Here is a 274652-nt window from a genome sequence, read left to right as displayed (position 1 = left end):
CAGAAGTCCATTCGACTTCCAAAACCAAATTGTGGCTCCTGATTGCCTACAGGAAGCTCCTGCAGCCAATCAGAAGCTGCGGAAGCCCAATGGGACGCTCAGGTTCCAAAAGAACGTTTGCAAACCGGAACAATCACTTCTGGGTTTGCGGTGTTCAGGAGCCAAAACGTCCCGAGTTCCAGAGCGTTGGGGATCCAAGCTACGACTGTATTCTACTGTTTCCTTCTGCCGATAGATGGCCGACGAGATCAGCAAGCCCCTGACTTCGGTGAAGAAGATCACCATGGTATCGAGCGGACCCGGGGACATGGGGGCTGCCAAGATAACTGGGGAGGTGCTGGAAATCATGAGCAGGCTGCCTGACACCGTGGAGAAACTCACTGGCGTTAGCATCTCTCAGGTACCAAGCCAGAGCTGCTAGGTCCTTAACGGGGGGGGGGCTGGTTCCCCTCCCCCCCAGGAGGGTAGATGGCAGGGTGGCAGAGAGTGGGCGGAGCCAGAGTCAACAGTGGGCGGAGCCAACTCTTCCTGGTTTTGTTCCCCATCTTCCTCCCTCCCTGCTGAATTCTACCTAGGCAACGCTGAGGAGGAGGAAGCCGACAGCCAAAGCACCTCTTGGGCAGTTTTTAAGTGGGGAGGCAGGCAGGTGGCTGAGTGAGGCAGTGCCCCATTTGCCCTAACAGACCACTGATTCTTAGATGAGGGCAAGAGGGATGCTTTGGTCACTGGCAATTTTGCAGCGGGAAGGTGTTTTGAAGCACCAGCAAGGGGAGACAGCAAGGGGGACCCCAACACCAGCAAGGGGAACCTGAGAGCCATATTCTACGGGAGGAAAGATCATGGGGTTGGGAGTTTTTGAATCGCAGCTCCTCGGTTATCCAAGGAGGGAGTGGGATTTGAGGAACCTCGGGTGCTTTTGCTTACCTCCCCTTTTCCTACGGCGTGGGCTTAATCCGTCGCACTTTGTCTCTTCCGTCTTACCAGCAGATGAATCAGCAGAAGCCAAGGCGGATGAACTGAATGCGGAAGACTTGCGGAGGGGGAGGGAGAGGGGGAAATCCTTCCTGGGCGTGACCCTCGTCATCTTGTATGTGTCCACATATAGAGTTCTTCCCCATCCTGAGCCCTCCTGTAATCGCCAAACCTTTAATGGACTCAACCGTTGCATGTTGGCCAACGATCCTTGAAACTGCTGAGGTCTGTCACCCTTGCTGTCTCCCAGTGTCAACCCCAACGCGTACCTTGTCAGCACCCTGGCACCCATTACCGCATGTCACGCCACGCTTCTGTTGCGCTCGTTCCCCCACCAACTGCACCGTTGACGCCACTTCTGTGCTTTGTTGCCTGAGCTCGTTGGGTCACCACGTACCTCCTGCAAGTGACCTCTCTTGGAGAATTTAAGGAAGGATCTGCTGCTGGAATGACTGGGGAGGCAGCAAGGAGAAATCTGGGAGGAAGGGGAATCCAAGGCCTGCCCTTTAGAGGTTGGTTGGTTCCTGGGTGGTTTGCCAACAAGGACTTGTAAGAGTTTTGAGTTTATGTAAGGTGGGTCCAGTGGATGTTCTAAGGAACGGCCTTCTGCGAGTGGAGACGTTTTAGAGGGTCAGTCCTACACTACTGGCTGATGCGTAAAGAACGGGCGTGGACACAGTTCTTGCGAGCTCCATAGACCTAAAACCACTTATATTTTTCTGTGTATGTATGCCCACGCTAATTCAGCCCCTTCTCCCTTTGTGCCATAGTTCTTGGGCATGGCTGAGATGCCCCCCACTTGGCAAAATTCAAATAATCTTGCTCCCTTTTGTTCTTGCTTTTATACTTTTTTAAAAACACACACGTACTATCTTGCTTTTTCAAGGGGCATGTGTTTACGGCCGCTCTGCACTAAGCCACAAGTGCCAAGCCAAAGGCATGTTCCACACTGCATTTGGCACAGTGGGCAGGTGGCCAGACGCTGTTGTGGTAGGTGCGTATTAACAGAGACAAGATGTGTAATGAATGCATATTTATTCCCCCCCCCCCTTTAAAATCAACATCTGATTGTGCCTTATATCTGTGTTAGCTTCTGGAACAATCCTACGTTGCCACCAGTCCCGTGGCTGGGATAGGAGGCGGGTGCATGTATGGGCTTGTGGGATACACAATCAAGATGGCAGGTGGTGCTGTCCTTTTATTAGTTTGGATTCTGGGCCAAGAGTACTTGCAGAAACCTGGCTGTGGCTTTGGCCTAGCCTTTCCCCTTGACGTGCTAGTTTTCTGCATGCAGGGAGCTTTCCTGAAGGAGAGCATTCCAACGCAGTGGGACATGGAGATTGTGCCACATGGTTCGCCTGTTGCGTTCAGATCTGCCTTCACAATCCTTGCCGTGAGGATGGCAAGAGGATGGCTGCCAAAACAGAGACAATCGGCTCTTGCTTCATTCAGGATGGGTAACCCCAATAAAGGACCATTTAAAGAGCTTCCCCGCCCACCCACTTTTCTGCTGCCAGACTCTGGTCTTGTCCTTACATTTCAGCTGTTTTGAGCCATGTCTGAGCTTCCCAGAGTGTGTCGCCTTTGCCCTCTTCCCTCGTGCCGCAAATCATGTTCCCTTGCCTGCCGCTCACTCCCGAGATGAAGCACGCTTGATTGTAGGTGGAGCACACCTGACCCTGTACCTAACGGAGAAGCTGCTTGTTTGTGCCTATCCCACCTTTTGCCCTGCCTGCTGTGTAGTAAGGCCTCAGCACGGTGCCTTGTCTAACTCTTTGCCAAGGAGAAAGAGTTGCCCCCATCGTCCTTTCTGCTACCAAGATCCTCCGCTTACAATAAAAGCCAAGATTACTGCCTGTGGCGCTCTCTCTCTCTCTCTCTCTCTCTCTCTCTCTCTGTGTGTGTGTGTGTGTGTGTGTTTAGCCCACCCTGGCTGGGCTTTTTCTTCCTCCCTGCCTTCCAAAACTAAAAATGTTTTGAGCACCTCAAAATGTGTCCAGAGCCAGAGGCGGAGTCAGCTTCTGTGCACCTGGGGGTGGGGCTAGCTGCCTGCGGGGGCAGGGCTAGTGTCCTAGGGGGGTGCTGCCCGCAGCGAGCGTCCCGGGGGGTGGCGGCGATGTCACCCCCTCAGGGTTGACACCTGGTGCGGACAGTACCCACCGCACCCTCTTCCTCCACCAGTGTCGATAGCACCTCAAAACGTGTCCAGCAGTCTCTTTCCCAGCCAATCTTACTGAAAAACTTTTAGTCTGCCTCCCAAAATGCTTTTGATTGTTTTTCTTTCTTTTCTCCCTCCCTCTGGCTGGAGGGGGGGTGGGGGGGACAAAGGATGAGTCATCTCCAACTATCTCATAAGAACCTTGTGCCATTTATCACTAATTAACTGAAGAGAAGACGTCCCCCCTGGCAACTTTGCCACTGACTTCCAGGAAATAGTTGCAGTCCTTCTAGCTCAATTAGCTGCAGAGCGGCACTTCGGTGAGGCAAGTGGACAATTAATTGCCCCAGGCAGAGGCGGGGGGGGGGACATTAGCACCGCTCTGGGCCCTTGCTGCTATGCCAGGACTGCTAGCTCTGGGAAAGGTGGCCTGGGAGACTTGCCTGCATTGAAATTCTGGATTAAGATCAGCGCAATTAGTAACACTGAACTCGTAACTAAATTTTGAAAAGGCTTGGAAGTGCAGGTGTTCTCCCAGCAAGCCTGCAGGGACAACTGCTGTGTTGTGGTGGTTAGAGTGTCAAGACTAGGACCTGGGAGATCAAATCTTCACTTGGCCACGAAGCTCAGTGGTGACCTTGGGCCAGTCACTGCCTCTCAGTGTAGCCTACCCCACAAAGATAAAAGATGAGGGAAAGGACCTTGAGCTCCTGGGAAGAAAGGTGAGCTATACAGTGGTACCTCGGGTTACAAACGCTTCAGGTTACAGACTCCGCTAACCCAGAAATAGTACCTTGGGTTAAGAACTTTGCTTCAGGATAAGAACAGAAATCATGCTCCGGCAGTGTGGCGGCAGCAGGAGGCCCCATTAGCTAAAGTGGTGCTTCAGGTTAAGAACAGTTTCAGGTTAAGAACAGACCTCTGGAACTTAACCCGAGGTACCACTGTAAATGAAACGATAAATACACAAAGCTCGGTTTTGTCCCTTAACACAAAAAGTCGCACTCCTGGTTAGCTTTCTTCATTTGTGCAGCCTAACAAAAAGTCATTTTGCTGTTGTTGCTGCTGCTGCCGCCGCCATTATTATTAATTTAATTCAATTTGATTCATCTATTTGTATGCTACGCTTCAAAGAAAAAACTGCCCCAAAGGAGCTCTCAACATGCCAAATGTACAACTGCTATGCCAATTTTTTAAAAAACCATACTAAAACAAAACAAAAAAAATTCCTTCCAGTAGCACCTTAAAGACCAACTAAGTCAGTTCTTGGTATGAGCTTTCGTGTGCATGCACACTTCTTCATACCAAGAACTGACTTAGTTGGTCTTTAAGGTGCTACTGGAAGGAATTTTTTTTGTTTTGACTATGGCAGACCAACACGGCTACCTATCTGTAACATACTAAAACAGTTATGAATGGTGTCAATAAGTAAACCCATTAATTTTGCACACAAAAAGCCACCCATGCTGTTTAGATACAGATCACCCTACCAGCAGACCCTGATCTGCTCACCCCTGCCGTGTTGACTGGGGTGAGAAATACAGGCAGGCCTCAGTGCAAGACTCTTTTTGTCCAGCTGCCTTTTAATCCTCCTTTTCCTTCTGCCGCTGACCCTGAGTGTGTCTATTGTCAATTGTCTTCCCGGATCCAGCAGCAGCAGCTGCAAAGGTCAGCGCCAGCCACGTCTGGCCTCCAGCCATGCTGATCTTACTCGATGGAGCTGTGCTCTCAGCAGGATGATGCGATAGTCTGGCCAGAGCTGAGTGTGCGACTGTATGACTACAGTCCAGTGATTTAGACACCAGCTGGAAGGAGCTGCTGGTTTCACAGGAGCCCTCTTGGGAGGAACGTGACAAGCATGGCTTCGGTCAAGAATAGCAGGGGACAAAGTGGCTCCTTCGCTTTTGGACTCCGAGCCACAACCAGTGTGCATGGGCCCTGCCATTAGGCAGATGGAGCAATTGCCTCAGGCAGCAGAAGTAGCACCCAGCTGCTCCTGCTGACCCCACCAGGCACTTTGTTGCCACTTGGGATGAGAAAAGGAAGCGAATTCCATCCTGACTCTGTGTTCATCACAATGACCGCTGTTTCCCTTCCACTGCAGCTCAGTTTCTGCCATATCCCACATCATTTACCTCACTGTGATACTTCCCGCAAGATACGTTAACTTACATTACTGTTCCCATAACTTATATTTATCCCAATGTAAAGAAAACACTAAAACAATGCTTTTAAAACCCATCATTCGTGGACTTGCCATCAAAGACAACAATGTGAATGCATACCAGTTCAATTTAAAAAGTTAGTTAAAAGAAACCAAATCGAGAGGAATAAACCAGCAGTCATCTGGAAGTGACTGGAGTTAGGTAACCTATGACTAATAAGACTTTGTGTGGGTGTGTTTAAATAATGCTGTTTGCCTCGCACCATTTCAAAATGTGGTAGCCTCCTGTGTTTGGGACCCTGCTGCTCAGTCTTCTGAGGGGGGACCTGGGCTTCTCCCTCAAAGACATGCCCTGGTGACACCACTGGTGGGCTCTTTTTGGAGAATAAATATTTTTCCAAGTCAGCTTGACCCTTCGGTTCTTTCCTTTAACAGAAACAAATTACGGCCTACCCCCTTTTCCTATCTCAGCGAAACACCTATTTACGTCCGTTATGCAGTGGTACCTCGGTTTACAAACTTAATCCGTTCTGGCAGTCCGTTCTTACACCAAAACCGTTCTTAAACCGGGGCGCACTTTCCCTAATGAGGCCTCCCACCACCGGTGCCCTTCCACCGTTCAGATTCCGTTCTTAGACCAAGGTCAGGTACTTAAACCGGGATACTATTTCTGGTTTTGTGGAGTTTGTTCATTCTTAAACCGGACTGTTCTTAAACCGAGGTACTACTGTATATATAATGTGTCCCAGGAGGGGTAATAATAATGATAATAATTTATTATTTATACCCCGCCCATCTGGCTGGCTTTCCCCAGCCACTCTTCCAACAGAATATTAAAATGCAATGGTCTATTAAACATTAGAAGCTTCGCTAAACAGGGCTGCCTTCAGATGTCTTCTAAAAGTCTGATAGTTGTTTTTCTCTTTGACATCTGGTGGGAGGGCGTTCCACAGGGCAGGTGCCACTACCAAGAAGGCCCTCTGCCTGGTTCGCTGTAACTTTGCTTCTCGCAGTGAGGGAACTGCCAGAAGGCCCTTGGTGCTGGACCTTAGTGTCCGGGTAGAAAGATGGAGGTGGAGACGCTCCTTCAGGTATATTGGGCCGAGGCCGTTATCTGGAACCTTCTGTCTAGCGGATCCCCATGTAACGTGGCAGGCAGAGACTCAATAATAAAGCTTTCCTTGCCCCAGGGACGTACCAGGAAAGAAAGCTGCTCCTGTAGAACCAAGAGACAGGAGCCTGCCAGGAAAAAAAATGAGCTAAAGCTTGCATTTTCCAATGGAAAAACCACCTAAAACCCAAACATCAAACATTTGCAGCTTCCTTGGCACTTCGCTTTCTTCCAGCCCTGGCTGGCTCCCTTCTGTCTGTCGCAAAACACTCGCTGACCTTATCCATATGGCTACCCAAATCCTTGTGTTTAAAACGCAATTCAGGAATTCTGCAAGGAATAATTGTGGCTGCAGATGTTCGCTAATTCCTTTAGCTTCTGTGACTCTGCAGCAAACTCAGTTCCCGCCTGTTAGGAGGGAAATCAGGGGGAATGCGTGCCTTCTGTGCAAGGCACTAAATGCTCTGGGATTGGGTCCACCCATCCGCTGCCTTGTTTTCCCAGATGGAGAAAAGGCGCTTGGGAACCTAAAATCCCCAGTTTGGAAAAAGACACGGACATAGGATATACGAAGAGTCAGACATGACTAAATGACTAAGCAACAACAACAAATTATCATTTTGTATTTTTCTGTAGTGAACAAGCCTGTGATCTTTTGATAAAGGACATTTTACAAATTTAATGAATAATTTAAAAAAATCAGAAATCAGTAATTTGTGCCAGTGGCATGTGTGTTATTAAGATATTAACAAATATGTTAAGAATGGCTATCTTAATCGTTTGTATCTATATCTATTCTGTATTTATTCTGTATTTATATCTATAATGAGTTTAACTAAATCAGAAAAAAGTGACATTAAAACCGGATACTTCAAAGATCTTATGGAAATCTGAAAAACATAGACACTTTTTAAAAAAGCTTTTGGAACGAAAATATACCAAGCCAAAACAACCCGTCGTATGTATTTATTACATTTACACCTCATCTTTCCTCCAAGGAGCTGGGGTGGACAAAAGAGAATGAATTTCATCAGAAATGGATTTGGATTGTGTGCGCTGAATCTGCGGAGGAGACACGGGAAGTGAGGAGAGGCGGAAAACCTTGGAGAAAGACAGGACAGGACTTTCCGTGTCCCCTAGAATAACCTGATCCGATTAGGATTGCCACTAAACAACCTTGCCTCCCCACTCTCTCCCCAGAGAGAGGCGAGGTCTTAGGGAAGCCACACCTGTTGGATTTCTACCTGCCGCGCAGCAGCAGGAAAATGCATCAGCTCTCATTCTTTGTGGGCGGAGGGAGTTTGAACAAACGATATCAATTCTAGCGGGGTATCCTTATTGCTTAGGTCAGCGCACAATGCTTTGTGACGGGGGCGGGGGTTCAAAAAAACCCCAAACCAAGAGATCATTTGCGTTTCTCTTTCTTTCCCATTTGCAAACAATGAAAACGAAAAGAAAAGCGTCGCTAGTTTCTGTACTGCGGAGGTTTCAACAAACGTAAGAAATCAGGCGGCCAAGCCTTGCTATTATCATCATCATCACCATCATCACTATTATTATTACTACTACTACTACTACTATTGCCGCCCAGACTGGCTGGGGAAACCCAGCCAGATGGGTATAAATAAGAAATTATTATTTTTATTACACGTTCCCTTTGTAGCAGGCGGGACTAAAGCGGCAGGAGTCTGGGCTGTACCATTTCAGCGCGGGCTTATTAACATCATCACAGACAGTCTCCCAGCGTGTAATAAAAGCTGCCCTTTGGGGAAACATTTCTCCGTGACGTGCCGGGTTACTACATGGAGGAGCGGTCAGTGTTGCTTGCTTGCTTGCTTGTTTTAAAAAGATGATTCTCCCCCCTCCCTGAAGAACCGAAGTAGTACAGCCCAGAACGCCCCCGCGCGCTCCACCTGGCACGGCCCGCTCCTTTTCCCGCGCTGCCACGTTGACCGGCGCCGCCCCCTTCGCAGCGCCTCGGCCGGCCGACCCTTGCTTCCTCCTTGCCCGCTTTTGCTCTTCTTCGGCGGCTGCCCGTGCACCCGCCTCTCTCTTGCGTTTTGCAACGTTGCAGCCTCAGTTGAGGCAAGAGATAGGCGGGAGAACTGGGGGAAATGGTTTCCTCCGAGACTTGAGACCTTCCCCTGAGCATGTGCAGAGTGCATTTGCCTCATTGCACTCCACAGGGGCAGAGATTCCCGTGTAGATTCCAGGCATGCGCGAGCTTTATGGGTTATTAGCTAACTTTTTTTATATACACCTATTATCAGCATCAGCATCAACCACGGGGTGAGGTTATTCTAAAACGGGTTAAAGTTGAGACAACGTATGAAGGTAGGGAAGGCAAATGCTGCTGGGAGTAAATCAAAGTGCCAGTGCTTTTTGTTTAACTGCTCATTTAGTGATTTCATCTTTCCTGCAAGGAGCTCTCAAACCTTTCATGAATTTTATCCTTACCAGCAGAGGTAGTTGCTGGCCCAACCTCACCCAGTAAACTTACTGGCTGGGGGATTTGAACCTGGACCTCCCAAATCCTAGTCCCAACACTTTTTTAAAATCCAGACTCTCCACATGTTGTTGGGACTCCATCAATCGCAGGCAGTGTGGCTTAATAGTCAGGGAAGACCATGGGCTCTCGACCCCTGCTCTAACCACTACACCACACTGGCATTCATTTACTTTAAATGAAAGGGTCAGGGACAGGCCGCAGGTCCTTGCTAGTGGGTAAATGAGGCATTTGTGTGTATGATTGTGCACTTTACTCCTTCCACTCAAACCCTTTTGAATCTGGTAGTTGTGGGTCCCGATTTCAGCCACAGACAGTTTCTGTTCCATTAGTATGTTCTGGCCCAGCCACTCAGCCAAGTCACCCATTCACCCAGCAGCAACCATTACATGAGGAAGTTACGTGAAGCAGTCCATTGTGTGTTGAGAGAGTGAAGGCACTCTTCACATGCCCAGGAGCAACAGGAAGTTTGCTTATACAGTGGTGCCTCGCAAGACGAAAAGAATCCGTTCTGCGAGTCTCTTCGTCTAGCGGTTTTTTCGTCTTGCAAAGCAAGCCCATAGGAAATTCGTTTTGCGAAGCACCTCCAAAACGGAAAACTCTTTCGTCTAGCGAGTTTTCCGTCTTGCGAGGCACTACTGTACCAAGTTAGGTCATTGGTCCATCTAGCTCCCACATCAATCTTATTGTGGAGATTTTTAACTTTGTCAGTTTATTGCTTTATGAACTGAAGAAAAACGCTTAAATGTTTTTATCTCATCTGGTGCTAAACTGATATTAGTGACACTACTGCTTTTCAGAGTATTTTACATTCATTATTTAATGGCTTTGTTAACCAGAAGGCGTTTCGCTTCACTTTTCTGTGCCCAGCACAAATCCAAATGAGCAAGGCCTATTTTATAATCTCCCGTGAGGACATTCGGGCCGGGTGAATATTAACCAGCACGACCGCATTCATTCTACTTTGCTCTGAACAGACAAGTTCGAAGAATACTTTCAAGTACAGTGGTACCTCGGGATGCGAACAGGATCCATTTTGGAGCCCTGTTCGCATCCTGAATAGACTGTAAGACGCGACTGCGTGTCACATTTTGCTGCTTCTGCGCATCCGTCTGCGCATGCGGCGAAACCCGGAAGTAACGCACTCCATTAATTCCGGGTTGCCGCGGAGCACAACCCGAAAAGTGCTCAACCTGAAGCACATTCAACCCGAGGTATGGCTGTATCCAGATGAGCCCAGAAACAAGGGAAATTACTGTTAAACTCAACATGCACATTCACTGCTGTACATCTGGCTAATTTTAGCTGCCTTTGTAGCTCAAATCAACACACTTTCAGGACGGCCACTCATCACACCCACTGCTCTGCAGCTGTCAATCAACCACTCTTGCAACTCATATTCCTTCCTCCTCCAGCACAAGGAATAAAGGTTATAAGCTCTTATGCACACACACAATCTAGTTCTCAGACTAGTTTTTGAACTTGGTACTATTTTCAACCCTTTCACGTACACCACTTCTAAAATGCACTTTGCTAAATGCACTTGCGATGTGTTAAGCTTCCTTTATATCGAGAGGTGGCAAACCTGTGGGGGCAACCCAAGTGTTGCACTCTAAACTCCCATCACCCCTGCAAGTATGGCCCATGGTTGGGGGGAAATAAGAATTAACACACACAATCATTTACAGTTGCAGCTTCCACACTCCTGCTTTATGAATGGGTTTTCTCTCAGCCTCATTTCATGATAAACCAGCAAAAATAAAGGTAAAGATACCCCTGCCCGTACGGGCCAGTCGTGTCCGACTCTAGGGTTGTGCGCCCATCTCACTTAAGAGGCCGGGGGCCAGCGCTGTCCGGAGACACTTCCGGGTCACATGGCCAGCGTGACGAAGCTGGAAACGCCGTTTACCTTTCCGCTATAAAGTGGTACCTATTTATCTACTTGCACTTAAGGGTGCTTTCGAACTGCTAGGTTGGCAGGAGCTGGGACCGAAAGATGGGAGCTCACCCCGCCACGGGGATTCGAACCGCCGACCATGCGATCGGCAAGTCCTAGGCACTGAGGTTTTACCCTCAGCGCCACCCGCATCCCTGTGTTAATAGGAATTAACACACACGATCATTTACAGTTGCAGCTTCCACACTCCTGCTTTATGAATGGGTTTTCTCTCAGCCTCATTTCATGATAAACCAGCAAAAATAGTTGTTTTTAATGTTATGGAGATGCCTTTCCCCCCTGTCATTTTACTGTGCAAGGATGAGGGTCTGCAGAGGGACAGTGAGGACACTCAACACAAAAAGGAAAACATAAGAAACCCTTTTATTTGTTTACAAGACAACTTTTCAATATGAAAAAGCAGGGATTTTTTTTTTCCTTTAAAAAAGAGTAAGATGAGGCAGGGAAGAAATGAGTGAGGAACGAAAGAGAAAAGATGCTGAGGCAACAAGCAGGAGATTGAAAAAGCCAGGCTTTGTGGTGGCACTGTGACCTTTCAGATGTAAAACCCTGTTTAGGCAGAGTCAGAACTAGATGTCCCATTCCACTGGCTCAGCGATCCCTTGGAACAATATGGCTCCCTTAGCTACTTCCTACAGGTTGGATACTACAATAGGAGACTATCCACATCAACAAAAAAGAGGCTTTAAAAAAAAAAATCAGACATTTGAGTATTCTCATGGATAAAGAGCTCACTGAAAGAAAACCTAATTCAGTTCCTCTTTCCTAATGCAGTTCCTCTTTCCACAACCACCCAAAATATTCAAACATGGCATCTCCCAGTCCCTTTTCGGACAAACCTTTCTCCCATCTGCTCTGTGTGTGCAGGTCTTTGCTGCCCTTTTAAGTGCTAACCTCCATCACTCCTCACTGATCTTTAGCCTTACCTCCAACTTTTACAACTGTGAGCAAAAGCAAACTAAGCCATGGGTACTTCGGATTTGTAGCTACCTTTCAGACAAAGTATTTTTAATGGTAGTTATTTCTTCGAAGAGCAGCTCGCCTTTTTGAGTTGCAAGGCATGACTCCCTTGCAATCTACTGCTGCTTGTGTTTATTCTGACTAAGAGTGCACCCAGCACTTTGGGCCCAGACAAATCAGCAATGTCTCAATCTCTGCCTCAACCTTTGGTAAGGGTCAAAGCCTCAAAATGTTATTCAGGACAAAAAGAGTGCTTTGCTCTTTTCTACTATAGCTCCAGGGCTTTTGAGAAGCCAAGGCAAGGACAAAAGTTCTAATGAAATAGTTTGAAAGTCAGGCTTTTGGACATCATATTTGGCAAAATCAGGGAGAGGGAAAGAACCCTTTTTGGCTTTCACACCAGTTTTGGCTGACTTCACAAACAAGAATAGGACTCAAACATCCAGAGGCGCAGACTCTGGAGGCAATGAGCATTAATTTATATTGCAGGCATACCATATAGGTAAAGACATCTGAACCGGTGGATCCTGCAAAGAGAACTTGCATTTTGTTCTCCTGATCAACAAATGCCTTCTACATTAACGTTGGTTGTTTTAGGTGTTCCAGGGGCAAGATGATCCAGTGGCAGATTTTTCAGAAACATACATATAGGGAAGACCAAGCAATCTTTAGAGAGACCCCTACTGGGGTAGGAATCCACCAGACTTCAAACCATTTACACACCCATTCTGCAGGCTACCCCAAAACTAAAGCCCAACTTCCTATTAGCAAATGCACTTTGAAACCATTGGCCTGCGGCTCAGATTAGCAGAAGTCAGGTTATTATTTTCTGCTTGGACAGAAAGAAAACTTGCCTTTCAGGAACATGTTTCCATCTTAAAGTCAGCTACCTTTCTACTTTTATCTGGAATGGGTTCCCGTGTCAGAACTGATCCAACATCCTCACACCCTTTTGCAATTAAAAGGCTCTCAGCCTTGTGCTTCTTAACAGCTCACTTGATTAACTATGGTAGATCAGGGAAAGGAAATCAACCATCACTAGTGACCAAATATAATCATGGATAGACAGAACCTCTTCTGTCTTTTTCAGCCGCTCTCAAGGGACTCTCTGAGCAGCCGTTTCATTGTTAAATCAGCCACAGGCTGTTCCCACCACTGAGAAGAAATGGAGAGAGGGTTAAAATGGAGAGACTGGCCCATTAAGAGACGCAGGAAGGGGTTGACAGGCTGGAGAGGAAGGAAAAAGAAACAGAACGTGGAGATGCAGGGTTTTTGTTTTCAATTTTTATTTTTGTGCGGATTTATTGACTTTTCTGTTTTGTTTCCCAAACTGCCAGCAGACTCGCCTCAAGCTTCCTCCTCGGCCTCTTCGCCGAAATCCTCCTCTTCCTCCGCTGTGGCGTCTTGGTACTGCTGGTACTCGGACACCAGGTCGTTCATGTTGCTCTCGGCCTCTGTGAACTCCATCTCATCCATGCCCTCGCCCGTGTACCAGTGAAGGAAGGCCTTGCGCCGGAACATGGCCGTGAACTGCTCGGAGATGCGCTTGAAGAGCTCCTGAATGGCCGTGCTGTTGCCAATGAAGGTGACGGCCATCTTGAGGCCTCTGGGAGGGATGTCGCAGACGGCCGTCTTGACGTTGTTGGGGATCCACTCTACGAAGTAGCTGCTGTTCTTGTTCTGCACGTTCAGCATCTGCTCGTCCACCTCCTTCATGGACATGCGGCCGCGGAAGACGGCTGCGACAGTTAGGTAGCGCCCGTGGCGGGGGTCGCAGGCCGCCATCATGTTCTTGGCGTCGAAGACCTGCTGCGTCAGCTCGGGCACTGTCAGGGCGCGGTACTGCTGGCTGCCCCGGCTGGTCAGGGGGGCGAAGCCGGGCATGAAGAAGTGAAGGCGAGGGAATGGCACCATGTTGACCGCCAGCTTGCGGAGGTCGGCGTTCAGCTGCCCGGGGAAGCGGAGGCAGGTGGTGACGCCGCTCATGGTGGCCGAGACCAGGTGGTTGAGGTCGCCGTAGGTGGGCGTGGTGAGCTTGAGGGTGCGGAAGCAGATGTCGTACAGAGCCTCGTTGTCGATGCAGTAGGTCTCGTCTGTGTTCTCCACCAGCTGGTGCACGGAAAGGGTGGCGTTATACGGCTCCACCACGGTGTCAGACACCTTGGGAGATGGCACCACGCTGAAGGTGTTCATAATGCGGTCGGGGTACTCCTCGCGGATCTTGCTGATCAGGAGCGTGCCCATGCCGGAACCAGTGCCGCCGCCCAAGGAGTGGGTCAGTTGGAAACCCTGGAGGCAGTCGCAGCTTTCCGCTTCCTTCCGGACCACGTCCAGGACTGAATCCACCAGCTCGGCACCTTCTGTGTAGTGGCCTTTTGCCCAGTTGTTCCCAGCTCCGCTCTGGCCTGTAGGAGGCAGGAGAAGGGGGGAGAAACCATGACGCTTGGGCCAAGCTGGCTCATTCTCACAATCACACTTCCCGTGGCTACCCAAGACCACATCATTCACATTCGGTGTGTCTCCCTGAACTTAAAACTAGATACAGCCATACCTTGGTTTTCGTACAGCTTAGTTCTCGAACATTTTGGCTCCCGGACGCTGCAAACCCGGAAGTGACTGCTCCAGTTTGCAAACTATTTTCGGAAGCCGAATGTCCGGATGGCCTTTGGATTGGCTGCAGGAGCTTCCTGCAGCCAATCAGAAGCCGCTCTTTGGTTTCTGAATGTTTTAGAAGTCGAACGGACTCCATTTGACTTCCAAGGTACAATTGTAAATCCTTTAGCCCCCCAGTAGGCAAAGAACAACTCTCTTGGCGCAACCTGTTTTAAGAAAACCAACCCAGTGCAGCTCATATGCATCTTCTGCTTGGATAAGGCCAAGATGTTTGCTACATGAATATGGCCCGAAACGGGGAAAGACGCTAATTATGGACTGTTGGGACTTTGCAAAAGCTGGAAGGATAAACCAATCCACCCAATGCTAGGAAGTGATCAGAGATGCAGCTCAAAGGGGCTATACCCACAAGGAACAATGTAATAATAATTTATATGCTACCTTGGGGGGCCTTACTCCTCTACAGCAGTGGGTGGGGGGATTTTGGTGCCCTCCAGATTTTGCTGGAATGCAAATCCCACCATCTCCGACCGCTGCCCATGCTTATCGGGGCTGATGGAGAGTTGGGAGTGGGAGGATCGCAAGTTCCCCCAGCCCTGCCCTAGATGCACTGCTCAGGCCATTGGGAAGTCTTTTAGAGGCAGGGCTTAACGTCATTTAAAATGCTGGTTTGGGCACCGTGCTTTTGGGCAGCTCACAGATGGCCAAATGCCTACAAAATTTGTGTACGCAGCAATGCTTCCTTTGCCAGGCTGATTACAAGGGGAGAGAACATGTGGTGAGAAATGGCTCCTGGACATCATTCCCTGTTACTCTCAAAGCCTGGTGTCTCTTATGCACAACTGGGGGGGGGGGGGGAGTAACAGAAGCAGAAGAGGAATTGTGGCGTTCCACTCTCCCTGAAACTAACCGAAAGTGCACACCCACACCTTCTCCATGGGAGCAACCTATTCTCTTCTCCTTTCCACGATAAAAGAGGCCAACCCAACTAGTTTACAGGAGGCATGTTTGCGGTCCTGTTGGGTTGAAATAAACGACAGACGAATGGCAAGTGTCATATGGGAGGCATCTACCGAGCATGTCTCGGGGAGTCCCTTTTATTGAATATTACAGCATTGCCACATATGTGCTCGTTGCTGATTGGTTAACACAAATACAAAGCATCAATCATCAATAGACCAAAGGCTGGGAAAGGGAACACAGAATTGGACAGGCGTGAAAGCCTCCTTATTAAACTATAACTAGTGATTGATAATGCAAGACTTAAACAATTACTAATAATTAATATATATCATTCATCCGTGGATGTGGTCAACCCAAGTACTAAGAACAGGTCAAGATGTAATGTTTACATGAACTCAATGTGAACTGAACATTCTAGTGTGATGAAGGAATGTCTCAACTTAGAACAGTTTGCCAAGAGTCATGTGCAGAAGCAGAACTTCCCATCACGGTCCTACCCCCTTCCCTCCCAACTACAGATAGAAACAGCAAAGATTGAGATTGCATCTTACCAAACACGAAGTTGTCTGGCCTGAAGATCTGACCGAAAGGTCCAGACCTCACGGAGTCCATAGTTCCTGGTTCCAGGTCAACCAAGATGGCACGAGGGACATATTTGCCACCTGGGAGAAAGAAGGGCAAAGGATACCTGAGAAGGAGGACTGCTGTTCCCCATCCATGGCCCATTCCATAACAGAAACCATGTTGCTAGCTTCATATCCATTCAAATTAAATGCAAGCTTTTTAATGACCTTCTGGTTTATCAGTAGAATAGAATAGTAAGTCACCAAGGAGTTTTGAGAAGAAAAGTACATTAGAATGCAAGATGTTTGCAAGAGACACTTTGGACAGTGAACAAATGTGTGCTGGGACTGATGACATGGCTTGAAGGCTCATTTGAGCTGAAGGATGCTTCATCTATTATTTTACTGCCTGCACGTGGGGATAGCCTCCTATATAGATCCCTGGTAGGCAAAGTATCAAGGGATGAGAAACAATTTGAAGGAAGGGAGTAGATGAAGAGTGCAGCACCAAATACGAGAGAGAGGCAAGCAGCAAAATGGCACTGGAAAGTGTAGGGAGCTTTTGAGTCATTTCCCCTGCTCGTTCTGGTGGAAGCCTCCCTTGTGGTCCCTAAAATTCTGCTGCTTGGGTTATTATGGTCCAGCAACACCTTTCCAAGTTCCATTTTGAGGCTTGCCTTCCCCGCCCTCAGCAGTTAAGAGTAAGGAGCTTGCATTTAAAATTACAGTGGCACCTCTAGTTACGAACTTAATTCGTTCCGGAGGTCCGTTCTTAACCCGAAACTGTTCTTAACTAGAGGGATGCTTTCTCTAATGGGGCCTCTTGCTGCCGCTGCACCGCCGGCAAACAATCTCTGTTCTCATCCTGGAGCAAAGTTCTCAACTAGAGGTAACTCTTCCAGGTTAGCAGTTTGTAACCTGAAGCGTTTGTAACTCAAGGTACCACTGTATTATTTTTTAAAGCTAACACAATGAAAGATGAAATTCTCTAAAGACTGAAAAGGTTGCACCAAGCAAGCTCTGGCAGTATGAGCCTGAAATGCACAGATCCAGTAAACACACCTTCGCACTTGGGAAACTTTCCATATTCCCCTTTTCCTACTTATACTTAGGACAAAAGGCACAATAATGAGAAGAAATGGTAAAGGAGCCAGAAAAAAGGCAGGTTATTCAGATACAGTGGTACCTCGGGTTACATATGCTTCAGGTTACATACGCTTCAAGTTACACACTCCACTAACCCAGAAATAGTGCTTCAGGTTAAGAACTTTGCTTGAGGTTAAGTACAAAAATCGTATTCCGGCGGCGCAGTGGCAGCAGGAGGCCCCATTAGCTAAAGTGGTGCTTCAGGTTAAGAACACTTTCAGGTTAAGTACGGACCTCTGGAACGAATTAAGTACTTAACTCAAGGTCCCACTGTGCCGAGTTATGCATGCTATTTGCAAAAGTTATTTTGTGAATCAAAATGTTCCAGAACACCTTGGGGGTGGGGAAAGAGACGAATACTCACCTGTGGCTTCATTGTAGTAAACACTGATGCGGTCAAGCTGTAGGTCACTATCGCCATGGTAGGTTCCAGTGGGGTCGATCCCATGTTCATCACTAATCACCTCCCAAAACTGCAGGGAATAAGAAAAGGAAGATTCAAGTTAATATTCGTGGACACAGCCCAATCATGGAAGCAGCACGACATGACCACAACTTATCAGGAAATCAATTCTGGCTAAGGCAACACATGCTTGAAGCCACATCAAGACTGGGTTAATGCAATGTGCTCTACACTTCAAAAGCAGAAAGCATCCAGAATGCACCAGCTAGAATATTTAGCAGGACCATCCTGCCAAATGGCCGCTGGTCACCATTTCGCTCCCCGACACAATTCAAAGAGGTGATTTATCAAAATGGATTGGGCCCTGGATACCAGTGGGATCTCCTCCCATGCTACCCAGCCCACTATCCAAGATCAGAAGGAGACGGCCTTCCCTTAAGATTGGAGACACAGTTGAGGACAATGACAATCGCAAGAGGCAGGGCCTTTTTAGTTCCTGCACCAATATCATGGAAGACTGCCGTGCGCAGCGTGACTGGCCTTCTCTGGTTGCTTTTCACCTGTTTGTAAACAGGGAACACTGTGCAACTGATTGCTGTATGTGTGCGGCACCCCACAAGTGTTTCTCCACGTTACAAATGTGCCCACACGCCCAAAATGGTTAGCAGCCCCATCCCTCTAAAAACAAAAGGTTGTAGTCCTAATTGACAGCAGTCTTCATCTAGCAGCAGTGCTCTACTGCACAGTGGCGAGAGAAGTGGACTCTGCACATGCTCAAGAGCTACTCCTGACCACCTCTGGCTGTTCCAGGTCGAACCTGAGCACTGAAATCTAGTTCTGTGGCCCTATGTCAGCTGAAATCAAGACCTGGAATACAGATTTGGGGAAAGCAGGAATACGAGTGGGAGAGCGAGAGAGAGAAAATATGCTAGACTCCTTCCACACTACCTTAAAAGGAACATCTCCGCTCCTCTCCCCCATCCAGTCATCTTAAAGGAGAGACTGTTCGTATCTCCCTCGGAGGCAGATGGGCTGACTCAGCAGCTGCAGCAGCCAACACAAGCCCTGCCTTGTTCTCCTGGAAGGCGAGCCATGGATGAGGAATGGCTTTGAGCTGCAGCTCAGTAGTGTCCATTGGCTTCCCCCTGATCTAGAAAAAGTAAACACCCTACTCAAGAGAAACTAAGGGGGCACAAACTTCATAATCAGAGCCTCTGTCTCACACACATACCCAGAAAGCAGCACTCCCAATATATCCTTCTCCCTATTTTACTCAGTTACGGTTCACTCCTAAGTGAAGTTGTGTTCTCACTCCCAGAAGGCCTTGCTCCATATTGCTAGGAATCAGAGGGACGCCATTTTGTTTTAAAGCAAACTTCCTTCAACAGTGGGGCCCCAGATGTCATTGGACTACAACTCCCACCAGCCCCACTCAAGCTTAAGTCGGTGGTTAAGGGGTGATGGGACTTGTAGTCCAACACCACATAAGGACCCAGGGAATAACGTTGCTCCAAACCACAATTACAAACTCTTGCCTTGTGAAATCCATCAGGCCGATAGTTTCACATTGAAGAGGGCAGTGTTTCTTCAAACTACCGGTCCAGCCTATTCAAGTGCATTGTTGTCTCAAGAACAAGCGGTTTCCAACAGCTGAGGCTACCTCCATCTTGCCCTGCACTTGAGCCATCGCCCACCCTCAGTAACAGAGGCAATTCCGATCAGAGGTCATATTTAACAAGGGATGGGGGCCTTTTCTGCAGTGGCCCTACATCTCCCCAACACTACCAGCTGTGATCTGACAGTCCCCAATACTTCAGAAGAGCCTTTATGTCTGCTTTTTCTTGAGCTGTGGTCCAACTGATGGGTTTTCTTGTATTTTTGGTTGAATGTTTGTTGCTTATTTTCACTTTATCAATTTTGTTGTCGTACTGTATTGTAACTGCACATCAACTTCAGAGCATCCAGCCCACCCCAACCCACCAACAATATTGAAGTATTTTAAATGGATAAACATGATGCTGGACTAATCTACTTCATTCCCCCCCCCCCCAAAAAAAATGTCTCTTCTCAGCAGCCAGCCCTAGAACCACATTCATGGCCTGCCATGCAGTGCAAGTTATGCTAGCGCTGGGCAGGGTGATTGTTAAAAATTATTATTAAATTACCTCACATGACATCTTGCCTAGCAATTTCCAAGTGGTCTACAGGCATTTCGAAAGCCACTGACATACCCAACACACCCCTGCGGTTTCAAATGGCAGAGAAACCTTGGTGTGGGTGGACAACTCATCTTTTTAGGGAAGCTTGATCCAACCATTACTCTGTACTTTGGGAAAAACCGCACACAAAACTTTTCCTCAAAGCACAGCTTGAAAACCCCTGCCATTAGTCTCGCTCCCCTCCACCCGACTTCCTGGTCTTGAAAGAGTTTTGATTGATTGCATTTGAAGAAAATAAACTTGAAACACCTTGGGTAGTCTCTCTCCTGCTCCTCAGAATTTGTAGCAAGCAATTGCAGTAATAAAATTAAGAGAATTATATATCTAACAGATAATGCATTTGGGTCCTCTAACAGGAGGGTAAGAGAGACGCAATAAAGAGCAGCAGGAGGGAAATGGATCAGTATTGTATTAATATCAGAAAAGAGGAGTGAGGTTGCAGGGAACCAGGCAGAGGGCCTTCTCGGTAGTGGGACCCGCCCTGTGGAACGCCCTCCCACCAGATGTCAAGGAAATAAACAAGTATCTGACTTTTAGAAGACATCTGAAGTCAGCCCTGTTTAGGGAAGTTTTAATGTTTGACGTTTTATTGTGCTTTTAAATTCCCCAGAGTGACTGGGGAAGCCCAGCCAGATGGGCGGGGTATGTATGTGTAAGTATTATATTTTATTTATTTATTTTTATTATTTTTATTATTATTACAGTGGTACCTCGGGTTAAGTACTTAATTCATTCTGGAGGTCTGTACTTAACCTGAAACTGTTCTTAACCTGAAGCACCGCTTTAGCTAATGGGGCCTTTCGCTGCCGCCACAGCACAATTTCTGTTCTCATCCTGAAGCAAAGTTCTTAATCTGAAGCACTATTTCAGGGTTAGCGGAGTCTGTAACCTGAAGCATATGTAACCCGAGGTACCACTGTATTGGGAATTTCCAAAATGGCAGAAAGCCTTTATTGTGATAGGGAAGGGTTTTACAGAAGTAGAACAAGAGAAAAGTTTTCCTTAGTTTGTGTTGACACAGACCATGGCAAGTTTTTGCAACACGCTGCTCCAAAACACCATTGCTGCGTACCTGCCCCCTCACCCATCCCCACAGCCAAGCTGGCAATCAGGAAATACTTTGCGGGCCTGTTGAGCCACCAGCCTAGCTCCCGATTTAAATCTTAAGATCCTTGGCATGCAGGCATTAAATATAACCCCGTCAAGAGTGCAAGCCACCTGCTGCTGCTGAGGTTCTAACAAGGTGCATGTGTCTGAGACACACACTTATGGGTGTTGCACCTGCCAACATGACTACACACCAGACACCTCCATCCCCATTAACCTAGCTGGGACAGACAACACCCCCCCCCTTTTCAGATGCCTCTTCCGCCCCCTTCCCCCAGCCCCAGGGTCTTCAGGCCAGCTGCTTCGAACATGAGCAAGGTCTCCCACACATGCCAGTAAGCTTTCAACTGCATGGACTGGACAGATGGCTGAGGTTAAGCTGCTTGTATCCGGCCTTTGTGGATCAATTCCCCAGTTGGGGGGGGGGATTAGAGCTCCTTCTGGAAGCTGGAAGTCCCAAGAATTAGTTGAGAGAGCCCAATTAGACGCAGGGAAGGAAAACAGGCATATCCAAAGGCCAGCGTGAATGAAATAAAAGACTGTTTCCACTGGTGGGGGCGGGACGCAGGTTAAGACCAGGGGAGAGAAAAACAAAGATATCTTGTGAATTAAGATAGGGAGCAAAGGCCAAACATTAGGACAAGCCAAGGGCTGTGGACATCTCCTTCCCAGTGCAAGCAGCAACACAGGTTTCCGCCAGCTACTCAAACATTCAAGACTAGGCAGCCGAGATACAAAAGCGGAGCCCCCACTGCTGCTCATGAAAACTACACAGTGCTATTTGCATCTCAGCTCGCTGCTGTTTTTTTTAATGGGTCTGTAAAACGCCCACAAAACTAGGTTGTCTGGGTAGTACATAAATGCAACAGATATATATGCACTTGGGGTTACTTTATCCTGAGATAAGGTTTGGAATCGGACAGGGGCAGGAGGAAATTTGGCGGTGATAAATTAATATCCCGCACCTCCTGGTGCCTTCCCCCTGGCCCAGATAAGAGGAGAAGCTATAGGGCGACGCAGGAAGGCATTGGATAGACTAAGCTGTCTATCCTGAACAAGGTTTCCTCTAATCTTGGAACAGAAGCCTGATTCTGGAGTTGGAGCCCTACAGAACCACTGAGATGTTAGTCTGTGGTCATGACAGGTGAGGGCGTCATGACCCATCTTGCCTGCACCCCTAAGATTGATAATAATAATAATAATAATAATAATGTATTTATATCCTCACTTTATCCATCAAACAGGAGGAGTTGCCCCCTTGCCTAAGCTTGCCATGTTGGAGAAGAGAGCAGTTCATTGAGGAGCCAGGAGATAAAAACTATGAAAATTATGTGCAAATTCCTGTGTGTGTCACTCTTAGGGAGGCCCTTCACTTCTATAGAAATCAAATCCAGCGGGGAAAGGGTTACTATACAGCCCCATCTGTCCATCCCCTGTGATGAATGGGGAGGGAGGCCCCTTAAGCTGCCACAGGAATCTATCTCATGGTCTGGGGAAAACAAAACTCCATTTTCCATTTCTGAGGACACCCCTCCCTCCCCATCACCTCCCTTTAGGCCACAGCTGTGGGTGGTTGGACAAAACATTCCACACATTTTTCAGCGCCAGGGTAATGGTTGACTGGAGGGACATGGACTGGCCAAACCACCCTTACACACACACACACATGCCCCCCAAGGGACTCTCTTACCAAGACAGCTGCTCGGAAGGAAAGGATAACTAAGAAGGCGGACACAGCAGACATTAGCTCTGCCCGGGAAAAAATAACAACAGCGCTACAGAAGTTCAAGGGATTTTCACCCTGTGTGAAATCTAGTTACCCAACGTTGATGAAGGGAGACATATTCTGGGTCCTTCCCACAGAGCATGAAGGACTTTTAAATTCTGGAGGGACATTTACAAGATTGCTGCCTGTTTCTACTCAAGAGAAGGCAGCCGGAACTCAGCACAAGCCTTCTTTGGCCAACTAAGAGCCTGTTGGATCAGAGTGTACAGCTACAGGAGAGCAGCCACCGTGGTCAATAGCCACTGATAGCCTTTAACCTCCACAAATTTGCCTTATCCTCTTTTGAAACCATCCACTTGGTTGGTTTCATAGTTTAATGATCCGCTGTGTGAAGCACCTGCTCTGTCCTGAATCCTTCACCATTCAGCTTCATTGCATGTCCGCGGGTTCTACTACTTTCTCCCGTGTCAAAAGTTGTCTCTCCTTATGCACCTCAGCTGCAATCTGGTTTGCCTGTGAAGCAGATTATAAGAGAGAGGGAAGAAGCTTCTGAAGGAGCCTCTCTTGCTGCTCACACTGGGAAGGAGGAGGTTAAGAGAGAATTGCCCAATTTGACTGCATGGGAGAGAGCCCATGGGCCAAGTTAAATCCTCCAATGCTTTTTCAGTTAAAGACATCCTTCCCAGACACCCTCAATTATCCGAAAGGCTCCCATGAAGAAAACAGGGCACACTTCGTTTTCTGTTGCAACAGATGGCAAGAACAATGGGTGGATGCTGCAATGAAAGATTTCAGGTAAACTCTAGGAGAAACTTCCTTAAGGTAAGAGGTGCTGAGACAGTGAAGCAGATGGTCTTAGGAGATATGGTGGGCTCTCCTTTGCTGGAGGAATAGGAACCAATGATGCTGTTGGTGAAAGATCCTGCACTAGGTATGAGGTTGGGATAATCCCATCTGACTCCTTGTTGTTGTGTGATTCTAGAGCAGGCTTCCTCAAACCTCCAGTTGTTTTGGGACTACAATTCCCATCATCTCTGACCACTGCTCCTGCTAGCTAGGCATCATGGGAGTTGTAGGCCAAAAACATCTGGAGGGCTGGGTTTGAGGAAGCCTGGTCTAGAGCAAGGAATTGGCATGGCCATTTCCCAACGCCATAGCAGGATCTCACAATTACTTTAAGGCAACTTACTTACCACTTAAGTCATCCTGTCATTCACAATCAAAGTGGCTGAAGTAACTTTTGCTACGTTTCCCAGGCTTATAAAAGGATTCCCCCCCCCCAACCTGTGTGGAACAAGGGATTGTAGCTATTCCAGATTAATGCAAAGTAGAATCATGGCAACTGCAGATGTGTAAAGGCAATTTTTTCTGCCTCGCTAGCTCCCGCCTCAAAAAGGGGGGAGGATTAGAGTACCAATCTACCTAGCTTTGAGGACAATTAAGGGACGCTGAGATAATTTATGTAAAGTGCTATGTGATCATGCAGCACTATCTCATAAACGTGGTTGTTCTAATCTTTTAAAGCAGCATTATATGCCCATGTTTTGATATCACTCCCATATAGGTTAATATTTAACATTAACTGCATTTTTGTTCTAGTAGGTAGATTAAGACCTACGGTTATGTAAGCACCTGCTATGTGTATCAGCTACTGCTATTGGGCGATTAAAGTTATCATAGAGTCCTCATGTGATCCAGTGACAAGGCCACTGTGTAATGCTCGCAGGCATCTCACAGGGATCTACGTCAAAAAGGATATTTTAAATATTTCAAGCTCCACTGTTACGAACAAGAGCAAACTGTGGCAGGGGTTCGTTTAGGAGCAAGGCAGGCTATATTCTCATACTGCAATGAAGTAATTATCAGGAACCAATTTCCCAGAGCACCTCAGATGATGCACTGTGAAAATATCCACGGCTCTGTGTCATTCCTTCCCCAAAAAAGGCATTAACCCTACTCTGGGCATGCTCAGAGCATTAGCAGATTTATATATCCTAAAAGGGACCTGCATTCCTCATTCCTTTAATAGCTGAAACGGAACAAAAATTGTAGAAGGGAGTTTATGGTGTGTTAGGGAATGCTTGCACTACCAAAGCCATTATTGGATTTTATATGGCTTACACCGCCATGGCTTGCTTCAAAGAATCATGGAGCACAGCTGTAGTTGGTTCAATCCCATGGAATATCCAAGAAGGGCTAGGAAAAGATCCCCTCTCTTAAATCCTGGACAGCTTCTCCTCATCCATGCAAAGGATCCTGAACTAGATGAGGCAATGCTCCCATTCAGTAGAAGGCAGCTTCCTTTGTTCCCACGGGAATTGTGTTTTATGGTCCTCAGAATCCAGTTAGCATCTTCCCCAACCAGCCTCTCATCTTCTCAAGTGTTTCGAATCCCTAGTATGGACGCAGCCTTAAGTCCCAGATGGCTGGGGCTGATGTGACCTGCAGTCCAACAGCACAACTGGAGGACACAAAAGCAAGTAAAAGCTGCCCTGAGGTCAAGGTGGAACAGTGCAGACATGACAAGCTGCGGCCTAGTCGCGTCCCCCCCAAACACCATTCAGGGACAGGTATATCCTGTAGGGAAAGAGGAGTGAAGAACAGAGAAGTTAACCACCAATCAGCAGACCATCTATACTTGCCCAACTCCAAACTTAATATTGTCTTATCATTGAGTGGAGTGGGTGTGTCAGGGAAGAGAGGGACAGTACATAGAAAATGAATTTTGTTGTGACCAAAAATGTTCTCAAAGCAAGAGAGGGGAACCCCAGGCCTGGCAGTGGGAAGGCTAAAATGCATGCTAATTTTATTAACTCTTTCCTTCATGAAGACCAGAGTCAGAAAAGTAATGCCGCTTCTACCACTGCTGCAGAAAGTTGTACTTCAATTTGAAAACACCCGCTATTTTCTTTAGAGAATTCCCTCGCCAAGATAGTGGAGACTCACAATCGCTTCACACATTTTGATTTTTAGACTTGCATCTAAAACATAGCATGGAAGAGAAATCTAACTGGTATACAATAATCTCTTAGCTGAATTCAGAGCCAGAGTTGAGTGGCCAACATTGGTTAAGTTAGAAAACGAGGCAGCAAAAACTCTGTGACCCTACAGCTTCCTTCTTCAAATGCCCTATTGAAGTTACCAAGGCTGCATTTACACTTTACCTTTAAAGCGAATTCTTCCCCTCAAAGAATTCTGGGCACTGTAGTTTTTTTCAGGGTTGATTGGAATTGTCACTCTGTGTGGAGTTAACTACAGAGCCCAGAATTCTTTGAGGGCCAGTGTGCTTTAAAGGTAGTGCAAAAGTCACACCAAATTGAAACTAACACCCTTGCAAAACATTTTTTTAAAACCCACAAAGCGCCAACTTGAAACTAAGCTACTTTTTGTTTTACAATAATCTCTTGAATTTATCCGTATGGCCAAGTTTGCTTGTTTAAATGAAGAACGTTAAAAAAAAGATCTGTTCAAAAGAACTGACAGCTTATGTCGCCTTACAATTTATCCCACTTGAGGGCTCTAGAATCGTTTTTTGTCTTGATGGCTGTGCCAAAGCAACTCTGGATGCCTGCGTGTGCCATTTGCTGGCCAAAAACACCCAAGGCACTGCAGAGCCATGAATTTTTAAATACACCAGAGGCGGGGGGGGGGGGGGCAGACTCACTTGGTCTGGCCTCACCCCGCTGCAGATCCAAGCTGGCAAGAAACTGCATTATTATTTTTTTTAAAGCCAAGCTAAGCACCTACTAGAATTGGCAGCTCTAAGAGGTTCCAGAATATGTAGCTCTGGTAGGAAGTTTTCGCTCAAAGGAAGGGGGGGAGGCACGTCCCAAAATTGATGCTCGTTTTGTAGAAAGATATGGCAACAATGCACCAGAGGAGAGTTCTTCGGCTCGGAATGGAATACGCTCTCTCCTTTTTTTTAATTCATCAGGTGCCAGCAGAGATGCGGAAACACGCCCTCCTGCCTACGAAAGAATGTGCCGCAATGTAGGTCATCCAGAGGTGAGCTGGGTGGGGCACCTGGGAAATTGCAGGCACTGGGGTTGCCTGGCTTAGGTGCATCTTCAAGCAACATCATAAAAGAGGTAGCATTTTACTCATCAGCTGAGTATTCAGGTAATGGGACCACAATCCCCTAGTATGAAAGATTTCCATAGTATTTTCTAAGCCCAGTGCAACAGGAAGAAGGCTGGTTAATCAGATTCTCTTTCTCTCTCTCCCCCAAGAAAAGATCTACAGATGACTCTTGCCTGCAATTGCAACCTTATGCCCTCAACCTCAATCCGTGTGTGTTTGAAATATATCATTCTTTTTAACCAGACACATGTCAGTTTGTAGCCTTCCCAAGTTACAACTTTACTGACATTCCACCACATTCTAATAAGAGCAAGCGTGGTTTGCAGGTCAGGTTTAAACCTTAATGCCATCCTTTAATACATCTGGGTTTGGTGGCTCTTCTTCACACACACCCATATTAATGAGTAACTGTCACTCATTTTGCAGTGGTGGCAAAACCTGCCTTCTGCCCATCACAATGTGAATAGACGTCTCTGTGATCTCCCCTAACGGTCCCTGTTTAAAGCCATGCACACACATCCAGTCTTGCACAAAATGAAGCATCTGACCAGTGTAAAATCCACCCACACTGATCTGACCCCTTCCAATTCTATGGTTTTATGGAAGATAATTAAGCAGGCAAAGCTCTAAAAATATTGCCTTTAGGATTACAACTGCACCCCTCATTTAAGGTGATAAAATGTGGGAGGAAATCATTCCTTGGTGCAATGTAGATTGACATAGTAATATGCAAGCTTTGGACCGCAGATTTTTTTTCCCCCAAGTGGAGAAGCGTCATGTGAAAAACCAAAGCTTGCACAGTTCTTTTACAACTACCAAACTCTTGACAAGATGTCCTTTCTTTCTTTTACCCCTATTGTACTAGGGAAGCGTATCAGCTACCTGTTTTTTTTTTAAAAAAAGCTTATTCCTTCATTTAAAGATGTACCTCACAATAGCCCTGCAGCATTTTGATTGTGATTTACACCAGACAGAAAGAGAGCATTGGAAAATATTTACTATTTCCCTTTAAAAAGCACGAGGAGTGTAGGGTCCTGCTTTGAACAGAAGTGGAAATTGAAAATCCAAAATTCCCCTTCATTTTATTTCATTTGCATTGTGGGGAAGGGCAAGCAGGCAACCATAGGATGCCCTTCCATTGTTCCCAGCTCTGCTGTAAGGGACACACCTTAAGAGCTGTCACTCCTTGCAGGTCTTGCCTAGCATACAAATAAGACCGCTATCCTCCAATCTGCGTACGCAGTACTACAGTCTTCTCTTTTTTTGTTGGTATGGCTTGAAGCCCAGCTCAAGTTGACCGGGCTCCTTTATTTTTTTGCTTGGAAGATGCTCTTACTATTCAAGCCAGCAAATGGAGAAAGAGATTTATCTTGATGCTCCCGACAGATGGGAGAAACCACAAGATTGCTACGTTTTTTAGGTCACACACACAGGCTCAATCTTGGTTTCTGCAGCAAGTAGTGCTAAAGAGTGCTACAACCCCTCCTCCCTCCCTTTGCCAGAGAGAGAGAGACCCACCCAAACCAGACAGCAGCCATTACAGGCACAAAGGACGGAGGAGAGTGGTGATGTGGCTACGAGACAGAATCATCATTCCAAGGCAATTTGCAATAATGGGAGAGGAAAGAAGCAGCCCGGGAGCCTCGACACGGGAGGGAAAGAAGCTGGAGAAGGACGGATCAAAGAGCACCCAGAAATTTAAAGTGGGGGGGGGGGGAGCAGAGCAAATGCACCAGCCCTCCAGCCATGTGCTCCTGCCTCGCAGACAAAGAAGGTGGAAGATGGTGGGCGTGCCATTCGGCGCCAGAAATGGCATTTGCTCAGCAGAAAACGGGAAAGGGCGCGCGGGGGAGGGGAAAGGCGAAAAAAAACACACAACTAGTTTCTTTTTTAAAAAAAAAAGTCACGAGGCGTTTTATTTCAATGAAATAAGATACCAAGAATCCAAATCGTTCTCGACGGGCCACTGTTGCAACAAAATCACAACAGAGACCGCGCGGTTCCTTTCTCTCTTTTTTTTTTTTTTTTGCAAACAAAAGGATACTCTGACTGCGCCGGGTGGGGGAGGGGAAGGATCAGCTCCCACGTTTCCACGAGGGTGGGAGAGGCAGAAACGTAGTGGGGCATTACAGCACAAACTCTGCAGCCCCCCACCCTTTTGAATCTGGGGGTGGGAAAAGCACCCTCCCAAATCTAAGATTACAACGAAGCTCTTGCAATTGACCGGGGGGTCCCGGCTTTGCGGCAACAACCTACTTTGCTACTAAATAACAGCTTTTTCAAAATACACCCATGATCGAGTTTCGGACCCCTCTGCTTTTATATCAATAACAGTGTCGGTTTTTTGTTGGGAGAGCATCGGAGGGGCTTTTTGTTAAGCAAACAAAAAACCAAACCCTAATATATATATATTTTTTTTTAAAGCAGAATCCGCCCAAAACCAGAAGGAAGCCGGGGTGTGGCGAACAACCGCGTGGTTCGCGCTAATCTGGTCCATTCCGTTGCAAGGAAGAGAAACCGTATTCTGCGCCTTGCACTTTAAGGAGCGGGCAGAGCTGAGCCTCGATCAATTCCGCAGGAGAGGTCTTTTGGGGGGGGGGTCAAGCCCTTTTGTTGGAGATACCCCCCCTTTCTCCAGCTGTGTCGTGCGCGTTTTTGTCTCCCCACGCCTACCGATCATTCGAGACCGTTGCCCCCTTACTCTGCCGCTTTTTTTACCTCCGAAAAAAAAATCTCCCCATCCCACCCGCTATCCCTTTAGGTTAAATGATCAATGCATGCATTTCTGTGCATTTTATTCGGGCCAATTGCCACCGCAGGTTGACAACAGGAAAACACGGTCGCGATGGAGCAGCCCGGGCTTTTGCTCCCCGCCTCCTCTTTCCCCTCCCAAAAAATTCAAATCGCACCTTCGTAGCGCAGCCGATTTGGCGCTTAAATCTACACGCAACGTTAGACCGATAGATCAACTGGCGCGCTCGCTCAACCCCACCACGCCGAGCGAGCGGGAACGGAGGAGATAATACATCTTTTCTGGTTGACTCATCCACCGAAGAGTCTAATCCCGTTAATTTTAAATCGCGGCATTTATTACGGGAAGACGGCACTCCCCCTCTTCCTTATTTTAGAGGAAGGTCTTTATTTTTATTTTTTTTAACCCACACACCAGTAAACACTGCTAGCTTTATAAAGCAAGCCCCAAGGCAGACACAGATACCCTCCCACCCAAATCCTTTTCACCCGGACAATGGCAGGCAGCCAATGCACTTTCTAGAGAACCGAAAGTACGCCGCGCGGCGTTAGAAAAATCGGATTATATTTAGCAACGACCACACGCTGAAAGCAAAACAAAAAAAAAGGTCAGAGACTCCTGCTACTGTCCTTATTTTAAAATTAAGCGCGCCGACGTGCAAAGCGAAATATTATGCCACCGTGGCAAGTACCTTAACCCGTTTTACCGAATTGCACCGCTGCAATTGCACCCCTCCCCCAAAATAGGATCTGTTGCATTCACGCGAGAAATATATTTATGGCATCCTCACCTTAGCACCGATCTGGTTACCACATTGCCCAGCTTGAATGTGGACGATTTCCCTCATTTTGCTTGGATTTTATTTTTTAAAAAAATCACTTCCCCACACTTTTAGCCTGTACGCTTAAAACGCCGCGGTTTGATTTTTTTTTTTAAAAAGCACAGAACGTTGGGGAGCTCAAGGTTCTCTTCTCCGAACGCGGCGGCGGAAGCTGAACGTTCCAAAGAGGTTGGCGAGGGAGGCTGGCGAAAGCCAGACAAAGCTTTTATAAAGTAGCGGGCGGCCCGCGCTCTGATTGGCCGAAACGGCTCAGGGGCGCCGAACTGATTGGATGGCGGCGACAAGAGACACGTGGTGGAAGGAGGGGGGAGGCCGAGCTGGGTGTGGCGGCTGATAGAGGCGCAGGGGGATGTTGGGAGTTGCGATTTTCCTTTTGTTGTGACAAAATGGGGAGTAAGGGGGCCGCTGTCGAGGGGGCTTGGCATGATGGCGGGTGTTGCACATATAGTATTGATGCAGAATGCCGGAGCATGTCTGTGATGTAATACCGCAGGCACTGATTATATAGATGGTGTGCAAAATTGGCCACCCAATTTCATGCAGTCTCCCCCAGGAATGAAGGGCAAGCATTCATATGCAGTATACTTAAAAGCATGCAGGGAACCTGTGGCCCTGCAGATGTTGTTGCGCTGCGTCAGCCGCAGCCGGCAGGACCAGTGGTTAGAGCTGTCCGGAGGACCACTCAGCTCCCCATTCATCAGTTGCACCACTGTGAGTGATAAATTACTCACTGTCAGAGCCTTGAGAATCAAGTTTTCTCTATTCCTGGGTAGCTTTGTCCTGGTCTATTTATTTGAAATTTAAAAAATAATAATGTGGTACCAGAATGTGTGTGTGTGTGTGTTCACCATGACAGTGAAGAGGATAAATCCACAATATATGTGTAAAATAAGATTACATTCATGCAACGAGTTTGAAAAATATCACAAGTCTGTAGATCAGCTTAATATAATTGGATCACCCTGCAGAGAAAGCCTGGGAGAACAAAGGAGTTTTAAGCAGGCAACTAAATGTCAGTACTGGTGATTCATGGAGTGCACTCTGAAGGGCATGTAGAGGTGTAACAAACTATGACCGAAATGTTGAGAATTGGCATTTTTATAAAGCAGTAACGTTTATTGGCAGGTTATGGTGTTTATTATTAGTAGATTGTTCAGTCTTTGTGCCATATGTTAAATATTTAGATGGACAGATTGCAGATTTGGTGCTATGTTTCATTAAAATGTTGCCAGTGTGCTTTGATTGAATTAATAAGATAATGTTGCTATATCTTTTGCATTTTTCCCCTTTGTGAGGCGTGGCTTGCTGTGCGAAAGTAGCATACCAATAATGTTTCAATTTTATGTTTGAATCGCTGAATTGTTTTAACAGGGTTCTTTTATTCTACATTTTAATTATGGGTGTTTCTATTTCAGTGTTGTGTCATTGGTTATGATATCTGTCAACCACTAAGAAGCCTATTTTGACAAAATTAAGAGGAATAATACAATAATAATTATGAGGACCCCTTAATAAAATATTCAAACCCCACCCCCTGACTCCTCCCTGCCACCCCCCAGGGACCCTGTAAAACCTTTAGGGGGCTAGCCTCCCTCTACTAGGGTTGCCATATTTCAGAAAGTAAAAACCAGGACACCCCAAAAGTTGTTGAGCTTTTTTAAGGAAGAACTCATAATCTGAGCACTGGCTGATGTCTATATGGGACTGGTTTTGGTCGGACTTACTTTCCATGTAAGAGTACTGAGGACTGCTGCATCACTTGTCCAACCTTCCTGGCTTTTGAAGCACATTAGTAGGCTTCGGCGGGACACGGGTGGCGCTGTGGGTTAAAGCACAGAGCCTAGGGCTTGCCGATCAGAAGGTCAGCGGTTCGAAGGGCTTGCCGATCAGAAGGTTGGCGGATCAGAAGGTCGGCAGTTCGAATCCCTGTGACGGGGTGAGCTCCCATTGCTCGGTCCCTGCTCCTGCCAACCTAGCAGTTCAAAAGCACGTCAAAGTGCAAGTAGATAAATACGTACCGCTCCAGCGAGAATGTAAATGGCATTTCTGTGTGCTGCTCTGCTTCGCCAGAAGCGGCTTAGTCATGCTGACCACAAGACCCGGAAACTGTACACCAGCTCCCTCGGCTAATAAAGCAAGATGAGCACTGCAACCCCAGAGTCAGCCACGACTGGACCTAATGGTCAGGGGCCCCTTTGCCAGTGGCGTAGCGTGGGTTGTCAAGTAATTTGCACCCCCTAACCCGTGGATTTTCGCCCCCTAACCCATGGATTTGCGCCCCCTAACTCTAACCCCCAGATGTTGCGCCCGGTGCGGCCGGCCCCCCCTGCACCCCCCACGCTACGCCACTGCCCTTTGCCTTTTAGTAGTCTTCAGCACTTCCATGAACTCTGCTCTCTGGCAAGCCATGATGAGCAGCCGTTCATCCTCCCAACTTAGATGCTGCAAATGTGGGTGCTGGAGACTTGTCTGGGGTGCCTTGGCCACACAGGCCCCAACTAGGAAACCAACCTGTCTCACTAGCCTTGGGCACCACTCAGGTCGACAGATCACAGTCTTGGCCCCCACCGTGATGGGATGCAATTCCATTCAAATGATAGTTATGATTCCTGAATTTTTACACATGTAAAAAAGCATCTGCAAATATTATGTGACTGGGTGCACGGAACAGCATTTATGAACACAAGTGAAAAGTGTCCCTGCTAAGCTCATCTCTATCTTCTGCTGCTACAGCCACATCAGCTTCCTTGTTCGGCCATTACTCTAGCTCTCTTTTATGGTTTGCATCAACGTCAAGGTTCTCGAGCTCATTTTCGAAAGCACTTCCCTCAGTGCTAGCCTGAAATGGGCTTGAAAGACCAGCGCCATCTGCCCTGTGCTAGAGGCAGGGTTGGCCCATTCATGAGACAAGGTGAGGTGACTGCCTCAGGCGGCAAAATTCACAGGGGCAGCTGATCCCAATGCCAATCTTTATTCAGGGCCGGCCCACCCACGAGACAAGGTGAGGCGACTGCCTCAGGCGGCAGGATCCACTGGGGCAGCAGTGGTTCCTGATGCCAATCTCTCCCTGTCTTTCTTCTGTTGTAGATCATCCTTCACCCTTTCCTCCCTGGCAGGGAGGGGAGGGCCATTTCGGGGTCTGCCTCAGGTGCCAAAATGTTTTGGGACCACCCTGGCTAGAGTCTCACTGCACCATTCAGACAACAAGTCTTACTTTCATCTTGCTCTGGCTGGCAAAGAAGGGGCACGGGAACTGTGCTTCCATAGCCTGGCTTCTGTACTGGCTGCGGGGAAAGTTAGTGGAGCAGGACTAAACAGGAGAGTCATGGCCTGTGGGAAGGGGAGAGTCTGGTGGGCCAGCTTGAGACGGCTTGTTGCTGTTTAGTCGTTTAGTCATGTCCGACTCTTCGTGTCCCCATGGACCAGAGCATGCCAGACACTCCTGTCATCCACTGCAGTTTGGTCAAACTCCCGCAGTTTGGTCAAACTCATGTTGGTAGCTTCGAGAACACTGTCCAACCATCTCATCCTCTGTCGTCCCCTTCTCCTTGTGCCCTCCATCTTTCCCAACATCAGGGTCTTTTCCAGGGAGTCTTCTCTCCTCATGAGGTGGCCAAAATATTGGAGCCTCAGCTTCAGGATCTGTCCTTCCAGTGAGCACTCAGGGCTGATTTCCTTCAGAATGGAGAGGTTTGATCTTCTTGCAGTCCATGGGACTTTCAAGAGTCTCCTCCAGCACCAGAATTCAAAAGCATAAATTCTTTGGCGATCAGCCTTCTTTATGGTCCAGCTCTCACTTCCATACATCACTACTGGGAAAACCATAGCTTTAACTATACGGACCTTTGTTGGCAAGGTGATGTCTCTGCTTTGAGAGGGCTAGTGGGCCAGATATGGCTTGCAGGCTGCAACTTCTCATATCCCCTTCTTGTGGTACTGCATGGAGAAAGTCACTTCTCCCTGCTGTGTGGCAGGCTAACTCCAGACTCAAGTTTCTTCCCAAATTATTTTCTCCCTTGTTTCTCCTTATGACCTTATCCATCCCTTCCTCTCTGCTCTAGTTTCCCTTTGTTTCCTTCTCCATGGGACTTTTCATCAGGCTGTGCCTTAATCCACCCATGCTGTTCTCCTCCTTCCCATGTATGTCCTTTGCAGAAGCTTTCCTTGAGACACACAACTAGCTCCATCTTTCCTGCCCCTCCATTGCTGTTCTCATTATTCACATGGGAATAGCTGGCTTCCTCTAATTCCCAAATTTTGAATTGGCTCACTGAAGGTGGAACAGATGAAGCCATGGGTGTAGCCAAGGGGGGGCGGGAAGGGGCAGCTGTCCCCCAATAAATGAAAATCAATAAAAAATACCGTATTTTTCGCCCTATAGGGTGCACTGGCCCATAGGGCGCACTTATTTTGGGGGGCAGTGGCGTAGCATGGGGGTGCAGGGGGGCCGGCTGTACCGGCCGCAACATCTGGGGGTTAGGGGGCGCAAATCCATGGGTTAGGGGGCACAAATTACTTGCCTTGCCACGGGTGCTGACAACTGATGCTACGCTACTGGGGGGGGGGGGAATAATAATAATAAAAATTCCCCCCTGAGCCCCAAAGAGCAAAGAAGCCATGACAACAAGCGGGATGGATCCCGCTAGCTGTCTTGGCTTTGTTTTTAGCGTTGGGGCTGGAGGTCCGGGAGCGAAGGCGAAGTTGCGCTGAACCTCGCCATCGTTCCCGGAGCTTGCTGCTATCCGAAGCTCGAGGAGAGCGGCGCTGTAGCCCACTACGCACCCCGGGCTTCGGGCAGCTATCCGCAAGCCTGCAGTGTCCGGCGGGAACTCAGTGCCACGCTCCCCGGGCTTTGGGCTGCAGGTAGCTATCCACAAGCCTTCGGAGCCCGCAGGAGTTCCCGCCAGGCTCCGCAGGCTTGCGGATAGCTTCCTGCAGCCTGGAGAGCCAGAGGGGTCGGTGTGCACCGACCCCTCTCGCTCTTGAGGCTTCAGCAAAAGCCTACATTCACCCCATAGGACGCACACACATTTCCCCTTCATTTTTGGAGGGGAAAAAGTGTGCCCTATAGGGCGAAAAATACGGTACATACCAAACTGAGGTTCTGTCCCGCCCCTAACAAAAACCTGGCTATGCTCATGGATGAAGCTGGTTTATGGTAAGTCAGGTGTCTGGATCATCTAGCCCAGTAACGGGGAACCTCAGGGCCAGAGGCCAAATGCGGTCCTCCAAGAATCTCTCCCTAGCTTTGTGCTCTAGCACTTCCCTGCCACACCCAGCTCCACATCATCTGCTTCCTCAGATGGCCACCTCACTTTGCCTAATAGCAAATTGCATTAACATCCCTGGCACTTGCGTCTGAATAATTTAGGCACAAGGCTATGTCCATCCTATATGGGCTTTTAACAGCCATTAGGATTCATCAGCTGGGACTGCATTCTCTATCGCTGCTTCCGGTATTTACTCAGCTTGCTTTTAATACCGTCTGAATCGTAACTGGATTTATTTTGCATGCCATCTTTTACACTGCTATTAAGAAAGCAACGCTCAATAAATTAAGGTTCCCATATTTCAAACAGTGAAGATCCGTTTTTGAGGTATTTCTATGGGAAATTGACAAAAATGGCACTGCCAACATGGGCTGCCATACGTCCGGATATTTCTGGACATTTGACACACATACAGTTTCCGTCCGGACACTGCTGCCAACCGCAGTATAGTGGTACCTCGGGTTAAGAACTTAATTCGTTCTGGAGGTCCGTTCTTAACCTGAAACTGTTCTTAACCTGAGGTACTACTTTAGCTAATGGGTCCTCCCGCTGCCGCCATGTAATTTCTGTTCTCATCCTGAAGCAAAATTCTTAACCCGAGGTACAATTTCTGGGTTAGCGGAGTCTGTAACCTGAAGCGTCTGTAACCTGAAGCGTCTGTAACCCGAGGTACCACTGTATTCCAGATATGTCTGGGGAGTTCTGGACGTATGGCAAGCCTAAAAAAATAAGCACCCTCAAGGAGGAGGGAAGACATTCTTTAAACGTCCTCAGGTCACTGGGAAGGGGAGACGTTTGAGGTATTCATTTTCCTCTGCTGACTTTTAGGGTCAGCCCTTGGCATAGTAGAATCATAGAATTCATAGAATCATAGAGTTGGAAGAGACCACAAGGGCCATCAAGTCCAACCCCCTGCCAAGCAGGAAACACCATCAGAGCACTCCTGACATATGGTTGTCAAGCCTCTGCTTAAAGACCTCCAAAGAAGGAGACTCCACCACACTCCTTGGCAGCAAATTCCACTGTCGAACAGCTCTTACTGTCAGGAAGTTCTTCCTACTGCTTAGGTGTAATCTTCTTTCTTGTAGTTTGGATCCATTGCTCCGTGTCCGCTTCTCTGGAGCAGCAGAAAACAACCTTTCTTCCTCCTCTATGTGACATCCTTTTATATATTTGAACATGGCTATCATATCACCCCTTAACCTCCTCTTCTCCAGGCTAAACATGCCCAGCTCCCTTAGCCGTTCCTCATAAGGCATCGTTTCCAGGCCTTTGACCATTTTGGTTGCCCTCCTCTGGACACGTTCCAGTTTGTCAGTGTCCTTCTTGAACTGTGGTGCCCAGAACTGGACACAGTCCTCCAGGTGAGGTCTGAATTGTAGAGTTGGACAGGACTGTGAGAATCATCTAGCCCAACCCTCTGCAATGCAGGAACCCACAACCTTAAGATGAAGAGCCTCATGCTCTACTGACTAAGCTATCCCAGCACCTGGAAAGAGAGGACTTATGGAGCTCTGTTTGCCATGTCAAGCCTTGGCATCTCGAACCACACTCTGAAAAAAGATCAGGAAGCAGACAATAGGAGAGAAACTTGTCTGGCTAAAGGGACAAATGGTCCAATTCCAAGGAAGATGGCTTTGCATCGGGGGTGGGGGAACTGTGGTCCTCTGGATGCTGTCGAACTACAATTTGCATATTCCCTGACCATTGGCCATGGGTCCAGCCCTGGGGAAAGCGTGGGGAACATTTGCGCAACACACATACACACCGCAGCCGACACATTTAACGTGTCCACAGCACAGTTTGGAAAGCTCTGCTGCAGGATCACTGATTCTCCATCTCTGCTTTGTATGCAGCCAGGTTTAGTAGCTGTTCTTATCTGTTTTATATCAGTTTAATATTCTAAACTGCCCTGTGATCCTCAGTTGAAGGGTGGTATAGAAATTTAACACCACCACACTGCGACCCCCTTTTTCAAGATATTTCCAGTGCTTTTTTCCTGGGGGGACGCAGGGGAACGCATACCCCTAAACATTTTGTGAATATAACAGAAGAAAATTTTAACGGTGAAGGTCCTGTGTGAGTGTCTGGAGGTGGTTGGAGGATGGATGGCGGCTAACAGATTGGGGTTGAATCCTGACAAGACAGAAGTACTGTTTTTGGGGGGAGAGGAGGCGGGCAGGTGTGGGGGGCTCCCTGGTCCTGAATGGGGTAACTGTGCACCTGAAGGACCAGGTGTGCAGCCTGGGAGTCATTCTGGACTCACAACTGTCCATGGAGGCGCAGGTCAATTCTGTGTCCAGGGCAGTTGTTTATCAGCTGAGACCCTACCTGTCTGCAGACTGTCTCGCCAGAGTGGTGCATGCTCTGGTTATCTCTCTCTTGGACTAAGGCAATGCGCTCTATGTGGGGCTACCTTTGAAGGTGACCCGGAAACTACAACTAATCCAGAATGCGGCAGCTAGATTGGTGACTGGGAGCGGCGGCCGAGACCATATAACACCGGTCTTGAAAGACCTACATTGGCTCCCAGTACGTTTCGAGCACAATTCAAAGTGTTGGTGCTGACCTTTAAAGCCCTAAACGGCTTCGGTTCAGTATACCTGAAGGAGCGTCTCCACCTCCATCGTTCTGCCCGGACACTGAGGTCCAGCACCGAGGGCCTTCTGGCGGTTCCCTCACTGCGAGAAGCAAAGTTGCTATGTCCATGGAATGAAGTACAGAGAGGAAAGCAAATATTTCAAAACAAAAACCTCATCTTTTAATTTTTATTATATTATATATTTATACCCTGTTCAGCTTGACATGCTCTATTTTATATTTTAAGAATTGGATGCAGAGGACGCGTTTTTGCTGCTTCCTGGTGTGGCGTGTGGCGTGTCTTGCTACTCAAATGCAGCTTGTATAAAATCTAACATTCCTTCTTTTTCATTTCCTATCTTTTTGCATGGGCAACGTTAACTTCCGCCAACAAGGGAGACAAAAAAAAAAGGCTTTGAAAGTGAACCCGGAAGCTGAAAGCTCTGTATAAACCTATCCAGTAATTGCCGTATTATAAACTCTATAGTTCTCGTACAACCCGACCTTTCCCTTCTCTGTGACCATTCTCCGAATTCCTAGAGGCCTCTGGGGAGGCGGGACAGTTCCACTCCCTCCATTCACCCATGAAAAAGGAGGAGTGTTTAAAGTGGCGGCGGGATTGACCAATGGAAAGCACCGTTCGCAAGAGAGGTGGGACGCATGCAGAGAGCGAAGTTCGAAAGGTTGCAACTTGCAGGCACTTGGCCTCCCGCTCAGTTTTAGAAGTGGGTCCCTGTCAGCAGCTTGCAGGACGGTTTTTTCCCCATTTTTGTTGTGGTGGTGAAAGGCAAGTGAGGGGGAGGTGGCGGCTCTAGGAGTGGAAGTTGCACACCCCTAAAAAGAAAGTTAGCCCGGAAAATGGGGCTGGTGGGGTGGAAAACGGAGGGGGCATCAGAAAATGGGTTGGGGGTGTGTGTTTCTGGAACCTGGAGCAATGCAGGGTGAGGATCAGTGCCGCTGAGATCTGCAGAAGGGATCTGAGATCTCTCTCTGTGTGTGTGCCTCTGTCCTTTGTGGATTTTGACATAGCGCTAAATGTACTGCATACCTACCCCCCCACCCCGTGTTCTGGTTGTTCTCCTGATGCCCCAGAGCACATTTGTTTACATTTCCCACTAGGATCTGATTCTTCTATCAAAGATGGTGCTGGAAAATCCTTTACTTCGACTTCCTCTGTGTTCTCGACGTTTCTGCTTTTAAAGTTCTGTTAAAACGTTCCACAACAGAGGCTTTTACTTCATTATTGGTGACAACGTATTGAACTCCATACTGTTTTAGCAAGCTGCATGCTAATAAATAAATAAATATCCCCGCTCAGAAACAAAACTCTTTACCTGCAAACCTTCTTTCTCTACCTCTCCACGACACTCCTTTTTTTCAGACTCCCATTTTCTCCTGTAGTTTCAAAACTGTGCCGCCGTCCAAAGTCCACTGCTGGCACAAAAATTACCTTGGCCTCATCTTTTGGGGTTTGAGAATCGTTGGAAACTACTAGTACCATAGTTTCATGGTCTGGCTCTTGTTCTGCTGTGAACACACCTACTGGTGAACTCTGTTGATACAGGCTCAGTGTACTCAACTTACTGGTACAGTGGTACCTCAGGTTATGAACTTAATTTGTTCCAGAGGTACCACTTAACCTGAGGTACCACTTTAGCTAATGGGGCTTCCTGCTGCTGCCACCACCACACGATTTCTGTTCTCATCCTGAAGTAAAGTTCTTAACCCGAGGTACTATTTCTGGGTTAGCGGAGTCTGTAACCTGAAGCGTAATCTGGTAATCTGAGGTACCACTGTATTGCGTATGTATATCACACCTGGTGACAGACTACCAGGAAAGGCAATCAGATAAGGCATTATCAGATAACCCGGCAGACAGGAAAAACAACAACATTCAAATTTCTGCTGTAGACCACCTTTTCTGTGATATAGGTATGATGTTTGTGGGGGGTGGTCTTGGGTTACACCCCTTCTGTGATGTATGTATGATGTTTCTGGGGGTGGTCTTGAGCTACATGGTGGCAATTTCAAAAGTCTATATAATGCCTTGTGCGCCATTGTTCTGGGTTCCTCCTCCTTTCCTGCGTGTGAGGGGAGCACCCTGTTGCAACAGATCAATAAAGATCAAGCTTAATATTCTCTGGATGGCCTCTGTTATTCTCTCCTACCAATAGGGAACCCACGTAAGGACTCTATATGGGCTCTTGGATACCCTATAAGGGGAAAAGGGCAGATTTTTATTGTTTACAACACTTCAGAGCAGCTGGGGATCGCAAGAGAGCTCGCTTCCCGGGCAGCAGGTCCCCGAAGATCCCAAAGTGATCCCCTTTGGGGTTTCCTGAGGGGTACACAACAGCCTTTGCGCTTCCCCTAATTCCTCGCGAAGACCGAGCCTACCGACGGCTCCCGCAGTGGAGTTGCACTGCAGTTCAGGAAGCTGAAATCTTTGTAACTCTATGGTTGTCGTGCCTGTGTGGCCCTCTAGCCCGACGTTTCTCTTCTCTGTGGTCATTCTCTTCTTGCCTCCCGGGCAGGCGGGGGAACCGTTTAACCCTCTCCGTTCTCCCTCCCACCAGGTGAACAGACCAATGGAGAGGAGGAGAGCTTTAAAGTGGCGGCGCGGCTGACCAATGGAGAGAGAGGCGGGACCTGCATGCAGAGAAGTGAGCGCTGGAGCCCAACTCCTGGGGCTGCCGCTTGCAGAGACTTTTGTCCCGCGTTCTGTTTTAGGGGTTGGTTCCCTTGAAGCTGCTTGCAGTGCGGTTTATTGGGGGGGGGGGGCGGTGAGGCTTTAGGATAGAAATGTGCAAAAAAAAAAAAAAGTTGGGAAAATGGGTTTGCGGGCAGATGGAAAATCGAGGGCAGGGGGCGTCAGAAAATGGGTCGGGAGGATTTTTTTTGCAGGGTCAGGATCAGTGCAACTGAGATCTGGGGAAGGGGGCGTGCGTGTGTTTGTGTCTCTGCCACGATGCGAGGTTATGGCTCCTTTTGTCTCTTGCAGAATGGATCTAACGCAGCGTTTGGTCTGGGATGAAGAAGGGGATCCTGACGATTCCTCCGATGGGGCTGGCGACTCTGGGAAGCCCCCCAAGCCCGTGGGACGCTTGCGCCTCCTGAGCGGCAAGTATGGCCCCGAGAAAGGTAAGGACCCTGACCTCCGGGTGCAATTTTCCTAAGAAGCGATCAAGCCCTTATTTTCCTCTGCTGCGTTTGATTGCATAGATTGCTGCATTCCAAAGGCTGGGTATGAAGGGTTCTGCATCTCTGATCTGTACGAGGAGCCATTTCTATCTTACGATCTGTGTGAGGAGAGAAAGAGAGGGAAGGCAAATTAAAACCAGCCCTTGTATTGTTGGGTCTTGGGGCACTCAGTTCCTGCCAAGAGAAAAAGGGGTTTTGCTGATTACTGTTAGTGTGGGTTGATTTTAAAGTTGGTTCGTGAATAATATAAAGTTACTCCTTGGCAGTGGGGCTTAGGGAGGAGGGCCAGTTTGAACAACAGAGAGGCTGCTTCCATAGGTTGGCATCTTTGCCATCTGCCCATCCCAACCTACCTGTGAATAATTCTGCTCCTCCTCCCATTGGCAGTAGCCTAGGGCCAAAACACACTGCTCCACATTCATCCCTAATTTGATGTTGCCTTCCTTTGAATTTGTCATTGTAAACTTACATTCAGAGCTCATCTTGACCAGAAAGCGAGCAATAGCAGTTCGCAATACATAAGGGTCAAATGCTCAGGTTGTAAACCTGAGTTTGATTAACCTGGGAGTAACCTGAATGCAGGTGGCGCTGTGGGTTAAACCACAGAGCCTAGGGCTTGCTGATCAGAAGGTCAGCGGTTCGAATCCCCGTGACGGGGTGAGCTCCCGTTGCTTGGTCCCTGCTCCCGCCAACCTAGCAGTTCGAAAGCATGTCAAAGTGCAAGTAGATAAATAGGTACCGCTCCGGCGGGAAGGTAAACGGCGTTTCCGTGCTCTGCTCTGGTTCACCAGAAGCGGCTTAGTCATGCTGGCCACATGATCTGGACGCTGTATGCCGGCTCCCTCGGCCAATAAAGGGAGATGAGCGCTGCAACCCCAGAGTCAGCCACGACTGGACCTAATGGTCAGGGGTCCCTTTACCTTTAACCTGAACTTAGCATCCAGCTGCATCAGTTTCTGCATGGGTTAACCCTTTGTTGATGGCTTTGCTAAATTGTCTCTTTTTGCGTTTCTTTATGGAAATTTCTACACCTTCCTTCATCCACCAGAGAGGCTGTGATTTTTAGGGTGTGCCAGAGTTGCTAAATCCCATTGATCATGGTCTGATTTACCCTTGGTTATGTAAACAATTCAGGTGTGGTTATACCTGATTAATGGTTCATATAAATAGGCTTGCCTCTGAACAGATGGATGAACACAGGTGGAGGTTTGAAAGTCAGGGACTTGTGGGTTTGTTGGTGGAGTTTTATCCTGCCTTTTTGTTCAGAAAAGTGGTCAGGGTGCCTTAACCTGCTTAAGCACCTTTTTATTTTTTTTAAAATATTTTTTATTTGCTTTTCCAAATTTTAAAAATTACAATAATATCACAGCACATCCACAATTAGAAGATTCCTCCGAATCTCTGGACTTCCCACCTTCCCCTCCATGGGTTTCTGTTGTTAAACCTTTTCTACTGCATCTTTTTTCAATAATCCATGTTTTTTATAACTCCTTTATGTCCATAGTTCTCATTACATTACAAGTGTTGTAATAATAATAATAAATTTTATTTATTTATACCCCGCCCTCCCCAGGGCTCAGGGCGGCTAACACCAGGTATAAAAACAGTTGATTAAAATACAACTTAAAAATACGATTAAAAGACAACATTAAAATGCAGCCTCATTTCAGTAGAAACTCAAATAAAAAACTTTTTTTGGTATGAAAATGTCAAATCCTGCTAATGTTTTCAACTGCTTAAAGTGGTCTCCAAGATAAATTATATCCTTTCCCCCCCCCCCCCATTCCTTATTAAAGTTTTGATCTTCCTGGTTCCGGAGCTTTCCAGTCAGTTTTGCCATTTTGGCATAGTCCAACACAACCTGCTTAAGCATATAATCAAAATATTGAGGTAAATACACAGAACAGCAGCTATAACCAATTGAAAGAAACCAAGAGGGAGCTAAAAACTAAATTAAGAACTAACACCAATCAAATGAAAAGAACTGCCTAAATAACAGAGTTTGGTGGAAAAACAGGAATGGAGGGGGCAGAATGAATCTCCTGGATTGTGGGAGATCTGTGGCTCCTTCCATGCAGTGTCTAGCGCTGATCATATTGAAGGACAGACTTGGAAGTTGGTTGAGGGCTGACTTCAAGCATAATTATATAATCACTTTCCCGATTCACTAGGACGAGTGTGCAACTTATTGGAAGTACTTAGGGAGAATATATGCCACTCATAAAATGCAAGGCTTTCCTTGTACAGAAGAGAACAAGGGAGGGTGTGTTAATATTTCAGAGAACTTGTTTGCTTCTTGGGATTCCTACTACCTAAGGGCTGCTTCCTGGTTTTCATACGGAGCTTCAGTGTGGAGGTTGTGTGAATAGGTCATCTGAAACAACACACCCCTTCAAATCTGGTTGGCATCGGTGCGGATACCATTTTGGTGTCGGGGGATGAAAACATAGCTTCTGGAAATTATGCCTAGCTGAGCTATCTTTGATACGCCAAAGTTTATATGTATTTTTATTTTATTGGCCTAGGGTAGTTATTTTATTGAAGTTATTACTCCCTGCCAGGGACGGGGGTGGCGCTGTGGGTTAAACCACAGAGCCTAGGACTTGCCGATCAGAAGGTCGGCGGTTTGAATCCCCGCGACGGAGTGAGCTCCCGTTGTTTGGTCCCTGCTCCTGCCAACCTAGCAGTTCGAAAGCACGTCAAAGTGCAAGTAGATAAATAGGTACCGCTCCGGCGGGAAGGTAAATGGTGTTTCCGTGCGCTGCTCTGGTTCACCAGAAGCAACTTAGTCATGCTGGCCACATGACCCGGAAGCTGTACGCTGGCTTCTTCGGCCAATAAAGCGAGATGAGCGCCGCAACCCTAGAGTCAGTCACGTCTGGACCTAATGGTCAGGGGTCCCTTTACCTTTACTCCCTGCCCTGAGTTCTTCGGATGGAGGGCAGGATGTAAATATTTTCCATTGATTAATCAATTAATTCTTCTAGATTTCTGGATCTACCCTGGGGAGAACGTCATTGGCCGTCTGGAAAGCTGTCAGGTCTGCTTGCCCGCCGCTTCAGTTTCCAAAACTCACGCTGTGATCGAGGTTCCTTCTCACAGGGGACCCCACCTGTTGTATGACCTGGGAAGCCTGAATCGCACACGCCGGCAGCGCATGGTGTTGATCCCACATGTCCGATACAGCCTTCAGGATGGAGATGCTCTGATCTTTGGGGACGTGGGGTGCCAGTACTTCGTGCTGGTCCCAGATGGCACCGATGAATCGCTCAATGAGTCTGTGGAGGTGCCACCCACGCAGAAGATTGTGGATGTCGGTGCTTTGGCCATTGAGGAGACACCTGCACCCGGGAAGCGGATGGGCTTTGGAGGAGTCCTGGTGCAGGATTCTGACAAGGAGGAAGATGGGGAGGAATTAGTAAATGGGGCAGGCAGGAGCCGACATCTCCCAGCAAGTGATGGTAAGTGGGTGTTGGGAAAGTGGTGGGGATCTGCCATACTGCCCACCTGGCAGGGTGGATAAAAATAAATGATTTTTTTTAAAAAAATTTAAAAATCACATTTTTAAAAAATAAAAAAATCAGATTTTAAAAATAAAATTCTTTTGGAGGAAAAATCTTTCTAAATATAGTTTTCTGTTTAAGTTACATTATAGTCCGAAGGCTATTCATCGGGAAATAAGTACAGTGGTACCTCGGGTTACGTACGCATCAGGTTACATACGCTTCATGTTACAGACTCCGTTAACCCAGAAATTGCACCTCGGTTAAGAACTTTGCTTCAGGATGAGAACAGAAATCGTGCAGCAGCGGCAGCAGGAGGCCCCGTTAGCTAAAGTGGTACCTCAGGTTAAGAACAGTTTCAGGTTAAGAACGGACCTTCAGAACGAATTAAGTTCTTAACCAGAGGTACCACTGTATTTGTTTAAAGTTTTTCATGTGTGCTAAAACTCAAGTCTTTTTTTGTTTTTGTTTAACCACATCAGTTAACAAACATGGATACATATGCTATAATGTTACTGCTTTAGTTAAATAATTTATTTAAATTGTTATTAAGGAAAATATTTTTTTTTCTCCTTCTGATAAAATACAGCAGGAAAGTTGTCCAAATATAAACAGTTAACTTGCAGTTTCATAGGAGTATATATATCTAAAGAAGAATAAATGAGCGGATTGAGTTAATTTGGATACGCAGAAGATATTAAAAATAAAATTAAGGAACCACAGAAAGGGGGGGAAGGAAGTCAAGCTTTGAAGTGACTGGAAATTAGTGAAATGTATAACTTGTATACACACACACACACACACACACACATATACATATGCATACAGTCATACCTCTTCTTGCGAATGCTTCGTGTTGTGTTTTTTCGGGTTAAGAACGCGGCAAACCCAGAAATGTTTACTTCTGGGTTTCACCATGCGCACACGCGCCGAAGCGTTCTCTGCGGTTCTCGCATGCGCAGAAGTGCTCTTTCACACATGCGCAGAAGCGCCGCTCTGGTTACGGACTTTTTGGGTTGTGAACGGTACCCCGGAATGGATCATGTCTGCAACCAGAGGTACCACTGTATATACAGTTGTACCTCGGGTTACATACGCTTCAGGTTACAGACTCCGCTAACCCAGAAATTGCACCTTGGGTTAAGAACTTTGCTTCAGGATGAGAACAGAAATCGTGCTCTGGCGGCTCAGCAGCAGCGGGAGGCCCCATTAGCTAAAGTGGTGCTTCAGGTTAAGAACAGTTTCAGGTTAAGAACGGACCTCCAGAACGAATTAAGTACTTAACCCGAGGTACCACTGTATATATGTCGTATTGATTGCAAACGATTTGTTTAGGTTTATTTAATCTGGAGTTCCCCATCCCTGCTGTTCCTGATTCTTTACATTTCCTGTCTTCCCCACTAGGGTCAGATTCCTCTATCAAAGATGGTGCTGGAAGATGCTCCGCTTTGGGTTCCTCTGTGTTCTTCTCTCCCTCTGCCACTGTCGTGCCTGAAAGGTAATGCCTTTTTCTAGCTGCCTTTTCTCAAGGGAAGCAGGCCTGGTATATGGCAGTCCCTGTGGAAGAAATAGGGTGCGTAAGCACTGTGGGAAGGATTAAACGTACCCGTGGACTGTACCGTGGCTCATAGTAACAATCGGTAGAAATGGAGCCTCCATGTCCAGTGATGGTATATCTTCAATTAGCAGATCTTTGGAGGCGTCAGCAGAGGGTGGTATTAATTTTGTAATTAGTGCTAAAGCACATTCCAGTTATATACAGTCATACCTCGGGTTGCGAACGCTGCAGGTTGTGCATTTTCGGGTTATTCACTGCACCAAACCCGGAAGTACTGAAATGGGTCAGCACCAACACTTTGAATTGTGCTCGGAAATGTACTGGGAGCCAATGCAGGTCTTTCAGGATCAGTGTTATATGGTCTCGGCGGCCGCTCCCACCAAAAGCTTTATCCACCACATAAATCTGTTAGATTCATTGACTAAGACATGGGTAGGCAACCTAAGGCCCGGGGGCCGGATCCAGCCCAATCGCCTTCTCAATCCGGCCCATGGACGGTCCGGGAATCAACGTGTTTTTACATGAGTAGAATGAGCATGTTTTTACATGAGTAGAATGAGCATGTTTTTACATGAGTAGAATGTGTCCTTTTATTTAAAATGCACCTCTGGGTTATTTGTGGGGCAAAGGAATTCATTCATCCCCCCCCCCCAAAAAAAATAGTCTGGCCCCCCACAAGGTCTGAGGGACAGTGGACCGGCCCCCTGCTGAAAAAGTTTGCTGACCCCTTGACTAAGAGATCTCTAAATGGGTCAGAGCCCCAGGTTGTACAGTAGAGGGAATCTGACGACTTGCTGTGAGCTTTAAACCACTCCCCCGCTTGTTATTTGTACCCTGCAGTGATGAAGAGAACGAGGAACCCTCTGGCAGCGAACCGCCTTGTCCATCCCTGCGCCTGTTTCTTGAGAGCCAGGATGGTACCCCAAGCCAAGAGGGGCATCCTGTCCAGCCAAGAATTACAGGAACAGGAGTGAAGTCAGGAGACTCAGCACCCCCATCAAAGCCGTACCTCATCAAATCCCACCAGGACAGCAATACAGGCGTGGAGGATGAGCTGAGAGCAGGCAGCACCCCTGAAACGCCAACGTCTGGGGGCCTGAGGGAAGGGGGCTGGGACTTAGAGTTGGGCAGCGACACCGATGAGGAGGAGCCGACGGTGGGGACTCCAGACGCCGGCTGTCGGAAGAGCCACCAAACGGTGGACAGCACCAGAGATGTGGAACGAGCAGAGAGCCCTGGGGTTGCAGGCTTGCAGGCGCACCAACCGGTTGAAAATGGAGACAGCGATACCGATGCAGAGGAAGGACTGGAGAATCCAATTGCTGCATCTCCCGGAGGCCTTGATCCCTGTCCCGTAAAGGAGGGGGTTGTCTGCAAAGGGGCCAAAGGTGTCGCGCACCCTGGGGGCTGCTGCCAGCCCAATGAGAAAGGGAGCGGTGACAGAGATGGGGAAGAGGCAGGCGCTAACCCAGATGTGCATGGAAGGAGGACCCAAAAGCCTGCTTTCGAGGAGGACAGCGACACAGATGTGGAAGACCCGTCTCTCGACGTGGGGGATCCAGCTGGGATTCCGAAGACCCACGAGGCTGCGGGGGACAGCGGTGGCGATACAGATGTGGAAATGGCCGACTTGGCGCTGGACAATTCAAATGTTGCTCACAGCCTCCGTCCGTCAAGCTGCAAGCCTGTCGGGACAAACGGGGGAGAGATCTCCATTGAGGAGGCTGCGCTGCCGGGCAACAGTCACCTGGGCAACGGTATAAGGGATGGTCCTGATGCTGTAGGGGAGAGAAAGGAGCCTGATGCTGAACCCCAGAGGGGTTGTGAAGCTGCCAGTGGACAGTCCAGCGTTTTAGGTGGGAAGGAGCTCTTGGGGAGACCTGAGAGTCAACACTTGGCTGGTCTCTCTGTTGACAGTGATACAGATGTGGAAGAGGAGGAGGAGGATGGAAATCCAGATGTGGGCTCAAACAAGGACCACACAGCCACCGGGCTCAGTGGAGGATGTATCCCTCTTGAGAAACCAGATGTTTCTGGTCCTCAGCAGATCTCCAGAACTGTTGAAGGGGAGGACGCCGACACAGATGCGGAAGCGACGTCTCCATCCCACAAGGAATCTGTGGCTGAAGACAGCGACACGGACGTGGAGGGAGAGGCTGAACCGTTGCCCAGGAAGCCCTCGGAAGAGCAAGACATGCAGCTGGTCGCCGTGAAATCCTGTCTGAATAGGAAGAAGTCGACTGGCTCCACGGTGGAAGCAAGGGTCGGCCGTGAAGCTTGCAAAGAGGATGAAGATACAGATACAGAAGGAGAGGAGCCCCAGCCAGGAGACGACAGCAACACTGATGGTGGGTATGAAGTAAAGCGAGACGAAAAACTGGGTCTCTCGTTCGACTTGGAATACACCTGAGATGTGGTACTAGGTTTGCGCTTGTGCAGTTGTCCTGAGCAGGGCCTTCCACAAGTCAGGTGCCCTTTAGATTCATTTTACAGTGGTACCTTGGTTCTCAAACTTAATCCGTTCCAAAACCAAAGCGTTCCAAAACCAAGGCACACTTTTCAATCCATTCCCGACTTTTAAAAACAACCCTTAAAACAGCAATTTAACATGAATTTACTATATAACAAGACCATTCATCCATAAAATGAAAGGAATAATCAATGTACTGCAGTCACACAATCAATCAATCAATCAATCAATCAATCAGTATCTGAACTGGGTTCCACACAGTCACAGAAACAAAACAAAAAGAGCTGCAAAAAACGCAAAATAAATAAGCAAAAACAGACAGACCTCAGCGTAACACTCAAATCAGAAGCATAACACTCAAAACGGAGCACATTCGACTTCCAAAAATAGTTCACAAACCAGAACACTTCTGGGTTTGCAGTATTTGGGTTCCAAGTTGTTTGAGTACCAAGGTACCAGTGTATTTTATTTAGACTACTTCTGTCCTGCATTACAGGCACCAGAGAGGTGTCCATAGGTACCAAGATTATTCAGACAGTATATTTTCCCTCAAATCCTTGCTTTTCCCTCAGCAGCTCTGAGCCAGGTGTGGGGAACCTTTGCCCCTCCAGGTGTTCCCAAACTACAACTTCCTGCATCCCTGGCCATTGGCCATTGTACTCTTGGCTGCTGAGGGTTGTTGTTGAACAAGCTGTGGTGGGCCAAAAGTTCCCCATGCCTGCTTGGAGCCAAGGGAGAAGGGCTTGGCAGCCGCAACTCTTTAATAATGATAATAATAATAATAATTATTTATTTATTTATACCCTGCCCATCTGGCAGGGTTTCCCCAGCCACTCTGGGCGGCTTCCAACAGAATATTAAAAACACAATAAAACACCAAACATTAAATACTTCCCTAAACAGGGCTGCCTTCAGAGGTCTTCTAAAAGTCAGATAGCGGTTTATTTCCTTGACATCCGATGGAAGGGCCTTCCACAGGGTGGGCGCCACCACCGAGAAGGCCCTCTGCCTGGTTCCCTGTAACCTCATTTCTTGCAGTGAGGGAACCACTAGAAGGCCCTCGGAGCTGGACCTCAGTGCCCGGGCTGATGGATGGGGATGCTCTGAGCTCTGTGCAGGAGCAGTGCCTGCTTGGGTGTCGCGTTCACAGGTAGGACCCATCAGGAAAGGCGGCAATGCTGAGTGCCGGTGTTCAAATCAGCAAGCCCTGCCTTCTGTCTTGGATACTCCATTGCATTCCCCCTGGCAATCAGTCAGCGTTACTTAACCCACTGAGTGTGTTCTGCCCTCACTGGATTGTTGTTTTTTCATTTCCTAAGGGCTGTTTGCACTTGAGCCAACCTGATTACCTCCCACTTCTGTGAGAGTGTTGCCATTTTGGCCTACTTATGCATGGCACCCCGCCTTCAGAAATATAAGGTTCATTCTTCTCCCCTTCCCCTCTCATCCCCCAGAGGAGCCCGACCTGGCTCTCCAGGCCACTCAGTGTTTCTTGCCTGTCGAGACCTCCTCTCCCGTGGCTGCAAAGGCGAAAGGTAAGGAGTTTTGCAGGATTCTGAGTGAAGCCCGTGGCAGCTGTCACAGGGGTAAAGGGACCCCTGACCATTAGGTCCAGTCGTGGCCGACTCTGGGGTTGCGGCGCTCATCTCGCTTTATTGGCCGAGGGAGCCGGTGTACAGCTTCCGGGTCATGTGGCCAGCATGACTAAGCCGCTTCTGGCGAACCAGAGCAGCACACGGAAACGCCGTTCACCTTCCCGCCGGAGCGGTACCTATTTCTCTACTTGCACTTTGACGTGCTTTCGAACTGCTAGGTTGGCAGGGTTAGTGGTTGAGAAATCTGGCTTCTCTGGGGAAAACATGTGAGACAGTGTGTGGCTGCTATTTGGGCCTTGGCTTATAAGCACCAACACTGTCGTTTCTAAGCACTGGTCCTGTGCAGCATCAGTGGGGGGGGGGGGATATGTAGAAAAGAGAGGACATTGACTGTTGAATGCCCCCTGCCCCCCACCCGCCAGAGGAAGGTACACCCGGCACTCAGTAGCCCCAAGTTAAAGCCTTGTTATTTGGCCAAGCATTTTCTCTTGTGATATTTTTTGTCTTCGTTTCATTACATTGGTTTATGTTACATAGGGAAGGCCTGAAACTCCGTGGCAGGACACCTGCTTGGTATGCAGAATGTCCCAGTTTCAATCCCCGAGGGGGGGGGGCTGGGAGAGATGGAGATGCCTGAGAGCCACTGGCAGCACTGAGCTAGGGAAACCAATTATCCGATTCTCCACAAAGCAGCTTCCCTATGACCCGTTAGATTTATTTGTGTCAGTTTTTGGATGAAGATTGGGGCAGGGGGAAGAGGTATAGCTGTTGTGTTGGGAGAGGAGGAGTGCAGAGCCTAAAAGGGGGGGGGTGTAAACTTGTGGTGGGGGAGGTTTGAAGATTTAAAGAGAGAGGGTCCTCTCTCTCTCTCTCTCTCTCTCTCTCTCTCTCTCCCTCTCCCTCTCCCTCTCCCTCTCTCTAATTCTTATTAATTTTTCTGTTTTACAGTTTAGAATATTCATTTAAACAACCTTAAAATATCAGTGACACCCCTTCTTCACTTTCCATGGTTCATTTTGCATTACATAAATGCCTGCATATTTTATATAACTAAACTGTTACTACTTCCATCAAAACTTATTTACGCTGTTGAATTTATCTTAATGCTGCCAACTTTTTAAAGTGTACACAATTTCCCCTCATATATTCAGTAAACATTTTCCAATCTTCTCTAAACGTATGTTCTTCTTGTTCTCTTATTCTATATGTTAAGTCCACAAGCTGCGCATATTCCATCAGTTTAAGTTGCCATTCTTCTTTAGTTGGGACCTCGCTCGTTTTCCATTTTGGGACTAACAAAACACAGGCCACCGTAGTGGCATACATAAATAACCTTTTTTGACACCTGAGAATTTCTGTCTGAATTATCCCCAACAAAAAGGACTCTGGTTGTTGTTTTTTTTGTAAAAGTGCTTTTAAACAATTTTTTTCCAGTTCATTATAAATTATTTCCCAATACTCTTTTACCCTTTTTTATATATAAAAAAAATGGATCCTCTCAAAATGTTGAACACCTTTCCTGTCTTTTCCACCCTCCACCCAGGTGCCAGTTGTGCTCTCGAAGAGGCGGCTGCAGAGCCGTTTGTCTTTCAGTCTCCCTCTCTGCCATGCAGACTCCGGGCTGCGAAAGGTGAGTCCATCTTGACCCGTGTCCACATGGCAGCCTCTTCCCCGCAGTTGTCCAGATGGACTCTTCCAGACTGCGCCACTTCCCTCAATCCTTACAGTCTACACAATCCACCATTTGGTCCAATGGGGTTCAGTACTGAATGTCTGGGCCTGCCCTGATTGGCCCTGCTGGCTGGGGCTGATGGGTATAAGGAATCCAAACTTTGGAGGGGTGGTTTCAGGCCTGAGGGGGCATCATTGTGTAAGGGAGCAGTAGTTCTTGCTGAAAACCTCATGGCATAAACTCTTGTCAGCTTGTCCTCTTCGTCAGCTCTATTTGAATTGTCCCCATCTTCATATCTATATATATATATTCATTTCATTCCCTCCTGGCTTCACTTATAACTCCCAGTTTTCTTACCACCAGGAAAATATATTTGTATAAATGCATGTAAAGAGATTTGCACAGATGAACTGGGAATTAGCCCGTGAAAGATCGTTATAAAATTTTGGGGGTCTTTCTTTCTTTCTTTCTTTCTTTCTTTCTTTCTTTCTTTCTTTCCTTCTTTCTTTCTTTCTTTCTTTCTTTCTTTCTTTCTTTCTTTCTTTCTTTCTCACACACAATTGTTTGCATTTAACCCGTTGTCCATATGAATACATTTATGGGTTCCCTGAACCCCCGGGCTCCCCCCTACCCCCCCATGGCTTCCAAAATTTATCTTCCCTTTCTTCTGCATCTAATTATATTTATCTAAATGATAACCCTTCAATTTTATCCTTTGTCGTTTTAAATTACAAGCGCTATGTCAATCCTGCTAACGTTTTAAATTGTTTACAGTGTTCTTTAATATATTCTATAAAGTTATGCTGTTCTTTGTTGAATTTATCTACATATTCTTGGTGCCTGGTCTTACCAGTCAGCCTTGGCATTTCCGCATAGTTCATCATCTTCTTTATCCATTTGTTGGGTCTTTTCAGTTGCTGCAAGACTCTTGGTCGATTTCCCCACCCCACCCCGTCAGCACGCTAGTCAAAGGGCCGCTTTAAAAAGCACCTCCGATTTATTTCTATAAGGCCGTGATGAGAGGATTTAAGGGCTGAGAATTAGATGTGGCCGAACTACATCTCCCATCAACCCCAACAAGCATGGCCAGCGGTTGAAGCTGTTGGAAGTTGTAGTCCAGTAACATTTTGCAGGCCAAAGATGCCCCATCCCCTATCTAATAATTTATTTATTTATTTATTTATTTATTTATTTATTTATTTATACCCCGCCCATCTGGCTGGGTTTCCCCAGCCACTCTGGGCGACTATCAACAGAATATTAAAATACAATAGTCTATTAAACATTAAAAGATTCCCTAAACAGGGCTGCCTTCAGGTGTCTTCTAAAAGTCTGGTAGTTGTTTTTCTCTTTGACATCTGCTGGGAGGGCGTTCCACAGGGCGGGTGCCACTACCAAGAAGGCCCTCTGCCTGCTTCCCTGTAACCTTGCTTCTCGCAGTGAGGGAACTGCCAGAAGGCCCTCGGCGCTGGACCTCAGTGTCTGGGCAGAACGATGGGGGTGGAGACGCTCCCTCGGGTATACTGGGCCGAGGCCGTTTAGGGCTTTAAAGGTCAGCACCAACACTTTCAATTGTGCTCAGAAATGTACTGGGAACCAGTGTAGGTCTTTCAGGACTGGTGTTATGTGGTCTTGGCGGCCGCTCCCAGTCACTAGTCTAACTGCTGCATTCCGGATTAGTTGTAGTTTCCGGGTCACCTTCAAAGGTAGCCCCACATAGAGCGCATTGCAGTAGTCCAAGCGGGAGATAACTAGATTAGAGTCAGGGGACAATGAACACTGTATTGGGATCGCCTCTCTTCTTTCTCTCCGTGCAGAGAGCAGCTCCTTTCTGAATGACGACGACTCGGATGCTTACACGATGGAAGCAACTCAGCCATTCTGCCAGGATCCCGGGCGGCTCTCGGAAGACCCCACTCAGGACTTTCTTGGCAAAGAGGAGGAAGATACAGAACTAATCTTGCCGCGTTCGTCCGAGCAGGCGACGCAGATGGTAGTTTCAGGGTCGGCCTCTAGGCGGCAACAGGCGGCCAGCCTCCCAGGGACCAGCACTCCACAACTGCCCTGTTCTCAGCCTACATCGCAGCCAGTGGGAGGCGCTGCTGCCCAGGAGCTCAAGCAGGAAGAGGAAGCCCAGCTGATCCATGCAGGGCAGATTCCTTCTGTTCACAGCAGTCAACCCTCGACTTTGGCCAACGAGGTCTCCAGGAGCCCAAAACAAGAGGGTGTGACAGCCCCCAAAGGTGGAAGCAGTGATGTGAAGTTCGAGGCACAGAGCGAGGCAGGTGAGCGGTAGGGATGGCTGGGGAGTGTTTGGTCATCCAAAAAAGGTCTAATAATAGAATCATAGAATTGTGTTGGAAGGGACCACGAGGGTCCTCTAGTCCAGCTCCCTGCAATGCGGGAATCTTTTGCCCAACGTGGGGCTCGAACCCAGAACCCCGAGAGTAAGACCCCCAACTGCAGATATGGCTATTGCAAGTGTGTTGAGACGCTGCTTATTGTTGTCTGGCTTTCCATGAGAGCAGACCGCCCCCTGCTCTCTAGATACTATATTTTTCACTCTATAAGACACACTTTTCCCCTCCTAAAAAGTAAGGAGAAATGTATGTGCGTCTTATGGAGCGAATGCAGGCTGCGCAGCTATCCCAGAAGCCAGAACAGCAAGAGGGATCGCTGCGCAGCGCTCCCTCTTGCTGTTCTAGCTTCTGGCTTAGCCCCTCAGTCCCTTCACCCACCTCCTGGAAAAGCCCCCAAGAGCAGCGCTCCCTTTAAAGAGCCATGTGGAGCGTGTGTGCGGCTCTTGGGGGCTTTCCTCCGAGGAGGGATAAGGGCAGCCCGTCAATGATAGGCTGCCCTTCTCCCTCCTTGGGGAAAAGCCTGCAAGTGCTGCACAAACGCTCCTCGCAATTCGTGAAAGGGAGAGCTGAGCAAAGCCTGGGATGCATACAGGCTCTGCTCAGCGCTCCCTTTAAAGAATATTTTTTTCCTTGCATTCCACCTCTAGAAAATAGGTGCGTCTTACGGAGCAAGAAATACAGTGTTTCCTCTTGGAACTGCTTCCTTGCATGTGAATTGTGTGTCTTTCCCACTCTGTGTATATTAAATAACCACCAGCAGCAAAAGCCCTTAGGTCCCAGGGGAGGCTTTGACAATCAAAAACAACAACGCCCAAACCAGGGTAAATACATACAATCTCCAGAATTGGGTTGGTCCTTAAAAATATACATCAAAAGTCCCAGTAAAGAGGGGTTTGTTGTATATATGAGAGTTGGCTGGGTGTCAGGGAAGGGGTGAAGTAGCACGTGGCTATTGCAGGGAAAGAGCGCTGTGCAAGGCTGCCCGGCCTTCTCCCTGACTCCATCCATTTCTTTTTGGGCAACAACCCTTCATAGGGGGTGGGGGTGGGAAACCCCCCTATTTGTTCATTGGAGGATTTCTTAAGGGTCTGTCATGCAGGAGCTGGCCCAATCTCCAAACAGCAGGCCCAGTGGAGCTTAGTAGAGAAACTGGCGGTGGCAGAGGCCGAACCATGGAGGGTTTCCATTTGCGTTCCTGTAACTTAGGAATGGGACACGGGTGGCGCTGTGGGTTAAACCACAGAGCCTAGGACTTGCTGATCAGAAGGTTGGCAGTTCGAATCCCCACGACGGGGTGAGCTTCCGTTGCTCGGTCCCTGCTCCTGCCAACCTAGCAGTTCGAAAGCACGTCAAAGTGCAAGTAGATAAATAGGTACCGCTGCGGCAGGAAGATAAACGGCGTTTCCGTGCGCTGCTCTGGTTCACCAGAAGTGGTTTAGTCATGCTGGCCCCATGACCCGGAAGCTGTACGCCGGCTCCCTTGGCCAATAAAGTGAGATGAGCGCCGCAACCCCAGAGCCGGCCACGACTGGACCTAATGGTCAGGGATCCCTTTACCTTTAACTTAGGAATAGCTGACGAGCCTGGGAGGCTCAACTCTATGTGAATCCTCTGGGAGGGTTGAGCCGGGGTTTAGTGGGGTTCATGTTTTGGAACCAGAGATCTCCTTCCAGGAAAGGAGTGGTGGTTCTTCCGGTTGGTGCTGCCTCCTGGTGGCTGGAGTGGAAGTGTTAGGATCGTCCTACTCTCGTGTAGGACCCTGGTAGAGACATGTGCCCGACTGGCATGTTCTCTCCCTCCTGGTCAGTCGTTCGGGAGCTTCAAAAGCTTTCTCCAGCCCGATCTTCACAGCGACTGATACCAAGAGGCGTCAGCACACTTAGGGATCTTGCAGAGTATTTGCAGTTTGCGTAACAGAACTCCGTAGCTCAGCATTTTGGCTAATCTACTTTATTTACATATAATACACTTGGAGCATTCTGCTTTAGCTCCTTCCTCTTTCTCATCAGACAGCAGAGAGAGAAAGAACAAAGTACAATTGTTCCACTTTCCGGAACACAGTAATACCCAAACATCCTGTCTCCGTCACTTCCCACTCTGTGGAATGAAAACATACACCATCATGTGGTAGATAACAATCTCATGACTGAAAACACGGAGCAAGAATCCTAACAGGAAGTGGCGCCATTCGGCTTAAGGCTTTTCGCTCTGCTTCTTCCCTAGCTCCTGTTGACGTGGAGTCGGAAGACAGGAGCTCAGCTCCGGCAGGAGAAGCAAGGAATTCTGAGCAGGTGGGCTTGGACTTCGCTGCTACAGCCCTTCATTCCCCCCTCCCTGAATTTCTCCGCATAGCTCCTGTAGGCCTTAATCGCCCTTCATATTACAGGTGCAACAGGAGCCGACGGCCTCTGTTGTTGTCTCACGAAGGCGCGGTCTGCGGTCTGCCAGCAGTACTGTTTCCTCAGCTCCCGTTCCAGGGCGACCAACCCGTGGCCGTGCAGGATCTGCTGATGCGGGCGAGTCCAGGGAACCAGCGGCCACTGTCATCAGGCGCCAGGGGCTGCGGCGGCGGAGGAAGCCGACCCAACTTATGGGAGAGCCGGAAGAGGAGCCAGAGCAGTCGGAAGAAGAAGGACCGAGCCCTGACAAGACCAAGAACAGGGAACCGGCAGCCACCCCGCGTCAAGGCCGAGCCAGGGGCTCACAGAGGAAAACGGAGGCCACCAGCAGGCTTCAGGAAGTGCTGCCAACAGCCATAGACAGCCCTGGCCCCCGGGAGAGGACAAGGCGAGGGAAACAGGGGACAGCGGTCGAGACTGCGGAAGAACAAGGGGCTTCGCGCCCAAGGACCCGAGCAGCCAGCAGGCGGTCAAGCTGCTCTTCAGTGAGCGTGCCCAGCCCAAAGGATTCTGGGAAAGAAGCCAAACCTGGGCAGGTGGGTAAGGGACCAGCAGGAGGAAGAAGGTCATTTGTGACGCTATTGGATGAGGCGGTCTCATGCCTGGTCTTAAAGATGACTGGTTAAATTGGATTTGGCCTTTTCAGGATCCTGTTGGGCAGCCTCTTCTGAAAACGAAGCCGGATGCACGAGTGCTGGGTGGGTTTCAGAACCCTTCCTTCACTTTTCCTGTAGGGAAAATGCTCCTTTGCTGAGCTCTCATGCCGGGCTGCAGTAAACCCGGCTTAGCCTTGCCTCCTGTGTGAATCCTCCTGGCTCCGCTGCGATAGTCCTTGGTAACCTGTAGGCAGGGAGAGTTGGGCCTTGACAACCAGGAGGCGGGATGTCCAGTGGTGGGGAGGGGCTTGCGAGCCAAAGGAACTTTTCCGCCTCGGTGTGACCCTCTCCTCATTTTTTTGCTTACCCCCCTTCTCCCCAGGAGCCAGCGCAGTCCACTCCGCCCTCGGGAAGGAGGTCCCGGAAGCAGAGCACAGAGAGCAAGCCAGCGGGAACAAGAAGCCAGCCCCGGAGGCGAACCCAGGACTCGGGGGTCTCAGGCAGTCCTGTCCCAAAGGTACTGCACACACGTTTTGGGGTGGAGGAAGGGATTGGAGGGAGAACACCTTGAGAGGGCGAGCTCCGGGATCTTAGCGTCTGGCACCCTCAGCATGGAAGCAGTAGCTTGTGCATATTTTTTATTTATTTTTTTCACATATGACTTTTTAATCCAAGCATCCACCTTCTGAACTCAACTGGAATGTAAACAGGGGAAAGCTATCAATATTTAGTAAAACCAGTAAGTTCTTAACTACTTTCATAGAAATATTTTAAAAATGATAAGGAACAGGAATGGTTTTTGTTACAGTCAAACAGTAATGAAGGCCCATTGCACAGTTTATAGACAAGCCAACAGTACTGAGCTCAAAGGCATTACCTCTGATAATGACTAGTTGGTTTTAATCCAAGATGACATTTGCAGAGATAACACAGACAGTACATCAAGACTTTGAAATGTCCAGACCATTTTGTATTTGTACAGAAACATGCAAAATGCGATATGAAGTTTTGCATTGTTACTGTGAGAGCAGTTTTCTTGCATGCAGCACAGTAAACGTGTGGGCACAATCTAGCCCAGAGTTCAGCGCTTTTAATTTCACAATGTTCACGTATTTGTGTTGAGCAAAGACACACAAACGGTATTCATAGGTCGTGGCCCAAGTTTTGCAGTAGCCTTTCCCCAAGATGTTGTGGGACTACAACTCCCATCGTCCCTGACCACTGGTCCTGCTAGCTAGGGATGATGGAAGTCGTAGTCCGACAGTCTTTGGGGGACTCAAGGTTGAAAAAGGGCTGTTCTATAGGGTTTGAGAAGCGTGGATTTGAATGGTTTGCCAGTGGCTGCATTCTGAGGGTTGGGGGTTATATTCCCGCCCCCGGCCCCAGTGACTTCCCTTTCCTTCCCTTGCTGCCTCTCGCAGGTGCTGTTCATGGCAGGGACCGGCGAAGAAGGGGAGCACATTGTGACGGAGCTGGGCGGCTCCTTGGCAGAGTCCGTCTTCGACTGCACCCACCTGGTGACGGACCGCATCCGGCGTACGGTCAAGTTCCTGTGTGCGATGGCGCGGGGCATCCCCATCGTGACCCTCAGCTGGCTGGAGAAGGTGAGCTGCTTCACTTGCCTCCCTCCCAGAATTCTCTGGGGCAGGGTTAGCCTTTCCAGTGCCAGTGGACTCCAACTCCCATCAGCCCCAGTGGTCAGAGATGATGGAAGCTGTAGGCCAACCATATCCATAGCCATTGGTTACTTCTGTTCTGAGGGACACGGGTGGCGCTGTGGGTTAAACCAGAGCTTAGGACTTGCCGATCAGAAAGTTGGCAGTTCGAATCCCCGTGACGGGGTGAGCTCCCATTGCTCAGTCCCTGCTCCTGCCAACCTAGCAGTTCGAAAGCACATCAAAGTGCAAGTAGATAAATAGGTACCGCTCCGGCGGGAAGGTAAACGGCGTTTCCGTGTGCTGCTCTGGTTTGCCAGGAGCGGCTTAGTCATGCTGGCCACATGACCCGGAAGCTGTATGCCGGCTCCCTCGGCCAATAAAGCGAAATGAGCGCCGCAACCCCAGAGTCAGTCACGACTGGACCTAATGGTCAGGGGTCCCTTTACCTTTACCTTACTTCTGTTCTACAGCAGGGATGTACCACTCCTGCAGTCCGGAGGGGGCGGGCAGTGACATTTCATTCTCCAGGGAGTAGTTTGGGAGAGAATACTGTGTATTGCTGCCTTTGATGACTGTGACTGATCAGGCTCCATAGCAGTGATCTGAAGGAGCGTCTCCATCCCCGTCGTTCAGCCCAGACACGGAGGTCCAGCGCTGAGGGCCTTCTGGCAGTTCCCTCACTGCCAGAAGTGAGGTTACAGGAAACCTGGCAGAGGGCCTTCTCGGTGGTGGTGCCCTCCCTGTGGAACACCCTCCCTTCAGATGTCAAGGAGATAAACAGCTATCTGACTTTTAGAAGACCTCTGAAGGCAGCCCTGTATAGGGACGTGTTTAACGTTTTATTTCGTTTTTATATATCCGGCGATGGGGGTGGAGGTGCTCCTTCAGGTATCCAGGGCCGAGACCGTTTAGAAGGGCCATTGGCTTGATCCAGCAGAGCTCTCCTTGTTTTGGTGAAGCAACCAGAAGGTGGTATCATGATAGAGCCTTATACCTTTCAAGCAGTTGGCAGTGTGCGGCGGCCTCCTTTAAGCGGAAGGTGCTGGTTTCCCCTGCCTATTCTCCAACCTCCTTCCTACGTTTCCTCTCCTCGCAGAGCCGGCAGAACTCCTTCTTCCTGGCCCCAAACAGCTTCCTCGTTTCCGACCCCGAGAAGGAGGAATACTTCCGGTTCAAGCTCTCCGCGTCGCTGCAGAAGGCCCGGCAAGTGGGAGGCGTGCTCCAGGTGAGGTCACGGATAGCAGCCTTTGCTTTGGGCTATGCCCACAGAACTGCCTAGCCCAGGTATGCACAGCAAAGCGGGCAGAGGATTTTCCCCAACCCCCGGAGCTGTTGGAATGGGGTTTGCACCGGTTTGAATTTTTCTCTCCCATGTGCAGCAGGAACCCTGTCTGGGAAGAAACTGATAACCTGTAAGTTTAATGTCCCAACCAAAGAAGAGTGGCAACTTAAGCTGGCAGAATATGTGCAGCTTGCAGACTTAACATATAGAATAAGAGAAGAAGAAGAACATACGTTTACAGAATATTGGAAAACTGTTTCGAATATACAGTGGTACCTTGGGTTACGTACACTTCAGGTTACAGACGCTTCAGGTTACAGACTCTGCTAACCCAGAAATAGTACCTCGGGTTAAGAACTTTACCTCAGGATGAGAACAGAAATCGTGTGGCGGCAGCGGGAGGCCCCATTAGCTAACATGGTGCTTCAGGTTAAGAACAGTTTCAGGTTAAGAATGGACCTCCGGAACGAATTAAGTACTTAACCCGAGGTACCACTGTATGGGAAATAACTGTGTACAGCTGAAAATGCTGGCAGCATTAAGATAAATTCAACAGTCTAAATAAGTTATGATGGATGTTATAACGGAATATTGAATGGTATAGTTTCTGCAAAATATGTAGGGATTTATGATATGTAAAATGAACCATGGAAGGGGAAGATATCTTAAGGATGTAAAAATGAGTACTTTAAAGGTTAAAACAGAAAATTTTACTAAAAATTACAGTGGTACCTCGGGTTACAGACAGGATGAGAACAGAAATTGCGTGGCGGCGGCAGCAGGAGGCCCCATTAACTAAAGTGGTACCTCAGGTTAAGAACGGACCTCCAGAACAAATTAAGTTCTTAACCCAAGGTACTACTGTATATACAAAAGAAAAGAGGAAACTGATAACCTGCCCACTTCTTGCAGGCTATAAGGCCACAGCGAATTGGCACCCTGACACCGCTTCCCTACAGTTCCTTGGGAGGTTGGGGGGCAAGATCGGCAGAAGGGTCCCCTTTAGTAGTTCCACTGCCCTTGAAAAGTTTTGGGAAAAGGCATTCTCTGCGGCAGGCCCGGAGTGGTGGAATTTCCTCTCCACAGAGGAGTGTTCTAGTATTAGGATGAGGAGATGTAATGCTAAACCGCCCCTGAGGTAACAGTGGGAGGCAAGATACAGAACGAAGGCTCAGAAAATGCCTTCCAATTTTCTGAGGAGCAGCCGTATCCGTCTGCTGCAGGGAGCAACCTAGAGCTTTGCTAATCCTTTTAAAGACTAACACATTTCATTATGGTGTCAGCTTTCTTTCTTTTTTCTTTATATTTTCAAATTTACACATTTCATTAGTTTTACAATCAATTTAACATTTCAAAATTTGACTTCCTTCCCCCTCGTTCTGCGGTTCCTTAAATTCGTTTTTTCCTATCTTCTGCATATCCAAATTCATTTAACTTACTCATTCCTTTATCTGCTGTAGATATATACTCTTATAAAACTGCAGGTTATAACATTAATCCTGCCAATGTTTTTATCTGTTTGCAATTCAGTCAATATTCAATAAACCATGTCCATTCTTTTATAAAAAGCTTGTTATCTTGAAATTCTTATTCTCCCAGTCAGTTTCACCATTTCTGCATATTCCATGAGTTTTTGTATCCATTTTTCCTTTTCTGGGGCTTCTGCTTCTTTCCAGTTTGGGGCAAGTAACATTCTTGCTGCTTTAGTAGCATACATAAATAAATTTCTATACAATTTAGGTAGTTCTGTCCCTATAATTCCCAAAAGAAAAGCTTCTGGGTTTTGTTTTCTTTTTAAAACGTTATTTAAAACATTTTTCGATTCATTATATGTTATTTCTATGGTGTAAGCTTTCATCTTGAGTCGCAGGCGTAATCCAATTCTGGCTCAACCCTTCCTCGCTAATGTTCGAATTCCCGTGCTCCTTTGACACACCACAGACCTGTCTCTTTTCCCTTCCAGGGCTACGAGATCCATGTTACGCCTAACGTCAACCTGGAGCTGGAGGACATGAGGAACATCGTGCAGTGCGGTGGCGGGAAGTTCTTACCCAGAATGCCTCGAGCCTACAAGGTGAACCGTGCGTGTTTACATGGCATCCCGTGGGGTGCTGGCAGAAACGCTGAGGCAAAAGGAATACCTGAGAGCTAGACCTGACTCTTTTTTATATAAATTTTTATTAGGTTTTTTTAACATACCATTTTCAACAGTAATTAAACATATTTTTACAACTTACTCAATATTTTGACTTCCATCAGTCGAGTCTGAATTTTTTTCAATCTAATCTCTTAGTAAAGGTAACTGGACCATTAGGTCCAGTTGTGGCCGACTCTGGGGTTGCGGTGCTCATTTCGCTTTATTGGCCAAGGGAGCCGGCGTACAGCTTCCGGGTCATGTGACTGGCATGACTAAGCCACTTCTGGCAAACCAGAGCAGTGCATGGAAATGCCATTTACCTTCCCATCGCAGCGGTACCTATTTATCTACTTGCACTTTGACGTGCTTTCAAACTGCTAGGTGGGCAGGAGCAGGGACCGAGCAACGGGAGCTCACTCCGTCGCAGGGATTCGAACCGTCGACCTTCTGATCAGCAAGCCCTAGGCTCTGTGGTTTAACCCACAGTGCCACCCACGTCCCATAATCTCTTATTATACATTTCTTATTTTCCCTGTTACATTTAAAACTCATAACCAATATCTCTATTCTTTATCTACTTTGTAGCACTTCATATATTTCTCCCTACAAAACTTATTGTAGTCCTACTAGCGTAATTTGTTGATCACAATTGCTCTTCAAATAGTTAATATACTTCTTCCAATCTTCTGTAAATCTGTTCCTGCAGGTTTCGAATCCTTCCTGTCATTTTGTCCAATTCTGCATAGTCCATTATTTTCGTCTGCCATTCTTCTTTAATCGGAATTTCTTCTTGCTTCCATATTTCCATTTCTGGGCCAACAATACTCTTACCGCTGTTGCATATTTAACATCTTGCCTATTCATATCCTGACTTATAATACCAAGTAGAAATGGTTCTGTTTTGTTTTTTTAATTTATATTTCAACATCTTTTTCATCTCATTATATATCATTTCCCGGAAGTTCTTTATTTTCTTACATTCCCACCACATATGATAAAAGGTTCCTTCTTTTTCTGAGAGCGAGACCTGACTCTCAACCTTTTTAATTTATTTGCTTAAGGACAAGTGCGTTGTGATTTCCTGTCCCGAAGACCTGCCCCGCTGCAAAGCGGCTCAGGACGCCAGGCTCCCCATTGCCAACGCAGAGTTCATCCTGACCGGTATATTGCAGCAGAAGCTGGATGTGGACGCCCACCGGCTGAACGGGATGAGCCCCTCCTCCGTTGCCACTCCCCCGACCAGGACGAGGAGGAAGAGGGCGGCTGCGGCGCCAGCAACCCCAGCCTTGCCCAGCACAGCCAAGAGGCGGCGTTGAGACCGAAGCGCAGCCTGTTACATGGCAACGTTGCCTTAAACTTGTAAATAACTCTCTTGTGTTTTTTGTTTTTTTACCACTGTCAATAAAATGGGTATAAAAAGCAACCTGGTTCTTTTGGAATTGTGTATCTGTGGGAAAGGGAGGGTGTGCATATTTCCTGTGGCTGTGCCAAGGGGGAGGGGGAATGTATGGAATAATATTTATTTATACATACATACATACATACATACATACATACCAAACTGTCTATGGAACCCAAACTGTTTTCATGCAGGGCTTTCTGTAGTTCTGCCTCAGCAGGTTCAATTTTTTGGTTATACAGTGGTACCTCAGGTTACATCCGCTTTAGGTTACAGACTCCGCTAACCCAGAAATAGTACCTTGGGTTAAGAACTTTGCTTCAGGATGAGAACAGAAATCGTGCTTCGGCGTTGCGGCGGCAGCAGGAGGCCCCAGTAGCTAAAGTGGTGCTTCAGGTTAAGAACAGTTTCAGGTTAAGAACGGACCTCCGGAACGAATTAAGTACTTAACCCGAGGTACCACTGTAAATAATTTTTATTAATTTTCAATTAAAAACATCCCAATTGATAACAAATCCAATCACAATACAAACACAAGTTAATCTGCTTTCAAACCATCTTTTTTTTAAAAAATAATTTTTTATTAATTTTCACAACACAAACAAAAACACACACAAACAACACATGACTTCCCCATACCTCCCCTTCACTGCACCCTTGTTTACAATTTTTTTTTTAGCAATCCTTCATTCCATTTTTATATTTAACTTCCCTTAGGTTTTCTTAACTTAAACATTTACAGCTGTAATTCTCTGTTTCTTACCCCTTGACATATTATCAGTCCGAAATTTTACAACAGTTCTTAAGGTATATTTTAAATTTTTTCCAGTCCTCCTCCACTGTCTCTCTCCTCTGGTCACGGATTCTGCCGGTCATCTCTGCCAGTCCCATAAATTCAGTCACCTTCGTCTGCCATTCCTCCAGAGTAGGTAGTTCTTGCATCTTCCAATACTTTGCCAAAAGGATTCTTGCTGCTGTGGTTGCATACATAAAAAATGTCCTATCCTTCTTTGGTACCAATTGGCCGACCATGCCCAAGAGAAAAGCCTCCGGTTTCTTTACAAATGTCCACTTAAGGATTTTTAAAATTTCATTATAGATCATTTCCCAGTAGGCCTTAATCTTTGGGCAGGTCCACCAAAGGTGATAGAAAGTTCCTTCACATTCATTACATTTCCAACATTTGTTATTGGGCAAATGATATATCTTTGCAAGCTTGACTGGGGTCATGTACCACCTATAGATCATTTTCATTATGTTCTCTTTTAAGGCACTACATGCCGTAAATTTAAGACCCACACGTGGTTATAAGGAAAGGCCATCTTTGACATGCTTCGCTAGTACGAAAACAATGTAAGCAAATGTGTCTAAAGGTTAGACCATACAAGAACTAGTTTTGCCCCAGCTAGCTAGCGTGGTCAGGGATGATGGGAGTTGTAGTCTGGCAAATATGCTGTGTCGGCTTTGCCTGCTTCAAACAGTTACGAATGGTATGAAGGGCTTTTTTTATAAGTAAATAGCAGGCCCTAACCCAGATCATAGATCCCTGGTGGTTGTGGGAATTAGAAGGGCTTTTTGCTCCTTTGCTTCATTCTGGATCGGGGCCTACATGCCTGCTTTTTGTTGCTCTGGAAGAAAAGCTAGAGCTCCCCATTGCACCCAGTGGGAACCTTTTCTTTCAGTGCAAATGACATTTGGTCTTATTTACCTTCCTCCCAGGATCCCAGCCTGCATTTGCACACATATATATCTCCTTATCGCTACTTGATTTTTTTTTAAAAAAAATCTAAAGGTAAAGTGACCCCTGACCATTAGGTCCAGTCATGACTGACTCTGGGGTTGCAGCGCTCATCTTGCTTTATTGGCCGAGGGTCAATTTATCTAATGGCCAGTATTTATTTTATAGTACTGTACATTGATTACCTTTTGTGCATCAATGGTCTCATTAGATAGTAAAATTCATGTTAAATTGCTGTTTTAGGGGTTGTTTTTAAAAGACTAAAACGGAGTAATCCCTTCTGCCTTACTTTCTATGGGAAAGTGTGCCTTGGTTTGAGAATGGGCTTCTGGAATGGATAAAGTTTGGAAACCAAGGTAGCACTGTACATATCACAAAAGACCTGAATTCACCAACAATCTCTTTCCCAGGGGCACACACTTCTCAATGCTTGGAGAATTGTGGCACACTTAAGAACATTCCAAAATCCACATTAGGGCAATGCCTTTTATAGGTCAGCTAAAACGTCACAAAATAGTGAGCAAGCCTTCAAGTTACTCAGAGCTCTTCTTCAACTTTGATAGCAAATAAGGCGAGGTGGGAGGGAAGTTGGCTGATGATGAAGTCATCTTGGCTGGCCTGATAAAAGCACTGCCTTAGTATGGACTTTGGACTTTTATCTAATGGGCAAACACACCTACCTTTTCTTTTTATAATAATACCCCTCTTAAGAGTTGCTTCAATGTCCTAACTGTGACAAGTTTTCAAGCTTATGGTGCGTTTTTGCCTGAAAGCAGCTGGTGTAGGTTGGAAGAAAGGGTAGACTTTTTCGCTGAAACGGGCTGTGTGTGTGCAGAGGTGAGACCCGGCTGCTACATCATAGAAGGAAACTTGGCCTCCTTCAAAGTCCAGATACACGCCGACCTTCCACCACGACGATCCATTTTGAGGCTCGCTATCCTCCTCTGTTGGCTCCAGACACCAGATCTTGTCCGTCAGAGAAGTGGGATCCTTGCCTTTTTGCCTTGGGATGGACTCCAAGGCTACGCCAATCAACCAGTCTCCTTTGTTTTGCACCTCAACCTCCCAGTAGTGTCTTCCTGAATGGAACCCCTCTTTCGCCAGCACAACGGGAGAGTCCTGAAATATCGCTGGATAGTTCAAGGGATTCTTAAGCAGTCCAAACGGCGTACGATAGTTTTGCAGTAAGAAAGTGTATTCGGGTTGAGCAGTGCCGCAGTCCAGGGTGATTGGTTCTACTTCTGATAAGCAAAGGAAAAGAACGAGTTAAATAAAATTGGGGCATCCCACCTTAGCTCCATCCTAGGTTACCAAAAGGGAAAGAAACAAGTGGACATGGGGGACTTTCTCTGGCTCTCATCTTACATTAAAAACGTCAGATGAGAGCCATTGTATTGGATCAGATTGTTATAAGGTGTGCAGTCTTTGTTGTTTTCTTCAGCTCGTAAGCCGCCTTGCGTATTGTACTATAGAAATACAAATTAAAAGTGAAATGAAATGAAATCTGGTGTTTAACATGTTAAAATGCAAGCTCCTAGTCCTCATGTTGGTGAATAGTCTGCAAATACAGTGAAGCAAAGTGTGTGATCCCTGCTTAGACGGAAGCTTTTCAAGAAATGGCAAAGTATCTTCTCTTCCTATATAGAAGCCAGTTCCAAACACAAATAAACATAATCAAGAAACAAAAGCCAGAGTGGAGATGTGCTGATAGGAACAGCCTTGGCCCTCTAGGGATGGCGCTTCTCAGTGTCAAAGCGCCTTTCCCCACATTATTCATGAATGGTTGCCGCTTGTAAACACAGCTGTACATTACAATGTCATCCCTCTGCTGAATCCTTGCAGAATGCAAGCTCTGCCTCCAGGCACGTAAGCAAAACAACAACAAACCTCTGGTTATGTGAAACATATTCAATAAACACTCAAGGCGTAACCGGCTGTACTTTTGAAAAAATAATATATACTATTCATTGCATTGAATTGTAGATTTCAACAGAAGTAGCTCATAAAGTTCAACGAAAAAAGTAGAAGACCCAGTGGATCAGTTCAATATCTAATTAGTTAATGCATAAGGTCCATATATGTGCAAGTGTCTATTCCACTTGTCTGTTCAGAGAGTCCAGCAATCCACACAAAAGGTTGTCGCAGTTCCACAGAATCCTTTCACAGAGTCTAAGACAAGGATTTCCGGAATATTAGCCTTGTTTCGCCATCCTGGGCTTAATCAGTAGTATAAACTCATATGTGATATCACAGGGCAGTGAATTTTAAAGCATAGCCTAAGGCTAATATTCCGGACATCTGATGGGAGGGTGTTCCATAGGGTGGGCACCACTACCAAGAAGGCCCTCTGCCTGGAAGTGAGTGTCTGGGACTCTGAACAGCAGCACACCACAATACAACATTTTGTTCCTCTTGCCATGGCAAGTCAACAGACGTGCCACTAATCTGTCTAATTCTCTTTGCAAGCAACCATTGCCACATCTTCTGCCATAGAATTCCATGTGTTAATCACGTGTGGTACAAAGAATGGTTTTCTTTCGTCTGATCTGACATTACTCTCAGTCATTCCTGAACCTCCTTTCAGTTACCTGTTCTGACAATGGACCTCATCTCGTTCCATGCTAGGTATTGCAGTGGACCCTTGAACTTGCCCAGGCAGAGTTTCGCCATCCTGGGCTTAATCAGTAGTATAAACTCATATGTGATATCACAGGGCAGTGAATTTTAAAGCATAGCCTAAGGCTAATATTCCGGACATCTGATGGGAGGGTGTTCCATAGGGTGGGCACCACTACCAAGAAGGCCCTCTGCCTGGAAGTGAGTGTCTGGGACTCTGAACAGCAGCACACCACAATACAACATTTTGTTCCTCTTGCCATGGCAAGTCAACAGACGTGCCACTAATCTGTCTAATTCTCTTTGCAAGCAACCATTGCCACATCTTCTGCCATAGAATTCCATGTGTTAATCACGTGTGGTACAAAGAATGGTTTTCTTTCGTCTGATCTGACATTACTCTCAGTCATTCCTGAACCTCCTTTCAGTTACCTGTTCTGACAATGGACCTCATCTCGTTCCATGCTAGGTATTGCAGTGGACCCTTGAACTTGCCCAGGCAGAGTTCATTGCAAACAACAGAGTGGTCAACCTGGTTTCCTACTCCCTCAGCCTCCTTTTCAGCAGGGAGCCTAGTGGGAAGAGAAGCAGAATACCAGTTACAGCAAGTGGCCACCCGCTCTCACATATGAAACTAGCGGAAAGACACCATACTCACTTCTTCAGGAGCTCCTGGACACCCTGGGGAGGGAGAAAGAAGGTGAGATGGTTAGGAAGCTTGAATCTCTCCTTTCGTATCCTGGAAAATAACAGAATCCTGATACACCCCGTCATCCACCCTAATCTTGCCTTCATCAAAGCCCTCTGTCCCTCTGTCCTCCCATTGAATCATGGAGTGCTGGCTATCATGTCTGTTAATTCTTCTTTCCTAGGGGGCCTGGGAGTGTGGGGCTCCTTTCAGCCCACAACCCTAACCAACCATACCCCTTGCCTTCCCAAAGACTGAAGGCACTCAAGCCTTTCCAATATTCCTACCTGATTTGATAAGACACAGAGAGACGACTTCCCCCTCACAGAGGAGATTAGATTGACATGGAAACTGTTTTTCTCCAAGTCAGCTTCACACACAATCATAGGATATTGTGGAATCCCATGGACAAGAATGATGAGGGTAGAGCCAATGGTAAGATTTCCTCATCTAGCGATTAATATTTCACCTGGGTAGACCAACACCTAGGTGGAGGGTTCCCGGCATACTGGTGCAACTCAAATATAAACACCAACAACTGGGGAGCACTGGCCTGCGAGCGCTCCAATTGGAGAACAGCCCTTTACCCAAGGTGTTGTGGATTTTGAAGACGCTCGAACTCAGGGCAAAAGGGAGAAATGGGCTAAGAGGAAGGAACACATGGCAAACCCTCACCATGATCAATGCCCATCCAGAAACCAATGTCTCCACTGTGGAAGGACGTGTGGATCCAGAATTGGCCTCCACAGTCACTTGCGGACTCATTGTTAAAACCGTGTTCATGGAAGACAATCTTACTTGGCTACGAGTGATCGCCAAAGAAGAAGAAGAAGCAGCAGCTGCAGCACTAGCAATATGTATGAAGGGGACAGGGCTGGAAATTGGGTTTTGGCCGGGTACCAAGTCACACAAGTTGCTCAGACTGAGGAGCTAGCTTGGCTGCAAGTTTTATAGGGTTAATTGTTTCCACAATGGCTTTTGGGGTTCTAGAATCATGGAACTGGAAGGGGCCACAAGGGGCATCACGCCTCCTGCGTTGACTCCACCTACCTAAATGCCAGTCCTTGCTCCGAAGAGTCTTGGCCCTCTCCCCATTCTGAATACTTAACCTATTCTGTGTGATTGGTTATAGATAGTGATGTGGGGCAGCCCACCTTCTAGCATGTTATTTTTCTGTGGAAAATTTGCCATTTTGTAAAAGCAGAGACATCACCTTGCCAACAAAGGTCCGTATAGTTAAAGCTATGGTTTTCCCAATAGTGACGTATGGAAGTGAGAGCTGGACCATAAAGAAGGCTGATCGCCGAAGAATGATGCTTTTGAATTATGGTGCTGGAGGAGACTCTTGAGAGTCCCATGGACTGCAAGAAGATCAAACCTCTCCCTTCTGAAGGAAATCAGCCCTGAGTGCTCACTGGAAGGACAGATCCTGAAGCTGAGGCTCCAGTACTCTGGCCACCTCATGAGAAGAGAAGACTCCCTAGAAAAGACCCTGATGTTGGGAAAGATGGAGGGCACAAGGAGAAGGGGACGACAGAGGAGGAGATGGTTGGACAGTGTTCTTGAAGCTACCAACATGAGTTTATTTCCTTGACATCTGATGGGAGGGCATTCCACAGGGTGGGTACCACTACCGAGAAGGCCCTCTGCTTGGTTCCCTGTAACGTCATTTCTCGCAGTGAGGGATCCACCAGAAGGCCCTCAGAGCTGGACCTCAGTGTCTGGGCTGAACAATGGGGGTGGAGACGCTCCTTCAGGTAGTCTCATTCCATGATGACTCTCTGCCCTACAGTGGAGGGCATGGATAAGGGAAATCTGGAAGACGGGTGGGTGGGTGGGTGGGTGAGAGCATTGTTAGTGTGGGTGCCTTGACAGTTGACTCTGAGAACGCAGGAAGGCCTAACAATCCTTATACTGAAAGGTGTAGCAAAGGCTGTTATTTAGATGTTTCTATGTTGTATACTAACATGAGTTTGACCAAACTGTGGGAGGCAGTGGAAGACAGGAGTGCCTGGTTTGCTCTGGCCCATGGGGTCACAAAGAGGTGGACACGACTAAACAACAACAAAAGTTTGTTACTAACAACGAAGGCAGCATCCAAAGCTTTCAGCAAAGAAAACGCAGCAATTTAGATCACTTTGCTGAAACATCAAAATAAATTTCAAGTGGAAACCAACAATTGTCCAGTCCAAAATTTTCTGGGAAACCCTCTGCAATGGTTACACTAAAGAGGTGCCAAGGTTTTGGCCTCACCAGGAGGAAGGCAGCTGAATCTGTCTGCTCCATTTTGGCCTTTCCCTGGCTCATCATCTCTCTGGCTGCAGACAGGCCCTCCCGGATGTCCCAGAGATACACCACCATGTTCACGTGCGCAGCGTTTTCATCCTCATCTAGCTGGGCCAGTACTGCATCTTTCCTCTGGCTCAGGAATCGCTGCAGCTCAGCAAAGTCGTCCTCAATCGTCTTGCGAAGGGAATCAGCTGAGTTCTGCAATGGAAAGAAGTTCCACTGGGAGGTTTTTGTGGTGGATGAAGTGAGAACCCAGTTAGCCGTTCAGTGAGAAGAAACAAATGAATCGAAATATACCTTGTAAAAATGAGGGGTTGTTGCTAATCCAGGCCCCCTCACAAGCCCAACTTGGCCACATCCCCATTTAATGGTCTCCTTGCTTTTCAGTGGCAGGCGATGGTGCCTGCCATTTTGAAGTAAACCCGATATAAAATGAACTTTTCAGTTTTAGACAGTCCAGGCGAGAAGATTTAGTAGGTCTATAGCAGGCATCCCAAACCTGCGGCCCTCCAGATGTTTTGGCCTACAACTCCCATGATCCCTAGCTAACAGGACCAGTGGTCAGGGATGATGAGAATTCCCATCATCCCTGACCACTGGTCCTGCTAGCTGGGGATCATGGGAGTTGGAGGCCAAAATATCTGGAGGGCTGAGGTTGAGGAAGCCTGGTTTGGACCCTTTTCAAAAGTGCCACTTTTGAAAAGAAACTAAACTAAGCTCCCATCCATGGTGGCTGCTCACCATCTTAAGTCCCCAAAATGCAATGTCCCTGCCTATAGACACAAGAACAGGCCTTTTCTGTGGTGTCTCTCCCTTTGTGGAATGCTCTCCCCAGGGAGGCTTGCTTGACTCCTTCATTGCATACCTTTAGGCACCAGGCAAAATAATAATAATAATAATGTCTATAACCAGGCCCTTTGGCCTTTAACTATCTGTGGCCTTTTAGAAGTGGGTGGGGAGTTTTTAATGAATTCTTTCCTTGGTTTTAATGTATCTATGTGGGCTTTTCTGTTTGGTTGTTAAGTCATTTTAGGTTGCCTTGGGCAAGATAAAGTGAATAAAAGAATATAAATAATAATAATAAGAAGAAGTAGAAGAGGAAGAAGAAGCAGCTAGGAATTATCTTGGGTAAGATAAAGTGAATAAAGGATTATAAATAAGAATAAGAATAAGAATAAGAATAAGAAGAAGAAGAAGAAGAAGAAGAAGCAGAAGCAGCAGCAGCAGCAGCAGCTAGGAATTATTTCCTCTTACTCTCAAGGAACGCATGTTTTCTTCTTGACATCCTTCCTGTTGCTCTTGTTGTTTAATTCTGGTTTCCAGGCAACCCAGAACCTTGTCCAGCTTCCGCTATGGGAGGAAGAAGAGTTTGTGAAGTTAGGCAGGTCAGGGAACCTGCCATGTCCCCCAGCGTTGTTTTTCTCTGTTTCCTTTTATTATTTTTGTTCTACATTCCAGGATTGCAGATATTCAATGAAGAGCAGGTTATAAATACTGCAAATAAATAAAATGCCACCTCCTTAACTTTTCTTTTCTGAACTAAACAGCCCTAAGTGTTGTAACCATTTCTCACGGAGAAGTTCCTCCATCCCCTTAAACATGTTGATTGCCCTTCTCTGGAACAATGCAGGGCTGCCTTCAGATGTCTTCGAAAGGCTGTCCAGCTACTTATCTCCTTGGCTCGGCGGGGGGTCACATAACTCCATACCCTCCAACATTTCTCCCATGAAAATAGGGACGTTCTAAGGAAAAGTGGGACATTCCGGGATCAAATTGGAAACCGGGATGGCTTCCGCAAATACGAGACTGTCCCTGGGAAATAGGGACACATGGAGGGTTTGTTATTATTTAATAACAAATAATGAGATGCCCATTTACACCACAAAGAACTCATAACCCACCTACTTTCAGCAGCCAGAAACATCATAACCAGACACTGGAGAGACCTGTCACAGGTAAGGATGGACCAATGGTACTGAATAGTATGGGAAACAGCCTTACTAGAAAAATTAACCAATAAACTGAAACTGACAAATAGAAGAAGACGCCTTCACCCTGGTATGGCTCCCTTTTATCACATACACAGCCCAACAAGACAACGACAAAAAGCCACTAACAGCCTACAAATCAATATGGCTAACCTGATCCAAAACACCCACCCACCCCACTCACACATGAAAACAAAGATCACCACAGCCAACCCACAAATGAATAACCACAACCTAGGCCAACCCCAACCTCTCTCACCACCAAAAGAACACAAGTGAACAGCAGAGAACCTGCACAAGCGACGCTGACACAAAACCCCACATATATTAAGTACAATAGAAACATCCCCACCCGATCCCACCCCCACTCACCTTTCACCCCTCCACCTCTTTCCCCCTTTTCTTCCTAATGTTTCAACAAATGAAGGTAAAGGTAAAGGGACCCCTGACCATTATGTCCAGTCGTGGCCAATTTGGGGGTTGCGGCGCTCATCTCGCTTTATTGGCCAAGGGAGCCGGCGTACAGCTTCCAGGTCATGTGGCCAGCATGACTAAGCCGCTTCTGGTGAACCAGAGCAGCGCCCGAAAACGCCATTTACCTTCCCGCCGGAGTGGTACCTATTTATCTACTTGCACTTTGACGTGCTTTTGAATTGCTAGGTGGGCAGGAGCTGGGACCGAGCAACGGGAGCTCACCCCGTCACGGGGGTTTGAACCACCGACCTTCTGATCGGCAAGCCCTAGGCTCTGTGGTTTAGAGACCACAGCGCCACCCGCGTCCCTCCTCAACAAATGAAACTGATCTGTAAAAAATGTTACTGGGAAAAACGAGAGAGACATTGCACATACTTTTGTAAACCAAGAAAATCTTTAACAACAACAGCAACAAATAAGGAGGAGTTACCTTCCCTTTCACAACACCGCCTGAATCAGCTGTTGGAGGGCAATTGCCTCACTTTACTTAAAGCATCCCCAGTCTCTTGTTGCATGCTCACCTTGTACTGCTCAGCAGCGTCTTTCAAGGCGCTGAACTTGTGTCCGGCGTGGGCAGGCGAATCCACACAGCACAAACAAACGGGGTCCTCATCGGTGAGGCAGAAGAGCTGCAAAGTGCGACCGTGTTTTGCGCAGAGCAACCCCTGATCAGCGCCTGGGCTGCTTCTGCCTGGCGGCGTCTCTTCGTGATTTTCTGGGTCTTCTCGCGCTTTCTTCTCGGGGACCTGCTCCTGGGCGTCTCTTGCCTTTTGGGCCAAGTTTCTCAGCAAGTGACTGGGTGTGAAATGTCTGTCAGGACAGGGGGCCCGGCAGTCAGGGCAGCTAGGAGCTCCCCATTGCCTGTCCCAGGAGGAGGCGATGCATTTCTGGCAGAAGCAGTGCCCACATCGAAGCAGCACCGGCTCAGTAAACACGTCGAGGCAGACGGGACAAGTCAGATCTTGCTGAAAACCCTCCGCCATCTCTGCTGACAGGAAAGGGGCTGCTACAGACTGCAGAGTCCAGTTTCGCTTTCTTTTCTCTAGTTCCTCCCTTCGCTTTTCTCTTGTTGCTTAAAGGAGCCACACCTTAGAGGTGGAGCCAAGCGACCTTTGCTGTAGCAATTTGAGAACTTTGGAGTCTTTTGCAATAGCAAAGAGGCACTTCTCCCGCCCCCCAGGGTTTAAAATGGTTAACTCTGAAATCAGCTGAAATTTAGGTCTTCTGTGTACTTTTAATGATCTTGTGCAGCTTTTTTTGAGGGTGGGCGCTGAATTTTTATGCTGGGATTTGTTTACTGTTGTATGGTGCCATGCTTTTATAATTAAAATGTAACCCTTCTGTTGTCTGCAAGGCGATCAGAGAACAGTGTCATGGTGTGACATTGTTGGCATTCACCTGTCTCTGTTAATTAATAAAATTAACTAAGGGGACATGGGGTTTTTACATTGCAGATACAGCCCTGCCGTGCACCAGTTTTGAGGCAGAATTAATTACTAAATAATACTGCGTTTTAAAGAGTTATTTTGTGTTATGTATTCAGTGGTCTGTGTTTGCCTGAACTTAAGTCTGGACTAAGGATTCTGAGCCCCCCCCCCCCATGTTCTGATTAGATACATGATATCCAATCACAGAACATTTCAGGATTTGGGCCTCTGCCATTGGCCTTTAAACTCTGGGTCATGATTCGCAGCTTGGAAGTTTAGACAGCCAATCACGTTGGGAGTGGGAGTGGCCCAGGACTTCAGAAATGTGTATAAACAGTTGCTTTGCCCGTTGTCAGTTCTGTTACAGTGGTACCTCAGGTTACATACGCTTCAGGTTACAGACTCCGCTAACCCAGAAATAGTGCTTCAAGTTAAGAACTTTGCTTCAGGATGAGAACAGAAATCATGCTCCGGCAGCACGGCGGCAGCAGGAGGCCCCATTTAGCTAAGTGGTGCTTCAGGTTAAGAACAATTTCAGATTAAGAACGGACCTCCGGAACAAATTAAGTACTTATCCCAAGGTACCACTGTATTTTGTACACAAGGAAGGAGTGATATGTACTTTAGGCGTTGAAATGTGCTTGATGACAGTAAGGACTCAAAACTATATTGCTCTTTACTTGACTTTTTAATCTCGGCACCCTGAAACTCCAGCCAAATTTCACTCGCAACCTGGGTTAGCTACAGGCATAGCTGTCAACTTACAGATTTGAAAATAAGGGACCAGCAGCCTCGAAAATAAGGGATCAGCAGCCAAAATAAGGAATTTTCCGGGCACAGGTATGTTCAACGTCTGAGCCCCTCCGAGTCAAAGGCAGAAAGCCCAGCCAGCAGCCAAACGAAGCCTCAAGCGGTGGTTCCCACGGCGCAGCAACCCGGCAAAGGGGATGCAGCAAGGAAAACCGTCCCCTCTCTGCTGGGAAGCACTGAGCAAAGGTGAGTCCCCAGGCAACGTTGCCGATTTGATCGGCACAAGGCATGCAAGCTTCACCCCCCAGTCGTTCTCAGACTCCTTATTGGGTGAGCAGCGCAGCCAAGCAACACAGTTGGAGCCTCCCTCCTCCCTGGCTGGCAGGGAAGGAGGGAGAGGAGCTGCTTCCTTTGAAACCCAGGAAATTTAAGGGACACCATCAATAAGGGACAGCAGCGGGACACGGCGCTGGGATAAGGGAGTTTCCCGCCAAATAGGGGACGGTTGACAGCTATGGCTACAGGTGCAATTTGATCCCAGAGTTCCCCCAGTTGCACTTCTGGATGCTTGGACAGTTTAGGGAATTAAAGAAACACTGTGACACTGCTTCCCTACAGTTCCTTGGGAGGTTGGGGGGCAAGATCGGCAGAAGGGTCCCCTTTAGTAGTTCCACTGCCCTTGAAAAGTTTTGGGAGAAGGCATTCTCTGTGGCAGGCCCTGAGTGGTGGAATTTCCTCCCCACAGAGGAGTGTGATAGTATTAGGATGAGGAGCTGTAATGCTAAACCGCCCGAGGTAACAGTGGGAGGCAAGATACAGAATGAAGGCTCAGAAAATGCCTTCCAATTTTCTGAGGAGCAGCCGTATTGGTCTGTTGCAGGAGAAACAACCTAGAGCCTTGCTAATCCTTTTAAAGACTAACACATTTCATTATGGTGTCAGCTTTCTTTCTTTTTTCTTTATATTTTCAAATTTATACATTTCATTAGCTTTACAATGAATTTAACATTTCAAAGAATTGTTGCTTTTGAATTATGGTGCTGGAGGAGACTCTTGAGAGTCCCATGGACTGCAAGAAGATCAAACCTATCCATTATGAAGGAAATCAGCCCTGAGTGCTCCCTGGAAGGACAGATCCTGAAGCTGAGGCTCCAAAACTTTGGCCACCTCATGAGAATAGAAGACTCCCTGGAAAAGACCCTGATATTGGGAAAGATGGAGGGCACAAGGAGAAGGGGACGACAGAGGACGAGATGGTTGGACAGTGTTCTCGAAGCTACCAACATGAGTTTGACCAAACTGCGTGAGACAGTGGAAGACAGGAGTGCCTGGCGTCCTCTGGTCCACGGGGTCACGAAGTCGGACGTGACTAAATGACTAAACAACAACAACATTCTTGCTGCTGTTGTAGCATACATAAATAAATTTCTATACAATTTAGGTACTTTTTTTTTTAAGAGATATTTATTAAAGTTTTACAAAAGCATGAATACAAAATACATGAAAGAAAAAATAAAAATAAAAAATATAACATACAAAAGACAAAACAAAAAGTAAGAAAAAATTTAAAAACAAAACTGTTTTTTGTAACTTTAAACTCCTTTGCTTGTTTCTTTGACCTCCTCACACCTCCCCTTTTTGTATTCCCATTTATATAATCAAATCAGCAAATCCTTACCCTCTTTCATTTATCTTAACTCTATGTCTTAACATTTTTTAACTCTATATTTTCATCCATTATCAATTCATTTTTGCATATTCTTATTAACTTTGTTGCTAATGCCACTTATTTTCAATCCAACATCATTTACAATTTAGGTACTTCTGTCCCTATAATTCCCAAAAGAAAAGCTTCTGGGTTTTTTTTGGTTTTTTTACAAACGTTACTTAAAAGATCTTTTTCAATTCATTATATATCATTTCTATGGTGTAAGCTTCCATCTTGAGTCGCAGGCGTAATCCAATTCTGGCTCAACCCTTCCTCACTAAGCTTCAGATTCCCATGCTCCTTTGACACACCACAGACCTGTCTCTTTTCCTTCCAGGGCTACGAAATCCACGTTACGCCTAACGTCAACCTGGAGCTGGAGGACATGAGGAACATCGTGCAGTGCGGCGGTGGGAAGTTCTTACCTAGAATGCCTCGAGCCTACAAGGTGAACCGTGCGTGTTTACATGGCATCCCGTGGGGTGCTGGCAGAAACACTGAGGCAAAAGGAATACCTGAGAGCGAGACCTGACTTTTTTAATATACATTTTTATTAGTTTTTTAAACATACCATTTTCAACAGTAATTAAACATATTTTTACATCTTATTCAATATTTTGACTTCCATCAGTCGAGTCTGAAAATTTCCAATCTAATCTCTCAGTATACATTTCTTATTTTCCGTTACATTTAAAACTCATAACCAATATCTATTCTTTATCTACTTTCTAGCACTTCATATATTTCTCCCTACAAAACTTCTTATAGTCCTACTAGCGTAATTTGTTGATTACAGTTGCTCTTCAAATAGTTCGTATAATTCTTCCAAACTTCTGTAAATCTCTGTTCCCGCAAGTTTCAAATCCTTCCTGTCCTTTTGTCCAATTCTGCATAGTCGACTATTTTCGTCTGCCATTCTTCTTTCGTCGGAGATTCTTCTTGGTTCCATTTCTGGGCTAACAATACTCTTGCCACTGTTGTTGCATATAAAAACAATTTAACATCTTGCCTATTAATATCCTGACCTATAATACCAAGTAGAAATGCTTCTGGGTTTTTTTAGAAAATGTATATTGCAACATCTTTTTCATCTCATCATATATCATTTCCCAAAAGTTCTTTATTTTCTTACAATCCCACCATATATGATAAAATGTTCCTTCTTTATCTGAGAGCAAGACTTGACTCTCAACCTTTTTTATTTATTTGCTTAAGGACAAGTGCGTTGTGATTTCCTGTCCCGAAGACCTGCCCCGCTGCAAAGCGGCTCAGGACGCCAGGCTCCCCATTGCCAACACAGAGTTCATCCTGACCGGTATATTGCAGCAGAAGCTGGATGTGGATGCCCATCGGCTGAACGGGATGAGCGCCCCCTCCGTTGCCGCTCCCCCGACCAGGACGAGGAGGAAGAGGGCGGCTGCGGCGCCAGCAACCCCATCCTTGCCCAGCAGAGCCAAGAGACGGCGTTGAGACCGAAGCGCAGCCCGTTACATGGCGACGTTGCCTTAAACTTGTAAATAACTCTTTTGTGTTTTGTTTTTTTACCACTGTCAATAAAATGGATATAAAAAGCAACCTGGTTCTTTTGGAATTGTGTACCTGCGAGAAAGGGAGGGTGTGTATATTTCCTGTGGCTGTGCCAAGGGGGGGGGGGAATATATGGAGTAATAATAATATTTTTATTAATTTATTATTTATACCAAACTGCATATGGAAGCCAAACTGTTTTCATGCAGGGCTTTCTGCAGTTCTGCCTCGGCAGGTTCAGGTTTTTTATTATACAGTGGTACCTCAGGTTACATCCGCTTCAGGTTACAGACTCCACTAACCCAGAAATAGTACCTCGGGTTAAGAACTTTGCTTAGGAACTTTTTATTGATAATAATCAGCTAAATAGTTTGAGGATCTACACAACTTTGTAACTGCAGAAAACAGCAGTCTCAGAGAAACCAAAGACTGGATCTGACGGAAGTCGGGGTGTGGGTGTGGGTGGGTTTAGCCGGAGGGGGGGGCAGGAAAAATGGGGGGAAAACAAGGATGATATGTTTTTGGATAATATTTCTTGTTTTAATCTTGAATAAAAAAACTTTTTTAAAAAAGAACTTTGCTTCAGGGTGAGAACAGAAATCGTGCGGCGGCATGGCGGCAGCAGGAGGCCCCATTAGCTAAAGTGGTGCTTCAGGTTAAGAACAATTTCAGGTTAAGACTTAACCTGAGGTACCACTGTAAATAATTTTTATTAATTTTCAGTTAAAAACATCCCAATTGATAACAAATCCAATCAGAATACAAACACAAGTTAATGTGCTTTCAAACCGTCTTGAACTGTCTTTCTTTGATACTTTTTGGATGTAGTAAGTAAGAGCCACCCCTCGTGGTTATAAGGCCATCTTTGACACACTTCGCTAGTACGAAAAGAATGTAAGCAAATGTGCCTAAAGGGCAGACCATACAAGAGCTAGTTTTGCCCTTGTTGTGCCCTCCAGAGACAACTGGACTCCCAGCTCCCATCAACCCCAGCTAGCTAGCGTGGTCGGGGATGATGGGAGTTGTAGTCTGGCAAATATGCTGTGTTGGCTTTGCCTGCTTCAGACAGTTACCAATTGTATGAAGGGCTTTTTTAAAAAAGTAAATAGCAGGCCCTAACCCAGATCATAGATCCCTGGTGGTTGTGGGAATTAGAAGGGCTTTTCGCTCCTTTGCCTCATTCTGGATCGGGTCCTCCATGCCTGCTGTTTGTTGGTCTGGAAGAAAAGCTAGAGCTCCCATCGCACCCAGTGGAAACCTTTTCTTTCAGTGCAAATGACATTTGGCCTTATTTACCTTCCTCCCAGGATCCCTGCCTGTGTTGCGCACATACATATCTCCTGCCCGCTACTTGGCTTTTTTTTTTAAGTGATCTATCAGATTGCTAATCTAGTAGAACTCTTACGTTATGCCCAGTTAAGAAATTGAGCTGAGAACCTGAAAGTCCCTGTGTCATGAATTTACTGAGTGAATGGAGCAAGTTACAGCTCCTCACCTGCGATAAGGAAGGGGATGGTAATCGTTTGCCTTCATGGCAGGGGCGTTTTGGGGAAAAGTCTAATGTTGAGAGCCACATTCCCTTCCCGTTTCCCAGGGGCACACACTTCTCAAACGCTTGGAGAATTGTGGCACACTTAAGAACATTCCAAAATCCACATTAGGGCAATGTCTTTTATAGGTCAGCCAAAACGTCACGAAATAGTGAGCGAGCCTTCAAGTTACTCAGAGCTCTTCTTCAGGTTTGATAGCAAATAAGGCGAGGTGGGAGGGAAGTTGGCTGATGATGAAGTCATGGAGTTTGCATCTTGGCTGGCCTGACAAAAGCACTGCCTTAGTATGGACTTTGGACTTTTATCTAATGGGCAAACACACCTACCTTTTCTTTTTATAATAATACCCTCTTAAGAATTGCTTTAATGTCCTAACTGTGACAAGTTTTCAAGCTTATGGTGCGTTTTTGCCTGAAAGCAGCTGGTGTAGGTTGGAAGAAAGGGTAGACTTTTTCGCTGAAACGGGCTGTGTGTGTGCAGAGGTGAGACCCGGCTGCTACATCATAGAAAGAAACTTGGCCTCCTTCAAAGTCCAGATACACACCGACCTTCCACCACGACGATCCATTTTGAGGCTCGCTATCCTCCTCTGTTGGCTCCAGACACCAGATCTTGTCCGTCAGAGAAGTGGGATCCTTGCCTTTTTGCCTTGGGATGGACTCCAAGGCTACGCCAATCAACCAGTCTCCTTTGTTTTGCACCTCAACCTCCCAGTAGTGTCTTCCTGAATGGAACCCCTCTTTCGCCAGCACAACGGGAGAGTCCTGAAATATCGCTGGATAGTTCAAGGGATTCTTAAGCAGTCCAAACGGCGTACGATAGTTTTGCAGTAAGAAAGTGTATTCGGGTTGAGCAGTGCCGCAGTCCAGGGTGATTGGTTCTACTTCTGATAAGCAAAGGAAAAGAACGAGTTAAATAAAATTGGGGCATCCCACCTTAGCTCCATCCTAGGTTACCAAAAGGGAAAGAAACAAGTGGACATGGGGGACTTTCTCTGGCTCTCATCTTACATTAAAAACGTCAGATGAGAGCCATTGTATTGGATCAGATTGTTATAAGGTGTGCGGTCTTTGTTGTTTTCTTCAGCTCGTAAGCCGCCTTGCGTATTGTACTATAGAAATACAAATTAAAAGTGAAATGAAATGAAATCTGGTGTTTAACATGTTAAAATGCAAGCTCCTAGTCCTCATGTTGGTGAATAGTCTGCAAATACAGTGAAGCAAAGTGTGTGATCCCTGCTTAGACGGAAGCTTTTCAAGAAATGGCAAAGTATCTTCTCTTCCTATATAGAAGCCAGTTCCAAACACAAATAAACATAATCAAGAAACAAAAGCCAGAGTGGAGATGTGCTGATAGGAACAGCCTTGGCCCTCTAGGGATGGCGCTTCTCAGTGTCAAAGCGCCTTTCCCCACATTATTCATGAATGGTTGCCGCTTGTAAACACAGCTGTACATTACAATGTCATCCCTCTGCTGAATCCTTGCAGAATGCAAGCTCTGCCTCCAGGCACGTAAGCAAAACAACAACAAACCTCTGGTTATGTGAAACATATTCAATAAACACTCAAGGCGTAACCGGCTGTACTTTTGAAAAAATAATATATACTATTCATTGCATTGAATTGTAGATTTCAACAGAAGTAGCTCATAAAGTTCAACGAAAAAAGTAGAAGACCCAGTGGATCAGTTCAATATCTAATTAGTTAATGCATAAGGTCCATATATGTGCAAGTGTCTATTCCACTTGTCTGTTCAGAGAGTCCAGCAATCCACACAAAAGGTTGTCGCAGTTCCACAGAATCCTTTCACAGAGTCTAAGACGAGGATTTCCGGAATATTAGCCTTGTTTCGCCATCCTGGGCTTAATCAGTAGTATAAACTCATATGTGATATCACAGGGCAGTGAATTTTAAAGCATAGCCTAAGGCTAATATTCCGGACATCTGATGGGAGGGTGTTCCATAGGGTGGGCACCACTACCAAGAAGGCCCTCTGCCTGGAAGTGAGTGTCTGGGACTCTGAACAGCAGCACACCACAATACAACATTTTGTTCCTCTTGCCATGGCAAGTCAACAGACGTGCCACTAATCTGTCTAATTCTCTTTGCAAGCAACCATTGCCACATCTTCTGCCATAGAATTCCATGTGTTAATCACGTGTGGTACAAAGAATGGTTTTCTTTCGTCTGATCTGACATTACTCTCAGTCATTCCTGAACCTCCTTTCAGTTACCTGTTCTGACAATGGACCTCATCTCGTTCCATGCTAGGTATTGCAGTGGACCCTTGAACTTGCCCAGGCAGAGTTCATTGCAAACAACAGAGTGGTCAACCTGGTTTCCTACTCCCTCAGCCTCCTTTTCAGCAGGGAGCCTAGTGGGAAGAGAAGCAGAATACCAGTTACAGCAAGTGGCCACCCGCTCTCACATATGAAACTAGCGGAAAGACACCATACTCACTTCTTCAGGAGCTCCTGGACACCCTGGGGAGGGAGAAAGAAGGTGAGATGGTTAGGAAGCTTGAATCTCTCCTTTCGTATCCTGGAAAATAACAGAATCCTGATACACCCCGTCATCCACCCTAATCTTGCCTTCATCAAAGCCCTCTGTCCCTCTGTCCTCCCATTGAATCATGGAGTGCTGGCTATCATGTCTGTTAATTCTTCTTTCCTAGGGGGCCTGGGAGTGTGGGGCTCCTTTCAGCCCACAACCCTAACCAACCATACCCCTTGCCTTCCCAAAGACTGAAGGCACTCAAGCCTTTCCAATATTCCTACCTGATTTGATAAGACACAGAGAGACGACTTCCCCCTCACAGAGGAGATTAGATTGACATGGAAACTGTTTTTCTCCAAGTCAGCTTCACACACAATCATAGGATATTGTGGAATCCCATGGACAAGAATGATGAGGGTAGAGCCAATGGTAAGATTTCCTCATCTAGCGATTAATATTTCACCTGGGTAGACCAACACCTAGGTGGAGGGTTCCCGGCATACTGGTGCAACTCAAATATAAACACCAACAACTGGGGAACACTGGCCTGCGAGCGCTCCAATTGGAGAACAGCCCTTTACCCAAGGTGTTGTGGATTTTGAAGACGCTCGAACTCAGGGCAAAAGGGAGAAATGGGCTAAGAGGAAGGAACACATGGCAAACCCTCACCATGATCAATGCCCATCCAGAAACCAATGTCTCCACTGTGGAAGGACGTGTGGATCCAGAATTGGCCTCCACAGTCACTTGCGGACTCATTGTTAAAACCGTGTTCATGGAAGACAATCTTACTTGGCTACGAGTGATCGCCAAAGAAGAAGAAGAAGCAACTCAGGTTCATGCTGATCCAGAGAAGCAGCAGCTGCAGCACTAGCAATATGTATGAAGGGGACAGGGCTGGAAATTGGGTTTTGGCCGGGTACCAAGTCACACAAGTTGCTCAGACTGAGGAGCTAGCTTGGCTGCAAGTTTTATAGGGTTAATTGTTTCCACAATGGCTTTTGGGGTTCTAGAATCATGGAACTGGAAGGGGCCACAAGGGGCATCACGCCTCCTGCGTTGACTCCACCTACCTAAATGCCAGTCCTTGCTCCGAAGAGTCTTGGCCCTCTCCCCATTCTGAATACTTAACCTATTCTGTGTGATTGGTTATAGATAGTGATGTGGGGCAGCCCACCTTCTAGCATGTTATTTTTCTGTGGAAAATTTGCCATTTTGTAAAAGCAGAGACATCACCTTGCCAACAAAGGTCCGTATAGTTAAAGCTATGGTTTTCCCAATAGTGACGTATGGAAGTGAGAGCTGGACCATAAAGAAGGCTGATCGCCGAAGAATGATGCTTTTGAATTATGGTGCTGGAGGAGACTCTTGAGAGTCCCATGGACTGCAAGAAGATCAAACCTCTCCCTTCTGAAGGAAATCAGCCCTGAGTGCTCACTGGAAGGACAGATCCTGAAGCTGAGGCTCCAGTACTCTGGCCACCTCATGAGAAGAGAAGACTCCCTAGAAAAGACCCTGATGTTGGGAAAGATGGAGGGCACAAGGAGAAGGGGACGACAGAGGAGGAGATGGTTGGACAGTGTTCTTGAAGCTACCAACATGAGTTTATTTCCTTGACATCTGATGGGAGGGCATTCCACAGGGTGGGTACCACTACCGAGAAGGCCCTCTGCTTGGTTCCCTGTAACGTCATTTCTCGCAGTGAGGGATCCACCAGAAGGCCCTCAGAGCTGGACCTCAGTGTCTGGGCTGAACAATGGGGGTGGAGACGCTCCTTCAGGTAGTCTCATTCCATGATGACTCTCTGCCCTACAGTGGAGGGCATGGATAAGGGAAATCTGGAAGACGGGTGGGTGGGTGGGTGAGAGCATTGTTAGTGTGGGTGCCTTGACAGTTGACTCTGAGAACGCAGGAAGGCCTAACAATCCTTATACTGAAAGGTGTAGCAAAGGCTGTTATTTAGATGTTTCTATGTTGTATACTAACATGAGTTTGACCAAACTGTGGGAGGCAGTGGAAGACAGGAGTGCCTGGTTTGCTCTGGCCCATGGGGTCACAAAGAGGTGGACACGACTAAACAACAACAAAAGTTTGTTACTAACAACGAAGGCAGCATCCAAAGCTTTCAGCAAAGAAAACGCAGCAATTTAGATCACTTTGCTGAAACATCAAAATAAATTTCAAGTGGAAACCAACAATTGTCCAGTCCAAAATTTTCTGGGAAACCCTCTGCAATGGTTACACTAAAGAGGTGCCAAGGTTTTGGCCTCACCAGGAGGAAGGCAGCTGAATCTGTCTGCTCCATTTTGGCCTTTCCCTGGCTCATCATCTCTCTGGCTGCAGACAGGCCCTCCCGAATCTCCCAGAGATACACCACCATGTTCATGTGCGCAGCGTTTTCATCCTCATCTAGCTGGGCCAGTACTGCATCTTTCCTCTGGCTCAGGAATCGCTGCAGCTCAGCAAAGTCGTCCTCAATGGTCTTGCGAAGGGAATCAGCTGAGTTCTGCAATGGAAAGAAGTTCCACTGGGAGGTTTTTGTGGTGGAGGAAGTGAGAACCCAGTTAGCCGTTCAGTGAGAAGAAACAAATGAATCGAAATATACCTTGTAAAAATGAGGGGTTGTTGCTAATCCAGGCCCCCTCACAAGCCCAACTTGGCCACATCCCCATTTAATGGTCTCCTTGCTTTTCAGTGGCAGGCGATGGTGCCTGCCATTTTGAAGTAAACCCGATATAAAATGAACTTTTCAGTTTTAGACAGTCCAGGCGAGAAGATTTAGTAGGTCTATAGCAGGCATCCCAAACCTGCGGCCCTCCAGATGTTTTGGCCTACAACTCCCATGATCCCTAGCTAACAGGACCAGTGGTCAGGGATGATGAGAATTCCCATCATCCCTGACCACTGGTCCTGCTAGCTGGGGATCATGGGAGTTGGAGGCCAAAATATCTGGAGGGCTGAGGTTGAGGAAGCCTGGTTTGGACCCTTTTCAAAAGTGCCACTTTTGAAAAGAAGCTAAACTAAGCTCCCATCCATGGTGGCTGCTCACCATCTTAAGTCCCCAAAATGCAATGTCCCTGCCTATAGACACAAGAACAGGCCTTTTCTGTGGTGTCTCTCCCTTTGTGGAATGCTCTCCCCAGGGAGGCTTGCTTGACTCCTTCATTGCATACCTTTAGGCACCAGGCAAAATAATAATAATAATAATAATGTCTATAACCAGGCCCTTTGGCCTTTAACTATCTGTGGCCTTTTAGAAGTGGGTGGGGAGTTTTTAATGAATTCTTTCCTTGGTTTTAATGTATCTATGTGGGCTTTTCTGTTTGGTTGTTAAGTCATTTTAGGTTGCCTTGGGCAAGATAAAGTGAATAAAAGAATATAAATAATAATAATAATAAGAAGTAGAAGAGGAAGAAGAAGCAGCTAGGAATTATCTTGGGTAAGATAAAGTGAATAAAGGATTATAAATAAGAATAAGAATAAGAATAAGAATAAGAATAAGAAGAAGAAGAAGAAGAAGAAGAAGAAGAAGAAGAAGAAGCAGCAGCAGCAGCAGCAGCTAGGAATTATTTCCTCTTACTCTCAAGGAACGCATGTTTTCTTCTTGACATCCTTCCTGTTGCTCTTGTTGTTTAATTCTGGTTTCCAGGCAACCCAGAACCTTGTCCAGCTTTCGCTAGGGGAGGAAGAAGAGTTTGTGAAGTTAGGCAGGTCAGGGAACCTGCCATGTCCCCCAGCGTTGTTTTTCTCTGTTTCCTTTTATTATTTTTGTTCTACATTCCAGGATTGCAGATATTCAATGAAGAGCAGGTTATAAATACTGCAAATAAATAAAATGCCACCTCCTTAACTTTTCTTTTCTGAACTAAACAGCCCTAAGTGTTGTAACCATTTCTCACGGAGAAGTTCCTCCATCCCCTTAAACATGTTGATTGCCCTTCTCTGGAACAATGCAGGGCTGCCTTCAGATGTCTTCGAAAGGCTGTCCAGCTACTTATCTCCTGGGCTCGGCGGGGGGTCACATAACTCCATACCCTCCAACATTTCTCCCATGAAAATAGGGACGTTCTAAGGAAAAGTGGGACATTCCGGGATCAAATTGGAAACCGGGATGGCTTCCGCAAATACGAGACTGTCCCTGGGAAATAGGGACACATGGAGGGTTTGTTATTATTTAATAACAAATAATGAGATGCCCATTTACACCACAAAGAACTCATAACCCACCTACTTTCAGCAGCCAGAAACATCATAACCAGACACTGGAGAGACCTGTCACAGGTAAGGATGGACCAATGGTACTGAATAGTATGGGAAACAGCCTTACTAGAAAAATTAACCAATAAACTGAAACTGACAAATAGAAGAAGACGCCTTCACCCTGGTATGGCTCCCTTTTATCACATACACAGCCCAACAAGACAACGACAAAAAGCCACTAACAGCCTACAAATCAATATGGCTAACCTGATCCAAAACACCCACCCACCCTACTCACACATGAAAACAAAGATCACCACAGCCAACCCACAAATGAATAACCACAACCTAGGCCAACCCCAACCTCTCTCACCACCAAAAGAACACAAGTGAACAGCAGAGAACCTGCACAAGCGACGCTGACACAAAACCCCACATATATTAAGTAAAATAGAAACATCCCCACCCGATCCCACCCCCACTCACCTTTCACCCCTCCACCTCTTTCCCCCTTTTCTTCCTAATGTTTCAACAAATGAAGGTAAAGGTAAAGGGACCCCTGACCATTATGTCCAGTCGTGGCCAATTTGGGGGTTGCGGCGCTCATCTCGCTTTATTGGCCAAGGGAGCCGGCGTACAGCTTCCAGGTCATGTGGCCAGCATGACTAAGCCGCTTCTGGTGAACCAGAGCAGCGCCCGAAAACGCCATTTACCTTCCCGCCGGAGTGGTACCTATTTATCTACTTGCACTTTGACGTGCTTTTGAATTGCTAGGTGGGCAGGAGCTGGGACCGAGCAACGGGAGCTCACCCCGTCGCGGGGGTTTGAACCACCGACCTTCTGATCGGCAAGCCCTAGGCTCTGTGGTTTAGAGACCACAGCGCCACCCGCGTCCCTCCTCAACAAATGAAACTGATCTGTAAAAAATGTTACTGGGAAAAACGAGAGAGACATTGCACATACTTTTGTAAACCAAGAAAATCTTTAACAACAACAGCAACAAATAAGGAGGAGTTACCTTCCCTTTCACAACACCGCCTGAATCAGCTGTTGGAGGGCAATTGCCTCACTTTACTTAAAGATCCCCAGTCTCTTGTTGCATGCTCACCTTGTACTGCTCAGCAGCGTCTTTCAAGGAGCTGAACTTGTGTCCGGCGTGGGCAGGCGAATCCACACAGCACAAACAAACGGGGTCCTCATCGGTGAGGCAGAAGAGCTGCAAAGTGCGACCGTGTTTTGCGCAGAGCAACCCCTGATCAGCACCTGGGCTGCTTCTGCCTGGCGGCGTCTCTTCGTGATTTTCTGGGTCTTCTCGCGCTTTCTTCTCGGGGACCTGCTCCTGGGCGTCTCTTGCCTTTTGGGCCAAGTTTCTCAGCAAGTGACTGGGTGTGAAATGTCTGTCAGGACAGGGGGCCCGGCAGTCAGGGCAGCTAGGAGCTCCCCATTGCCTGTCCCAGGAGGAGGCGATGCATTTCTGGCAGAAGCAGTGCCCACATCGAAGCAGCACCGGCTCAGTAAACACGTCGAGGCAGACGGGACAAGTCAGATCTTGCTGAAAACCCTCCGCCATCTCTGCTGACAGGAAAGGGGCTGCTACAGACTGCAGAGTCCAGTTTCGCTTTCTTTTCTCTAGTTCCTCCCTTCGCTTTTCTCTTGTTGCTTAAAGGAGCCACACCTTAGAGGTGGAGCCAAGCGACCTTTGCTGTAGCAATTTGAGAACTTTGGAGTCTTTTGCAATAGCAAAGAGGCACTTCTCCCGCCCCCCAGGGTTTAAAATGGTTAACTCTGAAATCAGCTGAAATTTAGGTCTTCTGTGTACTTTTAATGATCTTGTGCAGCTTTTTTTGAGGGTGGGCGCTGAATTTTTATGCTGGGATTTGTTTACTGTTGTATGGTGCCATGCTTTTATAATTAAAATGTAACCCTTCTGTTGTCTGCAAGGCGATCAGAGAACAGTGTCATGGTGTGACATGGTTGGCATTCACCTGTCTCTGTTAATTAATAAAATTAACTAAGGGGACATGGGGTTTTTACATTGCAGATACAGCCCTGCCGTGCACCAGTTTTGAGGCAGAATTAATTACTAAATAATACTGCGTTTTAAAGAGTTATTTTGTGTTATGTATTCAGTGGTCTGTGTTTGCCTGAACTTAAGTCTGGACTAAGGATTCTGAGCCCCCCCCCCATGTTCTGATTAGATACATGATATCCAATCACAGAACATTTCAGGATTTGGGCCTCTGCCATTGGCCTTTAAACTCTGGGTCATGATTCGCAGCTTGGAAGTTTAGACAGCCAATCACGTTGGGAGTGGGAGTGGCCCAGGACTTCAGAAATGTGTATAAACAGTTGCTTTGCCCGTTGTCAGTTCTGTTACAGTGGTACCTCAGGTTACATACGCTTCAGGTTACAGACTCCGCTAACCCAGAAATAGTGCTTCAAGTTAAGAACTTTGCTTCAGGATGAGAACAGAAATCATGCTCCAGCAGCACGGCGGCAGCAGGAGGCCCCATTTAGCTAAGTGGTGCTTCAGGTTAAGAACAATTTCAGATTAAGAACGGACCTCCGGAACAAATTAAGTACTTATCCCAAGGTACCACTGTATTTTGTACACAAGGAAGGAGTGATATGTACTTCAGGCGTTGAAATGTGCTTGATGACAGTAAGGACTCAAAACTATATCGCTCTTTACTTGACTTTTTAATCTCGGCACCCTGAAACTCCAGCCAAATTTCACTCGCAACCTGGGTTAGCTACAGGCATAGCTGTCAACTTACAGATTTGAAAATAAGGGACCAGCAGCCTCGAAAATAAGGGATCAGCAGCCAAAATAAGGAATTTTCCGGGCACAGGTATGTTCAACGTCTGAGCCCCTCCGAGTCAAAGGCAGAAAGCCCAGCCAGCAGCCAAACGAAGCCTCAAGCGGTGGTTCCCACGGCGCAGCAACCCGGCAAAGGGGATGCAGCAAGGAAAACCGTCCCCTCTCTGCTGGGAAGCGCTGAGCAAAGGTGAGTCCCCAGGCAACGTTGCCGATTTGATCGGCACAAGGCATGCAAGCTTCACCCCCCAGTCGTTCTCAGACTCCTTATTGGGTGAGCAGCGCAGCCAAGCAACACAGTTGGAGCCTCCCTCCTCCCTGGCTGGCAGGGAAGGAGGGAGAGGAGCTGCTTCCTTTGAAACCCAGGAAATTTAAGGGACACCATCAATAAGGGACAGCAGCGGGACACGGCGCTGGGATAAGGGAGTTTCCCGCCAAATAGGGGACGGTTGACAGCTATGGCTACAGGTGCAATTTGATCCCAGAGTTCCCCCAGTTGCACTTCTGGATGCTTGGACAGTTTAGGGAATTAAAGAAACACTGTGACACTGCTTCCCTACAGTTCCTTGGGAGGTTGGGGGGCAAGATCGGCATAAGGGTCCCCTTTAGTAGTTCCACTGCCCTTGAAAAGTTTTGGGAGAAGGCATTCTCTGCGGCAGGCCCTGAGTGGTGGAATTTCCTCCCCACAGAGGAGTGTGATAGTATTAGGATGAGGAGCTGTAATGCTAAACCGCCCGAGGTAACAGTGGGAGGCAAGATACAGAATGAAGGCTCAGAAAATGCCTTCCAATTTTCTGAGGAGCAGCCGTATTGGTCTGTTGCAGGAGAAACAACCTAGAGCCTTGCTAATCCTTTTAAAGACTAACACATTTCATTATGGTGTCAGCTTTCTTTCTTTTTTCTTTATATTTTCAAATTTATACATTTCATTAGCTTTACAATGAATTTAACATTTCAAAGAATTGTTGCTTTTGAATTATGGTGCTGGAGGAGACTCTTGAGAGTCCCATGGACTGCAAGAAGATCAAACCTATCCATTCTGAAGGAAATCAGCCCTGAGTGCTCCCTGGAAGGACAGATCCTGAAGCTGAGGCTCCAAAACTTTGACCACCTCATGAGAATAGAAGACTCCCTGGAAAAGACCCTGATATTGGGAAAGATGGAGGGCACAAGGAGAAGGGGACGACAGAGGACGAGATGGTTGGACAGTGTTCTCGAAGCTACCAACATGAGTTTGACCAAACTGCGTGAGACAGTGGAAGACAGGAGTGCCTGGCGTCCTCTGGTCCATGGGGTCACGAAGTCGGACGTGACTAAATGACTAAACAACAACAACATTCTTGCTGCTGTTGTAGCATACATAAATAAATTTCTATACAATTTAGGTACTTTTTTTAAAAGAGATATTTATTAAAGTTTTACAAAAGCATGAATACAAAATACATGAAAGAAAAAATAAAAATAAAAAATATAACATACAAAAGACAAAACAAAAAGTAAGAAAAAATTTAAAAACAAAACTGTTTTTTGTAACTTTAAACTCCTTTGCTTGTTTCTTTGACCTCCTCACACCTCCCCTTTTTGTATTCCCATTTATATAATCAAATCAGCAAATCCTTACCCTCTTTCATTTATCTTAACTCTATGTCTTAACATTTTTTAACTCTATATTTTCATCCATTATCAATTCATTTTTGCATATTCTTATTAACTTTGTTGCTAATGCCACTTATTTTCAATCCAACATCATTTACAATTTAGGTACTTCTGTCCCTATAATTCCCAAAAGAAAAGCTTCTGGGGTTTTTTTGTTTTTTTTACAAACGTTACTTAAAAGATCTTTTTCAATTCATTATATATCATTTCTATGGTGTAAGCTTCCATCTTGAGTCGCAGGCGTAATCCAATTCTGGCTCAACCCTTCATCACTAAGCTTCAGATTCCCATGCTCCTTTGACACACCACAGACCTGTCTCTTTTCCTTCCAGGGCTACGAAATCCACGTTACGCCTAACGTCAACCTGGAGCTGGAGGACATGAGGAACATCGTGCAGTGCGGCGGTGGGAAGTTCTTACCTAGAATGCCTCGAGCCTACAAGGTGAACCGTGCGTGTTTACATGGCATCCCGTGCGGTGCTGGCAGAAACACTGAGGCAAAAGGAATACCTGAGAGCGAGACCTGACTTTTTTAATATACATTTTTATTAGTTTTTTAAACATACCATTTTCAACAGTAATTAAACATATTTTTACATCTTATTCAATATTTTGACTTCCATCAGTCGAGTCTGAAAATTTCCAATCTAATCTCTCAGTATACATTTCTTATTTTCCGTTACATTTAAAACTCATAACCAATATCTATTCTTTATCTACTTTCTAGCACTTCATATATTTCTCCCTACAAAACTTCTTATAGTCCTACTAGCGTATTTTGTTGATTACAATTGCTCTTCAAATAGTTAATATACTTCTTCCAATCTTCTGTAAATCTCTGTTCCCGCAAGTTTTGAATCCTTCCTGTCCTTTTGTCCAATTCTGCATAGTCCATTATTTTCGTCTGCCATTTTTCTTTCGTCGGAGATTCTTCTTGGTTCCATTTCTGGGCTAACAATACTCTTGCCACTGTTGTTGCATATAAAAACAATTTAACATCTTGCCTATTAATATCCTGACCTATAATACCAAGTAGAAATGCTTCTGGGTTTTTTTAGAAAATGTATATTGCAACATCTTTTTCATCTCATCATATATCATTTCCCAAAAGTTCTTTATTTTCTTACAATCCCACCATATATGATAAAATGTTCCTTCTTTATCTGAGAGCAAGACTTGACTCTCAACCTTTTTTATTTATTTGCTTAAGGACAAGTGCGTTGTGATTTCCTGTCCCGAAGACCTGCCCCGCTGCAAAGCGGCTCTGGACGCCAGGCTCCCCATTGCCAACACAGAGTTCATCCTGACCGGTATATTGCAGCAGAAGCTGGATGTGGACACCCATCGGCTGAACGGGATGAGCGCCCCCTCCATTGCCGCTCCCCCGACCAGGACGAGGAGGAAGAGGGCGGCTGCGGCGCCAGCAACCCCATCCTTGCCCAGCAGAGCCAAGAGACGGCGTTGAGACCGAAGCGCAGCCCGTTACAAAGCGACGTTGCCTTAAACTTGTAAATAACTCTTTTGTGTTTTGTTTTTTTACCACTGTCAATAAAATGGATATAAAAAGTAACCTGGTTCTTTTGGAATTGTGTACCTGCGAGAAAGGGAGGGTGTGTATATTTCCTGTGGCTGTGCCAAGGGGGGGGGAATATATGGAGTAATAATAATATTTTTATTAATTTATTATTTATACCAAACTGCATATGGAAGCCAAACTGTTTTCATGCAGGGCTTTCTGCAGTTCTGCCTCGGCAGGTTCAGGTTTTTTTATTATACAGTGGTACCTCAGGTTACATTCGCTTCAGGTTACAGACTCCACTAACCCAGAAATAGTACCTCGGGTTAAGAACTTTGCTTAAGAACTTTTTATTGATAATAATCAGCTAAATAGTTTGAGGATCTACACAACTTTGTAACTGCAGAAAACAGCAGTCTCAGAGAAACCAAAGACTGGATCTGAGGGAAGTCGGGGTGTGGGTGTGGGTGGGTTTAGCCGGAGGGGGGGGCAGGAAAAATGGGGGGAAAACAAGGATGATATGTTTTTGGATAATATTTCTTGTTTTAATTTTGAATAAAAAAACTTTTTAAAAAAAGAACTTTGCTTCAGGGTGAGAACAGAAATCGTGCGGCGGCATGGCGGCAGCAGGAGGCCCCATTAGCTAAAGTGGTGCTTCAGGTTAAGAACAATTTCAGGTTAAGACTTAACCTGAGGTACCACTGTAAATAATTTTTATTAATTTTCAGTTAAAAACATCCCAATTGATAACAAATCCAATCAGAATACAAACACAAGTTAATGTGCTTTCAAACCGTCTTGAACTGTCTTTCTTTGATACTTTTTGGATGTAGTAAGTAAGAGCCGGGACGCAGGTGGCGCTGTGGGTTAAAGCCTCAGCGCCTAGGACTTGCCGATCGAAAGGTCGGCGGTTCGAATCCCTGCGGCGGGGTGCGCTCCCGCTGCTCGGTCCCAGCGCCTGCCAACCTAGCAGTTCGAAAGCACCTCCGGGTGCAAGTAGATAAATAGGGACCGCTTACCAGCGGGAAGGTAAACGGCGTTTCCGTGTGCGGCTCTGGCTCGCCAGAGCAGCGATGTCACGCTGGCCACGTGACCCGGAAGTGTCTCCGGACAGCGCTGGCCCCTGGCCTCTTGAGTGAGATGGGCGCACAACCCCAGAGTGTGGCAAGACTGGCCCGTACAGGCAGGGGTACCTTTACCTTTAAGTAAGAGCCACCCCTCGTGGTTATAAGGCCATCTTTGACACACTTCGCTAGTACGAAAAGAATGTAAGCAAATGTGCCTAAAGGGCAGACCATACAAGAGCTAGTTTTGCCCTTGTTGTGCCCTCCAGAGACAACTGGACTCCCAGCTCCCATCAACCCCAGCTAGCTAGCGTGGTCGGGGATGATGGGAGTTGTAGTCTGGCAAATATGCTGTGTTGGCTTTGCCTGCTTCAGACAGTTACCAATTGTATGAAGGGCTTTTTTAAAAAAGTAAATAGCAGGCCCTAACCCAGATCATAGATCCCTGGTGGTTGTGGGAATTAGAAGGGCTTTTCGCTCCTTTGCCTCATTCTGGATCGGGTCCTCCATGCCTGCTGTTTGTTGGTCTGGAAGAAAAGCTAGAGCTCCCATCGCACCCAGTGGAAACCTTTTCTTTCAGTGCAAATGACATTTGGCCTTATTTACCTTCCTCCCAGGATCCCTGCCTGTGTTGCGCACATACATATCTCCTGCCCGCTACTTGGCTTTTTTTTTAAAGTGATCTATCAGATTGCTAATCTAGTAGAACTCTTACGTTATGCCCAGTTAAGAAATTGAGCTGAGAACCTGAAAGTCCCTGTGTCATGAATTTACTGAGTGAATGGAGCAAGTTACAGCTCCTCACCTGCGATAAGGAAGGGGATGGTAATCGTTTGCCTTCATGGCAGGGGCGTTTTGGGGAAAAGTCTAATGTTGAGAGCCACATTCCCTTCCCGTTTCCCAGGGGCACACACTTCTCAAACGCTTGGAGAATTGTGGCACACTTAAGAACATTCCAAAATCCACATTAGGGCAATGTCTTTTATAGGTCAGCCAAAACGTCACGAAATAGTGAGCGAGCCTTCAAGTTACTCAGAGCTCTTCTTCAGCTTTGATAGCAAATAAGGCGAGGTGGGAGAGAAGTTGGCTGATGATGAAGTCATGGAGTTTGCATCTTGGCTGGCCTGACAAAAGCACTGCCTTAGTATGGACTTTGGACTTTTATCTAATGGGCAAACACACCTACCTTTTCTTTTTATAATAATACCCTCTTAAGAATTGCTTTAATGTCCTAACTGTGACAAGATTTCAAGCTTATGGTGCGTTTTTGCCTGAAAGCAGCTGGTGTAGGTTGGAAGAAAGGGTAGACTTTTTCGCTGAAACGGGCTGTGTGTGTGCAGAGGTGAGACCCGGCTGCTACATCATAGAAAGAAACTTGGCCTCCTTCATAGTCCAGGTACACGCCGACCTTCCACCACGACGATCCATTTTGAGGCTCGCTATCCTCCTCTGTTGGCTCCAGACACCAGATCTTGTCCGTCAGAGAAGTGGGATCCTTGCCTTTTTGCCTTGGGATGGACTCCAAGGCCACGCCAATCAACCAGTCTCCCTTGTTTTGCACCTCAACCTCCCAGTAGTGTCTTCCTGAATGGAACCCCTCTTTCCCCAGCACAACGGGAGAGTCCTGAAATATTGCTGGATAGTTCAAGGGATTCTTAAACAGTCCAAACGGCGTACGATAGTTTTGCAGTAAGAAAGTGTATTCGGGTTGAGCAGTGCCGCAGTCCAGGGTGATTGGTTCTACTTCTGATAAGCAAAGGAAAAGAACAAGTTAAATAAAATTGGGGCATCCTACCTTAGCTCCATCCTAGGTTACCAAAAGGGAAAGAAACAAGTGGTGGCGGAAATGACTCGCAGAATCCGAGACCAGGGAGAAGAGTCGGTGGAGGAAGATTGGAAGAAATTTGAAGACTATCTACAGAAACATTGTAAAATTAATGAATGTTAGAAGGATGTTGGAATGAAGTTATGTGGCTTTAGCAGAAATGTTATAAAGGTTTAGAAAAAAAACAGACTGTTAATTGGTGAAAAGAGGGAAAGTAAAGTTATATTAATATTAAGATAAATTACAGGACAAAAATTGGAAAAGATGGAAAGGATTTGCTGAAATAGCTAACCAAACTAGAATACAAAAAAGGGAGGTGTGAGGAGGTCAAGGAAACAAGCAAATGAAAGATAAGTTATGGGAAGATTTGCTGTGTTTTTTAATTGTTTGTATTTTTCTGTTTTTCTTTTCTTTTTTCTTTTACTTATTGTGATGTGTTGTTTTGCTTTTGTTTAATATGGTGTTTTTACTTTTGTTTTTTTGTAACCCTTAATAAATATTACTTAAAAAAAGAAAGAAAGAAACAAGTGGATGTGGGGGACTTTCTCTGGCTCTCATCTTACATTAAAAACATAAGATGAGAGCCATTGTATTGGATCAGATTGTTATAAGGTGTGCGGTCTTTGTTGTTTTCTTCAGCTCGTAAGCCGCCTTGCATATTGTACTATAGAAATACAAATTAAAAGTGAAATGAAATGAAATCTGGTGTTTAACATGTTAAAATGCAAGCTCCTAGTCCTCATGTTGGTGAATAGTCTGCAAATACAGTGAAGCAAAGTGTGTGATCCCTGCTTAGACGGAAGCTTTTCAAGAAATGGCAAAGTATCTTCTCTTCCTATATAGAAGCCAGTTCCAAACACAAATAAACATAATCAAGAAACAAAAGCCAGAGTGGAGATGTGCTGATAGGAACAGCCTTGGCCCTCTAGGGATGGTGCTTCTCAGTGTCAAAGCGCCTTTCCCCACATTATACATGAATGGTTGCCGCTTGTAAACACAGCTGTACCTTACAATGTCATCCCTCTGCTGAATCCTTGCAGAATGCAAGCTCTGCCTCCAGGCACGTAAGCAAAACAGCAACAAACCTCTGGTTATGTGAAACATATTCAATAAACACACAAGACGTAACTGGCTTTACTTTTGAAAAAATAATATATACTATTCATTGTATTGAATTGTACATTTCAACAGAAGTAGCTCATAAAGTTCAACGAAAAAAGTAGAAGACCCAGTGGATCAGTTCAATATCTAATCAGTTAATGCATAAGGTCCATATATGTGCAAGTGTCTATTCCACTTGTCTGTTCAGAGAGTCCAACAATCCACACAAAAGGTTGTCGCAGTTCCACAGAATCCTTTCACAGAGTCTAAGACAAGGATTTCCGGAATATTAGCCTTGTTTCGCCATCCTGGGCTTAATCAGTAGTATAAACTCATATGTGATATCACAGGGCAGTGAATTTTAAAGCATAGCCTAAGGCTAATATTCCGGACATCTGATGGGAGGGTGTTCCATAGGGTGGGCACCACTACCAAGAAGGCCCTCTGCCTGGAACTGAGTGTCTGGGACTCTGAACAGCAGCACACCACAATACAACATTTTGTTCCTCTTGCCATGGCAAGTAAACAGATGTACCACAAATCTGTCTAATTCTCTTTGCAAGCAACCATTGCCACATCTTCAGCCATAGAATTCCATGTGTTAATCACATGTGGTACAAAGAATGGTTTTCTTTCGTCTGATCTGACATTACTCTCAGTCATTCCTGAACCTCCTTTCAGTTACCTGTTCTGACGATGGACCTCATCTCGTTCCATGCTAGGTATTGCAGTGGACCCTTGAACTTGCCCAGGCAGAGTTCATTGCAAACAACAGAGCGGTCAACCTGGTTTCCTACTCCCTCAGCCTCCTTTTCAGCAGGGAGCCTAGTGGGAAGAGAAGCAGAATACCAGTTACAGCAAGTGGCCACCCGCTCTCACATATGAAACTAGCGGAAAGACACCATACTCACTTCTTCAGGAGCTCCTGGACACCCTGGGAAGGGAGAAAGAAGGTGAGATGGTTAGGAAGCTTGAATCTCTCCTTTCGTATCCTGGAAAATAACAGAATCCTGATACACCCCGTCATCCACCCTAATCTTGCCTTCCTCAAAGCCCTCTGTCCCTCTGTCCTCCCATTGAATCATGGAGTGCTGGCTATCCTGTCTGTTAATTCTTCTTTCCTAGGGGGCCTGGGAGTGTGGGGCTCCTTTCAGCCCACAACCCTAACCAACCATACCCCTTGCCTTCCCAAAGACTGAAGGCACTCAAGCCTTTCCAATATTCCTACCTGATTTGATAAGACTCAGAGAGACAACTTCCCCCTCACAGAGGAGATTAGATTGACATGGAAACTGTTTTTCTCCAAGTCAGCTTCACACACAATCATAGGATATTGTGGAATCCCATGGACAAGAATGATGAGGGTAGAGCCAATGGTAAGATTTCCTCATCTAGCGATTAATATTTCACCTGGGTAGACCAACACCTAGGTGGAGGGCTCCTGGCATACTAGTGCAACTCAAATATAAACACCAACAACTGGGGAGCACTGGCCTGCGAGCGCTCCAATTGGAGATCAGCCCTTTACCCAAGGTGTTGTGGATTTCGAAGACGCTCGAACTCAGGGCAAAAGGGAGAAATGGGCTAAGAGGAAGGCACGCTTGGCAAACCCTCACCATTATCAATGCCCATCCAGAAACCAATGTCCCCACTGTGGAAGGACATGCGGATCCAGAATTGGCCTCCACAGTCACTTGCGGACTCATTGTTAAAACCGTGTTCATGGAAGACAATCTTACTTGGCTAGGAGTGATCATCAAAGAAGAAGCAGCAGCAACTCAAGCTCATGCTGCTCCAGAGAAGCAGCTCCTGCAGCACTAGCAATATGTATGAAGGGGACAGGGCTGGAAATTGGGTTTTGGCCTGGTACCAAGTCACACAAGTTGCTCACACTGAGGAGCTAGCTTGGCTGCAAGTTTTATAGGGTTAATTGTTCCCACACTGGCTTTTGGGGTCCTAGAATCATAGACCTGTATAGTTGGAAGGGGCCACAAGGGGCATCACCCCTCCTGCGTTGACTCCACCTACCTAAATGCCAGTCCTTGCTCCGAAGAGTCTTGGCCCTCTTCCCATTCTGAATACTTAACCTATTCTGTGTGATTGGTTATAGATAGTGATGTGGGGCAGCCCACCTTCTAGCATGTTATTTTTCTGTGGAAAATTTGCCATTTTGTAAAAGCAGAGACATCACCTTGCCAACAAAGGTCCGTATAGTTACAGCTATGGTTTTCCCAATAGTGACGTATGGAAGTGAGAGCTGGACCATAAAGAAGGTTGATCGCCGAAGAATGATGCTTTTGAATTATGGTGCTGGAGGAGACTCTTGAGAGTCCCATGGACTGCAAGAAGATCAAACCTCTCCCTTCTGAAGGAAATCAGCCCTGAGTGCTCACTGGAAGGACAGATCCTGAACCTGAGGCTCCAGTACTCTGGCCACCTCATGAGAAGAGAAGACTCCCTAGAAAAGACCCTGATGTTGGGAAAGTTGGAGGGCACAAGGAGAAGGGGACGACAGAGGAGGAGATGGTTGGACAGTGTTCTTGAAGCTACCAACATGAGTTTATTTCCTTGACATCTGATGGGAGGGCATTCCACAGGGTGGGTACCACTACCGAGAAGGCCCTCTGCTTGGTTCCCTGTAACGTCATTTCTCGCAGTGAGGGATCCACCAGAAGGCCCTCAGAGCTGGACCTCAGTGTCTGGGCTGAACAATGGGGGTGGAGACGCTCCTTCAGGTAGTCTCATTCCATGATGACTCTCTGCCCTACAGTGGAGGGCATGGATAAGGGAAATCTGGAAGACGGGTGGGTGGGTGGGTGGGTGGGTGGGTGGAGGAGAGCATTGTTAGTGTGGGTGCCTTGACAGTTGACTCTGAGAACGCAGGAAGGCCTAACAATCCTTATACTGAAAGGTGTAGCAAAGGCTGTTATTTAGATGTTTGTATGTTGTATACTCCCCTTCATGGATCACTGCCTTGCCGTGGCGAAGGGGCTTGAAGAACTCAGAGAAGCTATGAACTATGCCGAGCAGGGCACCCAAGATGAACAGGTCATAGTGGAGAGTTTTGACCAAACGTGATCCACCTGGAGGAGGAACCGGCAAGCCACTCCAGTATCCCTGCCAAGAAAACTCCATGGACAAAGACAACAGGCATATAAAAGATATGACGCTGGAAGATGAGCCCCTCAGGTCGGAAGGCGTCCAACATGCTACTGGGGAAGAGCGGAGGGCAAGTACAAGTAGATCCAGAGCTGATGAAGCGGCTGGGCCAAAGCCGAAAGGACGCTCAGTTGCGGATATGCCTGGAAGCGAAAGGAAAGTCCAATGCTGTAAAGAAAAATATTGCATAGGAACCTGGAATGTAAGAACCATGAACCTGGGTAAGTTGGAGGTGGTCAAAAATGAGATGGCAAGAATAAATATTGACATCCTGGGCATCAGTGAACTAAAATGGACGGGAATGGGTGAATTCAGTTCGGATGACCATCATATCTACTACTGTGGGCAAGAAACCCATAAAAGAAATGGAGTGGCCCTCATAGTCAACAAAAGAGTGGTGAAAGCTGTACTGGGATGCAATCTCAAAAATAATAGAATGATCTCGATACGAATCCAAGGCAGACCTTTTAACATCACAGTAATCCAAGTTTATGCACCAACTACTTGTGCTGAAGAAACTGAAATTGACCAATTCTATGAAGACTTACAAGACCTTATAGAAGTGACACCAAAGAAGGATGTTCTTCTCATTATAGGGGATTGGAATGCTAAAGTAGGGAGTCAAGAGATAAAAGGAACAACTGGCAAGTTTGGCCTTGGAGATCAAAACGAAGCAGGGCAAAGGCTAATAGAGTTCTGTCAAGAGAACAAGCTGGTCATCACAAACACGCTTTTCCAGCAACACAAGAGACGACTCTACACATGGACATCACCAGATGGGCAGCATCGAAATCAGATTGATTATATTCTCTGCAGCCAAAGATGGAGAAGCTCTATACAGTCAGCAAAAACAAGACCTGGAGCTGACTGTGGCTCAGATCATCAGCTTCTTATAGCAAAATTCAAGCTTAAACTGAAGAAAGTAGGAAAAACCACTGGGCCGGTAAGATACAATCTAAGTCAAATCCCTTATGAATACACAGTGGAAGTGAGGAACAGGTTTAAGGATTTAGATTTGGTGGACAGAATGCCTGAAGAACTATGGATGGAGGCTCGTAACATTATACAGGAGGCAGCAACGAAAACCATCCCAATGAAAAGGAAATGCAAGAAAGCAAAGTGGCTGTCCAATGAGGCCTTACAAATAGCGGGGGAGAGAAGGCAAGCAAAATGCGAGGGAGATGGTGAAAGATACAGGAAATTGAATGCAGATTTCCAAATAATAGCAAGGAGAGACAAGAAGACCTTCTTAAACGAGCAATGCAAAGAAATAGAGGAAAGCAATAGAATGGGAAGAACCAGAGATCTGTTCAAGAAAATTGGAGATATGAAAGGAACATTTCGTACAAAGATTTCCACAATAAAGGACAAAAGTGGAAAGGACCTAACAGAAGCAGAAGACATCAAGAAGAGGTGGCAAGAATACACAGAGGAATTATACCAGAAAGAAATGGATGTCTCGTATACCCCAGGTAGTGTGGTTGCTGACCTTGAGCCAGACATCCTGGAAAGTGAAGTCAAATGGGCCTTAGAAAGCACTGCAAATAACAAGGCCAGTGGAAGTGATGGCATTCCAGCTGAACTATTTAAAATTTTAAAAGATGATGCTGTTAAGGTGCTACACTCAATATGCCAGCAAGTTTGGAAAACTCAGCAGTGGCCAGAGGATTGGAGAAGATCAGTCTACATCCCAATCCCAAAGAAGGGCAGTGCCAAAGAATGCTCCAACTACCGCACAATTGCACTCATTTCACACGCTAGCAAGGTTATGCTTAAAATTCTACAAGGAAGGCTCAAGCAGTATGTGGACCGAGAACTCCCAGAAGTGCAAGCTGGATTTAGAAGAGGCAGAGGAACCAGAGACCAAATTGCAAACATGCGCTGGATTATGGAGAAAGCTAGAGAGTTCCAGAAAGACATCTACTTCTGCTTCATTGACTATGCAAAAGCTTTTGACTGTGTCGACCACGGCAAACTATGGCAAGTTCTTAAAGAAATGGGAGTGCCAGATCACCTCATCTGTCTCCTGAGAAATCTCTATGTGGGACAAGAAGCTACAGTTAGAACTGGATATGGAACAACTGATTGGTTCAAAATTGGGAAAGGAGTACGACAAGGCTGTATTGGAGTACTGACAAAGGAGTGGGCTGGCCACTGGTCCCATCACCTCCTGGCAAATAGAAGGGGAAGAAATGGAGGTAGTGAGAGATTTTACTTTCTTGGGCTCAATGATCACTGCAGATGGTGACAGCAGCCACGAAATTAAAAGACGCCTGCTTCTTGGGAGAAGGGCAATGACAGGCCTAGACAGCATCTTGAGAAGTAGAGACATCACCTTGCCAACAAAGGTTCGTATAGTTAAAGCTATGGTTTTCCCAGTAGTGATGTATGGAAGTGAGAGCTGGACCATAAAGAAGGCTGATCGCCGAAGAATTGATGCTTTTGAATTACGGTGCTGGAGGAGACTCTTGAGAGTCCCATGGACTGCAAGAAGATCAAACCTCTCCATACTGAAGGAAATCAACCCTGAGTGCTCACTGGAAGGACAGATTGTGAAGCTGAGGCTCCAGTACTTTGGCCACCTCATGAGAAGAGAAGACTCCCTGGAGAAGACCCTGATGTTGGGAAAGATGGAGGGCACAAGGAGAAGGGGACGGCAGAGATGGTTGGATAGTGTTTTTGAGGTTACCAGCATGAGTTTGAGCAAACTGCGGGAGGCAGTGGAGGACAGAGGTGCCTGGCGTTCTCTGGTCCATGGGGTCACGAAGAGTCGGACACGACTAAACGACTAAACAACAACAATGTTGTATACTAACATGAGTTTGACCAAACTGTGGGAGGCAGTGGAAGACAGGAGTGCCTGGCCTGCTCTGGCCCATGGGGTCACAAAGAGTTGGACACGACTAAACAACAACAAAAGTTTGTTACTAACAACGAAGGCAGCATCAAAAGCTTTTAGCAAAGAAAACGCAGCAATTTAGATCACTTTGCTGAAACATCAAAATAAATTTCAAGTGGAAACCAACAATTGTCCAGTCCAAAATTTTCTGGGAAACCCTCTGCAATGGTTACACTAAAGAGGTGCCAAGGTTTTGGCCTCACCAGGAGGAAGGCAGCTGAATCTGTCTGCTCCATTTTGGCCTTTCCCTGGCTCATCATCTCTCTGGCTGCAGACAGGCCCTCCCGGATGTCCCAGAGATACACCACCATGTTCACGTGCGCAGCGTTTTCATCCTCATCTAGCTGGGCCAGTACTGCATCTTTCCTCTGGCTCAGGAATCGCTGCAGCTCAGCAAAGTCGTCCTCAATGGTCTTGCGAAGGGAATCAGCTGAGTTCTGCAATGGAAAGAAGTTCCACTGGGAGGTTTTTGTGGTGGAGGAAGTGAGAACCCAGTTAGCCGTTCAGTGAGAAGAAACAAATGAATCGAAATATACCTTGTAAAAATGAGGGGTTGTTGCTAATCCAGGCCCCCTCACAAGCCCAACTTGGCCACATCCCCATTTAATGGTCTCCTTGCTTTTCAGTGGCAGGCGATGGTGCCTGCCATTTTGAAGTAAACCCGATATAAAATGAACTTTTCAGTTTTAGACAGTCCAGGCGAGAAGATTTAGTAGGTCTATAGCAGGCATCCCAAACCTGCGGCCCTCCAGATGTTTTGGCCTACAACTCCCATGATCCCTAGCTAACAGGACCAGTGGTCAGGGATGATGAGAATTCCCATCATCCCTGACCACTGGTCCTGCTAGCTGGGGATCATGGGAGTTGGAGGCCAAAATATCTGGAGGGCTGAGGTTGAGGAAGCCTGGTTTGGACCCTTTTCAAAAGTGCCACTTTTGAAAAGAAGCTAAACTAAGCTCCCATCCATGGTGGCTGCTCACCATCTTAAGTCCCCAAAATGCAATGTCCCTGCCTATAGACACAAGAACAGGCCTTTTCTGTGGTGTCTCTCCCTTTGTGGAATGCTCTCCCCAGGGAGGCTTGCTTGACTCCTTCATTGCATACCTTTAGGCACCAGGCAAAATAATAATAATAATAATAATGTCTATAACCAGGCCCTTTGGCCTTTAACTATCTGTGGCCTTTTAGAAGTGGGTGGGGAGTTTTTAATGAATTCTTTCCTTGGTTTTAATGTATCTATGTGGGCTTTTCTGTTTGGTTGTTAAGTCATTTTAGGTTGCCTTGGGCAAGATAAAGTGAATAAAAGAATATAAATAATAATAATAATAAGAAGTAGAAGAGGAAGAAGAAGCAGCTAGGAATTATCTTGGGTAAGATAAAGTGAATAAAGGATTATAAATAAGAATAAGAATAAGAATAAGAATAAGAAGAAGAAGAAGAAGAAGAAGAAGAAGAAGCAGCAGCAGCAGCAGCAGCAGCTAGGAATTATTTCCTCTTACTCTCAAGGAACGCATGTTTTCTTCTTGACATCCTTCCTGTTGCTCTTGTTGTTTAATTCTGGTTTCCAGGCAACCCAGAACCTTGTCCAGCTTTCGCTAGGGGAGGAAGAAGAGTTTGTGAAGTTAGGCAGGTCAGGGAACCTGCCATGTCCCCCAGCGTTGTTTTTCTCTGTTTCCTTTTATTATTTTTGTTCTACATTCCAGGATTGCAGATATTCAATGAAGAGCAGGTTATAAATACTGCAAATAAATAAAATGCCACCTCCTTAACTTTTCTTTTCTGAACTAAACAGCCCTAAGTGTTGTAACCATTTCTCACGGAGAAGTTCCTCCATCCCCTTAAACATGTTGATTGCCCTTCTCTGGAACAATGCAGGGCTGCCTTCAGATGTCTTCGAAAGGCTGTCCAGCTACTTATCTCCTGGGCTCGGCGGGGGGTCACATAACTCCATACCCTCCAACATTTCTCCCATGAAAATAGGGACGTTCTAAGGAAAAGTGGGACATTCCGGGATCAAATTGGAAACCGGGATGGCTTCCGCAAATACGAGACTGTCCCTGGGAAATAGGGACACATGGAGGGTTTGTTATTATTTAATAACAAATAATGAGATGCCCATTTACACCACAAAGAACTCATAACCCACCTACTTTCAGCAGCCAGAAACATCATAACCAGACACTGGAGAGACCTGTCACAGGTAAGGATGGACCAATGGTACTGAATAGTATGGGAAACAGCCTTACTAGAAAAATTAACCAATAAACTGAAACTGACAAATAGAAGAAGACGCCTTCACCCTGGTATGGCTCCCTTTTATCACATACACAGCCCAACAAGACAACGACAAAAAGCCACTAACAGCCTACAAATCAATATGGCTAACCTGATCCAAAACACCCACCCACCCTACTCACACATGAAAACAAAGATCACCACAGCCAACCCACAAATGAATAACCACAACCTAGGCCAACCCCAACCTCTCTCACCACCAAAAGAACACAAGTGAACAGCAGAGAACCTGCACAAGCGACGCTGACACAAAACCCCACATATATTAAGTAAAATAGAAACATCCCCACCCGATCCCACCCCCACTCACCTTTCACCCCTCCACCTCTTTCCCCCTTTTCTTCCTAATGTTTCAACAAATGAAGGTAAAGGTAAAGGGACCCCTGACCATTATGTCCAGTCGTGGCCAATTTGGGGGTTGCGGCGCTCATCTCGCTTTATTGGCCAAGGGAGCCGGCGTACAGCTTCCAGGTCATGTGGCCAGCATGACTAAGCCGCTTCTGGTGAACCAGAGCAGCGCCCGAAAACGCCATTTACCTTCCCGCCGGAGTGGTACCTATTTATCTACTTGCACTTTGACGTGCTTTTGAATTGCTAGGTGGGCAGGAGCTGGGACCGAGCAACGGGAGCTCACCCCGTCGCGGGGGTTTGAACCACCGACCTTCTGATCGGCAAGCCCTAGGCTCTGTGGTTTAGAGACCACAGCGCCACCCGCGTCCCTCCTCAACAAATGAAACTGATCTGTAAAAAATGTTACTGGGAAAAACGAGAGAGACATTGCACATACTTTTGTAAACCAAGAAAATCTTTAACAACAACAGCAACAAATAAGGAGGAGTTACCTTCCCTTTCACAACACCGCCTGAATCAGCTGTTGGAGGGCAATTGCCTCACTTTACTTAAAGATCCCCAGTCTCTTGTTGCATGCTCACCTTGTACTGCTCAGCAGCGTCTTTCAAGGAGCTGAACTTGTGTCCGGCGTGGGCAGGCGAATCCACACAGCACAAACAAACGGGGTCCTCATCGGTGAGGCAGAAGAGCTGCAAAGTGCGACCGTGTTTTGCGCAGAGCAACCCCTGATCAGCACCTGGGCTGCTTCTGCCTGGCGGCGTCTCTTCGTGATTTTCTGGGTCTTCTCGCGCTTTCTTCTCGGGGACCTGCTCCTGGGCGTCTCTTGCCTTTTGGGCCAAGTTTCTCAGCAAGTGACTGGGTGTGAAATGTCTGTCAGGACAGGGGGCCCGGCAGTCAGGGCAGCTAGGAGCTCCCCATTGCCTGTCCCAGGAGGAGGCGATGCATTTCTGGCAGAAGCAGTGCCCACATCGAAGCAGCACCGGCTCAGTAAACACGTCGAGGCAGACGGGACAAGTCAGATCTTGCTGAAAACCCTCCGCCATCTCTGCTGACAGGAAAGGGGCTGCTACAGACTGCAGAGTCCAGTTTCGCTTTCTTTTCTCTAGTTCCTCCCTTCGCTTTTCTCTTGTTGCTTAAAGGAGCCACACCTTAGAGGTGGAGCCAAGCGACCTTTGCTGTAGCAATTTGAGAACTTTGGAGTCTTTTGCAATAGCAAAGAGGCACTTCTCCCGCCCCCCAGGGTTTAAAATGGTTAACTCTGAAATCAGCTGAAATTTAGGTCTTCTGTGTACTTTTAATGATCTTGTGCAGCTTTTTTTGAGGGTGGGCGCTGAATTTTTATGCTGGGATTTGTTTACTGTTGTATGGTGCCATGCTTTTATAATTAAAATGTAACCCTTCTGTTGTCTGCAAGGCGATCAGAGAACAGTGTCATGGTGTGACATGGTTGGCATTCACCTGTCTCTGTTAATTAATAAAATTAACTAAGGGGACATGGGGTTTTTACATTGCAGATACAGCCCTGCCGTGCACCAGTTTTGAGGCAGAATTAATTACTAAATAATACTGCGTTTTAAAGAGTTATTTTGTGTTATGTATTCAGTGGTCTGTGTTTGCCTGAACTTAAGTCTGGACTAAGGATTCTGAGCCCCCCCCCCATGTTCTGATTAGATACATGATATCCAATCACAGAACATTTCAGGATTTGGGCCTCTGCCATTGGCCTTTAAACTCTGGGTCATGATTCGCAGCTTGGAAGTTTAGACAGCCAATCACGTTGGGAGTGGGAGTGGCCCAGGACTTCAGAAATGTGTATAAACAGTTGCTTTGCCCGTTGTCAGTTCTGTTACAGTGGTACCTCAGGTTACATACGCTTCAGGTTACAGACTCCGCTAACCCAGAAATAGTGCTTCAAGTTAAGAACTTTGCTTCAGGATGAGAACAGAAATCATGCTCCGGCAGCACGGCGGCAGCAGGAGGCCCCATTTAGCTAAGTGGTGCTTCAGGTTAAGAACAATTTCAGATTAAGAACGGACCTCCGGAACAAATTAAGTACTTATCCCAAGGTACCACTGTATTTTGTACACAAGGAAGGAGTGATATGTACTTCAGGCGTTGAAATGTGCTTGATGACAGTAAGGACTCAAAACTATATTGCTCCTTACTTGACTTTTTAATCTCGGCACCCTGAAACTCCAGCCAAATTTCACTCGCAACCTGGGTTAGCTACAGGCATAGCTGTCAACTTACAGATTTGAAAATAAGGGACCAGCAGCCTCGAAAATAAGGGATCAGCAGCCAAAATAAGGAATTTTCCGGGCACAGGTATGTTCAACGTCTGAGCCCCTCCGATTCAAAGGCAGAAAGCCCAGCCAGCAGCCAAACGAAGCCTCAAGCGGTGGTTCCCACAGCGCAGCAACCCGGCAAAGGGGATGCAGCAAGGAAAACCGTCCCCTCTCTGCTGGGAAGCGCTGAGCAAAGGTGAGTCCCCAGGCAACGTTGCCGATTTGATCGGCACAAGGCATGCAAGCTTCACCCCCCAGTCGTTCTCAGACTCCTTATTGGGTGAGCAGCGCAGCCAAGCAACACAGTTGGAGCCTCCCTCCTCCCTGGCTGGCAGGGAAGGAGGGAGAGGAGCTGCTTCCTTTGAAACCCAGGAAATTTAAGGGACACCATCAATAAGGGACAGCAGCGGGACACGGCGCTGGGATAAGGGAGTTTCCCGCCAAATAGGGGACGGTTGACAGCTATGGCTACAGGTGCAATTTGATCCCAGAGTTCCCCCAGTTGCACTTCTGGATGCTTGGACAGTTTAGGGAATTAAAGAAACACTGTGACACTGCTTCCCTACAGTTCCTTGGGAGGTTGGGGGGCAAGATCGGCAGAAGGGTCCCCTTTAGTAGTTCCACTGCCCTTGAAAAGTTTTGGGAGAAGGCATTCTCTGCGGCAGGCCCTGAGTGGTGGAATTTCCTCCCCACAGAGGAGTGTGATAGTATTAGGATGAGGAGCTGTAATGCTAAACCGCCCGAGGTAACAGTGGGAGGCAAGATACAGAATGAAGGCTCAGAAAATGCCTTCCAATTTTCTGAGGAGCAGCCGTATTGGTCTGTTGCAGGAGAAACAACCTAGAGCCTTGCTAATCCTTTTAAAGACTAACACATTTCATTATGGTGTCAGCTTTCTTTCTTTTTTCTTTATATTTTCAAATTTATACATTTCATTAGCTTTACAATGAATTTAACATTTCAAAGAATTGTTGCTTTTGAATTATGGTGCTGGAGGAGACTCTTGAGAGTCCCATGGACTGCAAGAAGATCAAACCTATCCATTCTGAAGGAAATCAGCCCTGAGTGCTCCCTGGAAGGACAGATCCTGAAGCTGAGGCTCCAAAACTTTGACCACCTCATGAGAATAGAAGACTCCCTGGAAAAGACCCTGATATTGGGAAAGATGGAGGGCACAAGGAGAAGGGGACGACAGAGGACGAGATGGTTGGACAGTGTTCTCGAAGCTACCAACATGAGTTTGACCAAACTGCGTGAGACAGTGGAAGACAGGAGTGCCTGGCGTCCTCTGGTCCATGGGGTCACGAAGTCGGACGTGACTAAATGACTAAACAACAACAACATTCTTGCTGCTGTTGTAGCATACATAAATAAATTTCTATACAATTTAGGTACTTTTTTTTAAAGAGATATTTATTAAAGTTTTACAAAAGCATGAATACAAAATACATGAAAGAAAAAATAAAAATAAAAAATATAACATACAAAAGACAAAACAAAAAGTAAGAAAAAATTTAAAAACAAAACTGTTTTTTGTAACTTTAAACTCCTTTGCTTGTTTCTTTGACCTCCTCACACCTCCCCTTTTTGTATTCCCATTTATATAATCAAATCAGCAAATCCTTACCCTCTTTCATTTATCTTAACTCTATGTCTTAACATTTTTTAACTCTATATTTTCATCCATTATCAATTCATTTTTGCATATTCTTATTAACTTTGTTGCTAATGCCACTTATTTTCAATCCAACATCATTTACAATTTAGGTACTTCTGTCCCTATAATTCCCAAAAGAAAAGCTTCTGGGTTTTTTTTGGTTTTTTTACAAACGTTACTTAAAAGATCTTTTTCAATTCATTATATATCATTTCTATGGTGTAAGCTTCCATCTTGAGTCGCAGGCGTAATCCAATTCTGGCTCAACCCTTCATCACTAAGCTTCAGATTCCCATGCTCCTTTGACACACCACAGACCTGTCTCTTTTCCTTCCAGGGCTACGAAATCCACATTACGCCTAACGTCAACCTGGAGCTGGAGGACATGAGGAACATCGTGCAGTGCGGCGGCGGGAGGTTCTTACCTAGAATGCCTCGAGCCTACAAGGTGAACCGTGCGTGTTTACATGGCATCCCGTGCGGTGCTGGCAGAAACACTGAGGCAAAAGGAATACCTGAGAGCGAGACCTGACTCTTTTTATATAATTTTTTATTAGTTTTTTAAACATACCATTTTCAACAGTAATTAAACATATTTTTACATCTTATTCAATATTTTGACTTCCATCAGTCCAGTCTGAAAATTTCCAATCTAATATCTCAGTATACATTTCTTATTTTCTGTTACTTTTAAAACTCATAACCAATATCTATTCTTTATCTACTTTGTAGCACTTCATATATTTCTCCCTACAAAACTTCTTATAGTCCTACTAGCGTAATTTGTTGATTACAGTTGCTCTTCAAATAGTTCGTATAATTCTTCCAAACTTCTGTAAATCTCTGTTCCCGCAAGTTTCAAATCCTTCCTGTCCTTTTGTCCAATTCTGCATAGTCCACTATTTTCGTCTGCCATTCTTCTTTCGTCGGAGATTCTTCTTGCTTCCATTTCTGGGCTAAAAATACTCTTGCCACTGTTGTTGCATATAAAAACAATTTAACATCTTGCCTATTAATATCCTGACCTATAATACCAAGTAGAAGTGCTTCTGGGTTTTTTTAAGAAAATGTATATTGCAACATCTTTTTCATCTCATCATATATCATTTCCCAAAAGTTCTTTATTTTCTTACATTCCCACCACATATGATAAAATGTTCCTTCTTTTTCTGAGAGCGAGACCTGACTCTCAACCTTTTATTTATTTGCTTAAGGACAAGTGTGTTGTGATTTCGTGTCCCGAAGACCTGCCCCGCTGCAAAGCGGCTCAGGACGCCAGGCTCCCCATTGCCAACGCAGCGTTCATCCTGACCGGTATATTGCAGCAGAAGCTGGATGTGGACGCCCATCGGCTGAACGGGATGAGCGCCCCCTCCATTGCCGCTCCCCCGACCAGGACGAGGAGGAAGAGGGCGGCTGCGGCGCCAGCAACCCCAGCCTTGCCCAGCACAGCCAAGAGGCAGCGTTGAGACCAAAGCGCAGCCCGTTACATGGCAACGTTGCCTTAAACTTGTAAATAACTCTTTTGTGTTTTTTTTTTACCATTGTCAATAAAATGGGTATAAAAAGCAACCTGGTTCTTTTGGAATTGTGTACCTGCGAGAAAGGGAGGGTGTGTATATTTCCTGTGGCTGTGCCAAGGGGGGGGGGGAATATATGGAGTAATAATAATATTAATTTATTATTTATACCAAACTGCATATGGAAGCCAAACTGTTTTCATGCAGGGCTTTCTGCAGTTCTGCCTCAGCAGGTTCAGGTTTTTTATTATACAGTGGTACCTCAGGTTACATCCACTTCAGGTTACAGACTCCACTAACCCAGAAATAGTACCTCGGGTTAAGAACTTTGCTTAAGAACTTTTTATTGATAATAATCAGCTAAATAGTTTGAGGATCTACACAACTTTGTAACATGCAGAAAACAGCAGTCTCAGAGAAACCAAAGACTGGATCTGACGGAAGTCGGGGTGTGGGTGTGGGTGGGTTTAGCCGGAGGGGGGGGCAGGAAAAATGGGGGGAAAACAAGGATGATATGTTTTTGGATAATATTTCTTGTTTTAATCTTGAATAAAAAAACTTTTTTAAAAAAGAACTTTGCTTCAGGGTGAGAACAGAAATCGTGCGGCGGCATGGCGGCAGCAGGAGGCCCCATTAGCTAAAGTGGTGCTTCAGGTTAAGAACAATTTCAGGTTAAGACTTAACCTGAGGTACCACTGTAAATAATTTTTATTAATTTTCAGTTAAAAACATCCCAATTGATAACAAATCCAATCAGAATACAAACACAAGTTAATGTGCTTTCAAACCGTCTTGAACTGTCTTTCTTTGATACTTTTTGGATGTAGTAAGTAAGAGCCACCCCTCGTGGTTATAAGGCCATCTTTGACACACTTCGCTAGTACGAAAAGAATGTAAGCAAATGTGCCTAAAGGGCAGACCATACAAGAGCTAGTTTTGCCCTTGTTGTGCCCTCCAGAGACAACTGGACTCCCAGCTCCCATCAACCCCAGCTAGCTAGCGTGGTCGGGGATGATGGGAGTTGTAGTCTGGCAAATATGCTCTGTTGGCTTTGCCTGCTTCAGGCAGTTACCAATTGTATGAAGGGCTTTTTTAAAAAAGTAAATAGCAGGCCCTAACCCAGATCATAGATCCCTGGTGGTTGTGGGAATTAGAAGGGCTTTTCGCTCCTTTGCCTCATTCTGGATCGGGTCCTCCATGCCTGCTGTTTGTTGGTCTGGAAGAATAGCTAGAGCTCCCATCGCACCCAGTGGAAACCTTTTCTTTCAGTGCAAATGACATTTGGCCTTATTTACCTTCCTCCCAGGATCCCTGCCTGTGTTGCGCACATACATATCTCCTGCCCGCTACTTGGCTTTTTTTTTTAAGTGATCTATCAGATTGCTAATCTAGTAGAACTCTTACGTTATGCCCAGTTAAGAAATTGAGCTGAGAACCTGAAAGTCCCTGTGTCATGAATTTACTGAGTGAATGGAGCAAGTTACAGCTCCTCACCTGCGATAAGGAAGGGGATGGTAATCGTTTGCCTTCATGGCAGGGGCGTTTTGGGGAAAAGTCTAATGTTGAGAGCCACATTCCCTTCCCGTTTCCCAGGGGCACACACTTCTCAAACGCTTGGAGAATTGTGGCACACTTAAGAACATTCCAAAATCCACATTAGGGCAATGTCTTTTATAGGTCAGCCAAAACGTCACGAAATAGTGAGCGAGCCTTCAAGTTACTCAGAGCTCTTCTTCAGCTTTGATAGCAAATAAGGCGAGGTGGGAGGGAAGTTGGCTGATGATGAAGTCATGGAGTTTGCATCTTGGCTGGCCTGACAAAAGCACTGCCTTAGTATGGACTTTGGACTTTTATCTAATGGGCAAACATACCTACCTTTTCTTTTTATAATAATACCCTCTTAAGAATTGCTTTAATGTCCTAACTGTGACAAGATTTCAAGCTTATGGTGCGTTTTTGCCTGAAAGCAGCTGGTGTAGGTTGGAAGAAAGGGTAGACTTTTTCGCTGAAACGGGCTGTGTGTGTGCAGAGGTGAGACCCGGCTGCTACATCATAGAAAGAAACTTGGCCTCCTTCATAGTCCAGGTACACGCCGACCTTCCACCACGACGATCCATTTTGAGGCTCGCTATCCTCCTCTGTTGGCTCCAGACACCAGATCTTGTCCGTCAGAGAAGTGGGATCCTTGCCTTTTTGCCTTGGGATGGACTCCAAGGCTACGCCAATCAACCAGTCTCCTTTGTTTTGCACCTCAACCTCCCAGTAGTGTCTTCCTGAATGGAACCCCTCTTTCCCCAGCACAACGGGAGAGTCCTGAAATATTGCTGGATAGTTCAAGGGATTCTTAAGCAGTACAAACGGCGTACGATAGTTTTGCAGTAAGAAAGTGTATTCGGGATGAGCAGTGCCGCAGTCCAGGGTGATCAGTTCTACTTCTGATAAGCAAAGGAAAAGAACAAGTTAAATAAAATTGGGGCATCCTACCCTAGCTCCATCCTAGGTTAAAAGTAAAGGTAAAGGGACCCCTGACTGTTAGGTCCAATCGTGACCGACTCTGGGGTTGCGGCGCTCATCTTGCTTTATTGGCCACGGGAGCCGGCGTACAGCTTCCGGGTCATGTGGCCAGCATGACTAAGCCACTTCTGGCGAACCAGAGCAGCGCACGGAAACGCCATTTACCTTCCCGCCGGAATGGTACCTATTTATTTATTTGCACTTTGACGTGTTTTCGAACTGCTAGGTTGGCAGGAGCAGGGACCGAGCAACGGGAGCTCACCCCATCGCGGGGATTCGAACCGCTGACCTTCTGATCAGCAAGTCCTAGGCTCTGTGGTTTAACCCACAGCGCCACCCGCGTCCCTGATCCCTGCTTAGACGGAAGCTTTTCAATAAATGGCAAAGTAACTTCTCTTCCTATATAGAAGCCATGTCCAAACACAAATAAACATAATCAAGAAACAGAAACCAGAACGGAGATGTGCTGATAGGAACAGCCTTGGCAGTCTATGGATGGTGTTTCTAGAGTCATCAGGCAGGTTTAAACCATAGCCTGACAATGTCACAGTGCCTTTCCCCACATTATACATGAATGGTTGCTGCTTGTAAACACAGCTGTACATAATAATGTCATCCCTCTGCTGAATCCTTGCAGAATGCAAGCTCTGCCTCCATGCACCTAAGGACACAGATGCAAGGAGGAGTTCTGCTGGATCAGACCAAAGGTCCGCCTTCTTCAGCATCCTGTCTTCAACAGTAGCCCAAACCACAAGCAGGCTCCGGGCATGAAACTTCCTCTCCCGTCATTGGTTCCTAGAGACTGGTCCCCAGCAGCACCCTGCCTCCACATGTAGAAGTTCCACTTCACTATCATGTCCTTTATTCTGATTATCAGGTGTCCAGGATGTAAGTGGCATGTAACCAAAATACACAACCCCCACACCAGAAGGAAATATCAGTGGCCTCGGGAGAACGCCAGAAGTACAGAAAAATCTCCAGGGAAGAAACCTAAGGGAGTCCCAATGAGGACTGAATGTTCATAGTGGCCGCAGAATGTACATTAACTGTTTGGGGTGGGGGGAATGGAAAACTGCAAGTGGGGTGACAGGATAATAATAATAATAATAATAATAATCTGTTGTTGTTTTTGTTGTTGTCTTGTCACTCCACCTGTAGTTTTCCATTTCCTCCACCCATTATTATTATTATTATTATTATTATTATTATTATTATTAATACCCTGCCCATCTGGCTGGTTTCCCCAGTCACTCTGGGCAGCTCCCAACAGAATATTATTAATAATAATAAAGCAATAAAACACCAACCATTAAAAACTTCCCATAACAGGGCTGCCTTCAGATGTCTTCTAAAAGTCAGATAGTTGTTTAGTTCCTTGACATCTGATGGGAGGGTGTTCCACAGGGCAGGTGCCACTTCCGAGAAGGCCCTCTGCCTGGAAGTGAGTGTCTGGGACTCTGAACAGCAGCACACCACAATGCAACATTTTGTTCCACTTGCCATGACAAGTCAACAGACGTGCCATGAATCTGTCTAATTCTCTTTGCAAGCAACCATTGCCACACCTTCTGCCATAGAATTCCATGTGTTAATCACATGTGGTACGAAGAATGGTTTTCTTTCATCTGATCTGACATTACTCTCAATCATTCCTGAACTTCCTTTCAGTTACCTGTTCTGACGATGGATCTCATCTCGTTCCATGCTAGGTATTGCAGTGGACCCTTGAACTTGCCCAGGCAGAGTTCCCTGCAAACAGCAGAGCGGTCGGCCTGGTTTCCTACGCCCTCAGCCTCCTTTTCAGCAGGGAGCCTAGTGGGAAGAGAAGCAGAATACCAGTTACAGCAAGTGGCCACCCGCTCTCACGTATGAAACTAGCAGAAAGACACCATACTCACTTCTTCAGGAGCTCCTGGACACCCTGGGGAGGGAGAAAGAAGGTGAGATGGTTAGGAAGCTTGAATCTCTCCTTTCGTATCCTGGAAAATAACAGAATCCTGATACACCCCGTCATCCACCCTAATCTTGCCTTCCTCAAAGCCATTAGGTCCCTCTGTCCTCCCATTGAATCATGGAGTGCTGGCTATCCTGTTTGCTAATTCTTCTTGCCTAGGGGGTCTGGGAGTGTGCGGCTCCTTTCAGCCCATAACCCTAACCAACCATACCCCCTTGCCTTCCCAAAGACGGAAGACACTCTCCAATATTCCCACCTGATTTGATAAGACACAGAGAGATGACCTCATACTAGATTGACACGGAAACAGATTTTCTCCAAGTCAGCTTCACACACAATCATAGGATATTGTGGAATCCCATGGACAAGAATGATGAGGGTAGAGCCAATGGTAAGATTTCCTCATCTAGTGATTAATATTTCACCTGGGTAGACCAACACCTAGGTGGAGGGTTCCCGGCATACTGGTGCAACTCAGATATAAACACCAACAACTGGGGAACACTGGCCTGCGAGCGCTCCAATTGGAGAACAGCCCTTTACCCAAGGTGTTGTGGATTTCGAAGACGCTCGAACTCAGGGCAAAAGGGAGAAATGGGCTAAGAGGAAGGCATGCTTGGCAAACCCTCACCATGATCAATGCCCATCCAGAAACCAATGTCCCCACTGTGGAAGGACATGCGGATCCAGAATTGGCCTCCACAGTCACTTGCGGACTCATTGTTAAAACCGTGTTCATGGAAGACAATCTTACTTGGCTAGGAGTGATCATCAAAGAAGAAGCAGCAGCAACTCAAGCTCATGCTGCTCCAGAGAAGCAGCTCCTGCAGCACTAGCAATATGTATGAAGGGGACAGGGCTGGAAATTGGGTTTTGGCCTGGTACCAAGTCACACAAGTTGCTCACACTGAGGAGCTAGCTTGGCTGCAAGTTTTATAGGGTTAATTGTTCCCACACTGGCTTTTGGGGTCCTAGAATCATGGACTTGTATAGTTGGAAGGGGCCACAAGGGGCATCACTCCTCCTGCATTGACTCCACCTACCTAAATGCCAGTCCTTGCTCCGAAGAGTCTTGGCCCTCTCCCCATTCTGAATACTTAACCTATTCTGTGTGATTGGTTATAGATAGTGATGTGGGGCAGCCCACCTTCTAGCATGTTATCTTTCTGTGGAAAATTTGCCATTTCATAAAAGCAGAGACATCATCTTGCCAACAAAGGTCCGTATAGTTAAAGCTATGGTTTTCCCAATAGTGACGTATGGAAGTGAGAGCTGGACCATAAAGAAGGCTGATTGCCGAAGAATGATGCTTTTGAATTATGGTGCTGGAGGAGACTCTCGAGAGTCCCATGGACTGCAAGAAGATCAAACCTATCAATTCTGAAGGAAATCAGCCCTGAGTGCTCACTGGAAGGAGTGATCCTGAAGCTGAGGCGCCAATACTTTGGCCATCTCATGAGAAGAGAAGACCCCTTGGAAAAGACCCTGATGTTGGGAAAGATTGAGGGCACAAGGAGAAGGGGACAACAGACAGGAATGCCTGGCATGCTCTGGTCCATGGGATAACGAAGAGTCAGACACGACTAAACGACTAAACAATAACAACAAAAGTTTGTTACTAACAACGAAAGCAGCGTCAAAAGCTTTTAGCAAAGTAAACGCACCGATTTAGATCACTTTGCTGACGCATCAAAATAAATTTCAATTGGAAACCAACAACTGTCCAGTCCAAAATTTTCTGGGAAACCCTCAGCAATGGTTACACTAAAGAGGTGCAAAGGTTTTGGCCTCACCAGGAGGAAGGCAGCTAAATCCGTCTGTTCCATTTTGGCCTTTCCCTGGCTCATCATCTCTCTAGCTTCAGACAGGCCCTCCCTAATCTCCCAGAGATGTGCCATCATGTTCATGCGAGCAGCGTTTTCATCCTCATCTAGCTGGGCCAGTACTGCATCTTTCCTCTGGCTCAGGAATCGCTGCAACTCAGTGCACTCGTCTTCAATCGTCTTGCGAAGGGACTCAGCTGAGTTCTGCAATGGAAAGAAGTTCCACTGGGAGGTTTTTGTGGTGGTGGAAGTGAGAACCTAGTTACCCATTCAGTGAGAAGAAGCAAATGAATCGAAACATACTGTATTTTTTGCTCTATAAGACGCACCAGACCACAAGACGCACCTAGTTTTTGGAGGAGGAAAACAAGAAAAAAAATATTCTGAATCCCAGAAGCCAGAACAGCAAGAGGGATCTGGCTTCTGGGATAGCCACTTGCTGTCCTGGCTTATGGGATAGCTGCGCGCAGCCTCTCCTGGGCAGCGGGATGAAGGCTCCCCCTGCCCGGAAGAGGCTGCGTGGGGCTAAGCCAGAAGCCAGGACAGCAAGTGGCATTGCTGCGCACTGATCCCTCTTGCTCTCCTGGCTTCAGCAATAGCTGTGCAGACTGCATTCGCTCCGTAAGACACACACACACATTTCCCCTTACTTTTTAGGAGGGGAAAAGTGTGTCTTATACAGCAAAAAATACGGTACCTTGTAAAAATGAGGGGTTGTTGCTGGAGGGCCGCAGATTAGGGATGCCTGCTATAGACCTACTAAATCTCCTTGCCTGGATGGGGGCTTAGTTTAGTCCAGGCTTCCTCAACCCTCCAGATGTTTTGGACTACAATTCCCATCATCCCTGACCACTGGTCCTGCTAGCTAGGGATCATGGGAGTTGTAGGCCAAAAACATCTGGAGGGCTGAGGTGAGGAAGCCTGGTTTAGTCCCTTTTCAAAAGTGCCACTTTTGAAAAGAAGCTAAACTACCATATTTTTCGCACCATAGGGCGCACCGGACCATAGGGCGCGCCCAGTTTTTAGGGGGGGAAATCAAGTAAAAAAATATTTTCCCCCCCAGCCCCAAAAAGCAACGTACAGGCTGCACACAACCTCTCCCTGCCGGAGGCGTTGCACACAGCTATGGAAGAAGGCAAGGCAGTGAGTGGGATGGATCCCGCTCGCTGTTTTGGCTTCCCTTTTAGCCCCGTGCAGCCTCTCCTTGCCAGGAGACGCTGCGCAGGGCTAAAGAAGCCATAGCCCCGTGCAGCCTCTCCCTGCTGGAGGGGCTGTGCGCGGCTATGGCACAAGCCTGCATTCGCTCCATAGGACGCACACACATTTCCCCTCTATTTTTGGAGGGGAAAAACTGCATCCAATAGAGCGAAAGATACGGTAAGCTCCCATCCATGGTGGCTGCTCATCATCTTAAGTCCCCAAAATGCAATGTCCCTGCCTATAGACACAAGAACAGGCCTTTTCTGTAGTGTCTCTCCCTTTGTGGAATGCTCTCCCCAGGGAGGCTTGTCTGACTCCTTCATTGCATACCTTTAGACACCAGGCAAAATAATAATAATAATGTCTATACCCAGGCCTTTGGCCTTTAACTATCTGTGGTCTTTTAGAAGTGGGTGGGGAGTTTTTAATGAATTATTTCCTTGGTTTTAATGTATCTATGTGGGCTTTTCAGGTTGGTTGTTAAGTCATTTTGGGTTGCCTTGGGCAAGATAAAGTGAATAAAAGAATATAAATAAATAAGAAGAAGAAGAAGAAGAAGAAGAAGAAGAAGAAGAAGAAGAAGAAGAAGAAGAAGAAGAAGCAGCAGCAGCAGCAGCAGCAGCAGCAGCAGCAGCTAGGAATTATTTCCTCTTACTCTCAAGAAACGTATGTTTTCTTCTTGACATCCTTCCTGTTGTTCTTGTTGTTTAATTCTGGTTTCCAGGCAACCCAGAAACTTCTCCAGCTTCCGCTATGGGAGGAAGAAGAGTTTGTGAAATTAGTCAGGTCAGGTCCGCCAGCGCTGTTTTTCTGTTTCGTTTTATTATCTTTGTTCTACGTTCCAGGATTGCAGATATTCAATGAAGAGCAGGTTATAAATACTGCAAATAAATAAAATGCCACCTCCTTAACTTTTCTTCTCTGAACTAAATAGCCCTAAGTGTTGTAACCATTTCTCACAGAGAAGTTCCTCCATCCCCTTAAACATTTTGATTGCCCTTTTCTGAAACTTCCCTATGCAAGACTGCCTTCAGATGTCTTCTAAAGGTTGTCTAGCTACTTATCTCCTTGGCTTGGCGGGGGGGGGGGGGGTCACATAACTCCATACCCTCCAACATTTATTCCATGAAAATAGGAACGTTCTAAGGAAAAGTGAGGGACGCGGGTGGCACTGTGGGTTAAACCAATCCCCACGACGGAGTGAGCTCCCGTTGCTCGGTCCCAGCTCCTGCCAACCTAGCAGTTCGAAAGCACGTCAAAGTGCAAGTAGATCAATAGGTACCACTCTGGCGGGAAGGTAAATGGCGTTTCCATGCGCTGCTGTGGTTCGCCAGAAGCAGCTTAGTCATGCTGGCCACATGACCCAGAAGCTGTACGCCAGCTTCCTCGGCCAATAAAGCGAGATGAGCGCTGCAACCCCAGAGTCGGCCATGACTGGACCTAATGGTCAGAGTTCCCTCTATCTTTACTTTAAGGAAAAGTGGGACATTCTGGGATCAAATTGGAAACCGGGATGGCTTCCGCAAATCCGGGACTGTCCCTGGGAAATAGGGACACATGGAGGGTTTATTATTATTTAATAACAAATAACGAGATGTCCATTTACACCACAAAGAACTTATAACCCACCTACTTTCAGCAACCAGAAACATCATAACCATACACTGGAGAGACCTGTCAGGAGTAAGCATGGACCAATGGTACCAAATAGTATGGGAAACAGCCTTACTAGAAAAATCAACCAATAAACTGACACTGACACGGGAACAAACAGATGAAGATGCCTTCACCCCAGTATGGCTCCCTTTTATCACACACACAGCCCAACAAGACAATGACAAAAATCCACCAACAACCTGCAAATTAATATGGCTGATCCAAAACACCCACCCACCCCACTCACACATGAAAACAAAGATCACCACAGCCAATCACAAACAAACAACCACACCCTAGGCCAACCCCAACCTCTCTCACCACCAAAAGAACACAAGTGAACAGCACAGAACCTGCACAAGCGACGCTGACACAAAACCCCACATACAGTGGTACCTCGGCTTAAGTACTTAATTTGTTCCGGAGGTCCGTTCTTAACCTGAAACTGTTCTTAACCTGAGATACCACTTTAGCTAATGGGGCCTCCCGCTGCCGTGTGATTTCTGTTCTCATCCTGAAGCAAAGTTCTTAACCTGAAGCACTATTTCTGGGTTAGCGGAGTCTGTAACCTGAAGCGAATGTAACCTGAGGTACCACTGTACTTTTGCTTTTATTTTTTTTAAATATTTTTATTAATTTTAAGAAATACAGAAAAAAGAATAAAGGATAGTTATAAGAAAATAGAATAGAAGAATAACAAATTTCCATGTTCTTTTTCCATCCAATCTAAAGAACTTCCCCACATCCTCCAAACCCTGCGTTCTCTGTCATATAAAACATCAGCAATTTGTTAACTTATTTCAAAACTTATTGTATCTTCCATTTTATCATGTTCCCTGATTTCAATTTTACTATAACCCAATTCTTGTATGCTTTGTATTAAACACAATAAAGTTATTTCATTATTTTACCTCTAAATTCTTGTGTCTTAATTTTCATTTCATTAACTTACATTTGCTGAAGCTAGAGTTTCCTGAAAGGTGCATTTTTTTTTAACATTCATACAGCTTATAGTGTTTTTTCAAATAGTCCTTAAACTTTTTCCAGTCCTCCTCAATTGTTTCTTCTCCCAAGTCTCGGATTCTGCCATTCATTTCAGCCAATTCCATATAGTCCATCAACTGTGATTGCCATTCCTCCAGCGTGGGTAAATCTTGTGTCTTCCAATATTTTGCAATCAGGATCCTTGCTGCTGTGGTAGCGTACATGAAAAAGGTTCTGTCCTTCTTAAGCACTCTCTGGTCTACCATGCCCAGAAGGAAGGCCTCTGGTTTCTTAGGTAAGGTAAATCTCAGTACCTTTTTTAGTTCATTATGGATCATTTCCCAGAAGGCCTTCACTTTCGGGCAGGTCCACCAGAGATGAAAGAATGTCCCTTCCGTCTCTCCACATTTCCAACGTTTATTGTCAGACAGATGGTATATCTTAGCTAGCTTGACTGGGGTCATGTACCACCGGTATACCATTTTCATAATATTTTCCTTCAAGGCAGTGCATGCCGTAAATTTCAAACCGGTGTTCCATAACCTTTCCCACTCTACAAACATAATGTTGTGCCCCACGTCCTGCGCCCATTTTATCATGGCGGATTTGACTGTCTCATCCTGTGTATTCCACTTAAGCAGCAAGTTATACATTCTCGAAAGTAGTTTACTTTTTGGCTCTAACAATTCAGTCTCTAGTTTCGATTTTTCCACCTGGAATCCAACCTTTTTATCTATTTTAAAGACCTCCTGAATTTGCGCATAGTGCAGCCAGTCTCGCACCTTAGTTTTCAGTTTTTCCAAGCTCAGCAACCTCCAATTGTCTCCAATTTTTTCAATTATTTCCCAGTATTTAGGCCAATGGGCCTCCATGTTAAGTCTCTTACGTGCCTTGGCCTCCACCGGTGAGAGCCACCTCGGAGTCTTACTCTCCAATAAGTCTTTATATTTTGTCCAGACCATCAAAATTGCTCTTCTGACAATATGATTTTTAAACAATTTGTGCACTTTAACCTTGTCATACCACAAATATGCATGCCACCCAAACGCATTGTCAAACCCTTCCAGATCTAGGACGTCAGTGTTCTCCAATAAAATCCAATCTTTCAACCAGCAGAAGGCTGCAGATTCATAATATAACCTCAAATCTGGCAGGGCAAATCCCCCTCTTTCTTTCGCATCAGTTAATATTTTAAACTTTATTCGGGGCTTTTTGCCCTGCCAAACAAACTTAGAAATATCCTTCTGCCACTTTCCAAAACATTCCACCTTGTCCACGATCTGTAGGGCCTGAAACAAAAATAACATTTTCGGCAATACATTCATCTTTACAGCAGCTATTCGGCCTAACAAGGAAAGTTTCAATCTTGACCATGTTTCCAAATCTCTTTTGATTTCTGACCAACATTTCTCATAGTTATCTTTAAACAAATTCAAATTTTTGGAGGTCAGGTACACCCCTAGGTATTTTACTTTTTTAACCACATTCAACTCCGTTTCTTTAGAGAACTCATCTGTTTCTGTAACTGTCAATTTTTTTGCTAAAACCTTGGTTTTTTGCTTATTTAACTTAAACCCCGCCACGCGACCAAAGTCAGAAATTAATTCTAACACTCTTTTAGTACTGGAGACTGGTTCCTGTAATGTTAATACCAAGTCATCTGCAAATGTTTTCAATTTATATTGTTTCACTCCGACCTCAATTCCTTGAACCAACCGGTCCTTTCTAATCATGTTTAGCAACACCTCCAGAACTGAGATGAACAATAGGGGGGATAGGGGGCACCCCTGACGTGTCCCTTTTTCAATTTTAAACTCCTCTGTCACCACATTGTTTACTATCAATTTAGCTTTTTGTTCTGTATAGATTGCTTCTATACCATTTTCAAACCCTGTACTTTTGTAAACCAAGAAAATCTTTAACAACAACAACAAATAAGGAGGAGTTACCTTCCCTTTCACAACACCGCCTGAATCAGCTGTTGGAGGGCAATTGCCTCACTTTACTAAGCACCCCCACCTTCACAGTCTCACCTTGTAGGGCTCAGCAGCCTCTTTCAAGGAACCGAACTTGTGTCCGGCGTGGGCAGGCGAATCCACACAGCAAAAACAAACGGGGTCATCATCGGTGAGGCAGAAGAGCTGCAAAGTGCGACCGTGTTGTGCGCAGAGCAACCACTGATCAGCATCTGGGCTGCTTCTGTCTGTCGGCGTCTCTTCGTGATTTTCTTGGTCTTCCTGCGCTTTCTCCCTAACCTCTTGATCCTCTCTTGCCTTTTGGGCCAAGTTTCTCAGCAAGTGGCTGGGTGTGAAATGTCTGTCAGGACAGGGGGCCCGGCAGTCAGGGCAGCTAGGAGCTCCCCCTTGGCTGTCCCAGGAGGAGGTGATGCATTTCTGGCAGAAGCAGTGCCCACATCGAAGCAGCACCGGCTCAGTAAACACGTCGAGGCAGACGGAACAAGTCAGATCTTGCTGAAAACCCTCCGCCATCTCTGCTGACAGGAAAGTGGCTGCTACAGACTGCAGAGTCCAGTTTCGCTTTCTTTTCTCTAGTTCCTCCTTTTGCTTCTCTTGTTGCCTAAAGTAGCCACACCTTAGAGGTGGAGCAAAGTGACCTTTGCTGTAGCAATTTGAGAACTTTGGAGTCTTTTGCAATAGCAAAGAGGCACTTCTCCCGCCCCCCGGGGTTTAAAATGGTTAACTTCTGAAATCAGCTGAAATTTAGGTCATCTGTGTACTCTTAATGACCTTGTGCAGCTCTCAGCCTGTTTTGAGTCTGCTGCTGCTTTTTTTGAGGGTGGGCGCTGAATTTTTATGCTGGGATTGGTTTACTGTTGTATGGTGCCATGCTTTTATAATTAAAATGTAACCCTTCTGTTGTCTGCAAGCCGATCAGAGAACAGTGTCATGGTGTGACATGGTTGGCATTCACCTGTCTCTGTTAATTAATAAAATTAACTAAGGGGACATGGGGTTTTTACATTGTAGATACAGCCCTGCCATGCACCAGCTTTGAGGCAGAATTAATTACTAAATAATACTGCGTTTTAAAGAGTTATTTTGTGTTATGTATTCAGTGGTCTCTGTTTGCCTGAACTTAAGTCTGGACTAAGGATTCTGAGCCCTCCCCCCATGTTCTGATTAGATACATGATATCCAATCACAGAACATTTCAGGATTTGGGCCTCTGCCATTGTCCTTTAAACTCTGGGTCATGATTCGCAGCTTGGAAGTTGGGACAGCCAATCACGTTGGGAGTGGGAGTGGCCCAGGACTTCAGAAATGTATATAAACAGTCGCTTTGCCCCTGTTGTCAGTTGTTATTTTGTACACAAGGAAGGAGTGATATGTACTTCAGGTGTCGAAATGTGCTGGATGACAGTAAGGACTCAAAACCATATTGCCCTTTACTAGACTTTTTAATTTTAGCACCCTGAAACTCCAGCCAAATTTCACTCACAACCTGGGTTAGCTACAGGCATAGCTGTCAACTTACAGATTTGAAAATAAGGGACCAGCAGCCTCGAAAATAAGGGATCAGCAGCCAAAATAAGGAATTTTCCGGGCACAGGTATGTTCAACATCTGAGCCCCTCCGAGTCAAAGGCAGAAAGCCCAGCCAGCAGCCAAACGAAGCCTCAAGCGGTGGTTCCCACAGCGCAGCAACCCGGCAAAGGGGATGCAGCAAGGAAAACCGTCACCTCTCCGCTGGGAAGCGCTGAGCAAAGGCGAGTCCCCAGGCAACGTGGCCGATTTGATCGGCACAAGGCATGCAAGCTCCACCCCCCAGTCGTTCTCAGACTCCTTATTGGGTGAGCAACGCAGCCAAGCAACACAGTTGGAGCCTCCCTCCTTCCTGGCCGGCAGGGAAGGAGGGAGAGGAGCTGCTTCCTTTGAAACCCAGGAAATTTAAGGGACATCATCAATAAGGGACAGGAGCGGGACACGGCGCTGGGATAAGGGAGTTTCCCGCCAAATAAGGGACGGTTGACAGCTATGGCTACAGGTGCAATCTGATCCCAGAGTTCCCCCAGTTGCACTTCTGGATGCTTGGACATTTTAGGCGATTGAAGAAACACATATTTGTCTAACTTTCTTCTAGTGAGACATTTACACAGGGGAGCCTCTTCTCAGTGGCTCCTTCCAGACTTGGAAGCTCCTGCCCTAGAGAAACGAGACTGTTTTCCTCCCTGCTGCCCTTCTGCCAACAGGTGAAGCCCTTGTTCCAACAGGTGTTTGGAAACAGACTGTTTTTAATGAAAAGGCTGCTGCCATGCTGTTTTCATTGCAATTATTTCTACGGTTTTAATAGTGTTTTTAGCACTATGATTACTGCCCTGAAATTCTTAGATGAACTAACACAGTAGCAATAATAATTCTTTCTAGTCTAAAAAATATATAGGCAAAGTTGACACCTGCAAACTGACCCAGTAATACAGTGGTGCCTCGCAAGACAAAATTAATTCGTTCTGAGAGTTGTTTCGTCTTGCGAATTTTTCATCTTGCGGAGCGCGGATTCCCTGGGTATTAACGGTTGTAAGAAAAAGGAAACAAACTCGCAAGACGTTTTCGTCTTGCGAAGCAACTCAAAAAATGAAAAACCCTTTCGTCTTGCGCGTTTTTCGTCTTACGAGGCATTCGTCTTGCGAGGTACCACTGACACCTGCAAACTGACCCAGTAATATCCAGAATTTCAGTGTTGTCTGCAGTCTTTCAGCTCCAGCCCTCCTCATTTGCTGATTGCAGACAATACTGAAATTCTGGATATTACTGGGTCAGTTTGCAGGTGTCAACTTTGCCTATATATTTTTTCATTTAGACTAGGAGTAGGATCGCAGTATCTATTGCAGTGCACACCCTTCCTCCATTCACACTGCGATCCTTCTGAGATACTGGAGACTTGGGTGTCGGAAGATCGTTTGTTTCCTCCTCCCTACCTATCTACTTTTCCTTGTGTGTTGTGTCTTTTGGTCTGTGTGCCTGTAGAAAGGGACCGTCTCGATTGATTGATTGACTGTATGTACGCAAGACACTCTGGTAGCCTTTCTGGTTGTAAAGCAGAATAAAAATGCTCTAGACTGACCCAGAAACTCCAGCGGGTGCAGAATGCTGCAGCGAGACTCCTTACGGGGTCCTCGCTGCGATATCACATTCACCCGGTGCTATACCAGCTGCACTGGCTCCCGGTGGAGTACAGGATCAGGTTTAAGGTGCTGGTTTTAACCTTTAAAGCCCTATACGGCCTAGGACCCTCGTACCTATGGGACCGCCTCTCCTGGTATGCCCCACAGAGAAACCTACGGTCCTCAAATAAAAACATCTTGAAGGTCCCAGGCCACAGAGAGGTTAGGCTAGCCTCAACTAGAGCCAGGGCTTTTTCGGCTGTGGCTCCGATCTGGTGGAACACTCTGTCGCAAGAGACTAGGGCCCTGCGGGACTTGACATCTTTCCGCAGCGCCTGCAAGACAGAGCTGTTCCACCAGGCCTTTGGCCAGGGCACAGCCTGACTCCCTCCTTCGGCAATCTTCACGGAGCTCTGGCCCAATGGTTGCCAGTGGTTTATTTTGAATTAATTTTATAATGAATGATTTTAGAGTGTTGTGTTGTACTGTTTTATTGTTGTTAGCCGCCCTGAGCCCGGCTTCGGCTGGGGAGGGCGGGATATAAATAAATTTTATTATTATAATATATATATATATATAATGGGCTTATATCCAGTAACAGCCAATAGGCCGGTAGCCTTCAAAATTTAGTAACACTCTCATAGGTTTCAAAAATTATTGGTTTCCTACAAACAGCTTCATCTATTCATTGGTGTTATCCAAGGAAAGGGCTAAAGGAGAAGAGATTGGTAGAAACCCTCAATAGAAACACAATTATGTACAGTATTGCTAGATGAACAAAGCAACTTTATTGAGGATTGTTTGCAAAGGTACATAGATGAATGCAGCAAATACAGCTTTCCAGAAGTCTTCCCCCCAAATGATGCAGCAGAGGAGGGATTCTGATATGCACTGACCTGTTCCACACCTCCTTGACTCATGACCGGATTGGACTTTAGCTATCCACTGGATTTTGATTTCGTTCTCAACTGAAAGAAATGTTATCAGATTGCATATCTGGAGAAAATACGTTGAGAAATGTGCTTATGTTGAGAGAAAAACATGTTCAAAAATACACTTTTAATTGGGAAGGCAGGGTGGATAAAAATTAATGATTTAAAAAATTTTAATTATATATTTAAAATAATACGCCTTTGGAGGAAAAAGCTTTCTAAAGATATTTTTCTATATAAGTTACATTATAGTCCGAAGGCTATTCATCAGGAAATAAGGATTTGTTTTAAGTTTTTCATGTGTGCTAAAACTCTATGTTGTTTTGTTTTTTTAATTGTTTAATCGCATCAGTTAACAAACATGGATACATATGCTATAATGTTATTGTTTTAGTTAAGTAAATTGTTATTAAGTAAATGATTATTTTTCTCCTTCCAATAAAGTACAGCAGAAAAGTTGTCCTAATATAAACAGTTAATTATGAAATTATTGTGGGGTTTAATAAGTTATCTGTCTATGCATTTCTAATAGTATAACCAAATAAGTAATTTTTTATATAACTGTAAAAAACTACTCTGAAAATTTTTTATTCCAAAAATGAAACCTTCATCTGGTTGTAAATATTAAGATTATACCAGCAAGAATGGGACTTTCTGTTAAAAAGAAAAGATCTTACTGTCTAGTGATTTAAACCATGATTAATCATTTAAATTGATTTGATTTAAATCAAATCCACCCTGTAGAAGGTAATGCTAATGTGTGAGTGCAAACCCCATAGTGCGGGATGGTGGTTGTTGAAAGCGGATCTTGGAAGACAGCAGCGCAGGTGGAACATGTCTGATTCTGCACATTTTCTGGGATCTGCATTCCTCCAACTTGAAATTTCTTGCAACACGTCATTTTTGCCAGTTCCCGGTTTGCTGACACCACCAGACCTATGGACAAAGCAGGGGACAAGTGTCATTCATTTGTTATATAGGAAATAAAAGAGGTACATGCACACCAAACTCTTGCAAAAGGAGAGCTACCCCTTATCTCCAGGTGTGATGAACATTTCTTAGTCTGAATGCCACATTCCCTTCCACTTCACCTGAGTGGTGGGGGATGGAGGCAGAGGCAAAAGTGTGTGCAGCAACCAGTGTAAATATTACCTTTGTACCTTAAGCTCATAACCTCTATCCTCCATGCAGAAATGCAAGAGGCAGTTGCAGAGCTCAAGGACATATTCCAGCTAGGCAAACACTCTGGTTATAGGGCAAGGCAAGTGAGAAGAGTGGCCTGGCAGAAGCTCCAAGAGCCAGGTACAGAGCACATTTCATTTTTACTATAACCCTCACCGTCCTGTTTTGCTACAACTTCCATAGCAGTACAAACAAGAACCTTTAATATCCTGCCCTTTTAAAAATAATAATAATAAAATCAACCAATTCAATATACGTAGAAAACAACAGAGAGCAACCTTCTCCAACAAATGTCCAAAACATATGGAAGTCACCATGTGCAGGGTGTAGAAGATAAAAATCTCGGGAAAATAAAATTCTGTAAATGGAGAGAGACCGCATATCATGGCAGCCAGTCCCAACATAGAAGCCTCTTTTCTTTTTTTAAAAAAGTCAAAAGGCAGGCTAGGAACACCTTAAACCAGGCATCCCCAAACTTGGCCCTCCAGATGTTTTGGGACTACAACTCCCATCATCCATAGCTAACAGGAACTGTGTTCAGGGATAATGGGAATTGTAGTCCCAAAACACCTGGAGGGCTGAGTTTGGCGGTGCCTGCCTTAAACCAACCTTGGGTCTCCAGCTGTTTTCAGACTACAATTCCCATCATCCATGACCACTGGTCTTGCTAGCTAGGGATGATGGGAGTTGTAGTCCAAAAACAACTGGAGACCCACAGTTGGGAAACATTGCTTTAAATGACCGAAACAAAATGCACGACAGAATTCAAATACTTGGCATGCAGCACAGAAAACTGTAGGAACAGAGGATCCAGGAACAGCCCAGAGTGGTAGCCAGCCCTGTACAAAATAGCCTCAATCCCAATTAATCTGCCTCCAGTTCTTACATGCCAACACACGGGAGAGTACAGGCACGCCTTTGTGGGAGGGTTCGCACACACACACACAAATTCTCAAGTCATCAAGAAGCTGAAAATGTAATTGTCCCCTGTCAGGAGGTGCCCACCCTCTCCCCAGCGCTGGCTGAACTGCTGTGACTTCGCACCATGTTCTTAAACACCCTAAATAACTGGGTAGAGAGGTCAGTCCCAGAAAATCAGCACATCCTCCAGGCGCAATGTGAGGGGGTGTCCAACCAAGCTTTAAGTCACCAGTAGAGAACCTCTGGCCCATGAGATTTCTGCCCAAAAGCCACATCCACTTGCCCCACACCTGATGTCATCCATATAAGATATCAGGTGTGGGGCAGGTCAGGAGGCACCTGTAAAGGAACTACTGATTTCAAGCCCTGCTGGTGTTCCAGCTACATGCCAGCTCCCAACGCAGCGACCCACAGCCACAGCTGATCCAAGTGGGGCCTGAAGTCATTGCAGATCAGCTGAGCGCAGCTGTGACTTCAAGTCCCACTTGGGACAGTTAAGATCTTCCTTTGCAGTGTGGCTTGATCTCAACCCACGCTAGAAAGGAAAACATGGGTCACCTGGCCTCATGGTTGTGTCAGTTTGCATTTCTTAGTGCAGGAAGGATTGATCTCATGTGTAAAGATCTTTCCTATTCTTATTAATTCTAGAAGCATCTCTGTGTGAGAGAAGCAAAGGCAGCTCTTACTGTCAAGTCATTTGAATCCACTCGTTTGGGTCCCACCTTCGGGAGCAGAAGAAAACAATCTTTCTCCATTTTCCATGTGGCAGCCCTTTAGATATTTGAAGATTGGCTATCATCTCTCCTCCCAGTCCGACACCATGTTGGGGGACGCTGATACTACACTTAACTGTCTGAAACTCTCCAAGGTTGCAGAACAGGAACCTTTCCTAGCCCTTACCTGGAAAGCTGCCCTTACCTGGGACCTTTCGCGTGCTTCAAAAAAAAAAAGCACGTGCTCTCCCTACCGAGCTAGGCAGGGCGGAAGAGGCAAGCGCACATCCGCAAGGCTCAGGTTACCTAGGCAGGTTTGCGCCGTGGCGCTCGGCAGCCAAAACCAGCCCTGGAGGCGCGCGTTTAAAAAAGAGCCAGGCAGCGAGTCCTCATGAAACTTTCCGATCCCTCCATCTACTGACACGGCATTTTTTCTCTCTCTCTCTCCGTATAACTGCTAAAGGAGCAGGAGCGCTGGTAAACAGTAAGAGGTGGCGAGATGCCAAGGTAACAGATCCCAACCGGGAAAACCAGCTGCGCCTTGCGCATTTGGGGCTTACCCAGCAACCTCGCAGATCCATCCCGGTGGTGGGAACCTTACCTGCCCGATCCGCTAAATTAAGAGGGCTTAAAGTTAGCCCAACTTGCATGAAATGTAAGAAGGAAAAGGATAAAAAAAATAAAAATGAAACTGTCACGCCATTGTGCAAAGCTCTGTGGCTACCACGTTTGGAAAAAGCGTATATGGCTCTGATCACAGCATCCCCAGCTGTGCGCCCGCCCGCCCGGCGCATCACCCGATCCGTGGCAAGTCTCCCGCGCAAGGATGGTGATGGATTCCCCCCTTTGCCAACATACACACCTGGCCAAGCCCGCCGGAGATCGAAGCGCCGAAAGCAGAGCCTCCTGCTCCTCCTCCATGGCTGGGGCTGCAAAGCATGCTGGGGATCCTCTTAGCATGCCCAAATTGAATCGCCTCCGCTCTCATTGGCTGCCAGATCCCGGAATCGAGGTGGGCCGGGGGAGTGGGGCGGAGCTGCTGCGTCCGCATGGCTTCTTTCCCCAGCAATGGAGTAGGGGCGCGTGCCCGAAGCACGTTCACTGCGAAGGAGTGCGAATCGCAGAAGCGCAGAACTGTGCAGGGGTCCGAGAGTCATCTAGACCGACCCCGTGCAATGCAGGAATCTCAACGAGATCACGCACGACACGTGGCCACCCAAGCTCTGATTGAAAACCTCCGAGGAAGGAGAGGCTGTCGCCCTTCCAGGAAATCGGTTTCACTGTGTTTTTCCTGATGTTTAGTCGGAATCGCTTTTGTCACTTGGATCCATATTTGAACTGGACCAGCCGTGGCAGGTCTGTTGCAGCAAAAGCCTCTGAGCCTTGCGGAATGGGCGCTATTAATTGCCTTTAATGCTATTAATGGCCACTTCCTGAATTTCTTTTACCTCTGACCCCATCGTTTATAATTCACCCAGCCACGCGTGTATCCTGTATATCTGAATCATCTGATTCAGTACACTCGCTAGCCTGCAATAATAATAATAATATTTTTCCCCAACCCCAATTTTATTCCCACAACAACCCTGTGACTACCTCACTGGCCCAAGTTCCTGGAGTGAGCTACCTGGCTACAGGGCCTAGACCAGCACTCTAACCACTATGCCACACTGATGTAGTAATCCATTTGTTTATTTTATCAATAAATATATCTATTTAATAATAAATATCTGCACTGTATCAGAGCGGCTGGGGAAACCCAGCCAGATGGGCAGGGTATAAATAAATAAAGGTAAAGGGACCCCAAAACATTAGGTCCAGTTGCAGAAGACTCTGGGGTTGCAGCGTTCATCTCGCTTTATTGGCCGAGGGAGCCGGTGTACAGCTTCCGGGTCATGTGGCCAGCATGACAAACTGCTTCTGACAAATCAGAGCAGCTCACGGAAACGCCATTTACCTTCCGGCTGGAGCGGTACCTATTTATCTTCTTGCACTTTGACATGCTTTCGAACTGCTAGGTTGGCAGGAGCAGTGACCGAGCAACGGGAGCTCACCCCATCGCAGGGATTCGAACCACCAACCTTCTGATCGGCAAGTCCTAGGCTCTGTGGTTTAACCCACAGCGCCACCTGCGTCCCAATAATAATAATTAGATGGATTTAGGACTGGCCCATTGATGGCTAATGTTGTTGCCTCCAGTTTGACTTGCAAAGTTCAGTCCTCAAGGCGTCTGAAGCCTCGTCAGCTCCTTGGCTAAAATGGGAAGGGGTTCTCTTAAATTCCACCACATAAATACACAAAGCCAGGGGGCTTTGAAATGAGACTGCCTGATTGGCTGCTTCGCTTAGCAACCAACTGTTCCATCCCCTCTGCATTTTTTGCTGCTTTTTGTTTGTAAGGCTCTCCCCCCCCCCCCTGTTATTCTTTCATTACTTGAATAACTCAGTTTCTCTTGAGCCTTCATTTCCTTTGTCCCAGATCTGGGCAAGGCCAGCTGCACCCACTCTGAATTTTGATATTGCTTTAACATTGCTTCAGGGAGATTCTTAACAAAAAAAAAGAAATGAGGCTCATCTGGGCATGGGCTTTTATTGTACATACTCAAATTGCTAAAAGTCCTGGTCTGAACCTCTTCCCCACGTTTCTCCCCTCTGAAGAACAGTTGTGTCCTCCTCACAGCCTTGGCATTGAAACCTCTCCTTGTTGTTGAAATCCACAGTCTTTGCTGAAAGTGTTGCAGTGCAATTGTGCTTGTCTGGGGGCTAATAGGTTTGCATGGGAAAGAGAGAGAGAGAGAGAGAGAGAGAGAGAGAGAGAGAGAGAGAGAGAGGAACTCCCAAATTTCCTAGGCTGTCCTTTAACCTGTACTCGTTAAACTGATTGTGGACCTAATTTCCTCCCTTTTTCCTGCGTCTCTCCTGCTAAGAAGAGCAGACATGGCTCTTTGTATCTCTGCCTTTAAGTTGGTTAGCACTAGCAACTAATGACATTAGCTTTCTTATCTTCCTAAACTCACAGTGTGATTGCGTTCAGTGATGTGCTCCTGCTTCAAGGACTCAATTGTTAACTTCTGGTGCTGCATTTAAGTCCAAATGCCATCAGTCTTCTCTCTCTTTCTAATCAGGGGTCAGCAACCTTTTTCAGCCGTCCCTCAGACCATGTGGTGGGCCGGACTATATTTTGAAAAAAAAAATATGAACAAATTCCTATGCCCCATAAATAACCCAGAGATGCATTTTAAATAAAAGCACACATTCTACTCATATAAAAACACGCTGATTCCCAGACTGTCCGCGAGCCGGATTGAGAAGGTGATTGGGCCGCATTCGGCCCATGGCCTTAGGTTGCCTACCCCTGTTCTAGATGTTTGTTTTATTTGCAGATACTTGTATTCCATTCTTCAACCCTAAGGGACTCAGAAAATGATCTCAGAGTCTGGGCAGTTTCCATGGAAGTCAACACTCCTTGAGGTATTTTGGTCCTAAGCCACATAGGATGTTGAAGGTCAGAGCCACCATTTTGGATATAGACAACTAATAGATACAGCTAATTGATATAGGTATGTAAATCAGGAACATGGGTGTAGCCAGGATTTGGGGGGGGGGGAGGCGCAGACTTTATAACAAAGCTGATAGGAATTGTATCCCAAGACATCTGGAGGCCCCCGCATTGCCTAGCCCAGATTTAAATGCAGAATTCTAGAATTGGGAAACAGCTTTTCAGGCCAGAAACAAAGAAGCAATAATAAGACAGCTGCGCGAGTGTGTGTTCACAATGCATTTTGCGAAATTTTCCTTGTCAAGGGACTTTCCTTCCATTTCAAACTGTTTGGGATGACCTCTTTCAACTCCCCTGGGAAGTTTAATAAAGGGACATTCTCGAAATGTGTTGAGATCCTAGGCACTTGTGCAGCTGTCTCCTTGTCCCTGAATAAGCCACCCTGTGCACTCCCATTTCTTTAAGAACTTGCCATAGTTTGCTGTGGTCGACACAGTCAAAGGCTTTTGCATAGTCAATGAAGCAGAAGTAGATGTCTTTCTGGAACTCTCTAGCTTTCGCCATAATCCAGCGAATGTTTGCAATTTGGTCTTTGGTTCCTCTGTCTCTTCTAAATCCAGCTTGCACTTCTGGGAGTTCTCGGTCCACATACTGCTTAAGCCTGCCTTGTAGAATTTTAAGCATAACCTTGCTAGTGTGTGAAATGCGTGCAATTGTGCGGTAGTTGGAGCATTCTTTGGCACTGCCTTTCTTTGGGATTGGGATGTAGACTGATCTTCTCCAATCCTCTGGCCACCGCTGAGTTTTCCAAATTTGCTGGCATATTGAGTGTAGCACCTTGACAGCATCATCGTTTAAAATTTTGAATAGTTCAGCTGGAATATCATCACTTCCACTGGCCTTGTTATTAGCAGTGCTTTCTCAGGCCCATTTGACTTCACTTTCCAGGATGTCTGGCTCAAGGTCAGCAACCACACTACCTGGGGTGTACGAGGCATCCATATCTTTCTGGTATAATTCCTCTGTGTATTCTTGCCACCTCTTCTTGATGTCTTCTGCTTCTGTTAGGTGCTTGAGTGGGATCCTGTACCCAGCAGATTCAGCTTGTGGAATTATAGTTGATTGGGAGGTCTTGCACAACAAATCCACTTTCCCGGGTGGTTGGAATTCTTAATTTTATTCTTTTGCGGTAAGGAAAGCACCAGAGATGCCGCAGTGGAAAATGTGCGAGAAGAACTTTCCTTATCTAACCTTCCCACAAACTTATCACAATGAATGCTCATGTAAATAGCCAACAAATAAACCAGGATGAATGTTCAATAAGCAGGTCATTTAGAAGTGGACGAAGACTTTTTTGGGGGGAAGAAGGAAAGAGAATGGCTAACAGGGAGAACGTAAATTACTTTTGCACGCATGGAGGAAACACATTAATTTGATGTTGTAACATATATTAGCCACTTGGTGTCAACCTAAGGCCTTTTTATTTCGGGTGTCTCTTCCGAAAATTCCATAAGGGGGAAGCCCCTTCTAGTGTATTTACTCAAATGTAATGCACACCTTTTATGGCCAAATTACATCATGAAAATTAGGGTGTGCATTAGATTTGACGGCACATCTACATTCGCCAGCAAATACTTTTTTGGCTTCAAAGTTTTGAAAATTGAAGTGCGCATTAGATTCCATGGTGCATTAGATTCGCGTAAATACGGTAAATTTCCCTTGATAGTCCCTTGAAATTCAACACAGAAGTTGAGGCGGTCTTGCGAGCCATCATGTCCCTGGTATTGCCCTCACAAACTATTTCTTTGTCCTGCTTGCAGATCGGAGCCACCAGCCTCATCGAACTGTTTTTTTTTATCCGACCTGCTTCCACAACATGCCGAAAGGCCCCTCTAAAACAATAAGGAATCTGGAATGGAACAGTTCCTTGTCTCCACCCCCATAGTTCAGCCCGGACACTGAGGTCCAGCTCCGAGGGCCTTCTGGTGGTTCCCTCACTGTGAGAAGTGAGGTTACAGGGAACCAGGCAGAGGGCCTTCTCGGTGGTGGCGCCCGCCCTGTGGAACCCCCTCCCACCAGATGTCAAAGAAATAAACAATTATTTGACATTTAGAAGACATCTGAAGGCAGCCTTGTATAGGGTTTTTTTTAATGTCTGATGTTTTATCATGTTCTGAATATTCTGTTGGGAACTACCCAGAGTGCCTGGGGAAACCCAGTCAGATGGACGGGGTATAAATTTTTATTGTTTTATTATTACAATGGTACCTCTGGTTAAGAACTTAATTCATTCCGGAGGTCCGTTCTTAACCTGAAACTGTTCTTAACCTGAAGCACCACTTTAGCTAATGGGGCCTCCAGCTGCCGCCACACCACCGGAGCACAATTTCTGTTCTTATCCTGAAGCAAAGTTCTTAACCCGAGGCACTATTTCTGGGTTAGCTGAGTCTGTAACCTGAAGCGTTTGTAACCCGAAGCATTTGTAACCCGAGGTACCACTGTATTAAGGTTTGGGTAGAAACCGTAATCCGAGTTCGAGTTCTTCCTGTGAGAGCCGCTGGGGACTGATGGGGGTTGTAGTTCAAGACACCTGCAGGTCATAACGTTAGGCAGCACTGCTCAAGACGGTTTTAGTCCCTGAATAATGAGTTGTTATTGTTATTATTATAACAGCCAGAACCTCTCTGTCCTACTAGTCCCCAGGATGAACCGGGAAGGCCGGATTAGCCTGCAGTTGCAGCCTTACTGAAACCAATTCTGATTTCTCTCCCCAGCTGATGCCACAAGCTCATTGGCAAAGCATCTGTTCATGGGTGACCCGGTCAAGTCAACCCTGACGCCAAGAGCGCATTGTCCCGGCCAGGATGGTTCTTTGGTCATGGGGCCTGGACTGGTGGGAACTGGCAGAATGGGAAAAGAGTGGGAGGCATTCTCTGCAGTGCTGTGGAACAGGTGGGCACCCTCAGTGCATGCTCTCAAGGCCGTCCGCTAAGCCCCCATTTCCTCTTCTCGGAGAAAGGGGATGTTTTGCAACAGCCCCTCCTGTCTTATTCTGTTAGCATTTTTGGACTTGAACTAATTGACTTGTTTTGGTCGAAATGGGCTTAGCACCACTAGTGCAATGCCTGTATGTTTATAGAATTATGGACAGTGAGGGAAGAAGGCAATGTTTCTCCCTCTTTTAAAAAAATAATAATAATGAAAGAATTATGGGAGCTATACAGTGGTACCTCTGGTTGCGAACGGAATCCGTTCCGGAGGCCTGTTCGCAACATGAGCAGAACGCAACCCATGTCTGCGCGTGCAAGGGTTGTGATTCGCTGCTTCTGCGCATGCGCGTGATGTCATTTTGCCCGTCTGCATATGCACGAGCGGCGAAACCCAGAAGTAACCCTTTCCGGTACTTCCGGGTCACAGTGGGATGCAATCTGAAACGTGTCGCCTGAAGCAAACGTAACATGAGGTATGTCTGTGGTTTTTATGGGTGCTGAGAGTTGTTAGGAGACGCCTAACTGAGCTACAAAATTCCCAGAGCGCCCGGCAAAAAATGGTGGGTTGTTAAATCACCTCAGGAATTGTAGTCGGCGCGGCAAATAGCGAGGTCTCCAAATTCCTCTCAGCACCCTTGACACTACAGTTCCCAGAATTCTTTGGGGGCGGCCATGACTCTTTAAAGTGTTACCACAGTGCTCGAAATGTCTTGGAGAGGCTGAGTTGGGCTGTGATCAGATGCAGGGAGACCGACTGGAGCAGAACCCTCGCAGCCGAGAGCGTGCTGTCACATGTTTTCGAGCGGAAAGTTCAGCTGTGGTTTCTGGCTTCCCGAAAGAAAGGATTCGCTTTGCCAGGGCTCCCTGGTGTATAATATCTTTCCTTTTAACAACCTGTCCCGAACATGTTTATGTTTCTCCATGGTAAGTCTGTGGGGCGGAAGGGGGAAACACACAGTTACAACAAAACTTTCCTAGCTTCTTATCCACGAGAGACAGGCTGCATCGTTCAGGCTCACCTTCCTTGCCCGCCTGAGTCGAGAACAAAGCCAAAGATGGATGAGCCTAACCTGCATCAGGCGGCAGGAGAAGGAGAGAGGGCCCCTTCATCTGCTCTGCTGTAAAACTTGCTCCTACCTCGCCTCTTAGGAGTAGCCCTGCCATCCGGCTATAGGAGAGGGAGGGGGAAGCATAGTGTGGGGGTCTGCTGAAAGAACAGCAACTTGGGGGGCTCCTCTCCTGGACATTTTTCAATTCCAACAGGTCGCTGCAAGAATATTGTACAGTGGACACTTGGGTTGCGAACGTGATCCGTGCGGGAAGCACGTTCGCAACCCGCAGCATTCGCAATCCACAGTGCCGCGTCTGCTTGTGCACAGGTCGCAATTTGGTACTTCTGCACATGTGCAAAGCGTGATTTAGGGTTAGTGCCGAAACCCAGAAGTAACCTGTTCCGGTACTTCCGGGTTCAGCGCAGTGCACAACCCAAAATCGTACAACCCGAAGCATCTGTAACCCAAGGTATGGACTGTACTGAAAACAACAACAGTGCCCAGCTTTCTTTTTTCCACTTGTCCTCTCTCCAAACCCTTTCCATTTTTTGTTGTGCCCTTTAGGTTTTAAGCCTGGGAGCAGCAACTGTCTCATCAACGGCATTTGTAAGTGGCGCTGGGAGCTGCTGCTGCTGCTTTTTTTTTAAATACCCGAAGCATGGACTACAAATGCTTTAAATAATTATAGATAGCATAAATGCGAATGCTTATGTTAAGTCACGATCTAGCAAAGGGGAAAGGCATACAAATTAGCTAGTCAAGGTTTGGGAGCCCTGTTCTCTTTTCATAGAAACACTGATGTTTTATCGTGTTTTTAATATTCTGTTGGGAGCCACCCAGAGTGACTGGGGAAACCCAGCCAGATGGGTGGGGTATAAATAAATTATTATTATTATTATTATTATTATTATTATTATTATTATTATTAGAGTTGGAAGGGACCCCCAAGGGCCAACTAGTCCATGGGTAGGCAAACTAAGGCCCAGGGGCCAGATCCGGCCCAATCGCCTTCTAAATCCGGCCCCCGGACGGTCCAGGAATCTGTGCTTTTACATGAGTAGAATGTGTCCTTTTATTAAAAATGCATCTCTTGGGATTTTTTTGTTTTTGTTTGGCTGCCTGGTGTTTTTACATGAGTAGAATGTTCCCTTTTATTGAAAATGCATCTCTGGGTTATTTGTGGGGCATAGGAATTTGTTCATGTATTTTTTTCAAAGTATAGTCTGGCCCCCCACAAGGTCTGAGGGACAGTGGACCGGCCCCCTGCTGAAAAGGTTTGCTGACCCCTGATCTGGTCCAACCCCTTGCAATGCAGTCGTCTTTTGCATCTGGGCACCCTGGTATCATCCTCGTGTTCAGCAGCCTTTTAATCCAAAGGGCGCATGTTGGCAGGCATGTTCCTCCCTCCCTCCATTTTATCTTTGTGTCAGCTCTGTGATGAAGGTGAGATTTGGAGAGAGTTAACTACCCAAGGTCACCCAGCCAGCTTCACTGCTGAACTGTTCTTTTTTCAGTCTTGGCCCGACTCCAAATCCAGTATCATACCCGTTCCACCGGAGATGGGAAGCTTGTACAGCCCTGTACGTGGAACTTTTTAATGTTTAATCAATGCTTTATTATGTTTTTGTATATGCTGGAAGCTATCTAGAGGGCTGAAGTACTACTACTAATAATAATGACCCTCCATACACTGTTTAACCCCCATCAGCCCAGCCATAATAACCAGTCTTGGGTTAATAGAATTGTAGAACTGGAAGGGACCTTGACGGTTCTCTAGTCCAATCCCTTGCAATGCAGGAATCTTAACTAAAGCATCCATGACAGATGGCTGTCCAACCTCTGCTTGAAAACCTCCAACCTCAATTGAATGGTTAGGGAGTTGCAACGCAGAAACATATGGAAGGCCACAGGTTCTCCATCCCTGAACTACCTGAGAACTGGCAAGTACGAAAAAGCTTGTTCACTTGCCTCTGCTTGACACAATCGCCACTTTTCACCAGCAATATGATGCGTACCAAAATGCAACGGGCAGGGGGCGTTGCACACTTGCAGAACCTATGCCTTATATGCAGAAGGCCCAAGGTGCCATCATGGCCATCACTAGAGTCGGGGGGTGGGGAACAAGTGTTTTTTGTTTAGTCATTTAGTCGTGTCCGACTCTTTGTGACCCCATGGACCAGAGCACGCCAGGCACTCCTGTCTTCCACTGCCTCCCGCAGTTTGGTCAAACTCATGCTGGTAGCTTCGAGAACACTGTCCAACCATCTCGTCCTCTGTTGTCCCCTTCTCCTGATCTTTCCCAACATCAAGGTCTTTTCCAGGGAGTCTTCTCTTCTCATGAGGTGGCCAAAGTATTGGAGCCTCAGCTTCAGGATCTGTCCTTCCAGTGAGCACTCAGGGCTGATTTCCTTCAGAATGCATAGGTTTGATCTTCTTGCAGTCCATGGGACTCTCAAGAGTCTCCTCCAGCACCATAATTCAAAAGCATCAATTCTTCGGCGATCAGCCTTCTTTATGGTCCAGCTCTCACTTTCATATGTCACTACTGGGAAAAACATAGCTTTACCTATACAGACCTTTGTTGGCAATCACTGGATTGCCATGGTGAAGGGGCTTGAATAACTCAGAGAAGCTATGAGCTATGCCATGCAGGGCCACCCAAGATGGACAGGTCACAGTGGAGAGTTTTGACCAAATGTGATCCACCTGGAGCAGGAACAGGCAAGCCACTCCAGTATCCCTGCCAAGAAAACTCCATGGACAAAGACAACGGGGAACAGGTAGCCTCTGCCTAAGACCCTGCTGCCAATCAGAATACACAATACTAGCCTAGACATACAGAAGCTCCACCCCTTTAAAAACTGTCCAATGAGGACTGAGCAGGGAGAGCGGGCACAGAATGCAGGGAGGGGAAAGTGGAAATGGCGGGGGAGAGGGAGGGGAAAATGGAATGGAGTATTCTGGGAAAGGGCACGGAAACTTGGTTTCCACATGGCAACATTTCCCCTGCAGCTTTCACGCTACATGATGATCCTTCCTTCTGTCGGGGTTGCTGCTTTAAAAGAAAAACAGACCTGGTTCTGCTCCACTGCTGTTTACACCAGCCTGCCGTGTGGATATGTGGCTGGTGAACTGTTCCTTAGCGTGACGGAGGCAGAAAAGCAGGAGCTGGTTTAAAAAATACAATAAAATTTTAAAAATGGCGGTCTTATGGTCCCAGCCAGCACCCACCTGCCCCAATTTGCCCGATATATCAGTTAACATTTTGCCTGATGGATTTAATCCAATAACGCCAACCAGCCTTGTACGAAATGCCTGTGATCCCAATGACCTCCAGACAGGCCTCCATAGCAACCGTCCATTCAGCAGCATATTTCCCCCCATCAAAGCTTGCGCCTTCGTTAAACTATTAACTTGTTCTCTCTCCTTGGATCCCTGCCACGGCTTTGGGCGCAGGGTGGTGGTGGTGCCGGCCGGGTTTCCCCCCTCCCATTTCTTCCTCCTACCCATGAGCCCTTTCTTAAGTCTTCTTAACAGCTCCCCTCCCTTGCCCAGATAGCAAATGCTAATTCATGCTTCTCAGGAATTTCTGTCCCATGACTTGACACCCGCCCCTTCTGACCTTCTGTGTTCTTGAAGCAGCAGCAGGGCCGGGATGACTTTTCTTGGGACGATGGCAAATGGGATTAAAATTGGGAACCCAGGCAAAACTCAAAAATAATCTTAAAAGAGGCCCTCATGCCCCGTGCAGGGTAACGTTCTGTAAGGTAGACTTTGATGTGTACTTAAAACAGCTTTATTCATAATTGCAGGCTGCTTTGAGAGCATTTCTTTTTTTCTTTTTAAAATTAAGATCTATTAAAAGTTCTTAAAAGCCTTTTCATTTGATGCGGGTTAAGTTTACACGGCACTGGTTTATTCAGGAGCCTCTGAGTTCAGGTTCTGGGACGGCGCTTTGCCTTTTTAAGCACCTGGGGGGTTATCCACGCTGCTTCATTTCCAGTCATTGCTTATCCTGTAACTTCCTTCTGAAATCCCGAAACTTTTCATAACCCCTAATGTTCCAGAGGGTTCCCCCCTCCCTTCTGTGGCCTGCTTTGGTTGCTCTGTAGACCATCTGGACAGCGATAACGCGGTAGCATCAGGAAAGCATCGCAATAATAATAATAACATTAATTTATTATTTATACCCCGCCCATCTAGCTGGGTTTCCCCAGCCACTCTGGGTGGCTTCCAACCGAATATTAAAAACAATAAAGCATCAGACATTAAAAACTTCCCTAAACAGGGCCGCCTTCAGTTGTCTTTTAAAAGTAAAATAGTTGCTTATTGCCTTGACATCTGCTGGGAGGGCGTTCCACAGGGCAGGTGCCACTACCAAGAAGCCCCTCTGCCTGGTTCCCTGTAACCTCACTTCTCACAGCGAGGGAACCGCCAGAAGGCCCTTGGCGCTGGACCTCAGTGTCCGGGCTGGACAATAGGGGTGGAAACGCTCCTTCCGGTATACTGGACCGAGGCCATTTAGGGCTTTAAAGGTCAGCACCAACACTTTGAATTGTGCTCGGAAACGTACTGGGAGCCAATGAAGATCTTTCAGGGCCGGTGTTATATGGTCTCGACGGCCACTTCCCGTCACCAGTCTAGCTGCCGCATTCTGGATTAGTTGCAGTTTCCGAGTCACCTTCAAAGGTAGCCCCACGTAGAGCGCATTGCGGTAGTCCAGGCAAAATGAATCATGTATAATAACACACCCTTATTGCCTTATTACTGCCTGAGGAACATGTTGCAGAAGACATCCACAAAAAGCCTATCCACCCTTGGCTTTTAGCCATCATCAAGCCTAGCCTGCTCATGAGGCAAACAGGCAGCTGCCTCAGCTGGCAAAGTCCAAGGGGGTGTGCTGCGAGTGCACCCATTGCCGGAAAAATGAGGAGCAGCGGCTGTGGCAGCTTCCGAGTTCTGGAGAGGAAAAGCGACTCTGACAGAGTTCAAGGATGCTTTGCAGCCAAGCAAATGCACTCAAGGAGGGTGTGAAGCAAGGCCAGTGAGGGTGTAGCCTGGGGAGGGTGTGTGTGTGGCCTTCAAACAGTGCCAAGGGCCAGATAGAGAGGCCTGGGGGCCACGCTTAGACCCCCAGAGCTGAGGTTGCTCATCTCTGCATGATACTGACAGCATTTTTTACTGTTCTCTGAAGCTGCTTCTTGCTGCCCCCTCCAAAAACTTGGCACTTGCTGCTTTTTTGCTGGTTGCAGCCACATCAGCTTACAATGGTGCCTCAGGTTACAAACGCTTCGGGTTACAAACTCCGCTAACCTGGAAGTAGTTGCTCTGTGTTGCAAACTTTGCCCCAGGATGAGAACAGAATTGAATTTTATTATTACGGTCACAGACCAGTTCCGGCTCACTTACAATATCAGGAAAATCATAAAACACAACAGGAATACATTGAATTGCAATTGGGTATAACAGAGACAATTCAGATATAGCGGCAGTTAAAAATATATATTAAATCTTGATCACTAAAATATAACCTAAAATTGTCATTTAAAACCTTAATCATTTTGGTAGTACAGCTTGTTCCCTAAGTTTTATGGCAGTCGCACAGAATTTGGCCACCCTTAGCGTGATCTCTAGATCCTTGTCCTCTACCAGGAGTTTTAGACATTGAAGTTCCGGACTCATTTGGAGATTTTTGTATAGCAGGAGTGATAAATACCGAGTGTATATCCCCGTAGAAACGGCAGCATAACAAGACATGAGAGACAGTTTCTACCTCCATCGAGCCGCAGGGGCCGACTCGTTCCACATATGGTTACCCTCGAATCTGCCCTGCAATAAGACAGATGGCAGCACATTGAATCTAGCAAGGATAAATGACCAGAGAAGAGAAATCGTGACGTGGTGGCAGTGGGAGGCCCCATTAGCGAAAGCGCGCCTCAGTTTAAATACGGACCTCCGGAACTAATTAAGTTTGTAACCTGAGGTACCACTGTATTTCCCCCTTCTGCCACCACCCGCCCACCCTTCCTTGCAAAACTGGTCTCCTTCGCCCCCACCCTGATGGCCAAGAACGCATGACCTGCAGTCCTAGATGAGACCTTGATGTCCCATCAATCAGCATTTGTTGGTAGGGGTCAAGCCACACAGCAGGACAGCATGTGGCTTACAGCAGCTGAGATCTGGATGCTGCTCTCCACCTCATATTACCCTCCCAGAGAATACAAGGATAATGGATTGTAGATCTTCCTCCTGCTAATGACACTCCTGGCTCCCCTTCCAGGACACCAAGATGCCTTAGCACTTGTCCTTATTGTGCATTCATGATGATTTGTGCTCAGGGCTGTCATACATGATCAGTACTGTTCAATACTGTTTGCACCTGCAATAGTTTCAAGGGCAGACGTCCTGCTTCATTTCCAGTCCCAATCCCAAAACTTCCTGCTGAAATCCTATAATTTTAATAACTCACATTTTCCAGTTTGGGGTTTTGTTTTGTTTTTGCCCTGTTTTAGTTGTGCTGTAGTACAAGAGCGCCCCTCCAAATACAGTGGTACCTCGGGTTACAGACGCTTCAGGTTACATACGCTTCAGGTTACAGACTCTGCTAACCCAAAAATATTACCTCAGGTTAAGAACTTTGCTTCAGGATGAGAACAAACCGTCTTGAGCCCTTTCTTTGATACTTTGGATGTAGTAAGAAAGAGCCACCCCTCGTGGTTATAAGGAAAGGCCATCTTTGACACGCTTCACTAGTATGAAAACAATGTAAGCAAATGAACGAATTAAGTACTTAACCCGAGGTACCACTGTAATTCAAAATAGAAAACATGCAGATATTCTTCATCTGGCTAATTTGATACAGCTTTTCTTCTTCACACAGAATTTGAAACACAGTGGTACCTCGGGTTATAGACGCTTCAGGTTACAGACTCCACTAACCCAGAAATAGTATCTCGGGTTAAGAATTTTGCTTCAGGATGAGAACAGAAACCGCACGGCGGCAGTGGGAGGCCCCATTAGCTAAAGTGGTACCTCAGGTTAAGAACAGTTTCAGGTTAAGAACAGACCTCCGGAATGAATTAAGTTCATAACCCGAGGTACCACTGTGGTAATAATGTGATAAAAAATTGGGGAAGCATCACAGAACAAGGAATAAAGTGGAATGATATGTGGATGTCCCAGTAGAAATCCACTACTAATGTGGTATTATTGTATCAGTGTCAGTCGTCTGGATAGCTAGGTTGGCTAGAACGTGGTGGTGATAAAGCCAAGGTTTCAGGTTCGATCCCCGTATAGGACAGTTGCATATTCCTGCATTGCAGAGGGTTGGGCTAGATGATCCTCAGGGTCCCTTCCAACTCTACAGTTCTTTGAATCTATTATTCTGTTTTTGCATGATACACACACACTCCAGGCAGGAGCCTGATATGCACTGAAAAGTGGTTTTAAAAAGCTTTTGCTTCCAATAGGGTACTCATACACATTGTTATCTCCCCTCACTTCTGTTCAAATGGGGTTCTACACGTTTTTGGAACAACACAAAAACCTACAATGTCTGTCTTGAAACAGCAGGTGAAAGTGGCCAGATCCCTTTCAATTGTCTGGAAAACAGAATTTAAATTAGGAGGAAATGGTGCAGGTTTTGGAACAAGGGGGGCGGAGGCACAGGACTCCTGGGTTTGCCGACTACATCCACCTTACGAAAGATTCTGCATGGTAGCAAGCAGTTTTGAGCAGACCCAGAGACACGGGTGATGGATGGGACATTGCTAGATGCAGGACGGGCAGACATGGTGTTATCTGTCCCCTGGGAGCCCGGCGAATGCTGCTGCTGGTGTGACTTTTACATTCACCCAGCAGACCTTGCAAGCAAACGGCGTTGTTTAAGATCTCATTAACGTCAACGCAGAATCCACGGACGCCCGACTGCCTCCCTCTTGGTCCCGGCTGGTTTGTGTGAATAAATCTGGGGGCACCATCCCTGATGATACATGGAAATGTGCGATTGCAGAATGTCTGGTTGTTGCTTTAAAAATAGCAGCTGTTCCGTCAGGGCTGAAACCCTTCTCCCTTCCCCCTGTGCCATTTTCCCAACAAAAATACTGTTGTCCAATGCTGCTTAGGAGCATGGGGGGGGGGGGGACATAGGTTCATCTAGCTCAGTACTGTGGTACCTCAGGTTACATACGCTTCAGGTTACAGATGCTTCAGGTTACAGACTCCGCTAAGCCAGAAATAGTACCTTGGGTTAAGACCTTTGCTTCAGGATGAGAACAGAAATCGCGCGGTGGCGGTGTGGCAGCAGTGGGAGGCCCCATTAGTACCTCAGGTTAATAACAGTTTCAGGTTAAGAACGGACCTCCGGAACGAATTAAGTACTTAACCTGAGGTACCACTGTATTGTCAACACTGACCGACAGCAGCTCTGCAGGAAGCATTTCTTAATCCTTTCTGTTTCCATCCTGCCCCATAACTCACCTTCTTTCTCAGTCCTCAGCTGCCAGCTGTCCGCCTGTTCCCATTTCCTCCCTGCTAAGATCTTCTTCTCCTTTCTCTTTACCTTTTCACACATTTCTATCCTTTCTTTCTCTCCCCTCCTTCTGCTTTTGTTTCACCTGCTGCTGCTGCCTAACCTACTGTTTAAGACACAGAAAACAGCTAACATTGCCTCCTCAATGTGCAAACATCTTCTGCTACAGCAACCTAGTCACATGCAGCCCAGCACAACGTCCTTCCTTTGCACATCACCAGACCACCATCAAAAAGAAAAGGGGAATGGTTAAGTAAACTATGTGAGTACCTGGAGTTAGCAAAACTGATGGATTTAATAAGGCATAAATCAAAAATTACAGTTCAGAATCAATGGGAATGCTTAAACAAATATTTATACAAGCAGGGCTCAAATACGAAAGTTTGGTTGTGCCTAGACTAACCTTGTGAAGAATATAGAGAACATAAAGATTTGACTGATTATGGAAGAATCTAAGGAAGGGAACTGATTGAAGAACAGATGTAAAGGTGAGCAAGATAACTAAGAGATGTGCGATGAATGCGGTGGAAGTCTTTTATAATATTTTAACTAAGATTTATATATTGTAATGTTTGAAGCATGAATTTGGTAATATTATTGGTTATGAAAAGTATTTTCTTTTTTAGTTTGCATTTTGGAAAACATGTATATAAATGTATTTACAGTGTTATGTATTTTTCCCCCCCTTTTTTCTTTTTTTGTAAAATTCAATAAATAAATATTTATTTTTTTAAAAAGCAAAGTGCTGCCCTACGGCTGGCTGAAGGGGGGAGGGCAAGCTGCCTGGGCAGATGTTCTGAAACGGGAAGAAGGAGCTTCTGGAGAAGAGAGGAGAGAAATGGAAGCAAGGCCACTTGAGGCATTATCAACTTGGCAGCTGTACAGAGAGAGCCATAAATGGATTCCCCCTCTCTGCCCAGCGAGGAACTCCCCTACCGCTGCAACCCAACCCTATTTCAGGCCGTAGGGAGTGCCATGAGGATGTTGTGGCATCCCTGCTCCTCTTAACTCTCACCACCTGCAGTCAGACATCTGTTGTCGTTTCCTGGGCCACCAGTTTGCTGCTATGCTGGACAACTGAGCTACTCACAGCAGTAGACACTTCTGTGTTCTAGTCTACTTCCTGCTTTCTATTCTGGGAGAAGTCTGGAAACCCATAGAAATGGACTAGAAAGTGAATGGAGCATTCCTGCTCCACAAACTCTCCAAGTGTCCCTGTTTTCCAGGAACAGTCTAGATTCACAGAAGCTGTCCCTGTTTCTGATTTGATCCCACTTTCCCCTAGGGTTTAGTAGCGGGGTTCTCTCCCTCCAAACAAACTATAACAATTGGTTTAGGGTGGGATTGCTAAGGTCAAATGTACCGCTACTTCCGCTCCAAAAAGGCTCTCATGCCGATTGTGCAAACAGTTCTGCCCCTGAGCCATGTAGTATGAAATGGTGGCCTTGTTGTTGTTGTTTAGTCGTTTAGTCGTGTCCGACTCTTCGTGACCCCCTGGACCAGAGCACGCCAGGCACTCCTGTCTTCCACTGCCTCCCGCAGTTTGGTCAAACTCATGCTGGTAGCTTCGAGAACACTGTCCAACCATCTCGTCCTCCATCTTTCCCAGCATCAGGGTCTTTTCCAGGGAATCTTCTCTTCTCATGAGGTGGCCAAAGTATTGGAGCTTCAGCTTCAGCATTTGTCCTTCCAGTGAGCACTCAGGGCTGATTTCCTTCAGAATGGAGAGGTTTGATCTTCTTGCAGTCTATGGGACTCTCACGAAGTGTAAATCAGAAGCGACAGTGAACTACCGTGGGGCATGAAAGGGGACTCGCTAACAGAAAAGGGACAGGGGGAAAAGGAATTCTAGCACGAAAAGGTGGAAGTTTGGATTTTCTGTGCAGGTCGGCTTGTGGAGGAGAGATTTGCCCTCTCTCTCCCTCTCCACAGTGTCCCCCACCTGTTTCCCCTTTGGCAGCAGTTGCCACATGCAGGCAAAGCCCACACCTCACAACTGTCCGGGACACACAGTTGTCTCTTTCTAGGAGCTGTGGAAACAGTTGTCACCCACAGTATCTGTGAATCAGGGCTGGCCGAGTCGAGGGAGCCTTTGTGGTAGGTCTGGATTAAAACTCCTCTTTGGTACATGCAGAAGGCGGGCGAGCAGCACCGGGAAATAATTTAAGAAATCAATTTCAACTGCAGAAAGTCATGAAAAGCACAAAAAATGGCACGACAAGAGCAGAAAAGCAGCTAGCAATCCCAGGAGCCTTTGCACCAACCTCTGAGGCCTGTGGAGAGTTGGGAGTTTGAGAAAAGAGGTTTGGTGGGAGCAATTGTGGTGGAGTTGGGTGGATTTTTGTGGATTTTTGGCAGAGGAAAACCGAGAGCCACCATTGCCATAGTTCATGCCAGTCTGGTAAGTGCTTTTGGTTCGTTTGTTTTTTAAAGGGTTTTTCTAGGGCTTCCAGAAGTTTAGAGAGTGTTTACAGGCTTTTGAGATGATATATGTGATTTCACACTTACGGGAGTTGCCTGTAAATATATTTGGGCTACACTTTAATGTACAAGTCTGCCCCTTAAAACAAAAAAATGGGGGCCTCTTATCCAAATATGGAAACAGGGACCTCAGAAAAAGAAGAAAAGGAGGAGGCAACTACTGTAGTCAAGGGTAACTAGTAAAGAATAGGGAAAAGTGCCGCATTATTTGCTAACAGGCCTGGCAGCAGAGTTTTGCTGGGAAACAGGGATTTCAGAGAGCTAATGTGGAGCTGGGAGGGCAAACTACATCCTAGATTCACACAGCCCTTAACAGAAGCTCTCTGGGCATCTCCTGAACCAAGAAATAAAATAAGGCAGCATTAGGATAAAGTATAATGCAATAAGAAAATTATAAGCAACTTAATTAAAAAATCTGAAACAAAACTGCAACTCCCAGCCCGTGAAACATAAGTTTTCTCTCAGCCTCCACCTGATGTTATGGCACCAAAATGTTCACTTGTATCCGCCTCCCCCAATCAACACAAATTTACCCTTCCTGCAGAAAATCTGATCTTAGAATAAGCCTGTTTCTAGCAGTCACTTGCAATATTAAGTCCCTGCCTGGGAGCAACAAGGGTGTGTGTGTGTTCAACAGCCGCTGACATGTTGACTGACTGCAGAGTCTGGAATCTGGAACGGCTTTCAAAGGGCAACGTTTTGTGTCAGGGCCCACTTGTAAGATTTCTGTCTGAGATAACTGCCTCCCCCTCTACTGTGTGTTAGTGCATGTTTTACATTTTTGGAGCCTTTTAGTCATTCTTCCGGAACAATGGAAACAAAACACTTGTCGTGAGATGCTTGTTGTGAGATGCACAAGGTCAAGACCTTTCTCATATACCGTAGATCTTTGGCTGAAAGGCTGCTCCACGTTATCTCACAACTGTAGTGTCCTGAAAATGTTAAAACACTTAAGATTTCTCCAGATGCTGAGACCTGGGCAGCACGGTACACTTTTGAATTATGTTGCATCGTTTATTGTCTTGTGGCTATTTAAAAATCTGTAAACTACATCTCTGTGCTCTTAAATATGTGATTTGTACCTTAGGTTTTTTGTCTCCTTATATCCAGTAGTTTGTTTTGTCTGTTTCTTAGATAATTTGAGAGTCTCCCTCCGTTGTGTGCGCCAAGGTTTCCCCTTGGTCAGAGATTTCTGTTTCGTTTCAGTCCTTTTTACAGCACTTTTGTCTCTCCCTGTAATTTCCAGAAGTGGAATAAATCATGTTGTCTTTGCCTGCTGAATTTGCATGACATAAGCAAGCTGCAGAATTCAGCTTTGATCTTGCAGAATCAGTCTGATGTAGAGCTAAGAGTTTTAAAAAGAAGGGCAACACGCAAAACACAGTTAAATTAGGCAGCGTACACACCGTGTATTTAATGCACATGACTCTCCCTCCCAAAGAATCCTGGGAACTGTAGTTTGCTAAGAGCCCTGGGGATTATAGCTTTGCGAGAGGCAAAGTTCCCAGGATTCCTGGAGGAAAGTCTTGTTCTTTAAATGCATGGCATGTATGCAACCTTGGACGTGGCGGTAATATATTTTGCACATATTCTGAAGTTCACCACTTCCTCTTGGAAGGCACCGCAGCAGCTGGATTGTGAGCGTCCATCCATTTCTGGGACATTAACCATCGAGTGGCAGTCAGGAGACTTCGGACAGCAGAGACACCCCAGCTACAGACTTGGTTATCAGGGACTAATAACAGGGTAGCTTGAGGTGTAGCGACAGAAAAACCAATTGAAATATACTCAGAGTCGAGCGATCTGCATTAAAATGCCGGTGAATTTTCGTGAGGACCTAGAAACGGGAAGTTGCAAACTGATTTGGAAATGTGGCGATCTGAACACCAGTCGCTGCTGCTGAACAGGGAGTCTTCATTTAGCATTTGCCATTGGCCGAGGCGGCTTCTAGGGCTTTGTCCAGCCCCCTTATAAAGCCTTTGTTTAAGGGACAGAGCCTCCAAAGCCGGCATAGGCAACCTTGGCCCTCCAGATGTTTTGGGACTACAACTCCCATCATCCCTGATCACTGGTTTTGTTAGCTAGGGATGATGGGAGTTGTAGTCCCAAAAAACATTTGGAGGGCCGAGTTTGCCTATGCCTGCTCCAAAGGGACAGTCTCATTTGGGGGCAAACTTCGTCCCCAGCGCCTCTCTCTTGCTGCAAATTGTCCGCCGCTGCTCAGTGCGTTGGGATGGAGGAACATGGGCGACTCGCTTAGGACAGCAGCAGCCCAGTAACATTATCCCCGTCCTCGGCGCATTCTTGGCTGTGCACGCTGGCTCCAGGCGGGTGTCACCCGAGCTCCTTGCTTCCCCAGCCAGGGCAGTGGACTGTTTACTCCAGGCAAGCCTAGCTGCGTATTATTAGCTCTCTCTGGTTTCTTGTTTGCATTTGAAGATGCGAAGGTCATGGCTGGAAAAGACACATTAGGTCATGTCTCAGCCATCTCTTTCTCCCCCGCAAATCCCCGCAGTCCATTCCTGATAGGTGGCTGTGGAGACTTAGTAGTCAGGGCTGTTGGCTTCCTTAGGGAAGGGAGAGCGGTGCCTGGGTGGTTAGGCAGGGCCAGCCCACCCAGGAGGCAAGGTGAGGCGACTGCCTCAGGCGGCAGGATTCACAGGGGCGGCAGATCCAGTCTCCAAGGAATGCGTTGTCCACCACTGCTGCTGCTGTAGCAATGACTGTGGTACGCTCCTTGGAGGCCAGATCTGCTTTCTCCATGCCTCATTTTGCTGAATGGGAGGCGCTGCTGGTCTCCTGCCACTCTTAGAGAGGAATTAGCGTGTCGGGCTGAGCTCTGGGGTCTCTTGGGGTCTGCACTCAGCATGATTCAGAGCAGGTCCCTTTCCCTCTTTGATTCCCACTTCAACATCTGGCAAGATTGATCCTGAAATATACTTGGAGTTGAGTGTGGATTTCATGCTTTTTATTCAGCTCATAGTAGCAATGAATGAAACTTTCCCCAAAACATAATATTAATAATAATAATTTTTATTTATACCCCGCCCTCTCCAGCCAAGGCTGGGCTCAGGGTGGCTAACAAGCAATAATAAAAACAAATTGAATGAATACAACTTGAAAAAAAAGATTAAAATACAACATTAAAATATTGAAACAATAAAATATTAAAATGCAGCCTCATAACAGGAGGAGAAGAAAAAGAAACAGGGGGAGGGAATCAAATTGGCTCCAAGCCAAAGGCCAGGCGGAACAACTCTGTCTTACAGGCCCTGCGGAAAGAAATCAGATCCTGCAGGGCCCTGGTCTCAAGAGACAGAGCGTTCCACCAGGCCAGAGCCAGTGTTGAAAAGGCCCTGGCTCTAGTTGAGGCTAATCTAACTTCCTTAGGGCCCGGGACCTCTAGGGTGTTGCTATTTATGGACCTTAAGGTCCTCTGTGGGGCATTCCGAGAGAGGCAGTCCCATAAGTACGAGGGTCCTAGGCTGTGGAGGGCTTTAAAGGTCAAAACCAGCACCTTAAATCTGACCCTGTACTCCACTGGGAGCCAGTGCAGATGGAAAAGATCTCATGGCAGAGACCCCGTGAGGAGCCTCGCTGCAGCATTCTGCACCTGCTGGAGTTTCTGGGACAGCTTCAAGGGCAGCCCCACGTAGAGCAAATTACAGTAGTCAAGCCTGGAAGTGACCGTCACATGGATCACTGTGGCCAGGTCAGGGTGGGAAACTGCTCTGGGGACATCTAGCTATATATACATTATTTACACAATGGGCCCCACATGATTGGCTATTTCCGGGCTGCTCTTGCAGGCCAATCAGGTCACTGATTCACTTCCACCTGGAGCTGGATTGGGTGGCTCCTGCGGACCAATCAGACTGCTGCATTCTGGATCCTATAGTTCTAGGATTCAGCTCAGTACATAACACCTCCGATTCCTCCCTGTGTCCACTTCTGGGCACCACAATTTAAGATGTTTATTGACACGCTAGAATGTGTGCAGAGGAGGGTGACCAAGATGGTTTGCAAACCAAGCCTTATGAGGAACCGTCGAGGGAATTGGGTTTGTCTAGCCTGGGAAAGAGGAAGCTGAGAGGAGATACGATAGCCATCTTCAGATATCTAAAGGGCTGTCACATGGTGTAGGGTGGAGCAAGCTTGTTTTCTCCCGTTCCGGAGGTTAGGAGTTGAACCAATGGCTTCAAATTACAATAAAGGAGATTCTGATCAAACACCAAACTTTGTGACACTAAAAGATGTTTCACAGTGGAAGGGACTCACTCCGGAGGTTGTGGCCTCTCCTTCCTCGGAGGTTTTTAAGCAGAGGTTGGATGGCCACCTGTCATGGCTGCTTTAGTTGAGACTCCTGTATTGCAGGGGGTTGGACTAGATGACCCTTGGGGTCCCTTTGAACTCTACAATGATTCTATTCCCAGTGTAGCTCTTTACTGTCTCCTTGTTGCAAGTGTAGATCTTCTGAAAGAGGACCTGGGTTGTTGCTGGTGGAGGGGTAAGCGGAGGAAAAAGCTCCAAGGGAATGAAGGTGAAATGCTCAGTAAACATGTCATCTGCAAGAGTGACCTCTCTCTCTCTCCCAGCAAGAGATAAGACCCTGTAGCCTTGCATCGCAGAGGCAAGCTTCCTTTAATCTTTGTGTGCTTATCAGGCCAAAGGCAAATGGAGCGTGAACAGAAAATGTTGAGACTGTAGAAAATCCCATGGAAAGGAAGGGAGAAGGAAACCAAAGAAGAGAATGAGCAACGATCTGGACCGGCCATCGTATTTTCCACCCTTTTTCTCTCATGCATGGAAATGCAGTACAGTGGTACCTCGGGTTAAGAACTTAATTAGTTCCAGAGGTCCGTTCTTAACCTGAAACTGTTCTTAACCTGAGGTACCACTTTAGCTAATGGGGCCTCCCGCTGCTGCTGCGCTGCCACCGCCGCACGATTTCTGTTCTCATCCTGAAGCAAAGTTCTTAACCTGAGGTACTATTTCTGGGTTAGCGGAGTCTGTAACCTGAAGCGTATGTAACCCGAGGTACCACTGTACTGTCAACTAATTTAAGCCATTCTGAGAGGTGGTTTTGGTCCTCCTTCCAGCAGATGTTGAGGTGAGATTCTGATGTGGATGTAACAGCATCAAGAAACTATTGCTAGCTTAACTGTCATGGCTTCTCCCAAAGAATTCTGGGAAATCTAGTCTGGCGAGGCTGCAGATAACCCATGACAGGGCTGGAGGTTCTTCAGAGACAGGGAATGGTTTGTTGACTGCTTCCAGTCTGTAGTTTACAGATGACCAGTGCTTTTTCCCTGAGGGGATGTAGGGGTACACATACCCCTAAACAATTTGTGAATATGATACAATAATCTTTATTGTCTTTTTTTATATATAAATTTTTATTAAGTTTTTCTTTTACATATTACAGTTACAGATAGGTAGCCGTGTTGGTCTGCCATAGTCAAAACAAAAAAGGAATTTTTTTAGTTTTTACATATTATTCATACAACCATGCTTACAAATTTGCTGATTTTTGAACTTCCACCAGCACCTCCCTCAATCATCCATTTTTCTTATCTTCACACATTTTCTATGTAATATTGCCTATTTAATATTAACCTTCCATCTCTATTTCTTTTTTACAATACGCCTTGTGTTATCACAAAGCCTCTAGCGTTGTCTGTTCGTCACATATGGTTTTCAGATAATCCGTAAACTTTCCCCAGTCCTCGATGAATTTGTGATCTTTCTGGTATCTGATTTTCCCAGTCATTTTATCCAGTTCTGCATAGTCCATAAGTTTCATTCTCTACTCATTCAAAGTCGGTAATTCCTCTTGTTTCCATTTTCGGGCCATTAATGTTCTTGCCGCTGTTACTGCGACAATAATCTTTATTGTCATTGTCCCATACAGAACAACGAAATTGAAAAAATCTACACCAGACATTCAAAAACCAACAAGCCTGCTATCCCAGCTATCCCAGCCTGGGTAGCCCCCTAAAAACTCTGATACCCCATAATTAAATACAATATACTCCCATAGAGACTACCTTACACTGTGTTTAAAACCCAAATCACATTTGGATAGAAACTATTTCTTAGGTGGCTAGTCCTAGTCTTTATAACCCTATACCTTCTTCCAGAAGGCAGAAACCGAAAGAGATAATTTCCGGGGTGCACACTATCCTGCACTATCTTTGCAGCTTTCTTGTAATTCCTGGCAGCATAGATTTGATCTTTTGTCCATTTACTGTGTTTATTTTCCACGATTTGAACTATAAAATGTTGATTTTCTTGAGTCAAAAGGAGAGTACGCCTAAACATTTTTTTTAAAAAAGAAAAATAGCACTGCATATGACTGCCCTGGTTACCCCAGCTGGTACAAAACATAGCCAGGAGATTTGCGAGGAAGGTTTCAGCTCTTTTTTAAAAAAACAGATGAACCAAAGCTCGTAGCCCCAGCACCTTTTTATCAGCTGGGCACCACACTTCTTCCCGAGGGAGCGGAAAACAATATCCCTTTGTGCCTGCCCATCACTACCCAGCATGCAAAGGGTTTCAGGCCAGGCTTTCTCGCATCACCTTCCTTAGTCCCTCATGGCCACAGGCCCATCTGCAAAACGGTGCGATTCGATTAGCGGCTATATGTTTTGGGCAAGAGAGAGATACTGCAACATTTCACACCTTGGGGTGAAATATTTCAGAGTCGGTTCTTTGTAGATATCTCCCCAACCCTTCCTCCCAAGTTGCATGGCCGTTTTCATCCTGTTTCTGAGGGCCTTGCCGGACACCAGGGCTCTCCAGGAGCCGAGAGAGCCATGGCTGATTAGGACCCACTTCAATGGCTCTAAGGAAGGTTGTTGTTTTCTAGTATCTGCCCTTGAAAATTGCTGTCCCTACTGTTTCCTTTTGGAAAAGCGATGAGGGATAGCTTTGAACACTATTACTGTTTCATAATTGTGAAACTGCCCTGGAAAAAACGGGACAGCCTGTGGTTTTTTTTTTGCTTGAGGTTGTGGTAGCCATTTTGGGTACCGTTCTCTTGCACTCTTTCGTGCTGTGCTGTTGTCCCCCCCAAAGCGCTTTTTCTGGGGTCACGATCTCACGCATCACCCCCAAAGGTGTGTTTTGGGGTGCCACGTGAGACCGCGCCTCAAAAAAAGCACAGGGGGGGGGGGAGGTTGAGAGCATGGCGTGGGTCACGTGATTCGCCTGGGAGCATGCCCCAGAAGACCCGGTTTCCGATCATAAAAAGTTGGACAGTATGCTGTTAGTTAGATTCTGTAGTCTTCACGGTGTCCAAGCTACTTACATTTAACAACCTAAATATATCATACCATTAAAGTTCATATAAAACATTGAAGTTATCATACAGTAACCTATGATTCAAACATGCATACATACAGAGAGAAAAGCACACACACACCATAATGGTCACAGGCAGCATGATTGCGCAGCACAAAACCAGCTATCAAAAAAGGTAATTCCGGTGCTGAAAAGATATCAGCAAAATTGCCAAGAAGGCTTCACCACAAACAGCCTTCCACAGATGGGGAGCCACTACTGAAAAGGCCCTCCAGCCCTTTCTATTGTACTTGTTCACCCTACTGCCCTTGTCTTCATATCTGGTCCCCGTCCCTCATGGTGAAACAGAGGGGGGTTGGTGGAATGAATTGTCAATATCAGCAGGCACCAAGTGTGATGGTGTTTAGCCCTTCTGCCTTTCTACAGTACTTGCCCAAACAGCTGCTATTGTCTCTATGGTTCCTCCCCTTGCACATTGTATTGTCCACCCCTGCAACATCTTGATGGAGAAAGGGTGGGGGCTGGCGTCTGATAATACAGTATTGACAAAAGGGACGCGGGTGGCGCTGTGGTCTAAACCACTGAGCCTCTTGGGCTTGCCGATTGGAAGGTTGGCGGTTCGATTCCCCACGATGGGGTGATCTCCCATTGCTCTGTCCCAGCTCCTGCCAACCTAGCAGCTCAAAAGCATACCAGCGCAAGTAGATAAATAGGTACCACTGCAATGGGAAGGTAAATGGCATTTCCATGCGCTCTGGCTTCTGTCACAGTGTTCCGTTATGCCAGAAGCAGTTTAGTCCTGCTGGCCACATGACTTGGAAAAGCTGTCTGTGGACAAAGCACATTATTTTGCTCAAAGGCTTCTGGGTCCTGTATAGTTTAACTCTCACAGCGCTACAGTTCCCTGCAGCTTAACAAACTACAGTGCCCAGAATTCTTTGACGGAGGAAATGTTTCTCAAATGTGCTTTAAAAGTTTAGTGTGTGTAAGAAATGAGCAAGAGATGATTTCCTAGGGTTGCCATATTTTCAAGAGGTAAAAATCCGGAAACAAAAAGTTGTCGAGCTTTTTTAGGGCAATTAGGCCCTCTGCCCGAGCCTGAACCAGAGCTGTCCATGCATACACACACAAAATTTAAACCCCAAATCCAGAACATCTGCTTCAAAATGTAAAATTCCGCCCAGATGGGCATGTAGGACTCCTGAAAGAGGACATGTTCAGGAATTCCAGGACGTATGGCAACCCTAATTTCTGTGTTCCTCGATTTCTGGGAATGGAGTTGAGAGATGACCTAACCTGGGGAGAAAACAGTAAAGACCTGATGAAGAGAGCACAGCAGAGGTTATATTTTCTGAGAATCCTCCGGAAAAATAATCTCTCAGAGGACTGATATTTATCGATCGATAAAGATTATTGATTGATCAAAGGAGCCAAGACTCTGAGAGTCTGTGTTTGAAGCCTGATAAGGCCCAGAGTGACACAGCCTGATAAGACTAGTGTGTGTGTGTGCACAGATTGTATAGGATTAGAAAGTGGGATCATGACAGTGATACGTTGGTGTCTCCTGGCTGCCCCCTTCTGTGTATTGATATGGCAGGGGGCATCTGAGCAATCTCTGAATAATTCAATAGCAGGTTCTCTCCCTGGACGCCGAGCTGTGCTGCAATCGTGCCAGATGGGCCGTTTTGCAACCCCGATGGTGAATAATGAATGAATAAGCCCCTGATAATGAGGACGCCATCGGCCCCGTGGGAGGAGAGAAGGAGAGAGCGGGAGACAAAGGCAGATGAGGCAGCTGGTGCCTATGAATCAGGGGGAATAAGGAGGAAAAGCAAGGCCGCTCCTTCTTTCTCCCTTGCGCAAATCCTGCACCCAACACCCTGCCTAAGCCTGGGAACGAAATCAAGACTTGCTTCACCCAGAATCAGCTATAGCTGAGAAATGCTCATTCCCAAGCAAAGAGAGTCACAGTACGATCCTCTCAGAGGTTTGTGTCTGACTAAGCCAGGGGCAAGCAAACTTTTTCAGCAGGGGGCCGGTCCACTGTCCCTCAGACCTTGTGGGGGGCCAGACTATATTTTGAAGGAAAAAAATGAACGAATTCCTATGCCCCACAAATAACCCAGAGATGCATTTTAAATAAAAGCACACATGCCACTCATGTAAAAACATGCTGATTCTTGGACCGTCCGCAGGCTGGATTTAGAAGGTGATTAGGCCGGATCCGGCCCCCAGACCACCAGCAGCCACCTATCGCCCACCCAACTGCCGCTGCAACAGCAAATCAAGAAAAGCCATTTCCGCAGCCACCAATCACATGCACTAACCACCGCTGACAATCTCTGGCTCGCGGCAGCAACCAATCACCCGTCCCCCCTCAGCACTACCCGTGTATAAGACGACCCCAATTTTTAAACATTACTTCACGTAAAAAAATCCTCGTCTTATACATGGAAAAGTACGGTAATTCTTTATTGTGGTTGATAAATGCAAACTGTTTAATTATTATTTTCCGATTTGTAGTTTTACTGTTCACTGATTCTGATGGATTGTTGAATGTTGCTTTGTTTGATATGAAGTTGTTTATTTTAAAGTTATTGCGACTTTTTATATTGGATCAGATTGTTATTGTTTAATGTTTTATTATGTTTTCATATGTGCTGGAAGCCGCCCAGAGTGGGCGGGGTATAAATAAATATTATTATTATCATTAGTATTATTAGTATTAGTATTATTAAATCAGCACTTTGAATTTCTCTTAGGATCCTGGTGGTAAGCTTACAATCCAATCTACATTCTCTCTCTTTCTTTCTCTTCTATTATAGTTAGAGTGGTACCTTGGTTGTCGAACTTAATCTGTTCTGGGAATCTGGTTGACTCCCGAAACTGTTCAAAAACCAAGGCACGGCTTCCGATTGGCTGCAGAAGCTTCCTGCACTCAATCGGAAGCCACGTCGGATGTTCAGCTTCCAAAAAACGTTCGCAAACCTGAACACTCACTTCTGGGTTTGTGGTGTTTCGGAGCCAATTTGTTCAGGACCCAAGCCGTTCGATAACCAAGGTACCACTGTATTATTAGTTTTTGAATTTATATACAGTGGTACCTTGGGTTAAGTACTTAATTGGTTCCGGAGGTCCGTTCTTAACCTGTTCTTAACCTGAAGCACCATTTTAGCTAATGGGGCCTCACGCTGCTGCCGTGCCGCTGGAGCACGATTTCTGTTCTCATCCTGAAGCAAAGTTCTTAACCTGAGGTACTATTTCTGGGTTAGCGGAGTCTGTAACCTGAAGCGTATGTAACCTGAAGCATATGTAACCTGAGGTACCACTGTACCACCCTATACCTGGAGGTCTCAGGGTTCTTCACAGAACAGAATCAGAATATAAAACCACAAAATATATAATCAAAATCAAAACAACACACACACACACTGCTGGAGTGCTTTGAGCAGCACAGACCATGCAATTTTGTTTCCGTCTGTTGGAAAACCATTATATGTACCTGACTTGTCTGTGTTTCTCAAGAAGCTGAATGTGTATGATTCATGGGGGTTTGTTGGGGCCTGCAATAGCTCTAGCATTCAGCTATACCCAAGCAGAAAAACTGGACAAACAAGAAACATGAGACTCAGATGAAATGGAATAAAACCAGAGACAGATGAGAAACAACAAAGTGTTTTGAAATGCTTTGAGAACTCAGGCTGTGTACACATCACAAATCCAAGTCCCTTTTAAAGTACATCACCCTCCTTCACAGAGCTACAATTCTCAGCACCCTCAGCAAACTACAGTTCCCGGGTTTCTTTGGCGGGGTGTGCTTTCAATGTATCTGCTCAGAAGACCCACTAAATTAGGACTAAACCCCACTGATTTCAGTGGGGGTTTACTCCCAGGTAAATGGAGCAACTGCAGCCTAATCTGACACCTTCAATGCAATTGCAAGGATGGGAGCCAGTTTCATGGACACCAGTGAAATTTCCTTCCGAGGAAAAGCACTCCATCTCCAGGTTGAAAGGTTTCGATTCTTTTTGCAAATGAAAACGTGAATTTCACTTCCACTGATTTCAATCAGGCTGGATAACAGCCAAATCAAATATCTTTAATACGGTCAATGACCAGAAAGCAGTTTAAAAAATATGACATTATAAGTAGTATTGTGCTACAAATACCAGTGGAAATATGGCCAATTCACAGAATTGGTGCTTATATTTATGCCAGGTTTCATCTTTTAAGGTTTTAAAAATTGAATTCAAATGTCACTACTGTTTCCGGAGGAGAAATTAATTTGCTCCTCAAAATTCTAATTTGCAAATGTTGCTGATTCTCATACTCTGAACGATCAACTCTTGTGCTAGGTTTGCATGTCTTTGATGCCCAGTTCTGCCTGAATTGCATACCTGACACCTCACAATAAGAGTTTGAAACTCAAGAGGAGACATGCAATAGCAGTTAGTATTTGACAGGAGTGATAGCTTGGGGGGGGGGGGAGTAGTGCGTGCTGACATATCATAAGCCAAGTGACCGGCTAAGCATGATTTCTAGTGTAACAAGAGGACACACATTTCTAGTGGTTGACAGAAGGGACACAAAAGTTGTTGAGCTTTTTTAAAGTTTTTCCCAAAGTTGTTGAGCTGTTTTTAAGGAAATTTGGTGGCTGAATCCCAGCAATGTCTGGAAAATTCTTTTGGTTAGCCAGTGCTTTTTCCTGGGGGTACACATAGCCCCTAAAGATTTTGTGAATCTTTGTACTTTTGTCCTTTTACTGTATTTATTTTTCCTGATTCGAACTATAAAACAGTGATTTTCTTGAGTCAAAATGAGAGTACCCCTAAACACATATTATTAATTTATTTTTAAAGCAGGTGGTTTAGCAAAACCAGATTAAATTTTGCAAAGATATATTTTAAAGAAATGGAAGGGGAAAAAATAATTCAAAATAGAAAACATGCGGATATTTTTCATCTGGCTAATTTGATCCAGCTTTTCTTCTTCACACAGAATTTGAAACACAGTGGTACCTCGGGTTGCAGACGCTTCAGGTTACAGATGCTTCAGGTTACAGACTCCGCTAACCCAGAACTAGTACCTCGGGTTAAGAATTTTGCTTCAAGATGAGAACAGAAATCGTGCTCCGGCGGCGTGGCAGCAGCAGGAGGCCCCATTAGCTAGTTTCAGGTTAAGAATGGATCTCCAGAACAAATTAAGTTCTTAACCCGAGGTACCACTGTACCTTGGTGCCGAATTCTGATTTCTTTAGCATGCAGTGTGAATACAAGAGCCATCAGATTGTTGTCCCATCTGCCTTCCTCTATTTTGCCGTTTTTTCCTTTGCTTGTCTGACTCCCCTTCTTCCTCCCCTCTCTGCCCCCTCTCTTTGCAACTAAATTTAACCACACGAAGCCGCCTGGAATCACAGTAGACAAAGCCCGTCCTTCTCCCAGAGGCGCCTGGGCTTTGATCCCTGCCAAACCTTGAACAAGAGGTTCAGTTAGTGACAGCTAAGTGGCTGGGACAGAACAGAGCAGGGGGAGTGGGTGGGTGGGCTGGGCCTTGGGGAGGGGGCCAAGGCTTCCAGCAGAACTGTAGGAGGATGGTAGCAGTGCCTCTTCTGCCTGGGGTACTTTCTCCCTCTCTTCTCTTAGGAGATAATCTCCCTGGGAAATCAGAATCTCCTTCTCCAGCCAAGAAAAAACCTCTCCTGGCTGGCAACCCAGAGCCCAGACGGTTTGGGAGGGGCCGGGTCACGCGTTGTCACATTTATGCACTTAGAGAGACGGGCAGAGACGCCAGTGGGGAAACTAATGGGCTCCGAGGCATGGCTGTCGCTGCGGCTCGGAGGTGTGCGTGTTCTGCCCTCCTTTTCCCCAAGGCCTCCGGCTGTTTCCAGCGCCCCACAGTATCAAGTATCTGTGCCACGACGATGCTTGCAACTAACTACTGGCACCCCAAATATCGGACAGATTTAGACAACTCCTGGACTGGGTAGATTTAGACAACTGGTAGCGGCACAAGTTGCAGGTGCTAAGTTTGGCCAGTTACTGTCTCTTTTTTTGTATATAATTTTATTAAGTTTTCTATTTTACAATTTAAAATACTCATTTTACATCCTTAAGATATCAATGACTTCCTTTCTCTTTCCATGCTTCATTTTACATATCATAAATCCCTGCATATTTTATAATAAGAATAATTTATTATTTATACCCCGCCCATCTGGCATAATATTCCAACAGAATATTAAAAGACAATAGTCTATTAAACATTAAAAGCTTCCCTAAACAGGGCTGCCTTCAGATGTCTTCTAAAAGTCTGGTAGTTGTTTATTTCCTTGACATCTGGTGGGAGGGCGTTCCACAGGGCGGGTGCCACTACCGAGAAGGCCCTCTGCCTGGTTCCCTGTAACTTGGCTTCTTGCAGTGAGGGAACCACCAGAAGGCCCTCGGCGCTGGACTTCCGTGTCTGGGCAGAACGATGGGGGTGGAGACTTTGCTTATCTTTGCTCCTTCCACTTCACGCTTCTGGGAGACCAGTGGGGGGGGAGCTTGTCACAGAAGGAGGGGAGTCACCCGGGACTCTTCACCAGCCTGACTCATCCCTGCCTCTTGCCCTCCCTCATCCTATTCTCCTGATGCGGCTTCTAGCTCTGATTCTGAACTGCTCTCTGCCATAGACTCCCCCCGCTCACTAAGCCCTGTTTCCTCTTCAGCTTCAGCTTCCAACACCTCCTCCCAGCCTTCTCCCTCTCACCACTCATTGCTGCCCCACCACCACTCATAGAGTCAGAAGAGACCCTTAGGGTCCTCTAGTCCAACCCCGTGATGCAAGAATCTCAGCTGAAGCATCCAAGACCCTCCAGCCTCTGCTTAAAAACCTCCAAGGAAGGAGAGAAGGAAAGATGCTCTGAGCCTTCTTCCCTTGGGGGTTCCCAAGCTGGTCCTCCCGCCAGATGGGCGGGATACCTGGACAGTCAGTGTAGACTATGGGTGGGCAAACTAAGGCCTGAGGGCTGGATCCGGCCCAATCACCTTCTAAATCCAGCCCGCAGACGGTCTGGGAATCAGCTTGTTTTTACATGAGTAGAATGTGTGCTTTTATTTAAAATGCATCTCTGGTTTATTTGTGGGGCATAGGAATTCATTCATACCCCCCCCCACATAGTCTGGCCCCCCGCAAGGTCTGAGGGACAGTGGAAAAAGTTTGCTGACCCCTGGTGTAGACAATACTGAGCAAGAGGGACCAATGGTCCGACTCAGCATAAGCACTTTCCTAAAACGCAGCTGCCATTCTGGCCAGCTTCTGTATACAAAATTGTTGTGGGTTTTTGTCTCTCTCTCTCTCTCTCTCTCTCTCTCTCTCTCTCTCTCTCTGTGTGTGTGTGTGAGTGAGAGAGAGAGAGAGAGAGCGCAATCTTGTCCATTGCTTTAGGCAGCAAGACGTCTTGGGCTAGCCCTGACTTTGATCCATTGCTCTGGGAACAGCGTCCCTTGTGTGCCATTGTCGTGCTGCCTCTCTCCCTCTGCCTTCCCAAACCGAGAATTAGTCACACGCACCCAAGCCAAACCCAAGCCAACAATGCCCCCCATTGTCCCTTCCACCCTCCTCCCCTTCCCTCTTGCAGGCTTCTCGCACAGCCATCCCTTGGCAGTACCCTCTGCAGGATCCTCCCCCACCCACCATGGTTCTCTGCGGGGCGTGCCAGGCTCAGGAGCTTGGCACTTCGCCCTCTCCTTCTGTGGCTTCTGCCGGGCAAAGGAATGCCAGTCAGGGAGTGGCTGGCACGGGCCTAAGGCAAACGGGACAATTGCCATTCAAGTTAACACTCTGCGTGCTGGAGAACATGGGGATCACTGGATCTGTCCCTTTTGGACCTCTCCATTTCTCATTTCCTCCCAATCTTAAATCCAGGTTCTCCACATTTCAGCTGGAATCTCTGTGTTGTTGTGACTCGTGAAAATGTCCCACAAATGCAGTTTTCTCCCAATAAACCTACGTTGGCGTGCATTTTTGACTAATGCATATATGCTTGCAAGCAATTCCTCCTAATGTAATCCTTTTTTTGGGGGGGTACGTTATTTTCACAAATATATGCCTTTTTCTGCACACTTCTTCCTAGTGCATGCACTTCTGCTGATGCTGGTTGGTTGGAGAATTGCATTGCAAGATTTGGCTAAGCATGGGTTTTTGAAGCTGCCGTTCCTTTGTTTTGGAAAGTGCAGTTCGTGTAGGTTTGCCTTTAAATGGAAACTGAATCAGATCCCACCCCCATCACTAGTAGGGCACCAACTCTGACCCAGGGCATGTTGTTAAAGGAGGGGGAGGGGCCATGATTGTGGAAAAGCATATGCTCTGCTTGCAAAAAACAACAACCAAAAAAACAGTAACAACCCTGGGTTTGCTCTGTGGCATCCCCATTTAAAAAGATCCAGGTAAGCAGAGATAGATTCTTAATCTCAGGGTTTGAGCACTGCAATGGGCTGGACTAGATGACCCCCACGGTCCCCTTCTTAAACTCGACAATTCTGTGATCTAAGATCTCTGCCCGAGACTCTGGGAAATGGTCAAAGGCGACGTCAGAGATAGCGAGGGCCACATCTTGGATGGCTTTAAAAGAGGACCAGACCATTTCAATGAAGAAAATGTGATGTTCAGTGGTCAAGACAGTGCGGTGTAGTGGTCAGAACTGCTGGGCTAGGAGCTGGGAAACAAGGGTTCAAATCATCACATAGCCTGCAATGAAGCTCACTGGGTGGCCTTGGGCTAGTCCCTGTCCCATAGCATGTGACATAACATCCACAAACCTTTCTTTGTACAGTGGCACCTTGGTTTAAGAACAGCTTAGTTTATGAACAACTTGGTTTAAGAACGCTGCAAACCCGGAAGTAGGTGTTTTGGTTTGTGAACTTTGCCTTGGTATAAGAACATGTTCCGCTTCCTGTCAAGTGAGTTCTATTTGTAAACTGAGTCCCCTGCTGCTATGGGAAAGCAGTCTTGGTTTAAGAATGCTTTGGTTTAAGAACGGACTTCCGGAACGGATTAAGTTCCTAAACCAAGGTACCACTGTAATGGCAGGCTTGTGCATCAACTGATAAATCTTAGGGATGTTCAGGAAGGAAAAGCACTCTGCACATGGTCTAAAACACTTTCCGCTGTTTTTAACACTTGATTGGGAGCCACCCAGAGTGGCTGGGGAAACCCAGCCAGACGGGTGGGGTATAAATAATAAATTAAGGTCTTTAAGCAGAGGCTTGACAACCATATGTCAGGAGTGCTCTGATGGTGTTTCCTGCTTGGCAGGGGGTTGGACTCGATGGCCCTTGTGGTCTCTTCCAACTCTATGATTCTATGATTCTATTCTATGATTATTATTGAGCTTCACATCTTCTACAGGTGGTTGAAATGAAGGCCATTGTTGCCACCAGTTCTTAGATGAGAGTGGGAGGCTTGGGGCAACAGGACACGAGAGAAAAGTTATGCCAATCGCCGGGAGTCTTGCCTTTTTTCTGAGGAGGTTTCAAGCTGACACACAGTTCCCTTTCAGGAGAGAACGGGTTTTTTTGTTATTTAAAAAATAATAATATTTATTAAAGGTTTTCCTCGTTTACAAAATCACACGCATTGCCTCTTTCTTCAGGCTGTGTTTTCTACAGAGCAGTTGCATTTGTTGTGAGACATTGGTGTTGCTTTCTGATTAATGACATCGCAGGTTGCAGCAAGCCAACTGGAACCCGCAGCTCTTATCTTTGGTGTCTGGGATTTGAAGAAGAGGAGGAGCCTGTCTGAAGATAAGAGCGGTGGGGGTGAAGGTGCTGCACTGCTATGCAGCTAAGTTCCAGTCAATAACAGCCACTCAATTCGCCTTTACCCTTTTATACTTGTCTATCCAACCCCATGGGAGAAAATGCACAACAGGCAAGCACCACTAATTGCAAAATGAAAAGGGGGGGGGGGGGAGAGAGAGAGAGAGAGAGAGAGAGAGAGAGAGGGAGAGGGAGAGGGAGAGAGTAACCTGTCTAGCTACAGTTTCAAAGTTTAAATCATTTCACATTGAAATGCCCAGTTGGCTCTTTGCCCCAGACGGGTGGCTGAAGAATCCTGTGAACCGCAGCTTTAAAAAGTTTATAGTCCTCATTGTTTAGGAGAAAATCATTACCAACAGCTGTGTGCCTTGGAGCCTATTTAAGGTTTTGCAAAATGCGAATGCATCTAACCACATGGTTCTCAAGGACTGGTGTGGCAGGAGAGGACAGTAAGATTCAAGGACAATCAATAATGTATTTTGGGAATAATTCATGTTCTTATGTAGCTGCTGTCCCATGATCATATTATAAAGGAGCTATGTTCTGTGTTATAAATCAAGCCATGCTGGGAGTTCTTTCTTTTTGTTTTCCAATGTATTTCTTATCAATAAGAAATCTGGTGTGCCGTGAGCAAATTTTTAACTTGAAAGTGTGGTCCGGAGGAAAAAAGTTTGAGAACCACTGATGTAACCATTCACCCTGATTTCCTGTGGGGCATTTGCAAGTTTCCCTGTTAGTCATGCGTCCATCCGACACAATGCATTTCTCAGTTGCTTTCCAAATCAAAAGAAGTCTGTTTTTAAAAATGTGTAATTGTTGTGCAAGGGCGAAGGAGAACCCACTTTAAATGTGCAAACCTGAAGTTCTGGCATGTGCTTGAATCCCTCCCACAAAAATGCTGACTGTAACACCCCCTGATTCAATCCCCAGCGTCCAAAAGCTGCCTGGTTCAGTGTCCTGCATCTCCATTTAAAAAGAAAAAAATAGGATTCTATACCAGTGAATGTGGAAGACTGCTGTGTTAGGCCCTGGATCATTAGGACCATAAAGACATAAGAAGAGACTGCTGGATCAGGCCAATGACCCATCTAGTCCAGCATCCTGTTCCCACAGCAGCCAGCCAGATGCCACTGAGAGCAGTCTTCTTCTTTGGCGATCGCTCGTAGCCGAGTAAGATTGTCTTCCATAAACATGGTTTTAACAATGAGTCTGTAAGTGACTGTGGAGGCCAATTCTGGATCCACACGTCCTTCCACAGTGGGGACATATGTTTCCGGGTGGGAATTGATCATGGTGTGGATTTGCCAAGCATGCCTTCCTCTTAGAATGTTTCTCACTTGCGTCCGGAGTTTGGGCATCTTCAAAGCCCATTACGCCTTTGGTAAAGGCTGTTCTCCAATTGGAGCGCTCTCAGGCCAGAGTTTCCCAGTTGTTGATGTTTATACATTTTTTAAGATTTGCCTTGAATGAGTCTTTAAACCTCTTTTATTGACCACTGGCATTACGCTTTCCATTTTAAAGTTCGGAATAGAGTAGTTGCTTTGGCAGACGATCATCAGGCATCTACACAACATGACCAGTCCAACGAAGTTGATGTTGAAGAATCATTGCTTTGACACTGGTGATCTTTGCTTCTTCTAGTACATTGATTTGCCTGTCTTCCCAAGTGATGTGTAAAAATTTTCAGAGATGCTGTTGATGGAAACTTCTGAGGTGTTAGAGATGGCATTTATAAGCAGTCCACGTTTCACAAGCATACAGTAAGGTTGGTAGTACAATAGCTTTTTAAACAAGTCCCTGCGGGACTTGACATCTTTATGCAGGGCCTGCAAGACAGAGCTGTTCCACCAGGCCTTTGGTCAGGGCACAGCCTGACTCCCTCCTTTGGCAATCTTCACAGAACTTTAGCCTAATGGTTGCCATCAATTTGAGTAGAATTAATTTTAATGAAATGATTTTAGAATGTTGTATTATTTTATTATTGTTAGCTGCCCTGAGCCCGGCTTTGGCTGGGGAGGGCGGGATATAAATAAAATTTATTATTATTATTATTATTATTATTATTAAGCATTTGGGTTTCCCTTTCGAATGTCCTTGTCCTCAAACACTCTGCACTCCAATAGTATATATCTGCTTCCTGCATTCTAACGATGGCTGTTAAACCAGTTCGCATTTGTGGTGTAGATAATGCCCATATAGTCCATCCAATGGCTGTCTTCCTGCTCCTTCCACAAATTAATGCCTCTCACAGCCATTATTACTCTAGAGAAAGGCGAGGACCCTGCTGGGAGCCGGCTGCCTGTCAGAGGCACTGGACCGTGGTTGCTTGATTTGACCCATTGAAGTCTCAACACAAAGGGGGCACATCCTGACTCTCAAGCTGCCCCTCTCCCATTCCCCCCTCCCAGCTTTTCATAGTGTTCTTGCTAGCAGACTAATTCTTCCTGGCAGGCTAGTCCCACCCACCCCCAGATTATTCTAAAGCACCATCCATGGGAATCTATTGATTCCTAAGGCTAGTTCAGCTGTGCTGTGTGCATGGAGTTGAAGTCCATTCCTTTTTCGTTTAGGAGAAGTGGAAGATAATGAGAGAATAATAATAATAATAATAATAATAATAATAATAATAATAATAATAATTTATTACTTATACCCGCACATCTGGCTGGGCCTCCCCAAACACTCTGGGCAGCTCCCAACAGGATATTAAAAACACAATAAAAGATCAAACATTAAAAACTTCCCTAAACAGGGATGCCATCAGATGCCAGATAGTTGTTTATTTCCTTGAAATCTGACAGGAGGGCGTTCCACGGGGCGGGCGCCACTACCGAGAAGGCCCTCTGCCTGGTTCCCTGTAACCTCACAGTAGGCAGTGAGGGAACTGCCAGAAGGCGCTTGGAGCTGGACCTGAGTGTCTGGGCTGAATGATGGGGGTGGAGACACTCCTTCAGGTATACTGGACCCAGGCAGTTAAGGGCTTTAAAGGTCAGCACCAACACTTTGAATTGTGCTTGGAAATGTACTGGGAGCCAATGTAGGTCTTTCAGGACCGGTGTTATATGGTCTCGGCGGCCGCTCCCAATCACCAGTCTAACTGCCGCATTCTGGATTAGTTGTAGTTTCCAGGTCACTTTCAAAGCAGAGAACTAAGCCTCTGCCCACACAAACACACCCACCCACCTTGTTTTAGAGCACCCCAAAGAATTCTGGGTACTGTAGTTTGTTAAAGGTATACACAACAGCTAGAGTGCAGTTGGGTGTGGAAAGTTCCATAGCTATAATCCCAAACCACAAGGAACCTTTCCAGTTCACCCCAGGACAAATGGAAAAGGAGGAAAGGGAGAAAGGCAACACACACAACCCAAGAGCCAGGGAAGGAGGAGATGTAACAACCTGTCTTGCCCCACCATTTGAGCAAGGCAGGTTGATACAGTTCCTCCCCCCCCCCCCTGCTCTTAGCCCTTTGTCTTTTGTTTTCTTCCTAGCCAACGTTTCTTAGGTGTTTCCCCCTTAGCTTCAGTGGTATTCTCGCAAACGTAAGAATTGGCACCAGACTGATTCAGTTAACCAGACTTTCCTAAACAGAAGGAACGCATTCCCAGAGCTTCCTAGTTTTGAACTTTATATCCCTCAGAGGAAGTCCTGCCATAGATGGAGACGTGCTAGGAACGTAGTGACCGATCAGCCTCAACAAAAGGGAAGGGGGAAGACTTTGATTTTGTTTGCATTTTAACAAGAAGCTCCCCAACTCACACTTTTTGAACCAGTGTGCAAACGCAGCTAGCCTTCATAAGTCAGACTTCTCTGGATTAACTCTAGCGGGTGCAGAATGCCGTAGTGAGACTCCTTACGGGGTCCTCGCTATGGGATCACATTCACCCAGTGCTATACCAGCTGCAATGGCTCCTGGTGGAGTACAGGATCAGGTTTAAGGTGCTGGTATTAACCTTCAAAGCCCTATAAGGTCTAGGAGCCCTGTACCTACGGGACCGCCTCCCCATGGAGGACCTTACGGTCTTCAAACAAAAACATCTTGGAGGTCCTGGGCCACAGGGAGGTTAGGCTGGCCTCAACCAGAGCCAGGGCTTTTTTGGTCGTGGCCCCAATCTGGTGGAACGCTCTGTCACAAGAGACTAGGGCTCTGCGGGACTTGACATCTTTCCGCAGGGCCTGCAAGACAGAGCTGTTCCACCAGGCCTGTGGCCAAGGCACAGTCTGACCCCCTCCTTTGGTAATCCTCACAGAACTCTAGCCCAATGGTTGCCATTAATTTGATTTGAATTGATTTTAGAATGAATTGATTTTTAGAATGCTGTATTATTTTACGGTGGTTAGCCACTCTGAGCCCGGCTTTGGCTGGGGAGGGTGGGATATAAATAAATTATTATTATTATTATTACAGTGGTACCTCTGGTTACAAACTTAATTCGTTCCGGAGGTCCGTTCTTAAGATGAAACCGTTCTTATCCTGAGGTGCGCTTTTGTTAATGGGGCCTCCCACTGCACGCACACCTCTGGTGCGCGATTTCCATTTGCATCCTGGGGCAAAGTTCACAACCAGCTGCAGCTACTTCTGGGTTAGTGGAGCTTGTAACCTGAAGTGTTCGTAACCAGAAGTGTTTGTAACCAGAGGTACCACTGTATTATTTTTTCAATGCAGTTTTCCAACCAAAGTTTACAAAAAATGAATATATTGAGGAAAGTGAGTGCAAAAAACGAAAATAGCATACCTACGGAAATGCGTTGTATTATGAAAAACGGCGTACCTTAATCAAAATTGCATACTGACACGTGCTCATTAGGAGAAATTTGCATGAAAATACTGGAGAACTTCCAATATATATATATTTTTAATAGCAAATTGTTGCAGAGACATTTAGAACCAAATTAAATATGGGAAAAAGGAGGAACCCGAGAGAGCCAAGCCTGGCTGTTCTGTCCATTCTTATCTGTACATAACCTCCTGAAGTTTGTTGCTGTTCTTTCGCTGTAAGACAGCTGATCTTTTGACTCCACTTGCAGGCAGCATCCCTCTTAAAACCACAGACAAAGATATTTTCAGAAAGAGCACATCTGCCCAAGATCCTTTAACTTGAGAGATCGGAAGTCCAATCGGGGATTTTATAAGGCAAATCACTGCTCTCGCCTTTCTTCTGCAATCTCTCTTGAACCAGGCAGGCTCAGAATGTTTTGTTCATTTGGAAGGATGAGTCAGAAATACCAGGGCGCTGGGACAGCTACCATTCCTCACAACCACCGCCACCTAATTTTAACCCAGACCGTAGTCCAGGGATAGGGAATCTGTGGTCCTCCAAGCGCTGCTGGACTCCCAACTCTCACCAGCAGGGCCGTCTTTAGCAGATGCGCCTCTGGGGTGCAAAGATCCGACCAGCGCCCCCAAATTTAGTTTAGCCCCCAAATTAACTTTTATTCTTATGTCAGACACCACGCTTACGCCATAGGGCAGGGGGCAGAGGAGTTCGCCAAAGTGAAAAAAAAAACCCTTTTTTTGCCATGCCGGTGAGCAGAAGTGACCCTCAGCCCACCAGCCCCGAAGCCGGTCAAGAGACAGCCTGTCCCGCTCTGTCTCCGAGTCCAGGAAGGGCAGGCAGCAGTGCATGTTTCCTCTTCCCCGGTGCGGCTCTCCGTTGGTGCTTAAGCCTGCTCGTTGGAGCGTGGTGTAGGGGGAGTGAGAGAAGGAGGGTCCTGGGCTGGGAGGGGGGCGCGGGTCTGGGCACCCTGGAGCAGGACCAGGAGGGGGACGAGGAGAGGGGCGCCGGCCCCACGGAAGCTACCCGTGATGTGTCTTTGGTAACACAAAGTCAAAAGTCTTTTAGTGGAACAGTAGTTATACATTTTGGTAATACCTAGGTATATATGTATTTTGTTTCTCTAGCTTGATCAAAATTATTTATTATGTCATAACAGGTAGATAGTTAAGCGTATAGTTAAAGCCATGGTTTTCCCAGTAGTGATGTATGGAAGTGAGAGCTGGACCACAAAGAAGGCTGATCGCCAAAGAATTGATGCTTTTGAATTATGGTGCTGGAGGAGACTCTTGAGAGTCCCATGGACTGCAAGAAGATCAAACCTCTCCATTCTGAAGGAAATCAGCCCTGAGTGCTCACTGGAAGGACAGATCCTGAAGCTGAGGCTCCAATACTTTGGCCACCTCATGAGAAGAGAAGACTCCCTGGAAAAGACCCTGATGTTGGGAAAGATGGAGGGCACAAGAAGAAGGGGACAACAGAGGACGAGATGGTTGGATAGTGTTCTCGAAGCTACCAGCATGAGTTTGACCAAACTGCGGGAGGCAGTGGAAGACAGGAGTGCCTGGCGTGCTCTGGTCCATGGGGTCACGAAGAGGCGGACACGACTAAACAACTAAACAACAACAACAAGATAGTTAAGAGCTTAGGCGGCTTCAGCAGCGGGCGCCTGGCACCCCCCAGAATTTGGCACCCAGGTGCCCCACACCCCTTGCACCCCCAGGTAAAGACGGCCCTGCTCATCAGACCCGGCCAGCATGCTCAGAGGTCAGGGATGATGGCAGCTGGGCAGTGCAACAACATCTAAAAGGCCACAGTTTCTCCGTTCAGGGCTTAATCCATATGATTCCTGACTTTGGGAACCTTTCATTATCAGACTGCTTGTTTGTCTAATGGTGTGTTGTCTCTCCAGCATCTCAGGCAGAGATATTTCCCATCAACTGCTACCTGAAACCTTTTAACAAGAGATGCCAAGATAAGAACCTCGGACATGTACAAAACCACTGAGCTCCCCAGCGATGGTCTCTCCCCATAGGGGATTAGACTTACAGTTGTTGAATAATCAGATAGGGCTGCTTCTCAGTTCACCCGAACTGGCCCACTTGGAAGAGGCTGGGTCCTGCAAATCTGCTTTGAACCAGCAACAATCTGCACTTGGATCCACCTTTCTGGTTACACGGGCTTGCCACAAACGTTGAGTTGTCCGCTCTCAGAAACCAGAGGCTGGACTTGGTGGCAGCTTTGATCTGACCCTCAGGGCATGCCTTAATGTTTCTCAACCTGAGAAACATATCTGAACTTCTGCACGGGTATTTTAATCAGGGCCTGGGGCAGGAAACCCAAATTGCACTCCTCCTACTCACAAAGTGCCACCCACACCATGTGCTCTCGTGCAGCTCCTGCCCTTTCCAGTGTGTCTTGCTGTGCAAGAGGACGACCTGTGCTCTGTGTGGCCTGGAGCTATATTTGATACATGCTCTGCTGTCCTTAATGGCATCCGACCCTCTTGCCATGGACTGGTTGGGGCAGAGGAGCAGTGGAAGGCATCAGTTGGGGAAACTCCAAGGGAAGAAGACTCAGAGCCAGGAGATTGGGGCTGGGGATGACGAGCGATCAGAGGGAGAAGAAGAAGAATACTGGGAGGAGGAGATGTCAGAAGCTGACAGAGGCTTAGTGAGCAGGAAAAGGTGGCAGCTGGAGAGGAGAGGGGCAAAGAGACAGAGCTGAGTCAGGCTGCTGAAGAAGCCAGGCGGTCTCCCCCTCCTGCTGTGACCAGCTCCCCTCCCCACTGGCCTCCCAGAACTAGTAGAGGTGTGAAGCAGGCTGGAGCAAAGACAGACGCACTGGCGTAGTCTCAGATTGCTTGGGAAGGCCCCAGGACAGGAGGAGACTTAGGCAGTTTTGGACCTTCAATCCCTGCAACTGCCTCATAGGGGCAGGTTCTACCAGGACGAGTTGCTGTGCCCACTAGGCCTGCCCTCCTGAGTTGGCCTTCTTCCCTAGAAGAAACAGGTTCGCTGGTGCTGTGTGCTTTATTACTGCTCCAGATTCCCACTTTGCCACTCAGCTACAGCCCTTCCCTTAAACTAGCATGTCACAGAGAAATGCCTCAGAACATTATGCCGATTCAGTGCTGGTCCATGTAGCTCAGAGGCTCTTCAGGATTCCAGGGGGGGGGGGGTGTCTCTCCCAGCCCAACCTGGAGGTGCTGAGAACTGAACTTTGAACCCCCTGTCTGCAAAGTGAGCACTCTGCCACTGAGCTACGGCCCTTCCTAAGAAACGTGGCTTGAGGCAGCCTCCTCCACTTGCCTCGTGACAGGGCCGGCACATTCCGTTCGCCGCCGCCTTCCAGAGAACGGGAGAATCCTGCTTCCAGAATCCCATGCTGCCTTCCTGAACTATGTGGGTAGACAGGCAGACAGCTCTATTTCCTCTCCCCAGCCCCAAGGGGCTGTGTTGCCCCAGCTGGGCTCCAACTCCCCTCTCAGAAAACCCCTCGGCTACCTTCCATGGCTGACCCCACGCTCTTCCTTGAATATTCAGGCCCAGAAAGAGAGTCACCCTGGCCTTCTCCCACTTGCTGGATTTCACCCTTGGGAACCCAGGGGGTTCTGTCTCCCTGCCTCTCCCCCCCCCCAACCCGCTGCGTAACCCACATGAAATTCCAGCTTCCTTGTGTCTCCCTCTCCCCTCCCAGCTGCTCTCTGAGTCATTTCAGCTAATCCAGCAGGAGACGTCTAGACCTGCCCTGCTCAAGCCTTTGCCGCTATTAAGCAAGCTGTTTGGGGTTGATGTTTTACCTGCCCGGGCCTGCAACAGCCAATGCCTGGGTGGCAGGCAGGCAGGCAATCTGAAAAGGACCTGGAGGAGCTCAAAATCTCTCCTTGAGAGCCTATTATTCGAAGGCCATACCTAGATGTGTCACATGGCAGATCCAGGATTGCATCACCGCGGGACAGGTTTTGCCTTTGTTTAAAAGCATCCCAGTGGGGAGGGGAGGCTGGATCAGGGCTGTAATGTGGAAGAAGAATTCAGTTAACCCTTTGAACCAGCTCTTTTCTCCAATTTAAATTATGACAAACGCAAACACACAACTGGTCTTAGCTGCAGATGGTAGTGTCTATGAGACTCTGGCTCCATCTGCACTATACGTTTAAAGCGGTATGATACCACTTTAAACAGTCGTGGCTTCCTGGGAACTATAGTTTGTTAAGGGCACAGAGAATTGTCAGGAGATCTACAGTTCCCAGAGTTCCCTGGGAAGAGGAATGGATAGCTCAGTCAGTAGAGTGTGAGACTTTTGATCTCGGGGTTGTGGGTTCGATCCCCACATTGGGCAAAAGATTCCTGCATTGCAGGGGGTTGGATGAGATGAACTCTTGTGGTCCGTTCCAACTCTACAATTCTGTGATTCAATAAAACACTCTGGTAATTGTGTCTCTGTGAGGGGAATAAATGTCTCCAAGCAACTCTCAGTACAATGGCGGAGAATGAAGCCGCTTGGGCGCCTGGCGTGGTGTGCTCAGGGACGGCGTGAGGGCAGGGCACACAATGGGGCCTTCAGAGTCTGCCTGCCTCCTCCCACTCAGCCACCCTAGAGCGGGGGGGGGGGGGCAGCAGGTGGACCATTTCAGCAGTGCGGAGAGATGCGTTGCTCAGGCGTGCTGCGGGCCCTACGGTGAGTGCTGCCCGGCATTTTGTCATCCCCCCTCAGTGGGGACACCTGGGGCGGCACCCCCCCGCACCCCCTTTCCTCCGCTTAACAAAGTACAGTTCCCATGATGCTTTGGGGGAAGCCATGGGTGTTCATCTAGTCCAGTGTAATCCAACCAATTGCACTGTAGGAATCTCAATACACAGTCTCCCATCCAGTTTGGAACTTAGCTTTGCAAACATTCTAGGTGTTTTCTTGCTGCTACCACTAGGAGCTGAGAGGCCTGTATTAGTGGTCCGTGGACCTGATTCAGCCCATGGAGCTGATTCAGCCCTGGTGAGCTGCCAGCACCTAAATGCTGTTTGGTGGTGGAGGAAGACTGCAGAACACTAGCAGGAGGGCTCAGCACCAGCTGGAATAATAATAATAATAATAATAATAATAATAATAATAATAATATAAAAAATAAAAATAATATCCCACCCATCTGACTGGGTTTCCCCAGCCACTCTGGGTGGCTTACAGCAATGCACTGAGTTAAATGGGAAAGCTGAGATCACGCTGCCTAATACGGGACTGAAATGAAGAGCGACTCTCCCTTCCTTTGGTTTCCAGCAGCATACAATATGCAAAAATATCCCCCTCCCCTTCGAGCAATAATGTGGTAACACTAGAGAAGAACTGCAGAACAAAACAGAACAAAGCATATATGCTTCAGCCTAACTCCTAATGCACTGTTATTGCATATCACTGAGATCCAGCTCCTTCATTGCGATAAGTGAGGTTCCAGGGAACCAGGCAGAGGGCCTTATTGGTGGTGGCGCTCGCCCTGTGGAACGCCCTCCCACCAGATGTCAAGGAAACAAACAACCATCTTTTAGAAGACATCTGAAGGCAGCCCTGTTTAGGGAAGTTTTTAATGTTTGATGTTTTAGCGTGTTTTTAATATCCTGTTGGGAGCAGCCCAGAGTGGCTAGGGAAACCCAGCCAGATGGGCAGGGTATAAATAAATTAATGATGATGATGATGATGATGAAATGTGGCAAAATGCAGCCGCGAAGAGAACCCTTAGTTTGGAAGGGCCCTTTTTCTGTGTCCTTGTCATTCTTGATGTTGCCCAACCTGAACCTGCCCGTCTGCACAGAAAACCCTTGCCTTGCTTCTTGACCCATCCCTCAAGGTTGTGGTCTTCTTCTTGTTTACAACAGTCTTTCTGATTCTTGGAAAATCACTGCCCATGTTCTCCTTAATCCTCCTTCACGCGGGGCTACACCTGCCCCGTTCCTTCAGCTTTTCCTCCGGCGTTAATCATGCATTCCAAACCAGCAATCATCTATGTTGCTCTCCTCCGAATCTTTTCCGGTTTTTTAAGGGCCAAATTAGGCATGACACAGGAGATCTGTGCAGACAGGACCTCTCTCTCGCCTGCTCTTTAATTTAAGAGTAGCTGAGCGGCAGAGAAAAGCACAGACCTTGCTTAAACGCTAACTGCTCCCTTCGTCTTTCCCAAATCTTGGGGAATTCACCCAAGCATACCAGCAAAAGCACGTAAAGAGAGCCGGCTGGATCAGGCCCCATCTAGTCCAGCATCCTGTTTGCACAGTAGCCAACCAGATGCAACTTTGGGCAGTGCAATTAAAGTGGATTTTGGGTGCTCTGCCTTGCACGACAAACCCGCTCTGCCCCCCCCCCCCGACTGAACTTTTTGCAATAGAGAAAGTAATGGCAAAATGCATCAGAGGTTTTTAATATTTGATGTTCTGGTGTGTTTTTGTCAATTCTGTTGGAAGCTGTGCAGAATGGCTGGGGCAACCCAATCAGACGGGCTGGATAGCTCAGTTAGTTAGAATTGGTGCTGCTAACGCCAAGATTGCAGGTTCGATCCCCATATGGGGCAGCTGCATGTTCCTGGATTGCAGGCAGTTGGACTAGACGACCCCCAGGGTCCTTTGCAGCTCTACAGTCCTATGATTCTATGATTATTATTACTAGAAAGCACGGGACGGCAATTGCTCAACACAACATCCTATAACCTCCCTGCAAAACTGTCAAGGCAAATGTGCAGTAAATAACCAGTGCCGTCTAACCTCCAGCAAACTTTGTGCAAAGAGATCAGGGTGAATCCTCAGATAAACTGGTTCTATGGAAGTGTCCTGAGTGCTCTGAACTCTGCGCACATTGGGGCAGGCTTTGAAGTGGACAGCAAACAGAAAACAGTTACTGGGTATTTGGAGACACAAACTGCTCCCTTCCTTTATGCAGTACAGTGGTACCTCGGGTTACAGACTCCACTAACCCAGAAATAGTACCTCAGGTTAAGAACTTTGCCTCAGGATGAGAACAGAAATTGTGTGGCGGTGGCGCAGCGGGAGGCCCCATTAGCTAAAGTGGTACCTCAGGTTAAGAACAGTTTCAGGTTAAGAACGGCCCTCTGGAACAAATTAAGTTCTTAACCTGAGGTACCACTGTACTAGCATTCCCTACTAGAAATTACTGGAGCACCCTGGCAGAAATCTCCTTTCTGACCCTTAAGAGCTCTCAAAGCAACTCGGAGCATAAAACCATGCAAACAGGATCGTAAAAATAATCAATAGATCATACATCTCAAGTCGTCATGAAATGCAATAAATAGTCAGCGGCAAAAAAAAAAAAGCAGTAAAAGCATCCAGCGAGCAAAATAAGGCTACCTCAATTCCCATGAGGGAGGCCTTGTGCCATAGTAAGTCATTCTGTTGGGCCCTCTTACTGAGATCATCTGTATGTCAGGCTCTTCATAAGTCCTTAAAAGAAGATTAGATAACATCATGGAGGCAAAGGCTATCGATGACTAACAGCCATGATGGTTACGCTAGAGGCAGTGAGCTTCTGTAGGATTCCCAAATACAGTGGTACCTCGGCTTACAGACGCTTCAGGTTACAGACTCCACTAACCCAGAAATAGTACCTCAGGTTAAGAACTTTGCTTCAGGATGAGAACAGAAATCGTGCTCCGGCGGTGCAGCAGCAGCGGGAGGCCGCATTAGCTAAAGTGGTACCTCAGGTTAAGAACAGTTTCAGGTTAAGAACGGACCTCCAGAACGAATTAAGTTCTTAACCCGAGGTACCACTGTATCAAAAAGTAGAAACGAGGACACCCTGAAAGTTGTTTTTACAAAAATGCCCCCCCCCCAAATCTGTGTTTTATCGATTGACTTGCCTCTAAGATCCAAGACAAAGCACCGCCTTTCAGAAATTACCCCCAGACGTCAATTGCACCTTTGAAATCCCGGTAATGTCCAGGGAAATCTGGACATATGGCAGTCCTAGTTTCTGAATGCCAGAGAGGAAGACGGCTCTTGTGCTCGGGCCCAGCTTGCTGGCTTCTCACTAGATGGGTCTCTGGCCTGATTCAGGAGTCTCTTCTCATGTTTTTATGTCAAGGTCAGATAGCAGTGGTGCAGTCAAGGGCATTTGGGTGTCTCTCCTCTCCCAATGCATTATGAAGATCTCTCTCTCCTATTATGGCTATCCAAATTGTGAGCCAAAGGGTTCTAGTCCCCCAATGTATACTGGTCTTCAGGGCCAGCCCACCCATGAGGCAAGGTCAGGCAACTGCCTCGGGCAGCAGGATCTGCTGGGGCAGCAGTTCCTGTCTCCAAGAAATGCCAAGGAATCCATTGTCTGCTGCAGCCAACTTCTCTGCCAACTATTCAGGATGCATGCTCACTCCCATGGAAGCACCCATAGAGTGATACAGATTTTTAAAACCCTCTTCCCTAATTTGAACCAGGGCTTCTTGGGCCACATCTGTAGAACCTCTCTCGGTGCTAGGGCACAGCTCTAAAAAATGTGACTTAATTGCAACTGTGCACACGGGAGAAAGTTCTGTGGCACCTTATACTTACACAGATTTATTAGGGCATAAACGTTTGTAGACTAGATCCCACTTCATCTGACGTGTGAAAGCATATGTCACAATAAATCTGTTCGTTTTTAAGACGCTACAGCCCTTTCTCCCCCTCTCTCTTTTTTAAAAAAAAATAATATTTATTAACAGTTTAGACACTACAAAAGAAAAAAAAATTAAAACAAGACAATACAGTACAGTACAAAAACAAAGACACTACATAACACTAACACTAAAACATTAAACTAACAAAACAGAACAAAAACGATTTAAAACACATCCAATAGTTTCAATATCTTATCTTTCATTCACTTGTTTCAAGGACCTCCTCACACCTCCCTTTTTGTATTCCACTTCAGTTAACTGTTTCAGCAATTCCTTTCCTTCTTCCTCCCTTTCTCCCTCTCTCCCCTCTGGTGTGTGTGTGTGTGTGTGTGTGTTTTGTTGTAACAGACGAACGCGGCTACCCTTCTGGTCATAATAAGAGCGGCTGTGAGAATATGGAGGTGAAGAGGGGGAGGAGATCAGCACCCACCAATTAAGAGCAGGAACCTTCCATGCCTTGGCATTTGGGTCTCCTCTGCAGGTTTTCCTTGGAATACCTGGCTGGCTCCTAAGTTCTGCAAAATGTCCTCCCCCTCCCCCGCTACATAAAATGAAATAAGTCAAGTCCACGTGTATTAATCAGTTTCTCATTCTGGCTCATCCATAATCAAAGGGGAAACCTTTGCTGCTGGAGAATGCTTTTCCATTGTCACGCTTTGCCCTTGTGCCAGCTTAGCTTTCACTCTCAGCAATTCTGTAATTTTAATTTCCAGTCCAGAGAGAGGAGATGCGTTGTGGAAAGCCCACAGGCAGCACAGAAGCAGGATCTAAGTCATTCCTGAAGTCAGGAAATCCTGGGTTTGATAATGGCATGATTCACCCCCCCCCCGCTGCAATGTCCAGGAAAGTTGCGGACACCATCAAATACCTTGGATGGCCTCTATAGTGTCACATATCTTTCTCAAAACAAACCCCGGTGGTGTGATATTTAGAACTCTTCTCACTCTTCCCTGATTAGTAATCTTCACCTTTTCAGATCCAACCTACCGTGATCCATTTGGGGACCTTCTTCTTCTTCTTCCTCGTCCTCCTCCATATATTTGCACGGTGATAATGTTGCTATTGGGGACGCGGATGGCGCTGTGGGTAAAACCTCAGCACCTAGGACTTGCCGATCGCATGGTCGGCGGTTCGAATCCCTGCGGTGGGGTGCGCTCCCGTCGTTCGGTCCCAGCGCCTGCCAACCTAGCAGTTCGAAAGCACCCCTGGGTGCAAGTAGATGAATAGGTACTGCTTACCAGCGGGAAGGTAAACGGCGCTCCGTGTGCTGCGCTGGCTCGCCAGATGCAGCTTGTCACGCTGGCCACGTGACCCGGAAGTGTCTCCGGACAGCGCTGGCTCCTGGCCTATAGAGTGAGATGAGCGCACAACCCTAGAGTCTGTCAAGACTGGCCCATACGGGCAGGGGTACCTTTACCTTTAATGTTGCTATTGCAACCTAGCTTAGATCAGGTTGCAAGCCAGTTGTGTAAGGATGGGGCACCTGTGGGAACTTGTGGGTTCTCCTCGAGACCCACCAGCAAGGTTTGCTGCTGATGCCCGCTGTGCCCCCTCCCTCTTTAAACTTACCCCACACTGTCAGGGGTGCCAACTTGAATAAACAATTTTTTTGGGGGGGAGGCTGGTAAATGCCACCTCTGTACACTGTTGTGCCATGTTAGAAAGTGAGAGCCGCCGTGGTGTCACAGTTCTTCAGGATCTTGATGAGTGACCTTGAGCTGCCACTCTCCCTCAGCCTAAAAAGGTAAAGGGACCCCTGACCATTAGGTCCAGTCACGGACGACTCTGGGGTTGTGCGCTCATCTCGCTCTATAGGCTGAGGGAGCTGGTGTTTGTCCGCAGACAGTTTTTTCCGGGTCATGTGGGCAGCATGACTAAGCCACTTCTGGCAAAACCAGAGCAGCGCAAGGAAACACCGTCTACCTTCCTGCCGCAGCGGTACCTATTTATCTACTTGCACTTTGACGTGCTTTTGAACTGCTAGGTTGGCAGGAGCAGGGACCGAGCAACGGGAGCTCACCCCGTTGCAGGGATTCGAACTGATCGGCAAGCCCTAGTCTCCGTGGTTTGGACCACAGCGCCACCCGCGTCCCCTCCCTCAGCCTAGCCTGCCTGAAAAGATTGTTGTGAGGTTAAAATTGGGATAGCCTGAGCTCCCTGGAGGAAGGACAGTGTTGTTTACTCAAAGGAAATAACTATCATTCTATTATACAAAGTTCATTACACATTACTAAATAATGATCCCACAACGAATCACCTGTAGTTTAAACAACCACACACATACATGTATTCTCCCACTGTTTATCTCTGGCAGTGTTTTCATTTTCTTCCTCCTTTTCCCACCGTCTCAACTTCTAGATTTATTCCTGCATAATAGAGGGTTGGGCTACAGGACCCGGGGGATCCCTTCCGACCTTACAATTCTATGATTCTATAAAAGCACCTCCAGCCTATTGTATTTTTTTTACAGCGCCACGCATGCCATGGCATAGCAAACAGTTACAATAAAAGAAAAAGATCTGGAACACTGATTGCTGCAGAGAAACTTTCCTCTCCCTCCTGAGCAGGCTGGAGAAGTGGCGCTTTAAGAACACTTGGCTTTATCTTATCTCTCACAAAGTAACCACAGAGAGATCCTTCCCAGGTTGCCCTTTTCTGTCCAGACAAAAAGCCGGAGGGAGGAGAGACCTTTGCCCGGCGACTTTCGGAGCTCAGCTTCGCCTTGGGGTACAGCAGCCCAGGAGGAGCCGCCGTTGCCTCCACCCTCCTTTCTCTCTCCCTCTCCTCTCTTGCAAGCGCAATCCAAGCGCCACCAAACTAGGCGAGGGGGGCCTCTCTTGGGAGACAGAGAGAGAGAGAAAGAAACAGCTGAGCAAAAAAAGGCGTGAGTTAATTTCAGAGAGGCTGGCGCGGTGGCGATGCGAAGCGAGAGGGGGCCGGGCTGGAGAGGTGGGTGTAAAAGAAAGGAAAGGAAAGAGGAGGGAGAGAAGGAGGGAGGGAAGCGCGCGCGTTGCAACGCCTCCTGCGCCAGCTGGCCGCGGGCAGCAGCCGAGTCCCCGCCCCGCCAAGGACGGCCAAGGCGGGGAGGGGAAGAGAGAGAGCTATGCAAATCGGGCTGGATGAGATCAGCCGGGAGCAACTGGCTGTGCAACTTCGGAGCAGGACTCTTTTCCCTCGCCAGTTGCAAGGAGGCTCGGCTCCGGCTCGCGCTTTTGCGCACGGCAGACGCACCTTCTCTCTGCGCCCTGGTTCCCGGCTGGATTATTCCTCTTACCAAGTGAGCTCCGGAGCTGGAATTTCTCTCTTTCTGTCTTGGCGGAGTTAATTCTCTCTTTCCTTTCCGCCGCATTTTACCCGGTTCTGTAACTGGCTGGATTTAAGCGCTGTTTGAGTTTGAAGAGGAGAATCCAGAAAAGGTAACCCCCCCCCCCCCCCGTGCGCCTTTTCCTTTTCCTTCCTTTTGTAACTTTGAGCCGCCGTTGAAAGTGAGACGAACCCGGGCGAGGCAGGAGGAGTCGATATAGCAATGAAAACAAACTGGGACTTCTTCCCAGTTCCTGGTCTGGGCTTGGCTTCAAGCCATTCTCACCTGCCGCCTGCTTGCTTTGTATACATACGTGTCAAGAGAAGTGGATTCGGGGCGTAGCGGGGTCTTGAGTTTAGGCAGCGTTGGGGCTCCCCATCGCTTAGCAACAGAAGCTCCTCCGCGTCAGGTTTAACTCTTGGAACGTGCGAAGAAGAGAGTGTCCCTGATCATGGGCAGAGTGCCTTTCCCTCACCGTTAATGGCTGCGGCAGACATCTCGAATGGGCTGCGCTTTGTGTGGCAATTAGCATGCAGCCCAACTCGTCCTACCCACAATTGTGTGCACCGCTGAATGCGCAGTGACTCGCACATGTATAATATGCGTTCGTTTTCCAGTCCCCCCCTTTTTTTGCTTAAATTTCCCCTGCTCTCAATTGTACACTGCTCTTGATCTCTTTCGGAAGAGAGTCGGCAGTGTGGTGTAGTGGTTAGAGTGTGGGACTAGGCTCTGGGCTGCACCTGTTCATGTCGTTAGGGGATTTGCACAAAGAGAGCCGGTGTGTTGGAGTGGTCAGAGTGTTGGTCTTGGACTTGGGGAACCAGGGTTTGAGTCCACCTACCTCACAGGGTTGTTGTAAGAGTGACATGGAGAGACGAGAACCAATGTTCTTAGCCTTGAAGAAAAGGTGGGAGAGAAATGTAGTAATACATACTGAAATCGCTGCTGGCATTAGTGTACAGATATATATTTACATCTAACCACAGATGATTCAGAGATTGCACGCTAGTTTGTGGATGTGAGTGCTTTCTGTAGGGAAGGGTTTATTATTATTATTATTATTATTATTATTATTATTATTATTATTATTATTTTATTACCTGTGAAACATCCCAAGGCAACCCCAGCTAGGTTCTCTTCCCCCTGCCCCCCTGGTTTTCTGGGATTAGGAGAAAACAGGTTTCCAAACACCCCCTGCCCAGTACCTTTTATCTGAGACGTGGTGTCATTTCTGATTTGTGTTTCCCACAATGTGCATCTTGTAAAAAACGAGATCAGATTCCACCCTTTGATTGATTTCCCTCTTCTCCACCCCTTTCACCTGGCTTTTCTGACCAAGAGGCTTTACGGCCAGGGGCCTGAAACTCCAGCGTGTGCAAAGTTGCCCTTCATTTCCCATTTTTCAGCCGTGACGCCAGCTGCTTTTCAAAAGGCAGGTGGGTTTTTAGCTTTTCTGCTGCTTGCCGATGGATGAACAGCTCTTAACCTTTCTCTCTGGTTCCAAGCAGGGCAAAAAAGTGGCTCCCTTTAGGTTTGGGCATCTGAGAAATGCCAGGATTCTAACAGCGGCAAATAATTCCTTGGCGTTTTAATACAGCAACCGTGGACTTGAGTTTAGAAATCAAGGCTATTACTATAATGCACCAGGGTTGCAATGCTAGAGATTTATTATGGTGATTATTCAGGGAGAGCACTCTTGAGCGCTTTGGAAGAGCACTGTGCATACAGACAAGCATTATTATTTTTATTAACAGGGTTGGTGTTCATCACAACAAGGCAGATTTCTGATGTTTTTAAACCACCTTGTCCTGTAATCACCCTGTTTAATGAGGCAGCAGCAGTAGCCAGAAGCCCCACATGGTCCAAAAGGGGCTTCAAACCGCCAGTGGGGATATTGGCTTGTATCCAACGTTTGTCATACTCAGTGTTCGAAATTCGTCAGGCACGTTTTGCAAGTGGCACGGGTCCAATTGCAACTGCATGGAGATCTGTGGATGCCAGGCTGGCAACGGGCATCTCCATCTGGCTGGCCCCTCCAGTTTTCTTAAGCAGGCAAGCAGAGTAGCTTAGTTTATATCCCGCCTTTTTCTCCAAGGAGTACATGATTCAACCCCCACTCCCAATCTTGGTTAATCCCTAAAATGACCCCTTGAGGTAGGTTAAGAGGCTGTGACCGGACCAAGGTCACCCACTGAGGTCACCCTCCCACGTCCTAGTTTGACACTCTTCTTCTTTCTTTGGTGATCACTCGTAGTCGAGTAAGATTGTCTTCCATAAGCACAGTTTTAACAGTGTGTCCATAAGTGACTGTGGAGGCCAATTCTGGATCCACACGTTCTTCCACAGTGGGGACATTGGTTTCCGGGCGGGAGCTGATCACGGTGTGGATTTGCCAAGCGTGCCTTCCTTTTAGCACTTTTCTCCCTTGCGTTGTGAGTTTGAGCGTCTTCAAAGCCCATGACACCTTTGGTAAAGGCTGTTCTCCAATTGGAGTGCTCTCAGGCAAATGTTTCCCAGTTGTTGTATACTACATTTTAAAAAATGTGCCTTGAGACAGTCTTTAAACCTCTTTTGTTGACCACCAGCATTACACTTTCCATTTTTAAGTTCGGAATAGAGTACCTTGGTACCTCTGGTTACATACTTAATTCGTTCTGGAGGTCCGTTCTTAACCTGAAACTGTTAACCTGAAGCACCACTTTAGCTAATGGGGCCTCCTGCTGCTGCTGCTGCTGCGCCGCTGCTGCGTGATTTCTGTTTTCATCCTGCAGCAAAGTTCTTAACCCGAGGTACTATTTCTGGGTTAGCAGAGTGAAGCGTCTGTAACCTGAAGCGTATGTAATCCGAGGTACCACTGTAATTGCTTTGGAAATGATAATCAGGCATCCACACAATACGACCAGTCCAACAAAGTTGATGTTGAAGAATCCTTGCTTTGACAATGGTGATCTTTGCTTCTTCCAGTACACTGGCATTAGTTCACCTGTCTGAGGTCACCCTTCCAGGTCCTAGTTTGACACTCTAATTACTACACGACACTGGCTTCCTAGAGTACTTCCACTATGGGCAACTATATAAATTAAGCAGGTAAATAAATATGGGGAAAGCAAAATGTCACTTAGAGAAGGATGTGAAATATTTCCTTGGAAGCTTGAATTTGTTTTATTCTGGGTGGCTTCATTTGATGTTTTTAATGTGTTGTAAACTGCTTTGAGATTTTGTCTTTAAAACATAAAGCGCTATAGAAATAAAATGAATGCTAATACTGGCAATTTCATTCGGAAAGAAGATGGTGCGTAGACATTCTGTGGTGGTGACCCTAAGCTAGGTTTAAGGTGCCATTTGGCGATTAGCATAAATCTGAAGCACTAACACTGGCAGGGAAGTACAGTAACATGAATAACATGAATAGTGAGGAGCAACTTTGGGTGCATTCATTTCAGGGTAAAACTTAGTGGTGTGCAGAAGCAGAGGGCGGTCATTCTTTGAGATGGATTGATTTGGGGTAAAAGGGGACATGTGCATGTTGCAAACAATATTTAATTAGCCAAAGGACAGGGATCTCAGAGAAGGGTTGGGGATCCACCGCAGAGCACTTTCTTGGCTCAAGGTTGTGGGTTCAATTCCCAACACTTCTGGTAGGACTGGGGAGATCCTGGGGAGCTTCTGCTGCCAGGCAGAGTAGACGACACTAAGCTGGCTAGACTCAATAAAAGCTTTGTGCGTTCCTTGCTGTACCTGGCTCTGTCCCCCAATTGTTCTTGCAGTGGACGGTTGGATGCCTTTGGGAAAGGACGCAACATAGGGCAAGGAGGCAGCAGCACTGCCACAAGTGTTGCTTCCCAGTTGAAATTTGTTGCAATGCCTTTTCTGCGTGCGCAAGTTCCCTCTGGCCATCTGCATCCAGTGTTCAGGCTGGTGGAGGCTTTTCCAGGAGGGTAAACGGGTCACTGTCCCATCAACCTCAAGTCCTCTTTAAGTTCGCGTCCACCTGGCTGCCTTTTGATAGACATCCAAGGGGGTGAATGAAACTGCCTGCCAGCTTCTTCCTCCCTCTGGACCTCAGCAGTGGGGATGATGTTGGAATTGGGGCAAAGCCAGGATTCCTTGGCTCGGCCTGCCATTGGCTGCAGCTGCACATCCTGTGTGGGCTCCCAGCATCCCACCTTACCTGTCTGAATGACACCAGCCAGTGAGGGCCGTGGCTTACACAGCCAAAACAACACCACCCAAGCACAAAGGGGGTGTCAGTTGGAGACCTGGGGGAACCCTGAGGTTTGTAGAAGTACAATAAATCTTTATTTTGACGGGGGGAAGGGGGTGGAAACAACCCAATGCATACTAAGTGAGATGCTGCTGATTGTTTTGTGGTGGTTTTCCATATATCTACATCTATATCTATATATCTATATCTATATCTATATCTATATCATCTATATCTATATCTATATCTATATCTATATCTATATCTATATCTATATATCTGGACTGCCCTTCCCCAGAGGTGGTCACCAGGCAGTCCATCATCATCATCATCATCAATAAAAAATAAAAATAAAACTTTATAATGGGACGCAGGTGGCGCTGTGGGTTAAAGCCTCAGCGCCTAGGACTTGCCGATCAAAAGGTCGGCGGTTCGAATCCCTGCGGCGGGGTGCGCTCCCACTGCTCGGTCCCAGCGCCTGCCAACCTAGCAGTTCGAAAGCACCTCCGAGTGCAAGTAGATAAATAGGGACCGCTTACCAGCGGGAAGGTAAATGGCGTTTCCGTGTACGGCTCTGGCTCGCCAGAGCAGCGATGTCACGCTGGCCACGTGACCCGGAAGTGTCTCCGGACAGCGCTGGCCCCTGGCCTCTTAAGTGAGATGGGCGCACAACCCCAGAGTCTGTCAAGACTGGCCCGTACGGGCAGGGGTACCTTTACCTTTACATCTGGCTGGGTTTCCCCAGCCACTCTGGGTGGGGAATACAGTGATACCTTGGGTTACAAACCCCTCAGGTTACATACGCTTCAGGTTACAGACTCCACTAACCCAGAAATAGTACCTCAGGTTAAGAACTTTACCTCAGGATGAGAACAGAAATTGCACGGCAGCAGCGGGAGGCCCCATAAACTAAAGTGGAATCTCAGGTTAAGAACCATTTCAGGTTAAGAATGGATCTCCGGAATGAATTAAGTTCATAACCAGAGGTACCACTGTATATCATAAAACAGAAAGCTTAAAATTATGAGGTACATAATTAACAACATCTCAGAAATGACTTTAACCCATCAGCTTCTTAAAAGACCAGTGGAAAAGGGGTGTTTTTGTGTTTGTGTGATGGTGTGTTTTTAACCTAGTGTATTTTCTTATTCCTCTGAGCTTTTGGCTCTTAACTTGGAGAGTAGCACTCTGGCTTATTTTCATGGGATGGGATCTGTAGTCCTGGCTGCTGCTGCTGCTGCTGCTGCTGCTGCTGCTGCTTCTACTTCTTCTTCTTCTTCTTCTTCTTCTTCTTCTTCTTCTTCTTCTTCTTCTTCTTCTTCTTCTTCCTGTTGTTGTTAACTTTGTTTTCAGTTTTTTATTTGAATCATCGTGTTTTTAGGTCTCATTGTTGCTTTTTAACTTATTTTGGTGCAAGTTGCTTTGAGTTGCCTCCTAAGAAGAGTGACAAACAAACAAAATAAGTAAATAAATAGTACAGTAGAATCGAAAGTTAGGGCAAGACACCCTTCAGTTTGGAGATCATTCTGCAGACAAGGCCTCAGGCTCAAATTCCCACAAAGCTAGGAGGTTCACTGAGAGGCCATGAGTCAGTCAGTCTGTCTCTAGATGGCCTACCCCACAGGCTTATTGGGAAGATAAAAGTGGTTGGAGCAAAGCACCTTGTGTTTTGCCCTGAACTCCTTCCAAGAATGGCAGAATATAATAATATTCATAATCACCATCTTCTATATATTTTGGAAAGTTGCTTGTTTGCTATATGTAGGGATGTCTCTCTTAAAAACATCTTAACCGCGTTTTGCACAATGGCTCCTAAGAACGAGGAGTGGGTTTGCTTCTGTGCTTGGATACAGTTGGGCACCATTTTGAATCAATATGGCGGACGGAAGCTTTCTGAACACTGGTTTTTTTGGTTTATTAGAATTCCCAGATAACTCTGGGTTCGAGGAGGCTAGGAATAAATAAGCGGGACGTGGAAGAAAATGTTGCAGTGTAGTGTGCTCCTGTTCAGGGTTCCAGCTAACCACAAGTGCCCATTTCCAGGACGCTCCATTTATCTCCATTTCCTGGACCTTGTCCAGCAGCCACTCAGCATTCTGTGTCCACTGAGCACGCTCAGTTTGCATCAGGCTGTTTTGGGGGCCTCCTTGCCTTTTATTCCTTCTCTCCCCAACTTCCTGTAGATTTCTGTGTACTTTTGCAAATCTAGGGGCTCAGCAAGCTTGTGGATATCTTGTGCCTAGGATAGAGCTGTTTTTGGCTACATAAGGACCAGCGCTTGGAGAGTGAGCTCGCTATTAGCGATAATCCTCCCGGCTCTTGTTTCGTGATCGCACCAGCGGTGGAGCCTTCAGTTCTGGTTTCTGTTTAGGGAGATTTTGCAGATAAGTAGCTGAGGCTGCAATTTGTCAAAGGCCGCACGCTACATGTGTAAACGAACAAGGCGGAATGGCATTAGCAATGCCCTCTGACCGCCTGATTCTCACATGCACACTCATTAGTAGAGAGATGCGGCCGATCCCAGTTCCCTGACAATTGCACCTGTGAATACTCGTTTGCAAACATTTTTTTAGTCTACCCACGCATTACATTCTCATATGTAGACATAAAACATTTTATGAGCACATCTTTAAAATGACAATGCTTGAAGGGACTTCATATTTCTTTCTTTTAAGCATTCTCCCCCCCCCCACTCTTCAGTCAAAAAAGGCTCCCAGAATAACAAAGAAGACAGTCTATGCCCTCGGAATCTAAAAGGCACGACACAAAAGGAAATGGGGATGGGGAGGGAAAAGGAAAACAAGCAAACACAACCACCATTTGAGCTAGTACAGTGGTACCTCGGGTTACAGACACTTCAGGTTACAGTCGCGTCAGGTTACAGACTCCGCTAACCAAGAAATAGTACCTCGGGTTAAGAACTTTGCTTCAGGATGAGAACAGAAATCGTGCAGCGGCAGCACAGCAGCAGCAGGAGGCTCCATTAGCTAAAGTGGTGCTTCAGGTTAAGAACAGTTTCAGGTTAAGAACGGACCTCCGGAACGAATTAAGTACTTAACCCGAGGTACCACTGTAATTATAATTGATCTGCTGGAGCGGAGGAGATGTTTGCGCTTGTCTCTCAGCAAAAACAGTGGAACAGTTGCCGCTTTCCGTATCTCCCTTTGCTGCAGCCTTTTTCCTTTTTGATTCACTGTCAGTATTGTTATTGTTTGTTATTTAATCAAAGTGAAAAGACCCCTGCCCCAAGGAGTTTACAATCTGCGTCTGGACCATGGGGAGATTGGGAACATGAAAGGTAGGGGAAATTGCCCAAGAAGAAAGGTAGAGGACAAGACAACAAGATTTCTAGCATTCCTGGGCGGTTTGCTCTCTGCTGCACCGTTATGGCATATCTCTCTCTGTAACTGTAATATGCAATAGTTAACTAAGCTGACATGTTAATAAAGGCAACATATCATTGATGGAGCACTCACTCCACACGTTCAGGCGCCTCTGCCAATAATCACTCCTTGCGGGATTCTGTGGCTGAATCAGCAGTCTCTTAGATAGAAACCTGTAGGGAGCTAAGGTGAAGTTGTCTGGGGCAGTGTAAAATGATGAACACAGCAAAAGGACATTAAGAACGTTCTCTGACAACCCAATATTCTCATGTCCGTCGGGGCACATTAATCGACCCTTAGCGCAAGCCTATCCCCCGTCGGTGTGTGGTTGCTTCAGGAAAGATTCAGGTTTGAACACAAGCAGTTCTGTGCTGCTGCAGTTTTTCTGCTGCAGAACTGAGACTCTTTCAGTGGCTTGCAATGCAAGTTTCTAGTCCTTAACACGGTTAAGAAGACAAGCTTGGGAGTGGGGCCCAGAGGGAAGGCAGGCAGTAGAATGACTTCGGTATGCGCCTCTCTGGAAGAGCAAAATAAGCAACTTGATCCTGTGTTTTTGGGCTCAGTAGATTTATGTTTCTAGATAAGTGAGTGTAGGTTGGCCTAATCAAGAATCTTTGCAATATAAAAGAGCAAGGAGCAAGCCTTTTAAAAGAAAAGAAAGAAAGCTGTACATTTGTAGGAGACCAGAATGCCCCTATAGTCACTTCCCACAAATGGTGGCAGTTACCACATTAACTCTGGAGTCCTATACATCTCGATGCAGAACTACAGTTGTACCTTGGAAGTCGAACAGCCTAGTTCTCTGACTTTTTGGCTCCCGAACGATCAAAACCCGAAAGTGACTGTTCTGGTTTTCAAATGTTCTTTTGGAAGCCAAACGTTTGACGGAGCTTCAGCGGCTTCCGATTGGCTGCAGGAGCTTCCTGCAGCCAATCCGAAGCTGCGCTTTGGTTTTCGAACATTTTGGAAGTAGACTGGACTTCTGGAACAGATTCCTTTCGACTTCCAAGGTACGACTGTATTTGTTTGCTTATTAGCATTTCTAAACCACTTAGTATTTAAAAGATCTCTAAGCGGCACAGAGAAACCCAACATAAATGCAATGGGTGGCATCTAGCTAACTTGTCGTCCCATCAACGCAAGGATTTTCACTTGTGTAACGGAACTCCCCCCCTACTTTCCTCCCCGTGCACATCCTGTGCCCCCCAAAAATCTGCTCCAGAGGGTGGGTGAGCCCCAGAACAGATTTGGGAAGAAGGTTGGGGAGCTCTGCGGCAAAGGCGGAAGTCCTTGTGCTAATGGAATGTGCTACTTGGAAACCACCCAATAAATCAGTATAATAAAAACAAGAGATAACAAATGTAAAAGGAGCAAAGCAGCATCCTGAAAAAGAGATTTTTTAAAAAAAACATTCAGTAATAGTCAGCAAAAGCCCGGGCAGAACAAGATGTCTGTACAAGATGTTTGGAAACAACTGATGGATGTTGCTTCTCATATGGCCAAAGGGTGATGGTGGAAAATGCCCATTTTCGGGTTGCCGCTCTGTGAACTATTTGAGTTCAGTGGGAATTACTCTGAGCTAAATGAGAATAGGGTTGCAGTCTAAATAGCTTTTAAAGAATGCACCTGTGAAGGATCACAAAAATCCATCCTTCATGTTCAGAGATGGTCTACCTCTGGCCACCAGATGTTAAGGATTTTATTTTTTAAGGAATGGGAAGGATAACCTCATAGTGCCCTGCGTGTGACCTCCCCATCTGGCTGGCCACTGTCAGCTGATAAAACATTTGAGATTAGTGGACTCTTGGCTTGACCTAGCACGGCAATCCTCATGTTCTGGGGAGGAAACTGAGGCTCAGTGTATTTTGAGAGGGCTTTGGGCGGAGGACAGCATGCTGGTTATTATATTACTCTGGAAACAATCATCAGCTGAACACAGTCACTCCCTGCCCCAATAAAGCTCAGGCCATCTGCAAAATACTGTGGTACCTCAGGTTAAGAACTTAATTCATTCCGGAGGTCCGTTCTTAACCTGAAACTGTTCTTAACCTGAGGTACCACTTTAGCTAATGGGGCCTCCTGCTGCTGCCGCGCCGCTCGGAGTACGATTTCTGTTCTCATCCTGAAGCAAAGTTCTTAACCCAAGGTACTATTTCTGGGTTAGCGGAGTCTGTAACCTGAAGTGTCTGTAACCTGAAGCGTCTGTAACCCGAGGTACCACTGTACATATGGAAAGTCGTAGGCTCAAAGCCTCGCATCTTAGGCTAGCAGGTGATGGGAAACACCTTTCTCTGTCAGAGACCCTTGGAGAGCAGCTGCCAGTCAGAGCGGACAGTGCCAGGCAAAAGTAGCTTCCTGGATAGTGTTGCTGCTTTGATCGGTGTGCTTGCCTGTTATCGGTCTTTTCTTAGATTTCCTAAGACCGTTCATAGTTCTGTGCTGGGCTGGGGGATCTGTACATAGCTGTCAACTTTCAGATTTGAAATTAAGGGATCAGCAGCTTCGAAAATAAGGGATCAGCAGCCTCACCTGTCACTGGGACAGTCTACGGAATATCCAACAATTCGGGATAGCAGTGGGAAGCAGCAGGAAACGGTGCTGGAATAAGGGAATTTCCCTCAGAAAAGGGAAGGTTGACAGCTCAGAATTTCCCTCAGAAAAGGGAAGGTTGACAGCTCAGATTTTCCCTCAGAAAAGGGAAGGTTGAATTTGTAGCCCTCTGGGTGTTGCTGCCAAACACGACTCCCATAATCCCTGGCCAGTTGTGGTACCAGGTTATCAGCTGGGCGGGTTGCTGTGCCCTGAAGAGTAAAGAGTAAAGGCAGTTCCCCCCTCCTTTTCTCCTAACCCCTGCATGACCACCTTCGCTTGCTGAGATTCTTTCTTCTGCGATGCAGTTATATACCCAGGGGCTGCTGTGCCCTCCTTCGCATCTCCTCACGCCATGTGGCATTCTTTTCATTACTACAGCTGTTGTGCTGTGCGTGGGTTGGGCTTCGTCACATGCTGTGGGTTTGGCCATTTTAAAGAAAGAGATGAGACTTGTTTGGCGTCTTGGGAAATCACGGGTTGCATCCAGTTCTGCCGTTTGTCTCCTTCGGCGTATTCGGAGAGTAGACTGTGTCTGGATCTGGAAAAGGAAAGACATCAGTCAACTGATGGCCAGATAGAACCTCCAGTTTCAGAGTCAATCTACCTCTGAATATGCCAAAGGAGACTTTGCAACAGAAAAGGGCTTGGTGAATCTCATCCTCTCTCCAAGCAACGCTTGATTTTCAGTGAAAGGCCCAGAATTCTCTCTTCTCCCACCCACCCCATCTCATTTTTATTATCAGAGGATGTTTATTTTGCCATAAAGGGTTGTATTCCATGCTAGTCCTACTCAGAGTAGACCTACTGAAGTTACTAGATATGCCTAAAATACAGTATTTTTTGCTCTATAAGAATCACTTTTTCCCTCCTAAAAAGTAAGGAGAAATGTCTGTGCGTCTTATGGAGTGAATGCAGGCTGCTCAGCTATCACAGAAGCCAGAACAGCAAGAGGGATTGCTGCTTTCACTTCACAGCGATCCCTCTTGCTGTTCTGGCTTCTGAGATTCAGAATTTTTCTTCTTCTTGTTTTCCTCCTCCAAAAACTAGGTGTGTCTTGTGGTCTGGTGCGTCTTATGGAGCGAAAAATATGGTATCTTCCTTAGTTTCAGTGAGTCTTCCCTGAGTAGTTGGAGGCAATGTCATGGGAATACACCATCCTTTTCTCTCTCCACTCTTTGGCCGGAATCCTGTGCCCTTAAGGACTGTGTAGCGGGCAGAAATTCAGGTGCAGCTTCCTCCACTGCCTCATGCTCATGTGAGGAACTACTGCACATGTTGAATGTTGGCCTGATGCCTGCAGAAAAAGGCCACCTTACTCACATTTTGTCTTGTTTCACAATCTTACCTGGTGGGAGTAAAATTTAGTAAGTATTTTTGCTTAGTAAAAATGCTGTGGAGAGGCGCTGTAGAAAAATGATAGTCATGGGGGCAACAAGCAAGTACAGTGGTATCTCTGGTTAAGAACTGTTCTTAACTTGGAAATGTTCTTAACCTGAAGCACCACTTTAGCTAATGGGGCCTCCTGCTGCCACTGCGCCGCCGGAGCACGATTTCTGTTCTCATCCTGAAGCAAAGTTCTTAACCTGAGGTAATATTTCTGGGTTAGTGGAATCTGTAACCTGAAACATCTGTAACCTGATGTGTATGTAACCCGATGTGTATGTAACCCGAGGTACCACTGTAGACCACAAACTTAACGCGGGTCAACAGTGTGATGTAGCAGCAAAAGAAGCTAATGCTATTCTAGGCTACGTCAACAGGAGTATAGTGTCCAGATCAAACAATAGTCCCGCTCTATTCTGCCTTGGTCGGACCACACCTGGAATACTGTGTCCCGTTCTAGTGCCAGCATTTAAGAAGGATATTGGCAAGCTGGAACATGTGCAGAGGAAGGCAACCAAGATTATCAGGGTTCAGGAAACATAGCCTTACGGAGGAACAGTTGAGGGAGTTGGAGAAGAGAAGATCGAGAGGTGAAATGACAACCATCTTCAGATCATCTGAAGGGCTGTCACCTGGAAGTCTGGAGCAAGCTTGTTTTCTCCTGCTCTGGAGGGTAGGATCCAAACCATTCAAATTACACGGAAGGAGATTCCGACTCAACATTAGGAAGGACTTTCTGACATTAAAAGCAATTTGTCAGTGGAACAGACTTCCTCAGAAGAACAGACTCTTATTCATTGGATGTTTTTAAGTGGATAGCCATTTTTCTCAGGGATTATTTAGTTGTGATTCCTGCATTGCAGGGGGTTGGACTAGATGACCCTAGGGTCCCTTCCAATTCTACGCTTCTATGTATTTTATTTTGGTGCTTGTAAACCGCCTTGGAAGCTCCTTTAGAAAACACACAAAAAACCAGGAATCTAACCAATGCCTAGCACATGAGAAAGAAAGCATTAAAGCCATTAAAAGGAAACGAGCTAATAAAAAGCATGTTTGGAGGGGGATCTCTAAGTGGTTATGGCTTAAGTTTAGGGAATCCTGCTTTCGGAGGAGGCTGGTGCAGATAATCCCTCCGGCCGCTTTCCAAATTTATGAATCATGTAGACGCACTGGCTGGAGCCGGGCATGATGGGAAGAGGGGGGGGGCTTGAGTTCGGGTCTTGGCACGAGGGGCCTCGTCCTAGCAAAGAGAGCTGGACGTTTGCCAAAAAGGTGCAGTGGAGAATATACGAACACCAAAAACACTCAAAAAGAAACGGTGATGTAATTGACAATTGCCTAAATATAACCGTGCAAGAATTAACGCAAGGTCCATTTATATCGCAGACTCTACCCTGCGCATTGCAATGTTTTGTGGAAAATGGAAAGCAAAGTTGCCGTTTTAACGTGTGCTACCCAATATGTCAAAGCGCAAACACTGGTCTCTGATGAGAAACAGCCAACACTACCTGTTGCACAGCAGTGCTGACCCGTTCAAATGCTGTGACTGCATTCAGAAATAATGCTAAACCGGAGTTTATTGTCATGGGGATGAGCTGCCAAGAATCTTTGCTCTCCCTCCTCTCCTTCCTTCACTCGTGGGGAGAGGAAATTAGAAGCTTCCAGTTGAGATCAGTTTGCTGTTTGAGTGCAAACCACAGTTTGTGGGTGAGCTCTGACTAGCAGTCAAATGCAACTACAGTCATACCTTGGTTCTCAAACGCCTTGTGACTCGAACATTTTGGCTCCTGAACGTCACAAAGCCAGAAGTGAGTGTTCCGGTTTGCGAACGTTCTTTGGAACCTGAATGTCTGATGTGGGTTCCGCGGCTTCCGATTGGCTGCAGGAAGTTCCTGCAGCCAATCGGAAGCTGTGCCTTGGTTTTCGAATGTTTTCGGAAGTCAAACGGACTTCCGGAATGGATTCCATTTGAGTACCAAGGTACGACCGTAAAAGCTCCTGATTTCCCCTTACAGATGAAGGAAGGCGAGGAAGCAGTGCATAAGCCCTGGGCTTATGACTGCTCTCTGCGCATAATGTTGACATATGATTTAATTTTGCATCTGAAAGCAGCCAGTATGTATCTGGCAATAACATCAAGAATTTGTATGGGTCAGCACAACTCCCTCTCCCGAAGTATGTGTTTGAAATATTGAGGATTCGTATTCTATGTAAACGTCTTCAATTTTAAAATATTCTCTTTATTAGATGCCTGAATCCTGTGCTGGCATTTGCAAGGGAGAAGCGGAGTATATGGGCGCTTAACCCTTGCTCTACCCTTCCAACCGTGCCTTGGTTTTTGAACGTTTTGGAAGTCGAATGGACCTCCGGAACGGATTCTGTTCGACTTCCAAGGTACGACTGCAGTAGCATTTATTTACATCTACAGGTATCTTTCCCCCAAACAGCTGAAGGTGGTGTACAAGAGTCTTCGACTCCTCACAACAGTCTTATGAGGTAGGTTAGGCTGAGAGATGGGGACTGGTTCCACCCAGTGGGCTTCATGGCTGGGTGGGAGATTTGAACCCAGGCCCTAACCCATGGGTAGGCAAACTAAGGCCCAGGGGCCGAATCTGGCCCAATCGCCTTCTAAATCCGGCCCTCAGACGGTCCGGGAATCAGCGTGTTTTTACATGAGTAGAATGTGTCCTTTTATTTAAAATGCACCTCTGGGCTATTTGTGGGGCCTGCCTGGTGTTTTTACATTAGTAGAATGTGTGCTTTTATTTAAAATGCATCTCTGGGCTATTTGTGGGCCATAGGAATTCCTTCATTGTTTTTTTCTTTTCAAAATATAGTCTGGCCCCCCACAAGGTCTGAGGGACAGTGGACCGGCCCTCTGCTGAAAAAGTTTGCTGACCCCTGCTCTAAGCACTACCCCACAGTGGCTGTTGCAGGGCTTAGGGAAGGCCACCGGACAGGACAACAGTTGCCATTTGCTTGCTTGGTCCTTTCATACGTAAAAGGCAGAGTTGCGAGGGTCAGATTTTAGCATTGAAAGGGATGAACGGGTAAAAGGGGAGCTAAACTTCCCTTCTGCAGCCTTAACTTCCCTTCTCAGCTCACTTCCAGCACGAGAGGCAGACTGGCAAAAAAAGCAGGAGGGGAAAGAGTTCAGGCAGAGGATTTGGGTGAGGTAAAGCGAGGCAGGGAAGGGTTTAGGTCCCTCGCTTGCGTGCCCTTATAGATGCTAAAATTAGACACCCCCCACCTGCTTTGAAAACATGAGCAGGGCTGTCAAGTGAGCAGGGAAATAGGGTTCCCGCCATTGTGTCTAGCCGAGCCCTGAGATATGTGAAGTGCTTTGAGCAATCCTAAATAATTGTATATGTCAAAGAGAATATATTGTGATGGTACAGATTGTTGGAAAAAGAATACTTAAAGAAAACAATAAAAATTTATTGTGGGGGGGGAGATAAAATTCCTAGAGGTACCTCGGGTTAAATACTTATTTTGTTCCGGAGGTCTGTTCTTAACCTGAAACTGTTCTTAACCTGAAGCACCACTTTAGCTAATGGGGCCTCCTGCTGCTGCTGCACCGCCGGAGCACGATTTCTGTTCTTATCCTGAAGCAAAGTTCTTATCCTGAGGTACTATTTCTGGGTTAGTGGAGTCTGTAACCTGAAGCGTCTGTAACCCGAGGTACCACTGTACTATTATTCCCCACTTGATGTTAACATTCAGCTGCAAAATGTGGCAGGGCTAGTGGGTTTTTTTTGCTTTCTGTTGTTGCATGAATTACGTTTCAAATTCTCGACAGGGATCTGTCAAGGCGAACAGGTGGAGACATCCATGGGGGGAAAGCAATTGTTTCCTGTGGGCTTTATCTCTGAAGCTTTATTGATGGCGTGACTCCACATCTAGGCCCCTAATCCGACCCCTTCCCCTATTTGAAGCTAGACAGCGTCACGGTGTGAAATTCTAGGCAGTCCAGAAATGGAGTTACTAATAAACAGGATGCTGGGGCTACCTTCGCTATAGGGCAGCAAAGGCCACCCTATAATTAGAAGGGAGCATTGCTTGGCGGTGACGCAGAAGTCACGTAATCCCACATGGAGCCCCTTACTCCGAATTGCTTTTCTTTTCTAAAACTGATCTCCAGGGAACAGCAGTGGTGTTAGTCATACTCAAGAGTAGACCCATTGAAAGTAATGAACACAACTAACTTAGGCCCATTAATTGCACTGGGTCTAACCAGGGTGGATTTGATTTAAATCAAATCAATTTAAATCACGATTTAATTCACTAGTCAGTAAGACTTGATTTAAATCAATTATTTTATTTTATTTTTTTACAGAAAGACTCATTCTTGCTGATACAGTGGTACCTCTGGTTACAGACGCTTCAGGTTACAGACTCTGCTAACCCAGAAATAGTACCTCGGGTTAAGAACTTTGCTTCAGGATGAGAATAGAAATTGCGCCGCAGCGGCAGCAGGAGGCCCCATTAGCTAAAGTGGTACCTCAGGTTAAGAACACTTTCAGGTTAAGAACGGACCTCCGAAACGAATTAAGTTCTTAAGCAGAGGTACCACTGTATAATTTTAATATTTACAACCAGATGAAGGTTTCATTTTTGGAATAATAATTTTTCAGAGTAGTTTTTACAGTTATATCAAAAATTACTGATTTGGTTATACTATTAGAAATACATAGATAATTATGAAATTATTGTGAGGTTTAATAAGTTAACTGTTTATATTTGGACAACTTTTCTGCTGTACTTTATTGGAAGGAGAAAAATAATCTTTTACTTAATAACAATTTATTTAACTAAAGCAATAACATATGCATAGCATATGTATAGCATATGTATCCATGTTTGTTAACTGATGTGGTTAAACTTAAAAAAACACACCAAAACTTAGACTGAGTTTTAGCACACATGAAAAACTTAAAACAAATCCTAATTTCCTGATGAATAGCCTTTGGACATAATGTAACTTAAACAGAAAACTATCTTCAGAAGATTTTTTCCTCCAGAAGCATTTTTTTTGGGTTTTGTGCTCTTGCCCGAGGCGTCCTGATTTTGATCCGCAGGATATTGGAGGGTGTGTTTCTCTTAGTGGAACTTTGTTGGATGCAGCACTCTGTGTTGCTGTTTACATGAGACGCAAATGATGCTACCAATGTCACGTTTCAAGAACACAAAATTATTTATGGATGTGTCGCTCCAGAAACTCAGGCCGCATTCACACCAACGCATTTAAAGCACTTGAAAGAGTCATGACATTCCCCCCTAAGAATTCTGGGAACTGTAGTTTGCTAAGAGAGTTGTTATGAGGCCCAGATTTCCCTGTGAAGATGGTTGTTCAGCCATTCTGAAAAGCAAAGCAGGACTGCAGTCTCCTAACAACTCTCAGCACCCTTACAAAAACAGAAAGAACCTTAATTTTCCCTGTATAAGACGTGGTTTTTTAAATTAAAAAATCATGTTTAAAATTGGGGGTCGTCTTATACACCAATAGTGCATGGGGTGCAATTTGGCGTGTTCTTGTTGGCTGAGGCAAGGGCTGGTGTTGATTGGGTGTCGCTATGGCAACCGGGCGGGCGATTGGTGTCTTCTCCCAGCGCGGGGACGGACGATAGGTGGCTTTTGGGACGCGTGCTAGTGGCAGCGATTTTCAGCATAAAAAGCTCAACAACTTTTCTTAATTTGGAGTCCCCAAAAACGGAGTCTTATACACGGGGCCGTCTTATACACGGAAAAATACAGGACTTCTTTATACAGCACGTAGTTGAACTATAAGGGATGCAGGTGTCGCTGTGGGTTAAACCACAGAGCCTAGGGCTTGCCGATCAGAAGGTCGGCGGTTTGAATCCCTGTGATGGGGTGAGCTCCCGTTGCTTGATCTCTGCTCCTGCCAACCTAGCAGTTCAAAAGCATGTCAAAGTGCAAGTAGATAAATAGGTACCACTCCGGCGGGAAGGTAAACGGCGTTTCCGTGCGCTGCTCTGTTTCACCAGAAGCGGCTTAGTCATGCTGGCCACATGACCCGGAAGCTGTACGCTGGCTCCCTCGGCCAATAAAGCGAGATGAGCGCCGCAACCCCAAAGTCGGTCATGACTGGACCTAATGGTCAGGGGTCCCTTTACCTTTACCTTTACCTTTACCTAGTTGAACTATGGAACTCATTGCTACGGGATGCAGTGAGAGCTGCCAACCTAGATGATTTAAAAAGTGGATTATGGAAAGCCTTAATAAAATCTTATTTAAAGAGGATTAGACAAATTAATGGAGGAGAGGACTGTCGATGGCTACCAGCCATAATGGCTGCACTCTGCGCCCACAGTTGGAGGCAGTGATGCTTCTGAATACCAGTTGCTGGAAACCACAGGAGGGGTGAATGGTCTTGTGTTCGAATCCTGCTTGCTGGTTTCCCACAGGCATCTGGTTGCCCAGTGTGAGAACAGAATGCTGGACAAGATGAGACCCTCGCCTGATCCTGCAGGGCTCTTAGCTTATCATCATCATCATCATCATCATCATCATCATCATTTTATTTGTATGCCGTCTTTCCATAGTTGAAACATGACAAGATTTACAGTGGTACCTCTGGTTACGAACTTAATTCGTTCTGGAGGTCCTTTCTTAACCTGAAACTGTTCTTAACCTGAGGGACCACTTTAGCTAATGGGGCCTCCTGCTGCCGCCGCACGATTTCTGTTCTCATCCTGAGGTAAAGTTCTTAACTCGAGGTACTACTTCCGTGTTAGCGGAGTCTATAACCTGAAGTGTTTGTAACCCGAGGTGTTTGCAACCCGAGGTACCACTGTACATAATTACAAACATAACAAAAGTCATAAACAATAAATAAAATATGTCAAAAAGTACACAACGAAATGAAAACAATTTCAACATAAATAATAAGATCCAAAACCCAAGATACAACAATAACATCAATAGCAGCAACAACCTCTCCCCCGTAAACAATACTCCAGCCCAAGAATCTGTTCAACATCCTCAGCTTTTGTAGCTGGAGTCAGTCAGCACTCCAATCTCCCAGGCCAGATGGGAAAGGGCCAGCAAGGCAGGGCGCAGGTCTTCCAGGACTCACAGCTGAGATGGTCTCATTTAAAACAACACAGAGAAAAATTTAAAAACAATTTAAAAGCAGCTGCAAGCCAGGCGGAAAGAGGCAAGGGCAGTTTCCTTCAGACCCTCAGCAGGCCGTCCTCCCTGCTTATGTGCATGATGTGCTACTGTTACTAACCGCCATTCAAAAGGCATAGGATCTCGAATGGAAACTGACCACAGGGGAACAATCTGATACAGAGTTAGATTATTGGCCCATTCAACCCAGTATTCTAGATATGAGCTCCTTTTTATTATGATTTGTGCACTCGATGCTGTCGGAGTGGTTATACATGACCCCTCATCCAGTATTATTTGCACCTGCAAACGTTTTATTTATTTAAAAAAAAAACATTTACACACCGCTAATTCACAAAGAAGCTGTCAAAGCGGTTCACGACGACTGTACACGAAATCGTACAATACAAAACCAGTAAGTTAACTTATCAGTAAGTTAAAATCAGAGAAATGACATAGCTACGGTGGATGTGTTCTTAATTGCCTGTATAAGACTGATAGAAAAGTTTTCAGCAGGTGTTAAAAGTTGGGGTGGTCTCACGGCTTCATTTCCAGTCAGTGCATGTCCTGCAGCTTCCTGCTGAAATCCTGCCACTATTCATACCGCAAATGCTGTGGGTATTTATTTTAGTTGTCCTGCTTTTATTGTGATTTGGCTTCTCCAGACAGCAATAGTATGATAGCACTGGGCAAGCATTGCAGGACAACTAAGATAAAGATAAAAAAAGGACCCCAGGCCGGTTAAGTCCAGTCAAAGGCAACTATGGGGTTGCGGCGCTCATCTTGCTTTCAGGCCGTGGGAACCGGCATTTGTCCACAGACAGCTTTCCGGGTCATGTGACCCACATGACTAAACCGCTTCTGGCACAACGAGACACCGTGACGGAAGCCAGAGCGCATGGAAATGCCATTTACCTTCCCGCCGCCGCAGTACCTATTTATCTACTTGCACTGGCATGCTTTCAAACTGCTAGGTTGGCAGGAGCTCAGACTGAGCAACGGGAGCTCACTCCGTTGTCGGGATTCGAACTGCCAACCTGCTGATTGGCAAGCCCAAGGGGCTCAGTGGTTTAGACCACAGCACCACCCACTTCCCTGCTAATAAAGCAGAAAGAGCCACCAACACAAATACATTTTTACGTTAAGAACATTTCAAACAGCAAATGGGACTTACTGCATTGCAGTATAATTTGTACTGCTCAAGTGTAGCTGGCTCAGACCCCATATATTGGAATGAAATGGTTTGCTTCTCCTCTGGGTTTTACAATTTGTGCCGCGAGCCAAGATCTTAGGAGCATTTATCAAACCAAATGAAGAGAAGATGAAAGAGTTGGATGGAAAGGGCGATCTAATTAAACAGATGATACATATGAGCATCTAAATGCTGATTGGCGGATGCTTTCATGAGGCCGGATCATGAGATATCATGTCATAATTTCCAATTCACTTCCAGCTCAGTTTTTTTTTTAAGTATTCACTGGCTGAATCCTGGTTGACCTTGCTGCACTGCAAGGAACAGAAGGAGACTACCAAAAAGTGTCCTGGGACAGGCTTCGGAGTGTGTGTATTAGTATCGAAGAGCACTTCCAGATTACCAGAATGAACATTTATTCTGATTTGCTTGCAGGGAGGTTAGATGATGTTGCATCAAAGCAGGTGTTATCTCACACTTTCCCCCGCCACTTTCCTTATTGCAAAAAGTCCTTTCCCTTTTGGGGAAGCGGGTTTGTTGTGTGAGACCTCCCAATCAATTATAATTGTGCAACCTGAATTTGCCAGGATGTGGCTGAATCTCACTGAAAGATAGCGACAGTCTTGAAGTACCATATAGCAGTTAAGATTGACAACTTTCGTACAGGCCCGTCCCCTGTGACTTGAACACTAACCTGTATATTATTATTATTATTTATCATTATTATCAGTTTCACAATAGAATTATGGGGGAGGGAGGGTGTCCTCCAAGCATCTATATTGGAACTAATGCTTTTTCACATGTTTATAAATGGTGAAATTGGGGATAACAGACATGGTATCCTCTGCTGATGTTGGACCACAACTCTCATAATTTCTGAACATTAGCTATGTTGTCTGGGGCTGATGGCTGGAGTCTAGAAACATCTGCAGAACATCACATTTGTTATCTGTGAGCCATAACCTGGTTGCATTTGCTGATGATATCAAAGCTAGTAAATTTTGAAATTTTAAAGGAACAGCTTTCCCCGCCTTCAAATAAATGGGTGAATTAAAAATTGAAATGTAGGTGAATTGTCGTGAGTCCTGGGTGCTTCAAGTTTCTGGGTGCAAATCTGTGGTTTTAAAAAATGGAAATTTGAGCTGTTGACAATACCTGACTTTGTGTTTCATGGTGAAATGCGAAATCCCACAATGGAATCTGAACTTTGCAGCTGGGAATTGCACGTGACTTGACATTCCAGCAGTTGCGAGCTTCTGAAATGTGTGGCTTGCATCTGTCCTTCTGAATGCACCCCTTCCTGGTTCATTTTAGCTAGAAAATGATCTGACCTTTTTGCTATAAGGGGTATTTTCATAGCCTTGCTTAATTCTTTCATCCATCCTTGTTTTCCTTCTGGGGAATGTTGTTTGCTTATGCAGGTAAGCCTGTTGCTAGAGATTGGCTTCTCTCTGTATGTGTGAAAGCTGAAGGGCAAAAGTCTAGAAAGGGAGTGGTGAGTTATGTTAAGTGGAGGTTTTTGTGTGTGAATATTGGAGAGGAGACAAGCATTTTCATTCTCTCAGCAAGTTCAGCATATCTAAGAACTTGGCATTTTACAAAAAAAGTAAAATGCAAAGAGTTGGGTTTGGAGGAATGCGAAACTGCCTTCTTTCTTGGACCATGTCCAGAACGGACATACAGTGGTACCTTGGTTCTCAAACGCCTTGGTTCTCAAACAATGTGGAATCCAAACCCTGCAAACTCAGAAGTACGTGTTATGGTTTGCGAACTTTTTTCAGAAGCCGAATGTGCTCCGTTTTGAGTGTTACGCTGAGGTCTGTCTGATTTTGCTGTTTATTTTGCGTTTTTGCTTTTGTGGCTCTTTGTTTTGTTTTTTTGGCTGTGTGAACCCAGTTCAGCTACCGACTGATTGGTTGTGTGACTGCAGTACATTGTTTATTGCTTTCATTTATTGATCAATGGTATCGTTAGATAGTAAAATTCATGTTAAATTGCTGTTTTAGGAGTTGTTTTTAAAAGTCTGGAACGGATTAATCCGTTTTGCATTTCAGTGGTACCTCGCAAGACGAATGCCTCGCAAGACGAAAAACGCGCAAGACGAAAGAGTTTTCCGTTTTTCGAGTCGTTCCGCAAGACGAATTTCCCTATGGGCTTGCTTCGCAAGACGAAACGTCTTGCGAGTTCTTGCGGGTTTGTTTCCTTTTTCTTAAAGCCGCTAAGCCGTTAATAGCCGCAAAGCCGCTAAGCCGCTAATAGCCGCTAAGCCGCTAATAGCCGCTAAGCCACTAATAGCCGTGCTTCGCAAGACGAAAAAACCGCAAGACGAAGAGACTCGCAGAACGGATTAATTTCGTCTTGCGAGGCACCACTGTACTTTCTATGGAAAAGCGTGCCTTGGTTTTGTAACGCTTTGGTTTTGGAACCGACTTCCGGAACGAATTAAGTTTGAGAACCAAGGTATCACTGTAATCAGTCCAGACTGAAAAAAATGATAGGGAAAGCTGATTGTCCCCCAGCCGACCACTCCATTGTCCAAAATGAAAGGATGCCCCCCCCATACTTTTTAATAGCCTGGCTGTGGATGTGGAACAATAAGGGCTTGCCTAATGGACCATTCAGCTGGTCTGCATTTAAAACTTCCTTGGAATGCAAGTCACATTCTGCCCAAGCTGGGGTCCAGAGACAGTTTTGCTCACTCTCACCCTTAGCACGTGTGACTCTGAGACGATTTAGAAAGTTGGTGCTCTGGAGGAAGGAGGAGGAGGGATGGGTGGTTCTGTCAATTTTGGTTCTTGTCAGCTTCTCGTTTTTCCAATGTTTAGCTTACCGCACTTCCACATCGGTTTGCAATATATTTTTTTAAGGCCTTGTGAAAATTCCACACCGGTTTGCGAAATTCTTTCTTTAAAGGCCTTCTGAAAATGAGTGAACAAACAAATAAATAGTACAGTAGAAATAAATAGTACAGTGTATGCATTTTTCTACATGTTAATGCAGCTGGACACTAAACTTGGTGGGGCAATGCAGCCAGATGGGTGGGGTGTAAATAAAATAATAATAATAATTCAGGGAAGTGCCAATTTTAAAGTACAGTGGTACCTCGGGTTACAAACCCCTCAGGTTACAAACTCTTTGGGTTACAGACTCCACTAACCCGGCAGTAGTGCCTCTGGTTAAGAACTTTACCTCAGGATAAGAACGGAAATTGTGTGGCGGCACCGGGAGGCCCCATTAGCTAAAGTAGTACCTCAGGTTAAGAACGGTTTCAGGTTAAGAACGGACCTCTGGAACGAATTAAGTTCGTAACCAGAAGTATCACTGCATGGCCTTTTTGTTTGTGTTTGGTCTACGAACACTTAGGATGTGCAAGCTGAATCAAATCTCTCCCTCATCCCTAAGAAAGAGACAGGCAGGCTTTTTGGGGTGTCTGGGAGAGCATGGAAGGGGGAAGAGTGGGACATAAATTTAATGAATAAAACCAGAGATTGAAGGACCTCGGCCTCCGTCGCAGCCTCCGATCGTTTCCCTTGAGCAGGGACCCACGATGACGTCCGGCTCTATAGCCTGTTTAATATAATGGTTAATTCTCTGCTGGCAGGGAGTCAGGACTGTAGGGCATCCACAGAGCTTTGCAGCTTTCCACAGCAGGCCAGTTAAGCTGGGCTGGCACTGGGATCCCAGCTGCCGGGCATTCTTGCCTACATAGCTGGGATTCCTTGCCTTCCTTACCCCTTCAGCGCATTTTGCGGTTTCCCCCCCTTTCTTTCTCCAGGAGGCCCTGGGAGATCTCTGGGTTGCAGGGGGTTAAAAACCAGCTGGGCAACATGAGGACACCCTCAGCTGCTGACAGGAGCTGGGGGTGGAGTGGGCTGGGCAAGGGACAGCAGCAGCACCCCAATTTGTTATCTGACGGACGTCCCTGCAGGGGATACCCTTTAATCCCGCTGAGGCTTTAATATGAGCCAGAGTTTAGCCCCATAACATGTTTTTAATGTTTAGAGTTCAGCCCAAGGCCACCATTTCAGGTTTAAGTAGATTTCAGTGGTGGGTTGGTGGGAGACTCATAGCAAAGTTCAGTGGTCTGCTCTTGGGTATATATTTGTGGTTTCTCTGCACGGTTCAATTTCCCCCTCCTTATCAGTAATAATGATGATGATATAATAGAATCATCATCATCATCAACATCATCAACAACAACAACAGTATTCTACCTCTTCTCCAACCTGCTCTTGGACATATTCACAGCTTTTACACTTTTTAAAAAAACATTATTATTATTACTACAGTGGAACCTCGGAAGCCGAACGCCTTTGAACTCAGACGTTTCTGCTCCCGAGTGATCGAAACCCGGAAGTGATTGTTCCGGTTTCCTAACAATTTTCAGAAGCCGAACATCTGAGGCAGCTTCCAATTGGCTGCAGGATGCTCCTGCAGCCAATCAGAAGCAGCGCCTTGGTTTTTGAACTGTTCCGGGAGTCGAACAGACTCCTGGAACAGATTAAATTCGAAAACCAAGGTACGACTGTATTATTAACATTTCTTTCCTACCTTTCATTTAGGATACGTATAGCTCCAGATTCTCTCTCCCTCACCCTTGCAATTTATCCTCACAACAACCCTGTGAGGTAGATTAGGTTGGGCACAGTGATAGTTGGTAGCCCAAACTTCAACCAATGAGCTTCAGAGCTGACACAGGATTTTTAAAGGTCTTTGTTGGGCTTGCTGACTTACAGTTTTCAGCGTTATAGGTTCTCCAGAGAAGAATCACATTAAGGACAGTGTTCTGCCTTTTGCTTCCTCTGAAATCTGGAATGGAGAACCTGTGGCTCCCAGATGTTTGCTTCCAACTCCCATCAGCTCCAGCCAACATAGTAAAGGACGATGGAAGTTGAAGTCCAGCAATACACCCCTGCTTTAAACAGACCCAAACAACACTAAAGGAAAGCATTTTTTGTACATGGGATGAGTGCGTCTCCATCACTGCTTGATACCATTGCATACCCGGGATCATTTGTTATTTGTTTGCATGCTTATTAGGGTCGCCATATGGCCAGAATTTCCTGGACATAGTCGGAGTACGGCAGTCGGAAGCAGTGTCCAGGCGGAAATTGCTGAAATGTCTGGGGGAAATCCGGACTCATGGCAGCCCATGTCAGAAATCTAGATTTTGCTGAAGTTCCTTGAAAATTGCTCAAAAGCTTTATTATTATTTTTTGAAATTTTGCAAAACAAAAATAGAAATGAGGAGCTTAACAACTTTGGCCAAAAAGAAAAAAAGGCTCAACAACTTTTGTGTCCAGATTTTCACTTTTTGAAATATATGGGAACACTAATGTTTATAAACCACATTTCCACATAAAATATTGCAAGGCGGCATCCGACTGAAAAACACACAGGGCTGCGTTAAAAACAACAAGAGTGGCAGATGTCAGTTTAACCCGAGGGAAACGGAAGGTGGGGGTGACTTCTTGGTTGGGGTGGCACCCCAAATTTCCCATAGCCCCTCAACCCCCTCCTGATCCATACCCATGGGAGATGTCCCATAGAATCATAGAATTGGAAGGATCCCTGAAGCTCATCTGGTCCAACCAGTTCAAACTATTTGCCTTACTAACCCAGATTTGACTATATTGACTGCTAATTGCTCTCCATGGTTTGGGGCAGGATCTCCCCCCCCCCCAAATCTGAGACCTTCTGCATGCAAACATCTGCCCTACTGTGTACTATATAATAGGTCCATCTTTTAGAGAGAGCAGTCGTTGTCGAAGGTCTGAAAATTTCCCGGCCCTGGAGTGTGGCAGTTTCTCCCGATTCTTCTGCTAGATATGGGATTCCTCCTCCTCGTTGAATCCGAAGGGGGTGTCCCCGATCAATGCCTTGATTCATCCCCCTTTTCCCTTTCACTTTGGCACCCCCTTGCCCCACGGCCTGTCAGCTGCTGTTTACTAGCCTTAGATCAAGGCAGCTGTTGGGACATTCCAGCAAAGGATTGTGGGAGCAGCTGGCCTACAGCCCTTTCACCCCCACCCACCCCCACTTCACCCACCACCCCCAACCTACTGGTCAAGAAACAGCAGGAGGGGAGTGTGGCCTGGGTTCCTAGGAAACAGATTTGGATTCCTGCGACTGTTTCTTAGGGAAGCTGCGCCGAGTTAGTGGAGTGTTTATTTGGAACATTTCCCCCTCACAATATGAGAACGTCTTATGAAGGAACGTTCTTTGAAATGCCCCGTGTCTTGTAGAGTGTGCATACTCTTGATTATTAAGCAATTTGAGTCACTCGTTAACTGGAAATGTTTTGGCCTCTGCTTTTGAGCCAGTTGCCCACACATTTTGGGGAGAATGCGTTTCCAGAAACAGAGGTGCTTCAGGATGGTTTGTTTATTGAGCATTCTTCCTGATTCATTTGCAGGAAGAGATTAGACAACTGTTCGCTATTTAACGAACATTCGTTCCGATTTATTTATTTTTTTGTGGGGTGGTTAGATGATGTTGCATCAGAGCAAGTGTCAACGGGCCATGTGTCTCGCTGCCTTTCCCCTTCCCCTTATTGCGAAAAGTCTGTATTTTGGGTGGGTGGGTTTGTTGCGTGAGACCTCCCAGTCAGCCATAATTGCACGACCTGAATCTGCCAAGTCTGTAATTCGAAACAATGACAGCCTCAGGCCTGAATGGATGCCACATCGCTGAGGACTTAAAATTGAGGGGCTGATTACTTTAAAAAATAATGACCAGGGTGGTAAAATCTCTGTGTCTCTGTGTGTTAATTCTTTGCCTCAAACCTTTCGCAGTCTGGATCCTTCTCCCTCCAGAGGTGATTCTTTTCCAGAGAAAGAAGGTTCTCATTTTGCGGGAATCACCTGGCCTGCGTGACTAGGCTAGTCAGATGAAAATGTCATACAAATTGTGTAGAAATATTGGTTCTGAAGCAAGTGTTTCGAACTGCCCTCTGGGGGCTGAGGTGCACAGAGCCCAGAAATGCCTACTCAGATATATTTGAATTTTGATTCAGATAGATAGATAGATTAGATAGATAGATAGAGTGCAGTGATGGGGTGGGGAGGTGTAGAAACAGACCCCAAGAAGTACAAGAAATATTTAGGGAGAAAGACGCTACCTCAGGATGGGACCCACAGAAGAAAGACCATTGAAGACTGAGCATGCTAAGTGTCCACAGAAAGTCATTGAGAAGAAGAAGAAAAAGACGGATAATCTGGTGGAATGGGAGTGGAATGAAGTATCCTGGAATGGGGCCTGGGTGACTGGCTGGTACCCTGAACTGGAGTTCCCCGCTTTGCCCTCATTTTGTTTTGCATGTCATCACTTTGACGTTGAAACGGCTTGATCAGGCCCTCTGGCAAAGGTCCAGTTGTATTACTCAAGAGCCTTTAAACTGCTCATGACGTAAATCAATAGGGTTGGGGTGCCCACCAGTTGATGAATCAAATGTTGTCAATTGACTGTCCTTTAACGACCACGGTCAACTATTATCAAATAATCTGAGCTGCTGTCGGGTAGATACTGGTTCAGTGTTTTAATTTCATTGCTTAATTGCATCTGACAGCATATGGGGGGGGGGGGCTCTTTCCTCCCCAGTTTTCCACAGGTTCCTCTTGCTCTGCACTATTAGCACAAAACTAGATATTACTAGCAAAAATGTGTGTTTCTGAATCCCAATGACAACTTTGTTTATGGGGAAAATAGCTTTGTCGCTGACTGCGGGTGGGGGAAGGACCCGTTTAGAGCAGAGATGAGGATGGGGAGTGGGGAGGCAGTGGGGTTTGTGGTCTGGAGAAGGGAGTGTTGGCTGGGGAGAGGCCTGAGAGACATTTCCTTCTTCCTGTGCGTGGTCTGAAAAAGACACATTGTGTGGAAGCCTTGCTGAAGCGAAGTAGTTCTGGGCCTAGCCAGTACCTGGGTGAATATCCACCTGGGAGCCCAAGGCTGACTTGGGCAATGGGAGAAAGGCGGTATATAAATGCAATTAAAGAAAAAGAAAAAACCCAGTTGCCTCAGGAAACACTTCCTCTCATCTTGGGTTCCAGGTATATACTTACCCTTGCAAATACAGAGTGGGGAAAATGGCAGGTGGAGACAGAGCTAAGTGCCACTTTCTTCCCAGAATTGCTTTTCATAAAGCAAAAATTGGGACTTAAAATCATTCATTTGCTTGCAATACCTGCTTTGGCCCTTTGCCATTTTATAGCTGCTCTTTTGCATGTTTCATTTCTGTAATTATACCTTTTTTCAAAACGTGTCTCCTTGGTCTGCCCTGGAAGCTCCCAAGATAATAAACAATATCACTTTGACCTCAGCCAGTCCCCAACTTGCTTGCCTTTTTACTTACAACTCCTCCAGGGTGTGGTACTAGCTGCCAGATTCCTCCTCTGTAGTCTCAGTGTTGCATTTGTAGAACTCAACAGGGTCAAGGATGGGACACACCTAGAATTAGTTGGCTCCTGCTGGTCTTCTAGCCACCTTACCTGTCCCAATGGGCACCAGCCAACGCTGTCTTAAACCATGGTTCGTCATTGGCTTACGAATCATGGCTTGTTAGGTACATTCAGCTAAGTTTTACACGGGTTGCTATGTGGTCTAAACCACTGAGCCTCTTGGGCTTGCCGATCAGAAGGTCGGCGGTTTGAATCCCACGATGGGGTGAGCTCCTGTTGCTCTGTCCCAGCTTCTGCCAACCTATCAGTTTGAAAGCACGCCAGTGCAAGTAGATAAATAGGTACCTCCAGCAGGAAGGTAAACAGTGTTAGCGTGTGCAGTGGTTTCCGTCATGGTATCTCGTTGAGCCAGTAGCAGTTTAGTCTTGCTGGCTACTTGACCTGGAAAGCTGTCTGTGGACAAACACCGCCTCCCTTGGCCTGAAAGCACGATGAGTGCTGCAACCCCATACAGTGGTACCTTGGTTAAGAACTTAATTTGTTCTGGAGGTCTGAAACTGTTCTTAGCCTGAGGTACCACTTTAGCTAATGGGGCCTCCCGCTGCCGCCGCGCTGCTGCTGCTGCACGATTTCTGTTCTCATCCTGAAGCAAAGTTCTTAACCTGAGATACTATTTCTGGGTTAGTGGAGTCTGTAACCTGAAGCCTCTGTAACCCGAGGTACCACTGTAGTTGCCTTTGACTGGACTTAACCGTCCAGAGGTCCTTTACCTTTACTTAGAGCGGGCTCATTAAAATTAACAGCCAAGTTAGGTTCATTGATTTCAGTGGGTCTCCTCTAAGGGAAACTCAATTGAGTACCACCCGATGAGTCTGGATCCGGACATCACACAAAGCCAAGCTTAATTGTGGCTTCTCAGTTTGTTTCTCTTGTAGAGTGAAACAAGAGTGACTGGGCAGTGTACAGTGGTGCCCCGCAAGACGAATGCCTCGCAAGACGAAAAACTTGCTAGATGAAAGAGTTTTCCGTTTTTGAGGTGCTTCGCAAGACGAATTTCCCTATGGGCTTGCTTCGCAAGACGAAAACGTCTTGCAAGTTCTTGTGAGTTTTTCCCCTTTCTCCCCTTTTTTCTAAGCCGCTAAGCTGCTAATAGCCGCTAAGCCGCTAATAGCCGCTAATAGCACTAATCCGGTAAGCCGCTAATGGCGTGCTTTGCAAGACGAAAAAACCGCTAGACGAAGAGACTTGCGGAACGAATTATTTTCGCCTTGCGAGGCACCACTGTACTGCTCATTTGCAATGAACAATGGTCAGCCAACAGCCCCAGTTCTAATAAAAAGTGGCATTGTTTGACCCCACTGGAACCTATCTCCTCAATAGCTGACCTAGTCACCAATTGAGTTACTTTTTTTTTTTTTTTTTTTTTTAGTCTGGTCAAATTCTCGTTCCTGTAAATCAGCCTTGGGGTCTCCCAAATGCACCGAGTTCGCTCAACCACAAATTTGGCATCTGGCCTTTCTGCCTGCGATAATCATGTGTTTTGCTGCTGTCAGTGTGTCAGCGCCAGTCCACTTCTGGCCTGAATAGGGAAGCCAGGACAATGGCAGGATGCTGGTGACTCCTGAGCATGGAATGTGTGCTATTCACTAGCACAGAGAAAGTGCCTGACCCTCGGAAGAGGAGGGTTGCCCATTCATGTTGAGTCACCTTGCTGTCATACTCCGCTATCTGTGCGAGACCCGCATGTGGTTAACTGCTGTTATCTACTTTTTTTGCAAACAAGGCATGAAGACTCAACTGTCGGTGTAATCATCGCAGAGCCCAGAGAGCATGGTGGGACTCGCAGCGCTTTGCTTGCTGCTCTCGGCGTCCCTCGGTACCTCGGAGTTGGAAGAGCACTTTGATCCAGGTGAGTTGGATTCAGGTGAGATAGGCTATGACCTGTTGGTTGAGGAGCGGGAAACTGGAGGGTTCCTTAGTGAGGTGCTGAAATGTGGTGCAGAAGGAGCACTGAGCTTACAGGATTTTATTGGGCAGAAGTGATGGAGATATGAAGGTCGGGCGAGAGGGCAAGGCCAAGTATAAGATGGAGAGCAAAGCAAGGGAAAAGGAACTCAGGGCAAGGGGGCTGTTGCCAAACTGCCATCCAGTGGGCCTTTCTTCTACGTTGGTTAATTCCCAACATAGTTTTGTCCGATGCTTCTATCTTATTTCCGATGCACAGATGTGAGAGCTGTTGGTTGCTCATGAAACCAAAATGGCGCCATCTTTGGACACAAGAGGGAGGAGAAAGCTCTGGAAGCAGCCTAATGGGGAATGAGCACCCTCAGTGGCCATGGAATGTTGAGGGGTGGGGGGAGACAGAATGGAGTATCTTGGAGAAGGGCATGGCTGACCGAATGGAACAGTGAATAGGAACACTCCACACTGCAACATTTTGTTGCAGGTTCCACTCGTAAGGATACTATCCATCATCTGTCTGTCTGTCTGTCTGTCTGTCTGTCTGTCTGGCTTCTGCAGAACAGGACTGGGGAACCTGTGGCCCTCCAGATGTTGTTGAACTCCAGTTCCTATCGGCCCTAGCCAGCCTGGCAAATGGACAGCAGTTGTAGTCCAATGACATCTAAAGGGCCAAAGATTCCCCATCCTCTCTGCCCATGAAATAAGCTTTACCGTCACATCTTGCAGCAGTGGATTCTACATTATGCAAGGAAGTTTTCCTTGCTCTTATTGTCTGTTCTGAATTATCTGTTTCATTCTGTACCCCAAAATTCTAGCATCACCAGAGGAGATTTAAGAAATTAAAAAAGAACCTCTAGCCGTTTTCTCCACACCCTCCATAATATTATCAACTTCTAACATATCATATTTTTTTAATTTTTTTTTTTTTGGTAAACTAAAAATCCCCAAGTGCTTTAGCCCAGGCACGTGCAACAGGTAGATCGTGATCTACCAGTAGATCACTAGACGTCTGTGGTAGATCACTGGCTCCCCACAAAGAAGCTAAACAACTTTGGCTCCCCTGAAAAAACAGCCCCCTGTACCCCCCAGACTTTGGGCCTGGACTTTGACCTGGACAAAAAAAAGGGGGGGGGGGTAGATCACTGCCAGTTTATGACTCTGTGAGTAGATCGCAGTCTCTTGGGAGCTGGCCAGCCTGTTCTTCAGTCCAGCCTTATTATTTTGGTTTGCTTACCCTTTTCTGCCCCTTTCACCAACCCTGTGATTTCCCGTTTGAAATGGAGCGTCAGCACAGCATATAGGATTCCAAAATGGGACTGCATCATCATACATAATATATGAAGGGCAGCATTATGATGCTGGCAGTTTTATCCTCTCTGTCTTCCCTAATCACCCCAGCATGGAATTTGCCCTTTTGGCTATATTCCAGAGTATCACAAAGTGTTCCAGACAACGGAACATTGAGCTGAAAGCTTGCAGAACATTAACAGAATGTTAAAACTTAGTGTGTCTCTAGAAAAGGACATCCTTGGTTGTTTTTTTTAAAAAAAGTGTCCATCTCTTGTGTGTGAAATTAGAGCACCCTCTGGTGGAAGTCGTTGACATCCAGTACTAAGTGTTCTGCTTTTTGTAGGTAGGATAGTAAAAATGGTAAAAAAAGGTAAAGGACCCCTGGACAGTTAATTCCAGTCAAAAGGGACTATGGGGGTGCGGCGCTCATCTTACTTTCAGGCCGAGGGAGCCAGCGTTTGTCCATAGACAGCTTTCCGGGTCATGTGGCCGGAAACCGCTTCTGGCACAATGGGACACCGTGATGGAAACCAGAGCGCACAGAAATTCCGTTTACCTTCCTGCCGCAGCAGTACCTATTCATCTACTTTTGCTGGCGTGCTTTCAAACTGCTAGGTTGGCAGGAAGTTGGGACAGAGCAATGGGAGCTCACTCCATTGTGGGGATTCAAACCGCGACCTTTCGATCGGCAAGCCCAAGAGGCTTAGTGGTTTAGACCACAGCGCCACCTGTGTCCCAGGTAGGACAGTAGCCTTATGTTTGTCAGATTCTTGGATTTTTCAAAAAGGAATTGCACAGTGCAGGGCCTGCCACACTAAAGGCTTGATCCCTAGTGAGGCTTGACACCTCAGAGGATCTCAGTGACTGAGATGGAGCATATGGAAACAGGCAGTCCCTAAGGTACTTTGAGCCCGAGTTGTTTAGGGCTTTGTGGATTAACACAAGCACCTTGAAACAGGCCTGGTAGCAAACAGACAGACAAAATGAGTTTTGATATACAAGGCTCAACCCTGTGACAGTTTACTACTCAGATGTAAGTCTCACTTTTTCCCCAGCGGGGCATATTCCCATGATACACAGGATAAGCTGAGAATATAGACTGAGAGAACTAATTTAACACAGGATGGTGCTAGAATGTGGCTGCCATGTTTTTATGGTGGTGGCCATATTCCCCCCCCCCCATTTTCAAAATGGAGTCCCAAGGCCTGCGTTCTTCAGTGCCTTTGGGCATCAGTATCTAGCCAAGCCTGCCTTTTGGTGGTGTCAGGCCTGGTTATAAGAGGGGACAGGTTAAGAAGGGAATATGATTGTGCATCCTGTAGAGAAAGTGGATAGGAAGAAGTTTTCCTTTCTCTTGTCTCATAATACTAGCGCTTGGGACAATGAAGCTGAATATTGGAGGTTCTAGGACAGACAAAAGGAAGTGTTTCTTCACACAGAACAGGGTTCAGCTATGGAATTCTCTCCCACAACTACCGTATTTTTCACCCTATAAGATGCACTCCCCCCCCAAAAAAAAGTAAGGGGAAATGTGTGTGCGTCTTATGGAGCGAATACAGGCTCCATGGCTTCAGCGAAAGCAACGCGAAGCCTGGAGAGCGAGAGGGGTCAGTGCGCACTGACCCCTCTTGCTCTCCTGGCTTTGCTTCGCTGGAGAGGCAGTGCGCAGCGTTCCCTCTCTGTGCAGCGCCCCTTCAGCGAAGCGGGAGGAGAAATGGAAGGGGCTCCGTTTCTCCTGCCACTTCACTGAAGGGGCGCTGCACAGAGAGGGAGAGAATGCTTTTTTTCTTGTTCTCCCTCTCTAAAACAAGGTGCGTCCTATGGTCGGGTGCGTCTTATAGAGCAAAAAATATGGTAGCAGTGATGGGCACCAGCTTGGACCTCTGCTGTGTTGGTGCTGATCATTGACTTCATAGTCATCTGGTTATCCACTGTGTGTGTGTGGGGGGGGGGAGGATTCTGGTATAGATGGGTCCCTTTGTCCTAATCTGGCAGAGTTCTTCTTATGTTCTCAAGTCTCATTAAAAGCATCCCATCCTAGGTTAACTTGCAACCCATTGGTTTCAATGTGACATACTATAATTGATGTTTTGCGGATCAGGCCAGTATTAATAGCTCATGATTTTTGCAGAGCGGTGTGTATAATGCAAAGGGGTCGCCTTTGCTCTTCATTCTCTTGCTTGCTTCCCTCTTTGCAGCTAAGTGCCGCTATGCATTGGGCATGCAGGATCGCACCATCCCGGATGAGGCCCTCTCAGCCTCCAGCTCGTGGTCTGACTCGACGGCCGCCAAACACAGCAGGTGACGATGGCCTTTGAAATGTGAAGTTGTAACTTGCTTTCCCCCCTTGCAGTTGTACAATACATTTCAGTTGTTCACAGTACACTGCCCTCGTAGACCTGACGAAGGTCAGCTGGAAAGGACTGTTCACGCTGTTCAGTAAGATAGGATGCCCGCCCCAAGCTCCATGATAATAATAATAATAATAATAATAATACTAATTTATTATTTGTACCCTGCCCATCTGGCTGAGTTTCCCCAGCCACTCTGGGCGGCTTCCAACAAAGATTAAAAATATGTTAAAATGTCACACATTAAAAACTTCCCTGTCTTCTAAATGCCAGGTAGTTGTTTATCTCTTTGACATCTGATGGGAGGGTGTTCCACAGGGCGGGCGCCACTACCAAGAAGGCCCTCTGTCTCGTTCCCTGTAAGCTCACTTCTTGCAGCGAGGGAACCACCAGAAGGCCCTTGGAGCTGGACCTCAGCGTCCGGGCGGAACGATGGGGGTGGAGACGCTCCTCCAGGTATACTGGGCCGAGGCCGTTTAGGCCTCCCACATGTCCTTCCACATGAACATGTGCGGCACCGTCCAAGAAGGCGTTCTTGGACGCCTTCCCTATAAAGAGCAGTGTGAAATAGGGCCGTGTTCCTACCCCAACTCCCTTTGGCGTAGTCTTCCTGTTGCCCTCTTATTCCTTCAGCTCAACGTTGTGGCCATCCATCCAAGGAGGGATGGGGGTGGTCTGCTCAACCTGGCGTGCGAGAAAAATAGCATGCAAGAGGTGCTAGGTAAAGATAAAGGGACCCCTGACCATTAGGTGCAGTTGTGGCCCATTCTGGGGTTGTGGCACTCATCTCGCTTTATTGGCCGAGGGAGCCGGCGTACAGCTTCCGGGTCATGTGGCCAGCATGACTAAGCTGGCAAACCAGAGCAGCGCATGGAAATGCCGTTTACCTTCCCGCTGGAGTGGTACCTATTTATCTACTTGCACTTTGATGTGCTTTCAAACTGCTAGGTTGGCAGGAGCAGGGACCGAGCAGCGGGAGCTCACCCTGTTGCAGGGATTCGAACCACTGACCTTCCGATTGGCAAGTCCTAGGCTCTGTGGTTTAACCCACAGCGCCACCCGCGTCCCTTGCAAGAGGTGCTAGGGAGACTTAAATGTGATTTGTGAAATGTGCCCCTGCCCAAATACAGGTTCGTTAACATATCCACCTTTCTGTCTTCTCCCTTTTCTTGCTCTCCAGGTTGGCGTTGAGCGAGGGAGATGGAGCCTGGTGCCCTGCAGGACCCGTCTACCCTAACGATGCGGAGTACTTGGAGATAGACCTGCGGCGGCTGCACTTCTTAACCTTGGTGGGAACACAGGGTCGCCATGCGAGTGGTCATGGCAAAGAGTTTGCCCGCTCCTACCGGCTACACTACAGCCGGGACGGGCACCGCTGGATGCCTTGGCGGGACCGGTGGGGCAACGAGGTAAGCGAGGGGCGGAGCTGAAGTGAGCGCAGGTGAAGGCAGCCAATGGGAGGCGGGGAGGTGGGGCTAGCGGAAGGCGTGGCATTCACAGATTCCACTCATGAGATCAAATGTTAGGCTAAGTTGTGATGTCATTGCTTAAAGAAATATTAGTCGACGGCTACAAAATGTGGAATCGCATATATGGGGTAAATTTGGTGAATTGCAGAGGCTTTATTATGGCAGAGGCTTTATTATTCATTAGGGACGTGGGTGGTGCTGTGGTGTAACCACAGAGCCTAGGACTTGCTGATCAGAAGGTCGGCGGTTCGAATCCCCGTGATGGGGTGAGCTCCCGTTGCTCGGTCCCTGCTCTTGCCAACCTAGCAGTTCGAAAGCACTTCAAAGTGCAAGTAGATAAATAGGTACCGCTCCGGCGGGAAGGTAAATGGCACTGTTCTGGTTTCCGTGCACTTCTCTGGTTCTCCAGAAGCAGCTTAGTCATGCTGGCCACATGACGCGGAAGCTGCACGCTGGCTCCCTCGGCCAGTAAAGCAAAATGAGCGCCACAACCCCAGAGTCGGACACGACTGGACCTAATGGTCAGGTGTTTACCTATTCTGTATTTTTTTAAAAAACCTTTAGCAGTTAAAGATTTCATTTTTCAATGATCAAAATTAGATGGATTTTCATAAAATAATCTTAATTGCCAGGCAACTTACCGTTGTTTTAGGGCAGAGTTTGAAACGTTTAGAGAAGCACTTAAAGTAGTTGCCAAGGGAAGGGAAGTTCCAGGTGTTTGATGGGAATGGAGCAGGTTGTGTGAAAGCTTTTTATCTGGGCTTGCTTTCAAGGCTTACAGAGCCCATTGGAAATCTGTAGCAACAACAAAGTATTTTTCTTATTCAGGTGGAAAGCCTGTTTCTGTTCTGCCCTGCTTCAAACTACAATTAGAGTGTGCCTTTTCTCAGTAGCAGACGGCATAGGTGTTGGGAAAATGTTGGGGGGGCTGCAAGCCCCCAAAACTCTGAGCATCCTTCAGTATGCGCAGCTCTGGAAAAGGCATCTCGCTTCTCTTCCAGTGCGCTTCCTAGTGACATATACCAGCTGGTAAGGTAAAGGGACCCCTGACGCTGTTTACCTTCCTGCCACAGCAGTACCTATTTATCTACTTGCACTTGACGTGCTTTCGAACTGCTAGGTTGGCAGGAGCAGGGACCGAGCAACAGGAGCTCACCCCATCACGGGGATTCGAACTGCCGACGTTCTGATTGGCAAGTCCTAGGCTCTGTGGTTTAACCCACAGCGCCACCCGCATCCCTTATACCAGCTGGTATATGCACCCTAATCTTCTGGCATAACACAGCAAGAAAAGTGAGACATTGTAGAGCTAATCTACTGTTTAGTGACACACTATGTACAGACAAAAGCAAAATGGCGTCCGTTCTCTCCAGCTCCGAGAGAACAAAAAGAAAGAAATAAAGCGAAAGTACAGTGTAATAGTACCCACAGCGGAAGATATAAGACTCTCTTCCTTCCCCAGGAGGAGTGAAATTGCTAACATCAGGTGTGGTGTAGCTGCTTACTTCACCCCCCATCAGTTGCATCACTGGAAGTCGAGGGGGTGAGGTGAGACAGTGGTGCACAGTCGTCACTGTGCAAACACACCTGCAGAGCTAAATCTGGCCCTCCTGCTGGTGTGTTTGCACTGCACCAACCTCACCTCTGCCTTGCCCCTACTTCTCTGCCTCCTGGTAAGGAGAAGCGATGCAACTGACTGGAGGTCAGTTGAGCAGCAACGTCTCACCTATGCTGTCCGCTACTGAGAAAGGTGTATTTCATCATGGGAACCCCCACTCCACCTGCATTTCGGAGGGGGGCAGGACCAGAAACCGGTTTTGCAGCCAGCCTCTCAGCAAAAGGGGAATCCTGCTCATGGGAAAACAGCATGTCAGGGAGAAGGCTGGGTTGGAACCCTTCTTGATGACCTGTAGTTTTCTGTTTGGATGGAGTTTTTCGCTCTCTGAAGTGGGAGAGCCCAGAAACAGGTTTACATCTCTTTGAAGACTGGTTCTATGTCTAATAAATAGAGAGGACCTTTCCTAGCATGGCAGGCCGATCTCTTTGCTTATGCGCTACTTCCCATGTATAATCCTGACATTGCACCATACACTGCCTAAACCAGAGATGGCTAGTGTGACTCCCTCCAGTTGTTTCTGGACTGTATAGCTTTTGTCATCCCTGATGGATTGGGCTGATGGAAGTCTGAGTTCAGCAGCACCCCGAGGGCCACAGGTTGCCCATCTCTGACTTTAAAAATTCCACCAATGTCTTTAAAGGTAAAGGGACCCCTGAGTGTTAAGTCCAGTTGTGGCCGACTCTGGGGTTGTGGCGCTCATCTCGCTTTATTGGCCGAGGGAGCCAGCGTTTGTCCACAGACAGCTTCCGGGTCATGTGGCCAGTAGGACTAAGCCACTTCTGGCGAACCAGAGCAACACACGGAAACACCGTTTACCTTCCCGCCAGAGCGGTACCTATTTATCTACTTGCACTTTGATGTGCTTTCGAACTGCTAGGTTGGCAGAAGCAGGGACCGAGCAACAGGAGCTCACCCCGTCATGGGGATTCAAACCGCCGACCTTCTGATCGGCAAGTCCTAGGCTCTGTGGTTTAACCCACAGCGCCACCCGCGTCCACAGCGCCACCCGCGTCCACCAATGTCTTTATTCAAATGCCAAAGCTCAGAATTGCCATTACCTGTGCACGTTCCCGAGCAATGACAGAAAACTAACTTCCTGCCCCTTAGGTGATTTCGGGTAATGAAAATACAGAAGAAGTGGTGCTGAAGGACCTGGGCCCCCCGGTTATTGCCCGTTACGTCCGCTTCTACCCACGTGCGGACCGAGTCATGAGTGTCTGCCTGCGCGTGGAGCTCTATGGCTGCGTCTGGAAAGGTGAGCCAGCTGGTTATTATTTTTGTCCTTGACACAACAACACGGTCCAGCTCTTTTCCTGAACTCACCTGCATATGCAGAGCCGGTGCGATGTGGTGGTTAGAGCAACCTTCCCCAACCTTGAGTCCCCTAGATGTTTTTGGACTACAACTCCCATCATCCCAACCCTTTGACCAGGCTTGATGGGAGTTGTAGTTCAAGGGAAATACCTGGACAGCATCAGGTTTGATGGTATTAGGCTAGATAGACCAACCGCCTGACTCAACAGAAGGCTCCTTCATATGTTCCTGTTTTCCTCACCCCCTCTCTGTATGCATGGGCTTGGGGTTTGCTCCACATACCCAGAAGCCTTTGCTGCACATGAAGTTTGATCCTCCTGAGGACCAGGAGCTTGAGGTCTTCTTCTGAATGTGTTTGTTTCCTTCCACCAGATGGACTTCAGTCGTACACGGCTCCTCTCGGCCAGGTCATGCCTCTGGTTCCAGAACCAGTCTACCTGAATGACTCCACTTACGATGGGCACAGCATCAGCAAGTGAGTGAGTGAACATCCCTGCCCCCCTGTTGTTGAATTCTGTGCTTGGGTGGCCCTAAAAGCATGGCAATCCCAGCCTGAAACTTCAGCTTCAAAGGGTGGGTTCAGATGACCAGGTTAGTCACATGACAGCTGCAGACATCACATGATGCATCTGAAGATTTCATCACCTTTCAGTTCACTGGGTTATGTTAGACCGACCAGCTTTCCCTCAACCTGGTGGTCTTCAGATGTTTATGACTACAACTCCCATCAGCCCTTACTAGTGTGGCCAATGGCCAGGGATTATGGAGTTGCAGTTCAAAATGTGTTCAGACGTTTTGTTCGTCTCCTGAGAAAACAGGAACGGAACTTCCATTTGGTCACCTTGTGAATGGGGCTGCAAGCTGATTGTGTGACTCCACCCAAAGAGAGTTTCTCATTGTGTAATAGTTGTGGAGTTAAAACAGCCGGAAGCTCAGGGTGTCATCTGGGGCAAATCACGTTCTCGGCCTGGGTTGCCTTTTTTTATAAAACGGAGGTGAGATAGGACTATGACAGGAATCGTGCTGGGGAAAAATGCAGACATGAGCAACAAGAACATTAACAGGAGGACCCAGTGTTAGGTGGGTGACCCATAGCGATAGAAAAAGGAAAGAAGAGACGATTGGGGCTGAGTGAGAGAAGAAAACTAAATAACGGTGTCTAAAAATTATTAGCTTCATATTGGCCACCTGCCTTATTACACCTTCTGCCACACCAGCCACATTCTGAAAACATTGAGGAATCTTCTAAACACTATATCTGTGCTGGGGCAGCCAAGTTTTCTGTGTTCTTGATCCTGTAGTGTAGCTGTAGCATCGAAAGACCCGTAGCCAGGATGAAGGCACGACTGTGGGGGTCTTTCCCATGGCATGGGGCCTTTTCTCTCCTGCACAGCCAGCCTCACCTGTCTGGTTCTGGAGGAGCTTGAGTCTCAGAGGGAAAGCAGGTAGCAAGTCAAAACACATCAGAGGAGAGCGAGAGCGTGGGCAGCTCCAAGTAACCATACTGGCTGAAGCATCTTCCTCTTGGTATCTGCTTTAGGATTATACTTTGGCCAGCAGAGTCCCCCTTGGAACTGTCCAAGGTACCGTTCTCATCTTCTTTCTCCTTTGTGACTTGCCTTCCTGTGAGCTTGCCACAGAAGATGTTGTCTCAGCAGGGAGCTAGAGCCAGCCGGAGCCTCATGTAGGCTGCCAGGACCCAGACTGCATTCAGCTCTGGAGGAACCGACTGGGCTGCTAAAGGAGCCCTTGCTTATTTTGCAGTCTTTGACTTCTGCAAGGCGGGGAAGCTGGAGACACTCAGGGGACTCGATCTCTGATCAGAGGATGGTGGAAGGGCTGCTGTGTCTTCCAGCCAGCGAGGTGGGCTCCAGATAATTAAGCATTGACAGCTCCTTCCCTGCACCCAGGAAACAGGCTGAATCTTGTTTGTATCTTATATCTCTACCTGCTAGATCCCTGTGTTGCTGATCATGGCATTGGCCATACGGTTGCAGTCTTTCAATTCTATGTCAATATTGTAGAACGAACACATAGAAATGCACTCTCCTTCACACTAGTGCGACGTTTAAGGGGCGCCTTGGTTCAACCCAAGTGCCCAGTGTTTTCTTTTTTCCTTAGTGACTCCCTTGCAACTCTATTCTATTCCATTCCAACCACAGCTTGCATTTCGGGGGCCTTGGCCAGCTGACCGATGGGGTGGTTGGCCTGGACGATTTCACCCACAACAAAGAGCTGCGCGTCTGGCCAGGGTACGACTATGTAGGCTGGAGGAACAGCTCTTTCCCCAAGGGCTTCATCGAGATGGAGTTTGAGTTTGACCAGCTCAGAGCCTTCACTTACATGAAGGTAAGCGAGTGTCATGGTTGGAGTCAGGTGCGGGGCAGCAACAAAAACAAGAACTCACCTGAGACCAGTCCAGTTAATTCTTGATTAATTAATTCTTGAGAGCCGGTGTGGTGTAGTGGTTAAGAGCGGTAGACTCGTAATCTGGGAACTGGGTTCGCGTCTCCGCTCCTCCACATGCAGCTGCTGGGTGACCTTGGGCCAGTCCCACTTCTCTGAAGTCTCTCAGCCCCACTCACCTCACAGAGTGTTTGTTGTGGGGGAGGAAGGGAAAGGAGAATGTTAGCCGCTTTGAGACTCCTTAAAGGGAGTGAAGGCAGGATATCAAATCCAAACTCTTCTTGATTTGAGGAAGCAAAACTCAGCTCAGGCCTAGTGGTCTCAGCAGGAGGTCTTGCCCCGATGAAGCAGTTGCCAGAACTGAAGGAGAGGGGAGCTGGTTGCAGCAGTAGCAGGAGACACCCTATATTCTTCAGCAGCCTGTCTCCACTCTGCCTCCTGGCTACTCTCCCCTCCAGCCTCTACTTCAGCCTCAGAGTCGGAGTCTGAACTGCTCTCTGCTGCAGCCTTTTCCTGTTCACTAAACCCTGTCGCCTCTCCTGCTGCTGACATCTCCTCCCCCTTCCAGTCTGCTCCCTCTTCTCCATCTAACACCCATCGTCATCCCACCAGCCTCCTTCTGTAGTTTTCAGATAGACGCGCTTTCTAACCTGGCCTTTAACGCTTGAGAACTGTGTAATCAGAACCCACTTTCCTCTTGTGACAAATAAGGAAAACCTGTAGCAGAAGCAGCTTTTAAAGCTCTGCTCCTTCCTTATAGGCACAGGTGCTGAGTTGCGCCCAACGTGTGTGTGTTGGGGGGGGGGGGCTGACGTCATGCGATGTGCATTGTGTGTGTGTGTGACACCATGTGTGTCATCATGGGCATTGCACGCTGCTTGCATGATGACTGTCGCATCGGGAGAGGCTGACCAGGCCTCCTTCTGATGCGACATTCACGCACTGATCTGCATGGCGTCTTCCCACATTTCATGGCCCGGGCGGCTTCCCACCAGGCCTCCTCTGTCCCCTCAAGATTGCAGGGGCTGAGCTCCATCCTAACAAACGTGTGTTGTGTGTGTGGCTGTAGAGGCCTCAGGCCCATAGTGTTGGTCCACCTGCTCACAGGGAGGGTTGTGGAAGGCCTCTGAGACTCATGTCCCTGTGAGATCTCATGGGAGCCTTCCAGAGGCCTCACACGACCCAGAGCCCTGTAAGCAAGGCAAAAGGCTTAGAAGTGTTTTTTTGTGCAGGGATAACCCTGTGGGACACCCCACAAAATCTCTCAAGAGCCCCCAAAGCCTGAAAAGTTAAGGGTCTCCCTTTCTATTTATTTATTGATGGTCCGTGTAAGCTTGCAATCGTGTGAGTAAAATGAGCGTTCGGTTGCGATCAACCTATAGACGATGATGGGGATGCCAGGGGAATAAGCTTGCTTCAAAATGGCCTCTCCTCTAACCCTCTTCTCCCCCCCCCCCCCCGCTGCCCCAATCCAACCTCCCCGCCCAACCCCAGGTCCACTGCAACAACATGCACACGCACGGGGTGAGCGTCTTCCGGCAGGTGGACTGCCTCTTCAAGCGCAGCCTGGCCACGGCCTGGGAGCCCACGCCTGTCTCGCAACAACTCGCTGTGGACGTGAGGGATCCCAGCGCCCGGTCCCTCACGGTGGACCTGGGAGGGCGGCTCGGCAAGTTCGTCCAGTGCCACTTCCACTTTGCCGGCGAGTGGATGCTTTTCAGTGAAGTTGGCTTTCTCTCTGGTGAGTTGGGGTTGGCTGGCTGGGCGCAGAGCCATGCAGGTGGAGAGCAGAAGAGGCTGAGCGAGGGTTTGAACCCTGGTCTCCCAGCTCCTGGCCCAGCACTCAAATTGCTATGCTACAATTGTTGTTACAGTTATTTGTCATATCCACTCCTTTCGTCACTTGGTTATCCTTCGCATTTCCTTTTCCTTCCAGACGTTGTGGATGACCCCTCCTTCTCTGCCTCAAGCCGTCGCCCTCCCGTGGTTGCTCTGCCTCACCCCTCGGGCCACGACGTTCCCATCTCACCGGCTCTGGGTTCTGCGCAGAGCGAAAAAGCCAACATTGGCTCAAACCTCACGCTCCAAGGTGAGTAGCCCTCAAACCTGAGAGCAAAGCTACCTAAGGAATAATTTCGCCCACCCTGAGCCCAAAATTCCACCTGTTTCAAAATGGCGGTGCTCGGAGGCCATGAATGGGCTTTATTATTATGTTTCTCTGTTTCTTTTTAAGATCTGGAAAGTCAAGGGGAACCAAAATCAGGGCAGCCCATTGCAAAGGACGACAACAGCAACACCTCCATCCTGATTGGGTGCCTGGTGGCCATTATCCTTCTCCTATTGGTTGTCATCATCCTCATCCTCTGGCGGCAATATTGGCAGAAGATCTTGGGGAAGGTAAGCTGGGCTGCTTCACGGGAAGGATGATGAAATGGGTGGCCATGGTTTCGATGGCCCCAAATTAAGGTGGTCTTACTGCTTCGGAGTGGGCAACTTAAAAATCTACATCCGCTTAAGTGCATTTAAGACTTTGTTAACTCAGCCCAACTTATGCTGCCTAAGACACACCTGATTGCATTGACTAGAAATAGAATCTTACTTTTAGATATACTACTATAAAGGTTTGTTTTTAAAGCATGTAGAATTAAGGATCGCTCCCCTGTTGAGGAGCCCACCCGCTGCGTCTCTGCATGATTCACTGATCAGGGTAGGGCCTCTCACTCAGTGGGAAAAGGTGGCTTTGGACGCAGTAGGGCACCTCCAGTTAAAAGGATATCAGCTAGAATTTTCTCTGCCCGAGACCCTGGAGAGCCCCTTATCCTCACAACAACCCTGCAGAGTAGGTTGGGCTGAGTGATAGTGCCTGCCCTAAAACCAGCCCATTAGCTTCATGGCCATGAGGCTTTGTATGCTGGAGCCATTTCCAGAATGACACTGGCTTTCTTAGGTCTGCTGGGATTCTGGGGTGCACTTGTAGGGCACCCTTAAAAGGCTACAAGGGGCACTAGGCCTCTTGGGCCCAGCTAACAGCCTACCTGAATGGGAAACAGCTTCAGAATGGGACCAGCAACTCCCCTACAACATGCAGAGGAAGATTGGTTATGGAGGGCAAATGAACATTGGTCATGGAGGGCACTGAGGACTGGCCACAGAGATCAAACAAACATGTTTGTAATTACAGTGGTACTTCGGGTTAAGAACTTAATTCGTTCTGGAGGTCTGTTCTTAACCTGAAACTGTTCTTAACCTGAGGTACCACTTTAGCTAATGGGGCCTCCTGCTACTGCCGCACGATTTCTGTTCTCATCCTGAGGTAAAGTTCTTAACCCGAGGTACTACTTCAGGGTTAGCGGAGTCTGTAACCTGAAGCGTCTGTAACCTGAGGTACCACTGTATTTATTAAATGTATGACTGAGGTGGGGGGAGTCTTTTGGGGCAGCTTGTCTGCCATTACCAATCTCCTCATAAAGTAACCTCTGATAAATTTCTGAGGGACCCAGCTTGGAATCCACCACTAGGTAGGCCGAGAGAGAGTGAATGATCTGAGGCGGGGGGCGGGGGGCGGCAGGAGAATCAGTGGGGTTAAAGTCCAGGGTAGGGTCTGAAGACACAGAAAGTCAGCACCTTGAGGAAGCTCAACAAGTTTGGGTTGGGTCAGTGCCTGGTGAGCGGCCACCTGGACAACGCCATGACAGAAAGGCAAGGTACAAATAAAGGGCTGCGGGTCAAGACTCCCCTCAGTTTCTCGAAGGAGAAGTAGAATTGGGCGAATGAATGCCTTGAGGGCCTGAGCAAGGTGAGGCTCGCTGTGTATGTGCACTGCTGTCATGGCCTCTTGAGCGACTGACGCTTCCATGCCCCTTAGGCGCAACGCCGCATCTCGGACGACGACCTCACTGTCCACCTCTCGGCGCCAAGCGACACCATCGTCATCAACAACACGATGGGCTCCCACCGGCACTCAAACCGCTACGAGCGCATCCACTCGGGGGAGACGGAGTACCAGGAGCCCAACAGGGCCCGCATGAAACTGCCAGATCTGCCCCACAGCGTCGAGAACTCCGGTGAGGGGCCGGTTGTGGGATTTTGGGGAGGGCGGAGCTGAACTAAAACAAGGGGACGTTGTGGTTTTGCAGAAGAGAAGGCCGAAGCTGTTGAGGATGCATGGAGCGAATGGTTGAACCGTTGGGAGAGGCTTTTGTAGGGGTGGCCTTAGACGGGAACGTCTGAGGGTCAGAGCAACCCAAATGCCTCATGGACACCTAGGTAAGTGGTCAGAGCTAGGGAGCACATAGAAAACCTAAGCTCCTCCACAAGATCTTCGTACCATTGGCCTATCTAGACCAGCATTGTCTACCTTGACTGGAAGTGGTTGTCTGGGGTTTCCGATAACGTTTTTCTCCCAGTCCCCACTGGAGGGATTGAGCAGAAGTGACCTTCTGCATGCAGCGCAGGTGTCCTGCTACTGCGCTGTGGCCCTTTGCCCAGATCATAGGGCGATTCTTCCCTGCCTGTTTTCGCTTGTTCAAGTGAACATTCTTGTTCTTGGGGTGTTGAATTCTCAGCCCAGCACCAAATTCCACACTCCTGCGGTATGTTTGCGGAAAGCTCAGAGTGGACTCAGCCCTTAGGAGGTGTGGGAGACTGCTGCTCGCCTCGCTTCGTGCTGAAAGGGACCACGGTTGCTTAGGAAGAATCTTGAGCTTCCGTCAAAGCACCAAAGTCTCATTAGGGAGGGGAAGGGCTGCACCTGAAGAGCAGAGTGCGTGCCCCACAGTTTAAGACAGGGGTCAGCAAACTTTTTCAGCAGGGGGCCGGTCCACTGTCCCTCAGACCTTGTGGGGGGCTGGACTATATTTTTTTGGGGGAAATGAACGCATTCCTATGCCCCACAAATAACCCAGAGATGCATTTTAAATAAAAGGACACATTCTACTCGTTGTAATGTATTTCTGTTTTTTCGAGTTATCATTTTAGGTGCTCGCATCTTGATTTATTGAATTTATATCTTACCCAGGATTGCAAACAGATACACAATTTGAAAATGAAAATGTTCTAAAATAGTCTTAAAATTACAGTTAAAAACATCGAAAAGCAGTTACCGTTAAAAACCTTTTGAAACCACCTGCAGGTTTTTTTGCTTTTTTTAATTATTAAAAAAAATAATCTTCCACCCAGCGATTTCAGGGCTTTTCAGCCCTTTTCAAGTGCTTGAGGAAACAGGAATGTTTTCAAATTCCTCCTGAAAGTTAATAAAGATGGAGACGCTTTATGGTACTTTGAAGAGATATTTATGTTGGGAACAAGCCAAAACTACCACTTTGTGGTTAAAAGGAAAGGGGGTCGTTAATATTTTATTTTTATTTCTCATTAGAGTAACAAACCAGAGACAAAATGCCTTTAATAAACGATGACAAGGCAGGCCTTTTAAACGTGGATTAAAATTCACCACATCGTTAAAGGAGAGCTTTACTGACTAGTTTCTCAACTGAAGTGTGCTGCTTTATTGTGAAATATAGGCAGTACTGCCAGCCACTATAATTCTGTAATGTATTTAGGCACCTCTTTTACTGGTGGAGCACACTGCTAATCTTGTGCAAGGGTCTCTTGGAGTTAAGTTCAGCAATTCCAGCAAGCAATGGCTCAGATTGTGCAGCCCCTGTGATTAACTCTCATAATAATAGAACATTTCTCTAATTGTGTGGTGTTTCTTGGGATGTCTAGAAGGCCAGACAGAGGGAGAAAGAGGTGTGGGTGTCCAAGGCTTGTAGGAAGGAGATGTAAGAATCAAGTCCAACGTCACCACAAACTTTTTTTGGTTTTTTTTTTGGGGGGGGGGAATTTGCTTGCATGTGTCAATACAATATGCTGTAAATTCTGGGCTTTTGCTGTGAACTGATAGCAAGCTGTGAATGTCTGGGTGACATTCAAGGAAGGAAAGAAGGAAGCAGTGTTTTTAAAAGGAAACAAGAATCAATGGGCCAAGCTATATGTCCAGCAAAGCCATCACAAGGGCCTATACCTATTCATACAGCAGAATGGTGGGCTAGCTTTTATAACACTTCATTGCATAAAAGAAGCCCTTGCAAGTAGAGAACTAGCACACCAAGAAGAAGGCTAGGTTTCTTTCCTTATGTGCTAGTTGTCTACATGCAAGGAAGAACCTTTTGCACGGATGAGCACTTAATAACGTGACACTGCCTGTGGTTATGAGTGGTGCAGTCTATAATAATATAATATAATATAAATTTATTATTTATACCCTGCCCATCTGGCTGGGCTTCCCCAGCCACTCTGGGCGGCTTCCAACAAAATATTAAAATACAGTAATGCATCAAACATTAAAAGCTTCCCTAAACAGGGCTGCCTTCAGATGTCTTCTAAAGGTCTGGTAGTTGTTCTCTTTGACATCTAGGAAGTCTAGGTCTAGGAGGGACGTCATTTTGGCGAGCGTTTAGCTTTGCTCAGTGCTTTTCCGTTATCTTGAGAGAGGAAAAAACGGAGAGGAGAACTGGGAAAGGAAGCAAAAAGAACATCTAAAAAAATGAAAAATATGACGAGGGAGAGAGTATGAGGATCCTGTATGTTCTCCACTCATTTGAAGAGTTTGGATTTGATATCCTGCTTTATCACTACCCAAAGGAGTCTCAAAGCGGCTAACATTCTCCTTTGCCTTCCTCCCCCACAACAAACGCTCTGTGAGGTGAGTGGGGCTGAGAGACTTCAGAGAAGTGTGACTGGCCCAAGGTCACCCAGCAGCTGCATGTGGAGGAGCGGAGACGCGAACCCGGTTCAGCAGATTACGAGTATACTGCTCTTAACCACTACACCACACTTTACAACTGTGGCTGCCCCTTCCCACCATTACCGCATTTTGTTCTGTGCCCCCATCCCATAGTCACTGTGTGTTCAACACATACACACTCCACCCTGCAGAGAACCCCACATTTCTGCCAACTACCCAGAGATTAGTTACAGTTGTAGCCTGAGGCCTAGTTTACAGAAACAAGAGCCAAGCTGGCGAAGCTCTTCCTGGGCTACACCACTTCAGATTGCCAGAGGGAAGGGTGGTTAGTCCACAACCCTTCTCCTTGACATTTGGTTTCTTCCACCTCTCATAGCAGGCAGGGGATATTTCCCAGCCCAACCGGGAGATGACAGGAAAATTAATAATAATAATAATAATAATAATAATAATAATAATAATAATAATAATAATAATAATTTATTAATAAATATTAATAATATTTAGGGCGGCTGACACCAATAAAATCACAGTAAAAACATAATAGAGGGGAAAAGAGAGGGGGAGGAGAGGAAAAAACCCCAATTTAAAATACAGGTTAAAATGCAATTTAAAAGGCAGCCTCATTTTAAAGTAGCTCATAAATCAAGACCATAAGGGGAGGGAAACATAAGGGTCAGACTGAGTCCAAACCAAAGGCCAGGCAGAACAGCTCTGTCTTGCAGGCCTTGCGGGAAGATGTCAAGTTCCGCAGGGCCCTGGTCTCTTGTGACAGAGCATTCCACCAAGTCAGGGCCAGTGCTGAAAAGGCCCTGACCCTGGTTGAAACCAATCTAACCTCCTTGAGGCTCGGGACCTCCAAAGTGTTGTTATTTGTGGACCTTAAGGTCCTCTGCGGGGCATATCAGGAGAGGCGGTCCCATAGGTACATGGCATAGCTGTCAACTTACAGATTTGAAAATAAGGGACCAGCAGCCTCGAAAATAAGGGATCAGCAACCAAAATAAGGGATTTTAGTCAGCCAGCAGCCAAACAAAGCCTCAAGCGGTGGTTCCCATAGCGCAGCAACCCAGCAAAGGGGATGCAGCAAGGAAAACCACCATCACCTCTCTGCTGGGAAGCGCTGAGCAAAGGCGAGTCCCCAGGCAACGCAGCCGATTTGATCGGCACAAGGCATGCAAGCTCCACCCCCCAGTTCTTCTTAAACTCCTTATTGGGTAAGCAACGCAAACAAGCAACACAGCTGGAGCCTCCCTGCCGGCCAGGGAGGGAGGGAGAGGAGCTGCTTCCTTTGAAACCCGGGAAATTTAAGGGACATCATCAATAAGGGACAGCAGCGGGACACGGCGCTGGGATAAGGGAGTTTCCCGCCAAATAAGGAACGGTTGACAGCTATGGGTGTGGTTGGTGATGGTTGACAGCTATGTACATGGGTCCTAGGCCGCATAGGGCATTAAAGACTTTACTGGCTTCCTTGCAAGGACTTAGAGTGAGTTAGTGCAGGAGGGCTGGACAAGACTCCTTCCTTCTCTCCGAAGCGCTAACGATGGCGTGTCGCCATTATTATATTACACGTCATTTGGTGTCTGTGTCTCTGGCTGTTGTGTTTGGGACGAGAGCGCCCCGGCAAGGGACAGGGATCCCTAAAGCGCTGCCTCTTCTCTGTGTCACGCCTTCCCTTCCGTGTGCGTCCTTCCATCCGTCTGTCCGTTCCTCATCCGTCCCGTTTGTTTTCTCCGCCCGCCCTCCCCATTCTCCCGACAGCTCTGCTGCTCAGCAACCCGGCTTACCACCTCTTCCTGGCCACTTATGCCCAGCCAATGGGAAGGCCTGCTTTCCCGCCACCCAACCGGGTTAAGCCAATCAACACCAATGGTAAGGAGGGCGGCCAAGAGGGCGCGACGGGGGAAAATCCTGGGTGGCCACATTCCAAGCTGAGAGAACCTTCTGCCTACTGCCATTTCTCCCCCTCTCCTGCCAGGGGGCGCTGTCTGTCTCCATCTCTCTTCCCACCCACCCTCCCCACATACCATATGTCTGTCCCCAGTTCATTTCCCTCTTGTCTATCCTGTGCATGGCTAACCTCTCTCTCTCTCTGGCTCAAACAACATTGCAACTTTCCGCTTTGCAGGTTCTGCGACGCAGCAGTTTCCGGGGTGGCTGGAGGGGGCGAGGATTTGTTCAGGGTCCCTTCCGCCCAGAGCTGAGATCCAACTGGCTCTTGCATTTGACACGGCTGCTGGGTCCCTGCAAAAAGCAGCCATCCTCAGCGCGGGGCAAATAATCTTACCGCGTTAGCTGGGCAAAGTGGACTCGCTCCATGTTTCCTTACCCCTGTCTTTCCTTCCACACAGCGTGTGGCGCTGACTACATGGAACCGGAAACGGCGGGAAGCCAGCCAGGCTTCCAGAACAACGTTCCACATTACGCTGAAGCCGACATCATCAACCTGCAAGGGGTGACTGGTGGGAACACCTACGCGGTCCCGGCTATCGCGGTGGACGCCCTCGCCGGAAAGGACATGGCGCTGGGCGAGTTCCCCCGGGAAAGGCTCGTCTTCAAGGAGAAGCTGGGCGAAGGCCAGTTTGGAGAGGTGAGTGCATCTGTAGGTGTAGAAGGCTATTTTTTAAGGTGATGAAGGCTGCTTTTGATGATTGTTTTGGAGGCAAGGCGGGATGGACTTCTTAATAAACATAACAGCAGAGCACAAGGAGAAGGGAGGCAGGAAAAGTACCTTTCACTGAGTTAGACCTCTGGTGCACCAACTCTGCATTGCCTCTGTTAGGGGCAGCCAAAGTGGTTCTCTCCACATCCTGTTGAATTTTCAGCTCCTGTCATCCCCATGTGAACTACAGGACCACCTCTCCCCATATTATTATTATTTCTTGAATTTATTTAAGAGCGGTGGACTCGTAATCTGGGGAACTGGGTTCACTTCCCCGCTCCTCCACATGCAGCTGCTGGGTGACCTTGGGCCAGTCACACTTCTCTGAAGTCTCTCAGCCCCACTCACCTCACAGAGTGTTTGTTGTGTGGGGGAGGAAGGGAAAGGAGAATGTGAGCCGCTTTGAGACTCCTTAAAGGGTAGTGAAAGGCGGGATATCAAATCCAAACTCTTCTTCAAGTGCATTTTCACGTGAAGTGTGGGAATGTCACAACCGGCCTTGCTTGCTTTGTGATGGAGCGACCAAGTGATGGAGGAAAGGGAGGGGGGAAGGGGAGAAGACGCTGGTTTCTTATTCTCTTCCTTCCCCCCAGAGTCACCAGGTTTGTTTTTTCCCTTAAAAAGGTCCACTTGTGTGAAGTGGAAAACCCTCAGGACCTTCCGAGCCTGGAGTTCCCATTCAATGTACGCAAGGGGCGCCCTCTGCTGGTGGCTGTGAAGATTCTACGCTCTGACGCCACTAAGAATGCCAGGTAAGTGCACAAACCTCTCTGCCTCTCTCTCTCTCTCTCTCTCTCTCTCTCTCTCTCTCTCTCTCTCTGTAGTTTGGTAGCCTGATCCTCCATAAAATTTGCCCAGGCCTCATCATCATCACCATCATTTTTAATTTGGTATACCGCCTTTCTATCTTACAGTACTCAAGGCGGTTTACAAGCTGAAGGAACAAAAAATGTACATCTTATAACAATCTAACGCAATACAAAATTGTGATAATAAAATCATCCAAGTTGGTGGCCGCCAGCTGTCTCCTATGGGGGCGAATTCCAAAGTTTAACTTGGGCATAGGCAAACTTGGCCCTCCAGATGTTTCGGGACTACAACTCCCATGATCCTTAGCTAACAGTGGTCAGGGATGATGGGAATTGTAGTCCCAAAACATCTGGAGGGCTGAGTTTGCCTATGCCTGGTTTAACTGAATGGCAGGCCCTCTTCTGGAAGAGATTTATCTAACCTCATGTTCAAAACATCTGCTAATGCGATCTCTGCAATCCCGGGTCCTATCACTTGGAGTATTCCCCTCTCTTCTCTATATCTTTGTTCTCCTGCTTCCAGTTTTGTTCTGGCTTGCCTTTGAGCAGGGGCTGATGTGATTTAAGGGATGTGATTGTCCCTGGCTGGGCTGCAGGCCCTGAGTCAGGCAGGGACCTAACAGTTAGTCTCAGCCCCGTGACCACCATGATCTCACCTCCTCTGCTTGAAACCAGCCTGGAAGATGCTATGAGGTAGCACTTCCCAAACGTTTCTGGGCAATCAAGATTTTGTCAGTTGCCTAATTTGTACCAGTTTGCAGAATTCGAGCTTCACGTTTGCCAGTTGTGGGCTCAACCAGAGCCAGGGCTTTTTCGGCTGTGTGGAACGCTCTGTCACAGGAGACCAGGGCCCTGTGGGACTTGACATCTTTCCGCAGGGCCTGCAAGACAGAGCTGTTCCACCTGGCCTTTGGTTTGGACTCAGTCTGACCCCCTCCTTCGGTAATCCTCACAGAACTCTACCCCAATGGTTGCCATTAATCTGATGCAAACTGCTTTTATAATGAAATGATTTTAGAATGTTGTATCATTTTACTGTTGTTAGCTGCTCTGAGCCTGGCTTCGGCTGGGGAGGGCAGGATATATATTATATTATATTATATTATATTATATTATATTATATTATATTATATTATATTATATTATATTATATTATATTATATTATATTATATTATATTATATTATATTATTAATGTCATGTTTCGCCAACCACCCTTTTTCTTTGCGCCTTCATCTTTCGATCTGCAGAACCCTTTTATTTGTTTATTCCTTATAACATCTCCTTCTTGCCTCTCAAGGAACGATTTCCTGAAGGAGGTGAAGATCATGTCTCGCCTGAAGGACCTCAACATCGTCCGGCTCCTGGGCGTTTGTGTGAGAGACGACCCCCTGTGCATGATCACGGAGTACATGGAGAACGGAGACCTCAACCAGTTCCTCAGCGGACATGAGATGGAAGACAAGCTGGGCGGGAGCCCCAGCGGGAAGCCGACAATCGGGTACCGACTCCAAGCTGGGATAGCTCAGTCAGTAGAGCATGAGATCTCAAGGTCGTGGGTTTGAGCCCCACGTCGGGCAAAAAGATTCCTGCATTGCCGGGGGTTGGACTAGATGACCCTCGTGGTCCCTTCCAACTGTGATTCCATGGCAGCAGAATCCAACCTGTTTTGCCTTGGAAGTCCTGCCCTGATGGCGTCGGTCGTCAGGTGTGCATTTCAGGTGCAGCAGTTATTTTTCGGACGTTTCCAAGGCAAGGGGTTAACAGAGACTATCCTTTCAGAATTTTTTTCCAACACTTGCTGCTGCATTTAAGAGGGCCGTTACTGTTTATAAGTGGTAGAAAAGTATTGTGTTTGGCAAGCCGGTGCCTAAACAGTGTAGCTTGAGGATTCGTGAACAAGGCTTTGTAATTGAGCATTTTAAAAGCAGCTACCTGAGTCTTTACTTTCAAAAGATGAATTTCAATTTCGAACTCTCTGTGTTCTCCCCGGCTAAGACCTACCAAAGTAAAAAGTCCTGGGCTTTGATGTTCCTCTGGATCATAGCTGTCAACTTTTCCCTTTTCTTGCGAGGAATTCTATTCGGAATAAGGGAATTTCCCATAAAAAATGGGAACTGTTGACAGCTATGCTCTGGATTCATAATTCACTAAAATCTTGAGGGGAAATTCTGTCCCATTCAATTGCATCCCAACTTGATCAGTTGCGTTCCCTGGAGGCCAGCACTTTACAGAGCTACCCCAGTGTCTGATGGGAATATCACTTGCATCTCTTTGGTCTCAGGGAAGTGTTCCTGATGTGCCTTTCTCTCTCTTTCTCTGCTACTTAGCTATCCTACCCTGGTCCACGTGGGAGCCCAGATTGCCTCAGGAATGGCGTTCCTTGCCTCCCTCAACTTCGTGCACCGGGATCTGGCGACGCGGAACTGCCTGGTGGGCGAAGGTTTCACCATCAAGATCGCCGACTTTGGCATGAGCCGGAACCTCTACGCTGGGGACTATTACCGCATCCAAGGCCGGGCAGTGCTGCCGATCCGCTGGATGGCTTGGGAGTGCATCCTCATGGTGAGAGCACTGCTTAATAATAATAATAATAATAATAATATACATTATTTGTACCCTGCCCATCTGGCTGGGTCTCCCCAGCCACTCTGGGTGGCTTCCAACAAAGATTAAAAATACATTAAAATAAAATATTTTTTTAATAAAGCGGGGGTAGGAAGCCTGTGGTCTGCTGGGCTACAACTCCCCCACCAAGATCCGGAGAGAGCCAAAGGTTTTTCCCATGCCTGCTTTGAGGGTCGTCTCATACGCTTTGCCTCCTCCCATCTCGTTTTCCTCGCCTCTGTTATTTGCCGTTTCCCTGTTCACAATGGAGTCGCTTTCGGTGGCCGGCAAAAGCAACCGAGAGTTTGATATGTTAAAGACGGACGGTCTCTCCTACACTGTGCATTTAAAGTGATACCACACCCGTTTTTAAAAAGGCACGGCTTCCCTCAAAGTACCCAGGGAACTGCCATTCGTTAAGGGTGCTGTGGTGGGGCTCCTGTTTCCCTCAAAGAACTTCAATTCTCAGAGTGGTGGTCAGGAGTGAGTCAGTAGTAAACTACACTGTGCAAGTTGGAGTTTAAACTTAATTCTGTTGGAAGTCTGACTCCTCTTCCCCTCACTCCACCCACCCTCCTGCTCCAGCTTCTGCCTCTGTGATTCTGCCACTGGATCTTGCAGCTCACTATCTATCTATCTATCTATCTATCTATCTATCTATCTATCTATTCATATAATTTTTATTAAGCTTTCTAATTTACATTTCAAAATATCCATTTAAACAACCTTAAATCAATGACTTCCCTTCTCTTTCCATGGTTCATTTTGCTTACCATACATCCCTGCATATTTTACATGAACTAAACCATTCAGTAATCCATTGTTACATCCATCAAAACTTATTTACGATGTTGAATTTATCTTGATGCTGCCAGCGTTTTTAAATGAACACAGTTTTCACCATAGCTGTCAACTTTCTCCCCTTTTTAAAGGGAAATTCCCTTATTCTGAATAGGATTCCTCTCAAGAAAAGGGAAAAGTTGACAGTTATGATTTTCACCCGTATATCCAGTGAACATTTTCCAGTCTTCTTTAAACGTACATTCTTCTTATTCTCTTATTCTGTATGTTAAATCTGCAAGCTGCACATATTCCATCAGTTCAAGTTATATAATTATTTTTATTTTCTTACTTACACCCTGCCCACCTGGCTGGCGGCTCCCAGCCAAATATTAAAAACACAATACAGCATTAAATGCAGCATTAATTTGCCATTATTCTTTGGTTGGGACCTCGCTCGTTTTCCATTGGGCTAACAAAACACAGGCCGCAGTAGTGGCATGCATAAATAGTCTTTTTTGACACCTGGGAATTTCCCTCTGAATTACGCCCAACAAAAAGGGCTCTGAGTTCTCCCAGCTCACTATTCCCTGTTCCCTCTTCAGCTTCCGCCACTTCCTCCTCCCTCTGGCCACTCATCGTCGTCCCACCACCAATCCCCGGGCTATGAGTCTTCTTTCCTTGGGGGTTCCCCAGCTGGTTCCTGTCACCATTCCTCTGCAATCCAACATTGACAGTGGTTTCACAACCAGTGCCACTTCCCAGGGAACTCTGGGAACTGTAACTCTGCAAGGGGAACAACCCCTCAGCACCTTTAACAAACTACAGTTCCCAGGATCCTTTGCAGGGAGCCATTACTGTTTGAAAGTGACACGGCACTGCTTTGACTGTGAAGATGGGGCCTAGGTGTTCCAAGTGCTTGAGGTAAAGGGACCCCTGACAATTAAGTCCAGTCGCGGACGACTCTGGGGTTGCGGCGCTCATCTCACTTTACTGGCTGAGGGAGCCAGCGTACAGCTTCTGGGTCATGTGGCCAGCATGACTAAGCCACTTCTGGCGAACCAGAGCAGCACACGGAAATGCCGTTTACCTTCCCGCCGGAGCAGTACCTACTTATCTACTTGCACTTTGACATGCATTTGAACTGCTAGGTGGGCAGGAGCAGGGACCGAGCAACGGGAGCTCACCCCGTTGCAGGGATTCGAACCGCCAGCCTTCGGATCGGCAAGCCCAAGGCTCTGTGGTTTATACCACAGCGCCCAGTGCTTGAGGACGAAGGCAGAAAATGAGGGATGAACAGGGTGGGGAATGCCAGGACCACCAAGGAGTAAATATGGCCTCTGTTATTCACCTTCCTGCTCTGTTTCCCTCAGGGCAAGTTCACCACAGCCAGCGATGTCTGGGCGTTTGGCGTCACATTTTGGGAGGTGCTTATGCTGTGCCAGGAGCAGCCCTACAGCCAGCTCACCGACGAAGCCGTCATTGAGAACGCCGGCGAGTTCTTCCGGCACCAGGGCAAGCAGGTAACAACAACTGAGGAGCCTGGAAAGAGGCGACGACTTCTCCAGGAATCTGTGCCGCTGGGGTGGGTGGAAGGCAGATCAGGAGCTATGAGAAGATTTCTGGGTGATCTGCAAAAGGATCTGGGTTCCTCAACATGGTACCTATGAGCACACTAGCACTCTCAGACACACAACCCTTGGCACCTGCCCCTCCATTATTATTATTGTTTTAACTTGATGGGTTTGGGTGTTTTCATTGTTTGATTGGGAGGTTACATGAACACTTTTGGGGTCTCTGTTTTCTTTTGTGTTACCTTTTTTCTTGATAGAGAGACAGCATGCATTCTGAGCATCGTCAGTTAGTGAAACGGGTTATTTTCTTTCGCCGCAGTGGTTTATTAGATTTCCAAATGAGCCCCTGGGCTCCAAAAGGGTTTGGGTTTCCCCTGCAATGGATCACCAAGGACTTCTGACTCCCGGTTGTTTAGCCATAGCAACAACAATGACACCAGTGAAAGCTTTCTGAACTTCCTTCTGCATGAGGTGGCTGAGATTAGAGAACGCTTGGGGGTAGAACCACCAATGTTTTTTTTGTGTGTGACAGGATGTGGGGATTTCTTCATGCTAGCTACATGCACAGCCCTGGTCCTGTTATTTACATGTTCCTGAGTATGTGTTTAGAAGCTCCTGTCCCTTGATGCTGTAAACCTCCCCCCCCCCTCAGTCACTAGCCCTCCCCTTCTAATCCAGAGCTCCTCCTCTCAATCCACTGGGACCCTCCCCCAAATTGGATTCCTCCCATGGGCCCAATTTCTCGCCCCCCAACCTGCCCCTCCAGTTCTCCGAACTCCTCCCATTCCTCCTGGTCACATGACTTGCCTTGTAATCATCCCTTTTCTCCCTCCCTCCCCAGGTCTATCTCTCTCGTCCTCCTGCCTGCCCGCTGGCTGTCTACGAGATGATGCTGAGGTGCTGGGCACGAGAGGCTAAGGACCGCCCCTCTTTCCAACATCTGCACCGCTTCCTGGCTGAAGATGCCCTCAATATGGTGTGAACCAGATTGGTGCCAGCCAGCGGAGATTATGTTTAAGGACTCGGGTTGCGCCACAGAGACTGCTGAGGGAGGAGGCAGGATATAACTCAAGAGGGCCTCAGGCTCTGGGGTGCCTGCGGGGGGGCATCTTGTCTGCCCATCCTTGACTCAGCCTTGGTTGGTCCACCATTGCTCTCCATCCACTCCTCAATTTGATATTCTCTCTCTCTCTCTACCCCAATTGCTCCATCACTCTCTTCTGCTAATCTTTATCAGTCTCTCAAACATCTCATGATTCAGCACTGCCATACATTTCCAACACATTTCCCCTTCTCTGTTTTCTGGCCTACCTGTTCACATACGTACCCAATTCTCTTCCCGTCCTGGTCCCCTCTTCCTGTCTGATGCAATTCTACTTTGATTCAATCAATCTGCCTTAATCTGAACAAACTTCACCAGTACCCACATGTTGACTGTGTTTCCACTGAATTCGTTTCATCCGAAGACCTTTTCTGTTATTCCCCTGTATATCCAGGTTCTCAAAGTGTGAGATGAGCCTCCCACTAAGGCAGCACGGGTTGTTGTTGTTGGGGTCTGCTACAAGGCCCTCCCTAACCTCATGTTATCAACGCTGTGCCAGGTTACATGAAGTCTTCTGATTGTCCAAGGAGACAGAATGCTCATCCACTCGCTTCCATCTGGGCAGTTCCATGCTAGGTACAGTGTCCCTGCAGCTACGATAGATGGCTAAGTGTATGAACTTGGAAGACCTGGATTCAGATCTTACCGCAGCCATAAATTCACTAGCTGGCCTCAATTAACCCTGCAGCTATGGCCCCTCAGCTGCAGTATCGAGGGTGTGTGTGTGTAATGACATCTCCCGACTTTACTGGGTTCCTGTAACGTTATTGAGATAAAGCTATGCAGGACACTTCTGAACATCCCCCAAAACTAAGAATGAATTCCATTCTGAACTTCATTCTGTTGGGCCAATGTGACAGTGCTGTGATTATCAAGGATTTTCGGTGGAGCAGCACCTCTTCCCCCGAGGACCATGAGACACCAGGATCCTGCTGGCCAAGGTCTCAGAGCGAGGTTTAGGAGCCTCAGGCAGGTGTAGCCTTCTCCACCTGACCAGCTAGGATATGGGCGACTTTACAGACCTCCAGCTGTGGATCCTTATTGTCTCTCTCTGTCTCTGGGTGTAGGTGACTGCCCCTCAATACAGCCCACCATGCCAGATGGATTAGGAAGAGATGTGCCTATGTTCTAATACTTTCTCCCGTGTGTGTGTGTGTGTGTGTGTGTGTGTGTGTGAGATTTCAGGAGGGGCTGGAGAAGCCATGTTTTTGATGCAGACGCTTGGTGGATGCTCCCATCCTCAGACATTTGCACATAGCAGTAGGCGGAAGAACCGCATGCAAGGGTCTCTTAGAATTGTGGAATTATGAGTCTTTTCTGCTGCAGTACGGGGATCTCATGCTCTTCTGACTGTGCATATTCCAGCTATCTTGGGAGCAAATGGTTAGTGTTAGTTAGGGGGAGCCTGGAGGGGGAAACAAAAAGTTTCCCCCCATCACCACAACCTTGCTTTATGGAGGCTCAGTATTTTACCCTTTGAGAACTTGGTCTCTGTTCTCTTTCCCGCCCATTCATACTCTTTTCCCAGAGAGTGTGACTCTCTTATCTGCCATCCCTTCCTGAGAAAGTTGGCTATGGGCAACTCCACACTTGGGGGGCTACATTTCTGCCTTTGAGTTTCATTCACAACTGGACTGACACTGGCTGAACCAATAAGGACCCTTTGTTCTGAGCACACTGGGATTAACTGAGCACTGGATGTTTGGAGAGGCTGGAAGAAATGATTTTGAGGGTACTTTGCTAATCCATTGTAACTGGGAGAAACCAGTACTAGCTGCTCTGTAGGGGTAAGTGGGGTGGGAGCGGGGGGATACCTCTTGGTCTTGCCCACTTCGATGAGGCAAAGAGGCAGGAGACCAGGCTGGCAAGATCTGCCGAGGCTTTGGGCTGGGTACAATCATGGCCCGACCTCAAAAAGGGAATTGACCCAGGTTTCCAAAAGAGCTGGTTTTCTGTTCTCCCTTAGCCACGTGCCACAGATCCGTGCCATGCCTCTCCTATCTCATGAATTCATTTCCCCTCCCTTTCCTGGAGACTTGAGGTGACGTGATTGTAGATACTGTACTGCACGAAGCAGTGGTGAAGGGACGCACTTTTCCAAAGCAAGCAGAGGTGCTGGGGGAATCGATCATTCCCCCCCCCCTTCTCTCTGCGATTCCATTGTGGAGACTCCCCCGAGAACGTAGGCTGAAACTCAGCACCACGGTCGTGCTCAGCGGCAGTGGGATGTGACCGCATAGAAGCCTGTGCTTCGATTTGTGCTAGATCAGGGGGTGTCTCTACACAGGAGGTTCCTCTTAACAAGTAACCCATGCAATAAGCTTTGCCAGTGCCAATGCCACGTTTAGTGGGAAGGAGAGGGAAATAATGTTTTTTCTTCCTCCCAGTGTTGTTGGGTTTCCTAATTAAAGTTAAAAGTAGCATTTCCCGTTGACTAAGAGCAGATCCGTTTCATCAAGCGTCTTTCAAAATTTAAAGCTTTTTGAATAGATAGTTGCAGAGAGCATTTATAAGTTAGGGGGTGGCAGATTATCAAAGCAGTAACCAAGAGAATACAAAGATGGCAATGAAATCTACCAAGCACCGCCCTTAAGAAATGATGCCTGGGCAGTGCAAGCCAACCTCTGCTCACTCAACGTTCCACTTAGTTCACTGGGGCAAACGCCCAGGTCCATTTGCAGGGGGTTTGCAGCATAAGCCCCATCCCATTGTTTTCAATGGGATATATATACACCACAATCCTAAAACGTTCAATCGGGAAGGAAGTCCCAGTAAGTTGAAGGGGGTTTTCTTTCACATAGGATTGCAGCCTTAGTCATGACTTGCTTCTGCTTAACGAGGACAAACTAATTTTTTTAATTACATATTTTCAATGGTGTGAAACGACTCATCATTAACTAGATGTATATTTCTATTTCAAGGAATTTCAGGGGCGCGTTATGCCCGGCGTTACTTCTCTGATTTGTTGCCTCTACGCAATCTTGTCGAATGCCTTTTTTGTGTGTGCGTTTCCCTGGGGAATACTTGTAGCTGTTTGCGTCTTGTTTGTACTGTGCATCAGGATGTGTATATATTTGAAAAGCAGGAGAAAAAAGACAGAATTTTTACACTAATATATAGATGTTTGGGGGTGGTTTTTTTTTTTTTTAGTCCTTTCCATTTATGTGGTGAATAAAGCGCTTTGCATTTTGTACAGTCCTTTTGTCAGAGTGTGTCTTTGAATCAGGGTGGGGCTGAGGGAGGGGAATGTGGTGGGAAGAGTAGCAGTACTTTGGCCACTGTGCCTTCTCACTTCTGATGGTGTGATGGCCTGGGAATCCGATTCAGAGGCTGAACCGGAGGAATCCCAGCCTGCACAGGAGTCCCCGCCTCCAGGGCCGGCTGAACTGGGGCAGGGCCTTGATTCTGAAGCGCCTGCACCTGTGCCGGATCCTCAGGAGCAGGCACCAGGTGATTCCACTCTGGCTCCAGAGGTGGTTGAGGACTCAGTGCCTGCAGGTGAGTCTCCTCCTGGGCCCAGTAACCCTTCAGCCTCTCCTGAACTGCAGAGGCTCAGGGCAGAGAGGCGAAGGGAACTGGTTTCTCCCAGGAGGAGTGCTCGCCTTAAGGCCAAGAGAGGCGGGTCTCCTGGGGGCCGGGACCGCCCCTGGCCTCAGAACAGATAAAGGCCAGTTGGCCCGGTCCCAGGTTGTGGGCGCAACGTCGTTGTTGAGTTCCTGTTCCTGTTCCTGCCCGGACCCAGACCTGACTCTCCAGTGCTCCTGTCCCCGCCCGGCTTCCTGCTTCGGACCTCGCCCCGCTCCTTGTGGACTGTTTCCAGGCTAGTGACCCAGGACTGGACTTTGACTACGCCAACGGTAACCTTTCCCCCGGGACCAGCACAGATGGGCCATCACTCAGAACATCCAGCTTGCATGGTTCAATCCTTAGCAGAACCAGAGAAAGCTGGAAAGTGCCACTATCTGAACCTCTAGAGAGCTGCTGGTCAGTGTCAAGGAAGGCAGCATCCTAGTGCCATCTCAAAGGCACCATTATTATGTCCAGTGCCACAGCAGCAAGGCAGGGGTGAAGGACGAAATGATGAATGAATTGAAATGCAGTATTTGGTAGACCAACCACGTCAACATCTCACTTATTAGCCATTACTTTACCACATGCTAGAAATATCCAACCTGTGCTGCTGATAGAAGCACTGCGACTCATGCAACACGTTGGCGGTTAATATACACAGAACAATTATTATACATACTTTATCAACCTTCTGAGAAAAATATAAAACATTAAACAAAGCCACAAAGACTTGCAAACTACCCAGCCAAAAATGAACTTATAATGTCTGGTTTCAATAGATTTTTCAAATGCTTAACTCGGTCTTTTAGATAAATTCATGAAGATACCAACAACAGGTAAGTTTGGTGTTATTCATAATACCGAGAGATGCTAGTAGAGCTGTAGATAGATGGTAATAAAGTTGTAGACAATAAAGTTGTCTTTATTGGGGCCCTTTAACTGGGGCTTGCAAGTAGCACACTCCCAATATAGTTTTCTGGGCTTCTTCAGTGGTCTAATCTCAAAGTCTTGATACGTATATTGATATTCAATCTTATAGAGAATACTCTTCCTTGGCTTAAGCTTAAGAGACTGATTTGCTTAGCCTTGCTACTTGCAAGCTCCAGTTAAAGGGCCCCATTACTTGGGACTGCCAGGGCGAAACAGGTGCAAAACGCCGGCACCCTGTCGTCTACAACTTTATTGATCTATGTAAGAAAAGATACCTAGTTAACTCTCACAGGAGGGAGGTGAAGGTTAGGCCCTCCTTTCCTTTTACAGTGGTGCCTCGCAAGACGAAATTAATCCGTTCCGTGAGGCTCTTCGTATAGCGGTTTTTTCGTCTTGCGAAGCAAGCCCATTGACAGCTTAGCGGATTAGCGCTATTAGCAGTTTAGCGGCTTTTAGCGGATCAGATGTTAAGCGGCTTATGAGCGGATCAGCTGATAAGCGGCTTAGCAGTTTAGGAAAAGGGGGGGGGAACCCGCAGGAACTCGCAAGACATTTCGTCTTGCGAAGCAAGCCCATAGGGAAATTCGTTTTGCGAAGCGCCTCCAAAACGGGAAACCCTTTCGTCTAGCGGGTTTTCCGTCTTGCGAGGCGTTCGTCTTGCGGGGCACCACTGTATTTAGACCCCAAAACGTCCTGTCCCCATCATTTTAAGCTTCAATGGTGCATGTGCTCGACTGAAGATGGTCCTCTTAAAAGATGAATGAACAGTTTCTCCAAATCGGCCTTATTGGGCTTGGGAAACTCCTATTTCTTAATCTGGAGAAAGCTCTCTCTGGATTCCAAATACAACCGGAGCTTTGGCACATTCCCCGTGGCACCAGGAGCCCGATGGGATATGAATCCCTCTCCCTTGCAATCATGACCCTGCCCCCCAATCTTTTCAAATCGCTTTTTAAATTGCCAATGGTTTCTGGTGCTGGTTTGCCAGAGAAGGGAGCAGCAACACCTCCTCCAACCAGGACTCCTTTGAGACATTGCTACAGCAGTGTTCCATGTGGCATGGATGCTAAGAACGAATTCCCATGCCCCACAAATAACCCAGAGATGCATTTTAAATAAAAGGACACATTCTACTCATGTAAAAACACTCTGATTCCTGGACCATCCGCGGGCCAGATTTAGAAGGCAATTGGGCCAGATCCGGCCCCCGGACCTTAGTTTGCCTACCCAGGCATGCAAAAAGTTTGCTGACCCCTGCTCCAGATGGTCATTGTTTTGTGGGAGTGATACCAGGAATTTGGCCCAATTAAAGGGTATTTAAGAGCTCTTTTGCCCCTAGCACAACAGATCCACTTTAAAAAGTTGTTGTTGTTTTGCCACCAAGAGAGTGATGGGAGGGGAGGCATTGAAAAACGTGGAATGATTAGATTACTGGGAAGACTTAAAAATGCCCCACAAGCAAATCGGGATGAGTGCTCATTGTCAAACAGCCTCCACATAAATGTATCAGAAGAAATGCTCAATAAAGACTATAATAACTTTGTGCTGCAAAGAAGCATAAATGCTTAATCAGCAGCCCTGAACTATATACTTCCATGCTCTTTTATGAACAAGCTGAACTGGTAGTCTGAACCTTTCGCTATCAGTCTCAGGAATTATTATTGTTTTGAGAAGGAAAGCATTTATTTAAGTCGTGGGGGAGGGGGAAAAGACATTTCAACACAGAAGACAAGAGCCATTAACATCCATTTGAATTTAGCTATATAATTTCAGGCATGGAGTTGCAAGTCAAGGCACCTTTGTGCTGGTAACAAGAAGTCTGAATCGGGGAACAATTCTGCACAGCTAAACTTTTCCCATCAAGTGTATTGCAAGTGAGTTCTAAAGTTTGTAAGTCCTGTTATAAGAATTTTAAGGTCTTAGATATAGAATAAATGTTCATAAATGTACCGAGCAAACATGTACATAAATATACAAAACACATGTCTGAAGCAGCACAGGAAGACAGTCCTGAAACCATTTTGACTCCCAAGCTGACCAAATGTTTCTCTGCAAGGAGGGAGGAGATGAAAAAAACCAAAAACCTTCCTTGTTACAGGAATTTAGTAATCACCATTTCAAAGGGTGACAGACTACCAGGAAAGGCAATCAGATAAGGCATTATCAGATAACCTGGCAGACAGGAAAAACAACAACATTCAAATTTCTGTTGTAGACCACCTTTTTGTGATGCAGGTATGATGTTTGTGGGGGGTGGCCTTGGGTTACACCCCTTCTGTGATGTATGTATGATGTATGGAGGGGTGGTCTTGAGCTCCAGGGCAGGGAATTTAAAATGTCTATATAAGGGCAGGCACACCTTGGTTCTGGGTCCTCCTCCTCTCCTGCATGTGAGGGGAGCACCCTGTTGCAACAGATCAATAAAGATCAGGCTTACTAGCTGCTTTGCTTCTCAATATTCTCTGGTTGGCCTCTGTTATTTTCTCCTACCAATAGGGAACCCACATAAGGACTCTGTATGGGCTCTTGGATACCCCATAAGGGGAAAAGGGCAGATTTTGTTTACAACACTCCCAATACAAGAATATAGTATTTTGTGGGTGGAAGTATGTTAACTCTACTGTATAATCTGCCTTAGGTACTCAGGCTGATATATCACCACTTCAAAGAAAGGAAAACGGAAAACACACAGCATTCCCAATGAGCCAGACCCTCTACCAACTCAAGTTTGTCACATACAAACCGCCTTTTCGCAAACCTAGGGTGCTACAGGGGGTTTTGGGGACTTCACACTGGGGCTACAATCCAAAACATGAATCTGGCCTGTGATGAGGGATGGTTGAAGGAGCTGGGTATGTTTAGTCTGGAAAAGAGGAGACTGAGAGGAGATCTATAGCCATCTTCAAATATCTCAAGGGCTGTCACCTGGAAGAGGGAACAAGCTTGTTTTCTCCTGCTCTGGAAGGTCAGACTTGAACCAATGGCTTCAGATTACAAGAAAGGAGATGGCGACTAAATACCAAGCAGAGCTTTCTGACAGTTAAGAGCTGTTTGGCAGTGGAACAGACTTCCTCTGGATGTTGTGGACTCCCTTTACTTGGAGGTTTTTAAGCAGAGGTTGAATGGCCCTCTGTCATGGATGCTTTAGCTGAGATTCCTGCATTGCAGGGAGTGGGCTAGATGTCCTTTGGATCCCTTCAAACTCTTCAATTATATGAACCTATGACTTTTCTCAGGCCACACTCCTGCCTTGCTCCACGCCCGTTCTGCTTTTGTCAGCTTTGAATGCCTTCTTGAACTGCGATAACACATTTTGCTTGCCTAATGGGAGGATGGAGAGATGGAATGCGAATGCAGGGGGGGAAAACCTGAGTTTTGTGTGGCTGGAATGTAGTCTGCTGGGGAGAGAGAGAGAGAGAGAGAGAGAGAGAGAGAGAGAGAGAGAGGAGTTGTAGCCATTGCTCTGCCCACTTTTCTTTCTGCCTCTGGCCCCCAGAAGGCTGCACCCAAAAGACGCTGCGGCCCCTGAGCTGAAAAAAGATTCCTATTTTTAGGAAAAGCATTTCTTTCCATGAATAGAGAGTAGGTAAAAATGCATCTTCTGGAAAGGATCGAAGCACCAGCCTTTTGTTGTCGTCAAGTACTCAAAACGCACATAATTGCATTAAAAACAAAACAAATGAAAACTACTGCTCAATTAATCAGAGGCACATTCTAAAGTCCAAAGGCTTTTAAATCGTTTTACCTACATTGACCAGCTAAACATATGCGGCTTGGACACACCAGAGCAGGCCACTGGACCAGAGCGAAGGCCTCGCTCGAGTCCCGTGTCCTCCTTCCCACAGCGGCTTTTGCAAGAGCGCTCTCTTGCGCATGAACTCCAGCAACCGGCCTCTCCGAGGTATGGACCGAGGCTGAGAGATAAGGGCAACGAATGAAACCACATCCCCAAACAAGGTCACTTCTCTTAATACGTCCTTCTTTCGGCGTCCAACGACAGCCACCTCTGATGGAAACAGCTATTTGTTCTGGGGGCCCTTGGCTGAACCCCGGCCCCTACCACGCCCCCGCCCTCCGTGATGCTTATTCTGAGAGCCCTTGTTTCCCGAGGCTTCGCCCCCTTTGTTGGGGGTTGGGGGCCTCGTTCCAGATCCTTGCCCTTGCCCTGACCCTGCCTGCCCTGAGGCACGAGCCTCATTCTTGACAGATCCACCTCCGTTTTGATCTGCACTGGATTGGGTCTTCTGCTTATTGGACCAACCTCCTCTTCCTATTCGCCCCGAACCATGAGCCTCCCTTGGTTTGGGCAGCTCTGTCACTGAGGACCCCCCACCTGCTTTTTCCGGCTTGCCCTGCCCTCCCTGCCCCGGGACTTGGGCTTCTCTGGCCTTGGGTGGCTCATTCCTAGGGGGCATCCAGCGATGTTGAGGCAAAGCTTTGCCTTCGCCGGATTGCGATGTCTGTGTGTTCGGATAATATCCTCTGCCTTGGCCTCTTCGGGGGCCGAAAGGATGACTACGTGGCCCTCTCCTGCCTTGAAACGTGCCGCGGCCCAGCCTGGGATGAGACACCCACCCCTGTGCAGGCCCAAACTGGCCTCCGAAAGGAAAGGGCGGAAAGGAACCCAAAAAGGGCATCTGTTGGAAGCCGCGGAAGTATGAGCTGCGTGGTGGTTGAGACGGGGCTTCAGCTACGATGGGAGCCTCAGTGGAAGCAGTGCTTCGCCAAGGTGCTTCTTTGGGTAAGGAATCGCTGTCTTCCAGCTGGGGCATGTCTTTCTCTGGAGTTGGAGAGTGGCAAGGCGAGTCTGGGACAAAGGTCTCCCTGATACTGATGCTTCTCAGCATCTCCTTCCAGGAATCAAAATCCAGCAACTCTTCCAGCTCTACAAGAGCTGGATCTACAGGCACAATGGCCCAGTCCTCATCTTCTCCTTCTGCGCCCTGGGCTCCTTCGGCTCCTTCGCAAGTTTCTTCTTCATCAAGGACATCTCCACCGGCCTTGCCTTCGCCCAGATTTTCACCAGCATCCTCATCTTGGTTGCCTTCCTCCTTAATTTCCTCTTCCCCTTCTCCACCCTCGCAGGCTTCTTTGGCTGTTTCGTCAGCCTGTTCTTTAAGTCGTTCCTGGACTCTGCAGAGAGAAGAGACCACAGTTCCATATATTTGCATGTAATAATAATAATAATAATAATAATTATTATTATTATTCCTACCCCGCCCATCTGGCTGGGTTTCCCCAGCCACTCTGGGCAGCTCCCAACAGAATATTAAAAACACAACAAAACATCAAACGTTAAAAACTTCTAGGTGAGTGTTTGATAACCCTTCAAGTCCTCACATATGGAGGAAATAGGATCAGAGCCAATGTCTATATACAGAGCAATGCTGATACTCACCTTCCTGTCAGTTCCTTGACTCCCTGGAGGGAAAAAGAAACAAACAAGGTTGGAACTGCCTGCCAAAGCAAGTTTGCACAGCTTCAGCCAACTAGACCATCAAACCCTCTTTACAGAACAGTCAACCCGAATTCATCAATCTGGTGGCAGGGAAGATTAGGGCACAATGAACTGTCAGAAGGTGCTAACCCCTGGTTAATAATGTCAAGTTAACTGTAAAGGGGTCACATCGAACCAAACATTTAGAGCACTCCTAAACCACTTTAACAGTCATGGCTTTCCCCAAAGAATCTTGGGAACTGTAGTTTGTTAAACTTGCTGGGCTCTGTAACTCTGTGACGAATCGCCTGACAACTATAGATAGATAGATGATAGATAGATGATAGATAGATAGATAGATAGATAGATAGATAGATAGATATAGATGATAGATGATAGATAGATAGACTTAAATATTTATAAACCACACTTCCATAGAAAATATAGCAGTTAAAACACAATACACCTATGTCAATAGAAAACTGGTTGCAGAAAATTTCGGGTTCCAAAGGGCCTTCTGAACAGTATCATTTCTAAACGACGTCTCAAAGAGAGCAGGGATGGATCCTGATGGACTTCTATAGGCCAGGAATTCCACACAGAAACTTCTGTCCTGGGTAAAGGCCGGCCAAGTTTCAGGGGAGTGTTGTTGTTTAGTCGTTTAGTTGTGTCTGACTCTTCGTGACCCCCTGGACCAGAGCACACCAGGCACTCCTGTCTTCTAAGGCCCATTTGACTTCACTCTCCATGATGTCTGGCCCAAGGTCAGCAACCACACTACCTGGTGGGAGTAGGGGACCACCAAAAGTGCCCCATCAGAAGATCTCAGTGATCAAAGTGGAGCGTAAGGAACCAGGTGGTCCTTAAGGTATACTAGCCCCATGTTGGTTTTAGGGATTTGCGAATTGACACGATAACTCTGAACCTGGTTTGGTAGCTAATCCATATCAAAAGGCAGCCACCACCCCTGTCAAAATGGCCTGGGGGTGGGTGGGGGAGGTAGCTGGGTCCAGTTCCCTACCCCAGCCCTAAACACAAACAGTTTCCTTAAATGAAAACATCTGGAACAGGGGCAAGACACTGGCAACTGCACATCTGTTATTCAATCTTTAAAAAGAAAAGGGACTGGGAAGCACCAAGACTCACCTTCAAGAAGGCGAATTCGTTGGTTTCCTCCAAGGCAGCTTCGATCCCGGATATGGTCTCTGTGTGAGCTGAGCTGAACGCTCTCAGATATTCCAGTCTTCTCTCCATTTCTGCCTGGTTCTCCTCCTTCATCTGCCTAACCATTTCCATCATGTTCTGCTCTCTCTCGTTGAGGATTTCACGCAGTTCCTCAAACGCAATGAAGATGCAGCCGCACAGGTGTTGATTGAGATTCTACAGTGAATCACAGAGAGCTGAAGTTATGCTTACGGCTGACAGGCCTTTCGTTCACAGACAACAAGCTGTCCGAATTAGTTGCCCAATTTGTGGCACAGAGAAGGTCCTAACCTCAGTGCCGAGTTAAACAAACCATAGTTAAGAGTGCTAGCTGGGTTCACATGTAACAACAAGCCATAGTTTAAAAAAGCCAAGATTTATAAGCCAGGAACCATGGCTTCAGATTGTGGTTTGTCGGCAGTAAACAAGCCATAATTATGCTGCTGGGCAGAGTTCACACATAACACTAAGCCATGGTTTACTAAGCTATCGCATCACGTATAAACAACACCTGAGACTTTTCTGTAGTCTGCTTTCTTCCTGCCTAGGAGCCTGTTTCTTCAAGCTACAACATTCTATGATTTCCTCTCTCACACAACGTTCTGTGATTTCCTCTCTCATACTCCTTTTAAAATTTACCTCCAGTTCTTCCATGGCCTCCTGCTGTTGAGACTGATTATTTATGGCCCACGTCACCCCATGCTCCAGGGGTTCCAGAGATGCTTTCAGTTTATCCTGAAAAAACGCACAAATAAAATTGGGAATACACAAACAACCATGCAAAAGATCTGGAGAGAAAAATGAATAGACCCAAGCAAAAGGTTACTGGTCTCTTCCCCTTCCTACCTCCCTGTTCTAACATGCTCTTTCTGGGAAGTATTCAAAGGTTGTAACCCTAAGCAACCTTACGACTTGGCACCTTGGATTCAGTGGGATTTATTTTAGCAGAAACATGCTTGAATCACGCCCCCTGCCTTTTACAAGACTGGTTGGCGCCTGCCTTTCCATTCATTGATGTCTACACCAAATCATGACCCGCGTGCATGAATGAACCATCACAGATTGAATGCCACAGATTGAATCTCAGAAAATATTTATCTTTAGAGTCCATACACACGTTCAGGGTTAAACAGCAGGTAATGCATGGGAGCTGTTTTGAGTGGGGAAAGGGGAGAGAGGGGGTTGGACTAGATGACCATTGGGTCCCTTTCAACAGTACGGTTCTATGAAACCCTGGCAGCCACTGCCAATACGGAGTTAGATGGACTTATTATCTGACTCTCTATAAGGCACCTTCTTTTGCTCCTTTGCCAGTGCACTCACTCGCCTTCATGAAATGAGCCAGAGTTGTAAAGCAGACAATATCGATGTGAACATATATTATTAAATGCAAAACTAATAAAATAAAAAAAAATAGAGAGGGGTTTGGAAAAGCCACTTCGGGGCTTGAATGTTGCGCCGCACCATAAACTTGGCTGCGCTAAAGATCTGCAGCCTAAAATCCGGCTGGGATACAGCAAACCAACACGCAATATCTATTCGTGTTTGCATACGTGGACGACTGCACTCAGACTTTGAAGCCTTGGTTCTATTTGTTTATCCACCCTGCATTATTCTGCTGCCAGAGAGATAAAACTTACGGCTATCCTAGAGGGAGGGTGTGTCGCTCTCCGATAAGAACATAGGTTGTGCAGGCACGATGAGTCACAAGGTTGACCCCTGGCAGTTCCAGTTACAGGATTGCACCAGGATATTCATTAAGTAATATGGTATGCCCCATGGAGGACCTTCAGGTCCATAAATAGCAACACCCTAGTAGTCTCGGTCCCTAAGGAAGTTAGATTGGCTTCAACCAGAGCCAGGGCCTTTTCAACACTGACTCCGGCCTGGTGGAACGCTCTGTCTCATGAGACCAGGGCCCTGCAGGATCTGATTTCTTTCCGCAGGGCCTGTAAGACAGAGTTGTTCCGCCTGGCCTTTGGCTTGGAGCCAATTTGATTCCCTCCCCCTCTTTCTTTTTCCTTTCTCCTCCTATGAAGAGGCTGCACCCTAATGTTTTAATGTTGTATCTTAATCTTTTAAATTGTATTTCAATCAACTTGCTTTTATTATTGGTTTTTAGTCCCCCTGAGCCCAGTCCTGGCTGGGGAGGGCAGGGTATAAATAATAATTATTATTATTGTAGTAGTAGTAGTAGTAAGTGGTGGCAGGAACAGGACCTCACAGATTTTACTGGGACTGCAGCACAAGAGGATGGGAGATTTGACCTTTTCCTTCCAACTTGCGTCCCCAATTAAAATTGCCCATCTCCATCTATTAGCTGCGGTGGCAGCTGTGGGAAATCCCCATGCCTAGTTTGGTGCTCATATGCTGGGCAAAATACGAAGCAGTGGGGGTCTAGAATGCTCAAGTCAGTATGAATGTTCACATGTTACAGTCAATCAGTGCACAATTTGTGTGCACAAATAGTTGAACTGTACGCTTGCTGACAGTTACCTGTGCACGGTCTGTGTACGCAGCAATGCAGCTGTATAAATCGCCATGCGTACACTCTCTCACATAAACACCCGTAATGTGTGAACAAGCCTCCGGTAGAACAATTTAATACAGTCGAACAGAATCTTTTCTGGAAGTCCGTTCGACTTCCAAAACGTTTGGAAACCAAAGTGCTGCTTCTGATTGCCTGGAGGAAGCTCCTGCAGCCAATCAGAAGCCCCGTTGGACGTTCAGGTTCCAAAGAATGTTCGCAAACTGAAACACTCACTTCCGGGTTTGTGGCATTCGGGAGCCAAAACGTCCGAGTATCAAGGCGTTCGGGATCCAAGGTACGACTGTATGGCCAAATCCCTGCTAACTACAGGAGGGATTTGTCTGCTGCCACTTCTTTGATCGGCCTCAGCCTCGGTCCAATATATCTGAAGGAGCGTCTCCACCCCCATCGTTCTGCCCGGACACAAGTCCAGCGCTGAGGGTCTTCTGGCGGTTCCCTCACTGCGAGAAGTGAGGTTATGGGGAACCAGGCAGAGGGCCTTCTTGGTAGTGGCACCCGCCCTGTGGAATGCCATCCCACCAGTTGTCAAAGAGAAAAACAACTACCAGACTTTTAGAAGACATCTGAAGGCAGCCCTGTTTAGGGACGCTTTTAATGTTTGATGCATTACTGTATTTTAATATTTTGTTGGAAGCCGCCCAGAGTGGCTGGGGAAACTCAGCCAGATGGGCGGGGTATAAATAATAAATGATGAGGATGATGATTAATATGATGTTATATATTTTGCCTTCTCTAAGCAGCTAATGGCTGATTAGAATAAAAATGTCATAAAAACAAGCAACAGCAAAGAAAATGAAACCCTAACAAAAATTAGAGGAGGGGCCTGAAGACGTTTAAGAGCAGAAGACCAGAATCTCCCAGGATAGTTCATTTGTGTACCCAGGCACACTTACTTCTGAAATACAATTTGCCCCATGGCTAGGTAGGGGCAAGGCATGAATAGTCTGTATACCTGAGAAGGGCAGAAGCGGGGCACAGCTGCTACACTAGCTTCCTGGAAGGTGGGTCGCTGCTGCTTACCAGGACGGACAGGCGAGGCAGTGGAGAAGTTGGCACAGTGCAAACTGGAGCACAGAGTGACTCCGCTGGTGCATTCGCACTGCACTGACATCCAAGGCTGCCTTGCCCCTCTCCCTCCCAGCACTGACCCACTTATTGTGACTCCTATCCCATCCCAGCAAGCATATTTTGCAGAATAGCAGGTTTCGTGTGTGACAGGACCACGGGTTCGCTTAGGAAGTTGCCTTATCCCAAGTCACACCATTGGTCCAGCTAGCTCAGCACTGCTGGCACTGACTGGCAGAAGCTCTTGGGGGCTTCAGGCAGGAGTTTCTCCCAATCCTACCTAGAGATTCTGGGGATTGAACATGGGACCTTCTGTGGGCAAAGCGGATGCTCTAACCCAGGGTTTCTCAACCTTGGCTCCCCAGTTGTTGTGGGACTACAACTCCCATCATACCTAGCTAGCAGGACCAGTGGTCAGGGATGATGGGAGTTGTAGTCCAACAGCAGCTGGGGACCCAAGGCTGAGAAACACTGCTCTAACCACTGAGCGATGACCCTTCCCCAAGGGAAAACAAATCCCCAAGCTGAGCATGTGCTCAGAGGAGCTCAGTTCTCTAATTCTATGAGCAGGTTGCCCACCCACCAAGAAAGCACGGATGGACCGAAGATAAAGTCCCTACCAGAGAGGAATGACAGATCAAGTTGATGGACTATGCCGAAATGGCTAAAATGACCGGAAGAATCAGAAATCAGGAAGACCAAAATTTTAACAAGGAATGGGGAATTTTTTATAACTTATCTTAAAAGACCACTGTAAACTAGTTAAAATCCTTAGTAGGATTGGAATATCACTTGTAGTTTAATGGTGAATTCTGGATACAATGGGGAGATAGAAGATTTGGATTATTATAAAAGATGCAGGAGGAAATGGTTAATAACAGGACCCACAAAGGGGAGGAGGAGCAGTCCAAGGAATCCCTCGGAATCTTGTTTTTACGTTGTATGTTGGACACGTGGCTGTAAAATTTTAATCTGAAAAACCAAATAAATAATTTTTTGAAAAAAGAAAAGAAAGACAACACAGGCCCTCTTTTGTACATTGGTACCTTGGGTTACATATGCTTCAGGTTACATACGCTTCAGGTTACAGACTCTGTTAACTCAGAAACAGTGCTTCAGGTTAAGAACTTTGCTTCAGGATGAGAACAGAAATCGTGCTCCAGCAGCGTGGCAGCAGCAGGAGGCCCCATTAGCTAAAGTGGTGGTTCAGGTTAAGAACAGTTTCAGGTTAAGAAGGGACCTCTGGAACGAATTAAGTACTTAACCCGAGGTACCTCTGTACCTGGTTCCGGCTGGTGAAACTTGGGCGTTCTAGGACAGTGCAAAGTGGATCCCAACAGCCTAAGATCTGCGGCCACCTATCATCCCACAGAAACTCAAGCATCCTCAGGCTCCTACCTGAAAACCCGTGACAGCATTCTTGATAGGCAAAAAGCTATGGCCCTGGTGCTGAGGCAGATCCCGGCAGATCACACAGACAGGGGCCTCATCCTGGCTGCAGAAGAGCTTGAGAGGCTCTTCGTGCTCCTCACAAAAGTACGAGCTCCCTGTCCCACCGGACGGGGGGCCCTGCTCCAGCCGGAGGAGCCGGGCCTTCTCGGACAAGTTGGCCAGGACCCTGTTGCGGGCGGCATCTTTCAGGTCGAAGGGGTCCCGGCACTCGGGGCACGTTCCCTGGTGCTGCCCCTTGGGGACGACGCAGCTCTCCAAGCAGGAGAGGCAGAAGTTGTGCCCGCAGACCAGCATGCGGGGGTCCTGGAAGATGGAGAGGCAGACAGGGCACAGCAGGTCTTCGGCAATGCTGGAGACTTCGCGGACCGAGGTCATGGCAGCAGCTGTTCCGGGGATCGGTTGCTACTTGCAGGAAAGGATCAGTTTCCTAAGGGAGAGGACATGCAGGTTTAAGGAACATTGAGGGGAAATCACAGGGTGAACTTGTAAAAGGGAGTCAGTTTCCGAGCACAATTCAAAGTGCTGGTGCTAACCTTTAAAGCCCTAAATGGCCTCGGTCCAGTATACCTGAAGGAGTGTCTCCACCTCCATCATTCTGCCCAGACACTGAGGTCCAGTGCCGAGGGCCTTCTGGTGGTTCCCTCGCTGCAGGAAGCCAAGTTACAGGAAACCAGGCAGAGGGCCTTCTCGGTAGTGGCACCCACCCTGTGGAACGCCCTCCAACCAGATGTCAAAGAGAAAAACAACTACCAGACTTTTAGAAGACATTTGAAGGCAGCCCTGTTTAGGGAAGCTTTTTAATGTTTAATAGGTTATTGTATTTTGGTGTTCTGTTGGAAGCTGCCCAGAGTGGCTGGGGAAACCTAGCCAGATGGGTGGGGTATAAAAATAAATTATTATTATTATTATTATTATTATTATTATTATTATTATTATTGGAGCACCCCACAATTGCCTAACCTTGGCTCCTGTAGGTTCAGGTTGGGGGTCACAAATAAAAGACTTCAGCCAGGAGATTGAAGCAAAACAGCGGCCAGTAGGCCTGATCTTTATTGTTGCAACAAGACTTCGCATTACCACATATAAGAAGCAGAGAGAAGCCCCGAACAAAGGATAGAACCGCCCTTTTAAAAAAATGTCCCAAATTACCCATAACTCCCTTAGTAAAACATCATACATTTGTCATAACTATGTCATAAATTGGGAGGGCTCTTCTGGCAGAAACCTGTCCCTCGTATGACCTTCACCTTCCAATCTTTAGGTGAAACGAAGTATTTACACTTTCCTGTTTTCCCAACCAGGTTAAGCACACAAGCCGGGGCAAGCCAGGGCGGGTCCCTCGGTGGGGCGTCCGAGGAGTCTGCTTGCCTCCTCCCACAGCCACCCTACAGCTGAGGGGAGGCAACGGGCAGACCGTTTGGGGGAGCGTAGAGCCTGCAGGAGTGAGCGAGCCTCCTGGGAATGACACGGTGGCTTGGGTGCACTGGAAGCCCCATGGTGAGTGCCACCCAGCATTTTGTCACCCCCCTCAGTGGTGACACCTGGGGCAGCCCACCGCCACTGCACCCCCTTCCTCCGCCCCTGACCAGGATGCCAGCGATTATCACCCAGGCAATGGGGACCCTTCAGGGATTACGGCTCCCCCATCCCATGTCCCAAGCTCCTCCCCTGCTAGCCATTTTCCTTCCGAGTAGAACAACGTCAGAATGATGACAATCCGTCACTGGAGTGGTTTTATATGAATTTCGAAAGTTTTCCCATTGAGCCAGTTGGGGGTCACAAGCAAGAGACTTCAGCAAGCAAATCACAAGCAAAACAGTGGCCAGTGGCCAGTGGAAGAGGAATAATATAATAATAATTTATTATTTATACCCCACCCATCTGGCTGGGCTTCCCCAGCCACTCTGAGTGGGTTCCAACAAAATATTAAAATACCATACTACATCAAACATTAAAAGCTTCCCTAAACTGCCTTCAGATGTCTTCTAAAAGCCTGGTAGTTGTTGTTCTCTTTGACATCTGGTGGGAGGGCATTCCACAGGGCAGGGGCCACTACCAAGAAGGCCCTCTGCCTGGTTCCCTGTAACTTGGCTTCTCGCAGTGAGGGAACCGCCAGAAGACCCTCGGAGCTGGACCTCAGTGTCCGGGCAGAACAGATATACTGGACCGAGGCCATTTAGGGCTTTAAAGGTCAGCACCAACACTTTGAATTGTGCTTGGAAGCCGCTCAGGCGCCTGGGGCGGTGCACCCAGGGGCAGGGTGAGCCGCCCATAGGGTCAGGGCGCACAGTGGGGCCTCCGGAGACTGCCTGCCTCCTCCTACTCAGCCGCCCTACAGCTGGGGGGGGGGGGGAGGCAGCGTGTGGACCATTTGGGCAGCGTGGAACCTGCCCGCATCTAAGCCACTGTGTGGCTCGGGCACGCTGCAGGCCCCGCGGTGAGTGCCACCCGGCATTTTGTCACCCCCTCAGTGGTGACACCCGGGGCTGACCTCACCTCCCGTACCCCCTTCCTCTGTCCTGCCAGAAGGCCTGATCTTTATTGATCAATTCATTTATCAGTGCTTTGCTACATTTGGCAATGTGCAGCATGGAGAGGCAAGGCTTAGGTGGGGGCTGGGGAAGGTCTCTCACACTTTCTTCCAATTTCCCGGTAACAAACTCTAAAGGCAAAGAAGCAACAAGTGGAAAGGCAGCATTTCTGGCGTTTCCTCCACACGACTCTTTGGTGACGGCTCCTCTGCTCCCGAACCCTGCCTAGAAGTGAATGGGGCAGGGGCTGAAGAGGGGACCCCCAACCCTGCTATAAACAACTACAGGAAAGCTGCAGGAAATATTTTCCCCCTTCCGGTGGGACGATTAGATAGGAAACAAGAAGGGGAACCAGGATCATGAGACTGGGCTCACATGACTGCAGGAATTTGACTCTCAAACCCAAGCACTAAAAAGCGGGCATTGCTGGCTCATAGCTGTCAACTTTTCCCTTTTTCTTGCGAGGAATCCCATTCCTTAAAAAAAGGGGAAACGTTGACAGCTATGTGCTGGCTGGTGGGTGCGAAGAAAGCCAAGCTGCCTCCAGCCAAGTCCCAGGATGTGGGAAAGGAAAAGGAGCCCCAAGTGCTGGGAGGGAGGCGTTTTGCAGCGCCAAAAGGCGAGTAAGAAAAGCAAAGTCCAGCCTAGCCAGCAGCAGCAGCAGCAGCACGTACCTACTCAGAGGAGAGTTCTGGAGCACCTAGGCCAACAGGCCAAGTTTCTCTCACTGCACAGCTGCCCCAAATGGCCAGGCCTCGAAAGCAGCTGTGGGAAGCTGTCACGTCCTGGGATTGGAAGGAGGTGCTGCCCGTCTCAAGTCAGCTCAAGTGTGACCGGGAGGGGTTGGAGGCCTCCAGGCACCACCCTCTTCCTCGTGCTTATTGGCTGGGGCAGGACTTAGGACCGGAGGAAGCAGGCGGGAAGCCGGCTTGCAACACACACACAGACACACAGATTTTTTTTTATGCTCCAGGGGACAGGAACTTCCCTGGAGATTTTATTTGCGCTCTTCTTTATGTGACGAATTCAATGCCTGTTGCTCTATGCAGGGAACCCCCCCCCCTCCCATGTTATTATAGTCGCTTCGAAACACCTCAGTTGTAAAAAGCGACAAGTGCAAAATATGTATTAATATCAATAAAGGTCAATCACTTCCTTCTTTATTATGCTTGAATAATGCATGCCTTTATGTACTGTACTTTCTACCAACTTGCATCTTTTATAAGAATGTAGCTCTCCTTAAGTCTTTTAAACACTTTCGGAAACGTATCCACACGTTTTTTGATATATCTGTATAAATCGAAGGCTACCTGATCCTGCACAATGACAGCTCAAGCACTAATGCAGCGCCACAGCTCTACCTACAGGATCTACAGTGATATGACACCAATTTACAAATGCAACTGTTTATTTCAAGTTACAGGTAGGTAGCTGTGTTGGTCTGCCATAGTCGAAACAAAATAATAAAAAATTCCTTCCAGTAGACCTTTTGTTGTTGTTTCGTCGTTTAGTCGTGTCCGACTCTTCGTGACCCCATGGACCAGAGCACGCCAGGCGCTCCTGTCTTCCACGGCCTCCCGCAGTTTGGTCAAACTCATGCTGGTAGCTTCGAGAACACTGTCCAACCATCTCGTCCTCTGTCGTCCCCTTCTCCTTGTGCCCTCCATCTTTCCCAACATCAGGGTCTTTTCCAGGGAGTCTTCTCTTCTCATGAGGTGGCCAAAGTATTGGAGCCTCAGCTTCAGGATCTGTCCTTCCAGTGAGCACTCAGGGCTGATTTCCTTCAGAATGGAGAGGTTTGATCTTATTGCAGTCCGTGGGACTCTGAAGACTCTCCTCCAGCACCATAATTCAAAAGCATCAATTCTTCGGCGATCAGCCTTCTTTATGGTCCAGCTCTCACTTCCATACATCACTACTGGGAAAACCATAGCTTTTACTATACGGACTTTTGTTGGCAAGGTGATGTCTCTGCTTTTTAAGATGCTGTCTAGGTTTGTCTAGGGAGCACCTTAGAGACCAACTAAGTTTGTTATTGGTATGAGCTTTCATGTGCACGCACACTTCTTCAGATACACTGAAACAGAAGTCACCAGACCCTTATATATAGTGAGAGGGTGGAGAGGGGTATTACTCAGAAGGGTGGTGGGAATGGGTGATTGGCTGATAGGTGTGGTAAACCTGTAGACGACTGTTAACGACTAGGCTGAGTGGGAATTCGAGCTAAGGTGATGCCAATTAATTTCATTGGGTGTATTCTGAGTAAGACTAACAATTCACTAAAGTATTTTGGGTTGGCTAAAGCAATAGCACCACCTACAGTTTGACGCAAGCAGTATACACTGCAGCAAACTCTTCCCAAGAATATTGTTGAGGTCAGATAGCTGTAATGAGGACGTTCTTAAAGTCTCTGGAAGAGATGGCTGATGAGGCTGATGAGGAAGAAATTATTCTCACAAAGTCCCCTCCTTCATGTTACTGCCCTCTACTGCCAATTTTAATTGAGTCCTGTTTTCATATTGTGGTCTTCTCAACCTTCCAGGGTCTAAGTCTAGCCCCATTTCTGACCTATATGATGCCCCCACTTTATTACATCATAAGTGACAGCTCTGTGTTACCTGCTGTGGACATGGAAGACCACACCCCCTCTCCCTGTGATTGGGTGAGTTGCTCTGATGTCACGGAATGTTGCTGCCTGTTAGAATTGCTGCAACGTAGGGCAACGCTGACGGCAAAACAATAATTTTCAGAATCTTGAGACACGTTCTGTTTTATATTGCGGTAAAATTGGAGGATCTCTGGAGTGTTGTTTTTTGTGTGCATTTTAAGCACAATAAACACCGAGAGACCCCCTGCTTCTTCTGCAAAAGGCCGGTGTGCACACTGGAGACAGAAAGGGACTACAGTGGTACCTCGGGTTAAGTACTTAATTTGTTCCGGAGGTCCGTTTTTAACCTGAAACTGTTCTTAACCTGAAGCACCACTTTAGCTAATGGGGCCTCCTGCTGCCGCCGCACCACCGGAGCACAATTTCTGTTCTTATCCTGAAGCAAAGTTCTTAACCTGAAGCACTATTTCTGGGTTAGTGGAGTCCGTAACCTGAAGCGTATGTAACCCGAGGTACCACTGTATTGACAGGAAGAAGGTTGGCAAAGATATTTTAGTGATTGAAGGTTCCCAGTGGATCGAAGAGCCAGACCATTGTTCCATCTCATCCAGCGTTATCTACACTGACTGCCCAGGGTTTTCAGACCAGGTGCTCTGCAAAGCAGATGTTCTGCAGCTGTCCCCAAAGGCACCAGCCACATCTCCGACTGAGGATTAACTCTGTTACGTCCTCCGCACACTGCTGCCGCCAAACCCTTAAACTATCCTTGCTCCCATTCCTGTGTCACTTGTCATCTAAAAGGACCCTCTCTCTATTCCCGCATCCCACTCCATCTTCATATGCTTGGGACATCTCCCAATATCCCCCACCCCCCAATTCTCTGTGCACTGTGTAAAAGGCGCTGCTGCAGGATGGTTCCTCCTCCTCCTCCAAGGGGAAAGTGCTGACTCAGTTTTGCTGGAGCGCTGGCAGCTTTGCAGAGGCCAGAATTGCTGCGTCAACATCATCGCACCTCCGTAGAAGTGAGCCTTGCTGCAATATGCAGGATCTGAAGTCTCCCCTCCCCATCCCTGCACTTGGATGCAAAGAGGAGGGGGGAAGGGGTTAAGGAGGACAAAGGCAAGCCCATGCAGAGGATAAGGGAAAACCTAGGCTAATTCAAAGGGAGAGGTCCTAACCTGATCCTATTCCAGCAGCAAATAGCCCCGGGAGAAGACTGGGAAACAGCAGGGGAGGACATTTCAGCTAAAAGGGTAAGAGAGAGTTTTGTGCTCCTTGCAACCAGGCAGTCTGCTTTGTAGGGGAAGAGGAGAGTCTGAAAGCTCCTGAGAAGACTTTGATGTAGTCCTAGGCTGCGTACACATCATTCATTTAAAGCACACACTCTCCAAGATCCTGGGAATGGTAGCTTTTGAGGGTGCTGGGAATTGTAGCTTGGGGTGTGTGTTAAACCACAGTTCCCAGGATTCTTGGGGTGTGGTTTTTTTTTAAAAAAGTATGGTGTTTATGCAGCCGTGAAGACATTGGGAAGCAAGTTCTGTGGGGCTTCTCTGACTAAACTTGCTAAGGATTGTTTTAGGATAAGCTTCGAAAATAAACTTGAACCCAGCCTGAAAGGTGACGCTCACAGAGGAAAACCACTGGCCAGGTACGACGTTCTGGGATGGAAGAGCTTTTGAATTTTGAAAAACCAAACATAAAACTTCATATATTTATAGTAAGCTCTGAAGAAAAGTGTGTTCCTTGAATCAGCAAAGAGTGTGTTATGATTTGTTAATCACTGGCTGTTTGTTCTAATATACGCTACTAAAATAAAAAAGGGTTTTAAAACCCTTGGTAGCATGTGAACTAAAGAGCGGGGGGTCAATCAGGATTTTTTGAGTTGTATGACTTTTAGGTCTTGTGAGATTATTATGGTCTGGGGTACTATAGAAGAGCAACTCTGTAGGTCAAATCTTGTTTAAGTTTCTAGCTCACTATAAACATTTCCAGACAATCTGTTTATTGAGCATTCGTCCTGGGTTTGTTTGCAGGGAGATTAGATGATGTTGGCTATTTAATAGGCATTCATAGAGTTGGTTTGTAGGGAGATTAGACAATGTTGCTTCACAGCATGTGCCATTCCACACTTTCCAGTGCATTTCCCTGTCACTTTCCTTACCGCAAAAAGTCCAATTTTGTGGGGAGGTGGGCTTGTTGGGCAAGATTTTCCAGTGTGCAAACTGAATTTGCTGGTATGTGGTTAAATCCAACCCCAAGATAGCAACAGTCCTGAAGTGCTTTAAGGCAGCTTTCCCCTCCAAATGAACATATGGGAATACCTGGCTGTATACAGGGAAACTACACATTGTAACCCAGTTTTCTACATCTTCTTTTATTTTAAATTATCGCCACCACCATCATCATTAATAAACAGGAAAAGGTCGTTGATGGTTCTGTTCAAAGAAACATCACAAAGAAAAAAAGCTCAACTGAAAGCCTGAAAGTAAAAGAAGCTTTGCGAGCCCTTGTGAGAGGAAAAAACAAACATTTTGGCTCATTGGAGAGAAAAATCCACCAAAGTCCACCAAGCCAATAGGTATAGGCCCGGCCATACCAAGGAGAAGTGGTACCTGTGACAGCCTCTCTCTTTTCAACATGGCATCCGTGAAAGAGGTATCCAGCTTCACTGAGGACCTGCTGTGCCCCATCTGCCTCTCCATCTTCCGAGACCCACACATGCTGGAGTGCGGCCACAGCTTCTGCGCCCCATGCTTGGAGCCCTGCATCCCCAAGGGTCAGAGGCGCGGGCTCTGCCCCGAGTGCCGGCGGCCATTTGCTTTGCGCCGCATGGCCATCAACCGAGCCCTCTGCAGCCTGGCCGAGAAGGCCCGCCTTCTCAAGCTCGACGAAGGTCCCCAGGTCGGCGGGACCGGAGGCTGGTACTTCTGTGAGGAGCACGAGGAGCCGCTCAAACTCTTCTGCAGCCAGGACGAGGGGCCCGTCTGCGTGATCTGCCGCGACTTGCCTCAGCATCGTGGGCACGACTTCCTGCCCATCAAAAATGCGGTTCAGGCCTATCAGGTGAGAGAGGCCGTTTGTTATTCAGCAATGTACCGGAGGCTAAGTCACAACAACAACAGCCTCCATGCACGTACAGTTATACCTCGGGTTACAGACGCTTCAGGTTGTGTTTTTTTGGCTTGCGGACTGCCAAAACCTAGAAGTACCGGAACGGGTTACTTCCGGGTTTTGGCGGTCGCGCATGTACAGAAGCGCTAAATCATGGGTTGCGCATGCGCAGACATGCCAAATCGCAACCTGTGCGTGCGCAGATGTGCCATTGCGGATTGCGGACGCTGCGGGTTGCGAACGTGCATCCCCCGTGGATCATGTTCGCAACCCAAGCGTCCACTGTATTAGGAATCTGTTTCCAGAGTTTCTAAGTCAGAGGGCTTTCAACGCGAGGACTTTTCCCAGAGGTGCCATCTTAAAAATTTAATTGGCATTTAGGGTGGACATTCAGTCAGCGGTGGAGGAAGCCGATTGGGTGCCTGGGGCAGTGTGCGTGCCCTGCGCCAAGGGGTGGGGCCAGCCACCCGTGGGGTGGGGCAAGCCGGGGCAGGATGCTCTGCGGGGCCTCAGAGGAGTCTGCCTGCCTCCTTCCCCTCAGCCGCCTTACAGAGGGGGGCCCCTACAGAGGGGGAGGCAGCGGGTGGACTGTTTGGGGCAGACGCGTGGCTCAGGAGCACTGCAGGCCCCGCAGTGAGTGCCGCCCGGCATTTTGTCACCCCCCTCAGTAGTGACACCCAGGGCGGCCTGCCCCCACCGCACCCCCTTCCTCTGCCCCTGCATTCAGTCACACTGTGGAGCCTTATTCTATAGTAAGTCCTCCAGATATTGCTGGACTCCAGTTCCCATCACCCCCAGGCAGCCTGGCAAATTCTAAGGGATGATGGGAGTAAGAGTTCCAGCAACATCTGGAAGATGACATATTATTAGTCACCCTTGAACCAAAATAGTTGAATGTCCCCTCTCCCCTGAATTATAATAGGCATTCATACAGTTGGTTTGTAGGGAGATTAGACAATATTGCTTCACAGCAAGTGTTACCCCACACTTTCCACTGTCATTCCCTGTCACTTTCCTTACTGCAAAAAGTCCAATTTTGTGTGGAGGTGGGCTTGTTGTGCAAGACCTTCCAAGGTACTATAATTGTGCAAACTGAATTTGCCGGTATGTGATAAAATCCAACCCCAAGATAACAACAGTCCTGAAATGCTTTATAAGAAACAACTTGGACAGAATAATTGTACCCATCTGTCACGATGCTCCTGTCATTTTAGAAATTTAAAAGAGGTTCTAGAGAAATGGACTTAGGGTTGTCCAGCCTTCCTGAGCCGCCTTCCCAACATGTTTTTCCTAATGCTGTTGCACATAGTGAAACGTTTTGCATCTTTATTTCTAGATGGTAGGTATTTTTTGAATCTCACTTTTCAGAAAACCAGGGCTGCTAACTGTGGTGCTCCCAAATATGTGAATATGCATAAGGGTTCCACTTCTTTAGTCCTTCTCTAAGCCTAAGCATTATTTTCTTACAAACCATCTTCATATGGGGAGACCTTCAGAGGGGTGATGTGTCCGTTTGGCATTTCCTCCACTCAGCCCTGTCCCCTTTGAAAGAATGCTATGCTATCTTAAATGGCATCGGGGGTTTTCTCTTTTGCTCCAGGACCAGCTGAAGGCATCTCTAGAGCCTCTGGAGGAAGGTCTCAGGCGGTTGAAGATGAGCCAGTGTCGCCAACAGGAGAACATTATAGAATTGAAGGTGCAGGCAGCATTGTTGGGTTTTATGATGGGGCAGTTGGGCTTTCCAGGCTACGCAATGCCAAATTGAACCTATCCGTTTCCTGGTCATCTTCTGGTCTGCCTTTGTAGTTGCTAGTGATGTTGCTGTTGTTTAGTCATTTAGTTGTGTCTGCCTCTTCGTGACCCATGGACCAGAGCACGCCAGGCACTTCTGTCTTCCACTGCCTCCCGCAGTTTGGTCAGACTCATATTGGTAGCTTCAAGAACACTGTCCCACCCTCTCATCCTCTGTCGTCCCCTTCTCCTTGTGCCCTCCATCTTTCCCAACATCAGGATCTTTTCCAGGGAGTCTTCTCTTCTCATGAGGTGGCCAAAGTATTGGAGCCTCAGCTTCAGGATCTGTCCTTCCAGTGAGCACTCAGGGCTGATTTCCTTCAGAGTGGATAGGTTTGATCTTCTTGCAGTCCATGGGACTCTCAAGAGTCTCCTCCAGCACCAGTTGCTAGTTGCTAGTGATGACCGTCTGTTAACTGACACCTGATATTTAAACATTCAGTATTTGATCAGTGACCTTCAGACTACTGAAGGCTCCACACTCAGAGAATAGTAAGACTGCTCTGAAGAAGACAACTGTCTGGTCACGTGTTCTTTGTGAAACACAACACTGGAGAGCCAGCTGAGTCTATTCAGCTAAATGAAGACTCTTTGCTTCTCTCTTTATAGGTTACAATACGCACAAGTAAGGATGATCTCAGCTTGGCCTGCAATGCTTAGAAACACTTTGGGCTCTGGGGCACCACCCATGCTGCAGCTCACAGGAATTTGGAGCAAGGGTTGTGGACCGCTCGCATTGTGATGATCAATCACCACATCCTAAGTGGTTCTATGCATTACAAGTCCAGTGGGAATCCATGTTCATTGACCTCCATTATGGCCTCCAGCCCTGAACATCAATAGGCTAGCTTTGAAGGTGACTCGGAAACTACAACTAATCCAGAATGCAGTAGCTAGACTGGTGACTGGGAACAGCCGCTGAGACCACATAACACCGGTCCTGAAAGACCTATATTGGCTCCCAGTACATTTCCGAGCACAATTCAAAGTGTTGGTGCTGACCTTTAAAGCCCTAAATGGCCTTGGTCCTGCATACCTGAAGGAGCGTCTCCACCCCCATCGTCCAGCTTTGAGGGCCTTCTGGTGGTTCCCTCCCTGTGAAAAGTGAAGTTATAGGGAACAAGGCAGAGGGCCTTCTCGGTAGTGTTGCCCGCCCTGTGGAACGCCCTCCCATCCGATGTCAAGGAAATAAACAACCACCTGGCTTTTAGAAGACATCTGAAGGCAGCCCTGTTTAGGGAAGTTTTTAATGTTTGATGTTTTGTCGCATTATTATTATTATTCTGTTGGGAGCCCCCCAGAGTGGCTGGGGAGGCCCTGCCACATGGACAGGGTATAAATAATAAATTATTATTATTATTATTATAAATTATTATTATTGTTGGTTATGCTTCCAGCAGGACAAACGCTGCTTGTTTTCATGTCCTTCTTGGGAAAATGGGCCAGTCTTGGAAACCAGGGTGGACCCCTCCATCTTGACCTAGCGGCACCATTATTATGGATTTATGAGGCTAACAATTGATTGCTGGGATGAATGATTTATCAGAGAGAGGTATGCAGATCTGATTAATAGGTTGAAGGTCTAAGGGAGAAGAGGATTCTAGAGCAGGGCTATGGGGAACCTCAGGCCTGGGGGGGGCATATGTGACCTCACCCATACCCTCAGGACTCTTCCCCAGGCCACACACCCTGCACTAGCCCTTCTTTGCCCCATAGGTATTTTTGCCTGGCTGGAATATGCTCTTGAACACCGCTCCTGCCTCTTACCTCACCTGGCTGGAGGATAAAGAGGGATCTCTGTGAAGAAGCCATCCTACTATATTCTGGAAGTTTCCCAGAGGGGAACGTGGCCTTTGGGTAGAGGCCTTGTTGTCCACCCCTGTTGTTCTAGAGCAGCCTTTCTCAATCTGTGGGTCCCTAGATGTTGTTGAACTACAACTCCCATCACCCCTAGCTAGCAAGGCAAGAGCTCGGGGATGATGGGAGTTGTAGTCCAACAACATCTGGGGACCCACAGGTTGAGAACCACTGTTCTAGAGGATTGGTAGGTTCTGTTATTGGGAAAGAGCAGAATCCCATTCACCAATCCCATTTGAGCAGAAGCCTTCGGGTGTGAGTGACACACCTCTCCCCTTTCCAGACCTGCTCTGAGTCCTTGTCTGACCACGTCTCTGGGGAATTTGTGAAGATGCACCAGCTGCTGAGCGACAGAGAGCTGGGTTTAAAGGAGGCCCTGGAGAATCAGCGAGAGAAGAACTTGGCCCAGATGGAAACCAAGCTGAAGGAACTGAACTGGAAGGTGGCCTCTTGGTCGGAGACCCTCTGCCGGGTGCAGGCGGGACTGGAATGCAAGGACCAAATCAGTTTCCTCAAGGTGAGAGTAAACTAAGCCTGGCAGGACAGCTTACTCCATGATCTTAACCCCTTCATGCATTAATTAGATGTAAGCATGTTGGTTATATGAGGCTGGTTATCCCACAGGGTGTACTGAGTTTTTCTATTTAAAAACATAGTTGATGTAGCCCTTAAATAGCCCGTATTAAGCAGTTGATCCTTTACCTTTCTCGCCCTGATCTGGCCACAGTGATCCATGCGATGGTCACCTCCAGGCTTGATTACTGTAATTTGCTCTATGTGGGGCTGCCCTTGAAGCTGACCCAGAAACTCCAGCGGGTGCAGAATGCCGCAGCGAGGCTCCTTACGGGGTCCTTGCTGTGGGATCACATTCATCCAGTGCTTTACCAGCTGCACTGGCTCCCAGTGGAGTACAGGGTCAGCTTTAAGGTGCTGGTTTTGACTTTTAAAGCCCTATGCGGCCTAGGACCCTCATACCTACGGGACCGCCTCTCCTGGTATGCCCCGCGGAGGACCTTAAGGTCCATAAATAACAACACTTTGGAGGTCCTGAGCCTCAAGGAGGTTTGATTGGTCTCAACTAGGGCCAAGGCCTTTTCAGCACTGACCCCAACTTGGTGGAACACTCTGCCACAAGAGACCAGGGCCCTGCGGGATTTGACATCTTTCCGCAGGGCCTGCAAGACGGATCTGTTCCTTCTGGCCTTCGGCTTAGACTCACTCTGACCCCTTATATGGGATCTAGCATATACATTTTCACTCGGGTGAATATCTGATGTTTCCTCCCTTTATTGTCTTGATTTATGGGCTACTACTACAATGAGGCTGCATTTTAAGCTGTATTTTAAGCCGTATTTTAATTAACTATTTTTGTTTTTTTCTATTACATTTTATTGTAATTTATATTTAGTGTTAGCTGCCCTGAGCCTGGCTCTGGCCAGGGAGGGCAGGGTATAAATAAAAAATTATATTTATATATTATTAAAATCACAGGGGTCCCTGCCAGTTAAAAAAGGGACCACCTTAGGAAAGAGTCCTTTTCAGATGTTTCTTTCACCTCACTCCTTTCTAATTTCCCCCCCCCCTACTTAGGAGGCAAAAGAGTTGCTGGAGAGGTGAGTCATGCTATCCCCTTTCTTGTTTATAATAAGCAATTTCAGAGTTGGGGGGGGGTATTACTAGGGACTTAAACAGGGCTGGATTTAGATTTGATGAGCCCCCCCCCTAAGCTACTGAAGGTAATGAGGCCCTTTATATGTCCAGTTGTCCTTTGTCAACAGCAAATTGTCGCTGTTTTTTTGGTGTTGAATATATGCTATATGGTAATTTATGGACCTAATAGGTATCTAAAGCCATTTGCACATGCAGAATGTAGGCACCCTATATACAGAAATGAGCAAACCAGTGATATTTTGGGAAGCAGGCTAGTAGGCAGGGCCCATTACTTACATCATAGGAGCCTACACAACACAAAACACTGTTGCTGTATGTAGGTTTTATTTTATTTGCTTTTTTAATCTTATATTTTGGAAATGTACATCCAGTTTTTTCCCCTTTAATTTTTTTAGGGGCCCCTAAGAGAGGCGGGCCCTAAGCTATAGCTTGTTTAGCTTATACGTAAATCCGGCACTGGACTTAAAGGATATGGGGCATGGGTCCAGAGACATAAATCTCCATAAAATGTGCATGTGCTGATTTATGGAGAAGTGACCACAAAAGCAGAAGCCTGGGCTACTAGTGTACCTTCTTTAAACAACTCCCGCTACAGAAACCACACAAAGCTTTTGCCAGCATAGAGATCAAGGCTGGAGAACTGGTGGCCTTCCAAAAGTTGTTGTTTTTTTTTATTATTATTATTATTATTATTATTATTATTATTACCACCCACAGGGTCCGCACAGAGCAAGGAGCCCAGGTTGATGAGGAAGAGGAAATAGAAGCTGAGGCGGCGGAAGATGCTTTGGGAGCCAGCAGTGAAGACACAGATGAGTGTGACAATGAGACCGATGAGGGGCTGGCAAGAGATGAGGGAGATGTGGATGAGGAAGAGGAGGAGGAGGAAGAAGAAGAGGAGGAGGAGGAGGAAGAGGAGGAGGAGGAAGAGGAGGAAGAAGAGCGAGTGCGAGAGATGGCCGCAGAGGAAGAAGACGAAGATGGAGTGGTTCCTGTGGACTTGAACCTGGGCGAGTTCAAGGGCCCTCTGCAGTTCTACGCCTGGAAAGAGCTCTTGGGTGCCGTGTATCCAGGTGAAGTTTTCCCTGCTGCATTCTGGGAAATGGGGCTTTCAGGTCAAGCCTATTTGAAAATCCCAAAGAGGCAGCTATATTATGTTCTGCCTTCCTGTTATCTGGAAGTTCTGGCTCGTTAGTCAGGATACGGTGAACAGGAATAGGTTTTGGTAATCCACGTGTTCGATTGTTCATGCGAGCAACCCCCCGATGTGTGATTTGGGGACCTGCAAACAACAACAACAACAACAACAAATATCCTCGGCCCAGTATTTCTGAAGGAGCGTCTCCATCCCCATCTTTCAGCCCAGACACTGAAGTCCAGCTTTGAGGGCCTTCTGGCGGTTCCCTCACTGTGAGATGTGAGGTTACAGGGAACCAGGCAGGCAGAGGGCCTTCTCGGTAGTGGCACCCGCCCTGTGGAACGCCCTCCAATCAGATGTCAAAACAATAAAATTAATTATAGAAGACATCTGAAGGCAGCCCTGTTTAGGGACGTTTTTAATGTTTGATGTTTTATTGTGTTTTTAATATTCTGTTGGGAGCTGCCCAGAGTGGCTGGGGAAACCCAGCCAGATTGGCGGGGATATAAATAAATTACTGTTACTATCACTATCCCTATTGTACAGTGGTGCCTCGCAAGACGAAAAACACGCTAGACGAAAGAGTTTTCCGTTTTTTGAGTCGTTCCGCAAGACGAATTTCCCTATGGGCTTGCTTCGCAAGACGAAACGTCTTGCGAGTTCTTGCGATTTTGTTTCCTTTTTCTTAAAGCCGCTAAGCCGTTAATAGCCGCTAAGCCGCTAATAGCCGCTAAGCCGCTAAGCCGCTAATAGCCGTGCTTCGCAAGATGAAAAAACCGCAAGACGAAGAGACTCGCGGAACGGATTAATTTCGTCTTGCAAGGGCACCACTGTAATTATAATTATAATAATTATACAGTGGTACCTAAGGTTAAGTACTTAATTCATTCCGGAGGTCCATACTTAACCTGAAACTGTCCTTAACCTGAAGCACCTCTTTAGCTAATAGGGCCTCTTGCTCCCGCCGCGCCACCAGAGCACGATTTCTGTTCTCATCCTGAAGCAAAGTTCTTAACCTGAAGCACTATTTCTGGGTTAGCGGAGTCTGTAACCTGAAGCCTCTGTAACCTGAAGCGTATGTAACCCGAGGTACCACTGTATAATAAAAACATTAAAATAATTCCACACTCTTGTCCTTTTCTCCCCCAGTCCCTGCCTGCATCACTTTGGACTGCAATTCCGCTCACCCCAGCCTGGTCCTTGTGGAGGAAGCCACCGGGGTCAAGTTCAGCCCGGGGCGACGCTTCTGGCGACGGAAACCCGAGCGCTTCACCTCGAGCCCTTGCGTGGTGGGCCGGAAGGGCTTCGCCACGGGCCGGTACTACTGGGAGGTGCGTGTCGGGGACAGCGCGGGCTGGGTGATCGGGGCGGCCAAGAAGTCGGTGAAACGCAAGAAGCGCCTGAACTTCCGGCCCAAGGAAGGCGTGTGGGCCATCGAGCTGCGGGCCGGAGAGTACCGAGCCCTGAGCGAGCCGCGGACCTTGCTCTCGGTCTGCGGGAGGATGGATAAGGTGGGGGTCTACCTGGACTTTGAAGGGGGCCAGCTCTCTTTCTACAACAGCAGCAGCATGAACCACCTCTACACCTTCCAAGTGTCCTTCCACGAGGAACTGCTTCCTTTCCTCAGCACTCAGGGCAGCCACCCGCTATCTGTGTGGGACCTGGAGCTCTGAGTTGCTGGAGAGCTTCCAGAGATGGGTGGGATCCCATCGCAGAACCACCAAACTCAGGCTACCGATCCGGAGCCCTCAAGAAACAAACCCCGCTTCAAAGGTTATTTATGTATGCTACGACTGCCGCCAGAACTTTGTTAGCCCCAAAATGGAAAGTTCCAGAATTACCAGCAATAGAGGAGATGGTTGATTATGCGGAACTAGCAAAAGTGACCTGGAGAATCCGAAATCAGGAGGAAGCAACATTCCAAAAGGATTAGAGTAAATTTATGGAGTACATAAATAATAACTGTAGAAATCTGAAGACTCTGGCAGGACTGGAATAAATCTTACTAAATAGATAGGATTGGATACAATAAGAAACTGTGGAAAAGTAACTGACATAAGAAAACATGTTGAAGGGAGGGAAGGAAGTCAATGCTCAGCAGTGTGTGGGGAAAGAATGTGGGTAACACGCGCTGCGAGGCAATACCGTCTAATTTCTCCTCAAACGAGAATGAATTAACATTACATAGTTTAGGGCATGTCATTTTAAGGGGCAAAGCTTAATTTCTGCTAATTTCTTCTGCAAGTGGTCTTAATAATACATTTTTGGCTGTGAGGAATTCAAATCTGCTGTTTTGTTTTTTTTTTGTGACCGGACAACATTTAGCCTGGTAAGTTTGATGAAGAAGCATAAGAACTGCTTTTGGAAAACCAAGGAATTTTAATTTTACCTCATGAAAATGTCAGGTAATGCTGAATAATAACAATGGCAATAATAAATATAAATAAAATTCCTATATAATATAACTGCAAGGACTTGCTCTTCTTTCCTTTGGACCACATCAGTGAAGGCGAGAGAGAGGGTTTGTCATCTGAGCAGCCCAGGACCTACATAGATACTGCCTAGGCTTGCACCCCAGGGAGCTTGCTTCGGGGCTGATAACACAGCGGTTTGGCTTCACGCCTGTGTCTGACACCTGGATCTACATTCCTTTATGCCAAAAAATATTAGTCACCCTTATGAAAAGTAATATTAATTTGTGTGGCTTCCTCTCCCCCTCTCCAAATTGTGCACACTTTGAATAAACTGTTTTAACTGTGTAGTAGCTGCATTCCTTATTCATGCATTTCTCCGCTTAGCTGTTACCTTTATCAATAGTCATAAACATGAGCTACTCTGGGGAATTGCCGCTTCCTATAGTCTCTTTAATTTGATGCTCTTAGGTTTCCTGGGACATTTTTCTATTTGGATTTCAATTACCGCCAGTGCTTCTGTCAGATCAATAGGCATGTTCCCTGGTGCATAGCCCAATAGGAAATCCTGAATCTCCTGTCAATCTGTAGAAATGCCAGAAATGTACTTTTGAGAAATAGTATGTAGCTGGAAATCCCAGGCATTTCTCTCCTCAAATTGACTACAATCGGCTTCCTGAAAGCTTCAATTGTTATTGAATAGAATGTCCCTGTTTTCATCAGATAAATATTTGGAGAGGGTATGTTGTTCAGCTCCAACCTCCATCACTCATTGAGCTTCAGGAGGCAGGGCTGCCTCCCCAGTCCTAGTCCAACACTCTACTGGGGAGGGGTGACATGATGTGGGGTGGTGGGTAGTGGTGGTAGGCCTATGTGTGTTGTATGTGTTCTGTATTCTGTATGGGGCATGGGGATCTCTTTGTCTGCAAGAGAAGCCATGCCCACTTCTGTTTTGGCCACGCCCAACATTGCCAGGTGGCCCTCGCAGGGTTGGCCAATAGCTAACATGGCCCTCAGGCCAAAGCAGGGGTGGGGTGGGGGAAGAGTTACCCAAACTTCTGCTCTAACCACTGTCTCACACTGTCTTGAGTCTTCTGCTGCTGCTGCTGCTTTTGGCGATCACTCATAGCCGAGTAAGATTGTCTTCCATAAACATGGTTTTAATAATGAGTCCGTAAGTGACTGTGGAGGCCAATTCTGGATCCACACGTTCTTCCACAGTGGGGACCTAGGTTTCCGGGCGGGAGTTGATCACGGTGAGGGTTTGCCAAGCGTGCCTTCCTCTTAGCACGTTTCTCCCTTGTGTCCTGAGTCTGAGTGTCTTCAAAGCCCATGACACCTCTGGTAAAGGCTGTTCTCCAATTGGAGCACTCGCAGGCAAGTGTTTCCCAATTGTTGGTGTTTATATGTCAACTTGGCCAGTTCCGCATAGCTCATCAGTTTTTCTTGCCACTGTTCTTTCAT

The 274652-nt window shown here is 46.9% G+C and overlaps 11 protein-coding genes and 3 long non-coding RNA genes across 22 annotated transcripts in view; 7 read left to right on the top strand and 7 right to left on the bottom strand.

Annotated features, from left to right (window-relative positions):
• Positions 1-2828, top strand: part of FLOT1 (flotillin 1) — a 26432-nt gene extending 23604 nt beyond the window's left edge. The window contains exons 12-13 of one of the 2 annotated variants that reach the window (XM_083724842.1): positions 236-400; positions 985-2828. In XM_083724842.1, coding sequence (XP_083580968.1) covers positions 236-400; positions 985-1020 — 201 coding nt within the window. In that variant the 3' untranslated portion in view covers positions 1021-2828. The remainder of the gene's footprint in view (positions 1-235; positions 401-984) is intronic. The other variant, XM_083724843.1, reaches the window with a different exon arrangement.
• An 8384-nt stretch (positions 2829-11212) lies between these two features.
• Positions 11213-30436, bottom strand: TUBB (tubulin beta class I). The gene is made up of 4 exons (XM_083724807.1): positions 30191-30436; positions 17478-17586; positions 15956-16066; positions 11213-14233 (listed from the first exon to the last, which is right to left on the bottom strand). Exons 1-4 carry the CDS (start codon positions 30245-30247, stop codon positions 13176-13178), a joined length of 1335 nt encoding a protein of 444 aa, XP_083580933.1. The 5' UTR covers positions 30248-30436; the 3' UTR covers positions 11213-13175.
• A 10102-nt stretch (positions 30437-40538) lies between these two features.
• Positions 40539-79174, top strand: MDC1 (mediator of DNA damage checkpoint 1). 2 transcript variants are annotated; one of them, XM_083723161.1, is made up of 15 exons: positions 40539-40823; positions 41093-41232; positions 44280-44753; positions 46200-46293; positions 47194-48701; positions 50278-50358; positions 51962-52048; positions 53908-54375; positions 56674-56741; positions 56837-57385; positions 57828-57962; positions 58867-59049; positions 60200-60328; positions 77937-78047; positions 78815-79174. In XM_083723161.1, exons 2-15 carry the CDS (start codon positions 41094-41096, stop codon positions 79067-79069), a joined length of 4281 nt encoding a protein of 1426 aa, XP_083579287.1. In that variant the 5' UTR covers positions 40539-40823; position 41093; the 3' UTR covers positions 79070-79174. The 2 variants fall into 2 exon arrangements, with proteins under 2 accessions (XP_083579287.1, XP_083579286.1); XM_083723160.1 differs by lacking the exons at positions 77937-78047; positions 78815-79174 and adding exons at positions 62349-62459; positions 63584-63945 and having other exon boundaries at positions 40551-40823.
• LOC310837672 (nuclear factor 7, brain-like) lies at positions 65704-76074 on the bottom strand. Its single transcript, XM_083724634.1, has 6 exons — positions 74236-76074; positions 72507-72602; positions 71217-71450; positions 68934-68956; positions 68708-68847; positions 65704-66900 (listed from the first exon to the last, which is right to left on the bottom strand). Exons 1-6 carry the CDS (start codon positions 74695-74697, stop codon positions 66386-66388), a joined length of 1470 nt encoding a protein of 489 aa, XP_083580760.1. The 5' UTR covers positions 74698-76074; the 3' UTR covers positions 65704-66385.
• A 636-nt stretch (positions 79175-79810) lies between the features above and the next one.
• On the bottom strand, positions 79811-90307 carry LOC310837673 (nuclear factor 7, brain-like). Its single transcript, XM_083724635.1, has 6 exons — positions 88480-90307; positions 86752-86847; positions 85444-85677; positions 83136-83158; positions 82910-83049; positions 79811-81562 (listed from the first exon to the last, which is right to left on the bottom strand). Exons 1-6 carry the CDS (start codon positions 88939-88941, stop codon positions 81048-81050), a joined length of 1470 nt encoding a protein of 489 aa, XP_083580761.1. The 5' UTR covers positions 88942-90307; the 3' UTR covers positions 79811-81047.
• A 1315-nt stretch (positions 90308-91622) lies between these two features.
• On the top strand, positions 91623-93415 carry LOC310835484. The gene is made up of 2 exons (XR_014559678.1): positions 91623-92288; positions 93056-93415. It is a non-coding gene; the product is annotated as an uncharacterized lncRNA (long non-coding RNA).
• Positions 93416-95653: 2238 nt separating this feature from the next.
• LOC310837671 (nuclear factor 7, brain-like) lies at positions 95654-108295 on the bottom strand. Its single transcript, XM_083724633.1, has 6 exons — positions 106637-108295; positions 104909-105004; positions 103613-103846; positions 98263-98285; positions 98037-98176; positions 95654-96171 (listed from the first exon to the last, which is right to left on the bottom strand). Exons 1-6 carry the CDS (start codon positions 107096-107098, stop codon positions 95657-95659), a joined length of 1470 nt encoding a protein of 489 aa, XP_083580759.1. The 5' UTR covers positions 107099-108295; the 3' UTR covers positions 95654-95656.
• Positions 108296-109779: 1484 nt separating this feature from the next.
• On the top strand, positions 109780-111972 carry LOC310838084 (mediator of DNA damage checkpoint protein 1-like). The gene is made up of 2 exons (XM_083725479.1): positions 109780-110445; positions 111212-111972. The coding sequence occupies exons 1-2, from the start codon at positions 110383-110385 to the stop codon at positions 111464-111466; spliced, it is 318 nt and encodes a 105-aa protein (XP_083581605.1). The 5' UTR covers positions 109780-110382; the 3' UTR covers positions 111467-111972.
• Positions 111973-112200: 228 nt separating this feature from the next.
• Positions 112201-124746, bottom strand: LOC310837675 (zinc-binding protein A33-like). The gene is made up of 6 exons (XM_083724638.1): positions 123682-124746; positions 119664-119759; positions 117779-118012; positions 115930-115952; positions 115704-115843; positions 112201-113952 (listed from the first exon to the last, which is right to left on the bottom strand). The coding sequence occupies exons 1-6, from the start codon at positions 124135-124137 to the stop codon at positions 113438-113440; spliced, it is 1464 nt and encodes a 487-aa protein (XP_083580764.1). The 5' UTR covers positions 124138-124746; the 3' UTR covers positions 112201-113437.
• A 2788-nt stretch (positions 124747-127534) lies between these two features.
• LOC310836305 lies at positions 127535-132049 on the bottom strand. Its single transcript, XR_014559999.1, has 2 exons — positions 131380-132049; positions 127535-128637 (listed from the first exon to the last, which is right to left on the bottom strand). It is a non-coding gene; the product is annotated as an uncharacterized lncRNA (long non-coding RNA).
• Positions 132050-148607: 16558 nt separating this feature from the next.
• DDR1 (discoidin domain receptor tyrosine kinase 1) lies at positions 148608-243060 on the top strand. 6 transcript variants are annotated; one of them, XM_083723451.1, is made up of 18 exons: positions 148608-148988; positions 212955-213080; positions 216622-216724; positions 217955-218183; positions 220969-221116; positions 221548-221650; positions 223338-223524; positions 225076-225322; positions 225518-225670; positions 225815-225978; positions 227447-227645; positions 232091-232201; positions 232681-232919; positions 233616-233743; positions 235100-235300; positions 236130-236364; positions 238560-238709; positions 239602-243060. In XM_083723451.1, exons 2-18 carry the CDS (start codon positions 213002-213004, stop codon positions 239740-239742), a joined length of 2817 nt encoding a protein of 938 aa, XP_083579577.1. In that variant the 5' UTR covers positions 148608-148988; positions 212955-213001; the 3' UTR covers positions 239743-243060. The 6 variants fall into 6 exon arrangements, with proteins under 6 accessions (XP_083579577.1, XP_083579580.1, XP_083579578.1 ...); XM_083723449.1 differs by lacking the exon at positions 148608-148988 and adding an exon at positions 182664-183002; XM_083723450.1 differs by lacking the exon at positions 148608-148988 and adding an exon at positions 182688-182863.
• A 1113-nt stretch (positions 243061-244173) lies between these two features.
• LOC310838236 lies at positions 244174-246818 on the top strand. The gene is made up of 2 exons (XR_014560836.1): positions 244174-244694; positions 245043-246818. It is a non-coding gene; the product is annotated as an uncharacterized lncRNA (long non-coding RNA).
• Positions 246021-259470, bottom strand: LOC310837471 (uncharacterized protein). 2 transcript variants are annotated; one of them, XM_083724104.1, is made up of 6 exons: positions 259276-259470; positions 256017-256497; positions 251642-251737; positions 250946-251179; positions 249761-249783; positions 246021-249495 (listed from the first exon to the last, which is right to left on the bottom strand). In XM_083724104.1, exons 2-6 carry the CDS (start codon positions 256443-256445, stop codon positions 248382-248384), a joined length of 1896 nt encoding a protein of 631 aa, XP_083580230.1. In that variant the 5' UTR covers positions 256446-256497; positions 259276-259470; the 3' UTR covers positions 246021-248381. The 2 variants fall into 2 exon arrangements, with proteins under 2 accessions (XP_083580230.1, XP_083580231.1); XM_083724105.1 differs by having other exon boundaries at positions 259280-259423.
• A 2859-nt stretch (positions 259471-262329) lies between these two features.
• Positions 262330-272879, top strand: LOC310838355 (zinc-binding protein A33-like). The gene is made up of 7 exons (XM_083725553.1): positions 262330-262462; positions 263626-264272; positions 265921-266016; positions 268252-268485; positions 269559-269581; positions 270357-270712; positions 271927-272879. Exons 2-7 carry the CDS (start codon positions 263847-263849, stop codon positions 272448-272450), a joined length of 1659 nt encoding a protein of 552 aa, XP_083581679.1. The 5' UTR covers positions 262330-262462; positions 263626-263846; the 3' UTR covers positions 272451-272879.
• The last annotated feature ends 1773 nt before the right edge of the window (positions 272880-274652 follow it).

The sequence above is a fragment of the Podarcis gaigeae genome, assembly GCF_964106915.1.
Source record: "Podarcis gaigeae genome assembly, chromosome: 2".
Classification (NCBI taxonomy): Eukaryota; Metazoa; Chordata; class Lepidosauria; order Squamata; family Lacertidae; genus Podarcis; species Podarcis gaigeae.
This window is presented reverse-complemented; position numbering and strand designations above follow the sequence as displayed.

Bases quoted from the DNA above. Each gene is read 5' to 3' on its own strand.
- TUBB (XM_083724807.1), bottom strand. From the start codon at position 30,247: ATGAGGGAAATCGTCCACATTCAAGCTGGGCAATGTGGTAACCAGATC. The intron at 17,587-30,190 runs GTGAGGATGCCA...TATTCCCTGCAG, and splicing joins GTAACCAGATCGGTGCTAAG to TTTTGGGAGGTGATTAGTGA. The intron at 14,234-15,955 runs GTAAGATGCAAT...TGCCTCCTACAG, and splicing joins GCCAGACAACTTCGTGTTTG to GCCAGAGCGGAGCTGGGAAC.
- LOC310838355 (XM_083725553.1), top strand. From the start codon at position 263,847: ATGGCATCCGTGAAAGAGGTATCCAGCTTCACTGAGGACCTGCTGTGC. The intron at 264,273-265,920 runs GTGAGAGAGGCC...CTTTTGCTCCAG, and splicing joins ATGCGGTTCAGGCCTATCAG to GACCAGCTGAAGGCATCTCT. The intron at 268,486-269,558 runs GTGAGAGTAAAC...CCCCCTACTTAG, and splicing joins ACCAAATCAGTTTCCTCAAG to GAGGCAAAAGAGTTGCTGGA.
- MDC1 (XM_083723161.1), top strand. From the start codon at position 41,094: ATGGATCTAACGCAGCGTTTGGTCTGGGATGAAGAAGGGGATCCTGAC. The intron at 44,754-46,199 runs GTAAGTGGGTGT...CTTCCCCACTAG, and splicing joins ACATCTCCCAGCAAGTGATG to GGTCAGATTCCTCTATCAAA. The intron at 48,702-50,277 runs GTGGGTATGAAG...CTCATCCCCCAG, and splicing joins AGACGACAGCAACACTGATG to AGGAGCCCGACCTGGCTCTC.
- LOC310837671 (XM_083724633.1), bottom strand. From the start codon at position 107,098: ATGGCGGAGGGTTTTCAGCAAGATCTGACTTGTCCCGTCTGCCTCGAC. The intron at 103,847-104,908 runs GTAAGAGGAAAT...TTTCCATTGCAG, and splicing joins AAAACATGCGTTCCTTGAGA to AACTCAGCTGATTCCCTTCG. The intron at 98,286-103,612 runs GTGAGGCCAAAA...CTCCCTTCCCAG, and splicing joins ATTCAGCTGCCTTCCTCCTG to GGTGTCCAGGAGCTCCTGAA.
- LOC310837675 (XM_083724638.1), bottom strand. From the start codon at position 124,137: ATGGCGGAGGGTTTTCAGCAAGATCTGACTTGTTCCGTCTGCCTCGAC. The intron at 119,760-123,681 runs GTGAGACTGTGA...TTCCTCCCATAG, and splicing joins AGGCTGCTGAGCCCTACAAG to CGGAAGCTGGAGAAGTTTCT. The intron at 115,953-117,778 runs GTGAGGCCAAAA...CTCCCTCCCCAG, and splicing joins ATTTAGCTGCCTTCCTCCTG to GGTGTCCAGGAGCTCCTGAA.
- LOC310837673 (XM_083724635.1), bottom strand. From the start codon at position 88,941: ATGGCGGAGGGTTTTCAGCAAGATCTGACTTGTCCCGTCTGCCTCGAC. The intron at 86,848-88,479 runs GTGAGCATGCAA...TTCCTCCCCTAG, and splicing joins ACGCTGCTGAGCAGTACAAG to CGAAAGCTGGACAAGGTTCT. The intron at 81,563-82,909 runs GTAACTGAAAGG...TTTGCTTATCAG, and splicing joins GAGGTCCATTGTCAGAACAG to AAGTAGAACCAATCACCCTG.
- LOC310837471 (XM_083724104.1), bottom strand. From the start codon at position 256,445: ATGACCTCGGTCCGCGAAGTCTCCAGCATTGCCGAAGACCTGCTGTGC. The intron at 251,738-256,016 runs GTAGGAGCCTGA...GCGTTTTTTCAG, and splicing joins ATGCTGTCACGGGTTTTCAG to GATAAACTGAAAGCATCTCT. The intron at 249,784-250,945 runs GTGAGTCTTGGT...TTTTCCCTCCAG, and splicing joins ACGAATTCGCCTTCTTGAAG to GGAGTCAAGGAACTGACAGG.
- LOC310838084 (XM_083725479.1), top strand. From the start codon at position 110,383: ATGAGGAACATCGTGCAGTGCGGCGGCGGGAGGTTCTTACCTAGAATG. The intron at 110,446-111,211 runs GTGAACCGTGCG...TATTTGCTTAAG, and splicing joins GAATGCCTCGAGCCTACAAG to GACAAGTGTGTTGTGATTTC.
- LOC310837672 (XM_083724634.1), bottom strand. From the start codon at position 74,697: ATGGCGGAGGGTTTTCAGCAAGATCTGACTTGTCCCGTCTGCCTCGAC. The intron at 71,451-72,506 runs GTAAGAGGAAAT...TTTCCATTGCAG, and splicing joins AAAACATGCGTTCCTTGAGA to AACTCAGCTGATTCCCTTCG. The intron at 68,848-68,933 runs GTGAGTATGGTG...TCTTCCCACTAG, and splicing joins GTCCAGGAGCTCCTGAAGAA to GCTCCCTGCTGAAAAGGAGG.
- DDR1 (XM_083723451.1), top strand. From the start codon at position 213,002: ATGGTGGGACTCGCAGCGCTTTGCTTGCTGCTCTCGGCGTCCCTCGGT. The intron at 225,323-225,517 runs GTGAGTTGGGGT...TTTTCCTTCCAG, and splicing joins TGAAGTTGGCTTTCTCTCTG to ACGTTGTGGATGACCCCTCC. The intron at 235,301-236,129 runs GTACCGACTCCA...TCTGCTACTTAG, and splicing joins AGCGGGAAGCCGACAATCGG to CTATCCTACCCTGGTCCACG.